The sequence below is a fragment of the Diadema antillarum genome, unplaced genomic scaffold, assembly GCF_040938485.1.
Source record: "Diadema antillarum isolate AM-2024a unplaced genomic scaffold, OU_Dant_1.0 scf00000134, whole genome shotgun sequence".
NCBI classification, from domain to species: Eukaryota; Metazoa; Echinodermata; class Echinoidea; order Diadematoida; family Diadematidae; genus Diadema; species Diadema antillarum.
In genome coordinates this window covers 3103852-3392209 of record NW_027271023.1, presented here as the reverse complement: position 1 = coordinate 3392209, position 288358 = coordinate 3103852, and the positions used below count along the sequence as shown (strand labels likewise).

At 38.6% G+C, this 288358-nt stretch overlaps 3 protein-coding genes, 1 non-coding gene and 2 pseudogenes across 4 annotated transcripts; 2 read left to right on the top strand and 4 right to left on the bottom strand.

Annotated features, from left to right (window-relative positions):
* Positions 1-16168: 16168 nt before the first annotated feature.
* Positions 16169-41810, bottom strand: LOC139720917 (cys-loop ligand-gated ion channel-like). The gene is made up of 11 exons (XM_071632247.1): positions 41721-41810; positions 38371-38534; positions 26135-26263; positions 25355-25561; positions 23965-24064; positions 23182-23339; positions 21867-22022; positions 19911-20084; positions 19215-19262; positions 18871-18921; positions 16169-18240 (listed from the first exon to the last, which is right to left on the bottom strand). Exons 2-11 carry the CDS (start codon positions 38503-38505, stop codon positions 18178-18180), a joined length of 1221 nt encoding a protein of 406 aa, XP_071488348.1. The 5' UTR covers positions 38506-38534; positions 41721-41810; the 3' UTR covers positions 16169-18177.
* Positions 41811-54914: 13104 nt separating this feature from the next.
* Positions 54915-82205, bottom strand: LOC139720845 (tudor and KH domain-containing protein-like). The gene is made up of 11 exons (XM_071632181.1): positions 82078-82205; positions 77668-77784; positions 76461-76585; positions 73749-73950; positions 73105-73250; positions 69724-69907; positions 68851-69047; positions 61306-61481; positions 56597-56661; positions 55712-55863; positions 54915-55085 (listed from the first exon to the last, which is right to left on the bottom strand). Exons 2-11 carry the CDS (start codon positions 77765-77767, stop codon positions 54915-54917), a joined length of 1518 nt encoding a protein of 505 aa, XP_071488282.1. The 5' UTR covers positions 77768-77784; positions 82078-82205.
* A 53686-nt stretch (positions 82206-135891) lies between these two features.
* Positions 135892-193491, top strand: LOC139720899 (uncharacterized; annotated as a pseudogene).
* A 9108-nt stretch (positions 193492-202599) lies between these two features.
* LOC139720844 (glutamate decarboxylase 1-like) lies at positions 202600-260343 on the bottom strand (annotated as a pseudogene).
* Trnat-cgu (transfer RNA threonine (anticodon CGU)) lies at positions 210235-210307 on the top strand. Its single transcript has one exon. It is a non-coding gene; the product is annotated as a tRNA-Thr (tRNA).
* A 20010-nt stretch (positions 260344-280353) lies between the features above and the next one.
* Positions 280354-287186, bottom strand: LOC139720898 (putative malate dehydrogenase 1B). Its single transcript, XM_071632226.1, has 4 exons — positions 287159-287186; positions 285310-285422; positions 281808-282909; positions 280354-280858 (listed from the first exon to the last, which is right to left on the bottom strand). The coding sequence occupies exons 1-4, from the start codon at positions 287178-287180 to the stop codon at positions 280428-280430; spliced, it is 1668 nt and encodes a 555-aa protein (XP_071488327.1). The 5' UTR covers positions 287181-287186; the 3' UTR covers positions 280354-280427.
* Positions 287187-288358: the final 1172 nt, after the last annotated feature.

The following is a 288358-nucleotide window of genomic DNA, read 5'->3' as shown; positions in this document are numbered from 1 at the left end:
TTGGGTTGCACCCATTTATTCAAGCTTTCGGCGAAATGCCCTTCTTCAGGATCTACATGTACATAGTCAATGACAACAACGTATAAACAAAATGGCAAGCTATATGTTGGATCATACTAAACTTAACTTATACCTTCAATATTATACATTCCAAAATATTCTCAACATATTAATAAATACAAAACATACATAATTGCAACACATTTTTTAACAAAAAACAAACGATCATACTATTACTAAATACAATCTCGGAACAAAACTTACTGTATTGGTGCTGAGTGCGGCCTTGTGATGTTGTCGGTGTAAAAGTTATGGTCGGGTGTATCTTATATGTGTTGGTGTGTTTGGGGGGGGGGGGTTCTGTACTGAGGCTCGTTCTCATTTAATCAGTCAAACACTACCAATACTCAATTTTTCAACCATCCGGCAAAATAAAAACTTCAAAGTTACAGTTACAATTTCTACATATTAATATACTTCTTATAATACATACATACATACATACACAATGGCGTACATAAATAATTCATACACGTAAATCTATATATTTGTCCAAATACCTATACAACTGTACTTACATACACCCACATTACTTTAACAACAATTCAACCTTCCCAATAATACTATATCATTATTACATTACATATGTCTACATATATTTACTTAAATCGCTACTTAAATTCTTAATTCCTATCTACCTAAAGAATATTCTTACCATCTCAAACAACAAAATACTTATTATATGCATTTTAAGTTATCTCTACTCATCAGGTATCTATGTATTATACATTCATATAACATCTACTTTAGTACTTCCCAATAATTCAAATAATTAGTTACTACTCATTAACATACATACACTGCAAAAAGTCCGGTGTTAAATAGTGAACACCGAGCTGGTGTTAAATATTCGGTGCTCATTTATGGTGTTAAATTAACACCTCCGGGTGTCATTTCCAAATTTTAAACTGTTTTTCGAAGAGTTTCTTAGTAACTGCACTTCTTTTTGATTTTTAATTTAAACAAGACGATCAAGAATTTTACATTAAAATACTAGATTTTTGAAAAAATGTGAAAATAAATTTACACCAAAGTAACACCAGCTGGTGTGGTCTCTTATTGAAGCTGGACGGGTGTTAAACCATTGATATTAACACCAACAAATATCAAATCAACACCATGTGGTGTCATTTTTGAATTAACACCAGTACAGTGTCAAAATAACACCAGGTACAGTGTCAAATTAACACCACGAAGTGTCAGGTGAACACTTTCGAACACCATCACAGTGCATTTTCTACACCTGTGGGTGTGGTCCTCTATTGAAGTTTGATCGGTGTTAGATTTAACACCCGTGGTGTTAAATCTAACACCGATGTTTTTACAGTGTACATACTTACATCTACTTCTACAAACTCATACATATGAATTTCTGACAATTAATTGTGGTGAATGAGGTGTTGTGAAGTGGTGGTATTATGATTCCATATTGACTCCGTTTGGGTGGAGGGTCTTTAACTTATCAATCCAGAAGGATTCTCGGCGTAGTGTTGTGTTGTGTGTTTTGCTTTCAAATTGCTTCGATGGCTGTGAGTTGTAGGTTGGATAATGAGTGTGAGGGCAGATTGAAGTGTTTGGTGTATGTGATGTGGGGTGTGGTAGTTGCGTATTGCTGATAGTGTGTTGTTGATTCTTGTGTACAGTGTTGTTTCTGTTTTTTACTGTTTATGACAGAGCGAGCATGTTAGGAGGTATATGACGCATGTGGATTTGCAGTCGATGTGTGAGGAGATCTTGAATTGTCTACCTGTGGTTGTGCTTTGGAATGTCGTAGCTTCTACGATGTGTTGGTGGAGGTTGCATTTTCGTGAGTTGCAGCGGTAGAATCCGTTAGGTTTGCGAGGTTTGCTGGGGAGGGGTGTTACGGCACATTTTGGTAAATTTCACATTTTGGTAACTGCACAATTTGGTAAATTTACCAAAATGTGCAGGACATTGACGGCACATTTTGGTAACTTTCTGCTCCTCCACAATCATCACAAAACAAATTGCAAGTGCAGTTGGTCTTTGTCCCCACCGAATGAGTTCGGTCGATAGCTAAAGGCCGTGTCACACCTTTCGGGGCAAGCTACGCGGGCTTGTTGCGAGTAAGGTTTTTCCAGCACGCAGGAAAATTATCTCGCCCGTAGTTGCTCATCCAGCAAGTAAGACACATGCACAACTCGCCCAAATCCTTGTCCGCCCTCAGAAATTGTCCGGTATGCTGGAAAATCCTCACACGCAACAAGCCCGCTAGCTTGCCCGGAAAGGTGTGACAAGGCCTAAACATGCATGGTTACGATTAAAAAGGATTTGCGTGCGCACCTCCGAGCGACTACGGGTGAGATACGTGCTTGGTGCTGTTATGTGCAGGTCATCTGCGGGGACCTCCGGGTACTAAAAATTGTTCTTCGCAAGTCGCACGCAAGGCTTGCTCGGAAAGCTACGCGGGCTTGTGGCGAGTAGGGATTTTTCAGCACGCAGGAAAATTTTCTGGGGCGGACAGGAATGTTTGCGACTTTCGTACTTGTATCTTATTTGCTAGACGCGTGCTAATTACCTTCTACTTGCGTGTATTCCATTTGACCTGCGTGAGAACTTTGAAACCAATCCGTTTTCTGTTACGAGCGACTTACGGGTAATGCGAAGTACCTACGTTGGAGTTGTCTGCAAGGTGCTGCCGGTAAGGGTCTCCTACTGGTGTTCTGCGTGTACCCCCCGCGTCTCACTTGGAACATAATTTTTGATTTTGAACATGCTCAAGGCCTTGTCATACCGTATCTGGGGAAGTTTGACTTGCGGGGAAGCAAATTTGCTGCCCGTAACTCTCCGCAGGTGGTCCGCACCTGACAGTTCCTACCGCGTATCTCGCCCGTATTTGCCCGGAGGTGCGCACGCAAGTCCGATTTACCCACAGCCAAGATTAGAGCATGACCAAAACTTTTTTCCGGGTGAATCGCGGGGATTGCCTGCAGAGGTACTTGCAGAACGCCAGTAGGAGGCCCTTAGCGGCGTCAAATCGCAGGCAGCTCCCACGCAGGTAACTTCGCAGTCCCTGTATGCGGCCAAATTAATGACATTCTTTGGGTTTTTAGTTCAGTTACCAAAATGTGCAGATTGTCCAAAATGTGGAGGCAAATTCACTTTTAATTGCACATTTTGGTAACAGTTAATCCCGTCAGGTGTAGGTGCGCTATCGGCACATTTTGGTAAATTACCAAAATGTGCAGTTACCAAAATGTGCCGTACCTTAGTTACGGCATATTTTGGTAACTTGCACATTTTGGTAATTTACCAAAATGTGCCGTAACAAGAGGTCTTTGGCCCGAACTAAGAGGTCTCTTATTGTGCGTCCACGGCGGAAGGAAATTGTAGGGGCCCGGGTTTGGGGAGTAATTTCCTGGGTGTTGTCACATTGTTGTAGAGTCTGGTGGTGTTTGTGCGTGATGTGGGGTAGTTTTGCGGTAGCAGGTGGGAATGTGATTGGAAAGATTATGTCCTGTTTGTGTGTGTCGTCTCCGTCTCCGTCTCCGAGAAGTTCATCACGTGGTGTGTGTCTTGCCCGTGTTATCTGGTTATGGACCATTTGTTTGTTGTAGCCTCGTTGAATGAAATGTTGTGCGAGTTGTTGTAGATGGTAGGTGGTGTTCCAGTGACTCTTTGTTTGAGCATAATATGCGTGTGATGCGTAGGGCTTGTCTGTAGACAATACCCTTGAAAGTTGAGTGACAGGATGTGGGGAGGAGGTATGTGTGGGTGTCAATGGGCTTGGTGAAGAGTTCTGTGTGAAGTTGTGAGTCTGCATGTTTTAGTGTGACGTCGAGAAAGTGTGTGGGTGAGGAGTCAAATGTGAATTTTATGGTTGGGTGTAAGTTTTCCATTTTCTCTTGTAGTGATGCGAGGGAGCGGGGGGAGCCGTTCCATATAGGAAGAAGATGTCATTAATGTAGCGTCGCCATGAAGTTTTGAGGAGAGGAGGATTTGCCGTCGATAGTATGCATGTTCTACTTTGCCCATAAAGATGTTGGCGTATATATATATATATATATTGTAACAAAGTGGTGTCATGATAGTGCGTGTACGCACGTAGTCTCAGAGTATATAAGTACGGACGGGGCGTGCGTTTACAGCACGCGGTATGAATAAGAGTCTGTACGGCAACTGACAAATGGGAGTTGCGTTCTAGCCACGACCGGGTAAGGACAGTGTTTGGGTCGTCCGTATACAAGCAGTTGGTGAGATTGCGAAGGGCTGTGGGCCACCCCGCGAGATACTTTCCTATGTGTTATTCGCCCCTCTCCGAAAATAAAGGCAAGTAAAGTGCTTGTGACATATACAATTCAATTACCGCGACAATCACCGGTGCGTTTATTTGAGATATCTTTTACGTACGAATGCGGTGATGTATGAGAGAGAGTTGAGTTCTTCAAGTATGCCAAGACAGGAGAGTCCCGACCTCGATCACAACGGTCCCGGTTGTGTTACATTTGGTGGCCGCGGTGGGATCTGTCAGGCATATTGAGGGATTTTGATTGTATTCATAGTTCATATCGTTTGCAAGATTTTCCGATCTTACTCAAATTTCGTTATTCACTTCATTTACACGACGCCTAAAGGCGCCGTCACCGACATGAGCAATCTACTGCGTTAACTACAAGTCGCCGTAAAGCCTAGTCACCTACGTAGTACGCAAAGGTGTCTTCACCTCTACATTGCATTAGACGTATTCCCGTGAGGCTCGCCTGGAGTCACTTCACCAATACGTCACCTGCAGGCGCCTCTTCACCTATGCACACCACCTGCAGGCGCCTCTTCACCTACACTTCACCTGCAGGCGCCACTTTCACCTACACTTCACGTGCAGGCGCCACTTCACCTACACTTCACGTGCAGGCGCCACTTCACCTACACTTCACGTGCAGGCGCCACTTCACCTACGCGCCACCTGCACTAGGCGCTACACCTTTACCAACACGTCACCTGCAGGGGCCACTTCACCTACATGCCACCTGCAGGCGCTACAGCTGTGCCTACACGTCACCTTCGGGCGCTATAAATTCATCCATAGACGTCCAGGGCAGGAGTTAACTCTACCTACAGGGCATCCTCGGGCTCACATGTGCCTTTGGTACTCCATCGTCTTCAGGTGTCATCATCTCATCGCTTGTATACGAGTATTCCAGTTTCATTCCAGTTTCGTCAGGTTGCTTCACTACATTTTCTGCAGGCGCTTGTACTTCTACAGCAAGAAAAGCAAAGCCGTTGACAATGGCGGAAAATTCAGCTCTGGATCCTCAAGAAGAACTTGACATGCTGGCAGCAGAAGTCCAGCGAGGTGATGAAGAATTGCAACACTCTCGAGATAAGACTCAACTGCTGCTGGAACAAAATCGTCTCCTACGCGAAAAGCTGGAACGATTGGAATTGGAGCAATCAACCGTCGAATTTCCGAGGGTACGTGAACGAGAACGGACACCTGCTGTGAGCATATTTGACGACGGTGTCCTAGCGGACGAGAGACCCATCTCTCCGTTGTTTGAACAGCACCGAGGACCTCCCGTTTCTTCTCGCGGTTGGGAAAAGACATCGACAGGGTTAAGGATACCGGCACATAGCAGACGACCGCAACCACGTCAAGCAGACAAACCTCACCACATGGAAAGACAGGTTTCTGATGCGACAAGAGTAGTTGCACAAGAAGGGAAGCTTGACGAACCACACTTCGCACACACAACACCTTCAAAACCTAATATCATTCCGGACAGGTTCGATGGGAAAACTCCTTGGAATGAATATATCGGCCATTTTGAAGCATGTCGAATGGCAAATGCTTGGGATGATGCCCAGGCGAAAGTGTTCTTGGTTGCCAGCCTTAGGGGGCCTGCCCTGAAAACCCTCGGCGGGAAGATCAGTGAAACATCAGGCTTTTCATATCACGAACTGGTGGGTCTTCTAGAAAAGCGTTTCGGTCCCGGACAGCTAGCCGAGAACTATCTACTTGAACTGCGATACCGCCGTCAAGGGCCAAGAGAGACAATTCAGGAGTTGGGCCAAGCGGTAAGAGAATTGTCCATGCTCGCCTATCCTGAATTACCGGAGGAAGCACAGGATCGTCTTGCGAGAACCCACTTTACGGAAGCAATCGAGGATCAGTCTGTCAGAGAGGGAGTCTTCCGTTCCAAGCCTACTTCATTGGACGAAGCCATTCAGGCTGCACTGGCGACCGACAATTTCTACAGATTGGAGGAACAAAGGACTGGAAGGAGATATAAACAATCCAGAGTCCTGGAAAGGAACTCATTGGCAGAGATAGACGAGCTGAGACAGGACCTGAAGTGGATCAGAGAAAGACTAGAGTCCAAACCACAAGCAAACAGGGAGTGGACAGGACAGCCGGGATGGAGCACACCAAGAACAGATCGGAGGTGCTTTAAGTGCCATGAGAAAGGGCATTTCCAACGAGACTGCCCGCAAAAGACAAGAAACAAGTTGAAGGAAGAACAGGTCAAAAATTCGGGAAACGAGGATCAGCCGACTCAGAGGCCCGAGAGGAGGCTGGATCAGAATTAGGGGCCAACAAATACCGTGACACAATGAATGAGTTACCAACAGTCCCAGAGATACAACCAACTGTTCGAACACGACCCGACGTGGCTCGCAGTGGCCTTTTTGTTGAAGTGGAAGTACGGGGTATCAAGACTATGCTACTGGTAGACACTGGTGCTACCGACACGATATTGTCGTCCACGCTATATCACCGTATTCCTAGAGTAAAAAGGCCACATTTGAATACCAACCTCTCAGGAGTTAGGAACGCAGATGGTAGTGAGCTTTCAACACTAGGAAGTGGTTGGATCGAACTTCGAATAGGGGCTTGTATCTCGTCATTGCAAGTTGTTTTCGGTAACACTGGCCAAATCGATGGAATACTCGGTATGGACTTCCTCCTACAAAACCAGGCAAGTTTAGATTTGAAGTCCAAGGAATTGAACCTGAAGGTCGAGAAAATCAGATGCACCAACGGACAAGGAACATCGTTCTGTGCAAGGGTAGTAGTTGGGGAAACTACCAGAATACCTGCTGGACACGAGGCACTAATTTCAGGTCACGTGAGATCTATCAAGGTCAGGACAGGCCTTGGTCTGATTGAGCCTGCGCACAATGAACTAGCTCGGAAAGGAATATTAGTGGCACGTGTACTAGTTGAGGCCGACGATACGACCCTGCCTATCCGAGTCTACAACCCAAGTTACAAAGAATGCGTTGTTAAGCGAGGTACCCTCGCTGGATTCATCACTCCTGTGATTGATGTTGAAGAGAAACAGACACAACCCACAGATGCCGGAATGATTGAAGAGGTGCCTGATCATCTAAGAGACCTCTACGAACGGGCCAAACAAGGAGTCGAAGGAACACACCACAAAGATATCGCAAAACTCCTATGTGAATATCAGGATGTGTTTGCAAAATCTGACGTAGACATCGGGCGCACGAACAGAGTGCGACATGGAATTAACACAGGGGATCACCCACCTCTCAAGGAACGCCCCAGAAGATTTCCTCCAAAGGAACAAGATGAAATCGATCGTCAAATCAAACAATTGCTAGACACTGGCATGATCGAGCCTTCTGATAGCCCGTGGGCTTCCAATGTTGTATTGGTGAATAAGAAGGATGGCACGAAAAGGTTTTGCATTGACTACCGGCGTCTAAACAAGATCACGATCGAAGATGCATATCCCATTCCAAGAATAGACGATTCGTTGGATGCCCTTGGAGGATCGAAATGGTTTTCAACCCTCGATCTTGCCTCGGGCTACTGGCAGGTCGAGCTTGACGATGACGCGAAGAAAAAGTCGGCATTCGTTGTGAGAGGAGGTCTGTATTGTTGGAACGTAATGCCCTTTGGCCTTACGAATGCGCCCTCCACTTTCGAAAGGCTGATGGAGCGTGTCTTGTCCGGGTTACACTGGGATCTTCTCTTGGTCTATTTGGACGATATCATCGTATATGCCAAGACCGTCGAAGAGGAACTACATCGTTTGGCGACAGTCTTCCAGCGCTTGAGAGAGTCCGGTCTAAAACTCAAGGCAAAAAAGTGTCACTTGTTCAAGGAAAGTGTCCTTTACCTAGGTCACGTCGTTTCAGCCCAAGGAATAGCCACGGACCCAGAGAAGGTCAGAGCGGTTAAAGAATGGCCAACCCCCACTACTGTGAAGGAAGTTCAAAGTTTTTTGGGGCTTGCGTCATATTACCGCCGATTCATCGCAGGATTCTCCAACATCGCTCGCCCTCTACACAGACTGACTGAGAAAGGTCAACCGTTTACATGGACCGAAGCTTGCGAGGCTGCTTTCACAGAGTTGAAAGCACGATTACAAGAGGCGCCAATCTTGGCGTACCCAATTCCTGACTGTGAGTACATCTTAGACACTGATGCTAGTAACGAGGGCATAGGAGCCGTGCTTTCGCAGGTGATCGATGGGAAGGAAAGAGTCATTTCCTATGCTAGCAGGGCCCTTAACAAAGCCGAGAAGAACTATCGTACAACCCGCAAGGAATTACTGGCTGTCGTTGTCTTCCTGAAACAGTTCCGGCCATATGTTTATGGCCAACGGACGACAATTAGGACGGACCATGGAGCTCTCACCTGGCTTCTGAACTTCCGAGATGTCCAAGGCCAGATGGCTAGATGGCTCCAAGTCATCTCAGAGTATGACCTTGACATTGTGCATCGTGCGGGGAGGTCACATGCGAACGCTGACAGTCTTTCCAGGCGACCGTGCAGGGATTGTACTCAGTGCGATAACATCAAAGGGGATTGTCCTCAGCCAAACACAACACATAAGGAGAGCCCGGTACCAAACTCAGAATTCCACCAGCAGGTAAAGGCAGTCCACGCGGAGCCCTCCATCACACTCTCTGATTTCAGAGAAGCACAACTTGCAGACGACACGATCAGATGGGTGGTCGAGTGTAAAGAAAAGGAGGGTATCCGGCCAGACTGGTCCAATGTCGAATCGCAATCAAACATCGCAAAGTCATACTGGCGTATGTGGGACCAATTGGGAATGATACGAGGCGTCCTCCATCGACGTTGGGAATCCGACAGTGGCGATGTCATACAGTGGAAGATTATTCTTCCAGAGAAGCACCGGAAGCAAGTAGTGGCGGAACTGCATGCCGGTCATACAGGAGGGCACTTGGGGTCTAAGAAAACAATCGCAAAAATTCGCCTGAGGTATCACTGGCCAAAAATGGATGCAGACGTAAGATCAGTCATTCGTATGTGCAACACATGTGCCAGCAAGAAGTCTCCTGTCAGAACAAGACGCGCACCTCTACAACAACGATCAGTCGGGATGCCCATGGAACGTGTTGCCTTGGACGTCGTTGGTCCCTTCCCAGAAACAGAGAGAGGCAACAAATATCTGCTAGTTGTAGGGGACTACTTCACAAAATGGGTAGAGGTATATCCCATCCCGGATCAAACAGCTAAGACAGTGGCTGAGAAATTTGTCCATGAATTTGTATGCAGATTCGGAGTGCCGCAGGTATTGCACTCAGACCAAGGACGAAATTTCGAATCTCAAGTGTTTGCAGAGATGTGCTCTATCCTGGGAATCGACAAAACTCGCACAACGCCGTACAACCCGAAATCTGACGGGTTCATAGAAAGGTTTAACCGTACGCTCGTATCCATGGTGTCCATGATGATCGACCCGTCCAGAAAGCAGCGTGACTGGGACGAACAAGTTCCCCTGGCCGTATTTGGCTATCGATCCTCACCCCAGGAATCAACAGGAGAGTCACCAAACATGTTAATGTTAGGTCGTGAGGTACATCTCCCCATTGATCTTACTACGGAAGCGACCAGAGTAGACGAAGAAATTGACCCCGAAATGAAGTCGGACTATGCGTACGAGCTGAGAAAGAAGATGAGAACAGCACATCAAAGAGCTAGAGTGAATTTAGCTAAAGCAGCTAGACACCAGAAACGGACATATGACAAGACAGCAGAAAAGGATGGCTTACAAGTAGGGAAATTCGTGTGGTACTTCAACCCCGCAAAGACAGAGGGATTGTCTCCGAAACTACAGCGAAGATGGAAAGGGCCATATCTCGTGACACATAAACTCTCCGACGTCGTGTACAGACTTCAAATGAAACCCAATGGCAAAATGGTAGTTGTTCACTCAGACCGGTTGAAGCCTTATCAAGGGGAACCGTTAGAATCCTGGATGGAAGAGCCGGAAGTAGAAACAAGCTACCTTCCCGGCGAGAAGGATGAGACAGAGGAAGAGATCAGAGAGGATGTTCCGACGTCACCAGACGCCGAATTGGAAACGATACCCCCTGACCAAGAATCCGAACCGAATATCTCCACTCCAGCGCCTAGGCGAATGCCTATCCCGACACCACGTCGAAATCCTCCAAGGCAGAGAATGGCCCCAAAACGATTGGGTTTTTGAAATGTGATGAATAAATGCGATGTTTGTGTTCCTTTTAGCTTACAAGTATAATACGTAGGTTGGGTTTTTTAATTGAAGGAACCAGCCTTGGTCCTTTCTTTTTGTTTTGATGCAGGTTCCCACGTTTCACTATGGGTGGAAACTTCAAGTGTTACACGTGCCAACAGTACTTCGGCCACCACCGAAGTCTCCAGAGACACATCGAAAGTCAGCATAGGCATCCGAGGCGTTTTGAGTGCCGCGAATGCAACCGAAGCTATGGAAGGATCGACATCCTCCGCGCCCATGAAAAGACACACCGCGACATGCCAGCAGAGAAGAGTCCAACGGGTAGAGGGAGGAGCCCCCATAGGAAAAGTCCCCATAGGAGGACCCCCAGAAGCCGGAGTCCGCGGAGGAGAAGCAGCCCACTGCGGAAGACTCGCAAGACTGGGGAGCAGAGGAGACTGGGTCGGTCTACAGCGACCCCAAAGCCAACACGGGAGGAGTCAGGCACGAGGGAGCGGCCCTCGAACGTCGACCAAATACCGGAGATGCCGGCCCGGATGACGGATGTGGAGACCAGCTTGTGATCGGAGTGTCGCCCATTACCCGGCAATATGTCGAAGAGGGGGGCAAAACACCTCTGTCTGGCAAGGCAAAGGGGATGTGGGCGCAACGAGAGGCGGAACAACGGGCGGCGGATAGCACATCCGAGGATGCCACGGAGTCAGATGGCCCCGGCGATGTGCTTCCTGTGCTCCAAACTGACATCAGACGCGTCCAACTCGGGAAAGACATCGGGAGCCTTGAGGCGCATCGCATGTTGATGGGACTGCCTGTTAGAGTAAGGGAGAACAGTTCCTACACATGGTACGGCGCCCAGGGCATGAAAGTATTCCAGGAGGAAAAGGAGAGGGAGTACAGGATGGTTATGCACAACTCCGCTGAAATGGATGTGCCACTCACCACAGACGACCTGGAAGAAGAATGCAAAGGGAGGGTGAAAAGCATCAAACAAACAGTGAAGAGGGAGACCTTTCAGGAGGGAATCCTCGTCTGCCAAGAGGAAACCATCACGGACTTCGAAGTGGACCTGGAGGCCAGATTCCTGACAAAGGACTGCCATTAAGTTCAGCGTGTTATGAATTTGAAAAGCTGTAGTTAATTTTACTCAACCTTATGATTTGTGAATAGAGAACACAATAGCCTTTTCGGAGTAGCGAAATCGAGAATAAAGTATGTTTCAATTTGTGTATTTTCTCGGCCAAAGTGAGACAATATAACATGTTCTATCATGACAGTATAGCAATGATAAGGATTGTTTAAGTCGTGAGATCAGATACAAGGAAAGTTGAAAACGTTAATTATTTGTAACTGCAATGTTTATGCTGGTTAAGTATTGGAGGTCAGAGAGTTATGTCTTAAGATACCCTCTATCACAGAACATTACAGGTCTGAAGGAAAGGGTTGTAACTGAAGAGTGTTTTCTTAGCTTTTTGAGTTAGAGTACTGATTGAAAAAAAAAAAACAAGGGATAAGTAACTATTAAAGGTTAATGAGTATGCATTCCATGTAATATGACTCTCAAGGGAATAAGTACATTCCTGTGTAGTGGTTTTCTTTTTCATTGGAGTTGGGCGTAAGATGGAAATTGTTGATAGAGTAGGAAGTTATAAACTCCATCTTGTTTCTTTAGCTTTGAAGGCTGACTTCTTATTGAATATGCGGCTTTACACTGAGTCGTTACCAAATGTTGCCACAGGTATGAAAGCCATATATCAGGTGGTGGTTTTGATATTTGTTATGTTTTGCACTTAGTAAGATAAGTGATATGTATAGACTTACTCAGTGTGTTGTCCCATTAATGAATGACTGTTAAAGAGCGAGTTGGTTTTGAAGAAAGAATAACATCTTGTTTGGAGGAAGTTGTGAATTATGTATAGTTATACAGAAAGAAGCCAGATACAAAGGCTGTCAGATAAAAGTTGTTTCACTGACAGGGAAGTAGTTTCATACCATCGCTTCTGTTATCGTTGTTATTTCACCGTCAGAGGACTGACTTGTTTTAGAGGGGGGTAGTGTAACAAAGTGGTGTCATGATAGTGCGTGTACGCACGTAGTCTCAGAGTATATAAGTACGGACGGGGCGTGCGTTTACAGCACGCGGTATGAATAAGAGTCTGTACGGCAACTGACAAATGGGAGTTGCGTTCTAGCCACGGCCGGGTAAGGACAGTGTTTGGGTCGTCCGTATACAAGCAGTTGGTGAGATTGCGAAGGGCTGTGGGCCACCCCGCGAGATACTTTCCTATGTGTTATTCGCCCCTCTCCGAAAATAAAGGCAAGTAAAGTGCTTGTGACATATACAATTCAATTACCGCGACAATCACCGGTGTGTTTATTTGAGATATCTTTTACGTACGAATGCGGTGATGTATGAGAGAGAGTTGAGTTCTTCAAGTATGCCAAGACAGGAGAGTCCCGACCTCGATCACAACGGTCCCGGTTGTGTTACAATATATATAATATAATATATATATATATATATATATATATATATATATATATATATACTATATATTAGCTTTGTGAAGGTTATCCTATCAAACCATTAAACAGCTTTAATAGATTGTGCATCGTTCTATCCACTATGTTTGAAAATGCTTATCATCTACCGAATAGCCCGGTCTAGCTAGGTTTAACTGGTAGTCTGATTTCCAGACACTTTGTCAATTGGACTTCGCAGCCTTATTTCAAAGGCGCAAAACCACCTAAACTTGAACCAGTTTTCGACGTTGGGGCGTCAATATCCTGTACAACAACGTATCACGAGCAGAGGGTCTGGAAGCCGGACTAGTTAACAGGCTGCATTGTGCTGACTACTCCAGTAATATTCAGAGGACACATTTATGCTCACAAATACAAAAAACCGTTATTTATCCATTTAACAAGGTAAATAGCAACCGATTATCATGCGCACAGACAACCCTGATTCATCAGATGACAGCGATGATAAAGCGAAAAACAAACACACAAACACAACAACAACATGTTCAATGACCATGTATGTTCACAAATGTAGTGACTAGGGAGAAAAGGTGGTATATATTTGTTTATTCTAAAGTAAAACAGACACACTTCAGCCCTCCGCAGAGACTAAATGCACCACGATTTATACATATGTAGCTTTCTCAAAGTGTAGTAAAAATAATACACTTTCGTGTAATGTACTTCGTCCATTCGTTATATTGCATAATCACGGAGATACGTCTACAATAATACTCTTGCCAATGATACCATACAGATTTAGTAACTATCAAGCTACATTATATTCAATATATGTATTTTTTTTTTCAACACAAAACAGGCATACAAGTTTGATTTGCAACAATCGCATGCTAATCAGTGTAAACTACAAATTGCATGGTAAAATATAAATGGTTGAATAATCAAATATGGAACTCCTTGGAAAAAAATTATCGTATAATCGTCAACAATCCGCCAAGAGTATGCACCATTAGTACAGTCTACCCCAAGCAACAATTTTAAGACTCATATTAAGTGTTCACTATAAGAAACATCTACACTGCGGCTGCCAACATCTACAGAGCAAATTGATTAAGGTTGCAAAGAACGTGAGGCGCATGTGGGAGAGGAACAGGGGTGCTATACACGCTTCTCAGTAGATGAAACAATTTCCAAATTAAGCCGGAGACTTCCACACTCTCTTGCCAAGACATGAAGACATGAATTGTTCAGCGACCGTCTCGAAAATCAAAAGGACTTGAGGAATCTCTGCTCCACTAAAAACACAAATCTGGTACTGACATTTTCCCATTGCCTATTAACTGCGTATTTTCTACCGCTGCGTTGTTGCTGTTGCGATATATTGTCCGTCACGGAGAAACACCGATTGTTTAGTGTTTGTGTACTAGCCATGTGAAAATTATGGGCATAAATACTTCGGTGGGTATTCGAAACCAGGACCTCCTGACAGGAGCCATATGCACTCCATAGATGACCGAAATCCCGCCCGATAGGCAGTGATGCTTTTGATCAAAGAAAGCAGCGGGCACTGCGTAATCTATTCAAATCAATGATCCCTGCGACGATATGTTTTTTATTGCAAATGACAGGCAAGTTGTCCTTCATCCACGTACATACTACAAAGACATAAGGCATTTAGGTAGTGTTTGTCTCTGTTGTTGCAGATAATGAAGACAAAATGCACATAACTCTACAGGCTGTGGATATACATCACTCAAAAAGTTTAACGTTTGCAAGTTCATAGCTCTACATTTTAATCAAGCTATATAGATTCATATCCTATGCAAAATACAATTACTATGAATAGCTTCACGGCTCCTAATTAGCAAATGTGAGAAGTCTCCGTGCGTGACTAGTTTGAGTATGCACTTACTGGCTAATCTATCAGCGCAATAACTTGGCGTCAATATGTAAATACAGTGTACAACGTACAACCGTGCATTATAAAAACAAGAGCAGACGGAACTATACTCCTTATTATAACCAATCATAATACCAAAGAAAATCATTAATGAACTTTAAGAAACAAATTGAACACTATGACAATTTAAATTCCACAGCGAATAGTACCAATATCATTCAATTACGTGACCATGCATGCATCACAAACCCATCACATGCCTGCCAGACATGGATTTATAATTTAGCGCATTTTCTATTAGGAGCACACTCTATGCAGCTCTTAAATGACATCTAATTCAATGTACATGCAGGGACATTCGAAACCCATCTGAAGAATTAAGAAAAACAAAAACAAAAACATGTATATACTCTGGAAAAATGTAATGAGAAAAGAGGCTTTGAAGTTATTAGGTCACTAAATAGTCAAGTCCTTAATTTCACCCAGGGGTGTGCTCTTTACAATGAATAGAGGAAGAAAAGGATACAAGCTCAATGGGAACCACTATGAAGGGTTAATAAAGTTAAGTGAAAGTTTGTACGTCATTAAGTGTATTCTATTCATAACGATGTACCTACCCGTCCTAACTTCAAATTCTATAGCGTCATCCTTTCAAAACTTATTAGGGTTTTAAAAAAAATTGTTTGAAGATTTTTACGAATTCCGCATATCTGAGAGAAGTCAGACGGACACAAATTATCCCAGAAAAAAAAAACCACAGCCATTTTCCATTCGTTTTATGATCCTTTACCTTAGAAATTTAATTATCAAAAAGAAGAATGGCTTTTTCAGCACATAAGAAAAATTATTAAAATTGATTAAGTTTTCTCTGTTCCCCTATTCTGAGTCCTCACGGAAAATCAGGTTGTGCGACTTTTTGTTGGATTTGTCATGCACGGTCACAAATATACAGTGTAAAGTATGTTACAAGAATACAAAAAGCAAATGCTTCTACAAGGTGTCCTTTACATTTTTACATTGGCTTATTTTAGAAAAAAAAAAAAAAACAAGAGGAGCGTTCACATTTCCCGTATACTTCTAAGCACAAAAGCACAATAGACAGCGTTGACATCCGCCATGCAGCTCATTTTCACCCACTTGTGATTTCCACCTAAGAAAAAAAGAAAATCTGGATCTAGACAGTGATCCGGATCATGGCCAAAATTTAGTCATCTGTTCCTTGTGTCTTAAACACTTTTTTTCTACATATATATATATATATATATATATATATATAGACAAAAATCCTTCAAACCCATTCAAGACTTCTTTAGTAATTTTGAACACAGGCAAACAAACGGAAAAACAAACCCCAGAAATGTTGATTTCCTTGAGGTAATTATATCTGATTTATAAATATAAATGGACCTAGAGGTTGTTTGCGAATAAATGAATGAGTGGAAAGGATAGGATATAAATCATTGACACGCATAGACAAATGAAATGTCGTATTTGACATTTTGCCTACAATATCATAAACGGTGAAAGGAAGATAGTATACATGACTTAATATTTGGCCCTTGTAAGTAATTAATTCATATTGAAAGTTACATGCATCAACAGTAAAATTACAAGAAATACTAAAAGTATGGTATAACCTTGCAGATGATAAGGAAGAAAATACTATATGACCTCCTTGGCTTCATCGCCCAGCGAGTTTCAGGTAGTCTACTACAGTACATGTATAGCATTCCATCGCTTCAGCCTCAGCTTACCAGTAATACAGAAACCTTTACTTTGCAGGTCCTACTATAAAACATCAATAAGTGCACTGTGGTAATACCCACACTGATAAAGTTCCCACACAGCTTTGAGTCTTTAGCGAATCTCGATTCTAAACCCAATGGCTTTTACTGCACGAAAATGAAATATCTGAAAAAAGGGAAGAAAGAATATTCTTTGTTTGTTCGTCATACACGCGGAGTTGCCAAAGCGTCTTCTTATTTATTTTTCTTCTTCTTCTTTTTCTTGGAGAAGTGGATGTGAAGAAGGAATAAAAACGGTTTTAGGCATGTGCTTATCAAATCGATCTCGTGTTGTCAGATTTTTCACGACGTTCCTAGAGTCCACTAAAATTCAAAACACAGAGACCTATAGGACTTGATGCAATGATGACGAACGACACATGGGGGCGCCATTTTTCTTTCTCTAGGCTGCGTCTTGGCGAAATCTAAAGCTCCTTGTTATTACAACGCAGGGAAAGAGGAGAACGGTCAACTCGACCGTCGTCTTTAACAACCGTCCGCGTCCCCAATCTAGAAGCTCCCTATTGTCCGCGTTATCAACGGGAATATATGTACATTAAAAAGTAGACAACAAAGCATGTGAAATTTTCCTTCAGCATAATGCGCATATCTGAAAGATTAAAAAGACGTAGCTACTGAGGAAAGCCTATATCTCACTGGACGTGTACATGCACATTTTACATAAACGTTTGAAAGAACGCTTCATGTGAAGGCACAAAATGTTGTTACGTATGACAATGCTTGAAAAAGTAGTCCAAATTCTGTACATGATTTTAAAATTATATAAAAACAGCAAAATGTGCGCTGTTAAGTGATGAAAAAATAGACTTAGTAGTCACTGAATATGATCAGAAATCGCATTCTGGTGAGATTAAAAAAAAAGAATACATTGTACTCAAGCCACGTTTTACAGGCCTACTTGACTTCAAATATCCTTTGGAAGCTGCAGAAATCTATGGAACTATTTTTGTAATCAAATTATTTTCATTTTCACTCATCAGTTTTCCCCGTAGCTATGATGACCGAATTGGGATAGACAAGTGGACACCTCAGCAAGTGACCGGGCATCCTACAGTCTTAATTCCTAGTATCTGTTCGACATTAGTTCGGTTGGAAAGAGAGGCCTTTTCACCAAGTGATCCCCTCATTCAACATTTCCTAGGACGTTTGGAAACCGTCTTTTTTTTTTCTTCTTTCTTTCTTTTTCGTTATGTATAAACGCAAAGTAACAACATTTGTGGATTCAATGAGTTCAGTATAGTTAAGGCAATTTCTTCAGAGAGAGTTTAAAATGCAGTTGGGCGGTTTGAAAGAACAACTACCTTATTAACGGCAAGTAGATAGCACAAACGACTTGTCGTGCAGGCGAATAAATAGCTTAACTTCGTTCTACATCCATGCAAAGGGTTATAGTACTCGTCAACCTGTTCATCCAACTACTACTGTATTGTAGGCTATTTTGAGACTCAATTTGGCGTTTCATCCCATAGGATTATGGCTGTCCCTGCAGCGGCAGGCGTTCTTCTTGCACTCGAGCGCCCTCTGTTGGTGATTGCTGTGGTTAAAAAAAAATGAAGTTGATCAACGACTCGATATCCAAGCTGTACATCGAAAATAATGCTATCACAGGAAGGACACAAAAGACGAATTTTATCTTCTTTTTCTTTTCGTACAAGAAAAAAAAAACATCTTATTCACTTAAATACCCAGGTACAAATAAAAACAAATAAAAGTCATTCAACGTGATATGTAGTATAAAATACAAGATATAATAGCCAACTGCAAAAACTCAATAATTAATGGATTAGATTCCGGCTTATACAGAATATATATATTTTTTGTGACATGTAACCATCTTGAGTTGTTCTTTGCTTGCTTTTATAAATAACAAAATGTGGAGAAGACAGTTTAGATACCATGCACATGGTTTGACAGAAGTAAATACTCGGGTGGGTATAAATATCATAGGGAATATAATGTTTGACGTTTTGGAAACTTTTTTTTTTCAGTAAAATAGAGCTCACAAGCCAAAATAATGCTACGTGCATGTAGACCGATATATGTAAAGCGTACTGATTACAATTAGTTGATTCAAATAGTCATTACATGTGTATCAAACTGTTTGTAAAACTCAGCGTTTCATAATCATACAGCCATATAAACATGATGTTTATGAATATCTTACCTTGTATCGATCACCTTTGCCCTTCCTTGATGATATCTCGTTGCACAGGTCCTGGGCAAAAATGATAACAATAATAATAATAATAATAATAATAATAATAATAATAATAATGATAATAACAATAACAATAACAATAATAATAACGGTGATAGTAATAATAATGACAAAATTCAATTGATGTTGCAAGGTGAACTTTCTTTAACACTCTATTTTATAAAATTCATACAATGCCTTTCCACGACCACGCAAAACACGTATACGACGAAATCTCTAAATTCATTTTTTTAATCAATACATGTACATCCAAATATTTTGGAACTCGAAACAATTCTGAAATTACTTACATTGTATTTGTTTGTTGCCTCCTGCATTTGGTGTCCCACTGTCATTGACTGGAAGCAGATGACAGCGTGAGAAATACAGACAAAAATAATGGTCATTTACATAATGTTGAAACAAAAGTCGTGAAAGTTATTATGGATTGCATAAACAAGCAGTATATATACAGAATATATTTACTCCAGTCTCTGTAGTACGGTATTCCATCCCCAAGATCAAAATCGTGTAACTCTTGTTCTCTACTCGGAAGAATATCTAATTAATGACTTAATTGCAACTGCGTCAAGAAAAAAAACCCACTTACCTTCTTTTATCTGCCCAAGTTTGAATATTGGGAAACCTACATACTCCTAACGCCTTTTCACGGTGTTGGAGGATGGGGTTTTTTTTTCCGGTTTGAAATACTATCCGCTCATCGACAGGAGAATAGGCATGAGTCTATATAGGAAACATGCACGTAGCTTGCTGTAACCGACATTATACCCTGTTTCATGTGGTTTCAGGATAAACATTCTTAATGAGATAACTAAATGCTTGCATCCAATTCAGGTCGATAAACTGGAGAAGCCGTGTCGCAACATATCCTTCCTATATAGATCATACGCTAGCGACAAATGGGGAAGAGTGAGAGAGGGGAAAAATGTGTATTGTTCATTGCCTTTACAATATTATTCAATGATGCTATCAGTGTGAGGACTTACTTTGACACAGGACAGGGCGATGAAGACGATGTTGACAAGCACGGTGACCACACCGAGCACGATCATACACACGTTGTCGAATATCAAAGCGCTGGGGCCAGCGAATGCTGATACCGCAGCGTTCTGGACGACGACCAGACAGAGGAAGACCATGCACCACAGCACGTAGTAGTCCTAGGATTTGGGTGAGGGAGAAAGGGGAAAATAATCACGTAGTCTGTGTAATAGACACGTTACATTCAATGTCTGTTTTATCATTGACATCACACCATGAAGTTACATCAGTTCCTGCAGTTGTCTTCTGTTATAGTAAGGTGTTCTTTATCCAGGGCAGCCTCTTCAGTGTTAACACTGCTCTACCAGAGGGTCTACCATTATTGGTTTCCATGACACACTTTACTCCTGTGGCATTTGCTCTCACGAAATATCTGCACCCTAGGCCAAACATAAATTGAAGGGTTTGTTTGCAAAAACCGATAAGTCCATTTTTGAAGATTTTGAAGTACGATCTCTGTCATAATGTACAAAATAATACCTTTTGAATGATATATTGGTCATTACATATAAAGGTATATTTTTTAAGTTATGGTCAAAAGAAGCAAAAACTTTCTCATTATTCTCTTTATTTTTCTTGACCTTTAATCGCAAATATCTCCATTTGGCAAATATGGACTTATCGGTTTTTGCAAACAAACTCTTCAATTCTACCCAGAAACTTAACTCTAATCCTAATCCTAATCTTAATCCGTACACAAACCTAAATCCCTATCTCAAAGCCTAACTCTAACCCTAAGTATTTGAAAAAAATAAGCCCGGAGCAACTGTCGCAGGAGCAATAGTCGTGTCACCATTATTTTCACCCTGCCGATTCCAGGTATCCAGTTATACACCTGGGTCGAGAGGGACGTGGTTGGTAAAAACATCTTGTCCAAGGACGTAAGCACTGGGTGGGAATCGAACTCGGGTCCTCCGATTAGGAGTCGGGAGTCTTATCTACTTTGCCACAGCACCCCCATCAAGTAATATGGCGATAAGAAGAGTGATATTACTAAAGACGATGACAATGTAGCCATGATAACGACAATCACACTCACCCCCTTTTGTCACATTTTCATTGAGGGCAGCAGACAATTTGTGGCACAGGGCGCAGCCATTCTATGAGCTCATTTTGAGACGGGTGCGTTTATAAGATTTTGCGTGCCTAGAATCACTGTTTTGAAACACTGTTTTGAAACAGTGTTTCAAATCACACTTTCGTCAGGAGAGCGTTTATAAGATTTTTTCTCCGAGCGTGTTGGGGCTCTCGCTCAGACTGTGCCATTGCGCAACTCACTCTGCGCAGTTTTTCCTCAGCAAAAGGTCAAACAGGGTGCGCGCAAGGCATTGTGACGTCACATAAACAGTGTTTGCGATCGCGGTTGCGTTTATAAGATTTTTGAAACACTGATTCTACAGAAACACTGTTTGTAAACGCACTATTTTGTGCGTTTACAAACAGTGTTTCAAAACACTGTTTCAAATCACGGTTAGCGTTTATAAGAATTTTTTTCGAGCTAGAATCACTGTTTGGCCAGAAACAGTGTTTCAAAACACTGTTTCTGGCCAGAAGAAAAATCTTATAAACGCACCCTAATCACATTATGGATGAGTTATATTACACTGTGCTGCCGTAATTGCTATCAGAACCACAGTGCTTCTTCTATTCCTACTGCTGCTGCTACTGCTGCTACTGTTATCATTATCATTCCAATTGCAATATATGTCATGGTGCAGTAAAAAGAGGTATGAACAACAACAACATTTGGAAGAGGAAGATGAAAAGTAGAAAGAAAATTCTCGAGAAACGAAGTTGATAGACGATGAAGAAAGGTATACACATTAGTGAGTTCTTCAGAACTACATACGAAATTGTGATGACAAAGGTAAGAACATCAAACACAAAAATATAAGACTTACGAGGAGCGTCTGGTATGATGTGTTGGGCAGACTCTGGGAGACAACGAATTTGAAAGCCACAGCTGTGAGAAGCAGGGTGAGAGTGACGCTCAGCCGGTCCTCGGGCGCTTCCCGGTCCACGGCGAAGGATGTGAAGGCGAGCGGCGTGATGAGAAACTGAGGATGTGGATTATACGGGCAGAGGGAGGTCATCAGAAATTTGGAAGATGATTACACACTAAAGAAAACAGACACATACTCGGCCTTCCTGTCCAACTCCCATCTCTCTGCGACTTGCTGCCTTATGAATATGCACTCTTAAATGTCCTTTTTGCTGTATCCTCCTTTCTTACTATATTACTCTTTCAGTTCAGTTTAGAGCTACTATACATAGCTCCATGGTTTCACTTATCATGAAAACAAATAATCATATATTCAGTTTCAAGTTTGTTGTCACTTGTGCAAAATACTGAGGTCACTACAACAAACGTAACGATCGTCTCATCAAACTACTAAGAAGGGCAATTAAGAGAAATCAATATAATCGATTTTAAGAATATACGAACACGCATCCCAACGTATCTCAAGGCACACAATTGGATGAGACCGTTATCGATAAGCACTTTACTTGAATGTTTCTAAACGATGTATATAATACCTTATAAGGCTCCCTTATACATTTTTTTTAACTGAGGAAACCTAGCACATACGCACAAAACTTGAACGTCAATTATCATTTAATATCATTTAGCCAAAGAGGGCGAATCAAGGGGTATATGATGAAATATAGCAACGAACATGCAAAAGCAAAACCAGGCAATATTCAACCTATACATAATGCAGGATATCATTCAAGTACCTACGTCGTAAGACCCCCCTAATAATCCCAAGGAAAATGAGCTTGTGTTCTTGATGATTAAAATTATTGGTATCTTGATATTATGACGTTGTGTACGATTTCTTTGGTTTTGCTTTATCTTTAAAACAAAAATAATGCTCTTATTCCTTCACTTTCGACGTCAATACTATCATGATTACATTTGTAACTTTTCACATTGAACACTTTCAGCCCACATGCATTCTTAACTCTCAAATCCTGCCCTATCCTTTCAAGCCTATTCATAAGCACTGCTTAATCATTATGAGACGACCTAATGTTTGAAAAATTACTGTTCACGTTTAGTCGTACATTCTGCTATGCTGGTGCAGTGCGATTATCTTGAATCTGTCGGAATCATTGGCTTGATTTGTGTGAATTGTCAACTTCACATGAGTTTCGCTGCGACTGCACTCTGAAAGCGGTGGATATTGGAACTTAGAGGTGCGCCAAACTTACCATGATCAGGGCTACATTCCACATGTAGTAACTGGGTTTTCTCTTCACGTTCACGGTGATGTTGTAGAGGGGGTACGTGTTGACCGCCCCAGAGCTCATCTTCTCTTCCTCCACTGGGGCTGCATCAACGTGCTTCATCAGCTCCCACTCCTGGCCGCCTGTTCAACCAACATCCGGGCGAGACATGAATGGTGAGTTACCACGGTACACAGTTACACAAACCTTCCAAGTACATGTATAACGAGTGGGATCAAGTACACTGTGCTACTATGGTCATTTGATAACTTGTAATTCAACATTATCTATCAGGGCCTTTCGCTTCATATATTAGTAGAAAATCAGCAAATCAAATATGAAGACATTATAATACCCTTTCGCTTAATACATGTATATTAGCAGAAAATCAGCAATCAAGTAAAAACACAATAGAGATGAAGAAAATTAAAGGCAATGAAGACAAAGATATATTCATAGGACAAAACAGAAGATAATAAAGAGGCAATGGGAGAATGATAGGAAAAGTATAAGAGGGAACGAATGGATGGAAGGAAGAAAGTACCATTTGGAAAGGAAAATGGGTAAAAACTCACGAAGAAGGAGGAGGAGCGGATGTAATAGAGAATGGTAGAAACAAACAGAAAAAACACAGAAGCTAATAATGGGACTCGTGTATGATTGTTCTGTCACCGATTGACAGCAAATAAAAAAAATCTCGTTACTGTATTGGCTCATTCAAGGTAATATGCCTGTGGTGTGCATGGCAGTTATGACTTTTATTCTTACCTGTGAAAGTATCTGTTCTGACGCTGTCCTTCTGAGTCATATCTTTGCTGAACTCGATCACTTTCTTTGGCCAATCCGACATGAGTTTGATCGTCAGATTCTTAAAAAAAAAAAAAAATCGCATCAAGAAAAGAAAAAAGCCTTATGACTTTGAATACCATCTGCACTATAATTAACTTCTCAATTATGAGAGGTATCATTATTCCTTGACTACAGACTAATACACACAGGATGAAACTCATCCTGACTACAAAGAACAGCGAGCTTTTAGATCTGAGACACGAGGGAGCTTAAGATTTTCGCAGACGGGGACGATCAGAGGGAAAAAACAAACAAACATGTTCCGCGCAAGCACACATTTGCTTATTACAATCGACCTCGCGTCGTCTTGAGTTTGGACGGGGGTGGGTTCTTTTTGGGTCCGCTCAAATTCGCAACGCAGAGGACTACTGGACGCAATGACCATAAGGGCGCCATTTTACTTTGTACAGGCTGCGTCCTCGCGTCCTCGCGCAATCTAAATCTACCTTGCAACACAACGTAGGGAGAGACTGGGAGTAGAACGGCTAATAAATGCAATCGTCGTCATAAATGTCCGCCTCCGTCGCAAATCTGAAGCTCCCTACGAATGTTCATCACGCGCCTCCCTGGTTGGATTATGGAAAGATTTTGCTTGTGCATTTGTAGAACACTTTTTCCCCTTCTTCTTTCCTGCATGGTTGCGGCATCTAGCGTTTTCGTTGCAGATCTAGAGCTCATTGAATTGGGCGCCACAAATTGCAATCAGCTGCTCATTCCAAATGCGCATGCGTATACGACATCGCAGGATCTCATTGATACACATGAAAGCAAGGAGAACTTCCTTGGTAACAGTAAGACTGAGCACTAGGTGGATTATAATCTTAGTCATGTACAAGGGCAAGGTCAAGGCAAACGAAATAGTCTCTGTCCACTATTTTCCATTTATGTGTGTGTTGGTTCAAATAAAAACATGTACTCGTTGAACAGATTCAAAACCAATGCTCACACAAAATCTAAAACAAATATGAGCAGTGATAACTTAAAGTAGGTCTATACAATTCTAAGAACGTCCCTTTAGATACCGTATTGAGAACACTACATCCATTATAAAGCGTGATACCGTGTTACAACATTGCTTGTACTTGTACTCTTATCTACATTTGAGGTGTAAGTACTAATACCGTATTGAGAACTGCATCCACTACAAATGTTACAACATTGCTTTGTGTTTGTATTATATCTATAGCATACGGAAAGCTGTTAAAATCTATTCATTTTCAAGTTCAGGATGAAGGCCGCACCTGTTATATGATAAGGATGTGTTTATCAACAAAAGTCACCGATAAATCTATAAGCTCTGCCAACCCACCTGATAGTCGAAAGGGAAGTCGGTCAGCCTCATGACAGACTTGAAGGTGCCTTTCATCCTGATCGATAGCTGAGCGTCGGGAATCGGGTCTGTCTCGTCATCGTACGGCGACTTGAGCCCCACGCGGTGCTTCACCTCGTACTTGTCAATGCTGACGGCGTTGAAGAAATAGATTCGGGGGTCCCAGTGTTCACTCCAGTCTATCTCCTGAAAATAAATAAATGACCAAATTATTATTGATGAGTACACCATGTACAACGCCAATGAATACATAGATGGCGGACAAACAGAAGTCAATGTTATTGTGCCAAGAAACAAGCATAGCAGAAGAAACAATCTTGGAATACATGTATATGATCGAATTGCTATCCCCAGTTACGATTACAGGACGCTGCGAGGCAGCATGCATTCTTTCTTTTAATAATTGATCTATATACGTCTTCAATCTGGTTTCTTTGTCTAAAACACTGGACGACGTAGTGAACGTCACCACGAGAACGGTAAATAGCAACCAAATGACGAGCCCAGACCTTATGCTCAATTATCATATTAGCGCCCCTGTCTAGTGTCATAACCTTCTGGGCAATTACCCCAGACCCTGACCCTGACCCTGACCCTAATCCTTATGCTGAACCTAATCCCAACTCTAACCCTTAACCTATCCGTAATCACAATCTTTACTCTAACCTTATCACAAGCCAGTATTAGCCGGGGGTAATTGCCCTGATACGAACGCCTAACGGTAATGTGACTCGCCAAGAATCCTGCTGTAATACTCACGTCAGCTTTGAGCCCTCTGATGCTTGGTTCCTTCCACTTGATGGTGAGGGCGAGCTCGCAGTTGAATTCCTCCCTCAACGTGTCGATGTCGCCGAGAGTGATGATGTTCACACGGACACGAGCGTACACCTTTTAAGACAGGGCGAGAGGAGAAATCTCATGACCACCTTAGCTAAGACACAAATCAGAGCACTGCAATGGTAATTTTCTTTTAATCATTTCTCCTGAATTGCATTAATGGCATATCAAGCGATAGCAACTATTGTTGTTGTTGTTGTTGCTACTGCTGTTTTCGTTCGCAATATCACGGTACCAATTACAAATGATTTACATTGTAACGTGATACCTACTAGTATTTGAAATCATTTGCACAATTATTGGTGTTTATGGATTCTAACAAACACATAATATTTAAAAAAAAAACAGCAACAAACGAGGATTTATATGAACGTGTCAGTGAAAAGGTGGATTTTTCTAGGACAGAGCTAATCCCATCGCACTTGAATGGCATAACGATATTACATACAGTACAGCTGGTTAGTAGTTCAATGACAGTACATTATAGTATTAGGCCTATTCACACAGTTCGATTAAAATCCAAGATTCTTTCGCGATCACAAAATGGCGCTCCAAACATAAGCTCAATTACAAACAGTGAGTTTATTGCATTTTCGAAACATCGAGCTGATGTGAAAAGGTCTAAATCAGCTCGGCGGTTTTTTTTTTCCCACGGGAAGTCACTAATTGGATCTGTCATCTACATCATATGAGACAGCAGAGGTTGGCCACAAGTAATGCATCCTGGGCTGTACAGTACCTCCAAAGAAAGAAAACTGAAACAGGCTACACGTCTTGATCGCGTGGTTTGCTCGGGTATCGGCACTGTTTTTTCGTTTGTTTTGCTGCCATCTACTGTTTAAACACGTACATTGTACAGCCTACCATGAATGGGTGCTTTACACAGAACTCTGTGGCCGCGCTTGCAATGCAATTATCAAATAATATTGAAAACAACATGAATGGCAATAGTTGACAAAAATAAGAATATCTACAACATGATTCATCCAATTCCTAAGAATGGTAATAATGAATGACAAAAAGATATAAAGGGAACCTCAAGAGGATTATCAGGTTGATTAAAGATAATTTCATAAGGACGAAAAAAAAAACCACCTTTCAGTAAAATGTACATGTCCTAAAGTACAATCAATGTTTGTATGAACTAGAGTCAAGTGGGAAATCATGTTGAAAGTTATGTGCCTGTAAATGCATGTAGTTAACCTTAATTTTGAAAGATGAGTGTTTAAAATGAGATGCAAAAGGTTTAGAAATTACATGCAGTGTTTAAAACATTTCGTTGTGGGTATCAAAGTAACAGATTCCCCCCCCCCCCCCCTCTTCATTTTCGCCCTGAAAGCTACGAGGGCGTGTGTGCTTGTGCGAGTGTGGGTGGGGCGGGTCGAGTGTGAATGATGAGCTCCTAATGTAAGTGGGTGCCGGTGTGTCTCGTTTGCATATTTGTGGTACAAGCATGGAGTAGGTTCATGGTACAAATACGACCAGCCATAAAATGAAAAGCCATTCTGAATTGTGGTATAATGGAATCAGATTCTGAAAAAAAAAAAAGTTAATGGTGTGGGCGCAATTTTGACCCGGATAAAGTAATGCGTCAACATCATATCTATTAACAGAGCGATTTTCTGTGATATAGTTTTGTTACATCTGGGAGTCAACCCGTTTCAAATAACACTTTTTGAGTAGTCATCTCATCGTCAGGATCGTAACCAACTCATATCAAATTAAAGATGAACTTTGAAATCGAAAACAAAGCGATAATGCGTCCTCTCCATCCAGATAACCTCTCCCAAAGGCCCTGCAAACAAAATGTCTCTGGTATTGTTATCGGACCTGAGTAAAGTGCAGTAGGCCCCATAAGACTGACGTGTGTTTTCAAAATTAAGTCTCTGAATATTACACATTGTATTCCTTGAAAAAGAGAAAAATAAAGGGTACACGAAAGAAAGGCCAGACAATGGAATGTATAAAAGTACCCAAGAGCAGTACATTGTAGTGATTTTGTGTCAAACCTACAATAAATTGTGTACATAGCTGAACAGTGCCCGAACTGATGGGATGAGTTTAGCATGGAAACCGTCTCGGCGTCCTCTGCCAAGTTGAGATGCTCCCTATTAATTTCATGGTCAATGTTACGTAACACTATTATTTTACCCGGTAATCACTCATTTCCCTCGTGGGGGAAAAAACAGATCCCCAAGCCTCACATGCCCTCCATCATCTTACACTCACCGTGGAGCCACATACACTCAGACAAACAAGGGTAAAATATTATCGTGTATTTAACTTCCGAAGATTATGGTTTGTGTGTGTGTGTGTGTGTGTGTGTGCACAAAAGTGCTATCGTTTTAATCATTACAGATATTATTTTATATTCCATTTTCGTGCTACTGACATTCATTCAAGCAATTATCTTTTTATGCTTTCTGTTAGAGCTCGGTAAAAATGCTTGATGATGTCCTTTGAATTGACTCATTGTTGAATTCTTTAATGTTTTCATTTTCTCATTCAATATAGTGTGCCATCATGAATTGGTATAGAGTTCCCTCCTTTGCCGGAGGCGGATCCAGGATTTCTGTAAAGGGGGGGGGGCGTGACTAATATTTCTGGTGCCACTTCCGGGTTTCATTTCATTTTTTTCTTTTTATTTCTTTTGTTTTTAACGAAAAATAAAGGGGGTTGCGCCCCCCTCTGGATCCGCCACTATTTGCACAGAGCGAGTGGAACATGGACTCAACGTGACTTTCAAAATAATCAACTTTTAATCGAATTGTCTGATTTGATTGCTCCAATTTTTCTTCTTGCGTTTGTTGAATCCAGATAAACATTTTAAGAACACTTTCTCTTTCAATCATACACTGAAACTTTCTCTGAGGACGATACAAGTCTATTAACGTATGACTGACGTCATTATGCGGGGAATTTGATGGTAATTTTCAAGGAGATAATACCATCACATTGCCCGACGTAGAATTGGTGACAGTTCATGAATACAATTATATTAAATCAAATCATGATCGGAAAATCAATCAGAAAAAAAAAAATCTCCATTTGTTTTCAGTTGCCTTCATTTCGCACAGAGGTAGAACTTAAAATTGAAGAGTTTTATCGCAAGATGAGTTAACCTCATTCTTGTTAAGTTGAGATATTTGTGATTGGCTGCTAAAAAAAGAAAATAATTAGAAAATACCGGATATCTTTAATCATAACTTCTGGAATATTCCTTTTTATGTCACAAGTGAGGTATTACTGGAAAGGTTTAATTTTGCTCTATCTGATGACGGACTTACTTTTAAATGTTTAAAAATGGCGCTTAGCTCATTTTGCAATATGCGACCTGTTGTAACTTCACGATAATTAGATACTGACAACCGTCATAGCACACAATAATTATACACACACGTCCAGTACTAAACGCAAAGATTGCATCATATGAATCTTGCATGATTCTGACAATCGCGTCATGTGGAGAGTCCATTATTCTATTTTCCTATTTACCCAAGTTTGTTTGATGATATGGGAAATTATCCATGACATTCGACACTATATAATATGATAATAACCGGGGCTATTTAATGTGCAGTCTCAATAAAGAGCTTAATGTTCATTTTATGATCTCCACTTCCGATAAATACCAGCAGTCTCTGATAATGACTGTCATAATATCGTTCATGTGATCTTGTGATAGCTCCACGTCATTTATCGTTGTCAGTATTGACTACGTGCATTCCCTTTGTTTCATTCCGATTAGAGATACACATGATCGCCTTCTCGTATTCTTTGTTTAACTTTCATCCCCATCGAGTTGCCAATTTTGCAAACATTATCTGTTTCAATGGCTTAAGAAGAAAGAGACCGACCACTCTCCCCCCCCCCCCAAAAAAAGAGGTAAAATTAATAAATAGATAAATAAATAGATAAATAAATAGATAAATAAATAAATAAATAAATAAAATAAATAGATAGATAAATAAATGAATAAATGAATAAATAGAGAGATAAATAAATAAATAAATAGATAGATAAATAAATAAATAAATAAATAAATAAAGGCTTATCACAATTGCACAACTTCCTGGTAATAATCCAGGATTCTCGAGCAATATCACTCGAGGCAGAGGAAATTAGTCATTAACGAACATTGCTACTTAAATGAGAAAGACAAACATAATCATCTACACTTACATAAAAAGGGAGGAATGTATTTACATGTCTCATTATCTAAGCTCAATCCTAGCCAACCTCACAAAAAAGCAAAAACAAAAAACAAAAACAGAAAACGTGTCTGCATGCAGCCAAACCCGAAGAACTAGATTCGTGTAGGTGTATATCTTTCCCCCTCCCAATCACACTGACTAAGAAGTATACGTCACACTATTCCAAATTCCGCATTTGCTTCCTTTATTTACATTGTACATTGTACAATGTAGGCGAACAACCGGATTCAGCAAAGTGCGGCACAATCATCTAAGCAGGAAAGCTATCATAATCTGTCAACTTAGATGGGGGTTATCTGAAAAGGCGAACTACTTTATTCATATCTCCCGTTCTCTTTCTTCGCTTGTTTGGTGCTTTTGTTACATAACTACGTCGTGTTTACATCATCCCGTTTGGAGACTATAAGTGAGGGTCATTGTTACAACAGATTGACAACTTGCCCTTCGTCGAGGTAAAGGTTCTTGTTAAATGGCTTTCCCTTCTCTATCTCTCTCTCCTTTTATTTGTCATTTGTTTGTTTGATTGTTATTTTGCTAGCTTGTTTTTGTGGTAGTGATGCGGATGACATAAGATTGTGAGATTCTGGGGACTAATGCTGTGTAGCAAACGTGGTACGCTTAAAGATAGTAGTGCCGGAAAAGAACAATTGGCTTTATAATATACTGCAAGAATAACTTGGTAAGAACGAGAAGAAGAAGAAGAAGAAGAAGAAGAAGAAGAAGAAGAAGAAGAAGAAGAAGAAGAAGACTTTTTTTTTTTTGACTTTTCAAAATGGTACTTTATTTACATCACTCTTGCACATTATTCACACAGTGAATATAGTGTTTACATACAAATTATTTTAAAAGAGGGGGTACATTCGCCCTCGACATTTTCTTTTTTTTTTTTTTGCATTTTAATACACCACGTGTGGTTCACAATTTCCATGGGGTAAAGTCGAGGTGTTAAGGCAAATCAAATGAAGTATAACAGTATTTAGCAGTCGGCATGATTACATTGTCATGACAACTAAAGGAGGTTTTACAACATTGTTGCAGTCAGCTTGTTAGCAGAAAGTTCGTAACTATGATATTGAGAACTAATTGTTGTTTTCAGTGGGTATATATGCATGATTAACTCAGATATCCTTATTTGGCCAGGTTATGGCGTACATGCTGTGGTGACAGCGGATGGTATATAAACGTCGCAAAGTACTGTGCGGCGTAATATGGGGAGCAATAAGCTCTACACCGAAAAAGAAGAAAACGTTATGGCTTTTCAAAAAAATTGCTTTGTTTACATCATGCTTGCAAGCTATTCACATTGATACATATTATGATGTGTACATACAAGTCAAAACAATTGATGACTGTGCTTACAGTCAGCATGATGATTTCTCATAACGAGCTAAGAGTGACACAGAAGGCAATAATTTTTGCACTTTTTTTTTGCATTTTTGCATTTTTGCATTTTTGCGCACTTTTCACATGGTGAATGCGGTGTAAACATACAAATCAACAAAAAGGGGGAAACATATTCGCCCTCGACATTTTCATTTCTATGTTTTTTTCTTTTCTTTTCTTTTTTTTTTGACATTTAATACATCACGGGTGATTTTACAATTTCCATGCGGTAGAATCGAGGTGTTGAATACAAATCAGGGGATTCAGTCGGTGGTAAATGGAAATGAACAGACTCTGTGTAACTGTCGGGTCTAACACTATAATCGAGGACTGCGTTTGCAGTCGGCATGATTGCATTATTATAACAACTAAAAGAGGTTTTTACAAGGTGCAGCCAGCTTGTAAGCAGAATGCTCGTGACAATATTAAGGATAATTAGCTGTTTTCAGCGGGTGTACATGAAAAACTCAAATGTGCTTGTTTTGCCAGGTTATGGCGTATCTATGCTGTGTTAGCAGCGGATAATATATAAACATAGCAAAACATTGTGCCGCGTTATGGGGAGGCAGTGAGCTCTACACCGAAGAAAGGAAAAACTTTGTGGCTTTTGAAAAAGACACTTTGTTTACATCACACTTACATACTATTCACATTGGTACATGTTATGATACAAGGCGAACAATATGACTGTGCTTACAGTCAGCATGAAGAACTCGCATACTTTCGCTTAAGGTGTATTGAGCCAAGAGTGACACAAAAGCAAATGGAGGTCATAATGTTGACAGTAATATCAATTATTATATCAACCATGTGATGTTTTCCCCGTGCATCGTGAAGAGTGAGTTGTTATGACACCATCGTTTTGTGAAGGTGCTCGTGTTGTTCTGTAGCTTATAAAATTCATATTCAAGAGTGATCCTGTTCTTTATCTTGGTTGTCCAAAAGGGGATCGGGTCTAGGAACCGAGAGGTACGATAGAGCCAATAGAGGGTGCTCTTTAGGCTGATGATTAGGTAATTGGATAGACACACGGCTTCCCTGCTTCGACCCCGCGCGTGTGGGACCAGTGTCCAGTAGAGGTCGAAGTCGAGCTTAATCGTAGGTAGGAGACGCGATAGCAGGTTGTGGAGAAGGTCCAAAACAGGTTGTATGGCCTCGCAGGTGAGGAACAGGTGAAGAATGGTCCCCCTTTCGTCGCACCATCCACACATCGGCGAAATGTCAGGGTTGAAGTGGTGGAGGACTGTGAGTGGTGGCAGGACATTGTGCAACAGTTTATACTGTGTATCTCCATCTCGTTTGGAGGAGGGGGGACAATGAATGTCAGACCAGTGAATTGTCTTTGTTGGTGACAGCACGCCGTTTTCGTGCCAGGCTGTTGAGGTGAAAGACGGCAAAGAGTTCACTGATTTGTTCAGGATGCGGTATATGGAACGGGTGGGCGTGATGAGGAGGTTTCGATTGTCACTGGTTCTGGCCGGAAGGGGGGAAACAATGCCTGCGGAGATGTGATGGGGGGATGTGTGGATGACCGAAGTCCGTCAATGGTGAAGAGGGCAGGGAAGTGTTCGATGAGAGATTCGTGTAGATGGGAAAGTTCGTGATCAAGAAGGCGGAGTGAAGATCGTCGCAGAAGTAGGGGAAGCTTGATGTCACTGGCTGGGAGCCACTTGCCATGGGTTGGGTTGATGAGATCTTTGACGAGTTTGGTACCACTTGCGAAGAGTCTGGCGGGGAAAGCCGTGTGACCTACTACTGAACTTGGAATTAATAGGGGATGGTTCAGGGGTGTATTCATCACATGGTTGAAGGAGAGGGACGACGCTTCAATATGAGCTCCGGATATTCTCCAAGCACTAAGTAGTTCAGCATGAAAGGGTGACAAGCTATGATAGTGTTTTGGTTCTAGGTCAGTGAGAAAAAGTTGAGAGTCTAGTTTGAGATTCTTGTACTTTTGGAGATTGTGTGAGCACATTTTGTACGCGGGGTGAGGAAAGAGGTTCAGAAACCGTTGGACAAAACTAAGGCGAAAGGTAAAAATTCGTGCTTGGAGACAAGCTAGACCAAGTCCACCTTTTTCACATTCCTGAAACAAGGTTTGTTTCTTTAACAGATGTCTTTTGTTACACCAGATAAAATTGACAAGCATGTCTTGTAATTCAGACAGAACACGCTGGGGTGGTGAAAGAATAGCGAGACAATGGAATGTTTTGGAGGCAGCTAGTTGATTGGCAACTAAGGTTCTGCCTTTGAGGGAGAGACTTTTGGAGAGTGAACTCCAACGAGACAGAGTTTTACTTAGTTTTTCCTTGCATTTAATCCAGTTACAATTTATGTGTTTGTTGTTACTACCTAAGTGTACTCCGAGGATGACAAGCCCCTCATTACTCCATTTAAATCCGAGGGGCTTGTCGCTACGATTTGCCCATTGGCCAAGCCACAGTCCCTGTGACTTGTCATAGTTAAGACATGCTGCGGATGACTTACTGAATATGCAATACACATCATGAATAATATCAAAGGCAGTGTCAGTGGTAACAAAGATTGATATATCGTCAGCGTACGCTGACACTGAAACACACGTGCTGGTGTTGGGTAATAAAAAGCTATGGCCATTGAGTCTGTGCCTGAGTGTGTGAAGAAAGGGTTCGATGGCAATGGAGTACAGAAGGCCGGATAATGGGCAGCCTTGTCGGATCCCCTTTTGTAGGGAAAACGGTGCGGTGAGGGACCCGTGCACTTTGACCATGCCTTCGGCGTTTTCGTACAAGAGTTTGATACAAGAGATAAATGAGTCGCCGATACCCATGGCTTTCATGGTGTTAAAAAGAAAGACATGACTCACATTATCAAATGCTTTCTTTTGATCAAGATTAACAATTGCGAGTCGAGTATTGTTATAATTGGCATAATTAATTACATCTCGGGTTAGGTGTAAGTTATCATGTATGGTGCGGCCCGGTACACAATAGGTTTGATCTTCATGAATAATTTCATCAACACACAGTTTTAGTCTGTTAGCAAGTACTTTGGCAAATATCTTATAGTCTGTATTTAGAAGAGATACAGGACGCCAATTGGCGATATCTGCTAGATCTCCCTTCTTTGGGATGAGAGTGATTACAGCTCTTCGGAAGGATGGTGGTAAACTTCCGGAGGCTATTGCGTATTGTAGAACTTCAATGTAGTCGTTTCGGAGAGTGGGCCAGAAGGTTTGAAAGAACTCGGATGTCAGGCCGTCAAGGCCAGGGGACTTATTTTTTCCGAGTTGTGAAACAGCTGTGGTAATTTCGTCAGGCGTGAAGGGGGTGTCGAGATTTTTTGAGTCTTCAGCATTGAGTTTTGGTAGATCAGACGATATAGTCTTAAAAGAGTTCTGATCAGTGTCGACACGTTTATAAAGCCTTTCATAAAAATCATGTACATGGGCTTTTATATCACTTTGATTTTCAGTGATAATGCCTGTGGGGAGTCTGATTCTGTTGATTGTTTTGGAGGAAGAGTTTATTTTTTCAAGGTTAAAGAAGAATGAGGAGCTCGTGTCTACTTCGTTTGCGAGTTTAAATCTCGATCTGACAAGGGCTCCTCTGGCCTGGTTCATAAGTAATGAGTTAGATTCATTCCTTTGTTCAGCGAGGGCTTGTTGGAGGTCAGGTGGCATATTTGATTCAGCCTGGAGAGATTTGATTTTTTTGTTTATAGTAATCAGAGCTTCTCTCTTTTCAGATGCAAGTTTGGAGCTATACATTTGCGTGAGTGATTTAATATGTATTTTTCCGAAGTCCCACCATAGGGAGACATTGGGAAAACTACTCTTTTCACTTCGCCAGTTGGACCAGAATTGTATGATGGTGTTTCGATATTCTTGATCTTCAAGGAGGGTGTTATTAAAATACCAAATATTCTTGGTTCTTTTTTGTGAAGAGGGGGGTTTTATTTTCAGGATGACAGCAGAATGGTCTGACAGAGCGCAGGGAACAATAGAGCATGAATGTATGGATGGCATTAGGTTGAAAGGTGTGTAAAAGCGATCTAGTCTAGCTTTCGAAGCGCGGTTAGTGATGCTGGGGTTGTTTCTCTGCCAGGAGTACTCCTGGTCGAGGGGATGTAATCTACGCCAGACATCACAAAAGTGGTTGCTCTCTAGGACGTGTTTAAGAGAGTCAGATATTTTGCGTCTGTGCTCTTGTGATGTACAGAAACGGTCTAATAAGGGATTTGGAGTGCTGTTAAAATCTCCTCCAATTATAATTACACCGTCTTCATGTTGTGTTAGGTCAACGGAGAGACGGCGGATAGCTTCCAATGCAAATTTGTCGTCTTGAGGTATCAATACATTGTATAAATGATAAAGAGTATCGTTAGACTCGGCTTTAACATACAAGATGTGGTCTTCAAAGACACATACAGAGTCTACAACATTAACAGTGTGTTTTAGAAGGGTCGCTACTCCTGAGCCTCGAGTACGACTGGGGGTGCACACCGGGGTGTACAATGGCCATACATTCCAGCAGGGGGAGTTTTGAGGTAAATCGTTGATTTCTTGAAGAAATACGATGTCAGGACTACAGGCAATGTTTTCAATGTATGAGCTAATGGAAGCATTCTTCAGTGGTGAAGAGCAGCCCCCAGAGTTTAGGGTGAGCAATGACAGCGTCATAAGGTAACGCAGAAAAGCATGTAGGGCTCTATCCATAGCTAATGTGTTTACATGCAATCGTCTAATTTGTTGATTAATTTACTTATTCGCTGCTGTGTGCTCTTTTTAAAGAGCGGACTGTTCCTGAGTGGTCTTAGTTGACGAACAAGTCCAGGGATGTTTGGGGTGAACTTCCTGGCTATTTCGAGGGGTTTTTTGCGGGACTTAACCACTTTCAGGAAGTGAATGAGTTGTTTGTCAGAGAGGGGTCCTTGGCTCGAGGGGAAGGATGATGCCCAATCAACGGATTCGTCATCGGATGTCTGTGCATCTTCCCACATAGTTGCATCGGTGATGCTGCTATCCTGAACAGAGACAGGGGAGGAAGGGATTGGGGAGGGTGGGTTTGACGTTAGTGTGGGAGTAGATGGACTTGGGGTCACGGGGGTGGGAAGTGTTGGTGTCGCCCGCCCGGGGGTAGGGGGTCCCGAGGAGGCGGGGTTGGAGGATTTTGTGGGGGTGGGAGTGGGGTTTGAACTTGTGGGAGAGGAGGCTTTTTTCATGAGTTTGCGTGGAGGGGTTCGAGATTCAAGTACAGTGAGCTGGGATGTTTCCACAGCTGAGTTTGGTGGGTCTTGTTTCCTTTTAGATACGACGTCAGAAAACAGCCTAACCGGTCTAGGGGGTGAGCCCCAGACTGATGAACACGAGGGGGCGTCACGGTGAGGGGATTTGTTACTGTCATCAGGGGGCGGGGCAGTGTCGTTTAGTTGGCGGGTAGGGGAGTTTTCTTTTTGGGTGTGTGGCGATTCAGTGGGGGTGGGGTCATGGTTGGCATTTGATGGGCCAGCACCGTGGGTAGGGGTTTTTGGAGGGGCAGTGGTGGGGTCGGGGTGCTGGTTTACTGATTTTTTTGGGGGATGTTTGGGGTCCGATTTCCCTTTCCCGATGGGGTCTTGATTTGCGACTTTCTTGCACGCCCGGCTCACGTGACCAAGCTCGCCGCATTCAAAGCACCTTACAGAGTCAGTAGACACGAAGACGCGGTAGGTCCCCCCATTGTAGCTTATGTTCAGATGGTCAGGTGGTGTTACATTGGGCAGAATCATGACTTGGACTTGGCGTCTAAAAGACATGATGTGGGAGAAGTTTTTGTCTTTGAAGCCAAGGGGGATGGGTCTGATTGGGGACACCACTTTGCAAAAGGTTGAGATATGCTTTGACAGAACATGATTTGGGATTTCTGGGTACACATTAGAGAGTGTAAGCTTGGTTGTGGGCAGTGCCAAGGGGTTAATCTGTATGAACGTGTTTTGGTATGTCAACCCGCTGTTGACTGCTTCCAGAACAGCTTGTCGTGATTTCAGGTAAACAGCAATGCGCTGATTGCTTATTCGTGATGCAGAGATAATAGATTCGGCAGAGGTAGTCAATGAGAGAGCTTTCACATACTCATGAATTGAAACATCTGGCATGGCAGCGAAATAGATTCCATTGTCCCTGCTCACGGAGCTGAAGGGCTCCGTTCGCGTAGCGGGAGCATTGGAGGCAGCTGGTGCGGGCTGCGAGGTACTAGTCCCCGGCTGGTCCCGGGGGACCTGTGCAGCCTCGCTGGCCATAATGGCCGCGTACACAAGTCAAGAAATTCTAGATGAAAAACCCTTTTATATACAACAAATACACATATATTTTGTGGGTGGACTTGGTCTAGGTACTGCTACGAAACCGTCTCTCACATATATGAGAGTTGTAATCAGGTGACCAAGTGGTCAGAGCGTGAAAATTTTGAACTTACAGGAGCTCGTGAAAGGTGCGTCCTTCTCCAAGAAGAAGAAGAAGAAGAAGAAGAAGAGGAAGAAGAAGAAGAAGAACTTCTTCAACTTCTAGAATATAAATTCTTCTACAGAATTTGATTGCCTCACCTTCTGGTCATCGCTTCGCTTTTTGTGAACCACCTTATTTGGCTGATCCCTCCCGTTTTCCTCGATCTTCTCCAAACACTTCTCCATCCTCAACATGGACGACATCACCTCCTCCATGGTTACCGTCGGCGCCATCTTGCCTATAGATAGTCTCTATCGAAGATCTATGCAAAGACACAAATAAATATTTACTTACATTACTATATCACCACAAATCAACTCGACTTGGGGTTTTCCCCTTCTCAATACGCTCACTGTCTGCGTGCAATGCTTATAGATCTAAGTTGTAGTTTCACTTCGCTAATTTTTGTTATCATTATTGCTATTATTACGAAAACAACATCAAAGTTAAAATTTTGTTCGAGCAAATAAGTGTACGGCATGCGCATTCTACCTTGTTCATACTTCATTGTGTGACGTATACACTATAACTTAGTCTTCTTGATGACTCACTCATTTTATTTTGTATGATTAGCTCGATACAACGAGAAAGTAAACAAAGTCCTCCCCGGCCCCTTCAGACCATCCAACACTACTCCTACGCGAGCTCAATAACATACATGTACGTAGTACATGTAGTATACAAGTAAGAAAAGGCAATTTCTTGTCAGACTATACACCGAAAATGTTTGATGATTTCAAGAAATTATAAAATCTACGTTCAACTGAACAAGTGACATTGCTTTGCAAACGTAGATACATGTCGTGTCTCACAAGTCAGTAATTGGTGGGAGTCACGTACATAGGCCTTGAATACATAGGTTATAAAATTCCTTCACAGCAGAAACATACCGAGCGTAAGGTCCAGAGACAGGGAAAAAACCGAAATGAAAAGAAAATCGGACGGGAATTCAAGTGTGTCATTACATATAGCATTCGACGTGTTCAGAATTTTTCGCATGTCAAGTTACAAGTATGTACCTACTATAAATGAGACTTTATTTGCGGTTCACGAGTCAGATTCAGATTGATAAAAGCTGAATTTCATTTCAGTTCATTTCATTTCGTTTTAGTTTTAGTGTTCCGCAATCTAATCCGTGTATTATTTTGCTTTGACCATGAGCAACAATTCAATAAAACCTTACTCTCCATGACGGGCGTATATTGGTCAATTCATTCACAGACTGTAGAATCCATTATCTAACAAGCGCTGGGTATATCAAAAAGTCACTACATTAATATTGATGCGGGGGCATCTATCTCGAATCCTATCATTCTCTGCGTGTGTGGAGGTGTGGGTGTGCTGAGCACTGCATATTGGCACGTGCAAACAGAAAGTAAAACCAAAGGCAAACAACACAGTTTACATTTACTGTATGCTTATAATTTTCTACACTAAACTGCCTCACACCACCAACATTCAGAGAGAACATCCTATAGGGTATTTTGTTTAACTTGAGCACAGCTTATAAAAAATTGAGAGCTGGTTTCTTGCATGTATACAGTTCATGTACATGTATTTCATATTGATCAGTGAAATCAACACAATTCAGAAGGATGGCTCAGAAATGCATTCAACCATGATTAGACTATCAATGCTACAAAATTTACTTACGGCTTTCGTGATATGGAAGTTTTCGATACCAATTACCCGACTTTCCAAAATGCTCAGTATATGTACGTATCTTCATGAATTTCTTCTCTATCTCTACATAATGCATCATCGTTAGAGCCTATAATAGTCTACCATAATAGGCATAAAATTGCAGATAGAGTACCTACACTATGTGTGTACGGCTGTATGCTGCATGATATAGGAGCTAGTTTTACACAATCCACGTGGACATTACAGTGTATCATGAAGTGATGAACAACGCACTTGTATGTTTTATACAATTATTATGTCCTGACCTTTGATTTCATCCTTTTCACAGTCTTTAATTCTTTACCAAACAAATGACTGCCGTAGACCTTATCATTATAATTATACCTACTCTCTAAAAAAAGATCGAGTGAAAATAGTCACTCTTGAAGGAGTGAATAACAGAAAAGAGTGAATTTAGAGTGAAATTGGAGTGAATTTTGAGTGAAAATGTTCATTTTCACTCATTTTGGAGTGACCTCAGGGATCACTCGAAGATTTTGGAGCGATCCCTGAGGTCACTCGAAAACGAGTGAAAATGAAAATTTTCACTCAAAATTCACTCCAATTTCACTCTAAATTCACTCTTTTCTGTTATTCACTCCTTCAAGAGTGAATATTTTCACTCGATCTTTTTTAGAGAGTAGACCTGCAGTCTGCTATAGACACATAAAAGCTTGATGGGATGATGTAAAAGGTCAAAATTTTCCACAAGTCTACTGTTCAATTTCAGTGGGCAAAGCCTGTATCTATAAAGCGTATTACATTTCTTTAGCACGCTGCTGACAAGCATTGCTTGGTACACTTGACTACTATAATTTTCTGTGCTGTTCTTACACAGTCTAAAAATGCATAGTCAGGAGTCTAAATGTACATATAACATGTACAGTGTGTTGTTGTCTTTCGTAGCACGAAAACCTACAACTAAACGTATATTTCTTCGTGCCGATAGTAGGCCTATATAGTATATATATACCGTACGTTGAGCTTGAGGTCATTTTGCTCCGTTTGAGGTCTATCACACTAATTGCAATATGATACATGTACAATGTATATGTATTCACTTCCCTGTTGACTAAATTATTCCGCAAAATCACAAAATAATGGAATGATTTTGCTAGCATTAAACATTACAAAACAGGACTATTTTTACAAAATCAAATGAATCAGACAATGAAGAATGCAGTGTGGCTATATGTTATACTCTCATTGCTCCAGCATTCGGATTTCCAGATCATCAGCCTGAATTATATAGAGAGACATTCTTCGACAAAATATTTATGATTGTCGTCTCTATACAAGTGACAGTCGAAATGACACGCATTTATGGACAATCATGCATGTGACAAGAAGCAGTGAACAAATATCTTTCACTTTCGCATATTATATTTCAGGCACGTCCTGCGATACTGCTGTCACTCCACTACAAATAGCTTTAGTATACTCGAGTTTACCGTGCGACAGCGCCCAGGCGTTATTTCAATCTGTGTACGCCCTGTGCACGCCCTGTGTATACGACCTTCGTTCGAAGAGACTCGGTATAACACTGGGATGGATGGATATACGTAGCATATGAGTGGTATCCAAGCGATAAACATCGCGATATCGTATGATGTGGGCCATCGCTCGTATCTACAAGCAGAAATCAAAATAAGTAGGAAACTGGCATATGGATACGATGTAATTTATCGCCCCATAGTTACAACAAGGCTCGAAATACTTACATGTTATTATGAGAAGACAGAGAAGAACCGTTAACAATAGTTACCTTCGTCTCCCCTCGACACATGAATCAACGCACGGAGTACACGACTTGCGTACACTGTTATTATGCGTGAAAGTCGCTTGCGCTAGATCCCGAACAGTCAATCATTGACTAACAAGCTGTGTAAAGTACACTTGACGCCTGGGTGCACCTTTTCACATCAATCAGCATTGACAGAAGAAAGAAATATACTAGTACCATGGAGGTAGAAAGAGGAGCTACCTCCATGCTAGCACTCAGGGAGGTGGAAAGAGACTCTCCTTCTTATACGCAAGAATGAGAAAACGTACGAAACTGCGTGGAGGAGAAACGGATAGTAGAATAAAAGTATACTGTTCTTTGGAATACTGTTTGTTGCAACAATCAAGCAGAGGAGCAAAAATAAGAACAAAAAAAGAAAAGAAAGAGGAGAAGGTTCTCCCATCTCCCTGTTCAGTTCGTAGGTGTGTGGTTGTAGAAAGGAAATACATTTTTAGGCCTATTATAATGATAATCCATAATATTATTTTCCCCTTATATATTTCTTAGTACATGTGTGGGTTCGCATCCCTACGGGCTATAGTAAATGTCTACTTTTGTGTGCCCTGACCCTCATGTTGTTGATCTCCGTTAATTTCATTTTTATTATTTTGTCTAACAATCATATACAGTACAGTGTATTCCTTTGTAATGTTCATTCTGGTGGTTTTTTTTTTCTTTAGTTGTTTGTTTCATGTTTGTAATGTTTATGGTCTGTATGCTATATTCTTTACCTGGTCGAAAAAATAAATGAGTAAACAAATGAATAGTAATAATAATAATAATAACAATAATATTGATAATAATAATAATAAATGATGATAATAATAATGATGATACTACTACTACTACTACTACTACTACTACTACTACTAATAACAATAATAATAATAATAATAATAATAATGATAATGATGATAATAATAATAATAATAATAATAATGATAATCGTACTGTCACTGCAGTCATTTTCCTTCGTCAGTGATTTGGTGTCGTCTTCCCTTCATCTTATTTTTTTTTTCATCCACCTTCCTCTTTCTCTCCTACTCCTCAGTCTACATTCGTTTTGTTTTTCCTCTCCGTCTAAATTCTCTTGAACCCTTTTTTATCTCATTTTCTCTGTTTGATTTCTCCTCTTCCCATTTCCTCTCGTTCTATGTTTACGATTACAAAACCACATAAAATCAAAGAGCCAGATCGCATTTCGCCCAGTAGCACGACAACCAAAAGGGTATTTACCCGATTCAATATAATACTAGAACACAGTTGTAAAGTTTCAACAAAAAAAAGCTGGCAATCTGTCCAAAATTTCTGAATTGTTATTTCTCTTTCTTACTTTCTTTCTTATTCTTTCTTTCTTTTTGTAGTTTTGTTGAAATTTACGTTGGACAAGAAGCTAGGCTACAACAGCCTGCTATGTCACAGAATAGGGAAATGATTATATAGAAAACATAAAGAGAATTCCACAAATTTTCATTTTCATGGAAAGCACGCATCCACTTGGATTGTTACTGACCTGACAAAGTTAAAGAATAGTACAATTTTTCTGCCTTCTGAAGGAGGTATTACAATGAGCCCATTCATTATACAAAACAATAATCATATAATTGGTAATCTCTTTATAGTTTCTTTATACCCATTGATGTTTCTGATGCGATAACTGAACCCACACATTTCGATTAAACACGAATTTATCAACATGTGATGATCAAGGGGTAAGCTAAAAAAAGCGGCAACCAGAGCCAGAAAATAATCATATATTGAACCCTCCAAAGGCCTGATAACTTAATAAAACCATATTGAAACAATAGCTTACGAATTACTCTATAATATTGATGAGTTCTAGGTTTCATTAAAAAAAAAAACCAGTTAGTTGCATGATACATGCATTTTCAATGGCGTTCATTCCGTGCAATTTCCAGGTTGGACAAGCGCTCCTGAAGAGTCACACGAAAGTTTAATTCGTTAATAATCGACGAAGAAACATAATCAACAGGATATCTAGCTGAACTTCACTGTTCCAACTGAAGTATCTGTTTGTTTGGGGTTTTTTTCTCTCTCTTTTCCTTAAAGGGATGATTGGTTGAGGTGAGGATTCAGCAATTTTTTTTTGCGAGATATTTACAATTCACTTTATAAAAATTAATGTTCAAGAGCATACATTAACTCTTAGAGGAATCCCAAGTTTTCGGATGAAAACCTATTTTGTAATGGCTTAGATATATCCACAGTCAAGTATTAGGATTGCTTTGTTTTAAATATCTCAGCCATTTCATTATTAATGTTCATCAAATAAACTTTCGATTCCTCTTACATTATTATGCTCTTGGATATTTCATATTACTTAGGAAGAGGTTTCTCATGATCTCACATAAAAAGAAAAAAGTTGAAAACCCGAATCAACCATAACTATAATCATCCCTTCACGCGTCGTTATGTGGAAGTGCGCCATCATGTGGCCTCATGCACTACAGTCTTCAGCTTCTTGAGGGCACAGGGCCAACACTGGTCAGTTCTCTCCTCTTAGTGCATAGACAAAAAGTCATTTTAAAAAGTTGACAGAGAGACGGATAGATGTCCATCTCTCCATCGTGCTCCGGAGAAACGTCATCATGCCCGTTCACGTGACAAATGATGATATCAATACTGCAACTTATTGACTAATTGCCCGACATCGACATCAATGTAGGGCGATTTTTCAATCAGTTGCAATAAAAACACCTCGACGGAAGAATTTCAGGACTTTGAATATCAATACTGTACTTGTTACTACGTATGTATCATGATGATAGCACTTGGCAGGACTCATCTCTGAGATCCACCTAGGGATCTCCGTTTTTAGGTCGAGCCTTTTCTACTTTTTCAAAGTTTGTGAACTTAATCATGCGGATTAATGTGCATAAGGCCATGTTAAAGCCAAAGGTCATCAATGATTTTAAGTCAAACAAAACAGTCCAGGTGATTATTGAAGTTATTATCTCACAACCCTCATCAGTGAATTTTCAGTCTGCATACAAAATTGCTTTTGCTGAAGAAAAAGAAAATACATGTAGAATGAAACCTTAACCTCTAAGCCCGGTAATAATGCACTGAAGACTTTTTTTTTTTTTTTTTTTGCTTGTCTGCTGAAGAAACCCATAATAAGTGACCAGTGGCGTATCTAGGGAAAACGGCGCCTGGGGCAAGCGCGAAAATTGCGTCCCTAATTTCTGAAAAAGACTAGCGTTCAACCCCAACCCGATCCCGGTAGGGACTTTAAGCAAAGTCCACATGATATGCTTTTCAAGCCCTTAAAAGGGGTCTTTTGAAAGTGATTTAAATGTAATGAATTTTGATAAATTTTGGCGAGCGAGCGCAGCGAGCGAGCCGAAAATTTTTGTATTTCAGCTGACAAAAATTCTTGTCATTTTTTGCTTATCAAATCTTACAATTCTAATCAAGATATAGTGACGGCCTTATAGATAACGATTTATCTATACCAAGAAACTGAGTACTTTAAAAAATATTCTAAATCAGGGGGGCATTTCATGAAGCATTTTGTCCGACAACTTGTCGGACAAAATTTGCTCTCAGCCAATCAGAAGCAAGGATTTCAGTAGCTTTTAACAGTTTGTCAGACGAGATATCTGACAAATTGCTTCATGAAATGTCCCCCATGTACGCGCGAGTGAGCCGAAATTTGTATATTTCCGCGTCATCATGACGTTTTGTTCTCATCTCCTTTTTGTTTTGATAAATTTTGGCGGGCGAGCGCAGCGAGCGAGCAGAAAATTTTTGTATTTCAGCTTACAAAGCATGGAACTCTTGTCATTTTTTGCTTATCAAATCTTACAATTCTAATCAAGATATATTGACGGCCTTATAGATAACGATTTTTACCAACAAACTGAAGACTTGAAAAAATACTCTAAATTAGTACGAGTGAGTGAGCCGAAATTTGTATATTTCCGCGTCATCATTACGTTTTGTTTTTATCTCCTTTTTGTTTTGATAAATTTTGGCGAGCGAGCGCAGCGAGCGAGCCGAAAATTTTTGTATTTCAGCTTACAAAACATGGAACTCTTGTCATTTTTTGCTTATCAAATCTTACAATTCTAATCAAGATATAGTGACGGCCTTATAGATAACGATTTTTACCAACAAACTGAGGACTTGAAGAAATACTCTAAATTAGTACGAGTGAGTGAGCCGAAATGTGTATATTTCCACGTCATCATTACGTTTTGTTCTTATCTTGTTTGATTTTTTTTGGCGCTCCCCCCCCCCCCCGTATTTTTGAAACCGTTGGCGCCTCCTTTTGATCCAATTGGCGATCGCTTCAGAACGAAAGAAATTGCAGCCGCTGCTCCGTGAAACATTTTGCCTCCTAAACATAAAATGACATGTGTGAACACAATAGACATTGTCATTTTGTCCGCGCCATCATCACATTTTGTTCTCACCTTCTTCTTCTATATAAAGTTTAGAGAGCGAGCGCAGCGAGCGAGCCGAAAATTGTTGTATTTCAGCTTACATAACATGGAATTCTTGTGTGAACACAATAAACATTGTCATTTTGTCCGAGTCATCATTATGTTTTGTTTTTATCTTTTTTTGATTTGGTTTTCTGCCCCCCCCCCCCCCCACACCATTCTTCCTCCCCCCCCCCTTCCGGTGAGTTGTTTCTTCTTCTTCTACTACTACTTCTTCTTTTTTTCTTTTTCTTTTTTCCTTTTTTCTTCCTTTTTTCTTTTTTCTTTCTTCTTTTTTTTTGCGCCCCCAAGGAGTGGCGCCCGGGGCACGTGCCCCCCTTGCCCCCCCCCCTAGATACGCCACTGTAAGTGACACCAGCTAGATGTTGCGCTGAAGGCCTTTTTTTTACCCGCTTGTTAGCTCACGAAACCCGGAAGTGCCCCCCCCCCCCCCCCCCACACACACACACTTTTTAAAATGTGGCACCGGCGGTGTATTTCACCACCTACTCTGATCTGCAGAAGATGATGATTGGACATCAAATGAAATTTAACAAGTTTTATAATCATTGTTCGAGTCAGATATCAATTTTGTTTTAATTTGTTTTTCATTTCTTTTTTGCATGAACTGACATTACTGTACATGTATCAGTTTTATCAAAGACAACCTCAGCAAAGTGGAATGTCGGCTTTTGCAAAGGCAGCTAGCAATAAATTGCAAACATGCACAGTCACATCCATTCACTGTTTTGCGAGTCCACAAACTACTGCGAGATGCCTTTGCAAAAGGCATGGCATTTAAGCCTCTCTGTGCTAGGGACTTTGGAGATTGTGTACATTGTACAATGCTATGGGATTTTCTGTGCCAATCGACACTCCAGGCACACACAGGCTTACAGAAAGCAATCAATCAACTCCAATGGCTTCCCATAACATCCTTCACAACCACACTCTGGCATTAGTGACTTCCCTTTGTTTCAATGCACCACATCCTCATTCTTCTACAGCAAAGACTACAAGACAAGACAGCTAGGTATTTGAACGTCAGACTCTTTGACTCATTCATACTCCTTTATTATCTGCAAAGAAAGACGAAAATGATTCAAACTGTCGAGCTACAGCTGTAATTACGGTACATGCATCAGAGTAGAAATCTTTGACAACAAAAATTATGCTGTCATCATTACACATTGAAATGGTTGTACAGAGGCAAGAATGCTCCGGTACGAAGCTTCTCAAACATATCGAAAAAACAAACTGTCTGGACCTAGGCAATGTCATTGACTGATAAGTACAATCTCTGTATGCCACTCTGCCACTGTTACTGCCCTGAACTATTATGCATAGGTAAGGTGAGATGGTTCAGTCAGTAGGATGTCTACTTTGCCATCACGTGGCTTAGATAAAAATACATGTACCATAATACCTCGATGTCACTAAAATGCTATAAGAACTTGATGGGACCACTCTGGAACAGTGCAGAGAAAATGACGGGCTATTTAAACTATAATCTTACTCATCTTTCGGCACAGGACTATATAATATCAAGCGGGTTACACAGTTGACGAGAGCTACCCATCCACATTCCTATCAAATATCATACTAAAGAACTGAATCACATCGCCATTTGTTCTTTCCAAGAACAGTTAGGAGCTGGAATTCCCTGTTCTCAGAAATTGTTTCAGCGCCATCTATGGGTGCATTCCGTAACTGACTAACGGTTGATCACAGTGGCTAGTCTTTGTTCTTTGTATTTGTTATGTGCTTGTAAATATCTGTACATAAACTATTATCATACTGTAAATACTGCATTAACACAGTCTGCAAGAATCTTCAGCTCATTGAAGGAGGTAGATTTAACCAGGAGAAGAAGAAGAAGAAGAAGAAGAGGAAGACTGGAGGACCAGTAAGTCAAGCTGAGAAATGCTGTTCTGCCATGCCATGCCCTCTATTAAAGAGAGTCTAAGTACTTAAGATGAAGAACACCCTAACCCTCAAATAAAGGAAGTCCCATCATATTTGAGAGAGCCTAATCTATCAGTCACACACATCATGCAAGCCATCCTGCTTGACTTCCTCCTCTTCACAAAGAGCAGGGTGCAAACTCAGTGATGTGGTCCAGTCCCGTACACATGCCCAAAAATGGCTCCGTTCGACACAGAGACAACACAAGTAGGCATGGATCAAATACACATGCCAAACAATGGCCCCGTTCGGTATACAGACAAGCACGAGTGGGCAAATGCATCAACCCATTACACATCATGCCCCTGGTCTGAATGACTGCTAGAGAACTAATGGGAATAGAGAAAAGTAGTTGCTGCTGTTGGGACATGTGCCATTATGGGGTACTGCCGAAAGAGAAAGGTCTACACTGACCTAGTCACTGGTAAACGGGCCACTATGCTTTCTGCATACACATGTAGATCAGTACTAGGAGTTGCATATAGGAGTTGTTGGTGGCTTTACTCTCTGCATTACACAAACAAAATTGTATGTCCAATGTGGTAAATATGCTTGCTTGCAAATAATTTCATCATCTGAATAAAAAGAAAGGAAAAAAATAATACCATGTATAATGACATCACCGACCAAATGATGACAACAAACATGCATTGAGCATGCAGCAGTTCCTATTAAAAGGCAATCAGATAACCTCTTATCAAACAACAAAACATTAATTTTTGAGAATATTACCAAAATGAAAGAAACCAAAATTCAACATATTATGTTCAATCATGAGGTTAATTCCTTTGGTACCTGAGCATAAATCTTGCAAACAAAGCACTTAATTAAAGGTTAATTTTAAACTACACAAATTCCAGGATGTCCTGTGCTATTTTATGATAACATCAACAGCACTAGCAAACACAAAGCAATACCTTGGCTTGCATTAAGATATGCTTTGCTACAAATTGTATCATCAATACTGAAATGCATTCTTACTCTTGAACCAGTTCTGTACTCACTATGTGGGTTCATCCATGTCGATCCTTAACTTCTCATACATTTCTATATCTGCATGTACAATGGATAATCACTCAGCATTCAACACCCATGACCAACTATTCACAGTTGCATGCACCAAGTTGGTAAATTAAAAAAAAAAATGAATGAGGGCAAACCACAATCGTACATTGAAATATTACTGTAAAATCATTTTTGGCAGATATTCATTGATTCAATCTTTGACTAGATGCTGTAAATAAGCAACTGAAAAAAAAAAGAAAAGAAAAAAAATATATGTATATCTTTTTTTAGGAATGGACTAGGCAAAAGGTTGGCGTGTAAAATTTATACATATTACACTTTGTATGTTCATTATATATAAATTTTACACGCCACCTTTTGCCTAGTCCATTCCCTTGAAAAATAAATAAATAAATAAATAAATGATAGCCATACTAGTGACGGATATATCACATCATATCCATGCCATGAAACACAGCAAAGTCTCTCCAAATCTGTAAATCAAAAGCAAGCTCAAATGGACCCACAAAAATATTGAGACACAAAGATATTGATGCCATGAATTAAAATTCAGACAATTAAAGCTTGAAATACATATCATGGGGCAAACGGAACAATGGTATAAAAACAACCTTTATTTGCTAAATCTGCACTTCATCCTGAAGAGTTGCCGATTTTCGACATGACAGTCGTTATAGCAATTATGTATCTCGTGCATACTGGCTACTGTGGCCACTACAAGCAAATGACAAAGGAAAGGGTCATTAGAGATTAGGATATTAGGTATCAGGCATCACAATGACAAGCTGGCTTCCTACAAAAAATTTTGCAACTCTGAAACGGGCAGAAGATTCTGCTGTGATCATAAATTTAGATTGGAATATCATCAGCATGCAGATAACCTCTTCTACTCTCAAAATATCCACAACGTAGACACTTTTTTTTTCCAATTAAAAAAAAAAAAAAAAAAAACTGCTATTGAGCCAATGACTCAATTTTGGACATTCATGATGACACAAACAAATCAAAGATCTTGTCTGGCTAAAAGTAGCAGTTTCTGCATTTGTAGCATATTCATTCTGAGTAACTTTTCATCAAACAGAAGTAAATACAAATTCTTGTTAAATGCACCTGATGTACATTGTACATGCTCTCAATTCAAAAATCTGCACTCTCAATTCAGCATTTGTGCTGACGACATCCTTACAAATTCTTTACAAACAAACAAACAAAATACAGTTATTTCCCTGCATTTGTGCAAACCCTACTATAACATACCAATGCATGGTGAAAACAAGTATTATGGGGATTCTCATTCATCAAAAAAATAAACAAACAAAAACGCATCATGCAAGCTGACCAGCTGCACTAGTTGGTATATTGCAAATCTCTGTCCAATACATGCAAACCACAGCAACAAAGTGATCTTCATGCTTGGACACTTCAAACAGTACCATCAGACATGCTTTAGTTTTGGGGCACATAAAGCCCGAGTGGCCAGTGCACAAAAATCCAACGACGACATTGAACAAAGACATGGATGTAAGGTTTTTTAGCAATACCTGCTTTCCAGGAGCAGTTCATGGTAATCAAGTGCTTAGCACTTGTATCAAAAAAAAAAAAGAAAAATGAATAAATAATAATGAGCATGCTTGTATAGCCCACCTCAAAGATCTCAACCATGATTTACATGAAGTTTGAACTTTAACACATGAAATGTTAATATCAAATGAACAAGGTACACATACCTCATAATGCAGGGAGCTACATGTATTAGTTCAGCCTGGTCCCTTACCACATATCAATGGTCCCATTTTTCCACAGTACTTTCTTTACTGATAGATAACTCTGCAGACCCTGCCATTACATTCTTCCAAATGGAAATGGTCACTTAATATGAAATTATATTCCAGTGTAAATGGAAACAAGTTTTGAACAATTCAACCCATCCAAGAAGGCAAGCATCCTAGCAAGATTAAAACTCAGGATCTCCTTTTGAAAGGATTGTCTATCCTACATGCCATATTCCGTGGTGAGCCTTCTGAATTTACAGCGTCAAACAATGAACGTCCTACACTATTATTTACATCATGTAAACAGAGAGAAGAGTTGTGTGAAAAGACAACAATTTTCTTCTCTCCCCCCCCCCCTTATTAAACATATAAACAAATAAATACATGAATAAATACACAGCCGTTGTTCAGACTGCATAGGCACAGTGTATAAACAGGAGTGTTTGGGCTCTTTACACAAATTTAACATGATTGAGGATTGCATATCACATTTACAGATTAAAAACACTATTAAGTGTTACCACAGTTACATATATCTGACATTTAAGGATGGATGATGGAAGTTGTACTAAGGGCAAATGTCATTAAACTCTCTATGTCCCAAGTTCACACAACTGACTTTCTTGACGGCGTGCCAAGTTCGCATACAAAGTATTCTGCTCAAACGCACAAACCTGCCCACACTGATCGATAAGTTGCCACATGCAACAGTGCAATGAAAGCGTTTCTTGCGATTCCATTCCAGTCACATGTAGCTTGAGTATATGAGATGACTATCAAGTAGTGGTTCCTACTGGATTTACAAGTAAATTCTACGTTTTCATTGCTGTTTTGTGCGCAAAAGTCTTGTCTCTACAATGATATAGCTACTGGCCATATTGAAAGAAAGAAGAAAAAAAACACACAGATTTGTCATACAATTTACATCGAAGTAGAGCTTGGCATTTTTCTCCACAACTTTTGCTTATTACATATCCAAGGTAACACAAATCTACAGAAGTTGCATAGATTTGAAAAGCAGACTGTTTCCTCAAAGCATGATTACATTGTTGTCTCAGAATAATGTGGCATGCAGGAGGCTTAACAACACCATGGCACATAATTATAAAGAGATACGTAAGTAAACTGTCCCTGGCTAAAAAGCACATTGACAAACACACTAGGGGCATCATGACTGTGGCAGACAGGATGATGATGATGATTCACAGCATTTGTATGCTGCCATATATGTGTTTAACAAAAGCATTCAACAGTGCAGACTCCTCAAGATAGTTAGTATACAAATAGTGAATGGTCACGAGTGCAATGGTACGAGATTTCGGACGAGGTGAAAGATAGAGGCGCTCTATTCAACGAGGCGAAGCCAAGTTGAATAGTGCGCCTCATCTTTCACCGAGTGGGAAATCTCGTTCCATTGCACGAGTAAAGACCCTGCACTATTTGTTTTATACAACATCCAAGTAGATCTTTTTGGTTGGAGGATTGTTGGGTAGGTCTAAGTAGGCCTAGAAGTCTATATATGTATGAAAAATATAGCCATACTTACATATGGATCCACTGCGATTCTCTTTCTGGCTTGTGTAATCAGTGTAGATACAGTTACGTAGTACGTAGGCCTACATACGGGCATGCACGTACCGCACACGTACACTACGCTAGCTGCATGCGATCCTCAATATGCAACACACAGTACATGCAGTACCATAAAATTTCTCGAACCTTGGAATAGAACGAAAAAATCGAACCAAGTTGCACGCAAAAATAGAACCAAAATTGCACGGCGCGTTGAATGGACTACTTACTGAATATCACGTCACCCACAATCCTCCAATCAAATTACAAGGATCTACTTGGACGTTGTATAATAATTGAACATCTGGTGAAAACTGTGAATCTCATATGAAGCTCCAGATTGTCAATTTCACTGAGAAATGTTGGAAGGGGGTTCCATAGGGGAGAACAATGGAGGAAAATGCCCGGTCTCCACACCCCTTGAGATGTGTTGTGAGAATCTGGAGAGCAAGACTTCGTTTACAGTGGCGGGCCAGCCTACCTAGAGGTACTCCGTCCCGCATTTCTGTGCATTTACACTTCCTTGTTGAGCCATACCTGGCGAGTAAAGTTTCATTTCGCACGTTATCTTTTTTTGTCATGGTGGCGCTCATCATGCAAATGGTTTCTTTTTTTCCAGCGAGCTCTACAGTAAAGCCGAGTGGGTTTGGCCACCTATTTTGGTCCGCTTGTATTTACATCAACAAAATGTGGGCCTCCGGGCTCACCTTGCGTTTGGTACCACATTTTGATTTTTGTGCATTTACATCAAAATGAGGGTCAGCCTTTTGCCCACTGTAAACGGGGTCTAAGACCAGATGAACAATGGCAAGGGTGAGAATGATACCATTCAATATGGGATGACGGATATATCCTGGGGCCTATCCTATCGAAGAATAACATACAAGTGTACTGATCAAATCACTTCTCATACATACGGTGTTTAACACATAATCTTTACTATATAAAGTGTTATGTAGAATAGACATAACTTTCACAAGACAATGGTTACAACTGTTAACTGTTATAATGAAGTCCTGGGGACAGGCAGTTTTCTTTCTTTATATCAAAATTCTTTATAACCAAACCAATTAACAATAAAATACAAAGAGATGATAATGTTGCAGCCTGCATCTTTATTTCCTTGTAAGTGGAATTTCTTGATAACTGTATTTGTTATAACAAGAGTGTACTGCACCAGTATTCATATAATTCACCTCCAAATTTTGTTGCATCAAAAGACACCTACTCGATGGTCTCTTTGACACAAGAGGGATCAACAGGACGTCAGACTCGACTAACTTTGATACAAAACGTAGGTCCGTTTTTAGGGCATCTGTATCAATTATTGCAATATAGAAAAGCATGTCAGCAGGTGTTAAGTTCGGCAAACCAAGAATATTAAATACAGAAAAGGATAAATACACTGTGATGCACGTTGATTGCCGGGAGCAACATACAGGCTTCAAAAATGATTTGTTGTTTGTGTGTGTGTGTGTGTGTGTGTATGTGTGCATGTATGTTTCATTATTATTGCAAAAGATGTTGTCAGTATAAGTTTCTGCAATCATCACAGATTCACTCCAACTTTGAGGCAGAGAGATGATCTAAGAAGCTGTCCTATTGTCATGCATGACAGCATCCCACTTTCACACATTCATTGTCCAACAAATTCAAAACTTAGGGATACTGCTCTGTAAAACATCAGCATCACTACTACATACTGCCATTTCATACGTAAGTTATAAGTACCCACTGGATAATAGTAATTATGTCATGTATAGAGAGAGTACAAAAGGTCCTGTGTTTACTATATCATACATATCAGATAGCTCCACTTCTACTTACAATTACAACTAAACACAGAGTCAGTAGCCCTCCACAGCCATTAAAAAGTTTACTACCACACTCATGAATATGTGGGGCTAGGTTAAATAGTACTGCATTGTTAATAACTGCTTCATACCAATTTTACACAAGAAGAAAGAATGCACATCGGGGAGGTACATATGCCTATGTCTTTTTGTGCACCATAATCACAAAAGATAACTTTGAAGGATCCACAAAGTTCTTGACTTTATATTATGCCCCTCTTAGATGTGTATCCTTTAATGTCAGTCAAGTTGCATCTGGATTCCAAGCTTCTAGCCCTGTTCACACGAAAAGGTAGATCATGATTGCTTTACCATGCAACACTATGAAGAGGTGGTAGCATGTTTGTTCTGATTGTTAACATACAGATCACACTATAAAACAAAATGTAGTCTCTTCAGCTGAGATGAATGGAACATTGTTACCACATTGCACATGACGTACGTCCTCCAACACACGCATGGAGGCACAATCGACAGACCTGCTTTAAAGCTTTGGTTCATGCAAGAGTCTTGCAGCTCACATATTGATTGGGCCAGTCATCATAACCTGTGCGCCGCGGCTGAAGCATTGGAGCCGCCACTAGCTTGGGTCCCCTCATGCGGAGACACAGTGGCGTTTGCAGAATTAGCCTCCTGTGAGTCCTGGTGTCCTCTGGGTGTGCTCCACTTGGCAAAGCCCCTGTACTTCAGCTGCTTGGCAATGTTGATATCCTGTCAGAGAGATCAAGATCAAGGAAAGATCTTGGTGAGTACATACAGTTACTGTATTGTTATGCCATGACCAGCATCACATCCTTACTGGCATTTTACCCGTTGAGGACAGTTTGATTTTGCTACAGCACGCATTTCCCATAGACGCTTGCCTGAGTATACTCGGGATCGTCCCCAACGGGTTAATACTTAAACTTCATCATCATCAGTATTACAAACTCTCACATCACTATCATAATTATCATCACTGTAAACAGTGAGAGAAGGTCATAATCGTGCAGTTCATGTGCAACGTCCTGGCTGAACGAAGCTTTATTCTGAAGACAAGTAACAGTCAGACAAATTGCCCACCCTGCCTCTGCAATGGGGTCTCCTAGGGCTGAGTACTTTGTGCTATGCTCTTCATCTGTCTGGCAGACTCAACATGGGATATCAACATCAACACCATAGGCACAAGTGCCTTGTTACCAGTGTATAGGGCGGCAGAGCAAATTTAGTAGTGCCCTCGAGGAAATGCCTGTAAATTCCTGAATTTGGCATTCTGGCTACAGCACAAAGAATTCATCACGTCATCCTTTCGTTTCTTGGTCTAATGTCGCAGGGAGTCATCACCCCGCACCACTCACATTATCTCCTGTGCAGTCGAAGAGATCCACGCACGGTATCGTCCCTTCATCTGAGCTTTGGTAATCAATGATCTTGGCCATCAGTGGCTTCCACTGGGCGACAGAGGTCAGCGTTTCAAAGTGTGTGATTGCATCCTCGGACCACTGGTCACCTGCAAGCACAGACGATGAATTGGACGTGGGTAGAGTCTACAGTTAGCCCTTGCTGTGCTTTGTTCACCAAATGGCACACACACACTGCAGTGTTTTCTTCACCAATCAGTCACACTACATACCTGTAGTTTTGTTTTGCAAAATATTTGTCTGAAGTTATATTATACCAATAAATCCTGTATTCAAATTCATCACCCCATCCCCTCCTCCCCCTCCTTCCTTCCTTCTTCCTCCTCCTCCTCCTCCTCCTCTTCCACCTCTGCTGCCACCACCACCAAGACACTGAAATAAAATTTTGATAATCACCACCATAACTCCCACCCATAACATCAAGTGTAGCCATACATTCATCCCATGGATCTTTGATTCACATTACCCTCAATACTGTAGAAGCTGCTATTTTCACATACAGGCATTTTCTCGAATGAGGTCACAGACATTTTTGCAAGCTTTGCGTTGCTTTGCGATTTGACATCGAGGCACCAATGCCTGTCTTTTCACTCCGCCAAATTATGCCATCAAGATCAGGTGGCAATGCTTTCGCATGTTGATAAATTTGCAGTCCAACAGTGATTCGGAAAATTTGTGACAATTAAATCTTCGCATAAATATTAACAGCTTTACAGTGAATGTTTCTGCAAATAACCACAGGGCTAAGCCCCAGTTGTTTTTGTTACAAGACAGGTGTAGTTAATAGTAGTCTAAGAACTGCCATCCTCGTCAAAACCTTACCTATGGGCTGCACACCAGCTAGAGAGAACTCCACTGCTTGAAATGGAAGACTCAAGAAATCCCCTCTACAAAAACAAAGAAATAAAAAAGGCAAAACAAAAACAAGGATTAAGGAATAAAGGGGTAGAGTGAGTGAGTGTTAAGGTTTCATAGGTGGGGGCAAGAATTAAAGTGCATGGAGCTTTAAAATCTGGTGTTTGTATCTATTTCTTCATTCCACATTTCATTTAAACCCATTTTCTACAACATTCTAATGAATCCAGACAATGCAGGCAATGCATTACATTTCTTTGTGCAGTCTCCTCTTAGATTTTCCTTTCATGTGGAACTGGAACCCAAAAGGTCGCAAAGCCACTGATCCGCCGACAGCTGTTATGATGAATTGCTTCAGGTTTATGCATGATACCATGTAAAGGTCGTCACTCTAGAATACAGCAGTTTGACCAAAGAGTTCACGCCTAATTGTTATAAACTGGCGAGTTGTACTGCTTCAAGTGGTCATCAGACACACCAACAGAAGTCAAGAGCCATCACATCAGCCGGGGGATCTTTGTTTTTTAAGAGCTCTTAGATATTTTGGCACAACTCGTACTTGACCCAGTACTGAAACTACAGCTTCATGATCGACTCTTCATCTTTTCATATGGCTTCATGTTTTGCAGGATTGAGGAAGAGAAGGCAGCATTCAAATCACTATAATACAGGATTAATCTTCCCAAGGAGACTAACACCTATAAATCCTTTTTGATCATTTATTGTAGGTTTGAAAAGACCTTCAAATACTTCGACTTAACAAGAACAAACAAACAAACCACAGTTGGATGATCATACGTAACATTTGTCAATTGAAGGACAGCAGGACCACAACCCATCGGTTGTGGTCCTTAGCATTGATTCACAGGAGGGTGCCCCCCCCCCCCCCCAACTCGCTTGGCCAATAGTTCTGAATGGCACAGCTTCTGTGCTTTTCAAATGAATGCAGCCTCTGTTGTACCCCTGGGCCTGCATTGTATCAGTGCACTTTAGACCGAGTCACAGCCTTGCAAGCAAACAACATGTGCCGTATAAAACCGCTTGAGAAGCCCTTTTTTTTCCAACGCTACTGTAACAGTGGAAATTTTCGTGGTGTTGATATTTTCGCGCATTTCGCGCAACCAGAAACTAGCGCGAGAATAAAAGCACGTGAATATTTTAGCTTGCTATACGGTCCTGTGCGTGATGTCTTGATTCCGCGGATTTAAAAACACGCGAAACTCTTCTCAGCCGGCCAAGTGCGAAAAATTAGTCGCGCGAAAATATCCACTTTTACAGTAATTAAGACAGAAAACCTACTTCAATCTTTATCAGGTTTTATGAGTTCGAAGTGTTACAAAAGTATATGTGACCCTGCATCACAAAACCAACAAAAAGTCGCCACACATGGATTTTTAGTTTAAGGGCAGATTCTGAAAGAGCAGACTTTAAGCTTTGAAATGATGTATAATTCAATTCAGATGGACTCCCCTAACCCATCTAAATACTGGAAAGAAAACACATTGATCATTTAAGTTCTTGTGGTACCGTAATGTGTTACACCAAGAAATTGCCAATGATATGTAGTGGTAGCTGATTAGCATAGTCATCGTTTCGACTTAACCCGCTCCCTACGGGTACCTGGTTACTTGTGTGTTAAGTCTATGGGGATTGAAGAATTCAGTATGGAACGGGTTAAAATATGACCATGCTTACAATGGAAAATTTTGAGTAAATACATGATTTTTCAGCCAGATGTATTTCTTTCACGTCGGGAAAATCCGTGGCGAGCGCACCCTCTGCGAGATGTGTATGGATCAAAAGTCTCATTGGTAAACCACACGTGTGTATGCTATTGAATCTGCGTGTATAGATGCGGTTCCAGTCGCATTGTTCCGCTTGGATGCTGTCCTGCGGGAAGCTGCTTTCATTTTGTCCCTCAAAGAGGGTCAGCTTTCGTTCGACAGTCAAGTCTTTCATCCGTTTGTTTTGGTGAACGTTACTAATCGTCCCCACGCTAGCATAGGAATTGTGCGCGAACAAAGACCTGCAGATTTCAATAGAGTACACACTGGCGGTCCGCTTGGACAAAAGAAGGATTAGTAGGCTTATCCTTCTCAAGTGGACAAAAGACACTCTTCCAGGGCCCGGGACAGTTACTTTAGTTTCAAATACAGGATCTGGGAATAAAGGACTCAGATTTGGGAATGAATTACTGAGGCAGAAAGAAAAATCGCTAAGACAAAATAAACTGCTAGTATCTTTGGAATCATACAATTTTAGAAGGCAATTTTGTTATCATTTGAAAGAGGAGATGTTGCTCTAAAATTTTCTCACAGAGTGAAGGGGGCGTTCTTTTGAAGAAAAACACGGCTGACTCTTTTTTTCCATACTACAAAAAAATTTCTCAAAATTTTTTAATGTATGAATTATTTCTGCAATATTGCAGGTTCAGATAGATATTATGGCAAACTGACTACATGACACGAAAGAACAAACATTTCTTGATATATGTTGTGTAGAACTCAATTCAAAACAGTCAATAGTTTCAGAGATATGGCAATTTTAAATTTCATTGTCAGTCCAGTTTCGAAACGTTCTGGCATTAGGTAAAAACCTCTGGCACGTTAGGGGTTTTGGGCCTGGCACATTAAGAGTTAAAAGTTATCAGACTTGAAATTGAAGAGTTTGCTAGGGATTTCAAGAAATGAAAAGGGGCATCTAAAACATACCTGGTACCAGATCCTTCTACTCTCTCCCAAAAAGGGTTGTACAAAAACTCCTTAAAAAACACTTTCTTATTTATGTTCTGATTTCCAAATTGAAGCATAATGTAGAAGAAAGATAGCTCTTTCAGAAAACATGAAAAACTCAAGATTGACTCGGTTGACTCATTTCACCTTTTTTTGAACCCTCATGTAAAATCAAGGGATGCGACTTTATGTTTGTTTTGTGGCGCACGGTTACATATTGTGATGCATCGTGTGAATTTTCAGAAGAAAAGGTTCAATGGAAGTTATCATTGCTATTAAAGGACATTATATATGTGCAATATTTTCCTTACTGTATGGCGGACAATCTTGCAACAAAAAATAAACAATGAGCAAACGTTAATGGCGATTTTCTCTGTATTTTGTTGTCACAAAATTCCCATGTTTTCCGCATTTGATTTGAAATATCTCAGGATAGAAAGTGTGTCTTTTAATGGATCATACATCATATTAAAGCTTCTTAAAGACTGGCGTAACTAAATATCTTGTTAACCCGTTCCTTAGGGGAACCTAGTTTACCAGGTTAACGTGGTAGCAACTGATATACGGGAACCTGGTTTACCAGGTTCCACAAAATGAAGACATGGGTGCCTGCTTCAGTGACCTAAATTCATGTTTCTTTGTGTTAACCCGTTCCTTACGGGAACCTGGTTTACCAGGTTCCCGTGGGAGCAACTGATATACGGGAACCTGGTTTACCAGGTTCCCAAAATGAAGACAAGGGTGCCTGCTTCAGTGGCCTAAATTCATGTTTCTTTGTGTTAAAATGCTCAGAAAAGTGGGTTTGATAAAAAGATCAGAGTTTATTCTATCAGGATTTGTTCTCCTGCTGTTTAAAAAAGGGGGTTTTACAGTATTATGTACCTTTTCTTGATTTAGTTTTTTTGCTTGTTCTGCTGTAAACTCGTACGAACATGTACATAATGATCAAGGCTAAGATCAGTTAGAAATGCGGGTTCGCTGACCCCAGTCACCTCATTCAGGTACCTGGTTTTGTGTAGAACAAAAGATTCTGAGAGCTCATCAGCGCACGCTCTATTCATACCTCGCACCCGATCGATATTTCCATTGTTCACGGGCACATGTAGTTGACCGTAGAAAGGGGGACACAATGAACCGCTCGACTGCCTTCACACAGCTGGATTACCAACCTGTGTGCCTCTCTGTCGACGGGCGAAAAGAATCTCGTTTGGGGGCATTAAAGGCACTCAGAGAATTGCGGAAGGAACGGGTTAAAATGCTCAGAAAAGTGGGTTTGATAAAAAGATCAGAGTTTATTCTATCAGGATTTGTTCTCCTGCTGTTTAAAAAAAGGGGGTTTTACAGTATTATGTACCTTTTCCTGATTTAGTTTTTTGCTTGTTCTGCTGTAAACTCGTACGAACATGTACATAATGATCAAGGCTGAGATCAGTTAGAAATGCGGGTTCGCTGACCCCAGTCACCTCATTCAGGTACCTGGTTTTGTGTAGAACAAAAGATTCTGAGAGCTCATCAGCGCACGCTCTATTCATACCTCGCACCCGATCGATATTTCCATTGTTCACGGGCACATGTAGTTGACCGTAGAAAGGGGGACACAATGAACCGCTCGACTGCCTTCACACAGCTGGATTACCAACCTGTGTGCCTCTCTGTCGACGGGCGAAAAGAATCTCGTTTGGGGGCATTAAAGGCACTCACAGAATTGCGGATGGAACGGGTTAAAAGAAAATTCAAAGAATCCGACTTGTGGCTGCTCTTGATGTGACGGGTCACATTTATGGAATGACTTCATGGAGTTCATGAATGAAAAAAAAAAATAGTTAATCTAGTACGTACACCATATGAAAGGGAGAGAGAGGCATGATTGGCCTGCATTTGGTATGGTGTGGGCACTGGCACTACACTCACACAGAATTGTGGGTTATGTTACAATGTTATTACCTCAGCAAGCACACATCAGATCTGGCCACAGCAGCACAGTCACCGAAGTCCACGTAGTACACATCAACCATGTCGTTCTCCAGCAGGCCTAGGACCCTGGCCCGGTACCAGGACTGATCGTGGGCAAAAGGGGAAGCAATAATGTCGCCCGCCCTCACAGCATTCACGGCAAATGACTGCGTGGAGATGGAGACAAAAATACTAGCTCAGCAAATAAGGTGGGTGATGATTTCCTCCTCTCTAATAATAATTATTATTATGTACTGTAAAAAATGATTCGCGGCATGAAATTTTTGCTAATTGCAGCTGATGGCCTTTTTCGCAGCATGAAATTTTCATGAATTGCCACTGGCATTCGATGCATATAGTGTAAACAAGAACTTTTGTGTGCATTTTAATATTGCGAATCTTGGCTCTTGCAAAATCTGCAAAATTAAAATGCATGCGAATATTCCTTGTTTTACAGTACAAAGGTACTATTTGCTTTGCCATTTCTTTGCTCTGTGAAAGAATACACATGTACTTCTATCTAGTTTTATAAAGTCAATAGTGCATTCCTTGAATCAATTGAGAGTGGAGAATGAGTTATGTTTGACCCGCATGACATAATCAACACACATTTGCATATTATGGTCAGAAAACACACACTTTACATTGCTACAGAGTGTACTACATAGGTAGAAATTTGACTTGTGTGACTTAACCCTAACTAGGCCGGGCTATTTAGGTAGTTGATAGAGCCGGGGGGGGGGGGCCTCCCAGGCCCCCCCCCCCCCCCCCCCCCCCCCCCTCCAGATCTCGGCCGTCGACCGCGCGATCGCGATGAAAATTGGCACACACATTGCCTATGATGTCATCTAAAATACCATGAAGTTAATTTTCAAAAAAATTATCATTTATGCTAAATTATGCTAATTTATGCATAATGATGCATGAAATCAGACTATTTGGTTTAAATCACAAAATAAAGCTCAAAACAGGCACATTTTTTGTGTAAATATTCTTTTTAGTGTGCTTAGCAAATGTAATTTAAAAAAAATTGTGATATCAGAAAAAATTCTTAAGTATTTTATTGTTTTTTTGAATTTCTTATGTATTTCTCTGTTTTTTTTACTTTATTTTTTTCATTGTTTTTTCGATGGAATTTGTTTGCGACATCGCTCCGAACAAGAAAATACGTTATTCATTGATTTTAATCAATAAAACACCAAAATAATCATGCTTTTATGAAATTTGCCTGCAAGCACAGTTTGCATTGAAATTGTACACGAATTCACGTTTTTTGAGCAATTTTTGGTCTGACATGCATGTACAAATTTATGCGTAACTTCGAAACCGCGCGCCCTGGTGTCACAAATTTGGTGTCAAAAGATGCGGGAGTCTCGAAAGAAAAAAGTCATGAAACGTCGCGACGATAGCTTTTTGCGATTGCGATACATCGCGCGGAACGTCGAGGGTGGCCTCGGAGGCCCCCCCCCCCCAGCCTAGTTAGGGTTAATGTGGAATCACCAGCTTCTGTATGGATGTTTATGGCACGCTCTGTTCACAAAATATTACTATAACCACAAAGCTTGAAGGCTTGCCTTACCTAGTGACAAATAATGAATGTTTCATAGTGAATTCCTATATATATGAAACTTAATTGGAGGGAGCAGGTACAAATGAAACAACTTGTTATTGCACTGAAGGAAAAGAAACATCCATGAATTCCAATACACTACCAAAGCGGTCTTTTGATTCTACTAAACAATAAAACAATCAAAAGATTGTCTTCACATCGACCCATCTTCACATCCTACGGATGGATCCTTTTGTAACCACACCCTTTTCTCTACATCTTGCTTATTCCATCCGCAGATAGAGCAGTGGAGCCCATGATCAAAAGACGATATGCGACTCCCCACAATAAAAGGATCTGAAAGTCGCTGAGGGCTAAGCCAAGAAAATTTAGTTTGAAGTCAGATTTATCATCAAAATCGGTCAAAACCATTGGATTTCTGTTTTTGGCATATAGTCTAATGTTTTGTCTATCATCTGCCCGAAGTTCAAAGCTAAATGATCAAAGGAAAGTGAAGAAATTAGCATTTTTGAGGGCCATGATTTTCTGACTTTCAAGGAAACAGAAACATATCCGAGAATTTGGATTTAGGGCCACACAATCATTTTGCCCCCAGCATTATAGCAATGAGGAACTGATCTCATTGGTCAGTGCGTGGCATCCTGGTTACTGATTGGTCATGCGTAGACCGCTGGCGCTATGCTCGAATGAACATCGAACAGGTTGCTAGGAGCATACCTTCTCGTGTCAAGAGGTGAAAACTGTCTTGCCTCCCCTTGGTCATGTTACAAATTGTACCTTCAGAAGGAAAACTTATAAGGCCGTTTTCTCGAAACGCTGATTTCCTAAACCACTTTGCATGTTCTAATAAAATCATCGATATCTAGGCATCCTAGTGCTTTTATGAGTTGTGTTATATACAAAATTAATGTGGAAGAGTAAGGAAATAATGCCATACAATGTATTATTTTCCGAAAATTGACCTCCCCCGACTTTCGGATCCTTTTGTTTATAGCGTGTCACATATATCCAATGTGAGTGGGATAAAGCCATCTTCTAGATTCAAATAGGAGAGTGAAAGAAAATGCCCAGTATGTTCTGAGCTACTATGACCATCATGCATTCTTCAAGTCACAAGTCAACAAACGAAAAAAAATTATCTCCAAAAAAATGGAGAAAAAAAAGGTACCTCTCTTCAACTAAACTTCCGGCACAAAACCCCATGTCAAAAATGTAGAGAGAATTCCATATAATTCAGTATTTCTTCTGAGTTGCAAAAAAATAAAAAATTACACCTTCCTGTCATCCTGACAGTGAGGGACACATGTACAGAGTAACGTCAGTTCCCATGCAAAATAGAACTGAAGATTACGGAACTTAAAAACAACCATCTCAGGCCTACGCTACCTTATCATTTTCAGGAATCATAATAGAAAAAAAGCAACATAAGTTTAAGAAAAAGATGTTTGTGATCAGCATGTGGTTCTTAAATCATAGAATTTAACCTGCTGAAGACAAGTTCCGAGCATACTGGGGCAAGAGTCTGTGGGATATGTGCATTGTAGCAAAATCAGCCCGTCCTCAACAGGTTAATTTGAAACACAAGGCAAGTACAAAAATGTATTTCGCCCATTCGGGTAGAAGAAATTAATGTTTTTCTAACTCCCGGAAGTTCATTGACCCCGCCTATGACCTTTGACCTTGTGGTGACCTTCAACTCCCAAAGGGACATTTACCAGCCAAGTTTGGTCACAAACGGACCAGTTATGAGCCATAATCGAAACATGCCGTAAAAACTTAACATTGGGCCCTACAGTTCACCGACCCCTGCCTGTGACCTTTGACCTTGAGGTGACCTTCATGTTTGGTAAAATGTGTAACTTTGTATAACCACTCTTCCCTCCAAGTTTGATTGAAATTGAAGTCCTCAGTAGAGAGTTATTCAGGTTTTTGTAGCGTTACGGACGGACAAACGATGGATGGACAGACGCCGCAGGCGATCACTTTACAGTAGTCTCCCCTCACAGCCGCTGGGCTCGACAAAAACCTTGGGCTATGTCCTATGCACATCACTAATCATTAAACCACTCATCACAGACTCCAGACCTACGTCAGGAGAACTTTAAAGCTTCCTTTCTAGACATCTCTGATGTCAATAGGAGGATTTACCGGTTCGAAAATTACATTACAAAATTTCGTTTCTTCTCAGTCTAAGCCTGAACACTGTTAGAAAAAAAAAAAAAAATCAGCTGTTCAAGCAAGTCCATGTGTCCAACCTACCATTAGAGGGAAGCCCTACAGAAGTGAACATATATATTGTCGCTGGGGTGACAAGACCTCGTATGATCTACAAAATGTCAAATGTTCAGGAGAGCCAAAAAACATGGCGGCCAAAGCACTATAGCGAATGGGATAGCCTTTCCTTGGACATGCCATGGTGGCTTCATTTTTGGGGTAAGACAGTTAGGCTTTGGACAGGACATCACTTAACCGATTATTTGACCATTAATGAAAAAAAGTCGTTTTCACCAAAATTGCAGATACAAGGTCTTGTCACCCAGCGACGATATATATATATATTTATATATAGAGAGAGATTTTTCTTCTTTTTTTTTGAGGGGGGGGGGGGGTTATTCCTCTGAGTCTGCAAGCAATCCTTGGAAAATGATGACATTTACTGGCACACGTAAGTGGTGTACATAACAACTAGAAATGTCGCTATGGCGACTGGTATGCCTCCACCATAATGCATGATTTTCCTAATAGGTCTAGATAGTACATGTGGACAATGTGTGATTACATTTTCACAAAACTGGCAAAATATTGAAATGACAAGTTTGTCACAAATGTGTTGAATGTTCACCTTCCTTGACCTTGGTTTAATTGGATGAATAGGAGAGCATGTATTTGGGGATTTAAGGACTTTAACTTGACTTTGACCCATTCATACATTTATGCATTGAGTAATTTTCATGGTACCGGTATGGAGAAAAAGTGCAATTTCTGTACTGAATAGTAAATTGTTACCATGTTCATCTGGCCTTTGACCCTAAAATTCATAAGATACTAGTAATCACTTTCAGGTAGAACATGCATAAATATGCAGTAAGTTTCACGAATAAATTGAGCCACTTCTGAGATATGGAGGAAAAGTTAGTTCAGCACTTTCACTTGATCTTTGACCTTTTGACCTTTGAGGCAAAAAAAAAAGAAAAAGGAAAAAAAAAAAACCTCTCCAGAGAATTTCCATTAGGTTACACATGCATACACCAAGTGTAAAAAAAAAATAATAATCCTGCTGGCATTGCATGAACATGAGGGAAATAGTAAAATTTTGAAGTGTTGCACTTGACCTTTGACCCCTGACCTTTGACCCCATAAACCCTACATTCTCTAGATAATCACTGCCAGTCAGTACATGTATATACTATATTCCATGAAGATACCTTGAACAATTTTCCAATTTACAGAGAAAAAAAAAGAAGTTTTAATACTTTTACTCGACCTTTTGACCTTTGACCTTTGACCTCATGACCCAAACTTTCACCAGAGAATCTTAATTGGGTAATACATGTATACATTAAGTTTCAAGAAAATATCTTCTGGCATTGCATAGATATGGTGGAAATAGTGAAATTTTATGTATTTGACCTTGACCTTTTGACCTTTGACCTTGAGCATGTGCACCCAAAAGTTGATAGGCACAACTTCACCCCCTAATACACATACATGCCAAGTTTCATTAGGATACCTCAACAGGTTTTGATAGTTACCTTGTCCACAAAATTCATTACGGACGGACGGAAGGACGGACGGACGGAAGGACGGACTGACGGACGGACGGACGGACGGAAGGACGGACGGACGGACGGACGGACAACCCGAAAACATAATGCCTCCGGCACCACTTCGTGGCGGAGGCATAAAAACTTGAAGCAATGGCATATTGTGCACATTCACATGGGACAACTCAAATTTTATAAATATTCAAAAAATTCAAATTCAATGCGTGATTACATTTTCACAAAATTGGCAAAATATTGAAATGACATGTTTGTCACAAATGTATCAAATGTTCACCTTCCTTGACCTATGTTTAATTGGATGAATAGGAGAGCATGTATTTGGGGATTTAAGAACTTTAACTTCGACTTTGACCCTTTCATAAGTTTACGCACTTGAGTAATTATCAAGGTATAAAGAAAAAGTGCAATTTCTGTATTGAACAGTAAATTGTTATCATTTTCATCTGGCCTTTGATTCATAAGAGAATCAATGTCAGGCAGAACATACATAAATATGTACTAAGTTTAAAGATAACTTGAGCCACTTCCGAGATATGGAGAAAGAAGTTCAGCACTTTCACTTGATCTTTGACCTTTTGACCTTTGACCTTCTTGGCACAAAAAAAAAAAAATCCCAGAGAATCTCTAGTGGGTTATACATGCATACATCAAGTTTTAAAAAAATAATCCTGCTGGCATTGCATAAATATATAAGGAAAATAGTAAAATTTTGAAGCATTGCCCTTGACCTTTGACCCCTGACCTTTGAACACATGAACCCCAAATTCCCTACATAATCACTGCCAGTCAGTACATGCATACATACTTTGTTCCATAAAGATACCTTGAACAATTTCCAAGATACAGAGAAAAAAGTGAAATTTTAACATTTTACTTGACCTTTTGACCTTTGACCTTTTGACCTCATGACCCCAAACTTTCACCAGAGAATCTTAATTGGGTAATACATGTATACACTAAGTTTCAAGAAAATATCTTCAGGTATTGCATAGATATGGAGGAAATAGTGAAATTTTACGCATTTGACCTTGACCTTTTGACCTTTGACCTGGAGCATGTGCCCCAAAAAGTTGATAGGCACAACTTCACCCCCTGATACACATACATGCCAGGTTTCATTAGGATACCTCAAAAGGTTTTGATAGTTACCCTGTCCACAAAATTCATTACGGACGGACGGACGGACGGACGGACAACCCGAAAACATAATGCCTCCGGCACCACTTCGTGGCGCAGGCATAAAAAAAAAAAATCAGCTGTTCAAGCAAGTCCATGTGTCCAACCTCTCATTAGAGGGAAGCCCTACAGAAGTGAACATATATAGAGAGAGAGAGAAAGAGAGAAAGAGAGAGATTCTTCTTCTTTTTTTTTTGAGGGGGGGTTTATTCCTCTGAGTCTGCAAGCAATCCTTGGAAAATGATGACATTTACTGGCACACGTAAGTGGTGTACATAACAAAAACTTGAAGCAATGGCATATTGTGCACGTTCACTTGGGACAACTCAAATTTCATAAATATTTTGACTGCAAAATGGATGGATAAAACAAACAAAAAACAACTAAAAGTGGTATGCAGTTGTGAAAATGGCCAGTAGATCTACACAAATGCCTAGCCATTATGTATACAATGAACACATATTTACAAGGGTTGATCATGTTTACACCTGGATCTACTTGTACAGAGACACACCAGGTGAAACACCACATCTGAAGATGTTCCAGGCAGGATTCAAATGCAGGATACCTACTCCGCAGATCAATCTGTAGCTCCAACTTTTATATGTGCTGCCGGGCAATGGGATTTGTTCTTCAAGCAGCATCCATACGTGTGTCCGTCAACAGCATTTGATGATTTGTAATCACCCAGCTCAACCCCCCCCCCCCCAAAAAAAAAAAAAAAAAAAAAAAGAACAGGCCAAAAAGCCTGGCCTGGTTAGGGTTAAATCCTCTTTTCTCCCTTTTCTACAAAACTGCACCTCTGAACTCTCTTAATATTGCAATCACTTTTTGAATGGGTTAGGATGGTCCATTCTAACAGCTTACATGCCATCAGCCTACTCTTTTAAACTACGTAGAAAAGTGGGAATTCATTTTGGCCTACAAAAACTTTTTGGCCTACAAAACTTTTTTTGTGGGTTTGAGCTGCGCAGTTTCATTTGGTAAAGGTCAAACCATCCTTACCTCTTGTGTTTCGGGCTTGTTGTAGAACTCGGTCATGTTGTCTTGGAGAAGGTCCAGCTGCTGCGCCTTGCTGTTCACCATCTGCAGCCAGAAGTGGCCCGGGTGCTCCACCGCGGACATGTAGACAGTGAAGAAGTCTTTGCCCTTGGGCGGCTCCACCACAGACGTCTCCTCCCGATTCCAGAGGGTCTCCGCCACTGGATACATGAGGTGTATACAGGAGGTGCACTTACAATCCATGACAAGATTGGGAAATGCTCCATAAGCATTGCCTTTTGACGGCTGCCAATATTCATATAACCAAATTTTAGAGGGTAATCAGGGAGATACTTGTGTTTTACATGGCTCCCAAGAGAAAGGTGCAAATCATTTTCTTTTCAGGGAAGCTGCTACTTTCTTGTCAGGGCAAGAAGAGATTAATCTTTCAGGGACTCTCCCTCGACACCAGGTAGACTTAGCAGCCCTGCTTGACACATTTCTGCTATGATTAGCTGTCATTATTTCACTGTTCAAATGACAGCATTATGGCATAACTGAACTGGCGAGTGATCTGAGGTGCAGTTTAATTTGTTAAAGGCATACAATATCTCTCATTTGTTTGATTGACAGGTAACAAATACCTCAGTTTTGTCTGGCCTGTGACATACACATAGTCTACTCCACATTTATGGTGTGCTAGATTCAACACAACTGTACAGCCAATCATACATGTTTACATTATAAACATCATAGCCCAATTTTCCGGTCCTTTGAGGGACGTCACAATCAATATCCTGAAGAATATCTCTAAATGGCACAGATGCAGACTTTTTCCTGGCTCTTGTTTTGTGGTCACCACCTTGGATGCGATACTCTGACTTGCTTGCTTTATACCTGCTTCTTCCAAGGGTTCTTCTGTTGGTAGGGCGGCTGTTTCGGGCGCAGCTTCCTCAGGGCCCTGAACGGCCACACTCTGCTTGGAAGGCTTTCCTGTGGGTCTCTGTTTTCTCTTGGCGGCGGCTTCAGCCAACCTCTGGTTATAATCTTCTACCTCGGCTATTTCCTCTCTGATCATATACTGCATATTAAGAGAGCAAAGGGGCATCATGTACTTTAACCCGTTGAGGACGGTTTGATTTTGCTACAACACGCATTTCCCATAGACCCTTGCCCGAGTATACTCGGGACTCGTCCTCAACGGGTTAATTCACACTACTCGTGTACTCACATTAAAGGACAAGTTCACCTTCATAAACATAAGGATTGAGAAAATGCAACAATATTAGTAGAACACATCAGTGAAAGTTTGAGGAAAATTGGACAATCGATGCAAAAGTTATGAATTTTTTTAATTTTTGTGTTGGAACCACTGGATGAGGAGACCACTACAGCTTGTGAGTCATATGCGTACAACAGTATAAAGAAAATATAAAAGAAAATTCAACATATTTTCACTTTTTTCGCATAATAAAAGAGCAATTGACTTGCCTCTTTCTAAAGGCAGGGGGAATAATATTACCCATAACATTTATCGGTAACGAGTCAGAAGGAATTTGTACTTTTTTCAAAAGATGGAATTTTGTGAAATTCTCTTTATATTTTCCTTATATTGTTGTACGCATGTGACATCTAAGTTATTCATACACTGCAGTAGTCTTCTCATCCAGCGGGTACTGCACAAAAACTTCAAAAATTCATAACTTTTGAACGGATTGTCTGATTTTCCTCAAACTTTCAATGATGTGTTCTACTTATATTGCTACATTCTCTCAATCCTTATGTTTATGAAGGTGAACTTGTCCTTTAAGGACAGCACTGAAATGTGTAATGTACTTGTCAATTGTAGTCTCGGCCCCTGGGTACCCGGGGATGGCTGGGACTTGCATCTCACTTTCAATTTTCGGATGTTACACCACCCGCCAAGTCTCCGACAGGTCGGGCAATATTTGTGCAGAAATCCCCGGCCAAGTCCCCGACAAGCCGGGCATATTTGCATAGAAATCCCCGGCCAAGTCCCGACCCTCAAGGCCCTGTCACACTGCCCAAAAGTCGCATAAACGCATGAATCACACAAGAAATTTGATTGTGCGTGCTTGTCCATTGAAAATTTTTGCTCATTTACGCAATGAAAATCACTGATGAATTGCACAAGAACTACGGAAATATCACTCAAAAATCACTAAACCATGCACTTTCAGCACATAAGCACTCAAAGGCCCCAAATAGGGCAAATTTGTGGTTGTGCGCGACGACTGAGGTCCACGGGAAATCACGCATAATCTGCGCTTTATCACTAATGAATTGCGTATGAATCGCGCATGATTCGCACATTATGAACTTGATAGCGGCAACATTTTCGTAAACGATCACCGATATTCCATGCATATTTCGAGCATTGTTCACGTAAGAACACAAACTAAGAACACAAAAATTACATAAACAGCGCAATACTGCGTAAACTTTTACGCAAAGCCGAATTTCGAGTTTTGAGTCTTTGAGGCCCTGTCACATTGCCCAAAAGTCGCGTAAACGCATGAATCACATATTAGTTTAGAAATTCAAGCCTTTTACGCGATTTGCGCATTTCATGAGTTGTCTGACATGGAACATTCGTAGTTAGTCAGCCGATGTGCGCCGGATCAGCGCTTTACGCAATTCCGGGTTTTAAGCAGCTCAAAACTCTGCTTCGCATCAAAGTATATGCAGTATTGCGCTGTTTTATGTAATTTTTGCATAGTGTGCGTGGTTCTTACGCGAACAACGCGCGAATTATGCGTGGAATATCAGCGATTGTTCGCAAAAATTTTGCCACTATTGCATTCACCGACGACTTTCCACTAACGATTAGCAGACATAAATAATGTCGCATGTTTCGTGCTTGTAACACCTACGTACGTATCACTGAAAATCACTGACAAAAAAAACATTGGCGTATTAAACAGAACACACAAATAAGCGCATGTAATACTTGTGAAATACTGATTGATGAATCACAACAACTCACGTAGCCCATAATTGGCGCTATACTAGTGATTTTTGCGTGATCTTTCCGTAGTTCATGCGCAATTCATCTGTGATTTTCATTGCGTAAATCAGCAAAAATGGTCAAATTCTCGACGGACAAGCATGCAAAACCAAATTTCTTACATGATTTATGCGATTTAAACGCGACTTTTGGGCAGTGTGACCGAGCCCGCATGGATCGCGTAAAGCGCCGATCCGGCGCACACCGGCGGACAATATGAAGGTTCCACGTCAGACAATTATTACAAATGAAATGCGCAAATTGCGCATGTTTCGCGCAAGGCTCGATTTTTTTACATGATTCATGCATTTACGCGACTTTTGGGCAATGTTACCGAGTCCTCAATAGCGGGAAATTGCTAGTCAAGCGAAATTTTTACGGTCACATTACCGTTGTACTGGAAATGGTACAAATAACGCGATGCACGGTCAACTCTCAAGCAAAATCTGGCACAATCCCGGCCAAAATTCCCGCCCTAAATCCCTGCCATTTGGTTGGAGCAAATTTCCCCCGACAAGCCCCGGTTTATTCCCCATCCACTGGGGCAAAATAAGTGAATCTCCCCCGACAAATCCCGGTCCATTCCCGACCCACCAGGCCAAAATAATTGAATTTCCCCCGACAACACCCCGGTATATCCCCGACCCACCAGGGCAAATTGAGTGGATTTCCCCCGTCAAAGCCCGGTCTATTCCCGACCCACCCGGGCGAAAAAAATGCTGAAATCCCCGCCCAACTTGGTTGCAAGTCCCAGCCATCCTGGTACCCAGGGGCCGGGACTACAATTGACAAGTGCATAAAGTGCAACTTTATTGCTTTAGTATTGATCTACCTGCAAAAGAGACACAGCAAAATTAAAAGCATATCACATTTTTGTTGCTACTTTGGCTATAAAATGATATGGCACCATATGATGATAACTACAGTAATTGCTTGACTTGCCTAATGCACAAATTTATCATGTGACCACTTGCGAGATGGGAGAAAGAGCTTCAATAATGATTATTCTACACACATTGCTCACATAGAGTGGTAAATTTATGTAATTGGTTAATCAACATAAACTGCCAACGCATTTTCACGACTACGAATTCTAGTTCTATAGAGCAATCATCATGAATAGCAAATATTTTCCTTTCTGGTCGAGACATCCCCTCCCCATTCTTCCTCTTCCTTCCTCACATTCACTTCTAAACTCTCTTTTTTCTCTTTTGATGGGGACTACTAGACCATGGATGTACAAGACTGACCTCTGCAGTGTCCACCTGCTGCTTGGAGCCCCTGATGTAGCATGACCTTGTGACCTCTGGCTGGGTGGTGTCCTCTGCCATCCTGTCGATCTTCACCCGCGCCCCACTGCTGTTCTGGATCTTCCTGATGTTGGCACCTTGACGACCTTCAACAAAAAGTGGCAGAGATTGATCGATTGGCTCTACTCAAGACTTTGTGGACATTTTGTTGAACACCTGGACAAACTGGCAATGCAATATGACATAAATGCGTACTAATATTATTAAGATTAATCTACGTGCTTTCTGTTTCTTAACCCGTTCCTTCCGCAATTGTCCGAGCACTTTCAATGCCTCCAAATTAGATTCTACGTGCAGGTTGAAACAGAACGGACAGGTTAGTTATCCACGGGAGTGAAAGCAGTCAAGTGCTACACGTAATCCCTTTCGATGGTCAACTACATGTGCCATCGAACAATGGAAGTATCCATTGGGTGCAAGGTATGAATAGAGCGTGCGCTGATCATGGGCTCACAAACTCTTTTGTTACACACAAAAGACTAACCTGAATGGGGCGAGCAAAAAAAAAACAAAACAAAACAAACAAAACAAAACAAAACTTGTAAGTTTGCATCTTCAAATGCCGATGTTGTCACCATGCCTACCAATGATTCTTCCGACAGCTTGCTGTGGAATCAGGATTATCTTGGAGATAATCTCGGGCTGGGATGCCAGGAAGTCCTGAATGAGTTTCTCTGCCAGGAGGATGCTGTCACGGTTACCACTTATCCTGAGATGCCTGTCGGCGTCATCGTCTCGCTTCGTCTCATCCATGAACTTCACCTGAGCACCGCTCTCTGCTTGGATCTACAAGTATGCGAGGAAACATTGCAGGAAATGAATTGAGAACTAAAATCAGAATTGAGGCATCACCATCTCTAGGACTTAGTCTTGCAGTAAAATGATATCTTTATACTGTTTCCATCACTGACTACCTTTTTGAAACCATTTTATGTGCTTTGAGTGCCAATTGGTGTAGAAAACCCCAAAGCATTGCACACACTGTCAAGGGTTAAGCAACAACAGTAAAGTGGGCTGGCTCCCACTATAATGAGAGGACTAGAAGTGGGCATGTATTCTACCACAGTAAATTTTTACAAATATTTCAATTAAAAGTACTTTTTTTGTTCAATATTGACAAAAAGAAGAATAGATTTGATTTGATTTGATTTATTGGTTTCTGCATTATCCCTGTTCATGCCCATACATGTACAGTACAACACATACATATGTACATGTGCACACACATTGTTGATACCATATACAGTATATATTAGTTGTTTACAAAGTAATTTTGTTCCCACTTCGTTAAAGGGATGGTACAGTATTGGTGGAGATGAGAATTGGGCTTTTACCTTTTTGCGAGATACCAAGAAAACACTTATGATATAGTACAGAGCATACCATTTTAAGAGGAATTCAAAGTTTACTTGAAAAAAAAATCGGTTTGGAATGACTGAAACATCCAAAACCAAAGTAAAACTAAGCGATCGTAATAAAGTGTGGGTCCCATACTTTATTAGAACCACCCTTTTTTGGATATCTCAGCCATTTCAAAACCAATTTTCATCAAATAAACGTTGAATTCCCCATAGAATTACATGCTCTTTCATATTTCATGAGAGGTTTCTCATTATCTCACAAAAAAATGTTAGAAACCTGAAATTAGGTCTCAACCAAAACTATACGATCCCTTTAACAATGTGTTACAAAATGTATCAGCGACACATTGAATAATACAGAAGGACTGCAACTTAAGCCTAGCTTGATTTGCTTGCAGCCCTTATTCACAATAGATATAAAAAATAGAAGGGAGGGACGACTTGCGTAGAGATAGGATAGAAGAAAGGGGAAAAGAAAAAGAGGTTTGTTCGCTTTCATCAAGGTTAAGACATAGTAATGTCACCTGGATCATTGATCAGCAAGGCACAACAAAATATTATCTCACCCAGTTGCAGATGAACAGTTTTGTATGCCAGGTTATGATCAGTCACATGGTTACGTAAAAGATATTGCAGTGCAGCAATATTTTATACACAAAGTAATTCCATGTATAGTGCATTTACATAGATATTGGCACACTCAATAATGCAAACGAGCTCAAAAATGCACAAGTTCTGTGTTTTGTTTTGTTTTTTCCTTCTATCTCTCTCTGCACCATCTAGAAGGCAGACTAACTTTACAAACTTTTTTTTTCCCCTTTAACAAATTTCTCAGCCTCATACTGTTTACCCTCATTTGATTACCTAAATCCTCCATCTTGAAGTACAGCAAATTCAGCTCAAAGAGATTACTAAGGATCTTGAATCTTAATCTGAAAGAAATTGGTTGATTTCTTTATTTTAATCATGTACCACCCACTGCCTATTGTTTATTTTCAATAAAGCCAGAGTTTCCCTGCTCTAAGCTTTTGCTGGCTAGGTTCTGAAATTGATAAATACTGTAGGGTAAGGGGTAGATTATAACAAATGATTTGGCATCACTGCTAATGTGACCTTGCATCACAAAACCAACAAAAAGTTGCTCGACAAGGATTCTTAGTTAAGAGCAGGCTCTGCAAGAGCAGACTTTAAGCTTTAAAATGATGTATAACTCAATTAAAATAGGCTTTCCTAATCTATCTAAATATTGGAAAGAAAGCACAAGCTCTGGAAAGTGTACTGAGAAAAAAAAAAAAAGGCTCCGAAGTATAAGGTCTATTCAAGCTCTTAATCTTACCGAGCCATGCTAGCTGTGCAATGCACAGGAATAATAATAATAATAGTAATAATAAAAAAGATGTACATGTGTAAAACGCCTTCATAGCAACAACATACAGTAAAGGAATTATCACTGACGCTGAAACTGAGCATGCTCTATTAACACATTCTGCCCATGACTAATGCAAACTTTAAAAGGCAGGAGCACCATTCTTTCTGAAGTTATTATAGTTGAAAGTGACGATTGTGTCAAGGATTTTTAAGAAACGAAAAGGGGGCTCTAAGACATACCAAATTACACTATTCTGCATAAAAAGGTGTTATAGAAAAACTGCTCAAAAACACAATTCCCCATTCGTTTTATGATCCCAAACATGATAATGTGAAAGAAGAATTGCTCTTAAAGAAAACCTCAAGATTTACTGAACTGATCTGTTTCACCTACATGTACATGTATTTTGAGTCCTCCCATTAAATCAGGGTGTGCAACTTTTTGTTGGGTTTGTGATGCACGGTCACAAATCGTGCACATGGCAAAATGTTGTTATCCTATGTGCACTCCCACACCCCCTAATGAAAATCTGCCATGCGCACAATGGAATAGTCTTCATCTCTTACCTTGCGGATGTTACACCCATCTCTTCCAATAAGAGACCCAACTTTAGAACAGGGGACACTCATATCAATTGTCTGCCTCTGGGCTGTGGCAAGATTCCCCGAGGGTTTAAGTACATCATCTGGATCTGGGGAGGATAAGAAAGAAATTAATAAGGATCAGACTGTTTACATCTCATGGTCTTAATAAGAAAGAGCTTAAATATCTGCAAAACTGGGACACTTAAAATTCATAGCAGATTTAGCTGTCTCGGCTTTATGCTGTTGAAGGGTTGGATGCACCTGTGAACTTGGGCCCACTTTATGGCAAAGGAGGTATTTCACCATGAGTTTTGCCGGGTGTTGTGGCGTGCGCCTGCAATCCAGCTACAGTGCTTTGGAGGCAAGGGCGGGGATATGGCTCAGTAGGTAGTGCGTCTACCTTCACATCCAAGAGCACCGGGTTCAAGTCCCGAGTCTCACGGAGCAAAGTTGTGTGTAAGCATTCCGCCCCTCTAGTAAGAGGCAAAATACTCTGTCCCTCAGATACTGTAGGATATTAAATAGAGGTCCCGTGAGTGTGTTAGCCACAACACATGCACGTAAAACATCCCATTCATCACCAAGAGCAGGGTGCCAACCCTTTAAAGTGGTCCCCCAACCCATCCACACAAGAAAACAAGCGAATGATGCCGACCCCTCGTGGTTTGCCCCAGGTGACTAGCAATAGTCAGCAGACGGTATCAAGCAGGCACACTGTGCCATACGCTTGAACGAATGACCATGAGTTCACATGAATTACAGTCAATTTTAGCCATTAATTGCTTACGGGCTTACGACATGTCAAAAATTTGCAAGCTTCACAGGGAGTCTGAGGTCCTCAAAGACTTTTTGTGAAAACAAAACACTAACTTTGCAACTCTCTCTGCCTAGGATTTGCTTTATGTTAATGATGTTTCCTAATGCTATGGGAACATACGTACATAATTTGGAAAGTGCAACAATCATCATAATCATAATCATAATCTCAAGCAGGAAGCAGACAAAAGATTCAGACCAATGATGTACAATGTATTATCTTCAACTACCCCATGACACCCCCCCCCCTCCCACTTACAACTGTAACTTTGAACCCTTCCTTGCTTTAGTCAATAATCCTATAATAATCCAATAATAATAATAAACTTTCCAAGAGGGTAATTGCACATATTCCAACACCCTGTGCACTGACCATCTTCTTTCTTCTTCTTGAGGAGGAGGTACAGCAGGACAACAGAAACGGGCAGAGCGACTGCCAGGGCCACTTTCTGTCTGGTTGTCAGCTGGTCCATCCTGTCAAATCAGCTATCTGTCACAAAAGAATCAAGAAACGGGAGCAAGAAGGCTACAATGAGCATGATATATATCAAGCAAATGCACCAGTACACGCAGAGGACATTCTCTTCTTTGCTTTGAAACAGAACATAATATATCAAAGTATAAGTTGCTTTGTAACAAGTTCCACGAAACTACAATGTAGGATGGCAAAGGAATATTTGAACAAGCTCATACAATAATTTAAAAAGTTTAGTTGGTCTGAATGTTGATGAGTCAAACTTTAATACAGCGAGTAAAAGTAGAGTAAATGGTAACAGTTATTAGCTGAGCAGTATGCCTACTCTGCGGAATACCCACCAGTAATGTGTAAACAAAGAAATATCCAGCAGAACGTAGCATTGCCAATTTGCATGACCGACATAGTATGTACATGGAATCTGCATTCCAGGGCTGTGTCAGGGAAGGGGGGAGGGGGGGGGGTGGGGTAATGGGGGCTATTCTGTACATACATCACATGTATTTACAGACAGCTGTAACATTTTTTCATCAACACTTTGTGCAATCCAGTGTGGTGTTGAACATAAAACATTCAGCAACGCTGCACGCTGGCTCTGGTCCAACGGTCCCTGACCAGTAAAGGTCACTGTTGGACCAGTAACTTTTTCAGGAATGGACCAGTAAAAAATGGAAAAACTGGGTACCGACTGGTCTGACAGAAAGGTCGGACCAGTAGAAAAATGGGTTAGTGTGCAGCCCTGCATTCAGGTAAGATTATGGTCCTATCAACAAACAAAGAGTCCCAGCATAAACACCAACAAGTGATGATGTGAATGGCAGTTGTAGTGAGTATCAGTTGTAAACACTGTCACTCTCATATCAAGCAGTGGCAAATTTTGCAACTCCAAAAATGAAAATAATAAAAATGTGGTAACTACATGTAATTGTATTATGGTCAACAATCTCTTCAATATCTCTGCTCTGGAATCAGCTCTCTAATGATATTGGAGAATGTTCATCACTAGATCAGTTCATTGATTGAAGTCTCATTTGTTTGTACAAAGTAATTTTCATTTGAGTAAACTACTTATTGATGTGTTTTTTTAGGTTGATACAATGATATAATTTACCTTTTTTGTTTTTTTTGTGTTCTTATACATGTGTCTGTCTTTTCTCATTTTTCCAAAAAAAAATTGTTTATTATTACAATCATCTAGAATCCTCACAAAAACCTACATACATACAAGTTTGAATAAAATCCAACAAGATACATATTGTGGCTGATAGAGCACATACAAGACATGTGCCATGGTATCTAAGTCAGAACACTGAGGGCGCCATCACCACAAACTGTTTGTGTCCTACATGTAGAATGACTACCCGTACATCTCCTTTCCAGTAAGTCTGAATAAAATCCCTTGAGTAATAATCAAGCGATTGCATAAATTGACAACCATTTTTGTAAATTTTGACCTGATCAGGGTGACCTTTGACCCTGTAAAAGGTGGACCAGAAGGGGCAGCATTACAAATGTAGGTATACCTGTAGGTGTCTAGATTTGACTACCTGTGGTGATACAATTTTCATATAAATTGACCCCAAAAAAAAAGGAATTTAAAAAAATGTTACAAAAACACAGCCCAGCAATGAAAAATTTTGTGTATTATAATGATGGAAAAAGCGAGGGCACCACCACCAAAAACGATAGTCGTCTTTGTTTTACCATAATGCACCTTCATGCCAAATTTGAAGATGATCCATGAAGAACTGCAGCCAGTAGAGCGGAACGGAAGAGCACTCACAAGAAAATGTCTGCGGTAGATGTAGCAAGACAAGGCCAAATCCATAGTATCCTCTGACCACAGGCCAGGAGTATACTGGTAAGTTGGTATTGCAATAATATCATTCAGGATGATGATGATGATGATGATCCACAGCATTTGTATGGCGCCATATATCTGTCACAGAAACATTCAAAGGCGCAGACTCCTCCAAGAGTTAGCAATTAAATGTCTGGTGAAAAATGTGAGTCTTGAGTGAGGCTTTGAAGTGATCCAGTTTGTCAATTTCACGGAGGAAAGATGGGAGGGAGTTCCATAGGCGAGGAGCAATAGAGGAAAACGCCCGGTCTCCGTATCCCTTGAGATGTGTGATGGGCACCTGGAGAGTGAGGCCAGATGAACGAAGGCCAGGGCGAGGCTGCCGTCGCTCAATTAGAGAAGACAGGTATCCTGGGGCCAGACCATGAATGGCCTTAAAAGTGAGAAGTAAGATCTTGAAATCAAATCTGTTCTTAATGGGAAGCCAATGCAGCTCAGCCAGGACAGGGGTAATGTGATCATACTTCCTCAGCCCGGTGAGCAAGCGTGCTGCTGCATTCTGTACTGCTTGAAGTCTGTTCAAGGTTGCAGATGGAAGGCCAGCTAGGAGACTGTTACAAAAATCCAGTCTTGATGTTATGAGTGAATGAATGATGCTTTCTGCTGCTATCCTTGTAAGCAGAGGTCTAATAGCTGCGATGCTACGAAGCTGGAAGTAAGCAGTCTGGCATACCTGCGAAACATGCCTATCCATCCTCATAGACCCCCAGGTTACGGACGTTATCTGCAGGAGAGACAGACACATCACCGACCTGAAAATCCATGGAGACAATCTTGTTTCTCATTTGTGGAGAAGAAATGATGAGGCATTCAGTCTTGTCATCACTGAGTTTCATGAAGTTCTTCACCATCCATTGTCGGATATCTGACAGGCATTCAGTCATCCTCGTAGCTGCTGCTGTTTCTTCAGCTGCCACTCTTGGATCGAATGTCACATAAAGGATCTCATACGCAATACTGAAAAATTTATCTTTTATGACTGTACTTTTAGTTATATGTAATTTCTGTCTACTTTCAGCAGAGACTTGCGCTGAATTGGGCATTTTAACAAGTGTAGTGGCTTTTCAGCAGAGTCTCAGCTGTTATAAATTTCTAACTTTCTAGGATTTTATAATTTTATATTACCTCCCTTACATATCACGAGCAGTGAAACAGATACACAGGATATTGATACAAACATATTGTTCATCCCATGATGCAGAATTTTGCATCAGCCTGAACTCGCTGCAGAACAACACACAGGTATTTTTCACATGATCAAGAACTGACCTGAACAGTCGCGACAGACAGCTCAAACTAAAATCTCCCCTCAATTCCATCTTACCACAATACCAGATAATGCATTAAGTATTCTTACATGGTAGTGCAGCTGCAGTACAGCATGGCATTGCGTGATAATAACGCAGCTAGACCATCTAGTCAGATACAAGGTCCCTTGGCCCTGGTGGTCCCACCTATTCACAGTGAACGAGGTGATCACCTTTCTGCTATATAATAACACAATATGGGATGTTGAATAAATCATTGTACTTGCTGGGATGTTGTATGTCATTGGTGGGGTGGACCAGGGTCCCATTTCATAAAACTTGTTACCTGTATCAGTGTCAGTGACAACTGCCACATATCTGACAAATTTGCTCTTAGCCAATCAGATGCAAGGATTTCAGTAGCTTATAACAACTTGGACAACTTGTCACTATTTATAATGACAAGTTTTATGAAACAGGGCCCAGATCAGTTGTCATGACAACCCAACATCCACCCATAATATGGCAGAGTTTTGCATGCATTGCATCGATTGTGCATACGATACGATGAACTAGAAGAACTCACGTCTCAAACGTTAGATCTATCCCAGAACAAGCACCAATTTCCGTGGCCTACATTTCTACAGAAAGTGTAAAGTACAGCAGCTGCTGTATAACGTTAGTATTTATACACACGCACGACCTGACTGATGATGTTGTTGTTTGTATTTGGAAGCACATGTCTTAGTTCTGCCAAATGTGAACTATCAAAATCAAATGCCATGTTGCGCTAAGCCTAAGGCCTCGATCGATGAGTATAATAAGTTTTATGAACTACATGAATGAAGATGCCACTTGTACATCCTACGAGTATGAACATGCCACTTGTCACATCCTTATAACATTATACAGATCGTGATGATGGGATGAAAGTTACACATTATTACAGTAGTCATTGTAGCCTTAAAATACAATAATAGTACTAACGTTAATTAGTAGGGCCTAGATGAGCTGGAACTCTACTTGACTTGAGTGGCCTACACTGCATTACCGCCTTCTCCACTGATCAGGCATTGATTGAGGCCTAGTCTAACGCTTAACATTGTTAGATGTCTATGTCAAGTTAGTGTTATAACGTTAGTTAGACATTCATTCACACATTAGCAGTCCAAGACCAACGTTAAAGTCTAATTAGGATACCTTCAAAACACAAATGGAAGACGTCAAACACCCTTCGACCAACTAGACATCTAGAAGAAACTTGAAGGACGTGAGCTGACAGTCTATGTACAAGTGCACAGCTTGTAGAGCTGAGAGTTAAATTCACCAACTGAAACAGGCAGTTCAGCACACCATTTCTTTATCGGTCAGTCCCGAACCCACGTGTATACATTGTATGTACAGATACCGTATACTAGCTAGCTAGCAGACTGCAATAGAACCCCATGCAATGATCCACCTCGCACCAGTCCTAGCTAGCAGCAGCAGCTGTGCGATCGGACCGTCTGTGCTGACTTAGACGCAGAGGGCGCACTAGAAGAATGATAGACTAAAGTATCAGAATCTGATGCACAATGTTATACCGGTAGTCACATAAAAAATGTACCTTTATTATGTAGTGACCAATATATCAGTTAAAAGGTATTATTTTGTACTTTATGACAGAGACCGTACTTCAAAATCTTCAAAATTGGGCTTATCGGTTTTGCGAACAAACTCTTACCCTGTGTTGATGATGATGCTGATGACGATAATAATGATAATAATAATAATCATCATCATCATCATCATCGTAGTCATCATCATAATCATAAATATAATCATAATCATAATCATGAAGGACATTATATTGCCCAGCTACTACTCTACTGCGCATGACAAAGTCATAATCATAACATACATAATGCAAAGCATAAGTAGTATTATTCAAAAGATGAGTTTTTAACCTGGTCTTAAACTCAGATTACTGTAGCTGCAAACAGGGAGATTATTCCATTAAAAAATGGCTGAGATTTATCAAGTGACTAGTCCTTTATTTTTTCCTAACTCCTCTGCGCTCAGCTACACTGGCTGTTTGTTTGTTTGTTTGTTTGTTTGTTTGTTTGTTTGTTTGTTTATTTGTTTGTTTGTTTGTTGTTGTTTTTTGTGTGTGTATTTCAAGTTGTTTGCAACGTTGTAGTAGTCTGGGAATCTTACGAATTTAGTTGCAGCGGAATTTGAGTCATGACAATCATGTCATGTCAACTTATACACATTGATTTGTGGGTGTTTAGTAAAATAATTTAAGGAATTTCTTCAATGCATTTCAAACATGAAGTAAGCTATAGATAAAAATAATAGGTGTATCTACTCGTTAAGACTCATAGGCTTTACTGATACACCCTATTTCATTTTCTTTATTATAATACACACTGTTTGTTCTATTGTATTTATTTATTTAGATATTAAACATTGTCATCTGTAATATAATACAGAATGCTTTTTATTTTGTAATTTTTACCTGATGAATGAAATTAAAAACGAATGAAGGGATAGCAAAACGGCTATACCGCAAAACTCAAACGCAAAACTATAATTAGTTGATCACCTAATGGTGTCAGTGGGGCTTTTATAAGAATTTGGCTAGCACTGGTTTTAAGGATACATATCCAACCCGTTTAAGGCCACTGAGATTCCTGCATAGTCGCATGAACTCCTCGGTCGTCTGGCCTGGCCTGAGGGATTGGCATTTGCCCGCGGATTTGGCTCTCTCCCACCCACGTTGGCCGCCAACCAGAGACGTGCCTCGACATTCATTGAGGACGCTCGATTTGGAGTACGCCTATGAAGAAAATAAAATATGATGTCTTGCCGGTTAGACAAAAATAAGAGACCAGCGTCACAGCCCACAGACTGAGCAGCCATTTTGTAGACCTATTATGCGTGCGCGTTTCGAAATCCAAAACTTCGGCCCAGCAGCGGCGGATGTGTAGTCGTACACTCAGGTAGATGTGATGATGATGGATAATAGGCCAAGGTTAGCAGGAAAGTCCCGAATCTTTGTATTTCATGAACAAAGTGATCATTTGCTGCTAAATACAATAAAAAAATTGTCTCGTTGAATGATTATGTGGACCTTAATTCGTTTATTCATTCAAGTATTTTATTCTTCCATTTCCAGCAGAAACACCAGTTATCCATCAAATATTTTACAGAAGTTGAATGCATAAATTACATCAAGATGTATAATAAAAGAAATGTATTAGTTTGAAATTATGGAAAGTATGCGCTATCATCTGCAATGTAATGGATGAAAAAATAAATGCAAGTCAAACATACTATTTAACTAAGTCAAAATAATACAAAAACGAAACGCCGTGAAGCGTATTATCTAATTCATGTTCAGCCTCTGAGCTAGAACATGCTTACATTATACCAAAACTTAATTTTCGAGACGTTATTTTTAACCTTTAAGAGGGGAATGGAAAGTATTCTTTGGTGAACATAACTAGTGGCAGCACAATATTGCAACACATTACGTTGACTAAATCAAACAAAATGCTTTATTTTTTAAAACAAAATGCAGTTCTAGGCCATTTTAATTTTTGTACCATGCAGGGGGCGAGGAAATAGTCTAGATAATCTCTTTATCAATTTTGTTTTATGTGTACGTGCACTTCCCTTACGTCAGATAGTGCTTGAAACATAAATGTTTGTCTATTTTTCACATTTAAAACTTATTTGGTGAAAATTGATTTATTAGAAAAAAATATTACTTTTTGACTCTCCTTGCTGACCACGTGCAATCATCGAACATCCCTAATTAGCCACACACTTAAAGGTATTGGTATTGGTAGCAGTGATTTTAAAAGAAATATTCGAATTATCACAATCATTTGATGATTAATCTTGTGTAGGTCAGTTGTATCACAAAAGCATCCGTCCACAAAAAGATTTTGCGGGAAAGACTAAAATATAAAGAGATATCACCATTTTTCTCAATACACCCTAAAGCGTGGACGGTTTATTCTAGAAACAATATTCTATGATAACTGTTGTTCACATTTTGCATTTTCAACAATACTTATAACATTTTGATTATAGTAGGGCAGATATGTAACAAAAATTGGTCGAAATGCTCACATCCGGCGGAAAGTATGAAATTTTGCATATAGGGGTATTTTGGGGCGCTGATTTCAAATATTGCCGGATCCAAGAGATTTGACCACGGGGTCGGCCGCCATTTTGAATTCCAATATGGCCGCCATCACAAAACAAATTCAAAGATCCCTATCTTCAGTTCTGAATGACCTGTGGCACCAAAATTTGGTACACATGAGCGTTTTGACACATTGAATTTGATGACAGATTGATTCGGAGTGTCTGACAAACATCGAATGGCCGCCATTTTGAATTCCAATATGGCCGCCTCGACGAAATATTCAAAATCCCTATCTCGATTTCTAAGTGGTGAGTGACCCTGAAATTAGGTGTAAACAAGTATTTTAACATACTGAGTTAAAATATTAACTGATGTGATGTGTCTGACAAACGCAATGCTTGCTATTTTGAATTCCAATGTGGCTACGAAGACAAACATCACGACTAACATTCACGGGCATGTCAAAAAGTGCAGCAAAAAGGAAGCATAATGCACCTTTCACTGACGTCACAATGTAAATACATCAGCGCGCACTCTATCACTTACAAACGCGCGCTCAATCAGGTAGCCTAATTTACAAACCCGAGATAGAGATTTTCAACACTCCAACATGACAAATATGTATTAAATTCAAATTGGCTGCCGTGCAGCTTGTCAGACATATCAAATAAGTCTGTTATTGAAGTCATATCTTCATGCTTTTATATATCAAATTCCAATGGCTAATGTCATTCAGAACTGAAGATAGGGATCTTTGACGGCGGCCATATTGGAATTCAAAATGGCGGCCGACCCCGTGATCAGATCTCTTGGATCCGGCAATTTTTGAAATCAGCGCCTCAAAATACCCCTATATGCAAAATTTCACACTTTCCGCCGGATGTGAGCATCTTTTTCACATATCTGCCCCACTATTATACTCAGTGGCGGATCCAGAGGGGGTCGCACCGGGCGCGCGCCCCCAGTATTTTTTTTTTTTTTTTTTTTTTTTTTTTTTTTTGGTTAAAACGAAAGAAATAAAATTTTGTAAAGGCGCCTCCCTTTCGGAATTCCTGGATCCGCCCCTGATACTGATTAACATTTCACATTCTTGGTTGTTTTTATCCCTAAGTCACATTTTATCATTATTTTGGAGCAGTAAAGCTATCATTGGCTCTATCAGCAAATGGTAAATGCTTCCTCTATTGTGTTTTCCATCTAATCTGCTGTGCTGGTCTTGGGCACGATTTTCCCTTCATGTCAACTTTGGCAACGCAAGAAGGTGATTTTTCTTACACTCTGTTGTTTTCCCCGGAGCGTATACGAAGTAAATCTTGTAGAGAGACAGGGAGGGTTACTAATATCTCATTTAAATTGAGCGTAATAAATGGTAACTATACTCCTAAATTTCATTACGTGAATCCTCTTATGAGGATAACAAATCTGACCACGTGACACGTGTTTATGAGACAGTGATATAGGTAGCACACACGCACATTGGAGCGATGATAACATCATAGCCTCAGAAATTTCACGTTTTTCTTGAGAAATCGACCGAAAGAAATGTGTCCTTTTCATCATAATAATAATCATAGCATATTATGCTATAAACGATTACTGGTGGTAAACGGGGTGTAGTAGGGGGGGGGGGGTGGAGAAGGTTGGAGAGGGAGAGAAAGAGTGCTTATTGACTTGATGTATAGCACCCGGCCCTCCATCCATTCCCAAGCATCATTACAACACTGACAGTTGGCAAAACTACGATTGGACGACAAAGAAGCCTGATACCATATGCCGCACATTTTAGGTGGAAACCGTTTTAGTGCACAACAGACAATGTGACCGATCTTGATGAATTCACGGAAGAGAATTTCTATCGTTTGTTTCCGCTGGTCAATCACAGCCTGCGGCACGGGCAATGCATTAAAGAAATATTATTATATACTGTGCACCTTCTTGAATATACAACCAACCAACAAAAAGATTAACTGAGCACGCCTGTATTTTCATTGTACGTGCCTTCCGTCGGAATAGATATGCAAATACTTATCCTTACTTCTTAGGAGCTTTGGCGGACTAGACATGACGCAGAATGTTTCTTGCAAAATTATTTGACAAATGAAGTGCATCACGGCCTCGAGGTAACGTTGTTGCCGGGCACCTGCGTCATTTCGTTCTGTCATAATCCCTGACGTACGGTCTGTGCCAAGACGGTGAAAACGGGCTTGACAAATGACGTCGCCGAAACGTGCCCTGTGGATATTGGGGAATCGTTTACATGTCGTCACACATTATGAATGTTTCTGTTCAAATTGTCTTAGCTTTATATGCACGGATAACTAATGGGCGATGCTGTAAACATCGAAATAAGCTACTTGGTCCTCGAAAGTCCTCGTTCCATAGAATTACTCTGAACTATTTGAAAACGATTTGGTATTCCATGACTACAAGAAAATTAAGGTCTCTTAAAGTGGTCATATCAATTAGCATCCTGCGCTAATTGGAGGCAGAAGCTGACTAACAACTTACTGATCAGTCAAAGGAAACCAAGACCCAAAGAGCAATGCGGATTGAGAGAAAGCAGCAACATTAGTAGAACACATCACTTAAAGTTTGAGGAAAATCATACAACCGATGCAAAAGTTATGATTTTTTAAATATTGGGGTTTTGGAACCATTAGATCAAGAGACTTCTAAAGAGTATGATGTCATTTGTAGAAAACAATTCAAAGAAAATAGTTTATAAAGAGAATTCCACGAAAAAAAAATCATCTTTTATGAAAATTACACATTCCATCAACTTGACACTGACATATTAAAGGTAGCAAAAGTTGTCCCTGCTTTCTGAAAGAGGTTGGTCAATATCTAGTGCTCTTTCATTTCGCTAGAAAAGTGAAAGCATGTTGAATTTTATTTTACTAGTAATTTTCTTCATATTGTTGTCCACACTTGACGTCATGAACTCTAGTAGTCTCCTGATCCAGTGGTTCCAACACCAGAACTTTAAAAATTCATAACTTCTGCATCGATTGTCCAATATTCCTCAACTTTCAATGATGTGGCAATAATTACGCTCTATTAATGTTGCTGCTTTCACTCAATCCACATTGCTCTTTGGGTTTTGGTTTCCTTTAATATTGCGAAGGTCCTAAACACACTGGGCTGTGGTACAACCGCATCATTAAGTTATCACCAATTTCTCCTTGTTTGTTTGTTTGTTTGTTTGTTTGTTTGTTTGTTTGTTTGTTTGAAGATACCTGGATAGCCCATATTACGCTACAATATATAGCTGGGCATCTATGGGGTCCAGTTGGACTCGTTATCTCAGGCGGGACCACTTCACAGGGTTAAACACCGGCTTCTCTTCGCTATGAATAACAGAAGCGGGATCTTTTACGCGCATAAGTTGTGACTCTCATACACGGGCCTTCCATTTTATATTAAGGGACAGAGTATTTTGCCTCTTCCAAGAGGATATGGTATGATTACACACAACATTGCTCAATGGGACTCGGGAATCGAACCCGGGTCCTTCAATTAAGTGGATCGTGAGGCAGACGCGCTTCCGACTGACCTAACTAACCGCCCTTAAAACTCATTTATACATTCGACACCTGCTATGACGAGATGAATTGTGATATTTCGTGGAAAAGTCATCTGCAGTGCAAGCTGATTGAATCAAAAGAACACGGGAAAATAGAGCAATAGTACTAGTATCCAAGCACTGTTCATTTACCACCAATGGCGAAAGAGGCCTTCCACTATAGCCATATTAACGTCGCATCATAGTACAGATATCTAAGTCGATACTCAGTACGATTTTCTCATGTCATTTGGATGAAAAATTAATGTTCTTTGTGTTGCAGAATACGTTGGAAGATTATTGTAAAGGTCTAAACTTCACCTAATGTTCAAAGAAATACAGGTCTTTTGACATAAAAGAAGAAGAAATGTGCGTTTCACACTAAAGACAAATAAAGCTTTCGATATTTGATCGAATAAATTGTCTTCACGATGTTAATCATGCAATTTAACATATTTAAAGCAGTTAAAATGGATCGTGGAATTGTATACAAACAATGATTGAATATCTTAATGTCATGTATAACATTTCCATATTTACCTGTCTTCTCTCTCTCTCTCTCTCTCCTTCTCTCTCTCTCTCTCTCTCATTCAATTCAATTCAATTCAATTCAAACTTTATTTCATTTTTCGAAAAGAACATAAACATTTCACTTTCTTTGGTAACAGAGAATAAGGTTACATATTATATTTACATATATTATTATTTATATTCTTCTTTATCTTTATGTATGTCCGAAAACAAATTTTATGTATATTTTATACATGACAATAAATTATCTTGAATCTTGAATCTTGAATCTTGAATCTTGAATCAAAACATAGCAAATTGAGAAAACATAATTGTGGAACCTTGGGGTAACAAATAATGTTGTAATGAAAATTGACTGAAGTGATATAGACGATATAACATTACACAAAATATCGAAAATGGAGGGACCCACTAAAAAGGCAATGCTTGTAGAATGTGGGCCCCTCGGGTACAGAATGTCAATAGAAAATGAACTGATTCAAAAAGGGGAAAAAGATTTGGAATAAACTCAGATTTTAAAAAAAAAAAGGTCTGGAAGCCCAATAAGAAGACAGAGTAACAGGCAGACACACATGCACAGGCGAATGAACATTAAACGACACTGGGACGACAAAACTATAAGGGGACTTAAATACAAGACAGAACGAGACAAGACTGACATAATAGGAAGAAAATACAACGGACAGAAAGGCAAAACAGATCCAGCGATCCTCGACAGAACTATATCGAAAAAATAATGGGATGCGTGGAAAGAATACGGGAATATGGAAAAATATAGAGAAATAGATGCCGAAGTAATACAAGTAGAATCGAATCTACTCTGTAAGTGTCTCAGGACATCAGGGACGAGAAAATATGTGACAGCATATCATTGGTAATCAAAATTCTTCGAAAAGAAATTAAAATGAGCCAACAGGCTGATTTAATTCTGTAGGAACATAACATTGCAATAAGAAAGACTTTAATCTCCTCTTAAATGAAAATATAGAGGGTGCAATTTTTATGTCATTATTCAGAAAATTCCAATAAGTTGAGCCAGTATAGATAAGTGTGTTCTTACCAAGAATTGTTCGTAAAAGAGGTAAGTGAAATTCATTGGAACGTCGAGTGGGATAGTCATGGAATGATTGATTTCTTTGAAACATATAAGAATCGAAAATGGAGGGGAGTGTTGTTGCTGTACGTATACATAAATTGCCCCAGATTAAATAAATACAAATCTTTAATTTTTAGCAGCTTATTAGCGGCAAATAACATATTTGAGTGGGAGGGTATGAAAAGATAACTGATGACACGGAGAGCTTTCTTTTGAAGAAGGAACACTGTATCCAGTAGGTTCTGGTGAGTGTTGCCCCAAACTAAAACACCATAATTAAGATAAGGCAATATCAATGACGAATATAACATAAGTAATGATTTTTGTGGAATATGCAATTTCATTCTATTTATAACACCTATATTACGTGAAATAGTGTTGGATATATAATCAATATGTAACTTCCAGGAAAGTTTGTCGTCAACAATAATTCCAAGGAATTGTATATATAGACATGTATATGAGTGTACATAATCATATACATGTATACATTGTGTAATAATAACAATATATATATATTCAATTCAATTCAATTCAATTCAATTCGATTTTATTGTCCGTTTCTGGAAATTTGTTTTGTTTGCATGCATATCCGTTACATCGATATATACAATGTAAATATACAAAGCACATAACATATACAGGTATATATCATTGTCAAAATACATAACATTACAGAAATATTAATCTGTATGAGTCAATATTGTATTGGATGTGGTGTGCATATGATATATACGGGTGTATAAATATGTGTCAATTAATAATAACTATATAAGAATATATAGGCCTATAATCATTAGACATACATTATATACAGATGTATCATGTGTGGGCGGTGTGTGTATGGAAGGAGAGAAAGACAGAGTTAAAAGAGTATACATGTGTGAAAGGGGGCATCTACGAGCGAGGAAGCAGGGTGTCCAATTTGGGAAATTAAGTTCATTTTCCTTCCCTCTCTCTTCAATAGTAAAAATAAATTTAGATTGCGCAAGCAATTACTTCACAATGAAATAATCGCATGCGTTGCCGACATAGTCCTCCTTGCGTAGGCCAGAGGGCACGACACGTAAAAACATTACAAATTTTCAGTGTCATTCTTCAGTAGTGAATTGATTTCTTGCGACACTCTCGTCTCATATTTTCGCTCTCATCTCCAAAATGATGTTTAGAAGCAAGACACAGCGGCGTCTTGCTGGCACGATCTTTGAAGGCAAAATTTGGTTGAATCCGATATCGCCCCCTCATGATTCGTACGCCCCTCGATGTATAGTGTAAATCGAGAAAACAGCCCAGTGATGAATGTTAATTGAAATAGCGAAGCTGCGGTGTCACGAATCGGCCCGGTATGGGTCAAGAGCCCCTGATAGCGCCGATGTCTCGCGGAAATGTGTCCCCCTCATGGGGTACGGTTGTGGCCGCATCTACCCACTTAGCGACGAGTTATCTTGATCGGCAATCTCATTTGAGGTGGGGGCGCGATGGCCGGTCTCCTCATGTCTTCAACAAAAATGACTGCAGGGTCTCCATGTTTGTTTGGCATTACGTGTTACTTTCTTCCTCTGTCAGTCGCACTCTTCCCCCACTACACCAGGGGTTAAATCCAAAGTTCTCTTCTCCAATATTGAGTTTTAATCCATATTCGGGAAGTTTCCCTAATTACTGTCTCTCCAGCACGTGGCGCCTCCGACTAAAATAGAATCAGATGAAACAATGTAAAAGGGATCTCAACTCGATGGAGTGACATCGCTTGATCCCGGCATTACGCATATTTTAGTAGGAATAAAGTTTGAAAAAAAAAAACTTTTTGAAACTTCACTTCAAGAGAGTGATAAATATTCATAATATTCCAAACAGAGACCAACACACGTCAATGGCAAGAGTCGATTAACCCACTTATACGCTTTCTTCCATCCAATTGTTTAGCTATTTTACTATCACGATTACTTCAGATCAGCAGAGAGACACAAAATACTTTAAAAGAGTTTCTAGAACAATCAAGCTGTAAATTTGTGATCATGACAAGTACACATCATGGAAAATGGTTGTGCAAAATTTTGAACTTAGGGAGTGATGGCGTTGTAAGTTGTCAATAGGTTTAAGAAAAATGGATGTCAAATGGATGTCAATTCATACATTATTCTTTCAGGAGAAGATCAGTCCGCACTTGAAAAAATGCAGTCTAAAGATAATGCACCATACACGAATCTTCTGCATCTGTGGGTTGCCATCGTTTCTTGTTCTAATGGTTTACGGTGTTATACAATTTATACAGTTACGGACAAGAAGGGAAATAATTATGAGCTATATTGTTAGACATGACACACGCAGCAAATGTAAGTTCCCTCTGATTGGACATAAAATGAAGGTCCCTTATGTGAAAGAAAGTGTTCATCCTTGTGGTAGTTATCCGGAGGGTAGTTGCCAAGGGGGTAAGTGCCCGGATACGGTTTTAACACTAGCGTGATTTCACAGGTTGTGCTATTTGAATTATACCAAGTAGGTTCAAGAGAATGCAGTCACAACTGTCTTATTTCATTAAGTATTTCCTTTGAGCCCATTCACCACTCGAAAATATTTGAGGCATGTGCCAAACTGGACCTGCCGCGCATATAGGAAGACAATCGACTCGTATCTCACTTCATGATCACCAGTCACTTTCTAAGGAAGATATGTACTTGTGATGGTAGTTATACCTTTTCGCTTTTCCTACTTATAAAAGATAAGTGAGACACGGGGATGTGCGAATAGAAATTGGGTAAGAAATGATGAAATAAAAAAGGAAATTCAATTTACGCTACTGGACATGCCCAGGCACTTAATCTGATAACAAAGAATATACTTGAAGATTATTCCATTTCATCGGAATTATGTTGAAAGTCATAAAACCGGCTTTCTAGGAGGGTACAGTTTCAAACACGTTCATGATACAGCTTAATTTACACTTTTCCATTATTTCTGGACGGGATTGACTTCTGTTTTAACTGCTTTAACATTGAGTGAGATTTCATTTTATTCAATAGATAACAAGCAAAATATAGTCAACATTATGTCAACGCTCAAATGGATCCTCAGATTGCTCAGCAAGACGGCAACATCAATATCGATTATCAAAGGCACAAATGCACCTGTTGAATTCTTTTGTACGTCGATAAAAAACTGACAACTGTTGAATATTTACAACCAGTTGAAACTCCATCTCGTCATCCTCCTTGATTATACGTTGCAATGTCATTTTGTCCTGGTGGAATAACATAAATATAGCTTAATTTATCCTTCGCATTTTGTACTGTACATAATGCTTATGATGGATTTTCTGATTTACCTTGTGTTACGTTTTGTTGGAAGAAAAATGAAAATGAAATAAATGAATTGAATTGAATTGAATTAAATATAGCTGTTTGGTAAAATAGCAAAAGCTTGCAGTCGCTGTATTGCCACGTTGAGAAGACTTCGTAGTTGTATGTCTTGGTTTGTTTTTTTTTTTTCATTAAAATATAGTTGATAAACGTCCAAATGTTCCACTTGAGCTGAGAACCTATCACAGGGGGAGGGGTTTTTACATCTGACCCCATGAATATAATCCATGCATGTACGTGGTCTAATCCCATGCATATATATGTACGGTCATCAGATTCGTGCAACTCAATGACTATTCCACTATATATATAGCTGAACTCTCTCCTTATTGTGACGACACGGCTGTGGAATCTTATCCGAGTTGGCTCCTTCAGTTGAGACTGATTCTCCTGAAGTCTAGATGTGGGTCTTCCTTTAATACTCGTTGCCTGCAAAAATGGGCCAGTGAGGAGAGAGTGCAAGAACCGAATCAGTGCTGCTGTAGTTGGTTGCGTATTTTGCAACAAACATGTGAAGCTTCGTCAAGTATGGCGTTTTGTATGAATAGTGCGTTTGCTTTCAAGTTTCATTTGGATAATTAAAGATTTGATGCTGTGAATCTTTCGTAATAAGCCTTGATCCTTTCCATGCCAGGGACTTTAGACAATGTGTATACATAGTGCTATGGGATCTTGTGGCCCAATCAGCAATCAAAGCACACAATGGGTTAATGGTATAATGATTGATTAGAAGTTGATATGACAAACAGTATTGATTAATAATATTCAATGAAATGACATCTGGTCCTCTTACATTATTCAATATTCATATGTTAGAAACCCAGAGATGGCGTAGCTATAATAACTGTCAAGACATTATCAGTACTCCTGGATTATAGTTTTTTTTTTTCTTTTACGCGCACAGCATGCCCTTTATGTCTGCCAACACAACTACGGACGCACAAATCTGACAAAGTTATAGTGAGTGTGTAAACATGCGTGTAAAAATCTGTAAAATATCAAGAGTGTAATGTTACATTCATGAAGTTACCATACTCTTTTACCTAACGGATATCTGTTTTCCTTTCCGTATAATAACATAAAGTACGATATTATTGTTTGTGAATCCAGATTGTAAAAAAGGCATCTTTTAAGGGGAAAATAACATAACCATGACGAATGTTGAAACATAACCTCCGTATATACAACCTCAGTAATTTTGACACCACGGAATATGATTATACTAGCACCCATTGGGTTAATATCGCAGACCCCTGAAAATAAGTTCTGCGAATTTGATATGTCATATATCATATTTCTCTTATACCGGCATTATCTTCATTAAAAATACCATCATAAGAAAGCCTGAGTAATTATCTTTCAAAATTTATGACACCTCATTTGTTATGATTGGATGTTACTGGAATGTGCATAACAGCTGAGTATGGGGATAGATCAAAAGTAAAAACGTCGCAAGGATTCTGCTATTGATAATGTATTGTTTCGATGAAAAAGGTCACTGGAATAAGCAATGCTGACATGTGAGCACTTTGAAAAGCTCCCATTTCCTAAATATTAGATTTCTTTTCCTTTTGATCAACGTTTATGTACAAGTTTAATCTCCAGATACTGTTTATACTGCCTGGAATCTAATGATAATCTCTAGATGCACTCTTTTCGAGCACATGCCTTTCTTGGAAAGGCAAATGGGCATTATACTGTTTGACATTACAGGATTGCTCCATTCTGCAACATTTCACATTTGAACTTTCATCATATTCAGTCGAACTGTGCTTTCCAGGAGTACAGAATATAAAGAGGTGAGTTGTCTTTGTAAAGAAAATTAATCAGGTGAAATGGTGAAGCATTAAGGGAACTATGATACATCAAACTGGAATTGCAGGACTGTGGTTTGTTTGTTTTTTTTTTTTTTGTTTGGTTTTTTTTTGGGGGGGGCGGGGGTAGGGGGTGGGGGTGGGGAGGGGCTTTAATTGTATAGCTTGAGAAGTACAATCGGTGTGTGCAGCAAATTTGTCATAATAATATCGGCTCGCATTATTCCTACGCAGAAAATTTTCTGCATTCTTCAATGCAGAAAATTCCCAATAAATTCATTTGAATTAAATTAAATGCGTTGTTTTGAACGATTGTGTCATTTTGGATGAATATCATTCATGCCGTCACGCTGCAAGAACGGAAATTCTTCCGCTCTTAGATCAGTAGATTACTCACACATCACCACATTAAAGGAGAACTCCGGCTGGTTTTCAGATTTTTACATGAATTTGAACAACTATAAAATGGTTATACTACATGTGTACACACAGTTTAATAATCTATGATTATGGGGATAAGGAATAAGAATGGTTTCAAAATCTATAATAAATGACTTTGAACAAGGATGATGACATAACACCTTCACCATAAGAATGCTTCCAAGAGTGGGGACTCAAAGAAGCAGAACAAAAGAAGAAAGCATGCATAAGTTCTGCACAGAATAAAATTGCATTGCTGCATTTCTGAAATATATGAACCTCCTACTCATGCATTTTTATGGTGTGCCCCACTCATGCATTCTTCTGGTGAAACTGCTACCCTGTTCAGTGCAATTCGTTTTGGGTTTTAGAGTATTAGTTTCTCTGCTCAGGGGCCACAATTAACTCCACAAATCTAAACACGAAGGTGTCAGTTTATGTGCTGCATGATGTGAAATTATGAAAATCACTTGGACTTCCCCTTTAAGTACCATTTCTCTCGGATAACGGCTTTTCTATAACCCTCTCTCGCCATTAAAACAAGAACGTTAATTTTGCAGGACAAACTGATCTTCACACAATAACTGCACTGGATGAAACAAGGGACAAACCTAGCAAAGACAGTGAGAACCGGCGCGCCGGCGTATTGTCCCAAACGCATTCATTATATAACTTATGCCCCCCCCCCCCCCCCCCCCCTCTATTACGAACAAACCCAACACGTTGCAAATGAGGCGTTACCCCATTTTTGAAATGTTCCGTGCTGTCTCGGCGTCATTAGCATTAACAATAAAGTTACATTCCCCATGGGAAGTTCAACGAGGCGTTCAGGCCAAACACATTGCTTTTTTTTTGGGGGGGGGGGAGGGGGGATTTGGCTATATACATTCTTATGGCACGAGAATTCTCAGCAGTTATTTTCAGTACTATATACATTCTTATGGCACGAGATTTCACAGTAGTTATTTTCAGTACATAGACATCACGCATGTGTTACGTTCAAGAATATGTAACACGAATGTAAAACTGTAAATTTTGTAGGCTTCCTCTGGATGTTTTTTTCTTTGATAAATGATTATCTAATTATGCTAAAGAAACACTGATTATGCAAAGACAGAGTTATTAAAGATAATCAAAAATGGCAGGGACAAAAGTCTTCTCTTACTTTCATTAAAAAACCTGTTTGGCACTTCGAAGGAAAATAAAATCATAATTCTCTTCAAAGTTAAATTGGATATGCTAGCTACCTGCTGTTGGATTTTTTGTTTTGTTTTGTTTTGCATGATTGTTTGTTGTTTTTCTGGCCGTGAATTTTTTTCCTTCAATTTTCGATTTTTCCATGGTCAAAATGGGGCATTTGTCTGCTTCATCAATATCATAATTATAGTCATGAAAAATTCAAGGCAACGTTTGTAACACTGTGCAGTGCATTTCCACCATAGAGGCGGGAAGTTTAAAAATCAGATTTTTCAATAAAAGAGATAATGGGTTACGCTTCAACGTGCCTTCTTTAACCACCATTCTAAGAAAATCATGATACACCCGAAATGAATAATGACTATATCGACAAAAAAGAAGAAGATGATACTTATAATACTATAACTACTGTAACTGCTGCTGTCACTACACGTATTGCTACCACTATAACTACTACTACGTCTTGTTCTGCTACTGCTACTACTACTTCTACTACTACTACTTTCTACTTTACTACTACTGCTACTACTACTACTACTACTACTACAACTGTAAAAACAACATCTACTACTGCTACTACTACTTCTACTACTGCTACCACCACTACTACTACTGCTATACCACTACTACTATGTTACTACTACCACTACGACTATACTACTATACTGTACTACATGGCTGCTACTATACAACTAGTTTTGTTTCTACTGCTGTACTACTACTATGATCTCTACTATTATTCCTACTACTGATGATAATGATAGTACTGATAAAAATCAAACGGGAATAGATAATGCTAAACATGACGTTAGTTTATCCAGGTTAGTACAATGATTGTTTATCCCACATAGAGCCCAAAATGGTGACCTCCACCATTGCCACGCATACAACCTCATATACCTGCATAAAGCAGACATATTGGAAATATTCATTCATTTATTTATTTTTTCCCATCTCCAACAGAACTTGTAAACACATTTGTTTTTCACATAAGACATTAATTGAGTATAGAAATATGTTTTACATTACAAAATATGATAAAATGAAATTCATGGATAAACAAATGATAGGGTGAAAAAAAAAGTTGAAAGAACTGAACTTGAAGTTTAGAAAATGCAGAAGATGGGGAGGAATGCTGAAGAAGCGATGATTGTAGGGTGCATACCCCCAAACATAGTAAAACAATAATATTATACATATTATATCTTTGATCTTCTACTTTGTACAAGAAACTAGATTTACAAAATGAATTACCTAACTACCCTAGACAAACACCCAGACAAATCCAAACACCAAGTCGCTGTCATGCCGAGAATAGAACAGGAAAGAACTGACAGAGAGATAAAGAAGAAGAGATATATCGGAGCTATCCAAAGATGCTCGGACCGACCGGGATTCCAAGCATTGCCAAGTCTTGGATCTCCATTTTTGTTACGAGCTCGATATGCTTATAACGGTACCCAGACAAATTTTCTGTGTAAAGGGCTATCAATGGTTTGCAAGACAGTTCAATGGCGATGTCGGTTAGAGAGGATGGGGGGGGGGGGGGGGGACAGTTAACTAAACCATATCCGAACCACTTTTTTTATATAAATACTTGTGGTATTTTTGTATCATTGTTGTGAGTATTAAAGTTACACGACGTCCGGACAGAGGACTGAAAATCCTGGCACAGCGCAGATGTATTTGGCTGACGTCACCAGCATGCAAATACCCGCCATCCACGACTCGCGAGTGAAGTACATGAGAGGGCGAGAAGAGGGACCGGTGGAGGGGTTGATGGATGACTTTGGACCGAGCCTTGATCTTTCCCAAGAAGAATCACGGGGGCAGGTTTATGGCGAAAAAGCTGCTAGTGAAGCAAGAGACATTTTTTCCCCCTGCCGATTCGCCAAGTATTCATCACGTGCATTAAACGGTAGTGTTCGATCATGACACGCTGCTTTCCTAATATTCCACAGGTCAATGTGGTCTTCAGTCTACAGACTATAAGGAGTGGAAGTTTGACAGAACGAAATAACGATAGGGAGGGCAGAGAGTCCTATATAATTGCCAATGAACTCGTGGGTTGCTGATTGCTTTCGAGTAACACTCAGAATGTCTGTAGAGGTTGCATTATAGTTACAATCATGATGGGGTTGAAAGCGAGGTGTATAAAGCTCAATGGAGAACAATATGACCTTTAATTCCTTTCATAAGAAATGAGACCTTTCTCTGTGTGTGGGGGGGGGGTACGAAATGAGAGCTATATGTGTAAATGACCTTTTTATTCAAATGGAGCTTGATGTGGCTGTTTTTGTCAAGGTTGTAAAGGCAAATGAATTATGCATGTGTACATGTGTTAGTACTTTCGTCCGCTCGTTAAGAGTGCGTTTATGTCCTGCAGATCGGTTATGTTTGTGACTTCATGTAGTAAGCAATCAGAAAAGGCCACGAATATTTCATACCCTCTTGTAGTATTCACAACACCAAACAGCTGTTGTTTAGGCCTAGAGGAGGAATTGTTCTCGTGAATAATAAAGCAATCAGATTGCACTTCATTTACATGAGTGATGTGTAACGGCACACACAATTGGCTCAAAAATGAAAACGGTTAATGATAAGGGTTGTCGCTGCCACGAGAGGCAGTTACGACAGAAAACTGGGACTACTTTCTTCACCAAGTTCCAAACACTCTACTAGTGAGAATACTAGTATTAAACCTCTCCTGCCTCTCGCGCTCTGCATGCCACATGACATGCAAAAACTTCATTTTCTTTAGAAAATTGCCTGCCCTCCAAGGCTATTATCTTCTTCATCAGTCATACGATTATTTCATCCTTTTCCCCTCTCACTCCCCCCCTCCTCCACTTTTTCTCTCCCCCCCCTCCTCTCTCCTCTCTCTCTCTCTCTCTCTCTCTCTCTCTATTTCCATGTAGAATTCTTTGCTATCATGCTTCACCAAAGATTCTACTCGCTTCGCTTGCCTATAAGTCTGTGAGGTTTATTAGTAAGGCGGAACCCAGCCCGCGCTATGACATCGGTGCAGGAGTGCTACACTGGTGTCTTGGTGAGGGTTCACGCTTCGGTTTGCTTATCAGGTGAAGCAGCAATTGCGTGTCCTTGGAGTCTTGAACAGGGCATTGACATGCCAATCCCTTTGAACGAGGTAGGCTACAATACAAAATATTATAGTTACACACTAATCTTTGTTTGTTTATGATCTCTGTGACACAAATGAATATTCAATCCTGCTCCAGCGATTACTTGTTGTTATAACGAACCACTTGCCCGTCCAAATCTCCAAATCGGAAATCAAAATCGGAAATCTCACAAAGTAAACATGTAGGACCCTAGTAAGTAGTCTGCCGACAACGTCCACCTGCTTCATACGACGGGGCGAAACTAAGATTTGGTGTTCTCTCTGGACCACTGAAAACTGTGCTCACCGGCCCGGCGGTGCGAGGCAGATGGCGAAAAAGAACAGTTTACTACACGGGCCGTAGAACGTTATTTTCAAGCAGTCAAGGTGTGTCTGTGTGTGTGTGTGGGGGGGGGGGGGGACACTTCGCGTACCCGAGGGAGGAGACAATATCTGAACGAACCAAGAAGAAGAATCTAAAAACGGAACCTATCGAAATTCATGGGTGTTGTGATTTTTTTTTTTTATTTGACACCTCCCAGCCTTCCCTTTTTTTCTTGTTTTTTGTCGTTTGTAGAATATGTACATGTACACGTGTATGTGTGTGTGTGTGTGTGCGCATATCATACAATCGCTGGTGTATATTCATGGGATATTATTATGGACAATATCTACCAAGATCCGGCGAACTACTGTCTATAACGACCACATTTTGTTTCCCCTGAGGCGATCATTGTATAGATAGGCTTCAACGAATAGATAGATGCATCGTGATTATGCTAAAAAAAAAAAAAAACCAAACGACGTTAAGTTTCAAAACATTCAACTTGGCTCTACTGTATTTCTATGTTAATGATGCCTTGAAATTGTTTGTAAAACCTAATTTCCCTCAGCAAATCTTATTTTACCAACGTCAATGTGTTTGTTGGTGCACTTTCGTCCTATATTGTCTTCTTGAAAAAAAAAAGTTGCAGAAATAACTTTAAGTTGAAAAAAAAAATCTTAAAACATGGAATTCAACCCGGACTGAGGGACTACCGGTGACTGCCACATTTGGGCAAGCATGGTTTGCGGCTAATCAGTCGGATGCAACACGGTGAACGCCTTTAAAAAACACGAAGTCTGTTCAGTGAAACCTGAAATCAGTGCAAGGGGCCATCAATATTTTCCGAAGGTTATTTGAGAACAAAGACGTGGGATTTCTCATCTAGTCTATCAAACTGTTAAGAGCAGAGTTATAATGACACACAAACACACACACACACACATGCAAAAAGAAACCTCACCATGTTAAGAGGACATAATGACACACGCACATACAAAAAAGAAACCTCATTATGTTCCTAAAGTAAGGGCCTTAAAAGGCATTTACAAACACAAGTTAAGTCATAAGGACGATGCAGCATTGAACTCGATATGGCATTGACATCCAGTTATCAGCTATGTTTTCTCCCATCATGCACTTCACTAAGCCTGCGTCCTTCAAAGCATGCATGCTAATGGACTTCCTCTGCCACTAAATGATGTATTGATCATCTTGTAAATCGTTCACAAGCAAGAGAGTGGATGGGGGAGGGAAAAGAAAGGTTATACAAGGATGGAAACCTTAAAAAAAGGAAAGCGTACAAACTTTGTGATTAAATCCCTCTGTGGACAGTTTTTTTTTTCTTGATGAGCTCGTGTCATCTTCAAAAGCCTCAATGTCACGATTGAAATGGGTGTTATACTTAGTATATTCGATATTTAGATCTCCGTTTCCAATTTTTTGATACTGAGACAACACTAGGCCTAGTTCTAGTTCGCAGAACAAGTTTATTTTGAGAATGTCTGCAGAATTACAGAATAAGATACAGGTGGTGCTTCTCAGTATCTGAAGGTATCCTGCTACTGTATATCTAGCCATATCTCACAAAAGCCGACTGTTGTTGCATGGTTATGCTATGAAGCTGTCATTATAGGTACCCCACTAGATAATGATGGCGTTTATCCTTTACATCATTTTCCCTTATGGGAAATAACTTGGCCTATGGATGTAAAACATTTTGTATATACAGCGGATGTATACTGGTATGTCGTGAATTGGGTGCGATTGTGTTCATTTCAGACGGACAAAAGAACTTTCTTCCAGTTGTATTTCTTTATTTCTCTCCGTCCAAAGGCGTGAAATATAATTGTATCAGTGTATTCAATGTAATGATGGTCCTTGTGTAATTGTAATGGTAAATGTTAACATTTTTTGCTACTAAGCATTGTAATATGATCTCTGATATTTAACATCTTGATATTATTGTACTTTAGATAAAAACATTTTCATAAGACGGGGGGCTCAGTTGGTAAAATATCTGTTAAAGGCTGTTCGAGGTTAACAGGGTTCGAAGGTTTGGATCTCCTTTTTAGGAATACAAAACTTAATCGACTAATACCGCAGTGCACCCCACTTATTATTACCATCATCTTCATCGACGTAGTCGTCGTCATCGTCATTATTGTTATCATCGCTGCTCATAGGTAATTTTGCCCTGAGAACTAAGCGGAAGTTGATCTAATCTCTCAGTACCATGTATCCTAGTGTCACCGTCTTATAGATTCATTTTACGACAATCGTAATGGTTGATCGATGTTGCGTTTGGTACCGCCCTGCGGCGCGATGCGAGAAAAAATAGACGTCACACTTGTAGTAATCGAAAATGGCAGAAGCGGTGACAGACAAGCCACATTAACGATTCTCAAGTGATTTGCTACGTGCTTGTGTGACAAATCAAAATCAATAAAAGGAAGTTCGAAAGCCGAGAATTAATTGTTAGAGTGAGAGGGCTGAGCAACGGAATCTTTGAAATTATTTTCAACGTTGTCAACATCAACAAAGACAAATGTGGAAAAAATTACGAAAAGACATGGCTATGTACACCCGGGTAATTTTGGTAACCTGAAAACAGTTAACTGTCAGTATCAATCTAACTAAGCATAGTGACGTAAGCAATACAGGGAGATGAAGTCAATTGATTTTTTAAGTTAGTATGCAATTGAAATTAGTGTTTAGATACTAGGTGGTGAGCCAAACGTAGGTATTCAGCACAAATATTGTAAGATGAGTACAAATGTTTCAGATATCTCTATCATTATTACCTATTTAAAGTAGTTTTACTGGGCAGTTGCAGTTGGCATTTTGATTGGTCCGGGAAACCACCAGTTTCCAGCGGGCAATATTAGTGGGTATTTTTCTTCTTCCGGGTTTCGCCATTATCTTTACATGTAAACACTCCGGTCAATATCACCAAGAGAAAATATGCACAAACCGCTAGCATCCGGGGCACTTGAGCTCCCAGTGATGAAAATTTGCTGTTGATGAGAGTTTCTTGCGGAGCGGTTTCGCGACGAAGGGTAAATTCCCGTAGGTTAACGACTAGGGCAATACAATTCTAGTTCGGGTAATAATGTCGTATCTCCCGCAAGGCCAGTCCCATATTATATATTATTGCCCGTATCAGGCATCTGAGCTGTGGTTTTACGAAATTGTATTCCCCTCTTACTACGCGCGGATTGCGCGCCAGCAGGGAGAAGAGGGGTAAATTTCTTATATTCCCCTCTTTGGCAAACGTCTATGGGATTTGTGTGTTTTAAAAACGAGGGGAATATAGCATCCGGGCACTTGAGTTCCCAGTCAGGAAAATTTGCTGTTGGTGACAGTTTCTCGCGGAGTGGTTTTGGGACGAAGGGCAAATTCCCATAGGTTAACAAGTAAAAATAAAGGACGATCGCTGTTACTGTGAGAGCTGGCCGCTGTTTCTACGCGCGCCGCATACCCGAGTTCGCTACAGAGGGCAAATTCCCATAGGTGAACACGTAAAAATAGAGGACAATCCCTGCGCCTGTGTGAGTTCGCTGTTATACGCCTGTGTATATAGGGATGTAGCGCGCAATGCGGTGTAGAGCTCTAAACGGCGTCGAGTGGAAAATACATTGTTGCCGTGAATTTCGAAGTTGTACAAAGTTTACATTGTAATGATCTATTTTACTGCTCCAAGATGCCTTAAATGGGTTATAATAATGATATGGACTGTCTACTTTCGGGGGATACGACATTAATCGCCCTCACTAGAATTGTATTGCCCTCGTCTTCGACTCGGGCAATACAATTCTAGTTCAGGCAATAAATGTCGTATCCCCCTCAAGGCCAGTCCATATTATATCAATGATTGCATTGCATGGAAATTACTGCGAGCACACTGCGCATGCGCCTACGACAGCTACTTCTCTGCCAATTATACGCGGATTTCTGCACGGGGGTGTCCCCTTCTACACTGAACGGGTTCAAATTTAATCAAAACGCGTTCTTGGATCCATAGCATATATTGAGCACAAACGATTCTCAGGAAATAGACAGCATATATACTGTGTAGGCCTATACCTCTTTGTATAAATTGTTGAGAAACGGAAAGCTTATTTAATCTTTTAATACAAGATGGCATTCACCAGACAAGCATTTACAGAATGTTTTGAGCTTTTCTCAATTTGTAAACAGACCTAAAAAATAGACGGGCCTGAGGCGTCGCATGTGACGGCGATCTAGGGTAGATCGGAACATAATTACATTTCAGACTATCAGGATTAAAGGCTTCCAGAATGAAGCGCAGAGGATTGCGATTACTCAGTGTGAAATTCAGCAAAAAGTAGGTTGTTAATTTGGAGGATCAAATAAGAGGGGAAAGGGATACATGTTCAGGAGAAATTATGTCTGATCCGACTACAGACTTAGACACACACACACACACACACACACATACGCAAGCAACAAAGAAACACATTTTTGCACTCTCTCTCTCTCTCTCTCCTCCGTATATATATACAATGTATATATATATATATATATATATATATATATATATATTATATATATACATCTATAAATATATTCATTGTTCTTTTCATTTTCCTTCTGTCTATCATACCTATACGGAAATCTATACATACGCTCATATACACACGCACACACACACCTTACAAGGAGACGACAGGTCAATATTATTGCATTGTCGGACAGAGATGCATTTTCCTGCCTTGCCATCGCGGCACGTTTTCTGCCCGGATTTTCCTCGTAGTATTTAAGATGGCTTGATCTCATCAGCATTCGATTCCTTTCGCACGGACACTTAACCCTACCAAAACGGTCGATGCAACACCGAGGTGTGTTGTGAAACCGTCGAATCACAACCAGTTCGTCGTCATCGATCGGCGAGCGACCAGGAAGGAAGTCATCGTACGTGGGATTACTTTCGATTCCTCTGCTGACGGTTCTTTATACATAGGGACTATCGGCATCGTAGGAGGATGGGGGAGGGGGGGGGGAGGGGTCGAGGAGGAGCGGGGTACGAGAGTTGGAGAACCAACGTTAAGAACTTGTCAGTTGTTCTGTGGTTTTCTCGCTGCACACTTAAAATCTATTAAGTGCAAAGAATTTTATGTGTGTGTGTGGGGGGGGGGGGGGAGTGGTGGTATTTGATTATTTACAGTTTACTTGGCATTTCTGCCTTTGTAGATCTACAAGATTAGAGCACAGAGGTCGGGCACTTCTGACATTCATTTTTCGAAGGTATAGGTTAAAGTAGGTTACCTACGAAAAGAAAACATGTTAATCATCAAATAGCGTCAGTGTTTTGCGTGCTGCGCATGCATGGGCAATGATAAGTGTTATTTATTATAAAAAAAATAGACGATGGATTTGTGTTTTTCTAAAACTGTCCATGCTTTTTAATGCGCATTGATTATAAAGTGAGCAAAAATCATCCTTGCAAAAACATTATCAATAAGCAGGATTATGCTATTTCAATTATATCATTTCAATTGTTATCTCAAGCATCCTATCACATTTCGGTTTCTGTTCGTACTTTTCTTCAGGCTACCCCCGCATTCGTAGGCAGTGTAGATAGACTTGCTGCGGCAAAGTACCTAAAGATAATGTATTCAAATAATCCGTGATGCAACATGAAGAATCACCAAATCCATGAAGTTTGTTTTCTGTATTCAACATCCTTCACTCACAAACATGATGAAATGCCATGAATTTATAAACATCTATTGTTTTACTATACGTGTATAGGTTGGGCAATTTGATATTCATAGGTATCCCATTCTCGAACAATCCATTACGTTTAATGATAAGAAAGAAACAAACCAGCAAACAATCCCACTTGTAACTGCAATTATTCTTCTTCCTCAGGATTTGTTAAACATAGGATGCACTCTTATTTCGTTTTCCCGTTCACATGATATAGTTATGTCTGTTTGCTTAGTGTACCCCGTGCAAATGTGGTGTAAAAGGTGTGATAGCAGTGAGCATTGAGAACTGAGAAACATATACATCTTTTTCCTTTCCCTTCTCTTTGTGTTCATCTTGTAGCGATTGATATTGGTTACCCATGGAATAACTGGAAACATACCAACAAAAGAAATTAGATTTACCCGATTCTTCTTTCTCCTGAATATCACTGTGGATTGTGAAAGGAGCAATTTCTAATTGAGCCTACAAATCTGCAATGTACAAAGACGAGGAATGATTTCATTTCGTTTTGTGTGTTTGTTTGTGTGTGTGTGTGTATGTGTGCGTGCGTAATTATTCCACTCCAGATAACATTATACAGAAAATACATAAAACATCTAAAATGCATGCATAAGGCATCATCATCGGATTAATTACAATCTAAAAAATGGATAACGAACAGAACTTTTATTTCTCTTTGAGCTGAGAATTCCTGTCCTCCCGTGTGTCGTCACATATTGTATTGTGACGTAGTCACTTCATTACCGTGGGTTGTGCACGACGAATAAAAGACAAAACAAAACAAAACAAGTGGTTCCTTCCGCAGCATTGGCCTTTATAGGAAAACGCTCTTGTGAATACTAGTGTAGCAATGAATAATGTGATTCTTTCGGAACCTGGATTTGGAGTCTAATCAATGACGTATTATCGATACGTCAGTGAAGTGACGTACTGGATGCGACTACCAGACTACCGTTTCGCTGCAGAGCAGAGGACGAAAACGGATATACTGATGTACCGCAATAACATCACAATGACCAATGTATAGCCTTTAACAAACAAATTAAGTCCACTACAACTGGAAGAGAAGAAGAAAATGATTTAAATAACAGCAAATGAAAAAGAGCAAAAATCCCAAATCTAATATGAAATTCTGCCATGGTGATATGTAATAAAAAATTCAGAAATAGCAACATTTTAATATGGCATAGATTTTTAAAGTGGATTCCAATTTTAGGACGGATAAAAATAGAAATAATTATGACACCCTATATTAGGCTACAGTTACCGTTTGTTTTCTTCCTCTAGCATGTCTAGAGCACGTTGGGAGACTGGTTTTAGAAAACAGGATTCAAGTAACAAATGTACCGATGAGTATTTATTTTCACTAAGTTTATTCTTGGGACGATAAGAAGATATCATGTCACTTCAGTTTATACTATGTAAGAAAAAGAACAGAAGAAATCTTATCTAGCTGCAGAATATTAGGGAAAATATATGAAAATGAGAACAATGAACTACATGAAAAACGCCATTATGTCGGGTATCAGAACCTTCTTTTTTCTTTTTCTCATCCGGTAGAGTTTACAAAATATTTTGATCAGAAGTGCAATCATTGGCATTATTGATTCGCATTTCCTTACTAATTCAACATACAGACAAAATTATCTAGAGTGAAGTTATTTTTCTGGAAAATGTATCTGGGGAGGGAAAGACGAAACTTGTTCTGATGTTCAATCTTTGAAATGTCTCATGGGCTTTGGACAGTTAAGAGAGGGATAAAGCAAATATTTGTGCAAGTCAAAAGGCGTCTATTCCTCGAAGCCCCAGAAACACTTAAGCTGTGACCGTGAATGTTCTTCTAGGGAGATTCTGCATAATCTTATACATGCTTGGTCTTACAGGGGGATCATTGTTTATTATCATGGTATGGGGTCTTATAGACTGCCCCCCCCCCACCTCAAAAAGAAGAAGAAGAAGAAGAACAAGAACAAGAACAAGAACAAGGAGAACAAGAAGAAGAAAAAGAAGAAGAAGAAGAAGAAGAAGAAGAAGAAGAAAAGAATAAAAGTTGTTTGCTTCATTTGAATATCCCACTAATATCACTACATGGTATCTACTCTCCTATCATTTTTTGAAGTAATTTATGGAGTCTTCTTATGAAACGACTGTTTACAAAGGCAATGACTTTGATATGCTATGTTTAATTCAGCGTTCCTTCTTTGCTACTATCATAGCGAAAGCCCTTTAATGTTTGGAGTCTCTAATCTTTGGAGAAAAAATTTCCAAACAGCATCTGAGGACCAGAACCTGGTTTGCCAGACGATCTGGGTCATGGGGAAATCACGTATAACAAAGCAGTTAGTTTGTTCTGACGCTCCCCTTTTGGTTTAGTTGGGTAGTCGGCCACCGTGTTTAAATCTTCACGTCCAATTTCAATCCGTTTCTTTTTCTGGGCTCCGTAGGTGCCTGTTTCCCAACTGGGAAATCAAAAATATCGGCTGAATGTAATGGCCTAAATTTACGACCGATAAAGCAAAAAGGACAATCAAGACTCACCAGGGAACCAGCAAAGGGAGGGGGAGGAAGAGAGAGGGAGAGAGCGTGAGAGAGAGAGAGAGAGAGAGAGAGAGAGAGAGAGAGTGCGAAAGAGAACATTGCATGTCGGCCACTGAAAAAAAAGAGAGTAAGAAAACGTCAGAAGCATCAAAATAATCAACGAACAACGCACAACAAGAAAAAATATCGTCCATGCATGTACTCACTCTGAAATTTGAGTGTAATCTACAAATAGCGAGGGATATTTCCTTTCGGCTTCCTTGTGTGATGTCACAATGCAGCGTCGGGATCCGCCTCTGTGATTCCCCTTTGTTTTTTTAATCGTTTGTATTTGAACCTCATGGGTGCAGTAGCAATTCACGTTTGTAATCCAGAGTAATGGACTGGAATTTTATGGCTTGCCTGGATAAATGAAAAGCTTGACATGCTTTATTCTAGGAGGAATCGCGGAACGTTTGCAATGTTTTCCCCATTTATACTTACAATGATCCAAACTTTCTTTAAATCAGAATTTAATACTTATGTTATGTGTTACATCAATATTACTTTTCCCGATATTCTACTGCTTTTTATTGCAATTATTTAATTCTTTCTTCCCTCACTATTTTGATTTGAAATATTTTTCTTCATGGTCAAGTTCCTTTGACAATTATCGATAATGGGGTAAAAGTTTTGCAGGTCATAGCAAACGCATAATTTTCAGGATCTTATTACATTTCACTACCTCTTCATAATTTTTGGATGTTGCATGGTTACAATATAAGTCGATGAAAATGTGCAATATGACGATTGTGAAATGGCATTACACATAACTTTTAAGAATTTTTTTTTTTTTTTTTTTGGGGGGGGGGGGGGTGGGTAAATCTTGCACACTTGCAAATGTAGATACCAATAACACTATGCAAATATTATAGTTATCATAGTGATGCGCATTTGTTTTTCTATGACCATAAAATAGAATTTTCTATAATAAACATTTACTGCAACAGTTATTATTGTTGTTGTGGTGGAGTTATTATTAGGTGATCCGAGTATCCTCTCGGATCACCTTCTGTTTCTGTACGGATTCTTTCTTCTTCTTTTTCTTATTTCTCCCCAAAAGTTGTGCATCGATTAGCTCAGAAAGTCCTCTTCCTATCAATTTCAAACTTATACCATATATGTATCATGTCCCAAAGACGGCAATCGAACTAAAATCAAAGTGATCAGTCGACCCTGACGTCACTATGACGTCATTATATGAAAACACATTCTCAATCATATCTCATTAATGGAATAGAATTTTTCAATGAAATTTACGTCACATATATTTCAACTTATGCGCATTGTACTCATAGTCTCAAAATTCATATTTTTCTCTTAAAACGTGCGCGTACGCGCGCGTTGAAATATTTGTATGCTCAAATCGAGCTCAATTTTTTTTGCACACGTTTCAGACCATTTGGAGCATTTTTTGAAAAATTGAAAAAATTGGACGGACGCGTACGCGCGCGCACATATTCGCACACACAGCTCATATGCAATGGAAATTTCCCGTTTTTTTACACTTATCGGATGCCTGAAATGTCAAGGAATATTACTACCATGTTTCAAGTCAATCCGACTCAATATGACGTCATACGGGCCCGTCAAAGTTGAAATTCCGCGCGCGCGTCTATGGCGATATACAGTGCAACGATGCCAAAAAAACGCCAATTTTAAATCCGATTTTACTCGTCAGGATGGACGGTAACCTCCCATTTTCTTTATATATTCTGAAAGCTGATGAGTTGGACATGTTATTTCATGGGTTGGCGATGCTAGCAAAATGATTAAAAGATATCAAATTTCTTAATAAAGTAAAAAAAGTAAATTTTCAAAATGACGTCATCAAATTTCAAGTTCACTCGAGCGTATCTCACTAATCCTTTGCCAATTTACACCCAAATTTCAGTATGTTGTAGCTTATTAAATGATCTTTCATTAATATTCTTACAACATTTTGATTGGATGACGGCATCACCTCGTAAAAATGGATTGAAAGTAATATTGTCAAATTTGACCAGTTTACGTGTTATCTCTATGGGAGAGCAGTTTTTCTGGCAGTGAAAATTGACATGACTGTCTTTTTCGAGCACTAGCTCACTTATGCTTCAATGAATTTCTCCCAGATTTTAGTATGTAGTAGCTGAGACTTTGGGCTATCGTGAATGTGCCCTCCATTTTTTCATACGATGTCGGCATCACGTCGAAAAACTTGGTTGAAAATGGCACGAGGCTTCGATGCAGCGTCATTTTGCTTAACCCTATTAAGCCCAAGCTATTTTGACCCCTCGCAGGCCCAAGGGGGGGCACATTGTGCCCCCCCTATATAACTTTTTTATTATTTGATGTATCATCATCATATTTGGCACGTGGGTAGAGTAACTCATACTCTACATGACCATACATTTGAATTTTCACAAGGTCACCCATGGAGGGCGCTATTCACAAAAATATAAAGAAAGACATAGGAAACATGCTAAAAACATGATTTTTTGGTATAATTTCTTTATCCCCATTATATATGTCCTTTTATAGACCAATCATTTTCATATTTGCCACAAATGATAAGCAAGTGGAATTTTATTATTTGTTATGTTTGAAAAATCTCAAGGTCACCACATGGGGGCGCTATTCATATCAACATAGTGATACATTATGAGACATGAGATGAAATGTTTGGGATGGGAACATGTATAGTTATGACATTTGATATTTGCATAATAGTGGAATTTTGAGATTGCAAATTGATAATATGATAAACTAATGATATTAGAGGCATAAATTGGGTGAAGGAATCAAAATAACTCAAAATATAAGGGCAATCTGTAGAAAATATTATTGTTTTTAATTATCTCTATTATATCTATTGTTTTATGCCTTTGTCACATAAAAACAAAGGAAATAATAAGAAAAACTTTCCAGGACCATAATTACTTCAAATTTTGCTTCTTCAACAAATTTCAGCCAAGAAACACCCATTTCATACACTGTAATGCTGTTAAATGAAATGGGAACAGAAAAAAGATGCAAAATCTGACTGACATGGTTGTCAGTTTATGGTTGCCATGGCAACCAGCAACATCAAATATAGCTAAATTATATATCAAAATGTTTCCAATAAGATTTTAGGAAAAGTCACCAAATTTGGTTGAAATCGGATTAAGGACGAAGGAGTGGCAAACGAAAATCTGGTAGGGGGGGCACAATGTGCCCCCCCTTGGGCTTTATGGGGTTAATACACAGGGCCTATGGAGAATGAAATAGGTCATTGCGTAGCGCATCTGACTCGTAATCCTAAGGTCCCTGGTTCGAGGCTCACCCCTGCAATATTTTTTTTTATTTTTTAAACACTTTTTTCTTCTTTTTCTTTAGTTAATCTTACTCTCCCTTTCCTTACTCTATCTTTTTCTGATTTTTTTATGCTTCTCCTTCAAATTTATTATAAAATAACATAATTTTTTCTTTATTTTTCTTTCTTTCTACTACTTTCTGTGCAATAGATGAACAACAACAATGGCTATCAATCCCATATTTTGCACATGTTTAGTACATGTCACGTACATTATTTCATAAAATAACAACTACTTGATCAGACACCATCTTGGGTATGTAAATTAGGGTCAAAGGTCATAAATGTTTCATCCTGTATCTTGGTGAATACATGTCCTATCTTTCCCATATTTTGCACACGCAAAGACCATGTTACAAGAATCATTTCATAAAATAATCACTTTTTGCTTAGACGCCATCTTGGGTGTGCAAAGTGAGGTCAAAGGTCAAATATACTTCATTCTGTATTTCCGTTAGTGTATACGGAATTCGGTACCAAAGATGGCAGGTCTCACTCCCTTTCTAAATGAGAATCCAAACATCACACGGCCAATGTCCCGTCAACACAGATGAAACCTGTATGGCCATGAATATTTGGATCAGGACTCAAATCATTGATTTTCGAAGAGATCGGATCACCTAATTTGTCAGTGTTGACAAATTCCGGTTCTAGTTGTTCTTGTTGTTATTGTTGTGTTCCGTTTGAGTCTTGGGGAGGTTGATTTCGATACTGTTCATGCTTCTCCATTCAAACAGCGATGAACAAAAATATAATTAGTTGCTTTTGCTTGTATTTCAGTGGTTATTTTCCACACACAAAAAAGAAAGAAAACATTTAAACATTGATCCGCACAACTGGTGACGAATTTGTTTTCACGGCCAAAGTATAGCCCATAAGCATGTTTTTGTTTGTTTTGTTTTGTAATTTGCTTTGGGTTTTTTTTTTTTTTGGAATTGGACAAGCGTTCCTCAGGTTCCTTCAAGTGTCATTTGGTCAACGAATTTATCTGACCATTCTCAAATGGGTTAACTTCTCAATTTGATTGAGACGATTTCACCTCTAGGCCCCTATACCTGCTGATTTCACACTAACAACATGGGCTTCCACATTGTCGTACTCTGTCATAAAAGCGGAATGATGATTGGAACGATTTTCACAATGTACTGACACATTTTAGTAAAGTTTTTACGGTTATCAAAATATTATCGAATCGATTGACGACATGGCGAGAAACTTCATCTTGTCAAGTCGACTTAATTATTTTCTTATCATGTTGATATGTCAAGTTATGTAACTCACCACGTCGACTTAAGAACTTTGATAAGTCGACATGTCGACTTCCTTAAAAACCGTATGTCGACATGGCGGCATACATTATTTTGCCAAGTTGACTTCCGAAATAGTGTATGTCGACATGGAAACATACATTATCTCTTGAGGTCGACTTCCCAAAAAGTGTATGTCAACGTGGCAGCATACATTCTCTCGCCAAGACTTCCCAAATAGCGTATGTCGACATGGCAACATACATTATCTCTCGAAGTCGACTTTCAAGAAATTGTATGTCAGCATGGCAACGTACATTCTCTCGCTAAGTCGACTTCCCAAATAGTGTACGTAGACATGCATGGCAAGATATTAAAGTTCATAAGCTGACATGAAGAGTTACATTGTCTTGACATGACGACATGATTAGAATAATCATTAAGTCGACTTCACAAGATGAAGTATCTCGCCATGACGTCAACTCGAATGCCATTTAGAAGCTTCCGTAAGATATGAACCTTCGCAACATTTTCATGGTCAACTGATGCAGGGCGAAGCAATGCTGAAATTATTACCTGACAAACACACGATCGCACACACACATGCATCAAATGTGTATAGGCCTACATGTATTTATTTGTTATTCTGGTTCGTTGTCCCGAAGGTTCGTTAATATGAAAATTAAAGATAGGGTTCTTATTTCGAAAATTACCAAGGCTCGACTTTCGGAAGGTTCTTTTAATCCAAAAATGACATGAGGTTGGTTCTTAGATGGTACTTGGTATTTTCAGATTAACCCTAATTCATTCCTTTGGAATACCGAATCTTATCTAATTTTTGGATTGACGAACCTTCGGAATAACTGACCTTATTGCATTTTCGGATAAGAAAATCTTCGAGAAAACGTACATCAGTTTACCAAACCATGTACTATAATTCGCCTCGACAATCTTCGTATTTCACCTTTTACTCTGTCGCTATGATAGACTACAAGGAGAAACCAGGGTTAGATTGGTACCATATCCTGAATGATGTATCCCGTTTGACTACGACAATGTTAGATACCTTGAGCTCGCATGTGTGTTGTTTGATATCCTTGTATAGTTTCTCTATCTTTCCTGGTCAATTCCGTGATACGGCAATCATAGATTACAGGGTACAATGTAGGTGTGGTTACTACTACTACCACTACTACTTTAGTAGTAGTTGTAGTCAGTGGCGGATCCAGAGGGGGGCGTACCGGGCGCGCGCCCCCTCTTTATTCTTTGCTAAAACAAAAGAAATAAAAAGAAAAAATAATAATAATGATATTAACAACAACAATATTGACCCTAATCATGATAATCACAATTTCCGTCTTCATTCCTGTCAATGTGATTATTATAGAGAATTGATGATAGGGAATAGATTGGATCTGGCAGCCCCACATCAGAACCAATATTTCAAATGAATTGAATAACCTGATCGAATTTCGGACAAAAAAAAATCGAAAATTTGTTTCAATGCCATCCCTACAGTAACTTCTTTAAAACAACTCCATGGGAGAAAATCAATAAGGTATTCAAGCACTACCACAGACTAGACTATAGTCGTTTTGAAGAAGGCTTAGGAGTATTTTCCATTGTTGTTGTCGTCGTTGTTGTTATTATTGCTTTTTCGTTGTTTTTATTGTTGTTGTTGTTGTTGTTGTTGTTGTTGTTGTTGTTGTTGTTGTTGTTCCTGCTGCTAAAGCTATTCCGAAATCCCGAACACAGCCAGTCTGCGAGTGCAATGAATCATGGCAACACAACGGGGTCAGCAATGTTATTATCAAGCTTTTATGAGCAGACAGCGATTGGATAAGCTCAGTAAAAAATAACAACACAAACACCATCAATTGGCAATCTACCAAACAATAAACTGCAAAATTAAAAATGGACTTAGGTATTCAAGCTTGATGATTTAGGGAATTTCTTACTTTTTTCCCTTTTTTTTAAATGATAACTGAACTTTCATGTTCCATCTGGAGTGTTCGAGTGATAACGCTCCCATGAAGGAGTAAGTGTTCCTATACACATGTAAATTTCATTGCAATGGTGAAGGCCCGATAGGTCAGAGATATAAAAGACGCAGAAGAAGTTACTAATTTAACTTATATCTCGAGCAAACAAAAGGGCTAAAGGAGTGGAGGAGAGATCAGGGGGTGTTGAAGTACACGGACAAACAACACACCTCGACACATCCCCAACCCCCATTCCGGTTACGTATCGATGACGGAAGGACTTCATTCAATCACGATGGTGACGTTCTCCATGCGAGGACACTCTGCCACTGCCCACTCGTCAAACTCAAAATAAAAATGCATAAAACATAGAAATATACCAATACGCATATATGCATATACCAATACATACTGTATGAAGGATAGTAATAATGATGATAATAATGATAATGATAACAACAATAATAATAACAATAAAAGGAACAAGCAAGGCAAATAAGGGTGAGAGATGGAAGTCCGTGATGTTTAGCTTCAAGTCAAGTACAAGAAACGAAGCAAATATAATATATATATATATATATATATATATATATATATATATATATATACATATATATATATATATATATATATATAACTCCAAATACAGAAAGCTTGTTCTGAGCATGAGCGACCACTGGTAAGTGTTTTAATGGTGCGTTGGCGAGGCCTGATTTACGGAAGATCTCGTCGCTTAACGCGAAATAGGGAGGCTGATTTATTGGCGTGACTGCCGACGCACTCCTGCCATTACACCGAAGATGAGTATTGACTATTCCCCTCCTCCTTAACACTTTCAAACGAAATTACGGCGACCATTTATCACTCGTACAATTTACAACTTTCATCGGACTTCCGAAGCTATTGCCAATTTATCGGAGCAAGAATGGCAGCTCTGATTCTTTGGCCAACACCAGTTTGGTGTCCCTCAAATCCCTCAATTTGCCTGTTCATACACTAGGCGATTGCAGATTGGCGCCCAATCACACGTAAGCTTAGAGAAGAGCGCGTCGGGACAATTATGTCAGTGCGATGGAACTTCTCCGGAGATTCATTCCTGTCACACACATGTACACACACATACATACACACACACACACACACATACATACACACACACACACACACACACACACAGACACACTCGCACACACACACACACACACACACACACACACAACGCATACATATTCACTCAGAATATCATCGAAAACAACGGCAGAGGTGGCGTATAAAGATTTCCTACAAATATGAATAGATAGGAAAGACAGGTTCGAATAGAATTTGCAAATTGGTGCAGCAAGCGTTGAATATAACGGTTGACTATTAAATGCCTTTTTCAAGTCTATTGATTTTACTTGCAAGTCATCCTCACAAATGTGAGGGAGGTCATTGATAGTAATTCATAATGGCTATATAATAATTTCTAGCGTGGTAAGCACGTCGAACACAGTGTACATGCTTGTTTAGCGAGCCAAAACCTATACAGTTGATTATTAGAGACATTTAACAAGCAAATTACTGGAATCATAGGAAACCCTCCTCTGGCATCATACCTATTGGAAGAGCATGCGAGAAGTAAGATCTGATTCATCATGCTCATGAACTAGATTCTTACGTGTCGAAAAAAAAAAACAGCGGAAAAGAAAGTAAGGCAGCCTACTACTCTAAGGGACAATCCCATTACATTATTATTATCTGTGTAGGTTTGCTTTACACTCCAGCGAATGCTAAATGTATTAGTAATTGACTGATGGACTGAATTATTTATGGATAGCAGTTCAATTTCTTATCATTTCCGTCATCAGAGGTAATGACTTCAGAGATAATATCCTATTTCCATTTTGATGAGTCCGTTCCAAGAATAAGAAGAGATGATGATATGCAATAACAAATATGAATATTTTGAAATAATTATGTTGAAACTGGAACACATACCAACATTGTATGCAACTTCATGCGTCAGATAATCATAATGTGCGTCATTAAATTAGTGTGATTTTTTTACAACTCCATTTGACTCCCCCCCCCTTTGTATATATTAATTAATTTTTGCAAAACTTGAAATTAATGGACGGTAGTACAAATTCAAAGCATCCATAGTATCCATGTTACTTAGAACGAGCGGAGAATGATTTGAACAATTCCAAGCTCTGTCTACATATTGACACCATCTATGTGGAAGGGAGATCCATACTGGAATAAAACAGTGTCCCAAATTGTGTTTACATGTGTTCACATACATATCTGGGCTATGTGAAAATGCTCGAATTTAACAGTGTGAAGATTATTTCAAACCGTGGTGTGGTTTATCACAGAGTGTTCACATATTGATGTTCTGCTTTACATTGTGAATTCATGATTCACAATGTATTCACAATAGTGTGAAGAGATTCCATACTGTGTTCACACTGTGTTTCATATTGTGTTTCACACTGGGACGCTGTGTTCTTTTCAGCAGGGATAATCTGACATGCCTGAAAAGGACTGCAAGCACTCTATCACTAAAAATGTCTAAAAATGAATCTGTTAAAAAATCTAAAGATGAATTAAAGATACAAAATATGGAGAAATTGTTTCTTTATCAATATTATAAATAGGGTGATTTTCGTTATTCCACAGGTTCGTTAATCCGAAGGTTCGTTAATTCGAAGGTGTAAGCACTCCTAAGCACTCATAAAAGTATCAAATCTCATTTCCGTTTTCGAGTGAACGAAACTTTGTGATATGAACTGTTGGAATCATGAACTATTACAGATAAATACGTCATGTTGTATTATGAAGTGAGAAAGAAACGTCTTAATTTGGGGGTTATGACTTCCAAAGTCATAACGGTCATAAAGGACATAAGAAAACTTAATAATCTCCTAATTACTAAAGAACGGAAGATTGGACTGTGTTCATAAGGAAGTTTTACAGAAACAATTAATTTTCGGGTCACGAGGTCAATTTTCAAAGGTCATAGGGTCATATAGGTCATAAAACTTAATCTCCTAGTAACTCAAGGACGAATGATCGGATTTTACACCAAACTTGCAGACTGTATTTATAATGAACTGTAGAAACAATAAGGCAAGAACGAATTTATTGATCGGATTTTCACCAAACTTAAAGGATGTGTTTACAATGAAGTAAGAAAAAAAACAACGTAATTTCGGTGCCATTGGGTCAAAGGTCAAAGATTATAGATCATAAAAGACATAAGATAAGCTTGGTCTCCCAATAACCAGATTATTACCAAATGTATTGTGTAGATGTCCCAACACCACTATGTTTGTGTTCAGAATGAATTAGATACTGCCTGTTACGAAATGATGATATTTTCATCGTGGCTGCCTGGTGGAGGTCTGCTCTCTCAGAGCCCTCCTCTATAGTTTTCATCTGTTTGTTTTTGTTTGTTTGTTTGTTTGATTGTTTGTTTGTTGGTTTTGTAAAGCAGTGTAATTCTATGAGGGCAGGAGATGAGACAGTATTGATCCCTGCGGAATTCTACATCATGACCTTTATCATATTTGTGTGTGAAAATCTGTGTGTGTGCGTGTGTGCGTGTGTGCGTGTGTGTGCTTGAAAATGCATGCATTGTAGCTATGGGTGTTGTATAAAAATATACTGTCTTGACAGAATACAGTGTCAATATATTGTAGTAGGCCTATACTCATAAACATTAAGTAATGTAGCAACCTTCGGCTGGGAGGGATCTAAAGCACAACTTACTACTTTAAAAGATGGGTATATGACCGATGATACGATTAAATGTAAATAGTCCGCAAGGTGTATTGTTCATAGCATCAATAATAAAGAGAAAAGCCATTAATTGTTTTTAAGCCGTCTGTCCCGTAGTCCTTTGCCAATAAAGTTACGAACCTCTGAAATATTGCAACTAGCTTTCTGCTCTCAGGAATCACCCATTACGTGTTTCTTTTGTTCTCAAAGGTCATCGATGGAAGAAATTGTAAATCATGCAGACCTGCTGACGTCAACATTACGCTCTTCAATTTGCCACTCACCTGAACGAAGGCTTCGAAAGCATAATCAAGGCTCAATGTACAATAGCTATATGCGATTTTCGATGTCAGTGTTTTGCTAACTGATCAACTCTTAGACTCTGGTGCTCTTCATACACTTTTGCTATAAATGATTGCAACCTATAAGATAATGGGATCCTTGATAATTTAAGACTATTGCATCGATGCTTATTACTTATATCTTATTTTCAATTTGTTTGATCAATATAAACTTTTGAAGGCGAGTCTTTGGCAATGTCTTGATTATAAAAGGCAACGATTATGACACGTGTCATGCCAATATTTAATGATAGTGAGCACATTATCCTCATTAAGGGCAAAAGTATTAGGGAAGGTTTATTTATTTATTTATTTATTTTATTTTTTTTTTTTTTGGGGGGGGGGGGGGGGGATTGCGACTCCGATTAACACCCGAAGTGCCCCCGGGAAATACAACACCTAACTCACATTTCAAAACCATGACTAGAACAACAACGACGACAAAACATGATGCAATGAATGAATGAATGAATGAATGAATTTGAATTTAAATTTATTATCTAATGCAATATCATAATAATTGTACATGTTTACAAATATGCAGTCACATGGAAAAAATGCAAGGATAACAAGGAACCAGAAAATAGCATGAATGCTAGTCGAGTCTGGCCCCTTGAAGTTCAGGCAGTTACAAAGTATTTTTCGTATTTCTTTTGAACAGTACAGTAATGTGTTACCACGGTTACTGTTAGATAACTATAAAGATATTCTAGTGCTAATAAAATAAAAAAGATTAATGAACAATTCATTAAATGATGAATAAACTGATAATTGTAATATCAGTATGTCATACAGGATGCCTATTACTAAAAGAAAAAAACCACCAGAAAGTATTTTTACACTTATAGGATAAACATGTGTCAACAATATCTTAATGAGCATGTTAACTTTCTGTTAAAAGATCTACGACAGCTCTACAAAAACTTGACCTTGATGTTTCCTCCCTAATTTTGACTGGTAGATCATTCCAAAATGTTCTACCTTTGTAAGATAAACACAGTTTTTCAAAAAAAAAAAGAACTCGTCTTAAATTTTGGTATATCGTATATAGAGATTCTCATCTTCTTTTTGACTTGTTCCATAACCATGTTGAATTAATGAACAATATTTTGGCAGCTTATGGGACAAGTTCTCATTAATTAAATCATACATAAAACTACAAATAGATAGTTTATGCAGTTGATAAACATCAAGTATCTTGAGATCCTTGAATAATCGAGCTGACCTTGTCATGTGCTTACTGAATGTTATCATTTTTTTTAAAGAATATAAGACCTATACTACAGTGATATGAATAAAGGTGTGAAAGGGAAGGATGAAAAAGTTGTATTGTGTTTTGTTTTAACTTGTTGTAATACATGTAGTTGTATCTGAAATCATACTAAACGTGATATTGAAAATTGAATTTGATTTGAATTAAAAAAAATTGATTCAATATCGTTGCAATGCTCAATACTGCAACGAGTGAACGACAATGGATCAGTTCACTTTCACTCTATGTCATGGGTAATATAGGAGGGTACTGTTATGATTATTTAATTATCTATTCATTTATTCCACTTTGTTTTCACATGGTAGCCCTTTCGGTTATAAAAATAGCTAATTTACAAGGGGGTCTTGGATATCAACAACACAAAATAAATGCAAAATTAAGTAGAAACGAAATTATTATTATTTATTGCGTAGGGTATTTATTAGTTTATTGGTTTAGTGCGTAGTATATGTATTAGTTTATTGGTTTGCGTTAGAGACGTATAATAGAAGTCATCGGTATCATCTGACTACAAGTCGTCAGACTAAATTTTTCAGTATTGCAACAAGAAGATAACAGCTGGGGACAAACTATAAATAGCATAAACAGAAACAAGAACAACATCAATGCCTGCCTATATGCTGTAATTTCTTAGAAATATATAGCATAATGTCAGAGATTTTTGAGAGTGTAATATTGACGTCAAAACTATAAACTAAGGTAATGTCATAATTAGGGAAATATATCGACCCCCAAGTTCAAACCCTGCTGAATTTGTGAAATTATTTTGTGGCCTTCCTTTAAAATGACATGTTTAGTTATGTTAGGATGAAAATATTTCTCTAGCTCTTACATATCATTATATTCTAAACTAACCTTTGTGGTAAAGTACCCAACAAGATAAAAAACAAGCTTTGACCCTATTCTAAAGAAAGGACAGAAAGTCTGAGTAAATTTCCTTGTTGACTTTAATTTCTAAAATACTAAGATTTCTTGTAGATCACAAGACTTTATCAAATCTATATACACTTTGGTTATAGAAAACATTACAATACAACCCATGCCCTACTTACTTTAATAGAAAAGGTACGTGTAGCTAAAGCCATAAACGATTTTAAACATACAAAAAGAGTTTTCCTAGACTTTTTCAAAGCTTTTGATACGATACCGGATTATAACTACTTAACCGACAGAAAGCAATTTGTTAACATCAATGGCCACGATTCACAGCTAAAATCGATTTTGTGTGGTTTCCCTTCCGGCTTCCTCTGGTATGGATCCACTGTTGTTTTTATCATATACATTATATTCTAAACGATCTCCAAAAATCATTGCATATCTCCTCATTCATTGTTTCGCTGATGAAACAAATTTGTTTCTTTCACATCAAGACCTTAATATATTGACAGGATTGCAGTGAAATTATGCGAATAAACTATGATAATGCTTGAACAGGTTAGACATTTAAAAAATGTGATATTTAGTAATTCGTTGAATGTTCTCTCAGATATTGTTACAATAAAGGATAAAGTTTAACGCAGGTTGATAGCACAAATTCTTGGGGCTTCAAAATTGACAGGGAATTATGAAAACTCACATCAATATTGTACTATCTAAACAAAATTTGTCCAGAAACATCAAATTCTAAATCAAACTTAAGCAAATATTCAAAGTATATTTTTGCAGAGTGTATACTCAATATTTGTATACCTAGAGTCAATTATGGAATTCTGGCGTGCAGAATTACATCTATAACTTATGAATAGATTCTCTTTTCGTATTTTTAAAAAAAAAGTTCTGAAAGAATATCAATAATCATGTCGAATATCTGTGTCATAAAAACTGTCTTTTACCCCTAAAACAGAATCCTGAAAATGTCGGATTTGTTCATTCGTAATCTTGAAAATTTCCAAAGAAAAGCTTTCAGCCAACGAATCACCACCTGTATTTCTTCATCATGTTCAGAAGAATCAGCTCCATTCATTGTTAGACCACTTACCTGAGTGACGCATATCACCTTACACGTACTCGTACCATCTTTGCGAAAACAATCATGTTTACCAGACGCAGATACTGGGATGACCTCCCTGGCGAAATTACTTCTTTATTTTTATTCTCCTTCAAATGCAAACTTAAACAGTCTTTGCTCAGTGGATACACCCTATATCCACTTAACAATGTTCTCTTGATATTTTCATTCTTCTGCATGCACTCATTGTTCAGGGCGTTAAGACCTAGCGGTTGAGTCTCAGGTTATGGTTCTTAAACTTCTTTGTCACTTACGATTTCTGAGTGGTGGCAGCTGGTCTCTGCCCCTCCACGTATTGTCTGATCTTATATCGTATTATTGTGGTTTACTATATGTTGTATTAACTTGTTTTATAAACATGCGCTCCCTGAGTACAGTTATGACAATTTAATATCTTTCAATGCAATATTTGCTTTTATTACCATGTATCATGAATTATAATGAATCTGTTCCACGGATTGGCAGAAGCAACATGTGATCTATATACGAGTCCATTTTTCAACATTCATTTTATCATTGGAATATATTATTGCTTTCCATGACACATATATCAGTAACTTTTGCTCCCATGAATTTTGGGACATGCAGTTTTACGAAAAGCTGTTATGTATGCCCCATTATAATTTCTGTCACTTTTTTGAGACACCTTAATACTGTAACATGAAAATAAACATGTATGTTCAGTATGTTCTTTATTTTGTAATACGCAATCAAAAGACATAAAGTATACATTTTGTATCAGATTTTGCAGGAAAATAATTGTGGGGAAACAGATATTTTTAATCATCTGCTATTGTAATCATGGCTTTTTGTTTTGAGGGCATTTGACACGATTTAACTTGCTTTGTCAAGTTCGTATATATATATTTTTTTTTGTTAATTTCATTTCTAGATCTGCTAAACATTTCGACAATTCCAGTTTATAATTTTCTTGCATGTTTCACCATGTATGTAGGCCTACGAATTATGAATGTTCACTCACTCTTACTCAATAAAACTCCGTTATCAGTTTGTTTTTCTTTCGACAGACGCTTTATCTCAATTTAATCACAATTGGTGCATAATCGATAGAATTCTGTGCCCATTTGCGATGCCCATTGATCGCGTACTCGAGGGCATCTAATACAAGTCTCAGGCCTCATTTAAGATCTGTTTTCTTTTATTTTCATGTCATTCAGATAATAAGGTAAGAGCCGTATTTCTTTTCTAACCTCTGGAGGTGCTATAGATTATGAAGACGTGAATATTATGTTCCTCTCAGTTCCGGCAGCATTTCCTATGTGGAAGGAGATTTTGAGAAGCATTCCCTGCACCAAGCAAGTGCAAGACAGCGTCAAAAATTCCGTTGACAACGCCCCCGCAAAACAATATAAAACAAAAACGAAAAACCGGAAATAGCCCACCCCCTCCCCCATATATATATATATTTATACAACACCTCAGAATGATGTCGAATTGTGATTGGCCAAGAACATGTCACATGACATTCAATAGAAAATACCTACCAAACTCATTGACAGTGACAGCCATACAATAGGCCCCTGGCATGGGCCTATAGCACGGCTCGAAGGTACTATAGCACGGCTTCGTGGGGGGCTACTAATGCATGGCCCGGCCGCTCACAGAGTTCTGTGGCTCACAGCAGCAAAGCGCCAGCAAACTACATTGTACGTGCTGGCCGGCTGCGCTGCGATGCGCTGCCGGTAAACAGACCAGTCGCGGCGGCGGAGTACTGCAACGTCCAACGCGTACGCGCAGCTACTTTACCTAGCTAGTTGCATGTATTGCGGCCTACCTACTGCCGTGTTTTTAGTTTTGACTCTGATCTGCTACGTGGACCACAGTGATCCCAAAATCAAGACTTCATTTCAAGTTGAGAAACCGTAATTTGATTATTTTTCTGTGTTTTTATACAAAATCATTTTCGGAAATAGAGAAAGTCTAGACCTACTACTAGATCTACCGACGTCTCAGGTAGGCTTAACAGTCAGGCCTAACTCGATCTAACGTTAGCGTAGAATGGGTATAGACCCTGCGGAGTTTGTGATTCCTGTGACTGTGTGGTCGAATCATGACGAGTGTTTGAAAGCAGTACACAGGGTGGTTTACAATTCTCGGCCTAATTGTTACATTTATTTTTGGGCCTTCCTGAGTTAGCGGTCACTAATTTAGTACTGTGATTGTGGACAAGGTGTTGTATAAAACGAATAATTTATGATTTTGTTCGTGCATTGGGGCACGTAATACCGCACTCGGCGCGAGATTCGCCACTGGTCTATTCAACGCGGCGCTACGCGCCTTGTTGAATAGACCAGTGGCTTATCTCGCGCCTCGTGCGATATTCGTGCCCTATGCACTCACAACTCATAAATTATTCGTATAATATATATATATATATATATATATATATATATATATATATATATATGTATATCATATATATATATACAGCAGGGATCGTTTGGGGAAAAAAACAGCACAACACTCTATTACTTATTTATAAAACAGCTAAATTTGCGCTTTTTGTTTTGACAGAGAATCTTATCGCCTAAGAAAGTTGGTTAAAAGAAAAAAATTAAGATAAGCAGAGGGTAACAGAGATTAAAAGGCAACAAAGAAGAACCGACGTATACGTATATTGGAGGGGACGTATGTATGGGGATGTTTGTCAAGAATTATGGTACCTTGCTTCTACAGGAAGAATCTCCGTACTGAATCTTCGGAAAATCATAGTTTTGTTGTGATTCTTTTTGTTATATTTTCATTTTTTATTTTCATAAGTGTGGAAAAGCTATACAGTCCCCTCCCCCCACAGTTGTTCCGCTGCCCCTGTATTGGTTTCTTTCTCTGACCTTATCGTAACCACTGAGACGTAAGCGTTGGGGGGTAACCAAGTAGTTTGAATATCTCTCATGAAATACACATGGCTTTGAAATATAAGGGTTTGCACTCGCTCGACTGCACCACACGAGATGATTGATTCTATACCTCGCTTTTTCCATCGCAGCGTAATCTTAACTCGCGTTCGACCATTGATTGCAGCACACCTTGCTTCCCTGAACAATGTGAACAATGGACGGGGTATAGGTTCAAATGCCAGAGCACTGTGAAATGCAAACCACGGGAACATTGTTATTTCTCTGTGTGCACAATTCATTTTTACTATAATTGTATATGGCGTCTGTAGAGTATCCTTGGCATTTGTTCTAATCCTGTCATTTCAAGCGTTCTTGATTTCACTGAAGATATTCAGTGACAATAGTTAATGTATATCTAATATACAGTACACACCGCGCATTACGGACATTTCCAGAAGCTTCAGCATGTATCAGGGGCCGCGGAACCGGGGGGGGGGGGGGGGGCTGCAGACCCCCACACTTTTGGTTCATGAAAAAAAAAGAAATGAAAGAAAGAAAAAGGGGAAAAAATCGGGGAAAATCACAGCACCCATGAATTTGAATTTCCAAAGATTCCGCCCTTACATAAAGTTCCTGTCTAAGCACCGGCGTAGCAAAAAAAAAAGGGGGGGAAGGGGGCGGCCGCCCCCTAAAGATTCTGAATAATTCTGAGTGCACAAGACTTACTGACTTAAAGACTATTTGACTGCATACATGAAGTAGACTATGGCTACACTTTGAGTTTTCCAAGTATATGCCACAAAATATGTGCACCAAAACGTTTAACTGCCATCAGAAAATACAGAATCTTCCTCATGTAGGAGGGAGAATAGGGCTTATCCCTTTCGACATCATCAAGCTATGTCTCCTTCCACAGAATTGCACTTCTCTGATTGACAAACGGTCAAATATTCCAACAAAATTGTGCGCCAGATTGTTGAATTTCAGTTCTAAAAAATGAAAAAAGCTCCCTCGAATGTGGGAGGGGTATCTTGCCACCCTCCCATTGATTGGTCCTCTCCTCTAGAGTACACTTTGGGGAATGACAATTTCCGACTTTCCCACAAAAAGTGTGCTTCAGATTCGCTTTATTTCAATTCTAAAATCGCAAAAGCTCCGTCGAGCGGGAGGGGGCATCCCCCTCCCACACCTTCCCCCTCTACCTCATTAGACTTCGTACATACACACATATGATGCACACGCGGAATAAGAGCTAAATGCCGTGATTCTGCTATTAACACTTCCCTGAAAAAAAACATGATTATTTCCATCATTATTATTATTTTTTTTTTTGGGGGGGGGGGGGAAGGGAGCTAGAATAAAGTTTGCCCCAGATTGCTGAATTTCAGGTCTGAAAATGTAAAATCACCTTCGTGTGGGAGGAGAAATATTCCTTATGTACACCCTCGTGTGCATGCCTTTTACTGTTTGATTGCTTAACAGACAGCGTTCATGAAATTCATTGTAAGAATTATTAATGCAAGAGGTATATTCAAATGGTATCACTCTATAGGCAAATTGTTCAATAATAATCCACATCAAAGTATCCTGTTACCCTAAACAAGTGGGGCCGTTTCAAGTCGATAAAACACGCAAAAATATGCATCAAATTGCACCATTTACAACATCAAAATGCAAAAAGTTCTCATCGTGGGATGGGGGACACCCCTCTCCCACACCCTCCCCCTCTCGCTCCCTCGTAACTGCCCCCAAGATCTACGCTGGTGCGTCTTTAAGCGGGGAGGGGGGGGGGGGGGCTTGACCTTGACCCCCACCACCCCCGGTCCCGCAGCCCCCCCCCCCCCCCCCGACACACACACACTGAAAAACGTTTCGCGGCCCCTGTACAAACAATGTACCGTACATGTAATAAAGTGATAGAGCAATACATAAATGCACTGTGTTATGAGATGATGGTATATTATCTAATAAACAGTATAGATGTCCACTGATACAATTCAGTCCGAACGCGTTTGCCTACAGTGTATATAGCTCCCCCTTTGGACACCTGCTAATGGGACCAACGTCATCACGGGTACGACTCGACACAGGTCATCACCTGGATTCATCACCAGTCAGAACCTGTAAGGAACCCAGGATCCGCGGAACTGCTTTTTGTTTTTTTTAAAAAAAAACTTTTTATCATCGGGGATGAAAATATAGCAGGGGATTGTCGCTCCTACCAGTCTTTAGCAAGTTTGTGGGCAATGATCCATCCAGTCCAGTGAACTTCCTCGAGCCAACCGTTTCTCTTTGCTGCCTGCGTGTCTTCGAATCTTTGAGATAAAGATTGGAGACAACGTGTAGCCTGAATACCTGTTGGGTGTAGGTTGAATACTTTAAATCCAAAATATGGACTCTTTCACCTCTGTTGGTCAAAAAAGCTTTAACAATAGCCAAGACCATTCAGCTTCAGCTGAACACGCCCTCAACACAGGACACAACATTGGATGGAATAATACCACAATACTAGTCTTTGAAGGAATTTTTGACCAAGAAGGGTGACAGAGTCCATTAGGAGGGATGCAAGTGTTGCATCATCCAGATTCGGATTCAGCACCCCCGAAATAGGCCAAAAGCACCAAAGAACGTTAACTTGGGGGGAGGGGGAGGGGGGAGGGGGGAGGGGGAGGGCGGAGGGGGGGCTTGTATTGCTCGTCCACTCACGGAGACCACTAGGGAATCTTCCACCCAACCATCCGGGGGTAGCATCGCTTTTATTGGCTCCTGGGTGTTCTGCATGAATGATCCTGGAGTAGCCTAGTCTTTTCTTGCCAGTCGTTTTCTCTAGAATTTCAAAACGTCACAACACAACTTATACAATTAGCCCCCGCGAACCAACAATCCCAGAGTTCCAGAGATTCTTTATACAACACGTTGTGAATAGTACTTACAATTATACAATGGCCAGTTTCGACACAATCTGTTAGTAGACCTTACCCGTAGCTGAAAAGTAACTCGGATACCAACTACTCGTCCAGTGTGGTATAGAGGATTGAAGCTCCGAAGACTGGAGTTGACAATGGATAATGCAAACCGGGTTGTCTATACTGATTTTGTATATAAGAATACCTCGGTTTTAATAGTGCCGAGGCTTTCTGTCGTATATTTATTCGCTCAAAAGGCACAAAATGCATGAATGCAAGACCTGTTAAAGTGTCACGCCCCAGTCATATTCTAAAAACACACAAAGCAAGGCTCAAAAATTGCTCATTTCTTATTCATTTCTTATAGTTTGAGATATAATGTGCACCTCACACAAAAACTGTGAACAAGATGAGCTCCCATCTGATTGTTCATTTTGATATACTCATCATACCTGAACACTGGTCATTCTCCTCTAAAATCTTTAACGCATCATTTCGCTCAAAATCACATTAATAATAAAGAAATACAGACAGTCCAATAGTACAATTAAATTTGTTTTCATTTATTCAAATATTTATAAAACTGTGTATTATAATTAAGCTATAGAAATGCCCATGTAGGTACCAGGAGAGCCGCCATACAAACTGTTGTATACATTTTTTTTTTTGTTCATGTGGTGATGATATTAATACTGATGTAGGGCAACATTAATACTGTTGGACGAGATTATGAATATGGGGTATACATATTACTTGTTGTCGGCCTGTTTTAGCTTTGTTGAGGATAATGACGGAAGTGGTGGTGGTGGTGGTATGTAGTGATAGATATTAAAGGATGTTTTTATAATCATTACAGTTGACTTTGCATAATGGACTCCAGGTGACCATAAAGAGACGGCTTTGCATTAAACCGATATTCCATATGTTATCGAGTCAATCTTGCGTTGTCAAGTTAAGAACATAACAAAAGAAGTGAAACAAATCCTATACATCCTTTTTGTTTGTCATCTCTACAAAAAAAATTGCCTGTACATTTCAAAATATTGCATGGATTATTAGGGGCAAAGATGTCTCAGTAAATTGACTTTCTTTTACTTCCCTTTGCAAAATAGGATACGCTTAACATTACACATGTCATTATCTATATTATTAAATGGTTTTACGTACGCTGGATGTGATAAAGCTACATTTTTGTGTATCTCTAGTGTGCGCTCGCCTGAGAGAGTGAGCACTGGTGATTTGATTGCATTTTTTACATTAAAACAAGGGGCAATGCGAGAAAAGTAGCTATCTCTTTAGGGAAAAGGGAAAATGTGCCATATCTTCTTGCAACTTATAGTGGGAGCAAAATAGAGCCTTTCTGATTTTTAATTTGAGAAAAATATAGTTAAGGATATATATATATATATATATATATCAGGCTTTCGTTGTTTTCATCAATGTAGGACAAATAAAACCATAATTTGCTGTTACTCCTGACCTACGAGTTTTAAAAACGCCTTTCATGTTCTGTGGTCATTATGACTTCTTCCATGAGACCCAAAATTGTTCTCTGAATACTAGAGTAGCCATTCTTGGATGTGTGAGTCTTTAAAATTTCACACTTCTCCTTTGTTCATCCAAATGAAGATACGTCCAAAGGAACTATGTTTTGTTTGAATGGGTGTATCATGTCCTTCTCTGGGATGATTAGAAAAAAATAAACGTGGAAAACAACGAAAAGTGACTTATGTTTTCATGGTAACTCACGTCAAGGCTGTAGCATTAACTCCCACTAATGCCAGATAACCACTGTTTTGTTAGAGCGAAATATCTAGGGTGATGGTCAAGTCGATGGTCAGTAATCTCTGACATTTCGCCCCCATTTTCACTAAATTTCTACTGAAAGGAAGGACCAGTTGACGCTTAAGACCCCAATGCATGTGATATTGACGGCAAAAGATATTAAGAGCACTTCCTTCCTCCTCATATCGATCCCGCTTGTTGCTGTCGATTGGTCGTTGCTGTCAATCGGAAATGATTACCCGGGATGTCGTCTGATTTAACACCTGTTTCCCGCCAAGAGTGATTTTGTCGATTCTCCGTGCCGGTAAAACGTTGCTAAGTGATTTCACTGATCGGTCTCGCAGCATCAGTTAGAGTGATTGACACACAAGAGTCGGGTAAATATTCTAGACTCTGCCACCATTTCCCAGTTGTTATCCATGCAAATTCCAGGCAATAGTCATTTCAGTTATTTTCGTTTCCAAATGGAAAGAAAATATCCCATCGTATCGTGTGATATTAGCGAAAAAGGAGGAGAAAATCGATTTCATCATCCATCAAAAATGTGACATGTCATCATCATTTTGTGGAAAGGTTATGCTGCCAGTTATTTTGTAAGAATCCTGGTTGGTTAAGGATGAACACTGCGTTTAAAGTTCAAACATAATTATCAGCAATTATCTCGATAAGACGTTAAAACTAAAAATGTCTTGTCAATGTCATGCTCTGATAGAATTTTTACTTTTTTGCGATCACACTTCAAGGTCCTTTTCAGCATGTTTAACGACAAATTCTACTTAAAACACTTAAAACTATAGAAAAGCACTCTGTGAGCGCAGACCTCCGCCAAGCACGCAGGTCATTTCCACCACTGATCTTGTTCTTCCATAGAGATATCAGTGATTTCCACCCATACGTACTTATAGCATGCATTGTGTGCTCAAAGTCGCCCGATTTTCCAATATAGAAGCCTTTGTTACGTCATAAACCCTCAGCTGCATGGCGCGCCTCTCCCTAGCAGAAACTAAAGCACGCTCTTTAGTGCGCGCATGCAAACCTCAAATACGCGCAGCCTGAACTCCCAAGTCTACTCAGTAATTGACCCTACCAGCCAAAATATCAAAAATCCTTCATAAATTCACCCTAAAATTCTTGGATCACTACCAAAATTTAATCATCTCTTACTTGTATCATTCTAAACATTTCCTGCAAGTTTCATCTTAATCCGTTCACTACTTTTTTAGTTATTTTGCACACGGACAAACTAACAAACGAACAAACCAAAAACGAAAACATAACCTCCCCCTTGGCGGAGGTAAAAAAGAGGAACATGGTCATATCCAGGGATGTATACAGCTCCGCAGTTTTTTACCAGTTTTTAGTCATGATTAACGTAGGGCCTATTATGCCACACAATTTGTCGCAGGACGTTACGTATTTTCATGACTCATTTATCTGCAAAAAAAAAAAAAAAAGGTAATTATTCATGGATAAAAAAACGTTATCGAAATTTGCTGCAGACAAATGACTTGCACTGCCACATCAGGAACTAAGATCATCTTATGCCGTGCATATTCGACAGACTGCTTCTATGTTTTCAAATACATTGTAGTTATTGTCATTCTCAAAGTCTTCCCTATTGTATTATATCACAGATCAAAATAATACAGACACTCATGTTTTCAAATGAACATTTTTTAGCAGCCAATCCCTACCTACTTTCTATTCAAATTTGTTTGAAGCCTAGTTACCTCCGCCAAGGGAGGAGGTTATGTTTTCATTACCGTTGGTTTGTTCGTTCGTTTGTCCGTGTGCAAAATAACTCAAAAAGTGGTTAACGGATTGGGATGAAACTTGCAGGAAAGGTATAGAATGATACAAGTAACAAACGATTAACTTTTGGTAGTGATCTGAGATTTTTTTTTTTTGAATTTATGAAGAATTTTTGATATTTTGGCAGGTAGGGTAAATGAACTTGGGAGTTTAGGCTGCGCGTATTTGGGGTTTGCATGCGCGCACTCTAGTTTCTGCTAGGGCTAGGCGAGATGTGCGGCTGAGGGTTTATGACGTAACAAAGGCTTCTATATGGGGAAATCGGGAGACTTTCAGCACACTATTATAAAACACTTTTAGCATGAAGTATAAGTACGTATGGGTGGAAATCACTGATATCTCTATGGAAGAACAAGATCAGTGATGGAAATGAGCTGCATGCTTGGCGGAGGTCTGCGCTCTCAGAGTGCTTCTCTAGTTGATTAATGTGGCTGGTTCTGTTTTATATTTTGGTTGTTATTTTCTAAGATTCCTTAGGTCCCAGAAAACTATGCCTAGTGATGTGGGAAAGGGATGGCAATAATGACGACTGTATAAAAAAAAAAAAAAAAAAAAAATCTGTGTGTGTCCTTTCTTTGTTTTGTTTTGTTTTATGCGGGGGGTTTTATATTTCACATTCAAAACTCCAAACCAGAAGCATTTTCAATCCTTTTATAGCGAAGTCGATAGTTACCCTACCATCATTATGGCACTGAGAGAGAGGTGACACTATACCAAGCTTTCAAAGGTGGGCGCTAATTTCTCGCGGTTGCTGTCATTCATTGTTTTATTCTATGCCATCAAAAGGAGGGCTATGTCAGCTTAGAATATTTCAGTTCATGGGGTAGGTTCTTCTTATCAGCATAAGCTGACTTTTGACTTCATTAATTTGTCCACGAAAATTTTGTAGACGATATGAATTACGCGGAAAACTCTGGGCTCAATCCACATCAATGAGTAGGCGACGCCTTGATGTTAGTGCTGTTTTCTCAGCTATTGGACTTTGCGTTGAGAGGAAAACATCACCATGCACTTGGTCCCCTAGGTAATAGCTCTCATCGTCATTGCAGGCCTTGTTGATGTATCAGTTCTTGATCTATTTTGCAACATGTGTTGTTGGTTTTTATACCAGGTCGTCAGGGTTTTTATTGTGTGTGTGTGTGTGTGTGTGTGTGTGTGTGAGTAATCTTTCAAGCTCATTCTCTTATTGTCGTTATATATTTGTTTTAATGTAAATATATATTTTATGAAATAAATATGAATAGAATAATGGTAATTACAACTAGCGTGATGTACGTTTGCGCACATGGTTTTGTGAAACATTCTCCAAGAAAAACAGAATGTCGGGCAGGGTGGATTGCTTTACAAAGCAATTAGATAATAGAGCGAGTTTTTAAAGAAATATTGCCCAACTTGCTTTTTGTTACGTCATCAGCTTCCGGCTGCGTGGTGTCTTGCCCGAGCACAGCACGCTTTTTTTATACAAACCTCAATTTTTGTCTCAGCCAAGGGAGGAGCCGGGCATTCACACGTACCGAGATTGCTTAATTTGAAACAATTTTTGTAATTGAGCAAACGCAAATCAATTTTCTAGTTAAGCAATAACCCTTTGCAGTGTTAATGGAAACTGGAATCGCGGAGGGAGATTTGAATCTTAATTACAATTATATTGTTTCAAATCACGGTCCGGAGGTGTTTTTCAATTAAGTTTCGCCAGAATTAAACAACGAAACGTGATTGACCTCCAATTAAGTTTTGGGGGACGGAGCTCACGTGACTCTTCGACTATTTCCGGAGAAAACCCGCGCTACTACACAGGTTACAAGAGTGATTGACGGGAACTTGGAAAGAAGCCACACCTTCACTCCTCGCTGAGCTCAAACTCAAATCCGCAGAATCCGCGAAGCTCCTTCATGGGTGTGAATGGACGGTGGTTTGAAACTTAATTGCAAACATGTTGGTAATTTAGTTTGTAATTGAGCAACTCGGTACGGGTCGTGTAAAAAAAGCCCGAGGTGATTGTTTTCATAACCATACCGTTTGTTTGTTTGTTTGTTTCTTTGTTTCTTTGTCCGTGTGCAAAAAAAAAACCAAAAAAAAACCAAAAGAAAACAAACTCAAAAAGTAGTGAACGGATTTGGATAAAACTTACAGGGAACGTTAAGAGTGACACAAGTATCAGATGATTAATTTATTATTATTATTATTATTATTATTTTAGTGATCCGGGAATTTTGTGGATTTTATGAAGGATTTTCGATATTTTAGCAGGTAGTGTCAATGAAAAGGCTTCTATATTGGGAAATCGGGCCCCTTTCTTCTTCTTCTTCTTCTTCTTCTTCTTCTTCTGATTAAGTCTGTCTCCTTCAAAAGGCTGCAGATTCTGGCAGACTGTGCTATCTACATTATAATACAGTTTATTTACAGATATTTACAAGCACATAACAAACTAGCCACTGTGATCAACCGTTAGTCGGTTACGGAATGACCCCACAGATGGTGCTGAAACAATTTCTTAAGGATCATCCCGTAATCCCATGCCCGTAATTTTGAAAAGAAAAGGTGATGGATACAGAGTGGGTAGTGAGATTACAACCCCCTCCATACACCCCCCCCCCTCGCTTTTATATCATAGAAGGTTTAGTATGGTCTCTTTGCAAAGTGATTTTTTTTTAATTCTTTTTCGAATTTCGTTCAATTTCATATTACAAAATTCACTTTCACAGAAACAAAAACAAAACATTATGCAAAGACAAACTGCATTATACACAACATTGTACAAAATAATGTCAATGTTACACTATATAAAGACAAAATGCAGTGACACAAACATTGTGCAAAATAATGTCAAACTTTAATACATTGTAACTCTTTTAACTAAAGAACGAAATTCCCTTTTTGTTTTTTAAACACATATTCTCGCAAAATGCCCGCAAAACGGGGACATGATAGATAGATTGCTCAAAACAAACGGGGTATATTCTGTTACTTCTCAAAAGAGAAACAAAAATCGAGGCCATTTGCGAGAAACACACACTCAAATGCCACAAACACACACACACACACACACACACACACACACACACACACACACACACAATTTTCAGCGTGTCAATTCCTTTCTCCCGCATCAGCAAACGTCAATCGCCTGTTATCCTAATTGCGATCCTGAATCCTGACAATACAGAGCTATGCATGGAAATCATAAACAAATTGGTGGTAACTTTCTACATAGTTATTGCAGCACATACATTAAGCATCCTCGGAAGTGCGACACCTATGTTTCCACGTCATTCCCTGTTAGTACAAAGGGAATTGTCTACAGGGTACGCCACTGAAGTGCATGCTTTGATGAACACTTGAACAGTGCAATAAAATGGATCTTGCGTTCATAATTTTGGCCCTTTCGTCATGTTCGTTAACACGAAATGATCTGTGCCCATTGTGGGGTAATTCAATGTGTGTGTGTGTGTGTATGTGTGTGTGTGTGTGTGTGTGTGTGTGTGTGCGTGTGTGTGTGTGTGTGTATGTGTGGTTGTATGTATGTGTGTGGCACGGGGTTGTTCATTGTTGGCGAGCCTAAGCAGATCACAAGGACTTACAGGGAATTTGGGAGTCAGATATTTTTGCATGATCATGAAACGTCATTAGCGTCGAATATGAAACCACAAAAAATTCAGCGTAGGGCCTCGGAATCCACGATTGGTCAATGGAGTTCTACGTCTCACGCATGCGCAGTTAATCTCTCTCTCTCTCTCTTTCTCTCTCTCTCTCTATTTTTTTTTTCTTTTTCGTACGTTGCTCTGGCATCAGATGAGAGGGTATATAAATAATACCCAAGAACGGATACCAGTATCATACGAAAGGGAGATACAGCGTGAATCACGAGGTTTGGCTTTCAGAAGTGGGCGACAAGAAGAGAAACTGATTTGGCGACGACACGCGAATGCGTTTTGCCATTTTTGTATCTTCTAGGGGAAAAGACAGTGAGAAGGACGCACCTACATTCTGCATCTTTTCAAGATGACAACGAGGTAAGAATTCGTCCTTTCTGATACATTATATTTACGCAAAAGGCATCCATCTTACTTTCACGTTGTTATGATGTCCTAATTGAATTCGGTGTTATGAAAATAGATGCATTTCCTATCTGCGAATTGACAACTTGACCCATACAACTCGACGGAGCAAATTTCATCTTATAGAATACTTTGTTATGTAATGTGTTTTTTGACATATCTCGAATGCCTTACGCTTTGACCTTGCTCCTGATTTCATTTCGAGCGAGTGGATATCAATCCCACCTTTACAAAATACCATCCAATATTAACTAAATTTCAGGGTGGGAGTATATACTCTAATAGAAATGAGCCGTGAACCTCTTTAAGAACAGCTTTTAGTATCTGGCGTACCATGGCAATCAGCTACTGACGTTAAGGCTACATTTATTGGTAAATGATATACCTTTCAACAGTTAGTGGAATATACTGTAAGAAAAAAGGAACACCAGCGGACGTCGTATGACTGACTTCGTTTCTCAATGATGTCGAAGAATGTTCATTTCTGAATAATATCGGCAGCACCCGGTGAGCATGAACTTTGCAATACTGATTCCCAACACCACCTTCGATAGAAATAATTATTGATAATCATGACTTCATCACGCAAGTAAAATCCTCACCTGACTGGTCAAAAAAAAAAAAAAACATGTAACTTAGAGTTTTCAATATTGTCACATTAAAATCACGTGATTGTTACATCTATACCATCGATGATACTTCTCCCCTTACTCTTGTTACTGGCTTTGATAATTTGACAGCCGAGACACATCCTGTAGTCACAGGATAACAGGCATTGTCAAGTCAGTTTCATTCGGCATCTTCTAAAGCTCATACTTTACACATCTTCTCTTCTTCCTCCTCCCCCTCATACTCCTTCTAATTCTTCTTCTTGTTTTTGTTTTTGTTCTTGTTCTTCTTCTTTTTCATCTTTCCCCTGCTTTGAAGTTTCCTGCCATATCTTCATCCGTATCAATTTTCATTTCGCCGTGACACTGGAATTAGCGAGAAATAAGTGTTCATATCGTTCATAATTTGATACAGTAAGAGGAGACTTCGATATTTTCCGTCTGCGCGAACATCTGATCAGACTTCTTATGTTTTTGTCTTGTTTTGCTTTTGTTTTGTGTTTTGCTTTTTTGTGTTTTTTTTCTTTTTTTTTTGTTTTTTTTTTTTTTGTTTTTTTGATGTGCAGGGAAAGGTAGCAGAGACTTTTTGACGCCTAAATCCATAACCGGAACTAAGATTACAACAGCTACAGGGTTGTTGTTTCAGTAGTTTTGTTTTGGTTTGTTTCTTGTCTGAAATTTTTAGGCGCATAATGTTTGCACCGCGATTTAAAAAAAAAAAAATCGTTCATCTTCATTCTGTTCATGCGATGTTATGGACACGCGATGGAGGATTACAGTCTGATTTCTTGTATTATGTGGGAGGAGAAATTACTAGCGCGAAAGGAATGAACGCTGGATGGAAGGAAACGCAAGACTGCAATATCAATGGGCTATGAATCGCGAATTTTCGTATAAGCTTAACCATCGTTGGCAGATGGGACGTTTGTTGCCATCTTAAGATTTTATCGGTACTTTTTTTTCTCACTATAATCACTATCGCCCTCGGGAGCCATCCATCTCTAACAGCGATCAGGAATGTCAATGCGAATTTTAATTGAAAAGTGTTCTCAATGTGGCTAAAGTAATTCTTTCCCGAAGACAAGGAAAATCACACACACACACACACACACACACACACACACACAAAATGAGACTATGCTCGTGTGTTGTTGTTGGTTTTTTGTGTGTCTTTTTATGACTGTTCGCTCAAGCACAGACACGCACTCCCACACAATCGAACAAATCGCCGTGTTTTTACTTGGATTTTTAATAGTCGAGATGCAAAATTGGTATCATTAAGTCGTCTCGGATGGGCGAGTTGATGGTCATCATTCGTCCCAACACATTTTATGTATTTGGGCAGAAAGCACTGATTCGAGAGAATCGCGAGGAATTATTGTATATTTCATGTTCATTTTATCAAGAGGCAGAAATCATTAATTTGGAAACATAAAAAGGAAATACTGTCATGACTGTTCAACAATTAAAAATATTTCCCGTTAGTTGTAATAACAATCATTGAGGATTAAAGTATTTTTTTTCCCGAGGAGTCTTGTTTTCTGATAGTTGCTATCTCACAAAGTCCGTGGCTCTTTATCACCCTAAATAACAAATCTATCCATTCTATGTTGTTGTTGTTGGGTTTTATTCTTTTGTTTTCACGTTGGTTATCTCGGACGTCGTGCGTATTATTCCATCTTCTTGGAGCTGTGTGTGCTGAGGAGAAGTCTGATATACTCGTGAACCCGTCCTTCTCCCCTTATAGATCACGTACAGTGCTACCTCACACAAACAAACAATGTCTCTTGAAACTCCTGTGCCAGTTACTAATGTGACGTTTTAGAACTCACTCCGAGAGGTCATCACACTTTTGCAAAACTCGACGTGGCCCATATAATAGTACATATTTCTCTCTCTCTCTCTCTCTCTCTCTCTCTCTCTCTCTCTCTCTGTCTTTCTTTCTCATTAAACAAAATGATAACTTAACATGAGATAAGTTGCGGGGGAAAGTATCGACACAGAAAGAAAACGAAATTAGTGTTAATTGCGCCAAAGAAAATTGATATTCAGAATGAAGCACCCTAAACAGCTTCTAAATAGACATATCAATAATCATCATGATTTCTGTATTATCCTTTCAAAGATAGACAGGAAAAAAATCAGTATATAGTTATTATCATTTCTCGTAGCATGCACAAGAGAAAGTCCAGTGATCTTTCGCTGTAGTTTGAATATTATATTAAATGTTGTTTGTTACCTTGTCATTCTAAAGTTGGTTTGTTATTCAGAAGCATGATATCCCACAAACTTTAGTGGAACCCCGCGTAATTACAATAGAAACAACTGCCTTATCTATAGAATATTAACAACAGTGCCTTTGCATGGATGTTTAGTAAAGCTTCTCCCTTATCACTTCTGTGTCAGAAAGAAGACAGCAAAATCATTCCGTTAGCGGAATGGCAACCGTTGAGGTCAATTTGGCGAACAAGGTGAAGTGTGTGGGTCAATGTATACGGTTTCTTCAAGTGTATGGTTGGTCATTGTACGATTTCTCTGTATACGCCGTTGCTAAGGAACATCATGCAGTTCCTTACATGTATGGATACACGTGAACTTCAAAAGGGAGAGAGAGAAAGACATAGAAAGCGAGGTTGATATCACCGTTGAGGTTGATATATTTGTCCACATTTCATGCATGTTGTCAACATTACCGCTTGTCGCTAGATTATACACGGATAGAGACATGATATGAATTGGTTTCTGTGCAATTGTTACGTAATGACAGTGAATCGATTATAAATTTCAGTTTCTTTCTTTTTCTTTTTTCTTTTTTTTTTTTGGGGGGGGGGGGGGGTCAGTACAGCTTGTTATCAATTGCAAAGTTATGCAGAATGTGGCTTTGGTCTGGGCATATTTATTATTTGAGTTTTTTCTGTATAGGCCTACATAGAGCAGCAAATTATTGAGGAAATGAGGCACTGGCAATGGACCTTTTGTTTCTTCAAAAGAATACCACTGAGTGTGAGTGATGGGGAAAAGAAGCGAAAACATTCGAAGTTAGTCGGAAGTGGGCAGGCCTAGAATTCTGCAGACTTGTTCTTTCAGACGCGCTTTTCCTCAAAGTGATATCAAAGCAGACATCTATGGTAAGACTTGAATAACAACATCTTAATCTGTAAGAAGTCGATGGCAGTTTATCATTCTATAAATCTTAAATTTGTCCTCGAAATATTATGATAATGGTTGTAACGGTTATGGGGTTATTTACACAGGGTATAACCTCTTATGGCTTAGCACTGCTCTACCCGACGACCCCGACACCATCCATTACCCCAGCATTACCGGGCACCCAGTTTACACCTGACTCGAGAGAGACATCTTGTCCAAGAACGTAATCACTCCGTAGGACTCGAACTCTGGACCTCCTTTTTTTTAAAGTGAAGAATTATATCCACAATTACACAGTATCCTAATCGAAAGAAAAAGCATGCATAGATTCTGCACAGGTGAACTTGTTATGCAAGTGGTATCGTAACAAAATTACGCTTACTGAAATGTGTTAGGCTCCTATGTCATTAACACTGTTCAATGTAATTTGTATTTAATAGATTTTTCAGAGTATTGGTTTCTCTACTCAATTAACCACAATAAATTCCACAAATCTATACGTGGAGCTGTCGATTCACATGATTTGAGATTATGAAACTCGTCTGGAATGCCCCTTTAAGGCCCGTGGAGACGGATGATCAGATTTCGTGGTTATCTCTGTGCATGTCGAATAACGATTTTAGCCGTAAAGCTAGCGATGACTTACGCCATCTTATGCGGTCATGAATTTCCTGACGAAATACCCTTACAAAAGAAAAAAAAAAACCGAAATCATTCGGACGCGTACCTCCGACACTATGTGTGTTTTTTATCCATGATATTAACATCATTACTTTTTTTAAAACAATCTGCTTTACCTTTTGAATATTTCTGCTTTAAGGTTTGACGGTTTTGGCATTTAAAATTGGGGCCCTGAAATGAGCTTAAAAACAAAACAATCAAGCGCTGTAAAACACTGCGAAGTACAGTGTAATTGGAAACTAACAAGGAACGTTTGAGGAGTCCTGCGCTTTTGAATGAAACTGCGATATTATTGCAATACAGGATTTAAACACTTAAAAAAAATAACTAGAGTGAAACATGAAGCGTGTTTAATTTGTACTTTCTCAAACTCTCTCTTTTAATGCCTTTATCATAAGATTTGTCTTTGTTATGGCTCGATATATCGCACGAAGGGTAATGAATGCCAAACGTTTTGTGTTTGCAAGGCAATGACTTTAAAGAAAGTCATCTGATAGCAGAACACTTCATTTCGTAATCTGAGGGCGCTATAGCGTTGTTAAAGTGATAACAAAAAGGGCAATGACATTGTGCACTTACTGATCAGTGCACACCGAGTGTGGTCGTCGTGGTGAGGTCAAAACAGTAATTCCAATTGCTAAGGGGAGACGCGGAACGGAAAAAACAAAATATGTCATATGTCATCCCATCCCATGAATTATTTGTGACTGTCTGGGGTCATCTGCAGAGTCTTGTCTTCGAACAAGTCGTTTTCATGTGAGAAGATGTCAATCATCACAACGAGAGACTGGGCAGCATTACGCTAACACTGGTGCAGTGAACATCAAACGAATTTGGTTTTATCCAAGTGTTCGTTTTGATGAGCGTTAATATGGTGCTATGAATGTTAAAGTTGTATTCCAACCTCACCCCCGGATGCTCAACATCCTGCGATGATGTTTGGAATAGATCAGACTAGCATTTGATGTTTTTTGAAAGCGTCGGAACATTTCCATCTATTTTTTTCCATCTGGTTGGACTACACTTGCCACCACTGATACATGTTCGTAAGGTTCAAGTCGAATATATACCAGTCCTATCAAAAAGCTCAGAATCATGTTAGGCCTTAATTTGCTAATGTCTGTCTGAAGTCTGGTGCTAGAAAACGATTACCATTTGCACGGACATGTCGTTGTATCACCGTATCTTTACAGCACCTGCTGAATACGAACAATTGCCATTGGCGACGCCAGACGAAAATTAATGAGATTTGACTGTATTAGTTTGAACGTGGTTTGTATTGTAAGCCCTTGTATAATGTGCAATGACGTACAGTGTGTGCAGCATGTTAATGAGCAAATATGCCCCCTCATAGCTGAGCCACTTGCAAGAGATTCCCTAAAGACTGTTTACGAACGCTGCTGGCGATATTCGACGAGGTGCTATGAAAATGCAACATTGCTTTCAATCAAAGCTGCGTGCCACCCATTTACCATTTACGCCCAATGAGTAATTCATTGCAGTGCGATGTAAGTTGAAGAAAGCGGGGGTCATTGATTTAGAGCATTAAGAAGGCGACGTAACATTATCCTCACTCTTTCACTCTTTTACTGTCCTCTCAGCCACCTATGTGATTTGAAACCCACTCCTCCGCAACACTAATTGCATTAGCGAGTAATTGAGTAACGCAGAGCCGCCAAACATAGACTGACTTTCGGAAAGCGCTGCAGTGCATTATCCTCGAGCAATCAATAAATATGATTTTTTTTTTCTAGAAAGACCAACACACGTATACATCCGTCGCACACAAAGACAACAGTAAAACAGACAAAATTGATTACACTGAAATATAAATCAAACCGCCATTTTAAAGAAATCCCTTTTAAATTGCTTTTAAGTCCTGAAATTCGTCACATCCCGGGGGACAACGGATTTTACACGCGCTCCGAATCAATCTGCTTCTCATAATAATGCTAGCAATTATTAAAGCAACTATAGTGGAATGGAGGTGTTGGTAGTTGAGATTAGGCTTCGACAGGGGGACAAATACGTATCCAAGTGTAAAATCCGTTGCTTTTCCAGGACACGTGTTTAATTTATTGGGGGGGGGGGGTTGCTTGCTTTTCTTCTAGTAAGAACGAAAAGCATGCAGAGATGTAGACAAAGAGAGAAAGGATAATTATCCATCAAAAGAAAAGGGACTGTGAAGATAAAACGTACGAAACTTTGCTGAAATAAGGAAAGTCTGGGGAGGTAATGGGAGTGAAAGAATCAACCTTCAAGAGAACACATCTCGTTCTCGAAACATGAATATGTAGGCAGACACGAGAAATATATCATGTCTTAGGAAAAGTGTTGTTCGCAGTTAGTCACGCTGCATAATCTATGTATTTCCGACAGAGTTGGGTTTTTTTATGATGTCTTTTGTATTTCCCTGTCCACGTGACTTATGATTCGATGATTACATCCCAGTCCTCTGTGGGAATCTCCTCATGGGGACCCAGGGTGGTGGGGCAGCACATCAGGCAGATACACAGCCCTTGATACAGGTCGCATATTGGTGTGAGTTAAGAGGGTTTGGGAGTTGCTTCGCGGGAGGAATAATGTTTTCCCAACATTCATAGTTCTGGCATGGAGCATACATTTAAAACTTGCAGAAGATCATTTCGCCTTCACCGTGATCGAGGAAGATGAATTATGGGAGACAGCAAGGTGAAGCAGATATTAATCAAGGCAACAGCTACGGACAGGAAGGGTGCAGGTTGCTTTATTCGAAACAGGAGGGCTTGCTCGGAAATCCCGTGTCACATGTTCAGATCCTCCCGATGGGAAATCAAACGCTCGGGATACGTTTCGCAATCAACCGAAATCGAAGTCATGCATGTGATGGCGAAACACAAGTCATGGCGAAACACTGATTGAACACACACACACACACACGAAGAATATAGACTAAAATAGAGAGAAGAAGCAGATGAGGAAAATGTTTTTCTGTTTTTATAGTACATGTAGATTGTCGGTACAGAAAATATGCACATGTGAGAAAAGTATGAAGGAAAAATGATGGCTGTGGTTTGCCCATTACACTCCTCGAAGGAAACATAGTATAGTAATTAGGTTATAGATGGTAGAAATAGTTTTTTTGTTTGTTTGTTGTTGCTGTTTTTGTCCCAGCAGTGAGCTTTAACTTGATATTATCATCCATACGACTTTCAAACTAAATGGGGGAAATGTCTCTGGTTGTGAAACAAAAAAGAAACCATCAAACATGCACACGCATACCTAAATATAAAACCACATATGTCTACACAGGAGAGAGAGAGAGAGAGACACACACACACACACAAACACACACACAGTTATTAGGATTTTATACAAGAATGTTGTGTTTAAGACTGACATGAGCAATCGTGTTAAATATGATTATGTTTCATATTTGTTTGCCATTTTTGTCATACCGAGCCTGAATCACTTTTCAGTTAGGATGGTCAGCTGATGGTTCCATAAAGCTTGATGCCAATTTTCCCAGACACATCAGAATGATTTTGACTTTAATAGCCAGACAAAATCCACAATAGTATCGTCAGCCCCCAACCACTGGTAACCATTTTTAGATTGACCCAATATCAACACGCTGATTCAAAGACGTGAGACGATCTTATTGTGTTGCCAATTTGCAGTGCATGATCTGAATCTGTCATAAAAGAATGATTCATCAAAGAGTCGATGATAGTAGCCAAGAGCACATAACTGATTAATCTCCCTCTGTGCAAAAATCGTGGAGTTAAGATGAATCTTGTCTTCAAAGGCTCCAGGTGTGAGATGTCTTTAGCCAGGTGAAAGCATTTGCATTAACACGTTTAACTGAGGACATTTGTTACGTGACATATTTTTTTTCCCGGTAAATCTTAAATCTTTCTTGTCGTGACCAAGAAGAGCAAGTAATAATCTAGCTACTATAAATCCGGTTGGAATTTTTCAACCAATCCGAATGGCTTATTTAGTGAAGCAAAGAACACTAACAATCTTAGATGGGAAATACAATTCCTCAATCAGTCGCATTCATCATCTCAAAGTCTTTGATCCTAGACTCGTAAATACCCTCGGTCAGAGTTAGTCACAGTAATCTTGGTTCATAAACTGCAAAGTATGCAACCTGATGATAAAGTATACTAGTTGTAATGCTGCATATAAAACATTATGTGATCATTCTTACATCGGGTTATTCATCTTCAGCTCAAAGGCTTGGATTCAGCTCAAAATTTGATAGCGATAATTGGCAGAGAAGTCTGCTTTTAAAGTGCGATGATTCATCTCAATCACATTGAAAAATGGGAAATACTAATCCACTTGTTTGTCGCTGTTATCCCAGCCATTAATAGTGTTTGTGACCCGCTTTCATCTCACCAGTAGTCTGTTCGTTGAAGTTGTTGACGTGATGAAGGGAATCCCCCCCCCCCCACTCCATCCACAAAAAACAATCGCAAGGATTAGGTTGGCACGAAAAGTATAAAGGTGTCCTTTCCAACATAATGAAGTATAGATGATACTTTTACCATTACTATATTCACGTATACTAGCCCTCGCACGTATACCGTAGTCTTCAGCTGCGAGAGCGGTTTTGGTTATGATGATATTTAAAGCCCCATGGTAACATCTTTGAATTCGACAAAATGACTTGCAACACCTGTCCGGATTGTTGAAAAGAGGCTATTGAATCGGGGGGGGGGGGGTAGAATACGAAAATATTTTTGGTTTGATTTAAGCATATACGGAGCGTTGACGATGTACAGTATTAGCAAGCAAAGTACGAGCAGTGTAATTCCGCAGGTGGCGAACTGTGACGATGGCAGTTAGGGGAACTCGTTCTTTTCAATCTGCTGTAGGCATCGCACATCGCCATACAGGACGTTCAAGCGCGCCATAGATTTTCTTAAATCCAACTGTCATGCAAAGGCCCAAGCATCGTCAATAACTATAATCATCAGTCCATACTACTCTGATGTTTCGTTTATCAATCTATTTGTTGTTTTTTATGTTCATTTTGTTTCTTTGTGATTATCATCTGCCCCACTATGATGACATAATTTTTGAATACTACTTATGTAATTCGATTCGCATATACTCCTGCACCTCGGAGACCAGAAAGGGTTTCCAGAGCAATCTATGTAACCATTGGCCTCTCTTTACTTTCTGTACTTACAGTTTATAAAACAAAGGAAAACCCTGGAAAACTTTATTTAGGAAAGGAATCAATGACACGACATCATTCTAATTGATGAATTGCAAGAACGTTTTCTCCTTTGTAGATGAGAAGTTTGAAATCATATCAAGCAGTATCTTTATATATATAAATATTGACATTAACTAATTAACCGTAGCGGTATTATCATTCTAAAAACTGATTACAATGAAAGTTGTAAACAAAAAAATACGGACTTTTAGACATTTTAACTAACAGTTGGGATTTTTTTTTTCTTTTGAGATTTGATATAACCCTTTACTTTCAGATTTGATATAGGCCTAGAGTAGAATGGGGGAGTTTAACAAATTCAAAAAAATATACTTTAGCTTTCACGTAAAACGTAAAATATTGTAATTTCATATTTCGATACACCCCTTTTTCTCCCCGATCAGGAAAGTAAATATATTTGAAGTAACTATTCATTTGATACTCACTGTTTGCTCGACGGATTTTGAAGTACCGAACATAATGGATGATGTTCCTTTTTATAGGGTGCAGTTGACGACGTTCATATCTGGGGGAGATAACTGTTGACCTGGCTAATCTACTGCAGATACATCCCCATATTGCGTTGACTTTGGGCCGAATGCATATAACAAGCAATTACTTCAAGCAAAAGCACAAGCTCATCTAGCAAAAGGTCTAGCTCAAGCAATTGCTTAAATCCATATGCATAACCTTTTGCTTGTGTGTATACCTTATGCTTGTCACGCACAAGCAATTGATTGCGTTTTCAACAAAAGGGACGTCACGCCTGTGCGAACACAAAAACAAAGGCGGGTGTGACAGCATGTATTTGAAAGGGCATGAGTGTGCGGAAAAATTTCCTGACATAGCAAAGGAGCTATGAAATGACACCCATAAAATGCACACACTGACGCACACACACATATCTATACACACACCCGTACTGTCTGATTCCCATCACTGCTTATCCCAAAGTAGCCCGCATCTGCCAGGTCGCACGTGGAGAGAGGTCTCCTTCCTCTCCACTGAAGTCAGACATCTTACCTGTTTTTCATCACATTTTGCGTGCTAACCACTGGACATTCCCGTTGTTGAAGCGAATAAGTTTCTCACACTACTTATTGGCAATTTCTTGTAGATTTATACCACTCCTGCACAAGTTTGATCTCTCTTTTAGGAATATGAAAATGATACTTAAAAGGGAATATCCCAGTTAAGCAATAGCTCAAGCACATTTTACAGAGCTTGGAAAATCGTAAGCAATTGCTAGCAAGAAACAAGCAAAAGATATGTTTTATGCATACGTTTTTAAGCAAATGCTTGGTCTCTAAGCAATTACTTGCGGGCAGCAAGCAATTGCTTGTGCTTGCTAACAAAAGCTTTTGCTCGCAAGCAATTGCTTGTTTTTATGCATACGGATTCAAGTAAAAGGCTAGCACAGGCAATTGCTAGCTTTTATGCATCCGGCCCAGTGACGGGGATGGTGATTCAGATGACAATATGACAGAATGCTGGTATAAGATTTACATCGACTATCTTGTGTTTTGTTTCTCTTGAGGAAAGCTGGTGATATTGAAGAGACTATTGAATATTTTGAATTACTAAATTATCTAATTATCCTGTCTATTTCTTTCCGTCCATTTTCGCCTGAAATCAATTTCTCAATACCAATAACTGCGTATTGATAGCCTTTGTCGTTGGTAATGAAGACCTTTAGACCATTTCGCTTGTTTAGAAAATTCCTAGAGATGATAAGTATCTTTTCCCGAACAAATATTCATTTTCGGGGGCCATTTACCATTTTGATCTGCTTTGGCCTTTGATTGCCAAACCCTTTTAAAGGTCAGATTTGTTAATCACCACAGTCCTGTATCAATGCCGCCGGCTACAGTGAATTTTGTTTTTCCCTCAGACTAATTACGTGTGTTGCGGCCTTTATTCTCTTCCCTCATTAAACCATTAAAACAACGTCTTTGAAGTGGAAAAGGCATTTCTTTCAAATTCGGTCAGGCTGATTTCACAGCAATTAGTCGTAATCCACCGTAATCTGGTGCCCACTTCACAAATATTGTTTTTCGTACATCGTTTTGTTATTATTTTGTTTGTTGTTTGTCTACTTCATACTATGTTTATTTCTTTTACTTTCCGGATGGATTTGTTCGTCACAAAATGCCCAAAACAACGTGATTTCCGTTTCGCATACACTAAAGGAAATGATAAATAGATGTCTCGATTTTTTTTATGCATCTAGCTTTTCCCTCCTTTTTTAGGTCTTTTATTTTCTTTTTTTAATGTATATATCGTCTCACAGACGAAGGGCAGATTTGGGAATGTTGTGATGCACAGCTACAGGTTACCAGGATGGGGGAAATCTTCTCGGTTGGTAAGATCAAGCAAGTCGTTTTCGTTTAAGGGACTCAAAAATCGGGGATGTATACCTGTCGCCAAACAGCAAGCATTATGGAAAGAGAGATGTTTTGATTTATATCCATCGAACTCCACGCCCATTTCAAAAGTAACAGGTTTATTTCATTTGGTTCTAAACTTGACAGGTATGATGTCAAAAACCTCGCCAATGTCTCGCGGATTATGGAATGCGGAGTCCCCTCTTTATGATTCAAAGGGAGGGGGATGGGATGAGGGTTACTTCTAGTTCCCTTGCGTAACGTTACGTGTACGCTTCCTCGTTCCAACACTATACTGGAGCGAAATGAGCACTTGATGTGATTAAATGCATATTGTCGGTAGCAAAAAGCTTGCTGTGGGATCATATTTCTATTTTGTTTATGTTTTTTGCCCCTTTTTTCGGAATAGATATGAATTCTATTAGACATGACTGGTTCATATAAGCGAATGAACGACCTGAAATAAATCACAGTTGTACGAATCACAAACGGCGAAGTTCCATGAAGTATCTTATTCTAATATACGAAAATAGGGAAGCCAAACTGCAGCTCTGTTAGATAACGTCAGTCCCGTGCTTTCCTTGGAGAGCAAACTATTCACTGAAGACGAAACCACTTCCTTCCTATCTCCGGGGAAGGTGATACATTAAAAGGTAGCGAACGACAAAGAAACAAATATGTAAACACACATAACCACACAAACACAAATCCAAAGTGAAACACCTCGCGGAAATGAATGCACATTCTTCTTCAGTATCAAACCATACCTGTACAGCTTTTCCCTTTTTCTTCCTTTCTTTCTTTCTTATTGGTTTTATTAGTCTATCTATCTATCTATATCTATATATATATATATAATTATATTTATCTATCCATCTATCTATTAGCATCTACCTATTTATATCTATCTATCTATCTGTCTATATATCTATCGATCAACTCGTGATTATCTATTTTCCCTCTATTTCATTTTCTTTTATTCTTCTCTGTCACGTCCTTATGGTTATTCCTCGCCATAATATCATTCCCTCCTCTTTCTTCCTTGTTATCTCCATGTTTTCTTTGCTTTTCCTTCTCATTTCCCTAATCATTCCCCTAATCATTCTTATTCCATGTCCATACTACTACATTTGTTACGTCTGCTTCCCCCCCCCCCCGTTATCTTTCTGTTGCGTTTATTCCCACGAAACCTCTTTGATACACTCATAACATGACTTGTTATGTCACAAATGCCATCAAGAACTGCTACGAACGCCGTACGAATGATTTTTAGACAATTTCGTACGATCTTCTTAAGAAGACCGTACGAAACCAGCGTTCGTGGACCGTTGGTAGACCGTTCGTTAGTTCGTATAAAAGCTGGTCGATGGTCTTGTCCAAGATTTTTTTTTTAACTTCGTACCAAACCCTCTCTTCGTAAGGTGGCCGTACGAACGTAGTACAAACATCGTAAGAACTACGCAAGATTTTGTAGGGTCCCCAGAGACAATGCTAAAAGCCTTAAATTCTTACGATGATTGTAAGAACGCCTGAAGTCGTTCGTAGAGGGCTCTTACGTCTTTCGTGAGAATGCCTTACGAACGGAGATTCGCATCGCGTTCTTACGAACAACTCTTCGAGTTTGTAAGGCGTTCGTAAGGAACTCGTAAGGCGTAGGTACACAATTTGTGCAACTGTCGAGTTTTAGGGGGTATAAATCCAAACGCGAGAAGTTCACATCCTCATTCTGTTCTAGCTAGCTGTTCGACCAGAAAGCATCTCTGTTAAAAGGGAAGGCAATCAAAGGGAAGAGGGAGAAGGGGAAGAAAAGAAAGGAGGGAAATGAAGAAGACGGAATGATAGAGGGTAAAGCTACTTGCAGAGATGCAGCTGCAGTTGCATAATAGTCTCCTTGGCACTACTGCCATTTTGAAGTATAAAACTTTCATCTGTTACAGAATTTTCGACAGGACACGGCAGCGTCTTTTTAACAACCCGACAAAATATAGAAATATAAAAAATCGTAAAATCTTCTTACAAAGGACTTGAGAGTGTCGTGAGTTGCACGTAATACCATCTTACGACAAAAAGAAATCGTAAGATGGCCGTAAGTCTGACGAAAGAATTACTCAAGGCATTCTTACAAAAAAAAAACGTACGAATTCTGGGGCCATATAACTAAAATCATTTCGTTTCTGTAAAAGGTCTTAAGCTGTTCTTGCGAATTAAACAGCGTTTGTACGAAATTCGTAAGAAGGCCGAAGAATCTGTGCCCCATCTATACGAATCTCTACGAACTCCAGAATTCGTACGAACAGTGACATTCGTCAAGTGTTCGTTCGAACGTACGAACCTTTGTGACCGTAGCTTCAGTCATCGAGGAAAGCAACTCAACTCCGCCTTTACTATATCTTGTCTGTCCTTCGAAATCACTAAAATATCATTTAGGCCTACACTTTAACAATAAATACGAATATAAAAGAGAAAATTTGAAGGATTTGAATCTTCAGATTTGAACTTTATGCGAAGAGTCGAAAATCTAGAAGCGGGATAAGAGAACGGAGAAGTATTAACTCACGATTATTCATTTGATCGTACAAAAAGTCAAAATTTTAGAAGCAAGAGAGGGGGAGGGAGCGGCATCAACACAAGATTATTTCAGAGAAACTTTAGTTCAAAATCATTTCACTGGGACATCGGTTAGATTAAACTCCAATACAGGCCTGCAGTAATCGATACCACAGCTCGGCCAAAATGTATTCAGCTCCCAAAATATCAGACGACGTATTGATGAACGAAAAATGCGTTGAAATCACCTATTATTGGTCAGTCTCTGTTATTGCCTGACGCGTTCCGTGCTCGCAAATTTGTCGGCACTAATTTCATCAAATCCATGAAACTCAACAGAAGTCCGGATGGACAGAATGTGAGTATTTGTCATACCACAATGACCAAAAAGAAAAAAAGAGGAAAGAAATATTACGTAGAATACTGTCTCGGCTCATGGTACATCGGGAATAGTATGCAATCGACACTATGTAACGTTTACACAATATAGCGAAACCCTATCAGTTATTCAATACACCGCGATAGCTTCACAGGTATTTCTTGGAAACGGACGGACAACCCAATGACTTTGTCGCGACAACTCTAGACCCCCAGGGAGCGAGTAGAGGCGGATAATTATCCTTTCAAGCGTGTGACCTCACACCTTATTCGTCCTCGGTGAATGTGTTGCACTTTTCACACTCGAAACTCAACTATTTGCAAAGCAGAGTGGGATGTTCGTACATGGACCCCAACCTACTTCCATCAGTCGATTCTTTGGAAAATTCACGAGATTTTGGGAATACGACGAAAAAGGGACATGAAAACAAATCAAATAGAATGCACATTTTGTTGTTTTTGTGTCAGAATAATGACATGGACCGGAATGTACTTATTGATGAAATTCGTTTCACGAAAAGTTCACTCTCTGGTTATTTATTTAAGTCACAAAAAATTGTACATTGTAGCCTACAATCCATTCATGACTTCTTCTGCAGATGTCGCATGCCGCTGTACTTTCTCATTCAAGTTCAGAATGTTCAGATTCAAATAGCTCTCATTCTTCGTCGGCACGACAGAAGGAAAGAACGGAATATAATGAAATGAAAATTGCATTCGGAAATAACAATTTGTGTTGGCGATACACCGCTGAAACTGATCTCTGCCGACGGCGTGGTGAAAAAGCGCGCAAGAGGGCCTGGAGACTGGATAGTATAACCCAAACATGCCTTTATCCTCCATCACTTTCGGATATGCTCTGGAAATCTTGGTGGTTTCTCTTTATCTATTGTGTCTTGTTTTTATTTTGTTTTAAGGGGTTTCCAGTCCATGATGTTAGCAATGCTGTTTGAAAGGAAATAATCGGGTATTGGAAGGATCCCGAATTCGCCCTCACGAGTAAGGCCGAGGCATCACCCCAAAGGGAATCCATTTAATCGACATAATGTCACGTACCAGACAACGACATGTTAAAGTGGATGACGTAATTGTCTCTGACCAGTCATGCCCTCGTGTGATTTCTTCTATACTGAGTCGGCTGGTTGTCTCCACGTGATATTATCGTTATGTCTGGAACGATTTACCGAACACTGTAATAACAGTATAATGTTATTTCGTTTCATTTGTAATTCATGTGGTATTCTCCCTTATAGTCTTCTGGGAAAATAAAGTCCTTACAGTATTATGCTATTATGTCATTGTTTTACTTCAAAACTTTTTCATAGGAGTCACATTCCTCTATCAAAATGATTTCCACAGACACTCAAAGCTATATCTGCCCCGATGTCTTAGCGCCCAGTTCCAAGCTTATGTTCAGAATTGTCTTATCCGTGTGTCTGCACCCCGTTTGCGATCTGTTCGTCTGCGCTCTAGTTGTGACATGTTATAGTCACGTCGCTTAATGTCAAAATTTGGGCTAACCGTTACATGGCTGATAAAAGCACCAAATTTGGAGAGGCGATCGCCTAGGACCTACTCGTTGATATTAGAGTAGGAACCGTCTGGAAAATGTCTTTGCTGCCAAATACATGACAACATTACTCCAATCCACCTGAAGTGAAATGATGTGATGGAATTCAGAGGTTTATACAATAATTGGATTAAGTTCCAATAATTTTGCTCTTCAGAATGTGATCCATCATGGTATTAAAGTGGGATCGTTGTGTGATTTGCCACCTTAAAATGTCTCTTGAAGAGTTCGAGGGCAATTATGACAAGACACAGTCCTATACACAAGTCATTCCTGTCCAATGCCGAACAGTTCCAAGCCATTAATGCTGTTCAAGTTGAACTCTGTTTTGGGAGTGAAGAAACTGTTGAAAGCTTTGCTATACACATTCAGCTCAATGGCACAAATCTTGCTATATGAAATTTGACAATTCTAAATAAGAGAAGGCAAAGAAAAAGAGAGTTCACAATCCCAAATGAAGATCAAAAAAGGCCCACTAAGCACAGAGCATTGGATTTTTCAAAAATGTTTCTTCTGTGAGAGAGGAGCAGAGGGTGGAGGGTATCCTCCATGAAGTGTCAACATTCGATGCTGATAAAAATATCCGGGCCATGATCACAGAGCTCAATGACACCTTAATAATGGCCAGAATAGTTGGAGGAGATCTCATTGCAATGGAAGCAGGAAATCATTGAAATGTCTCGTTACACTCAGAAATTGCTATCGCAGTCACACTTGCAAGGCAGGCTAGACGCCAGAAAACTGATGGAATGAGAGGGCTCCTATTCTCATATTGTTTCATTGATCCTCAAGGAATCCGTATGCGGAATTTGAACCTTTGTAAGAGCAAAACACACACACACACACACACACACACACACACACACACACACACACACACACACACACACACACACACACACACACACAAAACACACTCAAAAGAACAAGCAAGCAACATCTTTAAGGGTGTCCCGCCCCATTTGCCCTACCCTCCCCTGGGAGTTCAGACACCTAAATTACGCAAAAATGTAAACAATGCTCCTACTACAATGTCCAAATAAATGTTCTAAGCCGAACTAAAAATAAAAAATATACAAATATTGTCATCGAATCACCCATATGGCATTGAATTTGATTGTGTGTGTGTGTGTGTGTGTGTGTGTGTATGTGTTTTCCTTAAAAATTCCAGGAGGGCTCCCACTGCAATATTGTTTAATAGTCCTCAAGGAATCTGTGCGCCAAATGTTATGCTTTTATTCGCCTTGTATAGAGCAAAACGGGGGGAAAAGCCCACAAAAGAACAAGCGAACATCTATTTTAAAAGGGGGGGGGGTCGTGCCCCTTTTGCCCTACCCCCCCCCCCCCCGCAGTTCAGAGACATTACGCAAGAATATAAGCAATGCTCCTGCCGTAGTGTACAAATTCAGGTTCCAAACCAAACCAAAAATAGATATATATTGTCATTGTATCACCCATATGACATGAAAAGTGAGGGGTTTGTCATAAGCGACGGCCATTTTGAAATTTGATCTTTTTATGTGTGTGTGTGTGTGTGTGTTTTCCTTAAAAATTCCAGGTGGGCTCCTACTCTAATATTGTTAACTAGTCCTCAAGGAATCCGTGCGCCAAATTTGATGCTTTTATCCGCCGTGTATAGGACAAAATGAGAAAAAAAACACGCAAAAGAACAAGCGAACAAGCATATTTTAAGGGGGGGGGAGGTTTCGCCACTTTTGTCCTACCCCCTCCCCCAACAGTTCAGAGACTTTACATTACGCAAGAATATAAATAATGTTCCTACCGTAATGTTCAAATGAAGGTTCTAATCCAAGCCAAAAATGGAAAAAAAAATGTAACATAATTATTGTCATCATTATCACCCATATGACATGAAATGTGAGGGGTTTGCCAATTAAGTGTCGCCCATTTCAAAATTTTATGTCTTTAGTGGCTTTTCTCAAAAATTCCCGGAGGGCTCCTATTCTAATATTGTTTAATAGTCCTCAAGGAATCCGTGTGCCATTTTGTAAACTTTTATCCGCCATGTAACGGTAATTTCACTAAGCGACCTGACTAATGTGTCATGCCTTTCTTAACACCCCTTCGAAGTTGCAGATATTAAGAATGAAATATGGCCCATATATCTTATTCTCGACAGGACAGAAGGGAAAAATGGAGTATACCAATATGAGCATTTGCGTTAAATAAATGAAATTAATGAATAAAGTAAGCAAAAAATCATGGTCTCATTTATAAAACTGTTGCGAGAAAAAGGAAATGGCACCTGACAACAACGACTCAAAGGGGTGGAAAACCCCTCAAAAAAGCTTGGAAAATGTCAATATGTCATTATTGTGAAATAAAGTGATTCTGCCATAATGTCACCCATGTAGTTACGGTGCATCCACCCAAAGAGCTATTACTCCTTGGTCCAACACGAATACACTGCGTCGACGTGGAGTCGCTGCCCGCAAAATCATCATGGTCCAGCGGAGAGACCTTTGCTACAACACGGCATGTAAAAATCGATTGTTCTCCCCGCTTAATCTGCGCCTGTTTCCATTCCTCTGTGAAATCTAAGCTGCCATTAGAGGGTGATATTGATTAATCACCGAAGTCAGAAAGGTGTTGAGCTGTTGGCTGTGTTGCGGGAATATGTATTGGTATTATTTCTCCCTCCCTCTCTCCATCCCTTTCTCCTTCTGTTTATGGCTCCCTACATTTTCTAGTCTTGCTTTTTTTTCATTAATTTTCTAACTTGTTCTCTAGTGAATTTACAAGCAAAATTGATTTCCTCCAGCGCGCCAAGAGGGGAAAAAATTCACAGGCGAAATCCGGCTTGACAAATAATAAAAATGTGCCCGAATTTTCTACAGCTATATCATGATTTTCTACGTGATAGCATAATAACAATACGCCTTCGTATCAATTACGCATGAAGGAGTCAACAAACAACAACAAACTGCCCACGGGTGGTTACAGTTCGTTATTCCGAAGGATGGTTATGCCGAACGTTCGCTAATCCGAATGATCGTTATTCCGAAGATTGGTCAATCCTATACACTCGTTATTCCGAAGGCTTTTCATTCCGAAGATTTGTAATTCCGAAAGTGAAATGCAGTCCGTTATTCCTAAGGTTTATTTATTGACAATGAATTAAGGTTCGTTAATACGAAAGTGCAGAAGGTGCGTACTAACGAATCTTCGGAATAACGAAACTTATTTCATTTCTGGATAAACGAACCTTCGGAATAACGCACTAAGTGTTCGGATCAAAGAATTCTTTCCTCTTCGAGGATTGACAAACATCTAGTTATACTAAATTAATGTGTTTCGGAATAACGAACCTGATCTTATTCTCGGATTAACGAAACTTGAGAATAACAAACATCAAACGAATAGTATTGGTAGAATTGGTACAGTCCCTAGTTCATGATTTCCAATTTCCCCCATATACCTTTCTCTCCCCCCCCCCCCCTCTCTCTCTCTCTCTCTCTCTCTTCCATTCCGCTGTTTCTCATTGATAACACCGTACTATTTGAAAATATTGTCAAAGATTGCCAGTATACTGAAATACTTGTATATCAGATGTAGGCTAATTTTTTCATTATTACTTAAGGAAAACTTTCATTTCTTTGAATCAAAATATAGACTTGGTGATGCAATTGTTTTGAATATTAGTTCTTGATCATGATATCTTTCCTTAAGATGTTATTGTTTTTTCTTTTTTCTTTCAAGACAGTTCAAAGATTTCTACTTTTGTTTTGTTATGTCAGGCAATACAGAAGAAAGCTAGCTGATTCCACTGGTGAAAGGCATGCAGACATTATACCATTCATTATTCTATAATTATCGAAAAGGGATCTGCAATATGGATTACGCTGACAAGGGCAATTCAGGTTAAGTGATCAGCGGGTTAGGCCTGATATAAAGGTTGATATTGATGAATATCGTTGATCAGAATTCAATGCACAGCTCGGTACACCAAAATTAATTTTGAGACAGGGATGTATCAATTATCCCGAATATTCAACCATTCTCTACAACCACATCCACCGAATACCGAATAAAACAAGGAAATACAGGCAGACAGACAAACAAATAGACAGAAAGATAGATAGACGAACAAATAGCGAGAGAGAAGGGAAGGGAGACAGACGTAATCCTTGGATTATGACATGCGCATGCATGCGGCATTAGGTATTCTGTCTTAATTTTGATTAACTGATATGAAGTGTTCTATCAATCAATAAGAATAGGCGTTCTGACATTTTAAAGACCATACCTCGCTTATGAGCCAAGTAATCGCTGGGCTATTTTTCTTTTCTTGCACTCAATATCAATAAAAACAAACAAGAAAATAAACAGAACTATTGAGTAGAATACCCGTCTTCTTATTTCTCTGATTGCATTTCCAAGTATAAAACAGTTAAGGATGAAAGCTTTACAAATCGAAATAATCCTTGATTAAAGTGATGAATGGGAAAGGGGTTCATTGGAGAAGATTTCCTAATTTGTGTGCGGCTGCGGAAATTGATATCATGAAGTTCAAATAAGACAAGGATAACATAAGAAAAAGGAAATATATCCTCGTACAAACTGGTATACAAATTAGTTTTTAATGTACAGAGAAACGTCTGTACTGCATACGAGCAAAATAAATATCTCTGTAGGAAATAAAAATTTGCATCTTCCTGGACGGGATTGTGATGGGGGCGATTGAGGCATGTCTAGGAAATCATCTTGCGGTGGTCGATGAAATGGTAGTATGAGAAGCGGAGATGAAGAGAAATGTGAATATACATGAGTGGAAGAATTCCCCCCCCCCCCCAGAAAAGTAAGTAACGCCAACAAAAAGAAAAAACAGCAGCAATAACAACGATAAGACATCATATGCTTATATCTTGATGGCCAGTGTAGAACCGTGATTGATAGCAGTACCGGATGCAACTTGTCAACAAGTGCTTTAGCTTGCCAAACAGATAATGCCCCGTACATTGCTACCCACCTAATATTCCTCAATAACTACACTTCAAGTCGCTCATGCGCACTGTGATATCAATGAAAATAAGCGTAACCGGTGCTGCTTATACACGAAAAAAAAAATGGTTAACCTACAAAACTACGACTCTCTTGTGATAGATGCGTATTAGAATTACCCAAAATAGTCAGGCGCATGTTTGAGTCGTGACCAAAATGTTCGCAGAGAGTTTTAGCTGATGAAAAATCGGAAATAGTACGCAATCGCCTAACCAAGTGAGACATAATGAGAAAAGTGATTGGCGAGGCATGACTGGCTTCGTGGATGTTCGGGTCCCACCAAAAGACGATCGCGAGCATGACCTCCATTGCCCAGCAGATCTGAGGACAGCGGAGGAGTGGGTTGGGGGTAACGGTATAGAGGTCTAGTATAGTACATGTAGTATGCACAGGCCAAAGCAGGAAACTGCAAGCGACAATACTGTCATGCAGTCGCCATGACAACTTGAAATACCACGTTATCACATATCCTGACGACGCCCTGGAACATGACAGTGAACAGATTTGAAATTCAAATTGTGCTAGAATCTCCGCAATATTAAAACTGTGTTATTGTCCCCGCAGCATGATGGTGCGAGAGTTCTGCCTCGACCGCGTTCACTGCGTGAGCGTGCAGTGAGCTATGGGGCACGACGACATAACACTGCCGGTTTAATACGCCAGGAACATCTTAAAATGCCACGAATGAATTTCATAAACTGTTTACATATCTCATGACAGCAGCTCTTCGGAACGTCTGCCGCGACTTTTGATAAACGCAACATCCACCCATAGACCAGAATTTCTTCGTCTTTTTTATTATCACAACAATAATATGCCGCACCGCGCGGTCAAAATCGAATCTACTTATCCAACAACTTAGTCTCTGTCGTTACCTCACACAATTTCATTTATTCAGGCAGACCTAAGTATTGTTTTCTTCTCAGGATATCTTGACATCAGTCAAACGTAAGCACTGCCTGCATTGCAGACACAGTTCAAGACCAGAAGAACGTATGGTGATTACTTAAACATGAAAGACAGGTGGTTTACCCCTGCGGTTCTTCGACCAACAAATCACCCAGATCGGCCTTTCGATCAGCCATCAAGCCATTAATTTTCGATAATGATAGGGAAAAACACAGAATTTACGCTGCTACAAGTCAGTCACTGATACATTCAGCCTTTGTGTGTGTGTGTGTGTTTTGTTTGTTTGTTTGTTTGTTTGTTTGTTTGTTTGTTTGTTTGTTTGTTTGTTTGTTTGTTTGTTTGTTTGTTGGTGTTCAATTTTTTATTTTCTTCGGGAGTGGTGGACCATACGCACAATACAACGGCATTCTAGTTATTCCCTTCTTCAGTTTACCATTGCATAAGTAACAGAATGGTATTCAGTTTAACAAACGCACTGTGGTTATGGTTGCGAGAACATAAAGAGGAGTTTCCAATTTATTTATATCAGGTTTACACTGAACTCATAGCAATGTCGCTTTGAGCCGAATTTGAATTAAAATATCCATTTAAAGTATTTTGATGAATAAGCGGACATGGTGAAGTCATCAATTTTCCCGACGATCGTGCTACAGAGACGAAGGACGATGTTGATTTATTTTTGGAGTCAGCACCACGGGATTTTGGAGATACGTTTGTTTGTATTTCCTGGGCTTTGCGTGCATTCGTTTATGCTCTGATGGATTTTGGAATTCGTGTCAAATTGATATTTTGCGATTTACCTTTTTATGGCAAATGGGAATAAAGCATGTACTACCAGAATCTGAGCTAACCCGTAATCGCTATTCTTGGTATCATTTTAAAGTAAACATAAGGCTGAATAAGTAGAGGATCGCCTTTCACTGGGTACCTCCATTTCTCTCAGGGTTAAGTTTATCTTCATAAGATCGCCATAAGAACCTCATGAAATGTAATATCGTCAATAGAATCATGTATTCATGAGCTTTGCATATTCAGTTCATTACATTTTGATATGGATTTGAACTTAGACTTCATTTCTATTGGCAAGAAATGAAGTGAAAATTTCCGGTATTTATAAAAATTCACTTAGCTGATATTTCAAGAGGGTATTTTGTGTGTTTTTGCTTTTTTAGGCATTAAATTCGAGTAAGCTAGAGGTAAATTTATTTCCAATACCACAATGTCGTGAGTATATTTTTTGATGTCTGTTATCAGAGATTCATTATTTTCATTGCCCTATACTTTCTAGCATTCATCTTCCACCTTTGTAGTGAGATTTCGCCCACATGGAAAAGCGATCCGATCCACTCGACGTCTAGGGGATACGGGAGAGCAGTATATAATCCAGCACCCTTGCGCTTATAATGCAACGATTATTTTACTCGATCGATGTTTATGATGGTCCGGAAGATTAATCACAGATATGGAAAAAGCTCTGGATTACAGACTTTAAAATCAAATTAACATCGAGTGATAGAAGACATCACCTGTCTTATCTGTACAGCGAGGCTATTGTTCTCTGGTTGTTTGCGGGCGGAAGGAAGATTTGCGTGCCTGATTATCAAGAGACAGATAGATAGATATGTAGGTAGATAGAAAGCTATCTTAAGTAGATAGATTAACAGACAGACAGATGTATAGATATATATACATCTCATGTAGATAGATAGATAGATAGATAGAGAGAGAGAGAGAGATAGAGAGAGAGAGAAAGTCATAGAGAGGAAAGGAGATAAAGAATCGCATCGATGTCGTAGTCCAGCTGAAGTCATTGACCCTAGAATGCAATATCAAAGTCTACCCTGACTTTTCAGAATTACGGGTAACAGGCATACGATTTCAATATTGGACAAAGAAAAGGAATCTTCTTGTGTGTCACTTTGTTAATACCTACAACAGAGCAAGTCAGGCAATTCATCTCCGTCATTTCTGTGATCAATCGAGAGGACAAGAAATTTCTGTGTAATCTTGCGTTCCTTAAATGAGTCATGAATTTCAACATGTGATAACCCGAGTGGCAATACTCAGAGCAAGAGCAATTTAGTGACGTTGGTTCTGAGGAGGATAGAGAATTTCTATCGCCCCAAGAACGACATTACTTCACCGACTGCACTTAAACGCTTCCCTCACTGAACTGTGATGGCAATCATTGTCTATGCGTTCACATGCTCACATGTATGTGTGTATGTATGTGTGTTAGCGTATGTATGAATGCATGTATGTATTGTATCACATATTAAATGGATAAATAGGTATCGATTTTATACGATGTGAAGAGAGATATGGATGTACTATGTTTTATTACATTTGCATTTGGTAGAATTTGACATTCGACGCTACATTAGCAGGTCACAGGCCATTCTGCATCATGATATCAGCAAAATGTCAAAGCCCCCCTCCCCCGCTCCCCGGTTGACAACAATGGGACAGGGTACTAAGCACTGAGTCTGGTAAGCATCTGAACAGAGAAGCTTTGGACTCGACCACTCTGTCCCTTTTATCCCCACTGGCTAAGTAACCTATTTGTTTTAATTACCGGCGACAGAAGACGTCGGCGTTTCCAGAGATCCTTCTCCAGTCCTACGCGCCACCGCGTTCCTCAACTCCCATTCTGCACGGCATCTTTAAAGGCCCGCCTTATAGTTTTTGACGACGAATTTGTAATTTACACCACCTCGTTTTTTTGTTTTGGCGGTCATGTATTTGAAGTCGATGAAAGTCGACTTTTTTGTTGTTGTGCGTGATTGAAAAAGTTGATTGCATGATATATGAAAACGATGTAAACGACATGAGGTGAAATGAAAGAAATGAAATGAGATGCAATGACATGCCCTGGCATGACATGAAAAGACGTTTCGCTCGCAGATTATTTTTTTAAAGAGGATTACTCATTGTCATTTCTGTGTAGGATCACGTGACACGGTATTACGAAATTGATCAGTGAAGTATAGCGAGATAGCCTATATTTGTTGATCACCGCAAAAGGTGACGGTAGGGTTAAAGGGTGGTATAGTATTGGTAGAGGTGAGGATTCAGCCTTTAACTTTTTGCGAGATACTTGGAAACCACTTTATGAAACTAAATGTTAAAGAGCATACAATTCTAACAGGAGTTCAAAGTCTATCTGGTGAAAATTGGTTTAACATGGCTGAGATGTCCAAAAACATAGTTTCACAAAGCGATCCTGATATAAGGTGGATCTCACATTTTATTAGGATCGCTTTGTTTTGGACAACTCAGCTATTTTGAAACCAACTTCCATCAAATGAACCTTAAAATTCCTCTTAGAATTATATGTTCTTTCATATTTCATAAAAGGTTTCTCATTATCTAAAAAAAAATCATCAAAAAATGTTAAAACCTGAAGCCCCATCTAAACCGTAACTATGCCATCCTTTTAAGACTTTTTTTTTGGTTTTGGTATGATGCTAGATACCAGGGGCTAACACATAATTAGGGTACATGGGACAAACGCTATTGTCATTTGTTTCAGAGCTTGTCAGAACTGTATTTTGCGCTGTGAAGTAAGTGGCAAGACATTCATGTCTTCCATGTCCTACTGGTTTCAAGAAGAATTTAATAATCTGTGAATGGAAAAGAATGGTAACGGCAATGCGTGACAGCTGTTTCCGTTTGCTATTATAATACAGGGGCGGATCTAGGAATTCCATAATGGGGAGGCGCCTTTACAAAATTAAAGGGGGCGCGTGCGCCCCCCCCCCCCATTTTTTTTTTTGTACTTATTTAGAAAAAAAAATAGATAAATAAAGAGGGGGCGCCTGCCCGGTGCGCCCCCTCTGGATCCGCCACTGTAATAGGCTCCAGTATCGACCAAACAGTTGTCGTAATGCCTTAAACATAGTCTTACATGCGAACGTATACTTCATTACCATTATTGTCATTGTTATGAAAGTATCTTCCACACTGCCTGAAATTACTAGTCAAAATGGAACTCCTTATGATAATGAGAGTGTTTTTTTATCTGACCCTGAACAGAACACTGTGAAATTATTCATTCGCCGAGGGACAATGGGTCACTATATACGAAGTAACCAGAGTTTTTCTACTGACGTACAGAGTAATACGATATGGCGTTGTATGTCAATTATGCATTTTGTTCCATGCCTATTATAGATGAAGACAAGTCGGTCATATCTTCGTAGCAATGGAAAGTGATTTGCTTTATTTCTTCATTGCTACACTCTCGGACTTTAAATCCCTTCTTCAGATTAAACTCCACACCACATCTGTCTCATTGGGAAGTCTGCTTTTATTTTCTTACAGAACATAAGGACAAATGTAATATACATATCTTTTTTTTTCTGACAGCTAATATCTAGTCAATTGAGTTCATGCGCAGAACGAGGTCGATAGTCAGGAATCCTAAATCCCTGTATGAATCGGGATGATATTTCATTAAATAAATAGCATGCTAATGAAGGATTCGTATGCCTGTTTGAATACCTTAGCAGGCTTAATCCCCGCCTCGCAATACCCTTGCTAAACTCCGCATCCTTGGCGGCCAACGTTGGATGATATCATCCAGCCGCCGCGCCGGTGCTCTGGGTTGGCGGAGGGATATTATGTCATCTTGTCATACGTTATTGAGCAAATCAAGAATTTTTGAATTGATGAAGAATACAACCATGCGATTGTGATACACGATTAAATAGAGAAAACTGATAGGGGAGAATCACCCAAAAGACATAGCGTGCAGCATAATGGCCCCTTTTAAATACAACGAACTCTCAACAACGGCGGAATAGGAAAAAATCAGAAGCTTTCCTTAATGGAATTCAACCATTATAAGAACATAGCACCGCAAAAAAAAAGAGGGGTGAGGTCTTAAAAATGAGAAGTATAGAGATAATGAATGAAATGTAGATTTCAAACAGTTTGTGCGAAGTATAACCCTTCTGATAATGCCCTCCAGGGAACAAGTTGATTTATCCGTCTTTTCCCGAGTAAACTCTTCCACTTTCTTTTATCATATGACTTTTTTGAATCCACTCCACAAAAGTTTTGATATGATCCCGTCCAAATGTATTTCAAGAGATGCACAAGGATGTCGGCTTATTCATTGACACGCATGAAATACCTGAAACGATATTCATGGTGTTCCATTTACATGGTTATCTTGACTGTTTGTTTGGTAATTTCGACGAACGTGTGAGTAGACGCCACGTCCACTTTCGGTATTGTAAGTTATCAATCTCTCCATATCTACGAGTTCTTTGGATTGTCCGTTTGTTTGTTGTTGTTGTTGTTGTTGTTGTTTCTCTGTTCTTTCAATCAGAAAGGTTTCTATTGCATACACAGCTATTGGCATCGCCTCGCTCCAAAGTCGCCCCTAATTGATTGCGATGGATTGTGCAGAATATATAGCTTTAGGAGATTAAGATTTTTCAATAGACAGAATACACTGGGCTTTGTGCGTGTGTTTGTGTGTGTGTGTGTGTGTGTGTGTGTGTGTGTGTGTGTGTGTGTGTGTGTGCGTGCAGTCTCGTTCTCAAATATTCGGTGAGTAAACCATTCCAACCCCCTCGCCAACCTACTATTGTATCTAGTTTGTTGGAGTGAGGCAGCGAAACGAAACCGACATTTGTTGTTGATCACTTTCATGATATCTGTGTTCTTCTGGGGGGATGGCGATCGGATGTCCCCTCGTGGGATATTCTAGAGTAATAGGACACAATATGCGTGTAAGATAAATGCGAATCTCTCAGCATATGATGGAAAGATCATCTTCTGTCTTCTGAACTCTACCAACGAGATGGTTATCGATTTCAAGAAAGTGATTCTGGGTTGTCACAACATCACGAGATTTTTGCCTCAAGGAGGAAAAAACGCCGCTTTTTTTCCCATTTACTCGTTGTTTATGTCGACATGTTTGCGAAACAAACGAGCAAATTATCAAAAACACAGGGATGCAATCAACCTACCAAATGAATAACTCTATCAAATACTCGTCAAAATAATTCAAAAAAGGTACTAGTATTCGAGCAGCATTTCCGTCAATGACTAATATGACACTTTCCCAGTAAATGATATTTGATTAAGATTAATAAAAAAAAAATCATAGATTTGCATTTCTATTAACACCACGAAGCGAAAGCGGGTATATCAAGTTTTGTATCCTTCAATTATGTAAATGAAGTAAACATTCTAGCGATTTACATTTTTCGTTTTCGTACATGCTTTAACTGACATGCCCATGCATTTTAGGTCGGGTTCAGGTTCCTAAATCGTTTGCTGTTTTCTTCGTCTTCTTTTTTTCGCTCGAGTTCATGATGAAATTTCAGATGATAAATTTTCATCCATATTCTTGCTGGATACCAATCAAATCCTTACATATCATATTTGAAATAGCCTGAATTTTCTGGTAAACCTTAGCATACCTTACGATTATCTCAGGCAATGGAAAACATTGGCGTTTACTTGCAAGTTAAAACACAATGGATCTTTTAGAAAAGCACTCGGAGAGCGCAGACCTCCGCCAAAGCCAGCAACTAATTTGAACTACCCATACACGCGTGCAATACATTTCCTAATAAGAAGCTTTTTGTTTACGTCATCAGCTTCCAGCTGCGCGGCGATTCGTCGCCCGAGCAGAGCACGTGCGCTTTAGTGCGCGTATGTAAATCTGCAGTACGCGCATCTTGAATTCCCAAGTTCATTGACTTTATTAAGCCAAAAGATCAAAAATCCATTAGAAAAAAAAATATCCATAAAAATTCCCCGAATCACTACCAAAACTTAATCATATGTTCCTTGTACCACTATCGACTTTTCCTGTAAGTTATTTTGCAAACAGACAAACCAACGCCGATGGTCACTTAATCTCCTGCTTCCTCGGCGGAGGTAACTATAGAAACGCACTCTGAGAGCTTTTGTCTGTTTCTTTAGTTCTGTTCAATTTGCTCATGTATTTCAAATGATTTAAAACGCATCTACGCCGGGTTTTGCGTCAAACCCTTATTATTCTCTCTAGCTCCTCTCTACCTTGTCTACGAATTTTGCGACCATATCATAATGATATTGTAGCTTCACCTACCTGTGACTACGAGAACTGACAATTGTACATGTGTCAGTTTTCGTAGATTCTGGAGAAATGAAGTTGTTTGCAGCTCACAATTGCCATTTGATACAACCCCACTGCGGTTGGTGATGGTTTGTTCCCCCATTTTGGTCGTGTTGGAAAAGTGATAGATCTGAATTGCATCGATTTCAATTATTGTGAAATTTCTCACCTTGAGTTGATTGACAAGCACTACAATATAGCCTTAATGTATCATTTATCCAGGTAAGAACATTACAGAACGGCGAAAATATATGTTAACCATGTATGTTAATCTTTCAGTCAATGTATATATTTATCTATCTGCATCAATATTTATAAATTTGTCACAAAATGCTTCCTTCTTTATTCTTCAATTTCTTTTCATACGATATTAACTTGCATTCCTACCCATCACGTACATGCAGTAGTACCCACTTAAATAATCCTAAAATATTATAATAAGCACATAAAGCCCTCAGACAGCATGGACCTGATGCTAATGAAATTCATTACCGAATTCCTTGAAACATATACACTTTCTGACTTCTTTAAGAAAAGACGTTTAAACGAAACGTTATTGATCAATATTTGATAATGTGAATATACGTAAATTTATATGCTTCTTTGTGTATTGAGTAATAGCAATCAAATCATTACTCAAAACTTAAAACTATCTGCTCAATCCTAGTTTTGTTAACTATATATATATAATCATCATATGTGTATATATATATATATATATATATATATAATTGATAATGATATGTATTTTGATTTAATATTTTGTCCGTATTAATGCGCATAGAAACGTCAATATCAAGTGCTATATCAGTATTGTTCATTACTATTATTATTATCATTGTTATCATTAATATTATTATCATTATCATTATCATAAATTCCGCGTTTACACATAATAAATGATAAACATTATTTTGAAATACATATTATATTGGCCAAGCTCCCACTGTCCTGTCCCCAGCCTCCTTCCCCCCCCCCCCCCCCCACATGCACCTGCACCTTTACATTACGTTTACAAGTAAGTACAGATTATAGATTTCTTTGAGGGTGGTTGTCAACGCTTTCGATCTCTACTCCTTGTGTCAGCCCCTGCCATGCACCACATCAAACATAAGGAAAACATTAGAAAATACAACTGATTTTGCTCATTGATTTTGACGAGCCTGTGTTATATAACAATAATAGGCCTTATCATACTTTCATAATTATATCTAATATGTATTTTCTTCGTACAAATGTTGCCAATAAAATAGTTTCAAAAACAATAAATGAAATTATATATATATATATATATATATATATATATATATATATATATATATATACATGTATATTATGTATACAAACATCCTGGTAATAATCATTTGTGTTGGAGTAGGTACATAAATCTACGATCTTCAGCATTCTAAGCTTGCGACTGATAAGAAAGTAACTCTAATTTTAACTGTTTAATGTCTGCAGCCGGTGAAATTGAGAACGAATAAGTCTTTTGGTTGCTGTGACAGTTTATTAATGGATTTGTATTATCACCATCTCACTTGTCACCCTATTTTTGTCTTTTTTGTTTTTGTCTGCAAATTGATACAGCAGAATCATGGGTTTCTTCTCACCCAAACTTTTGGATTATCTGTCCCTGATACATAATCTCTCTGTCCTGCACAGCAATGACGGCTGGGCAGTTGTAAAGTGCGTGGGTTAGTAAGTTTTCGGTTTCATTTGCCTGGAAAACCCCGGACAGTATAGGGCCTTTTTTCAGAGCCAAATTTTGCTCCTTATTCATTATTCATAAAAAGTGTTTTAAGGGCCGTATTTTACATTTCCCTAAAGTGTTCTTCTTTTCTTCTTCTTCTTTTTTTTAAGGTAATTCGGCATTCTGAGGTTTCTGAGGTTTTACCCAGCCACCCTCCCCCCCCCCAAAAAAAAGAGATCGTGATGATTTGATAACATAACGCACTGCATTATATATAGTGGTATTAAATCTTAGGTCTTAGATCATAGGTATAAGAACTGTCAGATAGTCCTGAGTAGCCCTTTGATTGATTACAAATGTAAATGTAAATTCATGACTTCAAGCAGGATGGGTGCAAAATTGAAGTGAAATCGTTTCCGAGGTTCTAAGTGTACCATGATTGATTGAAGTGGTACACTCAATGCTAATAGCGACTGAATTATATCTCGCATGTTTCCCAGACTGTGGGAAAACTATCGATTGTGTTGGTAAATCTTGAAGCTTATCTGTAATTATATTCAAACTTATGGACACTTTTCGTCCAAGGACTGAATAAAGCTGATCCATGCACCTGTGCATACGCCATCCATTTCGATTATACTTGAAAAATAAATGCACTTTGCATTCGTTTATTGTTGATACAATCCGGGAATCCTCGAACAAAAACTTTCTGGATGTCGGGAGAGTCTATGTTGTAATATGAAGGGTAAATTGGCACCTCGTCTACAACCACCCTGTCCACTGTCCACCTAGTCTAATGCCATCTCGTCTAAACTCACTTCGTCTACTACCAACTCGTCTACCAACCATTTTGTCTATAATTATGCCAATTAGTCTAATTGTCATTTCGTCTACTAGCCATTTTATCTAATGTCCAATTTGTCTAAGTCACATTTCGTCTAACACCCATTATGTCTATTGACCATTTCGTCTATTAATCATAAGGTCTATGAATAAAATACTCTACAGCTCATTTTGTCTAATAGCCAATTGGTCTACAACTCATTGTCTAATAGTCAATTAGTCTAATAACCAGTCAGTCTACTCCCAACTGGTCTACTGCCAACTGGTCTACTCCCAATTGGTCTAATCCCAACTGGTCTACACCCAATTGGTCTACTCCCAACTGGTCTACACCCAAGTGGTCTACTCCCAACTCGTCTACTCCCAACTAGTCTACACCCAACTGGTCTACACCCAACTCGTCTACTGCCAACTCATCTACTGCCAACTCGTCTACTGCCAACTAGTCTACTCCCAACTGGTCTACTACTAGTAATAGTTTTTTTTTTTTTTGTTATTTAAGTCTACTTCATCCAGTTTCTTTTTTCCCAGTGAAATAGGTTGAACACTCTTGGTGCCCCATTTGGTTTAAATTTTTACGTTCTAATTATGACAATTTTTAAGGAAAAAAAGATAATGTCACAGTGTGAAAAACTTGCTGTGTTATTTTTGTGGTGGATGTGTAATTTATATCAGAAGCAATCATGCAGCATTTATATGTCCAAACTTCAACACTCCATCCATTCAACTTTGATACACAATCATAAGTATGGTAAAAATGAAAAGGAACACATTAGAAGTACATTATCAGTATTCTTTATTCTGTCTGCCACGTACTGATGTATGTAAACGGTTAAATGCACAAAAAAAAAAAAAAGTTGAAACATATACACAAAAATATGATTTGCGATGGTGGAAAGAAATTAAATCTTGATCTAAAATATGGTAACGTAAGTTTCACTATATACAATTGGTGACACATTTCATTTCATCCCTTCTTGAAAACAAAACATTTATATAAAAAACTTTGACTATTATATAATGAAGGGATCATGTATGTTTACATTAATTAAGTTTTGGGGCAGTGGCTCTTCTCTAAATTTTGGCAAGATACGGAAATTTAGAAAATATTTGACCGGCGACACGTGGTATTTCATTACTACATCAGATGCCTTTCCTGATTTCTCATTTTTTGGCAGAAGAAGGTCATTGATATGGATTTTATCTTCAAGAGTGAACCTTGTATAATAAATAAAACATCCTAGCGTGATAATTCAATGTCCATAAAGCAAAAACACGGGCGACACATATTTCACGCAATTGCGCCGAGATAGTGGGTTTGACCCAAGTGTGACTGAGGTATAAGGGATCACTTTGGGGTCGTTCTGTCCGAGACTCTGTCCGTCCGTCCGTCTGTCCGTCTGTCTGTTACGCGTTAAAATCTTGAATTTCTAGGTGCCATTAAGTGCTCCAATTTCAATCAAACTTGGATGGAAGATTGGTAATACAGACTTAAAAATTTTGAGGTATGCAATGGTCAACACAAGGTCCAAGGTCACCGGCAGGGGTCAATATCCTTTTTGAGGTCAACGTTAAGTTTTTTGAGCAATTTTCTATTATGGCCCATAACTTTGCATCCATTTACCCAATAATTGGGACTTTTCATGTTTACGTTTAAAGTTGTTATGTATTCAAAAATAAATCAAATGTTACATCACACAACAGTTCAGTTTCTCTCCATTTTGTGTCAATCCTCTTCCTTACAAAGCAGATTTCCAAAACTCCATTCAAACCATACACACTTCATACTTCATGTATAACTCAGCACAAACACACACACACACACACACACACACACACACAAAAAGACCTGTTATTTCAAATTATAGTCGACATTCACGAGAACAACTAAAAACAATACGAAATTTCCATGACATTCATTTATTCATGTCAAATTCTAAAAGTACATTTAATATCGGTTATTATATACACAACTATACCACCATACAATTCAATTCAATTCAATTTTTATTTTCCACTCATGGGCTGGAACACCCTCGTCAGCCAAAGGCTGGTTTTCAGAGGGGTCCACACATTGATTAAAAATACAAACATTACACGTACAGTATGACAAGGATATACATCACCATAATATGCAAAGAGCAAGAAACAAGGTATATGCACCATGATAGCTTGTTTCAGACACAAAAGTAGAAAAGGAAAGAAAAACATTATCTACAAGGCCTTAGATTACAACATAAAGAAAAAGAAGAAGAAAAAAAATAAGGGCATGTGACACTGAATTTCAAATACAGAAGAGAATCGGTATTGCTGAGAAACTGTATCGATGAGTAAAAAAAGGGAATGGCTTGAACTCCATCCGGTTAAGCATCCTATATTTATACTTATTTTATATATTTATGTAATTGTTTTTTGAATGTATCAATGGAAACATCAGAAGAAACATGTCGAACTAAATCATTCCAGAAAGAAGCACCTTTATATACAAAACATCTTTTACCATAATCTGTTTTAGGGCGTGTAATATTCAATTGCATGTCGCCCGACCTAGTGGCATAATGTGATTGACGTACTCTAAAAAGTTGATTCAAATACGGTGGGGCAGTATGATGAACACATCGATACATAACTTGAGCTAAATGCTTTGATCTGCGAATGTGCAATCGATCTAATTTCAATGAAGAATACAATAATCTACTTGGGAATAACTGGTTCACCTTCAACACTGCCCTCAAGGATCGGTTTTGTAGAGATTGCAACTTATCTAAATTTGTTTTGTTGGTGTTTCCCTACACCACAGAACAATAATCAAAATGAGCTTGAATGACAGATTTGTAAAATAATTCAGCTGTTTTCTGAGTAATGAAATATCGTATTCTTTTTAATAGATACAGATTCTTCACTACTTTTGATTTTTATGTCTATTCCATGATAAATTCTCATCAATATAAACTCCCAAATATTTACAAACATTCACTTTCATAATAGGTGTGTCATTTATATACACACAAGAATCACCACTTATATTGTTCCATTTCTTCAATCTTTGTTTACTACCAATTAACATATTTTCACACTTTGCAACATTCAAAACCAACTTGTTAACGTTCAACCACTTTGAAATAATCTTCAAATCATAATTCATCATGTCATATATTACGTTTGGGTCCTTATTTGAATAAAACAAACACGTGTCATCTGCATATAAAGACAGTTTACACTTTTGTACTTTGATAGGGAGGTCATTTGTATATAATAGAAATAACAGCGGCCCGAGGAGCGAGCCTTGGGGTACACCACAGGTTACATTTCTCACAGAGGATGAAATGCCATTTATACATGTAAATTGTTTTCTTTGACAGCACAAATAATTTTCGAACCACTTTACTTCTTTATCATCAAAACCATACAATTTCAATTTATACAAACTGTACGTCTACGAGTATGTCTGCTAGTAATTACAATCAAGCAATTACAACTCAGCATTCAAATACCGCACCTTGCCATCGTGTGATAACAGTCTTTCGCTAAAGGATATTGATAAATTGCTAATTTTGTGAATCAGTAGAATGATCTGAACATTCACACAAACGGAACACAGTACTAGTATACGCGAGCATCCGGTGTCAATCCATCCAACTACACGCCCACATCGTGCGGATCGTTAGTACCTTCACTAGTGTACCAAACGCAATGAAAATCAAATTACACTCGTACTCGATAATTCCTCATTCGGGATCCCGCCAAGATCGCTGCATGCATGCGCACGGAGGTACGGGTGGACTGGGGTGGTCGGTCGAAATGTAATTCTGTTTCGTATGACTGACAATTCGTATGTGATGGAGGATTGTAACTGAGCTAGTTTATCATTATTTAGTTATTTTACGGCCAGAATGTAGACTGGATAGTCATGTCTCACCATTGATTAGTATGTCTTTATATTCAGCATGTGCGGAATAATTAACAACTAGAATAGTCAAATATTGATTTTTGTGCTAATCAAGGGCAGGGTTTAATATGAATAGTTCATGACAGTGAGACGGACTGGACACTAGACAAAGTGGTATATTCATTATTAGCATGACCAGATGGAAATGATTAGTTTGGGTAAATTGTTGAGAGTAAAACTATATCAGTTGGGAGTACACCAATTGGGTATAGACGAGTATAGACCAATTGGGAGTAGACAAGTTGGGAGTAGACCAATTGGGAGTAGACCAATTGGAAGTAGACCAATTGGGAGTAGACCAATTGGGAGTAGACCAGTTGGGAGTAGACCAATTGGGAGTAGACCAGTTGGGAGTAGACCAGTTGGTAGTAGACCAGTTGGGAGTAGACCAATTGGGAGTAGACGAGTTGGGAGTAGACCAGATGGGTAACCATATTGGGTATGGACAAACTAAGAGTTGGACGATATGATAACTATAGACAAAGTGAATGTAGACTAAATGACTTGTAGACGAGGTGGGAGTAGACTAACTAGTAGTAGACAAAAGAGATATTAGATGACATGGCAAATAGACATTGTGAGTGTAGACGATTTGGCTATTAGATCAATTGTTTTGTAGACGAAATGCTCCTTAGACGAGTTGGGTATTAGACAGTACGGGTAGTGGGCAAAGTGACTATTAGACAATATGGGTACTGGACAAAACGAGTTGTAGACCAAATGGGTATTAGACGAATCGGTAATAGACGATATGCCAGTAGACCAATTGGAAAATAGACATAGTGGCTGTAGACGAGGTCACTATAAACCAATATGAAGGTATGCCTGAAAGACAAATGATCAGTAATACTAGGGACAAGGATTTATTTTAGACGTTATATCAAACAAATAATAAATTCGTGCATTCGTGCAATGAACAGAACATTTCATTCGAAGATGAAGTTATTGATCCATTCAACAATCGCTTCGACTGGAGTCAACCACTGGCGATGAACGTGTACTTCAAAGCATATAATTCGCTGACACGTTGCTGACAGGCGCTATTCGTGGTTTTCGAATTTACCCCGAGTGGCAGCGAATAAAGATCGACTCCATTGGAACACCCATGTTGCCAAACGCTATTTGGTCTTTCAAGTCATATGTTGTTGTTGTGTTTGTTTTTTAATCTATAATCATTTTAGGAAGAAATAAGCAATGTTAGAAATACGATGGCCCTGCCCAATTAGTCTTCAATAAGAATCGTTAACTTTAATGCCATGAAGATGTACAATCAATTTAATACCAATGACTATATAATGTACTGTTATTTTGTTTTGACTGATTTCATTTCACTTCTTCATTCCTTTTCATACACGATTATAAAACAAAGTCAAATGAAAAATAAACAAGCCATTGAGTATTATTTGAATCTTACAATAGAAGTTCATTAGAAATGATCTGTCACAATCGCATATGCACGGTGAATTATGTATTGACATTGGCCCGAATTCACGAAGGTGGTACAAATGAAACCATGGCTTAAACCATGGACAAAAAAAAAAAACATGGAGCGCCAAGTGTCACACAGAATATTTCGTTACAAAATTGTTCATTTTGACGACAAAATGACCGTTTTCGTAAACGAATTTATCATTTCGTGGACCGAAATAATCATTTAGTAACAAAATGTTTGTCATTTCGTTACAAAATAATCATTTCATCGACGAAATGACTGATTTCGTAACGAAATATTCCATGCGACACTTGGCGCCTCCATGGTTTTTGTCCATGGTTTAAACCATGGTTTCATTTGTACCATCTTCGTGAATTCGGGCTATTGAGTCCAATTGGAAAATATGGAAGAGTAGCCTACTAGATGCAGGTTGAGAAAAACATACCTATACACGCAATGTAACTATTGGTTCTTATGTACCATGGATTGATAAAGAAGTGAAGTAAATATTTAAAAAACGTAAGAAATTATATGATATTGCTAAAGCAACGAACGCTAAATGTGACCGTGAGAAATTTTTACAAAAAAGACGGGAAGCTAAGAAATTATTGAGAACAAAAATATAAACATTATTTGTGTAACAACTTATGTGAGGATCATAAAGCAAAATCCGAAAAGATTTTGGAAGTTTGTTAAAACAAAGACGACTGAACAAAAGACGATATCAGCATTGGTAGTAAATGGAACTCACGTGACAGATGACAAAATGATTGCACATTTTTTTTGAAATACACAGTTTCAGTCTACATTCAATGATTCTCAGTTTACTCGTCCCGACTGAACGATTTGTCTTATTGTGTTTCAGTCATGGAAAATATTGTTTGTGATGTCGCTGAAGTACGCAAATTATTACAGAATATCGATGTCAGTATTAAAATCCCAAGTACCAGACGGTTGCCAGCAAAAATATTGAAAGAAGGGGCTGAACAATTAGCCAGCTCCTTATGTCAGTTATTCAATGAATCTTTGTCCTCGGGAAAGTTGCAAGTTGACTGGCCGAAGGGCTAAAATTTGTCCTATATTTAAGAAAGGTGTAAAAAACGACCCAAATAATCATCGTCCAATTTCTATGACTTCTATTGTGTGCAAATTACTTGAAAAGATTGTATGTCGTCGACTTGTTAACCACCTGTCAGTGAACAATATATTGTTGACGGTCAGCAGGGTTTCCGTGAGACAGCACAATTGATAGATGCTATTCACGATTGGTCAAGTGCAATGGACTCAGGCTCTCAAGTGAACATCGTCTTCTTAGATTTCGCCAAAGCATTTGATAGTGTTCCGCACAGTCTTTTAGAAATAAAATTACAAATGTACGGTGTAGTAAACTCCAATTTGAAATGGAATATGAATTTCTTGAACATAGACAGCAGAGGGTTGTACTCAACGGGGAATGTGCCGACTGGGTTGATGTTAAGTCTGGTGTCCCACAGGGAACCATCCTTGGACCGATTTTGTTCTTATGTTTTATAAATGATATTACGAAAGACTATATCTTCCAATATTTCGTCTTTATGCAGACGATTGCATTTTGTATAGGCGTATCAATTCACTTGAAGACTGCGACGATTTACAAGGAGATCTTGATGCTTTCGGTAAATGGTCTAAGACATGGCAACTTGATTTTGATGTTAATAAAATAATGTAAGATAATGAAAATGTCACGGAAAAGAACAAAATATGATTATGATTATGTTTTATGTGAAAAGAAATTTAGTATAACTCAGTCAGAAAAAATATTTAGGAATATAATTATCAATGAAACGCTCAATTGGAACGATCATTGTAATGAACTGTTTGTCAAATATAGTAAGATTATTGGTGTTATAAAAATGAACTTTTAACATTGTCCCTCACATGTTTTGACAAGTTTATACAATTCACTTATACGTCCATGTTTAGAATATTGTGCTGCTGCATGAGATTCATACAGTTATCTCACATTAACGTACTTGAGCGTGTTCAGAAGAGGTTTGTTAGACTATTGTTTCGTGACTGGGAAACAAGTTATGACACGTTGTTGCAAAAGATACAATTCTCGAAATTAATCACAAGACGTACGTATTTCAGATTTATAATGTTTTACAAATGATAAATGATATGGTGCACACTGGACAACGTAGAATTACACGAGAGGACAGATTTGGTAGAAATGATCGTGATAAGAAAGTATTATATCCCGCTTGCAAGAACTGATTATTTCAAATGTTCTTTTTATCTCAAGACTTCACAAGAATAGAATTCATTGCCAAGTAGCATTGTAGCCAGTACATCTCTTTCTCGTTTTAAATGTTTATTACGACAGTTTTTATGTATGTGAATCTATTTTACGATGTATTATGTATAACATTTAAGTTTCATTTGGCGAACGTCTACCGTTATTCTGTCTGGTGTAGTATTCATGTGTATACATTATGATATAGGCCTTTTTTGATATATTCATTCATGTTTTAATATCCCGTTTGTATATCTTGCAATATTGTTTGTTGTTTTAGATAATTATTCCTCTGTTGCGATATCACTTATTCACATATTTATATTGGTTATCCATTTTTTTTGCAATATTGCTGTTCCGAAGGCTGGAGCTATTTTTCATTGTCATTTTACTGTACTATATTTATACTTACATGTATTTAGATTTTTGTATTTCAATGTTCCGATCATAATTCTTAATTTGTTTAATTTAGTGATGATGTACCTCAGGGGTGCAGACATGCATGGGTATTCGTACCCTTTTTTTTTGCACCCCTAGACATGTTGATTTAATTTGTCTGAATAAATACAATACAATACTTGGAAACAGGCACATGATTGATTTAAATCTACAGTTTATTTTGATTTATTGCGATGTTGTCATCTTTTCTTTGGGGGGGGGGGGGGGTAGAAGCTCGAATGTAACTTGGATATTCATACAATCACAATTCGTTGTTCGTGATGTCTCGTCTTTTCCACAAAACCAGCACTGACTTTCTTTTTTTTTTTCAGAAGAGTCGATGAACGTATTTGTTTTTTTATCTTTCTTGTTTGATTTTTGTTTTCACAGTACAGCGATGGAACTGAGGCTATTCCTCCTCGTTGCGCTAGTCTGCGCCCTAGCCGCATCTCTTCCTGCCACTCATGTACGGGAGAGAAGGACGTCTAATCCAGTTCTCAGAGATAAAGGTAAATAATTAAAGTGGGGGGGAAACTGGTAGACTAAATCCAGGTTATTACTTCCGAGTAATATACATTCTCCTTACGAGTGAATGCCCAAAGATCAACACATTGTGGGAGTATTAAAATGAATGAGATGTTGATATGTCTACACATTGGAACATTCAATGGAAATGTTGCCATGAAGAGAAATATTTTCGTATTTTGAATAAGATGACCGATTTGCATACGGGTATACTAAGTAGGTATATGACAAATATATAATACTCGCGAGCGCGCGCACACACACATACACACACACATACCCACACACACATACACACATTTTTTTTGTCCATTTTTTATTTTTCTTTCTTTTTTATGTAAACAATATACAAATTAATTCATGACATTATAGATAGAAACAAATTTCATTATGAAAACATAAATTCCACATTGTCAATATTACGAATGAAAAAGAAAGAATTTTGTACATATTGAAATCTTTCTTCCTTCTCCCTGTCGAAAGCACACACACGCACACAGACAGACAGACACACACACACATACACAAACAAACACACGCGTACGTACATGCACATACATAATATTATACCCACAAATGCAACAAATTAGGAAGTCGTTTAAAACATTTATTTCAACCTTTGTTTCACACCTACTTGAAGATTATGTAATATCATTGCAATTTCTTGCTATTTATTTTTTTACCTTATGACTCTTTGGATTGTATGACAGTTTATTCTTGCATAAGTGCATAAAATTATCACTATCTGTATGTTTTCTTTCTGCTGGACATCCTGCATTGGCTAGAAATATTAAAGGAAATTACTAAACATTCTCAAACACCCTAATTCTCGTCCTGCCCTGATCATGCGGAAGTTATATGAGAAATGCGCAATAACAAGACATTTGAAATGTCCATAATATCGGCAAAGCAAAAACAACAAGAACAAACAAAAATTATATCAAGACCATATGCTCAATATCGACATTTTTCATTTGAATTGCGCTTTGTACACATTCGTGAGGCATAATGATGGAATTTTGGCGATGGATCTTCATGACATTTGGAGGCTGGGGGCATAAGTAGCAGAAAATGGGCAAAGCGACATGATCCTACCATGCGGCTTTATCCTCAATTACCACAAAAACATTTCAGCTGATTGTTCTATGCCGATATTAATAGGTCTAAGACAGTACCGGCGTACCGAATACGCTGTGTGCCTTATATTGTCTGATTCTCATTCACTTCGGTAAGCAGCATAAAATGATGGGGAAAAATATGGTTCTGATTTCATTCTATTTGGCTACATTACTTTTTTTTTCTTTTTTTTTTTTGTTTCCTGTCATCTGTGTCCGTCTGATTGCATTTTTATCTTGATTGCCAGGTTTATTATCCTCTTAGGCTTATTGATCATATTATAAATCTTTTTAAACAACCTTAGTACTTATGAAGCGTAAATCTGCTCTGTTCATATCTGTGCCACGAAGAAAGTTGAGATTGTCAGTGCATCACATCATTGTCAATGTAGATACGAAAGGAGTAAATGCTTCTATCTGAGGTCTAGAACTATATGCAAGTCTATGATTCATCAACTTTGAAAACAACAAGGGGGAAGTAGGTGTGTGTGTGAACATGGATGCTTTGTTTGTTATGGTGCGCGTTATACGATGCTATGTAAAGCGCAGAGGGAAAATGATGGCTTATCAATGTTGACGGACACGCTGAAATTCCTCTACGACCTTTCTGCGAACAATGGTACAATAGCAATCTCTAGCCGTCAACCAAACGCCTCTGACCTTTGAAGCCAGGTTTGTACCACTCTTATGTTTCCGATTGTCATTGTATTCAGTCAAGAAGAATGCTGCGAGAGGACAGCGGGCGAAAGCAATTCGAACCCCCGACGCCGCTCAAACATCGCGCAACTTCTTGAGCAGTGTCGTCATAATTTCGATTTGGCGGGAAGTGTTGGATTTTTTTTCTTCATTCCCATTTTTTGATGACGTGACTTCACATGCGCGATGTCTTTTCGCTCGGGGAGGTTTTGTCGCTCTGGAAATATGCCTTTATCACTCGCAGATATGATATGGAGAGTTTGATGCGCTATCGGCGAGAGATCGTTTCCTTCGACGAATGAATTCTCTGGTAACCCTGAAATTGAAAGAAAAAAAAAAGCTGCTGAAGACTGTTGTCCATTAAACTTGTTCCCTTTATTTTCCCCCGCTTTCTGTTTCGCTGCGGCAGCGTTCGAATTTCTGGCACCCATTAGTCAGTTCATAATAATTATCGGAGTGTACTACAAAGATAGCATCATTCAAATACAAAACGGGTTACACAGGACTTTAGCATAAGAAAAAGACGGGAAGACACACTTGGAATAACTGACAGAACCGAACAAGCTTTCCTTTTTAGTTTTTTTTTTGTCTTCTAGTCTGTGATCTTTTATAATATCTAGCATCATTACGTCTAAAGAAAAGAACGAAAGGAAGTAGTCTAGATAAACAAATATGATAATGATAATTGATTACAAATTGAAGAAGCGACCTAAACGACCTAAATACTGATGATTGTAATCTTGTTCATACTTTGCCAGAAAAAAAAATCGTTTGTTCGCTTTCTCTTTCGTTCGTTTATTATCTTTTGTCAAATGTGAGTTTAGTGCGTCTGTGAGGGTGAGCGTGTGTGTGTATGTGTGTGCGCGCGCGCGCGTGAAGAAAAGTCAAGTCATAAGCAAAGCGTCTTTGGTCATAAGCTAACAGATAAGCGAACACTGTCGGTCTGAAAGAAGCGCAAAGCAATTTGTAAATCAACAAGAATGTATGATAATTATGATACTTTAAATTTGGTTTAACATTGAACCATCCAATCGTGCTTATCTTGCGATGGCTAGGTTTGTCGTTGCGGCAAATTAATTCTAAATCTACTGGCCACTGATTTCAAATAAAAACATGCTCTTAGTCATCATTAGTCATCAAAATGTGCGTGTCAATACTCAAGAAAGTTTTACCGATGCATTCTTTGGTTTTGTCATGTGTGTGTATGATTGTGTCTATAGGCACATGGCGATAACAGTAATGAGACGCCATGATAACATGAGTACGACGGCGCGATAAGTCAAGGTTGTGTGTTATTTTCCCTCTTTCAATCGCCTTTCTTTCTCTCTCTCTCCAAATAAGCCAGTTCACAGTTCCAATTTGAGCATGTGCAGATAAAGGTCATTGCAAACCTTCTCTTGAAATGGATTTGCAACTGAGGTATTACAAACCTAGATAGGGCTTCTTTCTTCATGACAACTGTGTTATAAATGAACCAGGTGCAGATTGGTATTTACATGTGAATGTGCATTCTTTTCAGAAACATTAACAAAAGCCATTCATGCAGCACTAACATGTAAGTTACCACTTCCTGCATGGTTGTTTGCAACTGCTCTTCTTGAAGGCTATTCCATGATTTGCAAAGTCTGTGGTTGGAGAGGTCATTGCAGACAAGTGCTAACTGTGAACTGGTTTATTCTATAAACATGGATAGCAAATTTAAAGCCAGGGATACAATTCTAAAGTATTCTATTAGTTCTTTTTACAAATATCAAGTATGATAATATCTCAAATTGTGCTCAGACGTGAGTATTGAATTCCATTGATGAGTGAATGCGGTTTTTGCAGCATTTAAACCAAATAATGCTCCTGGTTTTTTTTTTTCTTTAACATCATGTAAAGTATGAAATACTGAGTAGATGAACAACAATGTGATGACAAAGAATCATGGTCGTCATGTAACCAGCGAAAATAAATTGGCACCAAAGTAATGAGTTAATGAGGACATGCATGCACGACATAGCAGAAATAAGTCCCCTAGTACCTGGCTTGTATAACAGCAATGAAACATGTTGGCAGTCTAATTCCTGTGGTTGTGTTGAAGAAAAAAGTGATTTTAAGCTAAAAACGTTTTTCCAGTCTGATTCCATGTGCGTTTGATATCAAACCCGGTAAAATGCTAGCCTGACCGGACTGCTCCGTAATACAAGTCAGAGTGAGCGTACTATGGTTTAAGCTTCCATTCCATTCACCAAGTGTTCACCGCGATGAACATACCATGCCAATCACATTGGGAGTTGAAAAAACAGCGTATGAAGAAAAAAAAGTTACTGCTGTAATAATTGTTATGATGATAATAATAATGATGATTATTATATTCAATGATGATTATAATAATGACAATAATGATTTTACATTGTAGATGATTATATTTTTATCAGAAGATAGTAACAATAGTATGTCATGGAAGTGCTGTTGTGATGATACTACTGACAATTGTAATGATGATAATAATAATTCTTATATCAGAATGCATTTATTTTTTTGCTTAGTAGAAAACTGATATCGATAGTATTCTTTGATTTTTTCCCTAATCTGATGGTTCGGTAAAAAGCAGACTACCTACAGTGGAGGTATACGATATGAGATTTCAGTAGTTTTGAGGATCGAGACCTGCAATAAAGTAAGACAAACATCATATTATTTTCATCATGATTATTTACCCGTACATTGGTTGTTGGAGGATTTTGGTCATGTTGATGCAGTGATGTTGCCTTTGCCAACGATGCGATTCATCAGTCGAGTATAACTTGAAAGTTGATCTCACACAGCACAGAGTATTCGAATCTAGTATCTAACAGGTCAATGCAACCCTTGCACAAAACAAGTCTTTCCTGCGTTCAATTGCCTCCCCCCCCCCCGTTTTTTTTTTTTTTTTTTGGAGGAGCAGATTCCAGGCGATAGTTACATAAATTAGTTGCGATTCATATACGCTATGTGTCTTACGAGAAGGAATGTGGGGATCTCTATCCTACGTCAATCTGATGAAGCTCACTCGTTTCTATTAAGGCTGGCTCGAGAATAGATGTTGCGTTTAGCGCCCACGGCGCAGGAGCATCCACCGGGATTGTTTGAATTGGGAGAGTAAACTACATCCTATTATGAGGGGGTGGAGCAGGGCTCGCCTAAATGGCCTGGCTAAGCAGTGAGCGATGATACTGAGTGAATAACGTAAACAGTCTCTAACTGGGGGCAAGTGGGATGATGGATGGACTGTGTAGCGTGGACCTTGTGAAAGCCCATTTTAGCGTCGGTCGTTGGATCCACTGGTAAGGCTGCGTATAAGGTCGTGTTGGTTCGGGATTGGCGTAGAGGGATGACGAAGAACGAAGAAATATTGAGCGAGGGAAGCTGGGGCGTCACGTTTGCTATGAGGAACGACCTGACGGCATCGGTATTCTCAGTGGTAGTACGGAGTTATACCCATTATCATTCATGATGTTGCAAGGGGCAAAGAAGGAAGAATTCTGAACCGGATGTGAGACTATGAAAGCAGCTATCTTCGATCTTTCCTCAACAACCTGGCTTGGCTAAGGTCAACCTACTCTAAAGCACATGATCGAGAAAGTAATCCAAACAAACTGACACCATATATGAATTGAATTTCCTTTGATTTACATGAAGCAGTAGTGCAATTTTTAAAAAGGGCACATGACGTATCCTTTTCACATCTACCAGCTTTATAGAGGACAGTAATTTTCTCTACTTCTTGATGGTACTGTACAAAACATAGACTGTTCTTCGGGGCATTGTTGATATCATTGCCCCGCCATGAGGGTGGGGCAACTCCGAACTATGACACGAGGAGCTCGCTCCGAGGGTATAGCACGAAGTTGAGATCCCATAGGAAATTAATACCAAAAACGCGCCGAATAACACCAGTCTCATGAAATGTGTAGGCCCTATACGTCCCCGATTCCAACCAGTTAGAATCGAGGATTCATCAAAATGAGGTATACTTCCTTTCTGCTTACCAAAGTCAATCGCGAATGAGATACTGTCGATCTGTTTTAACTGGTTCAGATGGAAAAAAGGGGGGAAACTCTGAAGCTGCTTTAAAGACCCGATTGAATTGATCTTCATTTGTTGCCCACCGGGGTACATTCGAAAACCACGACTAGCCCCCGTCGGTAAATACGTGCATCGAAGTGTAGGCCTACGCCCATCAACGGTCGACTCCTGGGGGACATTTCATCAAGCATTTTGTCTGACAAAGTTGTCGGACAAATTTGTTCGCAGCCAATCAGATGCAAGGATTTCAGTAGCTTGTAACAGTTTGTCAGAAAAATATCCGACCAAAACGTTTCATGAAATGCCCCCGAGTCGAGATTCGTCGGCTCTGTGTCTACTTACATAGAGATCAGTGATAAAGTTGTACACAGTTCGTTACGTGGATTGTCGAATCCATCCGAACCGGCCAGTCTTCCACCTCAAACTCCATGTTATCCCCCATGCTTCTGGGTCCCTTAAAGTATGCCACTGTGGATGACTGAGCGATTCATGCTCGAAAAAGCGTGGGTATTTCCACTCGCTTAACGATTTACCCATGCTCATGCCCGAATGAATTAGACGCCGAAGTAATTGGAAAAATCTCCAAGCCTGAAGCCATGGGAACTCTCGTGTTGTTGAAAGAGGTTGCCATGTTCAAGGGAGAGAAATCTTTAGCCGCTGAATCAAGCCGCTGCATGACCTAACCATCCCCCCCCCAAAAAAAAAACCGAGAGGAAGAGCGGATGTTACCCCTCCCCCCCCCCCCCCCCCCCGCCACACCCTCCCCCTCTTCCTGTGAGATTGAAACACGCAAATCGCGCTTGTACAACGTCATTTTGGATGCGAGTCATTAAGCAGATGCTGCTCCTTGGGAACTCTCTCCTTCCTCATCCTCCCTAGAGGGATATCATCCTGGGAGCGACCGAGACAAAGATGATATCCTCGCGGTGTTCCCCCATCCTCCACTCGTTTTCTCCCGTCCTGCTCTTTCAATTTTTCATCGGCGGAGTAAATCTTAGAAACAAGTTGTTACCAATGGCTGTGCATTCTTCATCGTCGATACGCGGGGGAGATGAGCCGGCAAGTTGACGTTCTGCGCTTACCTACCGAAAATATTAATGACGAATAATGATTGAATGAAATAAAAAATATTGTTTGATGTTGCTTTCCCGTCGTCATGTTGGAAACGCAAAACAATAAATTTGTCATTAAAAGAAATACCTTTCTCCTCAACAAGCGCACTCATCTCCTTTTTTTCATTGATCCTGTATCTTCCTATGCTCGTTTTAAGGTGATGTCGGATAATGGTCTCCCATTTCATGCCGTAAGTGTAAATACTATCATAACTATGGCTTGAATGTAAAAGCATGCAATGACATTGCTATAAATACGTCACTATATGCAATGGCAATGCTATAAAAATATGACAATTTTTGTCACAATCTGATCACATGGAAAACTAACGGGGCTACTATAAAGATCTTGTGAAATATCCATATGATGCAAGTAGATTTGCGGAATTTCAGCCATCTTTCAGCTGTAAAATCGTTAACATTATATCAGAATATGGGTGCGCACCTTTCCACAATACGAATAGCATTACGGTTTATCAATAAACCCTATAATCTAAAGATAATACACTGTAAATCTTTCCAAAAAAAAAAAACCGATCTCGGCAGTAAAATCTCTATTGGTATTACGGGAAATTAAGAAGAAAATTACATTAATTGACATTTCATAAATCATGTAGTCTTGTTTGTCTTATTCTGTTGATTTTTTTTTTCCTCAGTAGGGTCTTTTTCATTGGTTTGATATTGTACTTTTTGATGGCTGCGGTTGTTGTCTGTTTGAACAATATCTCCCTTTCCGTTTCTCACCTCAGGAAAGGCGGAAAATTAGCTGATATTGGGATATGTCGGTCATTACGGGACCTCGATCGATAGTGCATTTTGGTTCTTCCCTTTTAAAGATGAAGAAGAAAAACGTGAATTTTTCTTGAAAAAACATGTGATTTGCTAACCATCAGATGGCTGAAAGCAGGTCACGAGGTAGAAGCCGACACTAATGACATCACGCTACTTCCGCCGTCACGATTTTGCCGCCTAAACTGACTATTTGGAACGATTAATTTTTTTGGGCGCGTGCCCTTTACCAAAAACAGCCGTATCCATGTCATACAAGCCAAATCGTTCAGACGACGCGTGTATTTGACAGAGAATTCCGATCGTGCATCGAATCAAATTGCAGTCTTAAATGACAAATCACTTTCTGTTTAAGAGTTCCAATTCTTGGTGATTCTCGCACGACTGAGGAAAACTGGAGGTGCTCAGGGTGAGGAAGAAAAAGGTTTTTTATTTGTAAAAAAAAAGAACTCCCTCAGGGCGTACCGAGTATACATCAGCCGGCGGGAAATTGCTTTGATCAAGGAAGGACGGGAGAACAAAGGCACTCGCTAATGGAAATGTGGACCAGCATGGTTTGGGATTCGGTGGTCGAAACAAGTAGATTCCAACACAGGAGATTGTGGCAACTCGAACGTAAAGTGATGCAGACGGGAAAGAGGGGGAAAATACCAAACAAACACACTTCATCCAAGGACAGTATCAGGTCAAACAATCAAAATGGCAATGCTTAAGTACATTTACCCATCCATGTCTATATGTAATAAACATCGTCCCGTCTGCTTCTCGCTCCGCCACATGAAAACGTTTAGATATACACAAATCTAAGCTGCTATCTAATGTCTTGTTTAATTCAGTCTGCGTTGATTTTTTAGGTCAGTGGATTCCATTTCAGCGAGATTATCTTGGTAACTGAATAAGATATATACCTGTTAAGCATCTCATACATATACAAGCCCAGTCTTTGGAGAACGGTGGAAAACGATAGTTATTATGTATACTACTGTCTATTGTGACAATGGAATCTGGTAACCGCAGAAAACACTGGTATATTTTTGTTTTGCCAATTCGTAGGGCACTGACTTGCGAAATAAAATGTCCAATGCAAACATGAACGAAAGATTTACAACAGGGTTATGCGGTCTAAGTGATGACGCACATGAACTGTGATGTGGCACCAAGGGAGAAGAATTTATAAAAGGATTGTAATTTTGAATTCCTAGAAAGACACAGCATCAAGACGATACGAATGAGTTTCCCTGCTTGCAAAATATCCTTTGTTTGTTTGTTTGTTTGTTTGTTTCTCAATGAAGACATGAAGATTAATTATTGTATGTACAGCATTAGTAAGTGAGATGCCAGCTGATATTTCGAGTAGATGAACATAAAGGAATCAAATTCATGTTTTGGATTTTTTGCACTACTTCTTTTCCTGTCATTGCCAAAAAAAAAAAAAAAGAGCAAAGCTGGAGAAAAGAAATGTTAAAAATCATGCTTACTATTCTCAAGAGTGTAATGGGATGTTATTCAAATCCATTTCAGACGCCGTATCGTTTATGGCTGCAAACAATTCCATATGTCTCTTTATTATTCTTTCTTGCGAAAAAAAAAAAAGGTATGTTCCTTTTCTCCTTTTCCAGTCTTGTAGAAGTTGTTCCACATGAGTTGTTTATTGTCTGTAGAGGTTGAACTATTCCAAAGAGTGTTCTGAAATCGTGTAGCCAAGAACAGCCAGCGGTTACCATGGTTAGAAATTTGGACCCATTTATATTCTTCTTGATGCTCTCTTCTGACATTTCATACTCCGAATATATATAAGTAATATTATATATATATATATATATATATATATATATATATATATATATATATATAAACAGCTTTTCCCCTAAACCATTTGGTCTTTTTTTCGGTTGCTGGATTATCAAAAGCCTCTCAATCGCTATTCATTACTGATTATTTTGACAGATGAGTAACATATTTAGACGATTGAACTTGTTATCTCTTTCTTAATTTGGCAAGTTGTTGCATATTTTTTGACATTAAGTTGATCTAGCAAACACAAGAAGTTTCGTCTTTACCTTCTTTAATATGGGATATACAGTAGAATTTAAAGATGTCCTTTAATCAAATGTAAGCAATGAGAAGTTATACAGCAAACTGTATGTACTAGCATGAGGATGATAATCACGAAGTAGACAACTCAAATATCAAAAACTCACGTCCGTATGCCATCTTTAGAAGACCACACAAGACCTTTGGAGATGTAAGTTCTTGTTTTGGGGTTTGTTTGTTTTATCCATATCAAGTAAAATTATTTGGTCTACCTTTTGCTACTTTAGGTGGAATCGAAACCAGTTCTTACCACTTTAAGAATAAAAAGGTTGATATAGACTTTAAACTGGAGTAAAGTGTGAGTTTTAGGGATACAATAATGAGAAACATCGTACATATCTCATTAAATCAAGATACCGATATTTCTAGCTGCCACAATAGTGTGTCTGAACAAGACGGAGCAGCTTACAACGGAAAGGAGTTCATATCTACCCAAGATATCAAAGGCGTAAGTCAATGATCTACTTACAGAAATTAGCTCTCGCTCAAAAAAAAGAGAAAAAACCCGAGAGAAGAAGGGGGAGACATAAGAGACCGACAGAAAGAGAGAGATAGAGAGAATTTGAGGGTGAGAAAAAAACTTGGAAAGTATTTTGCCCAAAATCGTCTGATTCTTATCTCACCATTAGCTGCAGCCATCCATCAAGTGCAGACCTTTTCCTCGTTATTCATTAACATGCTAAACTACGCTGGAGTGGCTAGCCAAAAACAGAAGGTGCATCTTCAATTCCACCTGACTTCTGGTCAAAATTTGGTGTCTCATGTCATTGTTGTTGTTGCTGCTGCTGGTTTAGTTCCGTTTCTTTATTTTATAAAATAAACGGCAGTGTTGTTTACCAAAGTCATGCGAGTACCGTCCGTGTCAAAGCAATCGAAACCCAGTCCTTGACAGGATGTTCACTGAATGTATTCGGAAAATCACACCTTTAAATAGTACAACACCTTTAAAGGTATAAAACAATTCACCATTTATTGGCAGGTTGCATGGACGCCGAATTGAAGGGGAAAAAACAACAATAAACCTTTAATGTTCGAACCAGAATTTCACCTGGTACTTGATAACATCCTTGTTACTTTGGGCAATCGTAAATCCTACCTTCCTACACTATCCGCGAGATTATCAGTCAGTGCCGTGCCATTATCACTACCCCCCCCCCTCCTTTCACATGTATGACAGAAGCTGTTTGTAATCGCTTGTCTCAAACGCTTATTATATTTTTGTTCAGAGACGCTACTGTCACGTGAGTCTTTACCGATGGAGCTGTATCACAACTCTATGACCCGTTAATCAAACGTGCAACATTTTCATGATACACAACGATGAGCTGTTGTGGCTCCTCATAAAAAATTATATACTTACTAATCAAATACTAACTGGTCAAATCAATCAGACTGCAAACATTCTCCCAGACTCGAGCGAACGTTGATTGAAAGACATCTTCGCCTACGTCCTGGCAAGTAATTATTACTTTAAGAGATGTCTTTAGGAAAGCGTGATTCAATGTCGCTTTCAGACTTACTGGATAATACTCAGTTAACATAGTTGTTATTCATGCAGATAAGAACAGAATTCTCTGCAGTTCAGAACAGGCTATCTTCCAAACCTTGTGATTTTGTTCGGAAATATATACGTAGCACCAGGCCTGTATAAGTAGTGCAAGCTCTGAAAAGACTAATCCTCTTCAGCTCAATTCTCACTTGCTTTAGGTTGTTCCCTTTCACCTTCCCTTAAATGCACGCTAAACATGTGATTCGCCGTGCCACTTAGAATCACAGGACTCAAGCGATTAAATCAATGCTGTTTCTAATTAGGAAACTTTTGATGGCCAGATTCTGCAAAGGATTTTTTTTTCCGCAAAGCACAAATTTCAGTTGGATGTATCTGTGAGTCATATTTGCGATAAAGTCGTTAAATCGGGCATCCACGAAATGAAAAGCGAATGATGTGTCACCGCCTGTCGTTTCTCTTGAACACAATTGCTATGAAATCAATCAGCATTCTAGAAGCGTGGTGACTTGCGAATATTTTGTCCCCTAAAATTGCCGGGGGCTGTGGCTATTTTCCCCAAGTGTAAATTGATAGTTGTAGCAGATTACGCACTGAACGATTGGTTGAAGGAGAATGCGATTCGATGGCATCTTTTGACGGCGAGCCAATCAGAATCGATTTAGACTAATGCCGCGTCGGGATAATTTTTCGCTATTTGCAGATAGAGGAATTTTTGCTGCAGGCGATCTAGATTAAGCCGTTCTAACGTTACATTGCGTTCTGATTCAGGGCGCATGTCACTATAGTCTCAGTGATGCGCGTATTCTTATGAAATTTGTGATATTGATTTCAAAAGACGTCAGTAATAAAATAGAGTCTTCAGGAATTTGTGTATGGGGGCAATATGCTAATGTACAGTGTATCTGCATCTAGACGTATTCAAAGAAATCGTTGGTAGGCCATTATGTTTCACTTAGTTTTCCTTCGTTTGTGTATGTGTGTGTATGTGTTTGTGAGCGTTAATGTTGTTGTTATTGTTGCTGTTGTCGTCTATGTGGGTATGAGAGAGAGAGAGAGAGAGAAAGAAAGAGTGGCATTCTAAGTTGACATTCTTTAACAAAAATACAAAATCTTCTTTTGTTGACGTCAATAAACTGTGTTAAGGATAAAAGGCACGATTGTGATAACAATCGTTACCATTACTCTGCACTGACGAGACCAACAAAAATACCATTTTCTTGTTTTGTACATGTTCTTTGCACATCAGGCTTTCACTGCGTCCTTTCAGAAGTCCAACCAGCCTGACCTATTGGTATTTTGAATTAACAATTGAAGAATGGGTTCTGGAGTATAACATGGTGGTTTGCTCAACCTTTTAAAAACTCCAGACAGGGGTCGTTTTCAGATGTTAAAGCTCACGAGAAAATCAAAGCTGGTGGCATTTCCCGCCCACCATGCCCACTGAATCCCAATCACGTTCGCTTTTTTTTCATGATCGGCTCAGTCCCTAAAAGCTGTTATGAGTACATTAGACAAATACTACCTTCTCATTTCGAGCAAGTCACGGGCACGCCACTGTTTACCGTTTTGAAGAGGAATCTTATCTGAGCTAAAATTTTGATTTTAATGCGAGGGTCAACAGAGAACAACCAACCGATTCATATCGAGTTCCGCTTTTATTAAAAATGTCCTCCTCTTTGTTAATCGATTTCATAAAGAGATATAACAAATGTGTATGCGATTATTTGGTTAATAGTAATAATTACAGTGATTACACAATATTTACAAAAAAGTGAAGAGGGACATTAGATTATCCAGGAAAGTTCAGTAATAGAGAAAGAGAAAATTTCATTTTAATTGCTTGCATTCTTTATCCAACACCACATCAAGGGGAGCCCACGTTAAATATTAGCTCAGCATATCTACAAAGACCATCAAATTCATCGAACATCCTGGAGCTCCTGCTTCTTCGCTGGTACAATTTTTTGGACAAGAAACAAAACAAAAAATACAATTTGTTATCACATTGGCTGAAGTGGAAAATTTGAAACAGTGCTACTTATATTCAAAAGAACGCATTATAAATCCCATTACTCAACCCAGAGAAATGAAAGTTGTCTGGGCGTGAGTCGCAAAGGATATTCTCTTACGCAAATGATGATTTTTTGCTGTGCAGTATTTTAGACAGTGGCAGAAGAAAAACCGATATGCAGGGTGCGCTTGAAAATTTAATGTAAATACCGTCTATACAATTGATTGTTTTCAATGTATTTCAATGTTATGAAAACCTGACCACGGGGATGACACACAAATTACCCCGCAATGAGTACTTTGAATGCATTAACAGGTGTCCTTCATATCGGGAGCACATAGAATAATTCATCACCGGAACTGTTCTACGAATTGCATGGATGCCATTATATGGAGGTTTGTAGCGGCTAGCTGTCCCCCGTGATGACCAACCATACATCTTCATTCTACACCAATCATTTCTGTGACAGGCCAACGTGATATCACGCAAATACACATGCACGCACAAACACATATATTCACAAACATACACATGAATATCTGTATAGAAAATAATATTATACCAGTAAATGCAAAGAATATATTTTCAAAGTATGCTAACAGGAAATGCAATTTTATTGTAAGGTCATGAAGGTTGACACCTGCCCATCATTGCGTGGAAGTAGATTCGTAAATACTTATCATATTATGTGTATACGCCATATGTATGTGTGTGTGTGTGTGTGTGTGTGTCAAATTCTACACATTCATTGTGACGTTATCCTGTCTACCTATTTATAGCACTGGTGACCTTCCGAAGCAGGATTCTTTTTTTCATGTTTCGGCGCAAAATGGTTTGACTGTTTCGTATTTTGGTTTTGTGTGAGGGTTTTTTTTCCCCCTTTTTATTCTTAAAACCCAAAGAGTAATGCCGGAAAATATGGGTTGCACCCAGTTCTGTCTATTCTCCGTGAAATGGCACGTTGTGGCAGCGACATTCTGGCTCTAGCAGAAGACATGTCAGCAATCTTGCCGCGGGGGTTAGGGGTCTTGATAATTGATGATTTGAGGGCTAGGTGGGATTATACGACAAAAGAAGGCAACAGGGAGAAAAAAACCTTTTGACCTGAATACCCATTTCTTTCAAGTACCCCTTTCCTTTCTTCCTTTTTTTTTTTCTTTCTAGCATCTACTTTGAGGTGAACCTATCGAATTTGTAGAAAAGTCTCACGACATTTGATGCAAATTCTCCTCTCGGAAAATAACAACAAACGGAAAGGATTTTTTCCCTTAAACTTCTTCCCTCATTCAGTATAAAGATCAACTTTCGTATGATCTTGTAACATAAATCAAATGTTAGAAATAGTAATTACTTTCATGAGGTACAACCAGCTGACTACATGCACTTATTAGAACTCATTAACGCTATTTTCAACATTGATTGAAAATTAAAGGAGACCTCCTGATAATTTTCAGATTTTTACATTTAAACAACTATAAATTAGTTTATACTGAGGACAGAGTTTCACAATTTATGATGATCATGATAATTGGGATGAAAAAATAAGATATTTTCGAAATTTATAACAAATTGCAATGAACTATATGATGAGCAAGCGGTATTGTAATGGACTACACTGCTACATTTCTGAAATATGTGAGCCTGCTATGTCATCATCTTTGTTTAGTATAATTTGTTTAATGTTTTTCAAAGTATAAGAGCCATAATAAATTCCACAAATCTATACACGGAGCTGTCGATTTATGTACTACATTATTATGTGAAATTTTGAAAATCGTCTGGAATGCCCCTTTAAGAGGCGATGTGCGCTCAGCTAGAGTAAGAAACACATAGATTGTTATAATTGATGTGTGTATACACGAATGAGTATATATTTACACATGCATATAAATGTAGATATAAAATATATATGATGTATGGATATGTACATATATGTATGTTGGCCTATATATATATATACTATATATTATATATTATATACATATATACTACAGTGTAATATTTGATTGCTTTGATATTCATAACTGATTCATTCCAGGTAACTATATATCTTGATATCGGACCATCTAAACATCTGCATAATCTAATGAAACATGTTTACTGTATCATGACACGCAATTAAGAATCAACCATTGCACTCATCAATGCGCTGCTAAGAGCCATTATTAACGATTTTCTTTCCCATATGATTGAATTTCATTTTGACCTGCCTTCTCTCATCATTGTAAACGTTGTATCTGATGTAAGTGTGTTTGTATTTTTTATTTATTTTTTCGTATTAATTGAATTGAATTGAATTGAATTGAATCGTATTTTATTGAATCAAGTTTTGGGATGAACTCGTCAAGTCTAATTTTTTCTGATCTCGGTTAACTACTGGGAGCTCACGAACTTGCGACGATATCAAGCACATGGGATTTTCTTTTTCTTCTGTTATTTCTGCAGCACGCGACGCTTTACTGACGAAACAATTCAGAATTGGTTCCAGATACGGCAGAGCCTGGTTACCGCCAGCACATGACGACAAGGTATTCGACGTCGACAACGAGGACGCTTTTCAAATATGAACTCCGGAACTTACCGCTGGTGCAGAAGATCATTGACCAGCTGGCTCAGGCAGAAGCGAACGACGGCTTCTGAGAATCGAGATACAGATAGCGTCGCGATATCATCAGATATATCAGCTGTTCTCATTTGCAGGTTTCATCGTGGATGATTATTTTTTTGATAACGAACTGACTTTCCGAGGGTCTGTGGTTAAAATTGTTGCCCTCGACACAGAGATAATCGCTTCGTAGACACTTAGGTTTCATCCTGTCAATTTGTAAAACATAAGATATCGAAAAAATACTCTTGTTGTGTCGTCTCAAAATCAATTTTCTCGTATCGTCGATTGTTACTATACCCGAAATTAGTAGTCAGAAGCACTTTCAGTCGATTATTAGACAGTTTCTTTGAGACAAGTTTTGTTACGTCTGAATTCTAATTTGACCAAAAAAAAAAAATGGTAAGTATTCCTTTACCATGCAAACCTCGATCGGTTGTTATATTGATCCAGACATAACGGCAAAGGGTAAGTCACATATCTTTTCAACACCTTGCCTCAACCAACTGGGTTTTAATGACCGTCTTCATCGGTACATTAACGATAAATTTAGTCGTTCTACTCAGTCATGAAAGTGTTGTATTTTCAAAAGATTTACTGCCATATACATTGAAATCTAATCATAATTTCGGTGCTCCGGTTATGAAAAGAATTCCCGAAACAGAGCCATTTGAACAATGTAAGAGTTATTTTTTTTTTTTTTTTTTTTTTTTTTGGGGGGGGGGGGTCTGGTGGAAACTGACAAATAAAAGCTCCGTAGTTTTGATGCATGATCAGCGTATCTTACTAGGCATCAAATTCAATGAACACTTAATAATTTATTTTGTCGGTATGATTTTCTGTATTCTTTGCTCTAGTGAAGCGTGTACATATGCGATGAACGATATAGTTTGTGTCTGGTATACTTTGTAGAAATATTAGATCCCGATGTACATGTGTACAAAATTCATGTTTACTGTGTAGTCTAAATCCTGTCAATGCAGCGAACACAAAGAGGAAAATACCATCCGACCTACAAAGCTTACTATGCACTAAACAGCAAGCTTAAAATCAGATCAAGATGGAGATTAATAATAGGTATTCGATCTTTGAATGTTTGGGTTTGACTTCACAATTTCGAAGTATCATACCACTGTACAATTCAGTAGACAAGTGTTCGAAGTTTCATGACATGTGCCAGAGAACACAGACTCTGACGTTTGAAGATATAAACATGTTTACCGCCTAAGATGAAATAGATCTTTAATCCAAAATTTTATACATATCCCGAAAAACCGTGTTTAAGACTTCTTCAACTTTTGATTTAATGGATAATTTGACCGGGCACTTGTTTGGCTAACACAGTAGTTGATATCCCAATGGAGAGCCTCGATGAATTTCAACCACCACGGTATGGTGCCAAAAAAAAAATCAAAACATACTGCAGATACTTGCTTTGCGTCTACAATGGAAATGTTGAAAACATTATACAAGTTATTTTACTGTAATACAGTAAAATGTAAAAGCTCCACCGAATGTGGACCAGCGGTATTGCAGTACTCCAAATTCCAGCATGTCCAGTGCCAAATTTACCACGACACCCTGGTATGCTGGTATATTTTAAACCGTACGAAAATGTGTTCACAATAATACATAAGGCAGCTTTCATCTTTATCATCGTTACAGTAATCATCGTCACTATTATCTTTGATTGATGGAAGGTTAATGATAAGCTTCTGTGGTCTGCTCACTACATTTTTAAAGGAGAATAATTATGAAGGTACACGTGTACTTATTCAAGGTAGCCCTACTTCAGTACTGGGAAGCACAAGAATATGATTAACTAAGCTTAACGAAACATTCAGACAGTGCTAAATGGTTTCACACAACATGGCCGGATTTTAACTAGAATTGAAATCATTTCTTAAACCCTGTTAAACGTCAATCACACCTCCGGTACTGTCACCCTTAACCCTTGCCTTGTCCTTTCCCTTACCTGTTTGATTACTCACTCGACTTTGATCACTAAAATATCCTACTTCACTTATGAATTTAATACTAGTATTCGTTTCTGTCATATGGGCGTATTTTTCATCAAAGTACTATATTTTTGTTCTCGTACTTGAATAAACATTCCTTGTGATCGAGGATAAGACACGCTATCCTGTGTAAATATGATTTCAACACGTGTGTACGTGGCTTTTCATTGTGTGTCTGTCTGTGAACATTATACTTTCGTTTCACTTGGTTTGTCTACGCGGTATACATTTATACATTTTATTCATAATAGAATGGCGTCTGACGTTCGGTTGGCCATGGGGCAAAAATATAATCTTCTAATTTTCAAATTGGCAACTCTGGATTGTACTCAATATCGTATACTGGAGAAAGATTACACAGAAGTGGTTGTACTCATTCGATCTGAAAAGTAAAAATAAAACTGTGTCTGCTGCAGATTTGTCAAAAATTTCTAAATTGCTAAATCTGTTAATCTTAAATTGACAACACGTTTTAAGAAAATGAATTTTCTGCATGTTGCAAATTCGCAAGCTTTCACAATGTCTAGATTGATTTTTTGCTTTGTTTTGTTTTGTTGTTTTTTCACACGACATCATATGAAGCGTTCACAAATTCAACAGAAAATTTAGTGAAAGTTAGAATGAAAATCGTATTCGACCAAACACTACTGTCACAGCTTTACATGAACGCAACGTTACTGATGGTGAAAATTTGTCGCCCCTTGTGAGAGAGGTATGTACAGAAAGCAATGCCCGTAGCCTTTTGTTGGACGTGCTCTGTGGTGTAAGCGGCAGGGTTATCCTCCATACCGCCACCGGCCAGACCGTCTGATTGTGAGCACCAGGGTGAATTTGAGGGAAGCATCAGAAGTATAATAGTGTGATCTCATGACCATATTCAACAGCATGAGGAAATAGGGCTCTCCTCTGTTCCCTTTTCTCTCCTCTTTTGTACTTTCCTTTCATCTCCTCAAAACTCTTCTCCACTTTTTCCCTTTCCTTTTTTTCCCATCTCCTCTCCTCTCCTCTTCACATGAAAGAGAGGGAGACAGATCAGGCGGGAGGGAGAGGGGAGAATAGAGGAATGACCGAAGCAACAACTGACTAATCGAAACGGCGATCCCGCGAACCCGTCATGCTATTAGGCAGGCGACCGCCTGACAAATTCGAAACCGAGAGCATGTCATCCCACCGCCGCTGCAGCGAGAAAGGGCCCGACTGCACGGAATCTCAGACGAGGCGTCGGCAGCGGTGTCGCATTCGCCTCCGTGCTTCATGCCGTTAGAGTGCGAAGCGTGATCCTGCATCGCTTCCCGACTTCATCACGTCCCCTTGCGATCGATTAGTTGACGTACCGTCTAACGTGTGAAGGAATTAAGTTTACGTTTCTCTTCCTTTAAAACAAGAGCATCTTTCCCCCTCTCCTCCCCGTGTGCATACCCCCTTTTTCCCGTCTTCCGCCGTGCGCTCATCGCCAAACTCTAGAAATGGGTGGCCATGCACATTCGCGACAACGCTTTCCGAGAAGAGCTATACAGAACTCAGATTATGCAGTATGAATGAATTTTGCGAGTATAAATAACCCTCTTAATCCTTATAGCATTATCAGTACGCTCTTGCCTGACCAAACCAGTCTGAGTTCAATATCTCACTCTCTCTCTCTCTCTCTCTCTCTCTCTCTCTCTCTCTCTCCCTTTTCTTCCAAATCATACATTTTGGTCATTCTTTGGTTTCATCGAAAGGTGAACTTTTGCGCTATACAAGTAACCATTATTTTCAAAAATACTGTTATTATTATTATCATCATTATTATTAGTAGTAGTAGTAGTAGTATCAGCAGCAGCATTATCATTATTGTTATAATTACTATTATTACAACTACTGTTACTTTTATTCTTCTTATCATTTCTATTACTATTATTATAGTACTAATGATAATAACAGTAATTACTATTATCATCATTATTATCATCATTACTATCACCAGTGTAGATCAACTCGTTCTTAGACACTCACAGTAGTGATAAACATAAAAGCGCATTTTTACCATTCATAGCCAAACCAATGACATATGTACTTGTATAATACACACACATGTGTACACAAAATATAAAAGGAAGAGATCAGCGATGTATTATCATCGTCCAACAAAGTGTAACTGTTGCAATCATCAAGATTCTTCGGACGTTGATCTGGTTGATAATGCATTACTGGTATCTTTTCTTTCTTTGTGTATGATGAACATATGAAGAGTTTGTTCTCCAAAACCGATAAATCCATATTTGACAAATGGAGATGTTTGCGATTAAAGGTCAAGAAAAATAGAGAGAATGATAAGAAAAATTTTGCTTCTTTTGACCATAACTTCAAAAATATACCTTTATATGTAGTGACCAATATATCGTTCAAAAGGTATCATTTTGTACTTTATGACAGAGACCGTACTTCAAAATCTTCAAAAATGGACTTGCCGGTTTTTTTGCGAACAAACTCTTCATATGGAAGGGAATCCTCAACAACTCTCAAGAGTGTATATAATGACGGTGTATCAGCTAGGAATCGGACAAAAAGTACCCTCCCCGGTTTCACGTGAGGACTAAATAGGTGAACTAGGTCAACCTAGTCAATCCTTAGTTTTTCAAAATATTGTCTGACAGAGCAATAGACTTCTACATTAAAATACCTAAGTTTTAGATCACAAAACAAATGGACAATTGTGGTTTTTCAAGAACATCTTTTTGTGGAATAGTGTGATTAGGAATGCCTTATAACAGGCAATTTGTTATTTCTTACAGATCAGCTTGCTAAGGGCTTGAAGAGACCCTAAACTTCAGGGCTTCTTCTCGGAGTACCCACTTTCACAGAGTGTGTGCTCTCTTTCCGGTATTAAGATAGGTTGAATAGAAGAGTCCATTTGTTGTGAATAATACTACATTCTAAAAGCTTAAACATGTTAAAGTTTGTTTTTTAAGAATCAGCTCTCAACTAAAAATCCTTTGGCGACTTTTTGTTGGTTTTATGATGCAGGTTACAGTTCGTTATTCCGAAGGTTCGTTAATCCGAAAATGTGATAAGGTTTGTTATTCCGAAGGTTCATTAATCCGAAAAGGAAATAAGGTTTGTTATTCCGAAGGTTCGTTAATCCCAAAATGAAACAATCTCGTTATCCCAAATGTTCGCCACGGACCCTATTTCATTTCAGATCAACAAGTCTTCGGAATAACAAACACTATTTCATTTTCGGAATAACGAACCTTCGGAATAACAAACCTTCGGAATAACGAACAGCACCATGATGCATATGCGTACACATTGCGTAATTGCTTTGGCAGTTTGGTGTCTCCTGGGGTAAAAATAGAAGTTGTAAAAGCTTTGAAAGAGTTTAGATGTCAGGTGATGATTGTGCGACAGGTTAAAAGGTACGAATTAATGTTCTAAATGTCGAGTGGCTTACCAGTTTCCATATTTGTCCGTGTAAACACTTTGTGGATCAGTCTTCAAATCCAGGCCGTGATATTTTCTCGTCTTTGCCCCGATGTACAGTGATACAGTGCACATGACACTGTTGACACGGCTACTTCTTTGAACAAACAACAACGGCTATGCTTGACAAGTCAAGAACTTCGTAAATTGATTATCAACTATTTATAAGTATACAGTTGGATAAGAGCTCGCTTTCGCAGCTTAAGGCCTGCCTCTTTTAAATACTTAGGTTTGCCTCTCCCATTTCATGTGAAAGGCAAGTATCCAACCTTGTTGTCTCCAAATATTATCCAAGTCTGAAATATCGTTTCGTCTTAAGAACTGTATTCACGGACCATAAGAGGATAATGCACTCGCTGTCTTGTCATAGTAAGTGTAAAAAGTCCATATTTTGATGTTTGTTAAAAAAAATCTACATTTCATTATCATTAATTTTCTTAATTACAGTAGACACATATCATTGACTAATGAACAGGAAAATAAACAAATAAATAAGAACAAGAACAAGACAGCTATAAGTATACTGTAGGTCATAAGAGAACGTAGGCTTAATTTCATCTTGTACTATCTTTCTCTCTTTCTCAATTCCTTTCTATCGCATTTCCCAATTGTTGTTTTAAAACGAAATATATTAGATTTCTCTGACTAAAATCAGCTGATAGATTGTCTATTAGGCATTGCCGATGTTTAGATTTTGATATCACTGTAAAGGTAACATCATGCTGGAGTATTCCGACATGTCATAAACAGTACAACAAAAACGCTCGTCACACACTTTGTAGATACTCATCCATCACAATTTAATTTCAATATATATTTTTGATGTCATTAATCTTCGATGACAATATTTGGATATAACATGACTATACAAATGTCTGAAATCCTTTTGTTAAACATTGATGATGCACAATCAAGGTAACACGACCAACAAAAGTGTCACATTTTGACAATTTTCCGTTCCACTAGACATGGCAACAGGATTATTGCACAGAGAATTTCTAGGGTGTTATCAAATCAAACGATGCAAATCCATATTTCTCATTAATATCATAATATTTCTTTGACTTGTTAATCAACATCATAAATATTCACATAACTTGCAGGGGGATAACGGGATAGAGGAATGAAATATATTGACACAAAATGTATAAAATATTCTCTACCTCTCCTCCCCCTGAAAAAAAAGATAAATAAAAAGCGAGGGAGCGAGAAAATTGCTCTTCTGGCGATAGGTCTCTCTACCATAAGATACAGTTTATGTCTAGCCAAGCCGACAACTCCATTTTGCAATGAGTAAAGAACATCTCGTCAAGAATTTCGTATTGCTCTTTTCGTGAAAGACCGAAGTTGTCTGTCACCTCCTTTCAGAAATATATTACGCTCATTTCTTCATTTATCATGACAAACGGTTAGCGACTGTTATGCTGCAGGAAAGCATTGCGCTCTTTAGATTTACCCCCCCCCCCCCAAAAAAAAAAAAAAACAAAACAAAACAAAACAAAACAAAACAAAACAAAAACAAACAAACAAACAAACATAGAAGACGTTCTCTTTAGAGGGATGGTGGAGTTTCGGTTGACATGGAGCTTCAGGTTTGCAACATTTTTTGACGGTAATTTTTCAGATAATGAGAAACCTCTCATGAATACGTAAGGGCATATGATTCTAAGAGGAATTCAAAGTTTATTTGATGAGAATTGTTTTGGAAATGGCTGAGATATCAAGGATATTAGGATTGCTTTCTTCAACTTTGTTTTTGGATATCTCAGCCATTTCAAAACAGATTAAAAAAATGGTAAAAAAGAATGGTATGCTCTTTAACATTTCATAAAGTAGTTTCCAAGTATCTCACAAAAAAAAAGTTAAAAGCTGAATCCTCCCATCCCTTTAAGCTTTGGATGAGCTTGTTTCCTTAATACAGTACAAATTTCACTTATCATGATAGCATAACAAATAACCCCTTGTTCTACAATAACTGATTTAGAGTTGCTTTCTGTTTCTTTTTTTTTCAGGTCTTGTTTTTTTTTTTCCTGCTTGTTATGATTATAATCTCTCTCCTCAAAAAATATGAAATCCCCTTGCTCTAGTATGCCCTACTGTCATGCCAGAACAAGTGAAGATTGGGGGCTTGTCCGGAGAGTAATCCTCGAGTCTCAATACTGTCTGACATAGATTTGGCGGGCTTGCAAATGTAGAGGCATATCCTTCAACAGAGATTGTGCTGCAAACAGACGATTTGGAGAAAATACTTTCAAAATGGCGGTAACTTACACCCCTACTAGATTTCCATAATATTGTCTATTCGACATACATCACGGAACCTCATACCCCGTATATGATGGTGTGTGAGACTTACAGCCGTAGGGGAAAATATTCCGAATAATGATACTGGACCAAAGATATTTGTTTCGTAATTGTAAGAGAGAGCCCCTTTCATAATATATGATCGTTTTCTCTCTCTTTTTTTTACGGTCTAAATACGACGCCATTGCACAGGCCAAGACGACACCATGATGTTAGATGAGAATATGGTACATCATATCGAAGATGACATACTCTCGTTACTACCATATTTTCCACGTCCTTCACAAGGCAGGACACATTGCTCGCATTACTCTCAATATACATTCATATTTCTTTTGCTCCATGAATCTCACTCTTGCTTAATACACCCGTCTTTTCTCTAGATATGATATGTCACTTTCCATATAATCCTTTGCGGTTCACATAATTTTAGATGATCATCATTGTACTGAGTGTAATCAATGGTTGCGGGCACTACGGTTACCAATGATAATGAAATTGATATTGATATTGGGCTCTTGGCTCTTGGCTTCTTGAACACCAAGAACAGGAACAAGAAATTTCTGACAACATCAAAGCAATCATCAGTCGAAAGGATGTTGAACGTGCAAAGAAGTCAATGCCTTTGCATAGAACAGGTATTGTTTATACGAATTGCAACAATTTTAAACTTTTGCGCATTAAACATAATCATAATGTAATGATCAATTAAACCATTTTTCTTCATCAATGAATCAGTAAAAAGTTAAAAACATTACTCCCATATCAATAGACATTAGTGAGCAATTTGTTTTATATCTGCAATTGGGCTACGATATCTGCTGTAACATAAGATGCGACAGTCATTTCCGTCATCAAAACCAGGAGAGGGCAAACTCTTCGCCAGTTGATATACCACTAAACTTGGCACTGCATATATTATCTTGAATCGGACAGTTGAACCTACAGACGGTGGCTTTTTCTCTCACACACAAACAAACACGATAGTAATAAATGCATCAAATATGAAGGCCATTACAATATATTCAGCCACTCGGCTATCGTATCATACCGACTTTGATTAGCTTTAATTCAGAGTAGCAGACTACTAGCATGTCTTATGAAGAGGATGTTTTCTTTGATACCACCACTTTATTTTCCCCTTTTTTTGCCACTGAATGTCCAGCGAACATGACGCCGTAAACCGAAAAAAACCGGAAGTGTGGTTGTTCGATCGTATTACAGCTGCCAGCTATTGTGCACAATGAAAAAAAGCGTTTGATAATCGAAATAGCAATCTATGTCTCTGTCTCCCTCTTTCTTTCTAACTCCTTTTCTCTTTGTCCCTGTCACTTTCTCATTCCAGGGTCAGTTCGGATTTGCGAATAAAATCCAATAATTTAAAGTGATGATTATTGCCGGATGGAATAGTGATGGATTGGTATCTTCATGCGTATTATATTATACATATCTATTACATATACATAGACCCTGTGTTTTTATGTTTGTTTGTGTGTGTGTGTGTGTGTGTGTGTGTGTGTGTGTGTGTGTGTGTATTTGCGTCTATGTGTTTGTGTCTGTATTTTGTTCCTTCTATTCAGGAACAATTTCTTGTCGTGTTTGCAGGAGACAAGCAACAAAATATCAAACAGAACAATCATGATGTCTGTTTGTAATAGTCATGGCGATGACAATATACTGTCTCACTTTCATCATACCTGTTTTTGCTTCTCCATTTGTTTCTGATTAACATAACCTGTAAAGCCTTTACAGGAAGTTCCTTGGACGGATTGAAAGATCGCATCATGACAAATGGACCTGTTTTTCCTCTGCCTTTAGTAACAACAGGATGCGAGATGAGATTTACACTCCATCGGGAAAGCTTCAGTCTGCTATAACAACTGGCCTCCTCTTTTCTTTATTTTCCTCCTCCTCCTCCTCCTCTTCCTCTTCCTTCTGCACTTCTTCGCCATCATTTTCTTCCTCTCCTTGTTCCTCTTCCGCTTCATCTTCTTCGTCTTCCTCTCTTCTGCCCCTTCTCCTTCTCCGTCTTCTTCTCCGTCTTTTCATGAGGGGGGGGGGAGGATCACTTAGGCATTATGTTGTTTGGAAGTTTACATGTAATCTTGTTTAAACAGTATACGGGTCATGAACACACCCGATTTATAGCTAGGTCGACAATGCTGAAGACGTCCTGGCTCAAGTGAGCTTTCTTCTGCCTCTCCGTGCACTTTCAGTTTAAACTAATCGTCTAAGAATTTCAACACCCACGTTCCCCACCCACGCTTTCCATCCACTTGTACCCTTCCAGCATTTTCAAATTTATGAGAAAAAATCCTATACATAACTGGGAAATAAACACGCTGAAGTTTAAATTCATAGCAACGGCAGCTCCTGATTGATATGATGCGCATCGTATACCAGAGCACGGCCTTATCATGATAAAACGGGGATCGCTGCAGTCATTATGCATACATACATACATACATACATACATACGAAACAGACATACATGCACACACATTGTTTTCTTTTAAAATGATTTATGTCTTTTCAAATCAGCGTTGTCTTAATTCATAGCACGAACGGGTTCAGAACCCGCTAGAAGATGAGATTTTTTTTTAGATTTCATTTTTTTTTTTAAATGAAAAAGAATGCCCATGTGCACGTCTACACATCATATCTTATGCAAAATTCAACCTAACTCTTAGTACGAAGAGAAAAAGAAATCTTGACAAGACCGCAGACGTGTGACAAATCCTGCGATAAAATCCATATGACTACATTTACATGCAATAAAAAGGGAAACACGGGAAAGGATACGTTATTGTCACAATAAATACCGCAAATAAATCCCCATGACGTATGTAAATTGATAGCTATCGCTTATTCTTATGTCTAGCCTCAGTGATAGTAAGCCTTTATTATACATTCACCGTCCTGAATTTACGATGTGAACCACGGTTGATCAACAGTGCATTTGTATTCAAAGTGAATTTTCTTTCGAACTTTGTGTTTCATTGTTTTCCTTTGTCAAGTAGATATAGGTCTCCTTCTTGTGTATGCCCTTCTTCTTGCATGTTTGGTCTTCTCGCTATCTAGTTCCTTTAATACAGTGGGGATGCAATCAGTCCACGAAGGATTTGCATTTTAATCACCATTTCGACTGGACGGATTTTCTCTATTGTAAAAATACGTGAGGGAATCTGCCTTGTCCTATAAGCCCCCAGAAGGTTCTTCGTGCATATCTATAGTCGGATGGAATCATGCTCACTCTCTGCTGTTTGCAGTGTTAAATCCGTCAATGATGATGATATATACATAATGCAATTTATGATACCGAAATAATATTGTATGCTCTAACTAGTTCAGAAGGACAATGAAATATTCATTTGAATCTGGGCATTTAAACCATCAGAAAATACATCGACAAAGTTTGTGGTTTAACTAAGCTTCTCTGTGACAGAAACAAGCAATTAGAATGACACGTTATTAGAACATCGCCAGGCAGACGTTTCATAATATATGTAATTTGATACGCAGATAAATAAAATTAACACTTCTACAAGTAAAGTACACATGTAGATGACTTATTTTCTCCGCTGACATTTACTTGCTTGTATATATGCAGATGTTTGTCATCAAATAAGTAAAGTCTGCATCCCCTATTCTGGATAGTTCAACATGTTTCCAACTAAAAGCAACCGAGCACCGAACGACGTCAACGTGTCCGCCACCGAATTTGCCAAACTCTTGAGTAATATTGAATGTGGCTCTATTCACACCTAACTGAACACACCAATATGACCACAAAGTTCGTTGACTTTCGAAAAATGGGGGAGGGGGGTGAGGATGGGAAAGAGGGAAGATGATTGGACGATTCCACGATGACGTGGTACTTTCACTCTTCCCACGTGATTTGCTTCCCAAAGCCTGTCAATCTCGTCAAGAAGGAAGTCGATGTCACTCTTGGTCGAAGCCGGATTCGAGACAATCATCCTGAAGAAGTTGACTTTGTTTTCCCAGCGGCTGGTATCCAACCATCACGGTGCCTTTGTTCATCATCTTCGCCTTAATTTCAGGAGCAACCTTCAACAAAGAAAGACACTGTAATCATTTCCACAGTCTCTGTACCAAAACAAAAATCTCTCGGTTCGGGAGTATCACACACAACCCATTCCTCCCCATACCTTGCAAATGAAACCATTCGTTTATGAAATTAGTGAAGTTGAGTTTGATCTCAGTTGTGAAAAAGACGCTAAGAACTACGAATCGTCTTGGAATCATCATCATCTAAAAGTAATGTGTAACATGGAAAGGCATAGAGTTACAGAGAGTCTACAACATCATCATCGTGCTTTTTGATTAGATCTTCTAAACTGTCCGTCATAAAGACGTGAAACATAGTACAATTTCTGTATCATATCACGTCCTCTGGGACTAGTTTCGAAAGCACGGTATATTTTGTAGACCCTGGGATAATCATTTTCTACTTAACTTACTTAATTGTGTGTACGTGTGCGTGTGTGCGTTTTTCAAACATCCTAAGAATATAATATTTCTCGTCTGGTAATCTGATGAAGATTTTTTTTTCCTCTCTTTGGCCCAGCCGCTGATATGCTCCACCCTTTAAAGGGGTGGTATAGTATCGGTTGAGGTGATGATTCAGCTTCTAACTTTTTACGAGATACTTAAAAATGACTTTATGAAATATGAAAGAGATTAAAATTCAAAGAGGCAATCAAAGTTCTATGTATATGAAAATTGGTTTTGAAAATGACTGAGTTATCCCAAAACAAAGTAAAACAAAGCGATCCTAATATTAAAGGTGAGTCCCACCTTTTATCAGGATCACTTTGTTTTGGATATCTTAGCCATTTCAAAACCAATTTTGATCTAATGAACTTTGAAAGCCTCTCGGAATTTTATGCTCTTTCATATTTCATAAGATGTTTATCATTATCTTAAAAAAATCATTGTCGAAAAACGTTGGAAACCTGAAGCCCCATCTCAGCCGACACGTTACTATCCCTTTAACTGAGGGAATGTGTGCGTCTTCATCAAAGCTGATGACATGTGAAACCACTGGACTTCTGAGTTTGAGCATTTGGTTAATACGAAATACAACATCAAAATCACTAATGACTATCGTTTTAGTTGATATGAAAACCAGCATCAAAATCATTACTGATAATCGATTGCAACCCTCCGTGGCATACCTTGTGAAGCTTTAGTTGCTTTTCTCGGCATGATTCCATCTCCCGTAGGCTTGGCGGAAAGTACCAGAAGCACACGTTGGTCAACTCGGGCTGTTGCGGTGGAGAAGAGAGAGCGAGAGTGAGAGAGGGAGAATGGACTTGAAAGAGGGGGAGGGTGGGGGCTCCAGTGTGGTGACGGAAAGAGAGCAGGTTGGGGATATAACATGATAGATGCAGTTGTAATTACCCTTTGACATCTTTGTCACATTCAGAAATCTTCCAAGAATATATGGACCAGAATTTAGTCCGGGCATCAGACACTCCGATTCTTTTTCTTTTAAAACATATTTTTCTTTTAAGACATATTTAGATATAACGTATTAGGTGCGATATATTTCTTGGATGTACTCATCGATAGATACGGTAATCAATTCTATGTAGATAGTTTGAGAGAATAGCAAATATTTTCGTATCCATGTGTTCTATCTTGACCATCAAACTTTATTACATGATGACATGATTAAAATCTATTGCACAGATTATAATTACATTCCGCTTCTCTGTTGGAGAGTACGTGTGTGTGCGTGTGGCGTCCTAGAAACACAAGCACCTAAATGTAAGATTTTATGGTAGACAAAGAATAAAACACTATAAATCAAGTGAAACGTGGTGGACTCAGTATTTCGCTAAATATTTCTCTCTCTTTTTTGTATTTCATTCACGACTGGCAATGTCTACCTAACCATGTTTTACCGAGTACTGTCTATACTGATGATGCATACAATGCACTACGAACCGAACACACGATTTTATTTCAGCATAACAAAATTTGCAATTGTCACTCCACGAATATAGAACTTTTTTGGTTTAGTATGTGAATGAGAAACCATTGAAAAGAGGAGGGGCTAAGTATAAATCCAATAAAAGGTACAAATGATCACATATAAACTAGATTCAACTCTCATATTCAATTTTCCCCTATCATGCTTATACTGGAATCCGTTTTGATGAATGTAATCTATAAAGTAATTACCGCCGACATTCTGAGAGTTGGGTAACATGACTACATGTTTGGGGCGAGTGCTGTCGTGTTTAGATTTAACGAGATTAATCCTTTGTGTGACAAAGACTTTGGACAGTGTGTTGGCCTATACAACACTACAGGGATTTCTGTGCTAATCGGAACTCTAAGCATGCAAAGGGTTACCTTACCTTCTCATACACCAACTCGAAGCCCTCCTTGGCTTTTACTCTGTCGACCAGATACCTGTGGAATAATACACAATCGAGCAAACCTTTGTGAATCTAGCAAAATAAAACTCAATTACATCTGATGATTTGAAATATAGGTTACGCCATACAAGATAGCCAATCACGAGAACTGCATAAAACATTATAAATATGTATTGCTGCAGAAGCTAGGGGCATTATCATCCGATGTCAAATACCAGTCAGCAATTGTATTTTTTATGTTCATATTGCATTAAACGTGGGTATGCATTGCAAAGCTGTGGAAAAAAAGAACGACCAATAATTTGTGACGCAACGGTTAAAAGTATTATGTTTTCAGAGTGTTTCGACCAACCAACGAATGATAAAGTAGGTGCCGTTTGTTGCTAACAATGTGTAGAATGTTCTAGCTCCTATATATTCTGAAAAGTTCTGATATGGGAAGGTCACAACTCTTCCGACCTCATCACAATAGGATATCAGTCCCTTCGGATAAAACATCAGGCATATTCCTTTTCCATCAGTCATCGATTTTATGAAAGTTATTTTTTTTTCTTCTAATAGCATAGGGTCCACCTACATTTTATGAAAACATCAACTTCCGAATGACTGTCTGATGTCAAAAGGCCTTGAGGAATGCATTGTATCGTAATATTACATATAATACTTATATAATTTGTAAATTTGAATAGGCTATAGGCTGAGAGAGAGGGAGAGAGAGAGAGAGAGCGATGGCGGGAGAGAGAAGAAAGGGATGAAGGGAGAGCGATCGTGGAACAGAGAATTCATCAAATTAAAATCAAATATGCCAATCGTAATAGATGCTTACATATTTCAGCTTATCAATTTCTCATGTAAACAATCGGCTCGACCGCGATCCTATTTCTGCTTCAAAGATATCCACAACCTAATCCGCAGTATGCATGTGTATATACTATGATGTACACGTAATGTTTCATAATACATAATCTACGATACACACACACACACATACACACAAACACACACACATGAATGCATATCTCAGAACTTACTGTGCTAGATCGAAAAGTTTGTTGACCTGTGTCTCATATCCTCTTGTTCCCTGTACAAAGATATAAACTTGGTTAATAATTTAGCACGTGAACTTCTCCATTATTCATCTATTTCTCGGTCATTCATCTATGACTAGAGATTATGATTCTTTCTGATGGGAAAATTCATGTTTTGCCCGTTGGTGGAAGAGAACATTTTTTTTCCCCAAGCGTTTATGCGCTTAGCGTCTTGTAGGGTCTATAGAGTACCAAAGTGAGATTTAATAGCCATTCAACACAATAGAAATTGGTTCCAAACAACCTCCACTTCCGGGTTCCATGAGCTAACAAGCAAAACAAAAAAAAAGGCCTTCAGTGCAACTTCTCGTTCAGGTGACAAGCAAAAAAAAAAAAAAAAAAAAAAAAAGTCTTCAGCGCAAAAACAAAGCTTTACTGCACTCACACTTCAAGGTTTCCAGGTATTTCTTTCTCTATGGGTGTCACTTACGCACATCCGGGGTAAAAAAAAATTGGGGGGCCTAAAGTGGTGACACCTTACGTATTCTTTTGTATGGTGCAAAAAAGTGGGGGACCCCCCCCCCCCCCCCCCCCCCCCCCCCCCGTTCCGCCGGCCGTGATGTGACATCATCACTCTGTTACTCTATGAACATAACGTAAGAGGCCGTATCAACGTACATCGAAGTAACCACGGACATAAACGCTCAAACTACTAGTAAGCGGAAAAAAGGCATACCAATCCTGACCAGTATCTTAATACCTTGGATCGCCAAGTCAGCCACAGCTTGAATACGTCCACGTGGCGCCCGCACTGAATCGTCTTGTCGCCCGTATCGAAGGACACGTCGTAATGCTTGTCCTGCTGGAACAGATAGGGGGCGCGCATCGAGTTACAGTCCTCAAGTAGACCCTGTGACCGATATTATGTTTGTTTCATGCAAAATAAAAGCGAGGATGAGAGAGACAGACAGACAGACAGCAGACGGACAGACAGACAGAAATGGGAAGGGGGGTTGGCAAAGAGAAAGAAGTTGAATTTCGAATGTAATTAATGATCATCTATCATGCATAACTATAATGTACATAATTCATTCATATACACTAATAATCAGAAGTGTGCTTTTTGAAATGAAAGGTGCTTACAGGGAAGCATTAATTCACATGATATTTGATCTCAAATGCCTGTAGAAACAAAATGAACGCAGACGTTCTTTCTCTGTAGAGCAATGGTAGAAATACACTTTAATCGAAACGAAATATTATTGTCAGACAAACAAATCACCCATCATAATGTATAGCAGAGCAGAGTATAGTAGAGAACCATGATGTTGAAAAGCAGATCATGCATAACACAATATTTTGCCATCACCTAAGTGATTTTTTTTTAATTTCAGCATGACGAAATCATAAAAAGGTTTACCATATTCTTATTATAAAGTTACTACCTTCCCCAAACTCTCCTCCCCCAAAAAACAAACAAACAAACAAACAAACAAACAATCAAATCAAATCAAATCAAAATGTGGCCAAGAGAAATAAGCCAGTTCGCAGTTCCACTTTGCGCATGAGCAGAAAAAGGTCATTCGTACCAACAGGCGCGTTGGTATTTAAATTCACTGAGATAAGGATTTGTGATGGAATGATTATTCATTCAATCCCTATAAATGGTGCTTGCCAGTACATCCACCTGACAGAAAAAATGGTATTTGGTAATATCAATAGAAAGAGATTGTTAATGCATTCAGTGCAAAGTAATGAAATGGATGCTTTTCCAAGTGTAATTTGACGGATCATTCTGGCCATCTGGTCTACACAAGTTCCTTCTTTGTTTGATCACGATTGATGATTCCATAATTTTTGACGTAAAGCATTTGCGCTGAAAACGAGTGCACATGCCCCTAACCGACTGAGAAAAAAAAAGAAAGGTCATTCGTACCAATGTGTCCATGAGCTAACTCCGAACTGGCTTATAATGCTTCCTAGGCTGCCCTTAAGGCTATCTCTTTATATACACAGAAAATATATCAACAACAATGTATAATTATTTACTTCAAAGGAATGATAACTATTGAATACACACTGTTATAGCTCAACTAAGAAAGTGCGCCTTACTAAGCTCGCAACTGCTGGGTAAACTAGCCTTTAATCAATATTGATAAGTATTCACACTGCGGCAACAAAGGCCTGGTGGCCAAGTGGTTACGGCGTCTGTCTCGTAAACAGAAGATCAAGGGTTCGAATCCCTTTCAGGCCTAATTTTCATTAAATTTTGCTCTTCTTTTTGCAACATGATATCATGCAGTTTTTTTTTTATTTGTTTGTTTGTTTGGTTGGTTGGTTGTCTGTCTGTCTGTTTTCCGATAAGATACAATAAGCCAGTTCGAGGTTACTTTTTGGGCATGAGCAGAGAAGGGTAATTTACACCAGCAGAGCATGTTGGTTTTTAAAATCACTGAGATAAGCATTTGTGATGCAATGATTATTCAAGTGATTCTTATAAATGATGCTTGCCACCACATCCACCTGACAGCAAAATTGGTATTCGGCAATATCAATAAAATTTAAAAAAATCGTTAATGCATTCAATGCAAAATAATGAAATGGATGCTTTTCCTAGTGTTGATTGCCGGATTATTCCGGTCATCTGGTCTACGCAAGTTCATACTTTATTTGAACATGACGGAAGAAATCCACAAATTGCTACGTCGGGCAAGTTTATACATTTTGTCGCATTGAAAACGAGTGAAATGCCAAACCAAGTGAGAAAAAAGAAAGGATATTTGAACCCATGTACACATAAGTTATCGTCAAACTGGCTTATTGTATTGCCATCCAGTACTCCTGAACATCGAGAGCTGTAATGACATGGTAATTTGACATTTTGTGCTTTTTCATTTACTGTGAAATATTTTTCTCCAAATCCCGATAATGTGATTTCCATATAGAGTAGTTAAATCTCAGATATATATCCGAATTATTTTCTGCAAAAGTAGTCCCTCAATTCAATCCTAACAAAGCGACTCGTTTCTTCACCTTTCAACTTCAAATTGACTTGCACATTAAATTTTAATAACACGGTAGGAAATTCGGTATTGGTCGAAAATGAAACTATTGCATACAAATCTAGATTGATATGACACGGATGATGTACAATCTCTTCTTTATGTGCATTCATATTTAGTGAAATTAATTCATGGGGGGAAAAGGGATAGACTGAAGTGAGGTTCCTCTTTAACCCTCGTCACTAACTGTTTTATTACATGTATTACATATCGATGACATTTTGATAATTATGGAGATGAGAAGGTTAATGATACAAATTCGAGCTGATAATACAGACGTACGTCTTCTTTGAGTATCACGGCAGCGCATTGCAAAGTGATTCCCATCATTTTGTGTGGATTCCACGTTACAGAGTTAGCCCTGAGAAAACAAAAAGAGATAGAGAGACAAAAACAGAGACTGAGGGCAATGATCATTGTTTTATGCGGTACGAAAATGGAACATCGAATAGGCAAGTTTGTTAGGTTGAACATGCCACTAATGCCAATTTTTATTCTTTGACAACACAAACAAAGTTAACAGCTATTTCTACCACAATGTCATGGATGCTCTCATCCCAATACATCCTAACTTTCTCATACTTCTAACTTAATATTATGGCAATGTGTTCCAACTGACAAAATTCAGGATGCAATAACCAATCGAATTCATACAGTAATTAACGCTGAAAAAGACAGTTTTATCAAATATCGGAGCTAACATGAGGCGGTTTTAATTCACTTATCTCTGATAAGATGACATCATCAACCTAAGAAAAATGTTATTCGTTTGTGCTCACAATTATCCAAAAAAAAATCACGTGTTTTTGGTCAATAAAATTTGGAAATGTGCATATCCCCAAAAGAAACCATTTTTGCAGGTTTATTGAAACTCTACGACACATTGAAACAATGGATTCAAGTTTTTTGTTTCGTTACGAATTAAAAATTTCTGCAGGTACACTGTATGAATGTGAGGCGTCACTTAATTCATTTATTCAAGCATGTGGTCACCACCAATTTCACTCCTTGCATATCAAACAGTAGAGTTCTGTAGCTTTCTTTCATCTCAGGTTCTATCTTTATTACACCGGTCTGTTCCATTCTCTATTATTATCTGCTAAATCTAAACTTGAATCTGGTGTGAAACGAAGCATTGTTTAAAATCAACAGCATTCTCCGTCGGATTCTATTGTTCATGATATCAGCTGTTAACAGATAATGTAAAGAACATGTAAAGAACAATTGCACCTCACAATAATGAATAAGACAACAGGAATACTATTTTACCCTGGTATTGATCAAAGAGAATAAAGCGGCGGGGATTATAGATTGCTAGCGATATCCTGGAAAGATCTCTGACTTTGAAGCATTACGGAGTGCAGCTCTTGGTAACTAATTACGACATGAAACGCCCCGGTACAAAAAGAAAGAGTAAAAAACTGTTAGACTTTGGAACAAACAGAACCTACGCACAGAATCCTTACATTCCTGTAATTAACCCAAAACTGTGTGGCCTTTCGTCCTTGAAATGTTTGCCATACCAACACGCACCTCTCAAAGGCGTGTCCATACTATTTTCAACCCTGCTTTTTGATACCCGCGCTCATTACACTGTAACAGAAAAAGATAAAATCTGCAATATTTCAAGGAAAAATCATGCGGAGTTTTAACACTTCCTGAATAACATCAGGCATTTAGGACCTATACATTAAATTGCTGTACTAAACAACAAAACGATACAAACGATCAGCAATGTACATTGTATATATCACACAATATACAAACTACGTTGCTTTTACACGCAGATGCATTATACTCACCGGTTGAGTCCCTCTAATTTGTGTCTATGCTTGCGTGACAGTAGAGCGCCCCCTCCCCATGCAGCCTACAATGTACGTTGAGGAAGAATCATCAATGAGAAATCAACATTGTAAAAATTTCACTCGCAAAGCTGCCAGCATGACTAATAGATAGCTTGTGATGTTTTTTTCTGGCATATCTTGACCCGTGGCAAGCGCAGAGATGAGTTAAAAACGGTTTTTGGTTGAAAACCCTGAACTTTGCTGCATCATGTACAATACGTATTCAAACTATTCAGTTTCCACACGGTCAACCTCTTGTTGAGTTTTTTTTTTTTTTAATCTTGCGCCAATGAGTGAAATGCGCGCAAATTTTACACACAATATTCTACGGAGAGGAAATAAACGTGACACACAAAGGGTTAATAAACTCGAACACGTGGTGTACCTCTAAAACTACAAACGTGTATCAAAAACGTCTGTGAATCCTTACAATGTTGTTTGTGAATTAGGTCATGAAGAGGTTTCAGTATATTATGAATTCATGAAGACATACAATCAACGCGATCAAGTACAATGTAGGTCCCCTACCCTGTGAGGTTACTATATTTGCTTTACTATAATTACAAACCGGAGATTAAAAAAAGAAGAAGAAATAGCCATTAAAGATGTAAAAACATGAGAAGGTCTGAGCAAATAAAACCAAGGAGGTATCCTCTCATACCTCCTTGATAAAACATACATATCTAATACTATACAACAGACATGCAGGAAGCCAGGAACAAGAGGAAGCTATATTCTATAAACATGATGTAATAAAGCGATGTTTCTATCAGGATGACATATCCTACTCTTACTGAAATGTATATACGAATATACAAAGTATTTCCACGGGATATATTCTCATAGGGCCTATTTTTCCCAAGTCTACGAATAAAAATACCTGAGAAGGTATGGTAGCTTGGAAATGAAGGAAAGCCATAGGAAAGGTACGATGTAATCAGTATTTGACAGACATAATTGTTATAAGCTTATTGGCCATTCACAAGTTAAAACAGTTCCTGAACTGTCAATATATTATTGATATGCAAATAATGAATTGAATTGAATAACAATTTGCCATACAGTATGCACGGCCTACATGAAATCATGACATTTTCTTCTTTCTTTCTTTTTCTATCTATCTATCTATCTATCTATCTATCTATCTTTACAAAATGTCTACAAACGTACGTCAACGTGCATCCATAGGTTGTACTTTGTACAGATATCTGCAATTTTGTTGATGGGATCGTAGGCTCCAACGACAGTCGTTCCGGCCGTAGCGTTAACGAAGAACGGTTTGTCTCCCTGTGTAGACAATATAAAATATCACGTTATTTAATCATAATCAAACATTAACTTAGCTGTACCTTACGCTGATACATCTCATCGATAGCAGATAACAACTTTGGCTGACCAAAACGTGTTATTGGACCAAACACCAATCACTTTTGAAGTCAAAATCGCCAAACAGTGATCTTTCACATCGAACAGTGACTTTCAGGCACTCTTAGTGACCAGAGGAGACAATTGAATAAGATGGATCACATCCCTCTCAAATTCTGATTTAAGCCAACATAAATTTCTGGTTTCTGGGAAAATTAAAAACATGCCAGGTGAGATTGTCACTGAAAATCACGCTGCGAGTGGCAAAAAATGAAGGAAGGCTTAATCATTTGGCATTTTCCACTTTAATCTCGAAATTTCGAAGAGCTTAGCTCATAGAATTAAAAAACGAAGTATTCTCGTATTCAATAACAGTTTACTGGTCTCATATATTTGCATCACTTCTTCATTACTCATCTTTCACGAATACTGCTGCAACCAGAGAGTGAATGGTCGATACGTTTAAGTTTATAAAGCTCTTCTTTTTTTTTTTTCGTGTTTGTATGCGCTGAAATCGTTTCCAGCCAATTCCGCAGCAGGGCGCCAACTTCCGTCAGCAACCGCTCATACTCACTCTCCCGATCGCCTGCTGGACTTTGTTCTCTAGATCTTCGGCGTTCATCTTACCCCTGAATGATGGGTGAAGAGTAAGACATTGATTCTTAGTTACATTTATCGCACATGGGTCGACTCTGAAACCTCCAGATATTGGTTCAAGAAAATCAAGATGGTTCAAAGAAATATTACACGCCTGATGCACTCAAGAAATACTGGAATTTTAAACAAGCTCAAGATTTTCCCGAGTACATTTTGAAAAATTAGTATTCCATGCTTATTTTGCCGTTTCTGAATAACGGTTTCTTGCCTTGGGGAATTGTGAAAAATCACACAAAAAAAAATAATTTCCAAAATACAAAAATGGGTTATTTGTTCAGTTAAAGTAGCCGCTTTTTATTTACACACGAATTATTCACTTCTTCGTAGACAAATTCCTTTAAGGTTGCTGATTTGTTTTATACAACTTAGGCACATTTATGTATCAATAATCTGCCAACGACTTGCCTGACATATATCATTTACACATAAATATGTTTTAGAAAAACTTTTCAGTCTATGCTTACCCCACAAGCACGGACAAGACAGACATTCATTTCACATTCCATGTACTCTTAGCTCAATAAGATAACAATAATAATGATAGCAATAATTGTTTTCACCGTATACAAATTCTGGAATGATCTTCCCCGAGATTTTAATAATCAGATGTTCTTCTCTGTTCATTTTAAAAGAAAAAATTTAATCTATGCTGCTCAATAATCAAAAATTGCCTGACTACAACCCTTTAACTTGTTAATTTACATTATCATCTCTTAATGCATGGCGGATCAATATATATTGAAGTGTAGGCCTACGCTTGCTTTACCTCTGGTCTCAGCGTTCATGTTCCCATAACTATTGATCTTTACACAAGTTCTCATATACTTACACAAGCTCTCATATACTTTGAATGTGTTACAAATTTGATGGAAGATATGCTCGTATACTTGCGTACTGTATTATGTATTTTTACACTCAATTTTTACTCTTTTATTTTTGTTTTATTTGTTCTGTTTTTGCATTTTGTTCGACATTGGAGGTTATATCAACATCAGCAACCAAACGCATGTCCAATGAGCCACGCTCCTCCAATCAACCAAACTACATTCAACCCTTAACCCTCCCCCACCGACACCCCCCCCCCCTACCCTTTACAAACATCAGTGTTAGAAGTTGAAGAAGTTGGCGCCTTGACAACTCGCCTGTCATCCGTCTCCACAAGGATGAGGTTGTCTGTTCCGATGCCGAGTATGGCAGCGGCCCGCTTGATCGAGAAGTGGCTCTATCGGCGTGGCATGAAAACGAAAACAGCAAACACAGTTATTCCTGATCGAGAGGCTTGGTAAAGATGACATCTTCAATGACCTACCTACATGATTATTCAGAAAGCACTAAGATGCACCAATGTACATACTTTAATGTGCATAATAAAATACGATGCTGCGATGCCTTACAATCTCACGTTGGTTGGTTGTGTCATGGACGGACACTCTACAGAATAAAAGTTAAATATAAGTATAGTTCAATCGCTTTGTAAGATCCAGGAGCCCTCAACATAGTCATGATTCTGTGACTCTATCGCATTAGTTAGGCTTTGTTGCATTCTCATGCAAGTAGGCTTATGCAGTCTGCATTGATATGATAATCACGATGATGCGTTAAACACGAAGGGTACAACATACGTAATGCACGCTAATACATCACACCGCGACGAATTCAATTCAATTCAATTCAATTCTTATTTTCATCAAAGAAGGAAAAAAGAAAAAAAATGTCAAAGAAGAAAAACCCATGAATTCGTGTTCACTAACATGGATGTGCATATATAATGATAACAGCCCAAGCAGAAAAAAAAAATCAGTGAGGTAGAGCGTACTGATTACAATAAATGCATATTTCTTTTTTCTTGCAAAATCACGTCGCATATTTGTATATATAGCTAAATATATCTAACACTCTACAGTCGTCCCTCTGTTTCATATCTCAATCTTAATCAACCAGGGATCGATCATCTCATCTAATATCTCAGCTTATCGTGGGAAAGAGGGTCATGGAACGGCAATGTTTCACCGCAACTAGTTGGTATACAACATTCAACTATCAGTCATAGTTCAACTTTCAGAGCGGTCAAGTACTTCTGTTGTTGTTTGCTTGTTTATCCGTATATTTCTTTCTCTTCGCTTACATGTTCCGATGTAAACATGACGAGGTTTGGCATTCCAGTCATTCCACGGCGTTTGCAAGCTGGAAAGAATTTGTGTCTTGCAGCCAGCACGGCATACAGGTTGCACACGGCACCACCTGTTCACAGAGAAAGAGAAAGGGGAGAAAGGGACGGAGGAGAAGACATGAAACGTATTCCGTTGCTGTTGGTGCAGATATGTTTCTACAGGAACGAAAAAGATTTTTTTTTTTTGAAAGTGGTCACGTCAATCCTTTTGTCACTGCATTACACGTGCTTTGTCGTATCGTTCGTACTGACGTTATGGATGCCTCTTTCGGGTGAAATGACACTAATATAATGTCGTACGACCGTATGTTAGAATTGAGATCGAATTAATGGGAATTTATACCCCAATATACAGATATACAATTGGATTCTGTGAATGTAGTATACAGTGTTATTAGTAAATAACGTTTTTCAAACGTATGAGTATATACAAACAGTGATAGTTCTTGTTTATAGTTTTTCCATAGCATCGTAAAAGAGCACTTGACTTGCCTCCATTACAAGCTAGGACGAATGATATCCCCCAATTTATTTATTTATTTATTTATTTATTTATTTATTTATTTATCTATCCATCTATTTATTTATTGTGAATCTTTATACAGAGTGACCTGATCAGCATGAAATATACATATATAAACAGCAAAAGATGGACAAAGAATATTCAAAACGACATAAGGTAGACACAAAATAAATAAATAAATAAAATTATACAATCATGCAGATTTAAAATAGACTAACTGCCGGTCTTCCTCAGGGCTCTGTTGTTGGTTAAAATCCATTGAACATCAACATCATCAACAACAACAACAACAACAAATCATTTTGTTTAAAAATAGATACTTATGACAAATTAGAAACGAGACACATAATACAGTTAAATATAAAAACTAAGTGAACGTACATGTACAAATATCTGGAAATACAATAAATCAAATTAAATGGACGTGGAAACATCTAGAATAAAAAGGAAATGATTCAAAATCACGTATGGCGACTGCCACTCAAACTATAACATTGTGGAAACGAAACATACGACATATATCACATCACATTTTAAACAGAAGTAAAGGTTATGTGTATTTTGCATCCCCCCCCAAAAAAAAAAAAGTGGAATACTTTCTGTGCTGTCTCTAGATTATTCTACGGTGACAAATCGAATCGTTGTAGCTTTCTCATAAGGTATGACAGCACATGGATTAAAACAACAACAACAACAACAACATAATTGCTTTTGAACGGATAGTCCTAGTCTCCTTCACCTGCATTTATGTGTTCTACTAATATTTCTGCATTTATCAAATCCATAATTGTAATCATTTTGTTTGGGGTAAACTTAGCCAGATTATTTCTTCTTCTTCTTCTTCTTCTTCTTCTTCTTCTTCTCCTCCTCCTTCTTCTTCGTCTTCTTCTTCTTTTTTTTGCAGTAGCATTATGTTTTATGTATGATCGATCGTGTACTCAATATGTTAGTAGGACCTATAGTTTAGTGAGTAGGCCTACTAACAAAAAGAGTTTGTCATTTTACATATCAAAATGAGAGGACATGTGCAGTGTTTCTAAACGTGATCAAATATACGCCATGCATTCAGAATCTTTGTAAAGGACCATCCATCTCTATTGACATATTCCGGCGTCGATAGCAGCATAATAGGACTGTCTTCAACATTATTCCCTACTGTGAATTCCGGTAAGAGTATTTTGGTGTAAATATTCTGGTAGGACCTATATGTTGAACTTCTAGGTAATAGCCCGAGAAACGAAAGGCGTGAATTCTGGCCTACAAACAACTCGCCTTCCAAATTTCCTATTTTCCAATTTACATAATTGCCTAGACACAACACCTGCTACCACTTTTCATTACAGTTCAAGCTTTTTCACTTTTTTACCAATGTTGAATCGAGTGGGTGAAATGTCCAAGAATATAGTTGAAAAAGTGGGCAGCCTTTAATCTGACAGATAGTCAGTGAGACAAACAAGCTGTCATTTTCATTTTTGAAGAAATGCATTTATAGTTTTGATTAATCAAAAGGTGTTCTAATCTCTCGTTTCAGTACAACTTGCCCTCTGTGGTAAAAATGCCCCCATTCTGTTTCGATCATTTTTTTTCTCTTTTAATTGCTCAACAACAAAAAAGCAAAGCACGATTTCCATCGAGAACATAATACAAATGAGCATAAACACACAATTTCAGTGAAACAGCTTTTACAAAGCTGCATAACAAAAGAAGCACCAGTTAAAGGGGTCAGTTGCATAACATCATATTATATAATTGCGTATTATATAATATAATGTTATGCAACTGACCCCTTTAACTGGTGCTTCTTTTGTTATATATATATATATATATATATATATATATATATATGCATAACAAAAGTATATACACTGCAAAAAGTCCGGTGTTAAATAGTGAACACCGAGCTGGTGTTAATTTTTCGGTGCTCATTTATGGTGTTAAATTAACACCTCCGGGTGTCATTTCCAAATTTTAAACTGTTTTTTGAAGAGTTTCTTAGTAACTGCACTTCTTGTTGATTTTTTATTTAATCAAGACGATCAAGAATTTTACATTAAAATACTAGATTTTTGAAAAAATGTGAAAATAAATTTACACCAAAGTAACACCAGCTGGTGTGGTCTCTTATTGAAGCTGGACGGGTGTTAAACCATTGATATTAACACCAACAAATATCAAATCAACACCATGTGGTGTCATTTTTTAATTGACACCAGTACAGTGTCAAAATAACACCAGGTATAGCGTCAAATTAACACCACGAAGTGTCAGGTGAACACTTTTCAACACCATCACAGTGCATTTTTAACACCTGTGGGTGTGGTCCTTTATTGAAGTTTGATCGGTGTTAGATTTAACACCCGTGGTGTTAAATCTTTACAGTGTGCCCTCTGTGGTAAAAATGCCCCCATTCTGTTTCGATCATTTTTTTTCTCTTTTAATTGCTCAACAACAAAAAAGCAAAGCACGATTTCCATCGAGAACATAATACAAATGAGCATAAACACACAATTTCAGTGAAACAGCTTTTACAAAGCTGCATAACAAAAGAAGCACCAGTTAAAGGGGTCAGTTGCATAACATCATATTATATAATTGCGTATTATATAATATAATGTTATGCAACTGACCCCTTTAACTGGTGCTTCTTTTGTTATATATATATATATATATATATATATATATATATGCATAACAAAAATATATACACTGCAAAAAGTCCGGTGTTAAATAGTGAACACCGAGCTGGTGTTAATTTTTCGGTGCTCATTTATGGTGTTAAATTAAGACCTCCGGGTGTCATTTCCAAATATAAAACTGTTTTTTGAAGAGTTCCTTAGTAACTGCACTTCTTGTTGATTTTTTATTTAATCAAGACGATCAAGAATTTTACATTAAAATACTAGATTTTTGAAAAAATGTGAAAATAAATTTACACCAAAGTAACACCAGCTGGTGTGGTCTCTTATTGAAGCTGGACGGGTGTTAAACCATTGATATTAACACCAACAAATATCAAATCAACACCATGTGGTGTCATTTTTTAATTGACACCAGTACAGTGTCAAAATAACACCAGGTATAGCGTCAAATTAACACCACGAAGTGTCAGGTGAACACTTTTCAACACCATCACAGTGCATTTTTAACACCTGTGGGTGTGGTCCTTTATTGAAGTTTGATCGGTGTTAGATTTAACACCCGTGGTGTTAAATCTAACACCGATGTTTTTACAGTGTGCCCTCTGTGGTAAAAATGCCCCCATTCTGTTTCGATCATTTTTTTTCTCTTTTAATTGCTCAACAACAAAAAAGCAAAGCACGATTTCCATCGAGAACATAATACAAATGAGCATAAACACACAATTTCAGTGAAACAGCTTTTACAAAGCTGCATAACAAAAGAAGCACCAGTTAAAGGGGTCAGTTGCATAACATCATATTATATAATTGCGTATTATATAATATAATGTTATGCAACTGACCCCTTTAACTGGTGCTTCTTTTGTTATATATATATATATATATATATATATATATGCATAACAAAAATATATACACTGCAAAAAGTCCGGTGTTAAATAGTGAACACCGAGCTGGTGTTAATTTTTCGGTGCTCATTTATGGTGTTAAATTAAGACCTCCGGGTGTCATTTCCAAATATAAAACTGTTTTTTGAAGAGTTCCTTAGTAACTGCACTTCTTGTTGATTTTTTATTTAATCAAGACGATCAAGAATTTTACATTAAAATACTAGATTTTTGAAAAAATGTGAAAATAAATTTACACCAAAGTAACACCAGCTGGTGTGGTCTCTTATTGAAGCTGGACGGGTGTTAAACCATTGATATTAACACCAACAAATATCAAATCAACACCATGTGGTGTCATTTTTTAATTGACACCAGTACAGTGTCAAAATAACACCAGGTATAGCGTCAAATTAACACCACGAAGTGTCAGGTGAACACTTTTCAACACCATCACAGTGCATTTTTAACACCTGTGGGTGTGGTCCTTTATTGAAGTTTGATCGGTGTTAGATTTAACACCCGTGGTGTTAAATCTAACACCGATGTTTTTACAGTGTGCCCTCTGTGGTAAAAATGCCCCCATTCTGTTTCGATCATTTTTTTTCTCTTTTAATTGCTCAACAACAAAAAAGCAAAGCACGATTTCCATCGAGAACATAATACAAATGAGCATAAACACACAATTTCAGTGAAACAGCTTTTACAAAGCTGCATAACAAAAGAAGCACCAGTTAAAGGGGTCAGTTGCATAACATCATATTATATAATTGCGTATTATATAATATAATGTTATGCAACTGACCCCTTTAACTGGTGCTTCTTTTGTTATATATATATATATGCATAACAAAAATATATACACTGCAAAAAGTCCGGTGTTAAATAGTGAACACCGAGCTGGTGTTAATTTTTCGGTGCTCATTTATGGTGTTAAATTAACACCTCCGGGTGTCATTTCCAAATATAAAACTGTTTTTTGAAGAGTTTCTTAGTAACTGCACTTCTTGTTGATTTTTAATTTAAACAAGACGATCAAGAATTTTACATTAAAATACTAGATTTTTGAAAAAAATGTGAAAATAAATTTACACCACAGTAACACCAGCTGGTGTGGTCTCTTATTGAAGCTGGACGGGTGTTAAACCACTGATATTAACACCAACAAATATCAAATCAACACCATGTGGTGTCATTTTTGAATTAACACCAGTACAGTGTCAAAATAACACCAGGTACAGTGTCATATTAATACCACGAAGTGTCAGGTGAACACTTTTCAACACCATCACAGTGCATTTTCTACACCTGTGGGTGTGGTCCTCTATTGAAGTTTGATCGGTGTTAGATTCAACACCCATGGTGTTAAATCTAACACCGATGTTTTTACAGTGTAAATACTAAATATATACTATATAATATATATATATATGTATATGTATGTATATATATATATATATATATATAAACTATATACTATATGTGTCACAAAACTGCATAACAAAAGAAGCACCAGCTAAAGGGGTCAGTTGCATAATGTTACTGTGATATACTCCCGAACAATAGCAAAGAAAGGATGATTTCAGAGGGAAAAGTCCTTCCTCTCCCTCCCCTCTCTCACCTGGTGCAAAGACGCCATCACCGTCCTTGAAGCCCACAATCTCCCTCATCTTTTTCAGCGTGGCTCTTTCCATCAAGACAAACACTGGGGCGATCTCATACGTGAACCTGGATGAAAACCGAGAACCATGGTAATGAGTGTTGGCAATACAGTTTCATAACCATGTTATCTCTTTAGTCACGATATGCTGCTGAAAAAAATCCGACACACTAATTGGGTACTGAAGTGGTTGGAATACCATATATCCAAACAATGAATGGAACATGGAAAAATACCTATAATTATTGTTATTTCCACTGCTATTGCAGATGTCATCATAGCTATTATCGTGATTGAACAGTCATCTCGCAACAAGACCGCTCGGCGAAAGACTATTGGGGAAACACAGGTCAATGCATTGGCTCGCAAACCCATGTTGTCGAGTTCGTGAGGAGCAGTTGTCCTTAAGATATAGTAGATAATAGATAGATAACTGAGCAAATATTAAAGGTACAATGTATTGTTTACCATTGGGAGCAGTAATTTAAAAAAAAATATTTCAGTTATCACATTTGATGCATATGTGTAGGTCAGTTGTATCACAAAACAACCTATACCATAAGCATTTCGCAATAATGCCTATAGTTGATATCACTATTTGCCTCAATCAACCACAACTGTCGACTTTATTGGTCTACGGTTTATTCTAGAAGCAAATTTATTATAGCTATTTTTCACATTTTGTATACTTAACAACATTTAACACTGATTATACTGATTAACATTTTAACATTGGTTGTTTTTCTCCGTAACTCACATTTTTAGAGTTATTTTGAAGCACTAAAGCTGGGTTTTTGTTTCATCTGCAAATAATGGTAAAGAATGCTTTCAATGAGTAGATCGAGAGGATTATATATGAAATACAAAACAAATAACCAAACCTTACTCTGGGTACATAAAAATCTCTGAAATAGCAATCTAAAAAACTAACCAACTCTCTTCATTCTTGATCGGAGAATCATGTCTTTCATTTTCGGAATATCTGAATGAAACCTAAATTTCTCAGCCTGCTCCATTGTCTTGCATCAGACAAAATCTTTTATCGTATTTCAGAAGGTCAAACATTCTTAGGAATACACTGTAAACGCCATGAATATTGAGACTGCGAAATACTGTGTCGTATTTTTACATGACCGCATATTAGCTCTGACGAATTTTGTAAAGACATCTTCTTAAGAAACTTTCTAAAGGGACAGCTTTCCTCTGCTTAAAAGGAATGAAATAGTTGGTTGAGATGGACGATTCAGATTTTAGCTATTTGCGAGATAATCTCAGAAACCACTTATGAAATATTAAAGAAAAAAAAATTCTACCAGGAGGTATTAAAATTTATTTGATGAAAATCAGTTTTGAAATGGCTGAGATATACGAAAACAAAGTAATCCTATAGGGAAACCTAAAGACCTATCTTAACAAAAACTATACCATTCCTTGAAAATAGCTAAGACCTTGTACCTAACAGAGAGGCTGGGGAGAAAGATTAAGTCCCGAGTTTGAACACAGAAATAAAGGGAAACATGTATGCAAAAGTAATCAATGAACCGAATCCTCAAACTACATAATTGTGTTATCTTCAAGGTTGACACAGGTCTGATATTCTACGACTTCAAAGATTTTGGCCGAGTATCCATGATACTGAGAAGGAACCAGCATGGCTCCTAGCTGATACACAGTTATTAGTCCCCAAATTCTCAGCCAACGCATTGCTACTGTACAAAGTAATCGATGTATCGTGCGCGCAAATCGCAGACGACAGTTCGATGCGTACGTATCGGCAGACAGAAACTGGATGGAAATTGCTGGATAATGCGAATAATGAGAGATGTACACGTTTGGTTGAAGCCTTAGAGACGTAGGTAGTCAAACCTCTTGAGAATGTTTGTCGACTTTGGGCATCATGTCATGCACTGGGGCACGGCGATGACATTTTGACCATTTCGAAGGTAAGGCGCGTGGTAAAAAGTACAGGCATGCGTATTTGACACATTAAACCCCATCCCAACTTCTTTCGTCAACCGATCTCGAGAAGGAACAAACTAACAAAAACACATTAAAAAGGACAAACACAGAAACAAACAATACAACTAACATTCCTTCACTTTCTGTCACAAAATACCTTCGATTATCTTCACCAGTACGAAAAAATGAATAAACAAATGAAGCAAAATGACACGAGGAAGCCTTATAAAACACTAAAATTGGTCTATATCGTCATATGCAGCATCACTTTCACCCTTGTGATAGTACCATTAAAGCGGTTCATTTCATGTCTGCCGGAATGAAATAAGATTGAATTAGACAGAACATCGACGAAATCAAGGCAAACGTAGTTTGTTGCAAGAAAATAAAATGAAGAAGGACTGGAAGGATAAAGTGAAGAAGAGGGAGGGATTTCTGGAGGTACAGAACATGAGCCGAGTTGAGTTTAGTTTATTCTATTTCACCATTTTTCATTTACTTCAGCCAATGACTATTCTTCTGTGAGTCCGAGTAGTATAATCATACAATTACAAAAATACACTTTACACATAGTATAGCAAAAAAAAAAAGAAACAGAAGCAAAATATGCAGAATTATATACCTTAAACGAAAGGAAATTAGACTAACTAAAGATTAAAGTTACTCATCAGAACTCGAAGAAGAAGGGGAAAATATACGATCTTAGCGTTCAATGCAGTAAATTTCTACAGATATACCGGTAGATTTGTAAATGATCCCACATAACTTGTTGTCTTACTCGTTTATTTCGCTAACATGGCGAAAAACAACTGACACTTACCGACATTATACGTGCACACTAACAGTCACACAAACAAACACACACACACAAACACACACACACAGAGGCAGGTGATATTATTATACAGACAAGTTATAGTCGTTGCTGGTTGCAAATATATCAAACTCTTCACCTTCAATTTGAGTTAAAATCAAAGAGTGTTCTTTAGTCTCTATAGATATATAGATTAATATAAAAATAGATATTTGTATAACTATGTTATTGGTATACTGTTGTATTTTTATTCGAGTGATCCAACTTTTTACAAGCTCCGCTTTTTAGCAAATCACTCTTGTCTATTGTTGTAATTATTCTGTTTTCCATTGCAAAAAGTGCATCGTTTTTCAAATTATATGATAATCCGCGCACATAGTTTGTATTACACTTTACGACTTTTTTTTTCTTCAAATTGTCCAACCATATAATTTGACAAATGTGTACTTTGTATTGTGTATTACTTTTTGTTTGATGGATGGAAATAAATTATAATTGAATTTAATTCAATGATTATGGTATGATATACTAGCAACGGATAGTAATGCGTAAATGTATGCATTACATACAATATCATCTAAAACACAAAGGTGATTCTATTCTGAAACTTGATGGGTTGATTGCAATTATTAGTTCACATTCTCCCTTAACAGTTTGGAATTCCCTATCGTGTCACTGAGAACCTATATCAGCATATCAGAAGAAGAAAATAGAAGAAACAGAAAATCGATTCGCTGAGAGTAATATCTTGCGAAAGTAAGCAAGATGGATGCGAGCAATCATTGGTGGACGTAAGCCTCCATGGATCACCTGCAAAGGATTCTCGCCGGTATCCGTTGTGATATGACTATCGATCAATGATAAGCACTATGGAAGAGCGATATGTACGGAGTCACGTGTTACGGTGAGCAGAGTACACGGGCAGCGCTGACTGGGAAATAAGTGCTGACGAATAGCAAGGGGAATCGGTGGCAGCAGCAGACAGTGCGACTGTTGCGGCGGCCTAGTGTCTCAATCTCGGCGGGATAATGCCTAATATAGATCCTACCAACTTTTTGTTTAGCCTCCATGGGAAATTGATCAAAAGACTCGGGCAGTTATGTTGAACTGATGACGGCTTGCAACTTGAAATACTGTGAGGGCGTTCTCCTATGAACTCTGCTTATACTTTTCATGATCCCTTTCAAATTGCAATGGAAGAACAGAAATGAGAAATCGCGTCGAAATGGTTCTGAATTGAATTACAGTATTAGCCGACGTCAATCTAAGAACTTTTGGATGGTTATTGTTTCAGTCATTTCTTTCCTTCTTTTTGTTTTTTTGTTATACTCCAACGATATGCTTTGAAGTGATGAGAGGCGGCAAAATCACGAGGTAATACAGACGGTAAATAAAGCTTGATGTTGTCATTACTGGTTGTTTTGCAACCGGGTGGCAAGGAACACACTGAAAGCTCAGTGTATGTACAGTATGCATCGATTGTCCGTCCGTACGCTTGCCTCCTTACCGGTCGGATTCTATCCTCATCGAGTGCACATAATCATAGCAAAGGCAATGATAAAAATATGGACCATGCGTCGCTGCAAATGGAAAATGGCTGGAGTACAGACTATCATGGTCAACTTCTCACTGTACAATCACTGTACCATCACAGTGTTGTACTAAGGAACACACCACCTCCAAGACTCAACACATATCAACTGTATTCCACCATGAAGATTTCATTTTTAAAGAAAAAAATACATATACATGCATAATGATAATGGTAATGATAGATAAATGAAAAATTGATAATAGTAAAAAAAAAAAAAAAAAAAAGAAACCAGAATAATACATGTGACGTGGAAAAGAGTATTATATGAGCGAAGTACAATATTTGTTTCCTATAAAAGCTTGTTATCTGTCCATCGCACTCAGGGACCCTCTCCTTAAAGACACACTCTTCTATAATTATCGGTTCGCAATTAAACGTAATGGCAGACGAATACGGAATTGAGTTCACAAATCCTTGCTCTCAACAGCTCTAGACATCGTAAAGAAATCAAAGACAAAGTACCATACAGCCATGTCGATGAAGGTTGATTTCGTCTTGCATACCCTTGGACAAGGTGTAAAATGATGAAATTGATGGTCAATTATCAGAACAAAAAATAATTAAGTCCATCATATCCCCAATATCACAATATTTCCAATCCTTTTGTAAAGAACTTAAAGAATGCAGTATTAAGTATCATAACCATTGCTGTAATAACCTTACCAACACAGTACCAAACGTTTAAAAACAAAACATCAAAACAACAAAGCTTATGGATTATACCTTGTTACCATGGAAACTCACATATTTGTGTTTGCTGTAGCAGTCAGCCATTCTCCCGCCATTGACACCACGTCCAGTCCCTGAGAGAGCTGATTGAAATACCGGGGGTGGCCTGCAAAATAAGTTTGGTTTCATTTGCTTCCTTTTAGTTTTATGTTGCTGGTTTTTTTTCTACGAGTTCAGCATGCATGTTTACTTTCATTATAAAGCAAAGGATGTGGTAAAAGAAAATCGGAGATGACAGTACATTTAAGTCTGATCTTCTAAATATTCCTTTTGATAATATTCTCTCGCTCTACATTCCCATTGCCTTCTGGGTTTGAACGATGGAAACAGTTGCCTCCCGCATGTGCAGAACACAATTTTTAGCCTAATAGTGTCGTCTTCAGCGTTCGCGTCGCAGATATATCCCATCACACTGTCTATGCATGTGGTAAAGATAAAGTTGACATTACACACAGATTGTTGACAGACTTTACCTTCAGAGTAAGATGACGTTGTCATCGAATGCCATCCTGTTACGTACAACCCGTAAGCTTTCACAAAACATAGCGTGGCATGTCCAGCAACGTTATATTTTGGATCTTACAAAATGAATCTTCTTTTATGAATTCGTGGTAAAAAGAAGATCGCTCGAGTATTTTGGACGTAGTTTTCTGCGAGGTGACATCAGATTAAAAACCAAGATACAAGGACCAAAATGAAGCAGTTATGACGCGAAATAAGTGTATTTATTATAGCTCTGCAAAGTTAGCAGCGGGCAGGAACAGTTTTTTAATGTGTGAGTGTGTGTCGGGGGGGGGGAGACTGCGTAGACAGAGGAAGTTGTCTTTTCTTTTCTTTTTTAAATTACTTTTGAAGAGTCAAAATGGAAGTGGGGCGCCCTGGGACTGCAGTTCCCAGCACCACCCCTCAACCCCCCCCCCCCCTCCGTTCCACGACCCCATAGCAATGTTTACTCGACTGGTAATCACATAAAGCTATCGAGGCGCGATTTTTATTTTTTTTATCGCTTTCCCTCGCTTCCCTTCCCCGCAATGATATAGCAGATGCAATTTTCTTTAGATTGAATATCATCGTTCGTTTTCTATCTGAGACAGGAAATATGTAGTAATCATTGCAACCAGTCAAGAAAATTTGTATTAGTTTTTAGCAAGTTAGCAATGTCGTCATAAGTGCTTAGACAAATTGTAACGTTAGGCATGCTCAAAAAATCACGATGCGAGTGATTGTGAATCATTTCACTGTTAGATATCTTTAACCTATGTCAATTTAGAGAGCCGAGGTGGACATTAATTTAGCAAGACGTAGCAAAAACTTGTTGCCACATTTTCTTCGGTTGACACATCGCAACCGTGGATCAGAAACATCTCAGCAACGTGTTTCAACGGTCAAATAGTGGCATGTGTGAAGGTGACAGTTGCAAGTGTCATGGGCAAGTTTGGCTATCATCAGGAGCAAAGAAGGTTAGTTAACTGATATACGATGTCATTGACTGTGTAATGTTGGCGTGGCATTATATCAGTGTAATCACTCACTCACTGACTACTAAAGCCTGCACGAGGCCGAGTGAGAAGTCATGTTGATTTTGTTAACAATGACAGTGACTTTACTTTTATGATGATACTAACTATCATTATCATTGTTTTATTGTTGTTATCATTGTCATTTTCATTGATTTGATAACTAAAGATATCATTATCATTTTTTTAACATTTCCTTGAAACGATAGTGCAATGACGAAAGTCCGTTATGCTGCGAGGCGCTTTTTGACGAGAGTGCTTCTATAATAATTGTATTGATTATTATGACTGTTACACAGGAATTGACAAAGAATACAAACCCACAGAACTTACCAGTGCGAACGCAGTATATTGAGCGTGGTTCCTGCAGTCGTCGAGTATCTGGTCCAGGTTCTCCGCCTTGTCAGGGATCTCCAGGTGCAGCTTCTCCCGGAGGTCGTGCGGGTGATGAAACTCCAGGAGCTTGGTACTCCGGTCGTACATATTCTGGACGTACTCCACCAAGATCTCATGGATTTCCTTGAGAAATTTCCCCGTCAGACCGGTGGCGCCTTTACAAGGTAGAAGATCTGAACGGAATGAAAGGTACGAAAAGAGAGAAAAGAATGAGAAATTCTGAGCTGAGAGTCAGGGTTTTATGCTTATTAATGTATTACATCGCAGAAACCGCCATCTTCATCAATTTCATCATTTTCAAGTTCTTTATCATTGCGTTTTAATCGTGATAAATATCATCATCATTATCAACAACAACATTATCAACATCATCATCATCGGAATTATAACCATCATTGACAATATCATCTTCCAATGAAGCAAAATGATATTATTTATATTTGGCTTTCATATCATGGGATTGATAACATTCATATTTGGCCTTTTATTAATACGTGTAGACATATTGAGGGAATGCGGCAATATCCGTAGACGCTGTAGTGCAAAGTGTTCTACTAATATTGCTACATTCACTCAATCCACATGTACATGTACATCTGGGTTTCATTCCCCTTTAAATGCCGGATGTTGATGTTACCAGAGATACTTTGGGGGCACCAGTTTTCATCTTTCATTTAGAAACTAAATTGCTCCAAATGGCATTTATCAATTCTCCCTGATTTGAATCGTGAGAAGAGCGATTCAGTGCTTCATCAACATTAACAATCTAGATCTGAGCTCCAGATTTTACTGTTATTTATATATGCTACGACGTGAAAATACCGCTGCCAGCAGTCTCCTAAATCACGGATATATACCTTTTAATGATTTCCGAGCTATTTCATTGGCTGTCTGCATTTTTTTTCCTCCGCAGGGACCACAGTCTGAGTATTTAAGCTATGTAAGTGAAAACTTGAATGACGATTTCTCCAGCCTATAAATGTCAGTGTGTTGTATGCAATTCTTATGACTGTCTTACCATTATTATCAGCTTAAAGGATTGTGCAGTCATCGAAACGACACCTGACACCTGACATTAGGAATGGAGAAAACTGTTGGATTTTCAAACACCTTCTCACGAATAGACAGGCTCACACTCACACGTGTCTTTCTATGACACGCACCAACGCATACGGATGATAATCTATATTCCCAAGGTGCATTGTATTTTCGATTGTATATCATTTTTTTTTCCAAATTTCTACCCGTCTTTGTTGTTGTTGTTGTTGGGGGGGGGGGCAAGAGAGAAGGAAGTAACCAATATGGATTTGTGATAGGTATATAGAGAAGATTTTGGATCAATCAGTATAAACATAAGGGAAAATGTATCACTTTACAAGTACCTTATTGTGATCATTTCGTGTCAGAGTGAACAGGGTAGCTAAGGGTGTCCTGATGGAAAGGCACTATGAAATTATTGTTTAATGGTTGTTATTCTCTCCATACGACGCGCCATACCTTGCCACAAACATATGGCGGTAAAAATGAGCTCTTTACGTGTGTCTGCCTTATGTTTGTGACTACGTTTACGGTGTATAGATTCCAAACGGTGAGTATAGCTTCGGACATGCCGGTTGAATGTTGTTGGGGTTTTTTTTTTCTCTCTCTCTCCCTCTCTATCTCTCTCATCATGTCTTCTTTGGTGTCGAAAATAATGCAGTAAGAAAGTGGCTCAATTTGTAGTGAGTGTGGTGTTGTTATTTTGTTCTTGTTTTATGAAAAAAATAAGCCCTCAAATTGATGAAATTCTTACGTCGAGTTGTTTGTTCACATGTATGTAGGTCGATGTAGGGCAATTTGTCAATCAGTTTAAAAATGGAGCCCAACTGAAAATAACTTAGCAAATTTTAATTATATATATATATATATATATATATATATATATATAATATCTATATATATATATATAAATTATCTATATATATATGTATATATATATGATTAAATAAATATATGAAATAGTGTACAAACATATAATAATGAATTAATCTACAAATATAATATAATTAAACAATAGTAAACAAATATATCAATCATAAATCGATAATGAAAATAATTATTATAATGAATATGACATATAAATTAATATAGGTTTTCCCATCCATTTTCGTACTTTTGTCATTCAATTTCAAAGATTTATTATTCAATTTCGTCCCGAGAAGCACGTGGAACGCAAATCCTAACTTCAATTTCGTCAATTATCATTGTTCGTCAAACATTTTCGAAGACATAGCATTCAAAATCGCCAATTGTCATTCAAATTCATCCCTCCCGCTGACGGATCGCAGAATGTGAAAATCAAAATTCGTTTTTGTTCACGCAATTTCATGAATTTTTCATTCAAATTAGCCAGATGCTGTCGTATGCGAGACGGTACGTCTGTGTGTATGTATATCAGTGTGTACTCGGATTGCTTGTGTGTGTGTGTGTGTGTGTCTGTATCTGTGGTTCTGTGAGTGTGTGGGGGGAGCACTTGTGTGTATATGTTAACTCTTGAATGTAAAATGTGAACGGTTACAGAAAAAAAAAATACATGAATGACTGGGAAATCACACCGGATAGAGATATGAGACGAATATGAATGAAAATGTAACGAAAATGATAGACAAAAGACGAAATCGATCCTTCTGTTTTGAGTGCTGCGAGTTAGACTGAAGAATTTGAACTGTAAATGACGAAGGTGTATGCCAAATGATTAAATTCAAAGGACCTTATTTGAAAATGAACGACGAAAGACGAGTTTGAAAGTGTATTGGCCTATTCCCGACATCCCGCAACGAAATTGAAGTAAAAATTTGTGAAATAGAATGAAAAAAGTTTGCAAATGAATGGGAAAACCTATAATAATGTTAAATATTAGAAACAGATCAAACATTATTATTATTTAGACAAAGGTAATGAAATGTCTACACATGGGAGCTCATATAACAACAAATCAATATTATGAAATAGTCTCCATATTAAAAGAGAGCTCATAAGATGCCTCTTGCATCACCGAAATACACAAACGGGCGCGTGTCCACTCCAGCAGCTATACATACATACATAACTATACAACACACACATGGAAGGTCAACAAAATACCAAAATATTATTTGAAGACATCTGAAAGTCAAAACATGAAAGTCAATATGCAAAATAACCAAAATTAGATTTCATATCAACAATTTCACCAAAATTACACTTGACCACACGTATGCAAATCATAGATTGTGCAGGAGACTTGTACATAGATTATACTTGATCTCAGAGAGGAGATAATTTCAGTTGGAGTTAAAACAGTTGTTAACATTTTGCGTTGTTATAATAATATAGGTTTTCCCATCCATTTTCGCACTTTTGTCATTCAATTTCAAAGATTTATTATTCAATTTCGTCCCGAGAAGCACGTAGAACGCAAATCCTAACTTCAATTTCGTCAATTGTCATTGTAATTCGTTTTTAGTCAAACATTTTCGAAGACATAGCATTCAAAATCGTCAATTGTCATTCAAATTCATCCCTCCCGCTGACGGATCGTAGAATGTGAAGATCAAATTCGTTTTTGTTCACACAATTTCATGAATATTTCATTCAAATTAGCCAGATGTTGTCGTATGCGAGACGGTACGTCTGTGTGTATCAGTGTGTACTCGGATTGCTTGTGTGTGTGTGGAGGGGGGGGGGGGAACACTTGTGTGTATGTTAACTCCTGAATGTAAAATGTGAACGGTTACAGAAAAAAAAAATACATAAATGACTGGGAAATCACACCGGATAGAGATATGATACGAATATAAATGAAAATTTAACGAAAATGATTGACAAAAGACGAAATCGATCCTGCTGTTTTGAGTGCTGCGAGTGAGACTGACGAATTTGAACTGTAAATGACGAAAATGTATGCCAAATGACTGAATTGAATGGATCTTATTTGAAAATGAACGACGAAAGACGAATTTGAAAGTAAGATTGGCCTATTCCCGACATCCCGCGACGAAATTGAAGTAAAAAACTTTGAAATTGAATGAAAAAAGTTTGAAAATGAAAGGGGAAACCTATGATAATGCTAAATGTTATAAACAGATCAAACATTATTGTTATTTAGACCTAGGAAATGAAATGTCTCCACATGGGGGCTCATATAACAACACAAGGCAATCGCCAAATTGTGTCTCGCCCATTCGCGTACAATGAATTAATATTTTTTATAACTCCCAGAAGTTAATTGACCTGCTTATGACCTTTGACCTTGTGGTGACCTTCAACACCGTAAGGGACATTTACCATCCAAGTTTGGCCACAAACGGACAAAGGGATCAAAAGTAATGAGCCATAATCGAAACGCGCCATAAAAAAACTTAACATTGGGCCCTAAAAATTTGTTGACCGCTTTCTGTGACCTTTGACCTTGTGATGACCTTTAACTCCCCAAGGTACTTCTACCGTCCAAGTTTGGTCACAAACGGACATAGGGATCAAAAGTTATGAGCCACAATCAAAACGCGCCCTAAAAACATAACATTGGGCCCTAAAAGTTCGTTGACCCCTGTATGTAACCATTGACCTTGTGGTTACCTTCAACTTCCCAAGAGACATCTACCATCACCCAAGTTTGATTGCCATTGTAGCAACATGTGCTGAGTTACGTGTGATAAGAGAGTCTTGAAAATAAACTTTAACGTATGACCTCAAATGACCTTTGCCTTATCATGTGACCTCTTACGGCACCATAACATGAAGGTACCCCCAGTGCATCCATCACCCAAGTTTGATTGCCATTGTAGCAACATGTGTCGAGTTACATGTGATAAGAGAGTCTTGCAAGTAAACTTTAACGTATGACCTCAAATGACCTTTGACCTTATCCTGTGACCTCCAACGGCACCATAACATGAAGGTACCCCCAGTGCATCTATGACCCAAGTTAGGTTGTAATCCAAGCAACTTATGTGAAGTTATTTGTCAAAAGAGAGTCTTGCAGGTAAACTTTAACATAGAAAAGAGAGTCTTGTACATACTCTTTAATACATGACCTCAAATGACCTTTGACATCATCACATGACCTCTGACAACACCATAACATGAAGATACCCCTAGTGCTTCTATCATTCAAGTGTGGCTGCCATTGCTGTAACAGTTGCCAAGTTATGCATCATAAGAGAGTCTTGCAGGTAAACTTTAACATTTGTGACGGACGACGGACGGACGACGGACGGACGCCATTTGGATCCCTTAGTCTCGCCTTCACCTCCGGTGGGCGAGACAAAAAAAAAAAAAAAAATATTATGAAATAGTCTCCATAAGAGAGCTCATAAGATGCCTCTTTTGCATCACCGAAATACACAAACGGGCGCGTGTCCACTCCAGCAGCTATACATACATAACTATACCACACACACATGGAAGATCAACAAAATACACTGTACCAAAATATTATTTGAAGACATCTGAAAGTCAAAACATCGAAGTCAATTTGCAAAATAACCAAAATTAGATTTCATATCAACAATTTCACCAAATTTACACTTGACCACACGTATGCAAATCATAAATTGTGCAGGAGACTTGTACATAGATTATACTTGATCTCACAGAGGAGATAATTTCAGTTGGAGTTACAACAGTTGTTAACATTTTGCGTTGTTATGATAATATGATACTCACTGAAGTAACAGCGACATTTCGGCATATCAGTAGCATTTGAAATTCGACATTTCGTCTCATTCTTCGAGGTCCATATAAATCAGAGTTTATGAGTTTACCAATGTTCAGAGATAGGAGTAAAAAAGGAAGTTCTATCCATGTACTTCCTCTATTCTTCTTTCTTTTTCTCCCTGACTCACAGTGCCATACATTCTGTCAGAGTGACTTTCCTTCATTTTGTATTTCTACTTTCTGGTCTTTTTTATTTCTCTGTCTCTAGCATCCTCATTGATCCTTTGTTTCGTGAAATTTTAGTCGATTTCAAGAACATGCACAAACTGATTTTATCAAATATAGAAATAATCACAAATTATATGATTGCAACTGATTGACGAATTGCCCTACATCGACGTAGATAAGCACTGAATTGATCAGTGCTTTAGTAGCAGCCATGACAAAAATCATGGGCGTACATACTCGAGCAGGATTCGAACCTACTACGACCTCCTGATCTTCGGACAGGCGTCATCTCCACCAGACCACCGAGCTTCCGCCCGACAGCAAGTGTTGGTTCTAATCCTTATAGCATGCAACGGGTACTGTGTAGTTATTCAAATTCATGAAATTCTTCCGCCGAGATGTTTTCATTGCAACTGATTGACGAATTACCCTACATTGGCGTAAATAAGCACGGAATTGATCAGCAGATCAGTGTTTGTTTTTGTTTTTATCATGGCTACGACTAAAACACTGATCAATTCAGTGTTTATTTACGACGATTTTCGTCAATCGGTTACAATGAAAACATCTCGACGGAAGAATTTCATGAATTTGAATTACCTTTTTGATTGATTGGTTGTGTCTAACCCATTAAAATGTATATGTCATGAATACATACATGTGCATAATTATATGCATACATACAATCAACTTTATCACACAACACCCAGCATCGTGAAGCATTCGCTCATCCCCCCCCCCCCCCCCCCCCCCCCCCCCCATGTGAGCATGCGCACTCATACACGCACGCACACGTTCTAATAAAACGTGTTTTTTAGTAATCGCGTAATCATCGAAAAGAAGGGGCGGGCCAGTATTCATGACGTCATTATCGAAAAGCCATTGATCTCCGCTACAAGGTGATTTAGAGTAATAACCCTAGGACCTTGAAATTATATACTGTAAGAATCATAACACTTGACTAGGAAAGTAAATTTTCAGTCGCCACCAACGGTTCAATTTGTGACTGGAAACCACCAAAAGAATGTAAATATGTTCATCCTTTGTCAACAAGAGCAAATCCTCGCATGTCTTCATGCTTAACGGCAAAATTTACCATTTTCAGATGAAACAAAAATTCAGCATTAGTGCTTCAAAATAGTTCAAAAAATGTGAGTTTGGGGTAGAAACAACCACTGTAGAAATGTGTATCTGTATAATCAAGATTAAGTATTGTTGAATACACAAAATGTGAACAATAGACATAACAAAATGTTGCCAGACTTCACCGTCTACAGTTACGGTTTAATGAGAAAAATATGGATATCTCCTTATAGTCTAGGCTTTATTGCGAAAATTTTATATGGTAGGATGTTTTGTGATACAACAGACCTACACATATGCCTCAATTGTGATATCTTGAAAATTTTTGATTCACTGTTCCCAAAGGTAAACAGGACCATTAAAGGTCCTGTTTACCTTTGGGGGCAGTGATTTGAAAAATGTTCCAGATATCACACTTGATGCATGTATGCGTAGGTCAGTTGTGTCACAGAACATCCTATCATGTGAACATGTTGCAATAAAGCCTAAGACATAATGAGATATCGCTATTTTTCTCAATAAACTATAACTGTAGACGGTTTAGTCTAGAAACTTTTCTTACTAAACTACTGTTCACATTTTGAATATTTAACAATACTTCACATTGATTATACTGATTCAAAATTTTACACTGGTTGGTTGTTTCTATCACTATTCACCTTTTAGAACTATTTCAAAACACTAAAGCTGGGTTTTTGTTTCATCTGCAAATGGTAAATAATGCCTTCGATATAAAGTGTCAGAATTAATATTATCATGCCGGCGAAATAGAAAAGTACCAAAAAAAGAAGAACACTCATAAAAAGTAAGGTGGAAAGCTACCCGCAGTTTGACGCCACTGTGTTGTGTTTTGTGACTGGATCGGCACGAAAGTCTTTTAAACATCACTTCTCATATCTTTGCCTGCTTAATTTTGTTGCACGATGAAGTTTAATCAGTCTGTCGTGAGTTAAGCTCTATTTCAGAACTATACAATGTAACAAACAATACATCATCTCACAGCCGTTTATTTTCAAGCAGCACTTTATCAATATAATCTGCCAATCCGCATTAACTTTGTAGCTGTGGAACCTCCTAATTCTTTTAATTCTTCTTTTTCATCTTATCTCCTCTCTCCATATATTTTTCTTTTCACTTTCATGATTTACGCATTCGAAAATGTTTTGATTTGATTGTAATCTCTGAGCACTAAGGTTTCCACACGCGCTATCATGTTGCATGCACGCTTCTGTAAAAAGATTAGTTCATTCCATTATACAAAACTTACCGTCTCCAAAATAATTTTGGCGACAGTTTTTTTCTAATCTAAAGCTGGTGACGATTTCATATGTAAAAAAAACACACACTCTAGAATTGAGTTTGAGACCGATCCACCACTAGCTTTTTTGTTACACATACAAAACACACCTCTGTGTACAGACGCGTACGTTTACATAACACACAAACATTCACATACCTACACACACACGCGCGCGCGCACACACAGACACAGACACAGACACACACACACACACACACACACACACACACACACACACAGAGAGAGAGAGAGAGAGAGAGACACACATATTTGCCCGGATATAGACAGGTTATTATATATTCCATAGTTGTATGGCAATCCGGCTGGACTAACAGTGATGACGTCATCATTGACCGGGCTAATACGTTTGGCTATGATTTGATTTAGCGGGATATGGGGGCTGCTTAGCCCCGCAAGCGATCAATCTTTGAAACCACGGCCACGACGCCTCCTAATTTCGTGGCGCCCCTAACGAGAGTTTGGTAATTTCATTGGCTTTTTTTTTCAATGAAGCTATCTTTTTAGTAGTTTCAGCCGTCCCTTCCTCACCGCCATCTCGACGTGAATAATTCAAAAGGAAATGAAAGCGGCAGAGAAATACATCTTGGAATTGATAAGATAGAACAAAAATACTACGTACAACACATTATTACTTTATTTTTGTACCATCTTTCTCTTTTTGTCCTTATATCTTGTCTTATGTTGATATTCATAACAAATTTTGTTAAGAAAGGTGTATGCTGATCGAGTTTGTCCTATTATACTCATGTTACATAGAAAACATATCAGTATTTCCCATTCTTCGTTTCACACCTCATTAATTTCAAGCACAAGAAGTGTCTTAAAGGTCCTGTTTATCTTTGGAAGCAGTGATTTAAAAAATGTTCAAGATATCACATTTGATGCATATGACGTGTAGGTCTGTTGTATCACAAAACATTCTACCATATAATATTTATGCAATAAGGCCTAAAGTATATGGAGATATCAGTATTTTTCTCAATAAACCATAACTGTAGACGGTTTAGTCTGAAAATTTTAGCTATCGTTCACATTTTTTTTTTTGTATTCAACAATTCTTAATATCGATTATTCGGATTCAAATTTTTTTACAGTGGTAGTTTCTATCCCTGACTCACATATTAGAACTATTTCATTTTAAAGCACTAATGCTGGAATTATGTTTCATCTGCAAATGGTAAATTATGCCTTTAATTTGGTAACATTGATAAAATTGAAGTGGTAGCGTATTCATGAAGATCAGAAATCCATTACAGGAAATTGAATACTAAAGAAATGTGCTGAACACAGTAGATAAATAATATGCGTATGGTGCGACAAGAACAGTTACCAACATAGAGAAAAGGTTTGCGCTGGAATTTGCCGGCTTCATGCTCTACTGAAGTTGCTGTGTTGTAGATACTTTGGAGGATAAATCAGTATAGATATATATTTTGTGCCTGAGTGCTTAAAACGAATGTCTTACAAACGCGCGTATCCGAAGCCATGTACAGTATTTTAACGTGAAATCGTCAAAGTTCCCCTAGCATTTTTTTCCTACGCTTGTCTGTAGAAGACACGTATATAAAGGCAGTTACCTGGTTACGCTAAACGTGCCCCACATTCGAATGTTGCCTAATGCCTTGTTATGATTACTCAAATCTCCCCCAAAATATCCTTCCTCCAATTATTATCTACGCCAACAAACCTGACGATAACCTCTCTCTCGGAGGGGGTGCTGAGGGGCTGAAGAGCATGACGACATATTCTTATGTCTCTTACCTCGCTATTTTGTTCATTGGGATGGATGTCCCGGAATCCTGAATTTATTACTGTTCAATTCTAGTATAGTTTTGGTTGCGTGTCTACACATAATCAGATTATCTCGGGGGTTACATGTGACACATCCGCGTCTTAATGTAAGCGGTCAGGTCTAAACTTCTCCCCGCCAACGCACGAGCACGGCTCGGCTACCAAAACTCGTCACTTTGCATCCTCCAGTACGATCCATCAACCGGTATCCCTCTCCTCCAATCAGAGCCAAGAAGCAGAGCTTTCCGTTTTGTTGCATTAAGATTTTATTTGTGGTGGGGGGGGGGGGGGAGGGAGAGGAGAGATGTTTCCTTTGCTTTCCTCTGGAATTTGGCGGACTTAAATTCAGATCTCGACGGACGGTATCGATCGCCACCTGGTTGCCTTATCCAAACGAATCCCAGAACAAGCTGGCAAGCTGAATATTCGAAGATCGGTAATTCCAGCCGCGGGTTGATCGATCCACTCTGTTTACGAGTGCCACTGCTACGCGTCTCGCCGTATATTCAAACCATTAACTACGGCTTTTCTTTCCTGCTACATTCTAGGCGGTAAATCATCTGCTGCTTACTTTTCTTCTTCTTCTTCTTCTTCTTCTTCTTCTTCTTCTTCTTCTTCTTCTTCTTTTTCTTTTCTCTCTTTCTGACTCCCTGTCTATTCATATTTTCTGTTTGCCTATCAGTATGCACATTGAGTAGGCACTCGGTATGTACATGATTATTTGTTGTTGTTTTTTCCCCGGTTTCAGTTTTTAGTCTTCCACAAACTCCTTAATTCATTTTGTCCCTTTTTTCACTTGACCGAATGTGAATCCTTTAGTTTTAGTTTTAGTTAGTTTTAGAATTTTAATTTCTAAAATATGTTTTCATTATCCTAGCTGGCCTCAAGATTTGTTTGAATATATAAACAAGTTCTTTATATATTCCCTTTTGTCCAATTCTTGGCTGTGGTTGTATCAATCAGACTGCTATTTATCTTCTTCCCTTATTTCCATCCCTAAAAATACCTCCCCCTCCCCCATGCACACACAAACTCTCTCTCTCGCTCTCTCGCTATATCCCTCTTTTCCTCTTTCTCTCTACATCTGTCAATTTGCCTCTGTATATATTTGAATCTTTGCCTCCTATATTTTTTTTTCTACCTTCGACCCCTATTTCCCTTGACATGTCCCAATTCTTGTCTTTCGTTGGTCAATACAAAATGTGTTCCCTACCAGGCTAAAATCAAGTTGTTTAACATTCATACTGACATGTGTATTCAGGTTTGGGGGATTCTTCTTCCCGGCGGATATTTCTCTTCAAATCGGCAACTTCTGCAATTTCGTGATCGTCAATAGAAAGAATGCATGTGTGTGAGCGAGTGTAGCACTCTAGTCTGATAGTAGTTGCCTGGAATCTTAACCCTCTAAGCCCTTACCCTTGCGTGTGAACACCTGGCTGATCTCACCCAATGCCTATTAAGATTTGTAAAGGTATAATATAGTTACAATACGCCTTAAGAAACTTTTGAATATGCTCTAAAATAGACACATGCATAAGAAAAAAACTCGGTGTAAAATGAAAGTATGATAACACAATTAAAGTTGGGTAACGACTAAAATGCGAAAAATTTGCCAAAAGCACCCATGCGAACTAAGTAAATGCATGCAGCAATATTAGCTGAACACATCAGCGAGGTTTGAGGAAGATCGGATAATCGTTTCAAAAGTTATAAACTTTTAAAATTTCCGTGCAGCCATAATTGCTGAATGAAAAACCTGCTAATAGTAAGTGACGCACTTATGTACAAAGACATAAACATAATTTCACAAAATTTCATTTTTTAAAAGATAAGAAACACATTCCTTCGGCTTGTTACTGACATAATTATGGGAAATATTCCCCTGCTTTTTGAAAGAATTAAGTCACATGCTCTTTCATTATGCTTGAAAGGTAAAAATATGTCTAATTTTTGTTATGATTGTCTTTATATCGCTGTCCATACAGTGTATCTAACCTGACGTCCCAAAGTGTTGTAGTCCTCTCATCCAACGAGGACTGCACCAAATGCGTTTAGCTTTCGTAACTTTTGAGCGGATCGTCCGATTTTCCCCAAACTTCGCTAATGTCTTCTACTAATATATTGCTCTTGTATACATATTTGGGCTTTCATTCTCTCTCATCACAGTTCTTATGTAGTCTGCTATATAGTAGGGAACATATCAATAGAAAATGAGACTTATTGAAATCACTTGGAAACATATACAAATATGTTGAAATATTTTGATATCAAAATAGATGATATTCTCAAAGGCTGTTGTATATCGTTCTAATCTATACGTTTCTAGTAAAAATGAGAAATTCTACAATGTATATTATTATTTGAAATTGGTGGCTCATCGTATCTGCTTGAAGGTTCATTAGGATTGTTTTAAATAGGAGTGTACATTGTCAAAAATGTGGAAGATAGTGTTCTTACAATATAAACAACCGTAATGGTAACGTGAAAACATACTGACGTATAACACCCGATGTGCACTTATTAATTTGAATTTCATTGGCATTGATATTGGACTCTTTTTGACAAATTTCATCTCCATATAGGCCTATATGCCTTTCCGTAGTTGTTGGCGAACACGAAATATGACTGAAGCATGCAAATACAAATCAGGATGGCATGCTGAAAATACGCATAAAGGGAATATTGCACACGTAAACATGGATATGAGACGGCGCGTTTCATCGCGTCCATCAATTCGTCACTCAATATTACAAAATACGTAACCCTTAATGCCAGAAATTCGTGGATCAAAAATCTCATTAACTTTCACTCAAGCGGAGATTATACCTCTTATACTCCTGCTCTGAGACTCATTCACGATCATTACGGCTGAGACGGAGAAACACTTCGTCACCAAAAAGTGAACTTTAAAACGCAGTCGAAGCGGATACAGCTTCGGAATGTAATTTCATAATGCAATTGCATTTTAGAGGACGATTATTATCGGAATGGCTAATTATGCAATTCAGACATTTTTCTTTCTTCGGGTTATGGGACAAGAGAGATATCAACAACATTATGACAAACTGTAATGATAGAATCATGCTGGAGACAACGTGCGTCAAGAATATAATTATTATTTTTTTAGAATGAAAGCATAATGGGCTGTTTGGGGGGAAAATGGCTCGTTCTTGCGTTGTGCACATTGTGTGTGTGTGTGTGTGTTACACAATGTCACTTTTCTCTCTGAGTACGAAACTATACCAGAGCTTTGTTGCGTAATAGTAAAGTAAACTATTGTTTATACAGTGTATTTCAACCTCTAGCCGTAACATTACGACTATCCCCGAAGACACTGCTTAACCTCGGGTTGGATCCTTAATGCCCCAGTCACACAGTGCTTTGCAATGGGTTACGTCCGCCGCGGATAGATACGAATGAGTGAACGCAGAGGGACGCAGCGTGGACGCAGGCATCCGCAGGGACGTATGTAGACGTATCTGTCCGTAACTCATCCGTAAAGAAACGCACAATGACGGCGCCAAGCCTGCGAAATTTTGAAATGTTCAAAATTTCGCAGAGGGATTCTACGGATGCAGACTTACGCAAGTAACCGCAACCAAACGTAATTTTCCGTAACTGAACGTAACTATCCGTAGCCTGGACGCAGACCATCCGCAAGAAATTTTACCTCCCGTCCGTTTGCGTTCGTTTACGTCCATTGGAAGTATCCGAAAGTAACCGCAAGTTAACGTATCTCAACACTTTAGTCCGCTTACGGATATTTGAGGACAGTTACGGATGCTGCGGACGATTACGTCCTTCCGTTTTCCACTGGCATGGGAACACAGACTCGTGGGAAGCCACATAACTCGTGTTGCCAAGCTGCAGCGCATTTACCTGAAGGAATGCTACAACACAGTCGGAGCAGTGGAGAGGCAGAACCGCATGGTCAAATTATGACATTTCTCCCACAAAATGGTCATTTTAGGTGGCACCCATATACTCATGACATCGGTTGACCCTTTGTGCTAAACTTTTTTTCTTGCACTCTTTGAATGTGTATTGTTTACGAAAAGGCAATATTTTGGGTAGGGGATGGGGTGACAGCATTTCATTCACTTTTCTGGCCGGGAAAGGTGTGTGACTGCGATAGAAACTCTCTGTCAATGATATGTCAAATTCTTCAAACATCCTCTCTTTCTTATTTGTTTGCGAATGATAATACTATGTTTTATCTGATTCTGATTATTACAGAAAAAAAGCTCTTCGTATCATTTTGTCACGAATCGTGGAGAAGTCATACTAATAATTTACTTCACGAAAATAATATTTTGAAAAATTTTGACCTTAATCGTTTTCAATTAGGACAATTCATGTACAAACTCACTAACCATTCTCTCCCCCTTGTGATTAATTCCATGTTCTTAAAGAATGAAACTGTTCATGCATATCCAACCCGTCAATCCCATGAATATCATTTGCCTTTGACTAGGACGGTTTTTGCAAAATCTTTATTCTCATTTTCTGGACCAAAATTCTAGAATTCTCTTGACAATAATATAAAAGAAGCTTTAAGTTTTAATACATTTTCTTTAAAGTTAAAGAATTATTTAAAGACTTCGTATGCAGAAAAATAATTCATTTTTTTTAAACTTTTGATTTTCAAAATCGTTGTTGCGTCGGTAACCTCACTACTCTTTTGTTTATCAGCGAGCCCGTGCTTCTGTGCCTCCAGTGCCCTGGTTATGACCCACCATTTCCCTCTCCTCCGCCCTTTCCACCTCGGACTTCCTACCTTCCTTACTATCTTTCTATCCTCTCATCAATCTTTCCTTATAAGAGAGCCGCTTTGTGTTTGTTAATGTGCGTTGGTATGTGTGCATGTATAGTGTTTGTGTATTACTCTGTCTGTCTTTTTTTACTACCGTTTAGGGAAATTGTTGTTGTTGTTTTTTGCAATTATATTTTTTTTTCTGTATGAGAGGACTGCATTCTACAAGCCCTGCTTTATAGCAGTCCCCTCCATTTCCAGCAATATTGTTTATGCATTCACAACAGTGACGTAACAGTTATTAGTTTGTATCTCTGTTGATAATTTACCTGTATCTCTTTTACGATGTTATTCTGTTCATCGCATTGTGTTACTGATTTCCTGACATCTGTGTATTCGAGTGTTTCATTGTATTTCTAATTATTTTGTTAGTTGGAAGTGACATAAATCAACTTGAAAACTGAGAACGAATTTTTTCTATAGTCTTACCCATTTTACGCTCCATGGAATGTGTATTACATTTTTTGTATATATATTGTACTTGGGTGTGGGAGGGGTGTTTGAGGTCTTGATGTCTTTTTTTCTCTGGAAATTTAATAAGCATTGTTTTATTATAAAAATCTCCTTAACATAACCCAATAAGTCATGAATATCGCTGCACAACGACAACGTAACCACAGTTTGTCTATTCCATGACTGTGAGTAATAATTTTCTTACTCTAATGTTTAACTTATCGATCTATATTGTATTATATTTGTGGTATGATTATGTTATGTATTCTTTACATTTATGAAGTTTATTCATATTTGAGTTGCACAAATAAAATTCAAACCTCAAATTCAAAATTTCATATATCTTTTATCACTGTAAAGCAAATTAAAGGATTACGAATTTTTTCACAACTTGTACGTAATTCAGTTTCAATTTTCCCCAGTCATGCCAGTGTACAATGTAAGACAGTCCAATATGTGATAACCTTGCTGTCATAATACACTGACTTAGCAGGGATCGTCACAGAAAACAAAACTGTCCATAATTATTTATAACAATCTGTAACTATCCGTAACTATCCAAAAATATCCGCAACTCTCCGCAAGTGTTCAGAACTATTATGTGCCAATTCGTAAGAATATCCGCAAGTGGACGCAAGTATTCGCATCCGCTCGTATTTTTCCGTATCGCCCGCATTTTTCCCGGTATGTTTTGCATACATTTTCTAGTGACGGCAAAGGATCCGCGGGAGTCCGTAGAAAAATGACTTTTTTTGGACGTAACGCCGGACGCAGAGCATTATGTGACTGGGGCTTAAAGGATTGTTCAACTTTGCTACCTTTGCTGCACAAAGGCTACAGCTCAATGAATGACAAATTAAAAATCATACTATAAAGATAACAGATCTGAAAAAATGCTGTCACTCTCAACATTTCTATAAAAAAGTCCCAATACTAATAAACTGTTTCCTAAATCATAATTCAAAAAAAAAAGTCGTGCTCAGTTATCATCCACTCGGTAGATCTTTGCGAAAAATCAGATAAATCAACATGGTTCAGGAAAAGAACAGAAGAACACGCAAATAAAGATACACAGAATACACAGATAAAGCAAGGGGTGAAAAGTTGGTATCATAAAAAACATTAGAGCAAATAGGGCGAACTTTTCATTAAAAATGCAACATAAAAAAGGACAATTCGTTTGACAAAAGTTGCAACAGTATTCCAACTATTCACAATCATGCAATGTTCGATTAGGGTTTTGTCGTTGCGGGAGCAGGAATGAAAGTAAATGCATGCATAAAATACTGTTGCCATTTACACCACCATTGCATTGGTCCTTATTATCGTCATCATTGCCATTGTGAAGAATGAAATCTTATCAGCAGTCTTATCATAATTATCATTATCAAAACTGCTCTTATGTCAAAAATACAAACTTTATTGCGACCGTCGAGCAAGATCAGTTCATATGCAACACACTGACAGATGAAGCTGAATATTAAAGACTGCATGGGCACAAATGTACTGGTGGCGTCAAATTGATCACACTTATTTCAAGAAGACGCATACATTTTATTCTACTGGACCGCATTAGCGAATAAGGTAAAGAACCAGCAGGGGGGAGGTATGTTTTGGATTTTTTTTTTTTTTTTTGGGGGGGGGGGGGGCGAAAAAATTACAAAGGTTACCAAGCTTTACAGGTACACGGACATCCTTACGTCTTTGCATCTAAGGGAGGGTGTCAATTTTTTTTTTTCGCACTTCTTTCGAAGGCAAGGATAAGTCGCAAACACACACACACACACACACACACACACACACACACACACACACACACACACATTAAGCATTAAGCATGTCAAGGCACGCCACATAAACTACTGTTATTTAAACGGGCGCCAAAACTGGTAACATGTGCGGTGATTCGCACCTCCTGATTGAATTGAGGCCCTTGTGAGGTAGGGAGGAGGCGGGCTACTCGATGGGGGTGTTCGAGGGGTGATGGGCCGCCACCAACCAGTGGCCGGAAACGTGCTTTTGACAGAGCAGTGATGTTGGTAGCAGTCAAATATGCAAATTAGATCAGGTGATAATGTGAGTCCTTCAATTTACCCGCACTGAAGTCTTCACAAACTTTCGTTTTCAGCATGTCATGAAATCCGGAACAAAAATGTCAGTCACATCAATTTGTAAGAAGTCACCAGTGATGATTGTGATTACTTGATTTAAAATTTGCACACAATCAATTCAGTACCATGTTAAGACAACACTTAGTGTTGAAAAAAAAAAGTCGTTCGGGAGTAACGCATATGGCAACAATTTTGTATGTTTACATAGGATAAACACACAGCAGGTATAACTGATTTTGCTTTCATTGCGAAACCCTTTAAAACCAGAAAGCATTTAGCCTATCTCACTAGACGCGTTTTGACACTCTCACAGCAAAACATAACGAATGGAATAGTTTGTGTTCGACATCACTTTGATAGATTTCTTTCAGTTAATTTTCATATTTTCAAGAAAATGTCACACATAATGAAAGTATACAAATAGAAGATATAAAGTACAAATCAAGTGAAACATTTACCTGAATGTACAATTGTCTTGATATAGAAATAAACCTTACCTAGGTCTGTTTATAGTAATATTAGATTACATTCTTGCAGAGTATTAAAATATGATGGGGCTTTTTATAAGCGAGCTTGTTAAGTCGTCAGTTCCAAGATAAAATCAGATGTAGTGTAATCCCTATTATGAAGCACGAACAATTCTTTAGACAGAATAATTTAGGCAAGAACATGTAAAAAAAAAAAAATGTTACGACATAATTAAGACTCAGACACTCAGGAGCCGTAATCCAGCGGTTCCGTGACATTTGCTACTGCGACAATTGCTCCCATGAAACATCTGCACGCTAAGCCAAACATAAAACCTACCCACAAACATAACGATCAGCCTAATCCTAATTCTCACATCAAACTAAACCTAAAATCCATCACAACCCTAACCATAACCCTAAGTCCTTGGAGAATACAAGACCGGAGCGATTGTCGCAGGAGCAAATGTCGTGTCATCAATCCAGCTGGGGCCCCTGAACCAGGCCGCGTGACCATGGTGACCGACCAGCTGCCACGATCGTCGAGTAAGATAAATGGCCTGCATAGAGCGCGACAGGTATAGGCCTATACACTTGGTCCTGGTCAGGGACCCCGCCGGAATGCAAGGTTAAAAAAAGTACATGAAGTATGTATGCTATACATTGTGTATGTCGTAACCGCTGTTCGTTTCAAAGATGATAACAATGGATAATGTGATGCAACATTTAAGTTCATTTCGAAGTTCATTCCGATACTTGGGCCCAGTTTACATAGTTGTTTGGGGTTTGGTGTTTTGTTTTGTTTTTTTTTTTTTTTTTTTTTTTTGGGGGGGGGGTCCGTAAAGATTGTTTAAGAAAAGTGGAAGGTGATGCTTATCACATCGGCGAGTTGAATGATTATGAATTGTGTTATTTCTTGCAAACATTTGTGAGAAAACGTCTCGTAGTTGGCCAATTGAAAATTGAAACATCAAAATGTCAAAGTTAAAGTAAAATAAGTCAATAATTTTCAAAATTTTGCTACTCACCAAAAAACCATTCGTGTGAGATTGATATCCATTATGATTTGCAATTCAGATTGCACTTTTTGCACACACAAAAAAAAAATGAATCAATTAGAAATTTAATAGCATTTCCACAAGTAAGAATCGCATAATTGAGATAAGGAGAAGTCAAAGCGGAACATATACAATAAAGAATCTTACTATAGGAAAATAGTTTTTCAGTCTATCAAGAACATCTGTGTTTTTAGGAAGATTTTACTGATGTTATAGGTGACGTAGTATTTCCAAAAGAAATCAATATATATAATTATAAGGGCCTAAAAATTTAGTACTATTGACATGCAGCAGATCGATAGCATTTATCTTGACAGAAATAAGAAGCACATGTCATGAATTGATATAAAGCATGCAAAGTTAGTTTTTCCAATGGTTAGAAATAACTTGTTTTGAAAGGGTCCAAGATTGAGCAAAAAATAAGTTTTCGTTCATGATATTCTAAAGCGAAATGGGATTATGATGAGAAGAAAATTGTATCATCTGCAAAGCAAACAAATCAAAGGATCTTTGATGAGGTCTAAAAATCGTTTATATACGTATGTTCCCCCCTATGAAACTATACCTTATTATCCTTATTTTTCATTAATTATTAGTTTGTTATTATCATTTATCTACATTAGTTAATTCATTTGGCATATTAATTCATTTCAATTCAATTCATTTTATTTCCGTACTTCTCATTTGTGGACATTATAACAGAAATCAAACAAGTTCTTTCACCTTGTAAACAATGTGCAAAACACAACAATATACATGGTGATAACACAGTAATTATATGTAATGACTGGTCAAATTTGAAATCGAGATGGGGTTGATCAAAGAAAAGTATGACGGGACCTACATGAAAGCAAGCTTGTTTGGCTGTAAGCCCCGAGTAATCAGTGTTTGTGAAAAAGAAACGGAGAACGGATAGTAGATAAGACCAGATGATGTAAGGGTGCAAATAAGAAAAAAAAAAATACTAAAATGTGAACTGTTACTGTGACCAAGCTATCATTGGTTTCAGGAGTACAACATGATTTGAGTAATCATAAAGCCTACTTTGGTATACACTATAAACTGTTGTTGCATTAAAGCTATCGCCAGGATATGATCAGTAAGACACAAGAAGTAACATGTACAGCTATCAAGCCATTTGGTGCCCGCCGTCAAGCTCTGCATAGAAAGTTAGAGAGAGAAAGAGGGAAAGAGGAAGAGAGGGAAGCGAAGTAGAATGTGGAATTGATAAAGATGAATTCGGAGAGCCTGACAGCAAGACCCAAAATGGAATCTGCAGCATGTTGACAAGAATGTTTGATCGGACAATAACATACCACAATATTACATAAGACATTACAATTATTCAGTTTCTGCAAGATATGCACTCAATAAAAACTCTTTTAATTTGCGTTTAAAGGAATATAAAGACGAGCAGCTTGTTATTTCGGGGGAGAGGTCATTCCAATATCTAGGGCCCGTATATATTATCGTTTTTTTTAGCGAAAATTGTTCGAGTACGTGGAAGGTGAAATGCGTCACTTTGGCGGGTAGGATAATTATGAATCAAATAGTTTTTCCTGAACATGCGAGTGAAAACATCCGGTAACTCCTTGGCAGAAAATTTATACATAAATATGCCGACGTTGTAACTAAATAAATCTGATGTTTTCAGTATCTTTCAGTATCTTTAATGTAAAATACAAGGAGATATTCTAGTCATATTACGTGATATAAAGAAAGTAGTGATTCAGGTGCATGCCACTGGTTGCCAGGGGAGGAAAAGGCAAACCTCAGTCCTATTTTAACCCCGATAACGTCGAGACAACGTCCGGGGAACAAAGTAGTGCTTGAGTAATGTCGGGGTAATTACCCCAGCTGACTGGGATAGAATTTGGCAAAAGTTACTGCGACAACGTCAGAGCAAAAATTTGCGGGTATCGTTTTAACAGGTAGCGTATAAAAAGATATAAATGAATTATTGCCCGGATGTCGTCGCCGTGTTTGGTTTGAAAGGTTCTGTTCAAATGGGGCTTCATTCACCGAAGCTTATCCGGTCAATTACCCCCCCCCCCCCCCCCCCCCCCCCCCCCCCCCCCCCCCGGCTAAATACTGGTTAGTGGTAAGGTTAGAGTTAGGATTAGGGTTAGGGTTAGGTTTAGGGTTAGGAATTTGGGTTAGGGTTGGGATTAGGTTCAGGATTAGGATTAGGGCCAGGAGAAGGGTCCGGGGTAATTGCCCAGGGGGTAATTGCCCTAGACCCAGCTCGAGGCCTTCGACCCCGACCAATGTGTGCACCTAGAATCAGCTATATCAATGTAACACAACTACAAACAATGTCAATGTAATGCATTATAACATAAAACAAATACACGCTTCAAATACAAATAAATCCAAATAAAAATAGGCCTACAAATACAATTGGCAGCTTTGAAGTCTGCTACTTTAATTTTTCAGCCGGTTCACAATTCAGAATAGCATACAATCTGCAAAAACAAGCTATTGCAGTCATAATCGCCTCCAGAATCACGGTCTTTGAAGGCGATCCTCGAGTATATGATTAGGAGCGTTGTTATCGAAATTATATACATTTCACCGCTTGTTTAATCACCTTCCACGTACCCTTAACATAAAACTTACAATGTATTGTTACACTGTCGTTGAGCTGAACATAGATTTTACGATGCCAAATATATCGGAGATTACTTGTAGCGGTATGTTCTTTTCAGTATTTATGAAAGAGTCTGTTTTCTCACTAATACACTTAAGGAGTAATTTTGCAACCCATTCTGCCATTGTTGCCGGAACACTATTTTTTGTAATTTTCATTTCATTTCATAACATTTATTTCATTCATTCTTTTCTCAGCAAAACATAACACAAAATAAATCCGGAGATACAAAGTAGGCATGATTTCAACGTCACATGATAGATAATGGTCAACAAATAAAAGATTATACATGCATACCGTGCAAAGTTATGTTTGGAGAAGAAAAAAAAATTGAGAGGTCCACTGAAAAGCATGCTTGTAAATTGTGAACCACTCAAAGGATTCTTGTGAACATATTTGTTTACAAAGACAGGACGGAACAAGACAGGACAGAACAAGACAGGAGAAACACAAAGACATAACATGACTTGACAGAAGGGTATATCATTGACAGGAATAAAGCACAACAGAATAATGGAAAGAAAGGAAAGAAAGATTGAAAGGAAAAGAAAGGAAATGAAAAGGAAAGGAAGAGTAAAAGTCTACACGCTGAACATCGGGATCGGAAGAGGGAACTGAGGTGCTTCGGAGCTCAAACAGCTGAGCAAGGTTTGTACAAATATGATGATGTAAAGATTACACCATGATGAATTCAATGATTGACGATGAACCCTTAGGTTGTAGAGACCAGCTAGGTAATGAATAGTAAATGTCTTACTTAGTACGAATTTAACAAAAAGAGTTTCAACTTGCGCTTAAACGATTCAAAAATTTAGACGGTTTTCAAAGAGGCATGGCGATATCGAATTGATTTGTAAAATATCTATAAAGGTTCAAAAGTTAGTATGCGTCTTTTTTGACAATCAACCAATCAGCAGATTTCAACCTTAACCTCAGTTTATTAAGGTTAAACTCTTACATGACACAAAACTGAAATTATGCGATACGTTATTCGTCGCAATTTGAATATTTGGAGTCCGTACATAGGAAAATGGTCAATAATATCAAAAACTACACCACCAGGTGTGATATCAGATATAAATTGTTAACAAATGCATCATCAATTCAAGTAAATCAGAAGAACAAAAGACTTTGAGAACATTTCGTTGAGACCCTTTTGATAGATACGGTTTTCATAATTCAGAAGATTTGAATTAAACTCGCCCAAAATAAAACATATTAAGTTCTCGGGATACTTTTTGATAAAGTACCATGAAGTAGCTCGACAAACTCGGCCAAATTAGAATTTCGTGTTCTGTCAATTTCCCCGACAACCATATTTCCCTTCTTTGTGGTGCTTTTATCTCGAACAAAAAAAAAAATAGAAGTGTCCGTCATAATTCTAAATTCGTCTGATTATAGATGGTTTAGATTCGTTGTGATAGAAAGACTAACCCCACAGCTCTTTTCTTATAGATATATGTTATTAGTAATCAATGGAAATAAAAGAGGAAGGTAACATAATCATGGGGGCCTCATTTCATAAAAGATGTTTTAGGATTGCAACTCTTGCTGGAATTGCAACTTCCCATAGCAACAGTAATCAGGAAGCTGAGATTTTGTCGTTACCAATCCAGCAAGAGTTGCTGTCATATCATTTTTTTTTAATGAAATGGGGCCCTGCAGCCATGTTTCACTGATGTGGCTGAGGTCAATAACACCATGTGTGAATCTTACTTCATTTATGAATAGGCCTATTATATGCTGATCTCAATTTTCATCTTAACTCCTCATGTTAAAGTAAGAGACTAAACATGATTTTGATGACAGTGAGATAATGAAATAATATCTTTTTCAAACAGTAACTTGTAGAAGAAGTGTGATCTTGGACATCATGTAAGATCAAAAACAAGAACTAGTTTTAGTTCATTGGTTTTAGAAGTCAAATATGAATTTGAGTCAGGGTTGTCGTCATCCTCATCAATTGGGATTAAAAAAAAACTATTACTCTTAGTAGCTTTATGAGGTTGGACATACAGGACAGAATGAGTCATAGTAAATATTCGAATTACGTCATCCATTTTTTTCCAAGAATTAAATACCTGTTTTGGTTGACAATTTAGAGGACATTATACAGCTATGACTAGAGAAAAAGGCCTCTCATTTTCATGCCTAAATACAAGAAATTAGAAAGCGGTATAATTGGTTCCTCTTTCAGACATACAAATCCCCCGGTAAAAAGATCCTGAGCAGTTATTGCAGACTGTAGAAGTTGCAATGGCATCACATGCAAAACATAATATTATTAATAGATAAATGAATAAATAAATAATCAGATAAATAAATAGATAAATGATAATAATAAATAGATAAATAAATATAATAGTACTAATAATAATAATGATAATCAATAATAATAAACAAATAAATAAATAAATAAATAAATAAACACATTGAAGAAAGTATGGAGTACTGTGAATACAAAGGGGAATGTGAAGCTCAGTAGGAAAACGCATGAAACAAATCTTCATTTGGAAAGGTATGTGAACACAGACTTTTAGACGTTTACGCGTAGTTTCAAATACGAATGAAAATCTTTTGCCTTCCTATCAAATAAGAATTGCAAACATGTGGCCTTCCTCAACAACAGACGTGCACACTTGCCATCTCTAGTAAATGCAGAATTACACATTTCTCAAAATTGTTATTCGGTCTTATACACAGATGAAAATTGATTTAGCCAGGAACAAGTTGAATTTATACGTGGATGTAAAAATAATGAAAAACACATGTAGACCACACTTAGTAAACAATAGAGCACACCACTGATAAAAGATAAGAATTAAGGAATATCAAATCTTACATTCCTATAGCTCGGTTCATGGGTTATCGACGCCCAAATCCCACCTACTCCTTTCTCCTTCGTTTATACAAAATAAAGAACATCTACGACTAAATAATCAGATGAAATGTAGAAGATATTGCTAAAGTTAAATATTATTGATAAAATGAGTGACAGGTATCACTGAATAAAGACAGTGGCTGAGAAAAAAAATGATTCAGAAAGTTGTACAATAAAACATGGGCTTGTAACAGTATGCAGTACCTTGGGTCCTTGTAGCAAAACCATTTTACACTTATATTTGAAAATCATACATAAGTGGAACGGAATATTTGGTTTAAGATTACTTTTCAGACCTGGAGAGGCATTTTGAAAAATACTAGAAGTTTAGAATCGATTAATATGGCCCAATGCAATGAATGTGCTTTTAGGAACCACGCGTTTGAGCATCATAGTTGTGCAACAATCGAGCAAACGCAAGATACGTATATTCAACTATCGAAGGTCGCTATAAGAATAATATCTGATAGACAATCCACGAAGAGACTGCGTAAAGTGTCATCATGTATATTAAAATGTTGTTGTCCAGTGAATATACAATAGGTGCGAAAACAACTTGTACAGGTGAATCACTAATGGCGGGCATCACTTCGCCGAAGTGTGATTCAAGCCAAATATGGTATAGCCTCACTCAAAGTGTGTGTGAAGAAGTGACGAAATAGAGATTTTAAGCGCTGGTTTAATCACTCAACTTGATTCCAGTTTAGAGCATTAAAAGAGGACAATCAAACTTCTGGTATAACAAGTATATACATCAAACATTCATGGGAATAAAACTAAAGGGGAAAAATTGTAATAACTGCATTAAGATGTAACCAAACGGAAACTGAATTAACTGACTTAAAATAATTCAATCATGAAACAAATTCGAAGTGGCTGGCCCTCTATATCTTTTCCAGTAAAGGAGGACATGGGTTCCGATGACAGATGTTTTGATAGATTCTTCTTTTGCGAAGCTCGTATACGCGATTAATACTGATATGTGCTTCATAACATTGTCACCTCTATGAACTTTGTTGAACAAATCGTTAAAACTGTGGCGTTATAACCATTTTATTTGTTTTGTATAGCGTCATCTCACTTTCTTCCCACCCAGGCGACAGTATGATTGTTCACTTTGTGTCGAATGATATTTCCACTCTCTATACTTTGTATCTCTTACTCTCTCTCTCTTATTTTAGCTTACAGCTCTACAAGTACATTTATACATGTAATATAGTATGTTTATATCAGTGTTAGATCTTTTTTTTCTTTATTTTGAGATATAATGTATGAGAAGCAACAAATTAAAATTTGAAATGGGTGACTAGTGACGGTAGGGCATGAGGCTATACCGCTTTGTTTTGGTTGCATTGGTGATTTATCGTTATCATGTCTTTGTAGAAATGTATCACACTTTTTTTAGTGTCTGGTTTGGTTTACTCTTTCACTGCTCTGCCTTGTCTGCATCTTTAACTTTCGAATTAGATTTTAAAAAGTAAACTTGCACTTGAAAAAGAGTGTCTCCCGTTGAAGAACACTTTACGTTTTCATTAACGAATGGGGAGGTTCCTGAAGATACAAATTTTGGCAAGTTTTTTATTTCATTAATGGTTGGGGCGTAAATTTCGCGGGGGTGTCACCTAAAGTAAATGATTTTTCCAAAGTGAATTACAACCTTCAATACAATGCGGTCACAGGTACAACCAAACATTGTGTTCACTGATTCAAGTGGAAACAGGGTTTACATGGTAAAAGCGGTTCCGCAGTGTAATCATGCACTAGCACATTTCACACTGAAATAGTAATGGCGGGGTGTGTTGTGTTTCATCTCGTAAGGAAGGGTACGACAGATGATGAACATCAAGGGGGCACATTCGAGCGGATACATGCAGGGAATCACGAAGTGACACGGGGCAACAGATTGCGACACCTCGGTCCACGATACTAAGCGCTCTGTCAAAATATACCGTTGTTTTCCCTATACATGGCCTGATATTACCATCAGTCTTTTGAAGATGAAAGAACAATACACAGAGGCGCCACACGAGACAATGCTATAAATTACGTCGAGAGTCTGCGCACCATGTCTTACGTCAGGCGTATGGGCACACCCCTCTGAAGTTCGTTTCAGAGTCGCGTTGATGAATTTGTTACTTTTGTTTGCTGTTTGTCGTCCTTTTAGCTCTTTGAACAGCTAGAAATGTCTCCACATAGAGATGAATTGGAAACAAAAGTATATTTTGACGAGGCCTTGAATGCCTACCTGCCGCAAACGGTGTGCTTCTAAGGGCCCACCAACTCATGAACGTTTGACGTAGCCAATAGTTTTTCATTACATCTGGAGCCAAAAGGCGAGGGGGAGAGAGAGAGAAAACACAAGAGGAAGTAGTCATGTTGAGATTCTTGAGAAACGAGAAACACCGAGTTTGCGTTCACTGCGGCGCCGCCTTTAGTGTTTGAGCTTTCATCAGTGAGAGTGTACAGAAATTCGACTGCGTAGCTTACATATTCCTATATTTGGGCGTTCGAGTTTGCTCCTTGGCACTGTTAGTGTCAATATACAAAAGCAGTTTACAACCTCACAGAAGAGTAAATGCATAGACCATTTTTTATGTGCTTTGAGTGCCGATTGGTGCACAAAATCCCAGAACGTTGTACACACTGTCCAAAATCTCTGGCACAGAAAGGGTTAAAATGCGTGGAATTTCCCCAGCTGTTATCAACAGTAAAATTCTGTCAATCCTACATTTTGCACTTGTATATGATTATGTATATAAACTCTACACACTTATATCATACCTTTTGTTTAAGTGTGTTTACCCGAGGTGTCGCAATTCATTGCCACGTTGTCTTTTACATAAGTTTAACATTTGATACAGGGCTACTTGGATTTTTTTTTTCATCGAAGAGATGCAATCTATTCTGTCGCAAGCGAACCTCTTTTACGGTCAGCCTGGGACCCACTTCACAACTCATTGACGCAAATTTCATACGACTGGTTCCCCGCTGAAATCACTTGTCGGTCAAGTTAATTTGGTTCCGTGTTTTGGGAGAGGGGTTGGTTGTTTGATTTGTGTGTGAGTGTGTGTGCGTATGTATGTATGTGTGTATGTGTGTATGTGTGTTTGTGTGTGTGTGTGTGTGTGCGTGTGTGTGTGTGTGTGTGTGTGTTTGTGTGTGTGTATATTTGCTGCCTTTTTTTTCTCTCCTTCCTCTTTCATTCTCCAAAGCATTGACCTATGTACGGCCTACTTGAAGTAAACAGGGTCCCATTTTTCTTAAGTGATCACACATATAAAGCATGCTACTTTATTTCAATTGTTATACTTTTTAAATGGGGGGGGGGGCTTACATGTAACAGTCATAGCTGACTGAGGTTCGAAAAAGAACACTGAAAGCAATGGAGAAGAGATGATTTCGGGAGGAAAAGATCAGTTTATAATTTCAATTTCAATTTCAATTCATTTCATACTTCTTGTATATCAATATTGCATCAAAAAATAACAACACAAGTTCTTTTACCTTGTCAACAATTGCCCAAAAAATGCATACATGACAATAACAGTAACTATAATGATAACTGGTCCAAAATCGAAATGGAGTTGTACAAAGAGAAGTATGATGGGACCTACATGAAAGCAAGCTTGTTTGGCTGTGAGCCCAGGATAATCGGTGTTTGTGAAAGAGAAACGGAGAACGGAAGAAGTTCAGACCAGGTGATTTAATTTAATTTAATTAAGTAAGGGAAGTGGGGTATGCATATAATATGATTAAAGAATAAAAGAACAAGAATTCTATACTAAAATGCAAACCACAATTGTGTAATAATTAGTTTCTGAAATAGGACATGATTTACATATAGGGCCTACTTAAATATACACTTAATATTATATTAAAACTATCACAAGGTTGTGTTCAGCAGAACACAGAAAGAAATTGCAAAAGCTGAGAAGAATTTCCATTTGCATACTAAAAACATTTATTATTTTGATGTCGGTGGCCATTTTGGAAGTAAAAATTTGAGCGGAAAAAAAGAGGTGTTTACAAAGCAGATGTAACACTTAAAAAAAAATTAATATCATCTATGTTTGTTCTTGTATATGAGGTCAGCGTGAGCAGTCTTTATACCCAACGATTACGCCCTTGGCATCTATTTTCTTTAATTCTGCAGGCGATTCAGACAGATCTGCCTTGAAAATGAATTTTGCCACAGTTTTGAACCACACAAAGGATTTTTCTATATATATATTTTCCTATATACATTGAAAGTGATCTATGCAAAAATACAATCTGCACTTTGTAGAATAAACATGTATTTTTTATATTTCTAGATGCATAAAAAAGATAGATAGAGAGAGATGCTAATGAATTGAGGTAAAAAATGAATAAAACGATGTCAAATGCCCTGTGATTCAAACATTTTTTTATTCTACAGTGGAGAAATGATCGTATGAACAAATCTCACTAAATAGCTTCCATGTTCCATTTTAACCAAAATGCCACTTCAGGCCACACCTGCCGTGGTGTTCTTTTTGTTAAAAAAAGAATAAGTGCTCGAGACCGCAAAGTTATCATCAACGACTGAAGGAATGTATGTACCACGAGTTTTGATGTCCTCCCGAAACAGATCCCTCGTTATAATCTCAGTTAAACTGAACTGTTATTGATTTTCCGTCATGATCATGATTTCCTTCATGATTAAATTAGTTCAATGATCCGTGTCATAAAGAATCAGAAATAATGTTGCATTCAACAATTATTCAACTGCAAATCCAAAACTGATTTCAAACACTCATAAACACAAAACAATGTGTTGATATAGTTACCACGTTTTCAATTTATGTGATCGTTGATTTGAGATGTTTGTTTGTTTGTTTGATTTATTTTTCTTCCAACACAATTTCATAAATAAATCAAGATTCTTTTCAGTAATATCACATAGAATATCAGGAAGCAGATTACAATGTTCATGATTCAAAGAAGGAAAATCGATGTGTAAATTGATTTCATCAACAACATATAACTCGTATTACCAAATTTCCAAATAATCATCTGAGAAATTATGCGAAAGAAGATGTTCAAAAGACATATCTCGTTTTTTTTTTTTCAATTTACTGTATTTAAGATGCAAGCTTCTATTCTTCCTTGAATTTCCCTTCTCAATCCAATAGCCGTTTCTTTGAGCATAAAAACAGAATAAGATACACTGTACAAAATGTCCAAAATGTATTTAAGACGGCAAATTTGAAGTACAATTGCACCTTTGGTTCCTACGCGGCCCTGGAGTAAAACGCATTAAGTTTTATCTTAGAGAAATGCGTGTTGTGCTGTGTCCCAATTTCAAATTCGAAAATCATGTAATACATGTATGTCGTTCGCCTTTCTCAATATACGGCTTTTAATATTTGATGCAACATATCGTTATGTCACGGATAACATTGATGGTGACGAAGTGTCGTGATGCATAACTTGCCTTTTGCTCGAAGTTCGAAGAAGTCGGGTCTGTCGTCATCCGTTGATTTGCTCCGTTCTCTTAGGCCCAGCACAGGGACGATTCGGAGCTGGCCTTCGCTCGCCGTTCGATCTACGAGCCGACGTCGCGCTCTTGTAGCAGGCGCATAGCCTTGCTCTGGTGTCCACCACCACCACCACCACCCACCGATCGCCATGCCATTGCCGCCGTTTCGATCCTCACCCCTGTCCCCTCCGTCGACGCCACTGCCTTCCGTGCTAGCTGGTGATCGTGGGATCTCCAACTCCTCATCCTCGTCTACCGTTTCGACTACGATTTGAATCAGCGAGAATGCCCCCCTCCCCAGATAGTCTCGTCACCAAAGGCATCCTTCTGTCTCTCTGTTTACCTCTAGATCTCACAAAATCAAATAGAACACTTTTTTTCCAGTCCAGAAATTTTTCCTCGCAATCCTCCGCGGAGTGGCCGCCTAGACCGCTCAGACCGAACAAAATCCAGAGGTGATCTTTACGAGGATGCCTCGTTCCCTTCGTCCGTTGTTTTTAGGTACTTATATGATCAAAAATGTAATTGTCCAAACCATAGAATCAAGTGGATGCTTCATATAACATTCATGGGCGAGAATAGTTCAAGAATTGTTGTGTCGAGCGAGGAGACTTCCGATGCAAGATGAGTATTGGAGTCGCGCTTCAGAGCTTGCGCGAGTCAAGTAGTGCGTCCGCCAGGTCCAGCCGTTACGTTCCAATGTTAACAGAGTAGTTTGGTTCTGCGCATGCGTATAAGTTGCCGGCTCTTGCAGTATCGCTGATTAGCCAGAAACAAGCCATACCAGTGTAAAAGAAAATGTACGGTCACACAGATTCTCATGAAAGATAGAAATGTGACCTCGCTAAATATGAACATTCACTGCATTACAATTCTTCCCTCACTGCAGAGTACATTTCCGAGTAAACTTTAAGGTTAAACTGGTTTCTTTAATCGGTACTGTTTCACTGTGAAAATAGGAGAAAAGAGCAGAATGATATCTAGAGCGTAAATATGATAACGTGATATGTCACGATTGCGTTTTCATTTTGTGGTAGATGCTGGGCGAAATACTCCCCAGCTCTGATAGCCACCTTTCTTTATTGACGAATGCTGCGAAAGTGCATTCGCCTGTGTATCTACAGTGCCATCTCGATCTGGGATTTGCTCCCATCATTTTCAGTCCGAGCCACGAGCAGGTCGATGTTTGCGGTGACAAATGGGGGGATTTATAAGCTCGTGAGTTCGTAGATACCCACTCTGTTACCTATTGACATGTAATTCCTGATTCAGCGTTCCAATTTCATTCTGTCACATGCCAATGCCCATGCTATTTTCTCCTTTGCTGTTCCCAAGCATCACTGTGATCACTTTTGTATACTGAGCGGTAAGACTAGAATTCGTCTATTGTTGCCATAGACTTATTAGAACATGCAAACCCTTCAGTAGAGTTCTTCTTGTCGAAAGCGTAAAATACATATCTGTAGCGGGCAAAAGTCGACGAGGGGTAGATAAAGGTGAAAATATCAAAGCGTTTGTTTTATCATGTAAGCATTCTGGAAAATAGCACGCGCGTTTGAGTGCAATGCAGCTGCTAGTGTCTGTTTTGTTTGTAAAGTGCGCTGTGTGACTGAGATTAGCGATTCGCTGTAGCAAACATAATCATGTTCCTTTGATACGTATGCGTAAATCTAAGTTGCTTCCGATAGATGACAGTTGGACACAACATATAAGTCCAAGTTGCAGTACCCTACACGCTAAATACACACTGCAAAAAGTCCGGTGTTAAATAGTGAACACCGAGCTGGTGTTAAATTTTCGGTGCTCATTTATGGTGTTAAATTAACACCTCCGGGTGTCATTTCCAAATTTTAAACTGTTTTTTGAAGAGTTTCTTAGTAAACTGTACTTCTTGTTGATTTTTAATTCAAACAAGACGATCATGAATTTTATATCAAAATACTAGATTTTTGAAAAATTTGAAAATAAATTTACACCAAAGTAACACCAGCTGGTGTGGTCTCTTATTGAAGCTGGACGGGTGTTAAAACCATTGATATTAACACCAACAAATATCTCAAATCAACACCATGTGGTGTCATTTTTTGAATTGACACCAGTACAGTGTCAAAATAACACCAGGTACAGTGTCAAATTAACACCACGAAGTGTCAGGTGAACACTTTTCAACACCATCACAGTGCATTTTCAACACCTGTGGGTGTGGTCCTCTATTGAAGTTTGATCGGTGTTAGATTTAACACCCGTGGTGTTAAATCTAACACCGATGTTTTTACAGAGCACAGTGACATCATAATGCCATTATTCTACAGTAATTATCATATACCCATCATGCCCATATATTGTTTAATCTTACTTGAGCCAGTTATCCCATTGGGGATTCATACATTCACACCTATCTGTCGAGTGAAATGACCCATAATTTTGATGAAATCGTTGCCTTATTTTCCATGCGGAGGGCAAAGCAGGTTGATCCATAGCAGTTCTTAGTCCTTTTTGTTTCGCCCATGCAGCTATGGATGATCAAACTCGGGACTTTCAAACTCGGTACTTTTTGTATGTGCATGGGTCTAGTGCACTGCTCACTTAGCCTCCCTGCCCCCCTTCCCGGAGTCTGACACCACAACACGTTATCTTCTTACAAAGGCAATACTTATTCGAGAGGGATACCAATACGGTGGCTCTTGCACAGGCGACTGGATTTATCCTTCCCGTTCAGAAAGAGAATGAATCCAAAACGCCGCGTGCTGTATTTTTTTCTTTCTTTTTTTTTTCTTGTTTTGTTCATGCCACCACAACCGATTATAGAACAAAGAGAAAAATCAGTGCTCTCTTCTATTTTCCTTGAAATTAGAAGGGCTCATCGAAGACGAGCACTATCTCTAGGATAAGAGTATAAGCGAAAAACATGCATATCTTTCAACAGAAGAGAGATTTTAGGAGCAGAGGTCATGGTAATTTCAATTCTTTGATCATCCACATCAGAAAGGACGTTCCCGCTGGTTCCAAGTTGTACGGTACATTAACACAGCGAACAACTTCACACACCACCGCACCTCAAGTTTAATTTCGATGAGAACGCTCACTGCGGGAGAGTTTTTTATTGTTCACTCCTCAAGATCGCCTTGATTTTGTGTCCAGAACCCATGTAGTATTATAGTAATTCAAAGCGAATACGACCAAGTCGTATAAATAAGCCACCAAGTCGTATAACTAAGCGAGAAATCACAATGATAAAGCGGGCTGTAAGATCCCAAAGAGATATTTGCCATGCAGTTTGTCTATAAATGATTTTCTTCAGGAAAATTTTTGTGAAAAATAAGTAATGCACTGCTTCTGAAAAACTTCCGACAAAATAGGGCAAATCATCATTGTAAAATTGGAGACTAACAGTATGCCATCAAATGACGATAAAATGAAAGTTCTGTGACATGAGTCTCCAGACGTGTCAGATATTGTATTTTGGTGTAGGCCTACATACAAATTTGAATGTAATTGAAGGAATTGTGACTTGAGTCTTCAAATGTGCACTACGTGGGTTTGTTCAGGTGCCTGTATCGTCGAAAGGTCAGAAAGTGTATTCTAGTATACACACAAAGTTTGAATATATACCAAGAAATTGAATGACCTTATCTAACTCATTGTATATCCCGAGCACAGAGATGAAGGAAAGATAAGGCACTTGTTCCTGAAGATGTGAAAAAGATGACAAACAAATTAAATTGGGAATGTGTAAACACCTCCACAGTCTTTAGATCAGGGGGACCTTTAGGTCGAATCCACTGAAGCTAAGATGAGTTATGGATATTTGAATAGCCATACCCTTCCATTGACAATGTTTTGATCGCCCTGAAATCTTAACTAATTTGTTGTTTACACTATTATAGTTTGAAGGCAAGTTGAAACTGAAAATGTCACATCTATTAGCGACGAGAAGGGAGAATAGTCGAAATATAATATCATATTTTGTATGAGCGTCCATTTACAGTGGCAGTTCTGCCAGAGGTTTCTGTGAAAATGGCGCATACATTCCGTCGACACGTTATTTCTGGTACATTTTTAAAGCGCCATAATACTTTGAGAGAGAAAAAAAAAAGTAGAAATGTGATTTGCGAAGGAAAAATTGTCAGATAATATTGTAAGAGCCACGATTGTATATCTGTTATGTGATCATTGCGTCGCCATGACACATAGTTTCCGATCTCATATTTCACCTAATTAGATAATCTAAGTGGTGCGCCGTGATAACTCGATTCTTGGTGAGGACGTAACGTGATTAGCTCCCGGATGGGTGAGCATGGGAGACATTACGGTAACGTGTTCGCGGTGGAAGATGAACGGCGCTATACCTATGGCACGATCTTAAATCAGTGACAGATCGTGCCACAGACACTATTATAACCACGTCTTGCCGAATAAATAATGTAAATTTTACTTAATATTCAATATGTATCATACATGTATATATGACACATATATATATATATATATATATATATATATATATATATATATATAATATATATATATATATCCGTTGGGTATATATCCGTCGGGAATATATGGTTTGTTGAAGATCGCGACAGCGTGAAACCGCCGGTAGCAGACAAGGCACCAAAACACAGGTACGCATATATATATATATATATATATATATATATATATATATACATATATAGGTAGATAGATATAGATATATATATATATACATATAAGCAAAGTATGAATTAAACACAGCATTCTCAAATGACCATATAAACCAACTAAATCGTTCATCTATAATTTGCATTTGTTGTATATTTCATGGCCTTTTCCGCCAGCACGGATGACAAGAAAGTAGGTTATGGCAACGTCCGTCATTGATCACGCATTGCGCAATCAAAATCAATCATTATGATCATCGTCGATAATACAATCAATTCAATAACAGAATTCAGCATTTACCATATGGATACGCACATGCATATATTTCGACACCCTTTCAAAATGCCACATTTCAACTCGTGCATATGTCATTTGCATTGTTTACCCACATGTACACTCATGTACACACTTACACAGACATTTCATACATAGGCCTACTACAATATAAACTCCTCAAAAAAGTTCTGCAAGTCCAATTTGATGTATTATATTTCTCTTAAACCTACATCATTTCATTCAAATGTGATATCATAAGAAAGCCTGATTAATTTTCTTTACAACGACAACTCACTTGTTTACGTTATGCATTCCTGGAATGCACAGTATGACTGAGTATGAGGAAAGGTCAAATGTAAAATGTTGCAAAATGGAGCAAACATGTTATGCCAAACAGTGTAGTTCCCATTTGCTTTGTCGTTTCAGGGAAGGAATGTGCTTGAAAAGAATGCTTTGTGAGATTATCATTAGATTCCAGACTTCATCCATGAATTAAAAAAAAAATGCAGTAGTATCTGCAGATTAAAATTAAACATAAAGATTGACCAAAAAGTCATCTAATGTCTAGGAAGTGGGCGTTTGTGAAAGTGCTCTCATTTCAGCATTGCTTATTCCTGTGGCTTTTTTTCATCAAAACTGTACATTATCGATAGCAGAATTGTTGCGACTTTTTACCTTTGATCTGTCCCCATACCCAGCTGTTTTGCACATTCCAGGAACACCCAATCATATCAAGTGAGATGTCATTTTAAAGATAATTAATCAGGCTTTCTTATGATTTCATATTTAATGAAGATAATGCAGGTAAAAGAGAAATATGATATATCAAACTTTCATTGCAGAACTTTTTCTGAGGAATTTCGAGAGCGCGTTCAAACGACATCAACACAAGGACCTTAGTGAGATATTATCTGGTGGACAAAATCGTTCAGCTGCTTTCATAATTACATATGTGATAATAGTGATCCAGTCACATTTAATATATGAATATATATTTTTTCATCTCCGCTGCGGAGGTCCCACGTCGAATGCTCCATTTTATGTTCATTTATACATAAATGTATGAAATTGTTATGTATTTTTGTGTTGATTTACTTCATTGTGTGGAAATACACACAATGAAGTTCCATTCATTTATTAACCTCTATACATGCCATTACTATGCATAATGCCTGCATACTTTTTCGTCCGTTTGAAATTGTGCGCGGGAAAAAAAAATATAGGACTCAAAGTAAATCAAACAAGCCACAAAATTTTCTGCACTAATTCTCTGACTCATGTTGCCCTCTTTGCCGTGTCTGCGTACAGTTGTTCCGGTGATATCTTAATCTTCAACGAGATCGCAAAATTAATTTCAAAAAGTAAAACAAAATCGATTACCGCGCGATGATTTTCCCCAGAGATGGGGGAGGGGGTGACATTCACCTTTAACCCCCTTCTCCTCTCCCCACCCCATCCACTCACACGCACACAAACACACAAACACACAATACAAAACGTTATGCGATATTTTTTATGCAGTGATTTCCTCCTTTCCACTTCGTGTATGATAATTAGAATTATGTCACAACGATGGTAATTAGATAGGTAAACAATGTAGTCGATTGTTTCATACAGCTTGAATTTTGACCAAAAAAAAAAGAAACACAAGCGCAATGTTGCTATGATCATGTTATGATATTTACATGTTATTCGTTTGCTTCATTTCGTACATCTCACATATTCTTTTTTTTTTTTTTGCTTCGTCCCACATCTCTAATGTACATTATTTATTTTGATGAAGACAAAAAAAAATCAATAATTTGCTGTCGAGCTCATCAGTGCCTTCTTCAATTTGTTTGACATAGTTGGGCAAATTAGTGAATCGATACAGCCACAAAATGATTATTGAAATTGATAGTTGTTATTCTGCATGGATTATTGCTTGGACATACGCATGAGCAAGTTTTTATAGCAACAAAGTGATTGAGTTAGCTGTCTTCTGAGGGAATATCCTTCACGACAACCAATTGCCAACAAATTTCATCAGGCCCTTGAAACAGTGTATATTCAGACACCGGAGAATTGGGGTCAGTTAAACAGTCTGACGCGCGAAATCTCCCCAACGTACCCCTGTGGGGGAGGTCTTGCCAAATACATCATGGAGTTTGAGCGGTAAGAGGAGCATAATTATTGTCACCCAGCTTCCCCAGTCCCTGCAAATTCTCATGCTGCATGGGTGCTAAAAGAAGACAGTGCTGAAGGTTAATGTTCAAGAATTCAATGTATATCATTCAAGGCGAACATAGTCAAGTCATAATCGGAGTATGCTTGGTGCATGCCCACTCATCGTTTCATAATGACAATTTGTGTGTTTTTAAGGAAAGATGAAGTTCAGCATTCAACACATACAACAACTGTAGCATTATGAGATTAGTGAACGCTGATAAGAGCAGTGGAATTGCTTTTATTAACTCTTTGCAGTGACATGTACTCATTGATGCTAATAAACATGATAAACACAACCTGAAGTGAAGTATCAAAGCAAAGACGTAGTGAACATTTTTCTCTTGCCGAATAAGATCTTGTGGAGAGTCAAGAGAGAGAGAGAGAGGGAGAACATATCGAATGTTCAATAATTCCTTTACTTTCTGTCCACATTTCTCTCCCATAAGAAGAAGACGTTCCGCGGCCCCTGTCTTGTCCAAACACACCTCAACCGCGATGTCTCTGACGCGCAGTCCGTCCGTTGACCCGCTAATAGGATGATCGATCACGACGATCGCAGGACGGGACCGAAAAAAAAAAGAGAAAAAAAAAATCTAGTGCGCAGGAATTGAGCGGCGCCATCTTCAACATGGGCGAAATGCAATGCCCTGAACAGAAAAAATACATACAGTTCTCACTGAAATATTGATGGCCGTGAAAAGCATAGCCCACGGTGTGTCTAAATGAGAAAGACACACACAGCTGAGCAAAGCTTGAGAGGTTACATGCACCGTACCTCTGTTACGTCACTGACAAAAAGCAATCCTCTTCCGTCATCGTGTGCAGGGATCTTATATTTCAAGACAACTATACACATCGAATCGAATTTTGTTCTTGTTATTTGTGGAGCATTTCATGGCAGAAAAAGAGGAAAATCATGAGAAACATAACATAGGCCTACTACGAGTGTCTTTTCGTTTTCTCGTAAGTTCATGACATTACCAATCCTTGAGCTCAATGGAGATTCGTCTGGCTTTGAATTCATATACCAAATCTTGTCGTGTAGAAGGGGGTTGTCAAATCGTTGGTTGTCCCAACGTAGTGTCGACTGACTTTAAGATGGCGCACATGATTTTTTTTTTTCTGACGCAGTGATTTACTCCCACTTCTGCAGATACGAATCTCCGCAATTAAACATGATATCTGACACGCTGTCTGATCGATTACGTAATATTTCATTTCAATGTTGGAGATGTTTGAATGTCAAATGAAAGAAAGAAAGATGCTGTTTCAATTAGCTACCGATTTTTTTTTTATCTGCTGGCATTTTCCATCCCCCCCTCCTCCGTAAAAAACCAGAAAAAAAATAAGAAGAAAAATTATCAATGTATCGTATACATAATATTCTTATCAAGCCGCACAAAAATGTCACTATGGAGTTGTTTCAGAACAGGGCTTGAATTACTTTTACTTCTACGTCATCTTGCATATCAATCATTTTCAGTTTTCTCCTTTGTTGCTTTGCACGCTGACTCTTGTCCTTTTCAAATATGCTCTCATTATGGGTTCTGCATGATGAACAAAACACTCTCTGACCATTGCTGACCAATCTGTGTTTACACAAATTTTCATTCAATCTTACATGCATATGCATTGACATTCAATCTTATATGCATATGCTTTATAATAACATAAAAATTACACAAACAAACACATTTGCACATACATAAATTACACGTCGACAGCATGATTAAATATGCGTTTGCGCACCATTGAGGAGCAAGCATTACCAAACAACCCACATGCAAGTGGTCAGTTTCATGAATTTTGCGAAAATGCTTCCTCGCAACACCGTACATTCGCATGATTAACATTCCACGAATGTATCAAATCCATCTGTATCACAAACGTTATGAAGGATTACACTTCAAAATCTCATCACTATGAACAAGAGATAATAGTCAACGAAATGGTAGTTTGAATACTACATTCTTTATGTCATTATTGCTGCCTTGACTGTCTGCTATAAACCCAAAATGGGACTTGTGGTTATATATGCAACTGTGTCATGTTAACTGATGAATATATTTCATGTTGATTCGTGGATTCATTTCACTTGGACTTCGTTCTTTATAAAATAGATACACTTTATTCATGTGAAGATCTTACTCCTGTGTGTAACTTAAGTGACAGGTTTGAGCAGCTTAAGACCATCTCTCGCGTACACTAATCTATAGACGGGCAGAAGGGACGTCATAATCTATCATAATTCGAGTTACATTTCAAAGACTTCATTTATTTTGATAGACGTGAAATTGTTGTATCACTCAGCCAGCAGCAGAAGGGGAAAAGATAACTATAACATATCAACAGATCAAGGCGGTCTCACACACGATGTACCTCCTTGAATACACTGACTTGAGTGTGATGCATGTGATTCAGAAGTCATTTGATGATTTCAAAGAAGGGGACTATTTTAGGGAATTACTCCTAGGCATTACGGAATGTTTAGGAGTGTTCACGCAACAAACTGACTCTTCGTATAGAAGCTGCTCGAATTTTCACGATTATGAAAGCTCGATAGGAAGCTCGTTCATTGGTTGAGCTTTCATCTCATTGGCGCCCACTACGCCGCTGAACTTCCCCTATATGCACTGCAACCTGCAGACTACGCGTGTACGAAGGGACAGAGGTTTGAAGGGAGAATGATTAAGCCATGCATTCTCCGTCAGAAACGTGATGGATATTGCCTAGATGCGTAATCAGATTTTACGACCAATTATTTGACACATCAGCTTCTAATTATTTTCTATTTGAATCGGCGGATTTACTCACTAGCTTCACTCTATATGGATATTTCATTTCTGCTGAGGACTTTGTAATCTTGTAATGAGTTATTCAATCCACTTGTTCTGACGTAATATGATTCAGTATTGTGAAAGACTTTTTAACTTGAATATTCGGCATCATTGAGCCAAACAAGAAAAAATAGTGTCGGGCAAGCTTTGTGATTTAAGAAATGCCCTCATTGTGATAATATGTACATTTGAATATAATAATGTTACTAAACCGGTCGACTGTATGAAGCTTGTGCTGGTCCATTTATCCCAGGTTGATTTAGTTGATCTTCCATATACGTTCGAAAACGATAATATCTTCGATGTTCTTTTTAAAGTAAGATTTAAATCATCACAAACAAATCTGATTTTCAGATATTCATGGCGGATGGAACAATTCTTAAGATAGGCTACTCCCTCGATGCATATACAATGTATTGTCTTTTTATTGAAGCATGTGTCTGTCACATAACACTCACAATGCTTGTACAATAATGTCCACATTCATTAGGAATGCAGGCGTCATAAAGTATGATTTTTTTTTTTAAATTTCCTAAAATTAATGTTCTTTTGGGGTAAATAAACTGCGAAAACCAAACGGAATGATACGAGCCGCACGAAAACGAGAAAGGAAAACATTAACAAAATCCTTTTATAGTATAAGATACCCAAGATTGTTTTTTTTTTCCCTTAATGACGCCTCACCATCTAGTTTCATGTGAAATTCTACATCAATATTGTTCAATTTCTCCGAATCTTTGAAGCGCACGAAGTAATTGGTGCTTGTTTACCGGGAAAGTATTGATTTTGTTATCAGTACTGAGAGTTGTATAATCTAATAAAGGCGATATACCCAGATCATTTTTGGAGCGTTTCGATCCAGCAAATCGATAATGTTAACGACAATTTATTGGCAGGGGAAGTAAGGCATGTTATTTGATAATGATCAGCAGCGTAAATCTGTACCAAATCATGAAACATTAAATATGTGGATCGTTCTCAAGCAAAGCCCTCTTCCGTCGTGTCCAAGAGCATTCTAATTCCTTTAATTTTTGTTGTTGAGGTTGTTGAAGTTATTTCAGATAGCTCAAATGCAGATATAAAATGAACATGATTGGAAGACACAAAGAGAGATTCAATTCAAATAAAAAAAAATAAAGTCAATTCAATTCAATTCAATTGAGATTTCATTTCCAATATCACATTTTATTGATACAAGTTCAAGGGAAAAATGCATTAACAATACTAGATATATACACAATAATGCATGTGAAACTAATGTTCAAAATAATTGTGTTACTGTAAAAGAGAGGCCCACGTAAAAGACAAGCTTGTAGAAATGCGGGCCACTCATAAATGCTTATTTTTCCACGAAAATGAAAGGGTGGAAAGACCCTGCAATTGAATTGAACGTGCTAGTTTGGTAGCAGCATCTTAATAGTAAAGTAGAGGCAAGAGAACAAAATACACACACACACACACACACACACACACACACACACACACAAAACACACACACACACAAAATCAACCTCCGAATATGGTATGCCAGACTCACTCGAGGAGCTGTAGGTCCGCTAATGCATAATGCCTAACAAGTTGATTATGTTTGGTTTTAGTTGTAATACGAGCTATTTTCACCATTTACTCCAGTGGTTCTACAGTAGTAATCTAACGATTGAAAATAACTTTGTACAAGGGTAGGTTCGAAACTGAAAATGGTAGCAAAAAGAGTTTAAAAGATTTTTAAGGACTGAAAGAGATATCACTTTCTAGTGAAATATGCAATCCCCGGCTAAGAGTTATGTAAAAAATGTACTCTTATATTTTACTCGTCTCAGGAATATGAGCGATTCCGCAATTTAATAGGGGAGGCTCGTCAAGATGAAGCTTAAGATATCTTTTCTCAAAGATCTCCATTTCTGCTCTTTATGTGTTTATGTGTACTACCTCTGTGTGTATGTGTGTGTGTGTGTGTGTATGTGCGTGTGTGTATGTGTGTGTGTACGCGCGTGTATGTGTGTTGTTGATACTGTACAGTACTGGTTGAGGTGAGGATTCAGCTTGTAACGTTTTGCGAGATATTTAGAATCCACTCTGTGAAATGTTAAAGAGCATGCAATTCTAAAGGGAATCAAAAGTTTAATTGATGAAAATCGGTTTTGAAGTGACTGAATGTATCTAAAAACAAGGTAAAACAAAGAGATCCTAATAAAAGTCGTGGCCTGTCAATTTTATTACGATCGCTTTTTTGGATATCTCAGTCATTTCAAGGCCAATTTTCATCAAATAAACGTTGAATCATTCTTGAAATTACATGTTCTTTCATGTTTCATGTGAGGTTTCTCATTATCTCACTACAAAATGTTATAAACCTGAATCCTCACCTCAACCAGTACTGTACAGTCCCTTTACTTGTTGCAAAGTGCTAAACAGTACGCATTCATTGAGCGCTTTTCTGGTCAAAAAAAAGATCTGGAGCGCTGTTGTCATTATTGTTTACTGCTAATCCCCGCTATAACCATACAGATTATTCATGTTATTATGGAAAACAGATATACTGGTTATTGTTATTCAGTCCGTCATCTTTATCATTATTATGACTATCATAATGATCGTTCATTTCCAGCATTGTTACTTTGTTAGTTGTCAGTGTTGTCATTTCCTCTTGACTTCTTATTCTTTCACTTGTGGCTTGCTCAATATATTCTGCTTACATCAGCTGTGTGTATAATGAGAGTTTAGTCAGGACCGATGGGGAAGGTACCCAACATCATTACTTTGATGACAGGTTACATTATTTCCGACAAGAGCCCCAAATTGTTTCGGCTACTACGCAGCATCGAGCCGCAATTCATCGTGTTAACAATCACAAACCCTCTTGGAAATATACTATCATACAACTGGGGAAATCCTTGGTACTATATAATTATTTCAGGTTCTGATATCATCACCCTCTTTATGCTCGAATTGAGAATGAAAAATTCCCGTTTCCGTGTCTGGGTTTCCGTGCGCGTGTGCGTTGAATGTCAGAGTACGGGTGTGTGTGTGTGTGTGTGTGTGTGTGTGTGTGTGCGTGTGTGTGTGTGTGTGTGTGTGTGTGTGTGCGTTTGTGTGTGTGTATGTGAGTGTGTAGAGAGGGAGACATCACTTTGGAGACATTCTCCTCATCGTGTTTATCTTCGGGATGATCGAGGCGATGGTGCCCGTCTTACCAAATAGAATCATCTGGATGGAAAAAAGCTGTATCAACAATCTGATTACTACGGGGTCGCCGAGAGATCTTCCATCAAGATACTTACGAGGCGACGGCGAAGGTTGTGATGACAAACTTTCCCTGCGTTTCTCCTATTTTTCTTTCTTCTTTTTTTTTCAAATTGAAAAAAAAAATTAACGTGTGTGACAAGAAGAGATTGTAGGGTTCTTCGTATAGGAAGTGTATTGACAATTTTCTTCTTTCGTTTCAAATTTTGAAGATGCAAGAAACGGAGGAGAGAAAATAAGGCAGGTCGACGTCAATTACAGAGGCAATTGTAAAAAGTATCTCTGATAGTCTTGAAGGTTGAAACGGTGTTACATATTAGTTGTGAGTGTTTGTAAATTTGTAGGATGTGTGTGTGTGTGTGTGTGTGTGTGTGTGTGTGTGTGTGTGTGTGTGTGTGTTTGTATATAATTATATTATCATATTATGATCTCGGGCTATTTCGTCGTTGATACTGTGAACAAGATTTGACGACTAATCAAAAGACAGAGATTACGCTGTTTGAAATAATGGGCAGGCGAGTTAAATTGCCATTTAATTGAAATTAGAAGAAAAACAGCCAGGCACCATAGGAGAATTACGATATATCAGGATGTTATCTTCATTGATTCCTTTACGAGTGGAGTAATGAAGGAGGGTGAATGTCGTATACAATTTGTAACTGATCATTTTTATCTTTCACTCTTTAACATCTTTTTTTAAAGCCCATTTTAAATCCCCTTCGTGCAGAATGACAAGTTCATGCACGGACAAGCATGAAGTTCACTTAATTCTGTGTTTTCCTTTGAGTATGAAATGAAACTAAATTTTCCAAATTCATTTAACTTTTCCATTATGAGCTTGCGAGAAAGTGTGCATCTGTTGGCCTCACATGTATTCAGTTACAATATAAGTTTATCTTTTCACGTCAGTTGATAGCAAGGAAACGCAATCTTGTTTAAAAAAAAAAAAAAAAACGCGTAACAGACGTATAATGCTATAACCTGGCGCGAAGGACGTATACTCAGCAATTAAAAACACATGGTCGTAAAAGACGAACTGCGATCTCTTTCAGCCGCTATCTGCAAAGAAATAATCTGCCTACCGTCAGAAGCAAAAATCAAGACATTACTGAAAGAGATGTTGATCAATTAGTTGTCAAATGTTGATACAAAATTGTATATTCAGACCCTCGCTTTATGAACACTGAGGATACCTCCCACGAAAACATTGTTCCGGCGAGTAAAAAAAAAGAAAAATCTCATGACGACAACGCCTGCGGGAGATGCTCACAATTACAAACCAGAAAACTGTGGTTTCTAATGGAGAAGACGACATTTAGTCAATTCAGCTCAGCGCGGTTTTGTTCCGGCGTGTTTAGTTCTGGCGATGGGGGTTATTTCCGTCTTGTATGCGCAGCTTTCGCTGATTCCGGACTGGTATTTATTTTTAACGCTGGATTAGTGTATCGAGGGAACAATCTCACACATTCATGTCTCGTCTCCAATTTGCGATCAGATGCACAAATAAGAGTTTTGGGAAGGGGACAGAACCGTTCCGTGTCGATTAGATTTGGGGTTTTAAACTCGGTGGGTGTGTGTCTAGTAATTTGAGGATTATTCGCACAGCTTATGGCGAACCAAATTCCAACGAAGAGGTAGGAGGCAAAGACAAGCAGAGAGACAGACAGACAGACAGACACGGATACACAGACACACGAAAAGGCAATCAGATAATAATGTACAGGCTCGTAAAGCTTCATCCGGCTTTGAAAGATTTGTCAAACCCCGCAGGAGTGGTTTAGAGAGGTCGGGAGTATTTTTCAAGTTTGGTATCACAATTAAGAAAAGAAACACGAGTGATAATTGCCTATAATAACAGTAGGTCGACGTTATTCGATTATATTTTTCAAAATATTCAGTAAAACGCATGATGTGTGTAACTTGTCACAAAATTGATTTCATGTCACTTTAATCTGTTTGGTGGCACAATGGTATAGAATATTTTAGACTATGCAAGCTAGGGAGGTGGAGAACGCTCTAGAATTCTTTTGCTCTCGAAAAAGAAAATGTCATGAAATCGCATTTATGAATACATCTGACCAATATTTAATTCAGCAAGTTTTTCGACGAGGACATGGACATTTCACTTTCTTTGGTAACAAAGAATAAGGTTTCATTACCAAAAGAAAGCAAATTCTTGTGGTTGACTGCAAGTTTGGAACTCTGAAGGTGTCATTATATCAATCATTTCTGTGCATGGGATATTTCATACACACGATTTAGTCTACTAAGGTAGGTGACACCTCCCTGGTCTACTTCTCCTTTGGATCATCAGCCGTCAAGAATTTTAGAACACTTGGTCAGTGAACTTTTGCTGGACGAAATATTTCGGGATTATATGTATTTTTATTTTTATAGAGTAATGCTATGTTGTGTCATTAACTGTACGTTTGCTTTCTGTAACAGCCAAAACTGGTTGTAAATTCATTAATTTTAAGCTCATTACAATTAAACAGCGAGGATTACATTGCGGTTTGCATACCACAGGTCATTACACACACACACACGCACACATCTATGGTGGAAACAGAGGACCTGTTTTACCCATAAGAAATTTACCGCATAACCGAGGACCTGTGTGTCAGTAGGACTCTTGTCAACCGAGGACTCATGCGTACCATCCAACCGAGGACTTATTACAATAATGCTAATCGAGAACCTACAAACATGTACCCCTACATGCAAAAGAATGCAAAAAAAAAAAGACCGTTTGGAATGGTCTCCGTACCGAGGACGTCCTCGGTTGTCTGTGTGTCCTCGGTTTAAATGTGAAGTTCGTACGTGTGTCCTCGTTTTACACCATGGGTAAGTGCACACACACACACACACACACACACACACACACACACACACACACACACACACACACACACACACACATATATATATATATATATATATATATATATATATATATATATATATATATAAAACACACACACATTTATGTATATATAAATATGTATCATATAGTTGAAAATGTTAAGGAGACACAAATTGTCTCCCTAATATTTTCAACTATACTAGGACCTATATCCCATTCAATCCATGTTTCACTGTGACAATTTTGTAGATTTTCCGTAATTTCTTAGTGTCAATCGTCAGAACAATGCAATCTGAAATCATTACAATGACAATGGATCACAAGATAATTTCCTCACTACACAATATTCCATGAGACGAAACAATATTTATGTTAAAACATAGTTAAATAACATAGTGTATGGAAATAAACAAAAAATAACAGGCAAATGAGTAATAATGGTACAAGTATCTTTTATTCAAAATAAGGAGTCCTGTTCCAGACTTATGATTCACTTTGTACAAACAAACTGCAAAATCTCTTCATATACACATCTTTGTGCCATTTACACAAAACTGTGCATGAATATGCACATTTGATAAAGCAATATGAAATCCAGGTGGGTTTAGGCCTACCAGTAAAAGATGGAATGAAATTATAAAATAAAAAACTGCATGAAGCCTAGGTAAGGCATATGGAAGTCAGGATGAGAAGAGCACCGACAACATCAAGCAGTGAAAAAAAAAATACAACCAAAATAGCCATTAGGCACTACATTCCAATGAAACATCATATAACCAGGGATCTACTACAGACCCACGCGGCAACCTCAGTTGCACATATCACAGAGTTTAAAGCCGTTATAGGTTTGTGATCCCTTTCATATCGCAAATAAAAATGCCATTCACATTTTTGTCTCATACGGTACTACTAATAAATAACTCTCTTCACTGAACTGTCATTTTGGAGTCATTACTATGAGTGGAAAATGGGAGGGGAAGGAATTCTAGGTATAGGAAAAAATATGATTGAAATTTAAGCATCTTCTCTTCAGTAGAAGAGCTAGATTATGGTGAGTATTGGTTTGTAGATGCAGATACCATACACTATCCTTTGCATGTATGTAATGAAAAGTTATGATAACTGTGATTTCAATATGATCTTGCTCACCCAAAGCTAAACTTTTTTTTTTCTGATTGGCAAAGCATGGATTACAATGTATATAAACACATAAAATATCAGGCTGTTTTTGTTTTGTTTTGTTTTTTCATGTGTATGTCTGGTTATCACTCTTTATACATCTTTTCCAACTCTCGACAGTTGAACTTTACACATCATTATCAAAACAATATCCACAAAAATACAAGCAAGACATCAGACATTTTTTGCCGTTTTGTGGAATGACGAGATTGTTCTAAATGAAAGAGGAAATATTCTTTGTGTATTTGATATTCTCACTTAGAATCAGATGTCAATTTTCCATTACAAACAACAATTTTCTCCATAAGTCCCTCTTCACAGATCATAGCACTTACAAATCATTTAGAATTTAAGATATAGCTCTATTTCCAGTTATATTATAACATTAATGTACATTATTTACACACAATAAGCATCAACCCGTTCAGAGAAAATGAAGATATACAAAACAGAATGCTTCTGATATGACAATACATCTAACGCAACAAGTTACCTCCACCATCACTTCTCATGTCTTTTTCATACATAATGGAGTCGGATACATGTACTACACTATATGCATTGTGCCATAGACAGACATGGCCATACAAAGTGTTTATGAATGGAGGGACTTTTGCACACACTTCAAGCTTTGCAGTTTCTGTTTGCACAAAAGCAACCCTTCCATCACAGTACCAAATATTCACATACATGGGCCTACATGCCAGAACTCATGTGAGGTACATGTACAATATATGTACAGTGGACTCCCATTATAACGAAGTCCTCAGGACCGGCAGTTTTCTTTTGTTGTATCAAAATTTTGTTATAACTGAACAAGTGAATGATAAAAATACATAGAGTGGATAATGATGTAGCCTGAATTTTTACTTTGTTGTAACCGGAATTTCGTTATAACCGTGTTCATTATAATGGGCACGTATTGTACAGTGTACACAGCTTTCAAAGTCATAATTTCACAATGAAGACTCACATTTTTTCCTTGTAGGAATCCGTAATCATAAGACAATTATATCAATAACCCCTGGAAAAAAAAAAAGAGAGAAGTGCGAAGCATGTAAAATTTGCATTTGAAGTCACTTCCAAATAAGTAGTGGTGTACACGTATAGTGCAAAGCTACATTCATGCAACCAGTCATACATTACGTAACAATTGCCCATAATGTACACTTGACAGTTTACCAGAAGACTTCTTTGACAAGAGCGCTGCAAACGCTCCTTGCAGTGCTAAAGTGATTTAACTCTTACGTGCAACGTTCACATGCCCGACTCAGTCGACGGCGTGCCAAGTTCACATACTCTACCCAAACGCACAAACCCACCCATCGATCGCCAAATAACAGAGGACAATGAAAGCGTTCCTCGCGATTCCATTCCTGTCTCGTGTAACTTGCATTTTATGGGGTGATTGAATATCAAATGGTTACCTCCTGGATTTGCGAGTAAATTCTTAGTTTCTGTCATTGTTTTGTGTGCAAAAGTCATGGCTCTACAATAATGTAGCTAGACATACTGGTCATTTGAAAGAAAAACAATCATAGATTTGTTATGCAATTTGCATAAAAACAAGGCTTGCCATTTTCTCTACAATTACATGTCCAGGATAATAAAAATCTATAAAAAGTGCATACGTTTGGAAAAACATTTCAATGTTTTCCCATGGCCTGACTATATCGCTTTCTCAGAATAATGTGGCACACAGGGGATTTACACCATAGCACATAGAGAGTTAATGGGACAGAATCAACGCACTATTGTATCTACACGTGTACAAGTACATGTAAATTCTGGGAAAAAAAAAAATCTTATTATACTCAGAGGAATTTGCAAACGATTTCTCTCTTTTTTTTCTTTTGAACGATAAACTTCTGAAAGCACTGGAATTTTGCTTTAATATTTTTGTAACTAAAAGGCTGTAAAGAGCAATGCTGACTGGACTGCTTTCTACTACTACACCAAATTTTCTTATGTGGTCCTACAAATATGCATTGATTTGTGTGTACACAATGTATACATAAATGTGATGCATTTGCCAAAATTTTATATGAATAATCATATTGATCAGGTAAACTGATTATGCTTATGGACTTCTTCAAGTTTCACATTGATAAGCATTGTAATCAATCGGGGGAATTTGATCGTAGACTTCTTAAAACTCTTACTCCTACAATGTGGTTGTATGATGTTGGTGACAGAAAACCACAAATGTACAGCTCATAAATGTGTTCACTGACAGAAAACCAGGTAAGCACAACAAACATGTGGACTCATGGGACCATCTCTCAGCTCTCTACCCACATAATCCATGTAGTTTGTTTTCCGAGATACAAATACAAACTACAGTAAATGCATCATCCATGCTGGCGTAACACAGGCATGATTTCTAAAACTATTAGACTCATGTTTCGTTTGCTGAGTTAGACCCTTTACCAGGATGATGCTGAGCCTTTACCAGTGTAACAGTGTGAGTTGAAATGAATTCCTGCTTGCCCTGAAGAGAAAGAATCCATTTTACATGATTTACCATCAAAACTGAGTGTACCAGTATTTGAAGTCCGTAAACACCTGAATTGCACTGTACAAGCAAAGTTTGGAAGTTCAATCATTTTATGTTTTACTGTACCTTTCTTTCTCAACCAGATGAAATAAACTATACAATAGGTATGTAGGATGGATAAGACAAGCAAATAGTTTTAGGATAGCTATTTCTATGATCAGACTATCACGATACATATCTCTCACAAAGGAAAGGAAAGGTAATGAGTAGGTCCTTTGAATTCTGGTCTATTATGCCTCCCCTCATGACTAAGGGATTTTACAACCGTTTCTTAATACTGCTTGACCACATAATAGCCAAATATGAAGTGATGTGTTTAGTCAGTTGCCTCTGTGTACACTTGTTGGGCTTTTTTCTAACTATATCGGGGCTTTAGTGGTAATTTCACATACTGTAAGATACGTCACTTTCAGTATGTTTGCTAAGAATGCCATTCGCCACAATGTCATTATCACTTAAATCAAGCAAAGAGTCCAGCAACTCTGTAGCACAAAATGTTGACCTTGTATGTCTTATCTGCATGGGCCCCATACATTGCATCCTTACAAGCCCATGTGAAACCACAGTTATGTTCTGCCTTCTGGAAAAAACAAATTCATCATTTGATAGCATCCAGGATCACAGCAGAATAGTTTGTTGGTTGAAACAGTAAGTAGGCAGGGTCTTGTTGAAAGCGAGCTTGTGGAAGGATAAAGCTGAACTTTTGGGAATCCACAAAACTACTGACCCTGAGGTGTCGCTGGAGTTGCCGGTGTGGCTGCCTTGGACTTATCAGTCTCAGACAGGCTGTCGATGTCCTTGGTTGCATCTGTCTCGGTCTCTTCAGCGATGCGCGAAAGGTGGCCCGACCTCGAATCGGAGGCGTCACCCGTGTTTGCCTTCTCCCCCTTATCGTCCCCGTCTTCCGCTCCTGCTTCCTGCTCGCCAAACACTTTCTTGCCCTCTTCCTCCTCGGCCTCTTCGGGGGGAGGCGTGTCCTGCTTGGGCGGGGGAAAGATGACGTACCTCTCGTGAAGGAGCTCCTGTTTGATTCCATCCAGCTCCTGCTGGAGTTCCGGGGTGATTTGACGATCCTGAACCACTTCCCACGTCCCCTTCTGAAATTTGACTGGGAGTGAGAAGAAAATATCCCCTGGCAAGTCATACCAGCCTATCAGAGAAAAGAAACAAGAGACAAATACAATGTAAATAATAAACTGAATTCTGTTTAGTGTTGCACATATGTTTTTCTTGTTTGCTTCCTGTATAAATTCTCTTGATTTTTAGCATAAACTAAAATGTATTTCTAATATTTCTCACCTGTCACATAAGGTCAAGACACAATTGAAAGAAAACGTTCTTGAAATACATACTAGAGGTCCTACAATAAGTGACATAGTTTGTCCTACAAAATTTATGACGCAGTCCCATTTGGAACATTTTGTGTGTATTAAACGGACAGTACAGTACTGGTTGAGGTGGGGATTCAGGTTTATAACATTCCTAAGTGAGATAATGAGAAACCTCTTATGAAATATGAAAGAGCATGTAATTTTAAGAAGGATTCCATGTTTATTTGACGAAAATTGGTTTTAAAATGGCTGAGATATTAAAAAAAAATGATAATAATAAGAGGCGACAGGCCATGCCTTTTATTAAGATCTCTTTGTTTCACCTTGTGTTTGGATATCTCAGCCATTTCAAAACCGATTTTCATCAAATAAACTTTTGATACCCCTTAGAACTGCATGCTTTTTGACATCTCATAGAGTGGTTTCTGAATATCTTGCAAAACGTTAAAAGCTAAATCCTCACCTCAACCAGAACTGTAAAGTCCCTTTAAAGACTCCAGCTAGATTTATACAAAAAAAGATATCAAGTACAATGTAAAATGATTTAGATTAGAGTAAGAAAGCAGTGAATTTGCACGAATGCATACTCCTTGAAATCACATACCAAAAAAAAATCCAATGTTGACATATCATATCATTTGATTAAAAAAATAAAAAGAAGTCACATATGCAGTTTTTACAGAATTTTCAACACCCATGTCACTGCTGTGGTTTAAATCTCTGGTCTTTAAACATTTAGAGCCAGATAGCACGAGAGTTACAACTCACCCTCCGAGTAAACACCCAAAGAAAAGACCTCATCTCCGGACGACCCATTGAACCAATGGGTGATCACACTGTTCACAGCATGTGCCTCAGACATGGCCGTGCGGTGGTTCAACATGATCTCTAGGGCATCTGCATGATTCTTTATAAGTTGTCGAAATTCATTCTGGAGCCACTTCTCATCATGGACAACCTCCATCACTGGTCTTGAATATGACGGTGGGCCCCAGATGGCACCCTCATATTTGAACACGCGTGCCTTTGTGATGTCAGTATGTGTCATTCCTCCGACATTTCCCCATACGATGAGGTCGGCAACACCTGCTGAATTTACGTTGATTTTTCGTGCGATGGCAGCCTTGGCTTGGTTTTCCTGGTGCCGCGGTGTGATGATGATATTCTGGCGTGCAATCCTTGGGGCATTATGCTTCAAGATGAGCGCAGAGAAGTTCAGTTTGCCTTTTCCCGCAATGACCACTCTAACGTCTTGTTGGGCAAACTGATTCAGAATGCGACCGTACATGGCGAACTGTTCACATCCTGCCTTGCTCACTCCACCAAGATTCTCCTTCTCATCATCTGTCAGGGGGAATTCATCCAGGAAGACTGCAACGTGGACGCCTGACAGTGCTTCCGTGGCATCCGTGCAAACCTTCACACCTCTCAGAAGTGGACTGGCTAGATCAAAAGCCTCCATGCACTGCCCCTCTACATATGTCTTCTTCTCCGGCCTTGTCAAAAGCCTGATGCTGACCTCTACAGAGCTGCCCAAAACATCTCCTCGTGCCATCTCATTGACCATGTGGTAGGCCATGGGGCTGGAGGCGTTGGTGATGCAGATGTGCAGAGGCTTGCTGAGACTCAATCTGTGTTCCTCCTCAGTATCCACAATGACTTTGGTATCAAAGTTTTCCCTTGATATTTTGGTCATATCTGTACTCATCTGCTTGGAGGAGATGCCATAATAACCAAAGGCATACTCTTGGAACTCATTGGACCCGCCTATGAGCACTCCAGCCCCGCCCCTATCAAGCAGCTCTCTCCAAACAATTGGTGACTTGCTGTAGGACCAGCCATTCTGATTGCATGTTTCTAGCAGCCATTTCTGCAAGAAATTAATGAAAAGTATTCATAATAGTCATACAAACATGGGATTCAATGCACAAATTACCCACAGATGATGAAATGGCAGCCTCACTTGACTAGATGAATTTCATGCAATGTTTTATTCATATAGAATATTTTCCACAGAAAAGAAATCATCGTCATATACAGTGGAAACTCGATATAACGAGATGGTCGGGACCGAGTCATTTTCCTCGTTATAGCCGATATCTCGTTATATCAGTAGGCATAAAAGAAGGCATAACATAAAGACATTAATTTGCACATGTGGGACTACCCATCATATTTCAATCAATACTGGTAACTCGATATTGTGTGTGAGGGAATTACTCACCTTTATGGGTAAAAAGATGTTTTTCGCCAAGGAAATCCAATATCAAGAATGTGTTTCTTATTAATCGTAGATGTTTGAATTTGTAAATTTATATAGCTTGCGATTGTATCAAGATCGTCTGTGGATTGGTATGTGGTTATCGTATGGGTGTGCGTTGTGTGGAAAGCTTGAATATGGTCTGCATAATGCTGTGTGTGTATGTGACATACTAGTATTCTGTATGTACATTATGACCGAGTGTGTGTGAAGATGGGGAATTCCCTACGTAGAAGGCCAATTACAGCATCAGATTGCCTCACACCCGCTAAACGTCATGATGATGTCATGTATACATATGGCCGTCCCACCACATTTTCTGCATGTATCAGTGTGCACGCACACACACACTTACACGTACAACATGCAGTGCTAGCTGGAGTGCACTGAAAAAATGATTATGTGTGTACAAGACAGTTTTTGGCGCATCAAGCTTTACAATCTCGGAAGATGATAGCAAAGGCGAAGTATTAAAGCTTTACCGAAGGCATTTTGCTTTACCTCGCTATAGCAGGTTTGATTGACTATGTTTTTCTTTGTTTGGAAGTCACAAAATTTATCTCGTTATAGCAGTTATTTCGTTATAGCCGATCTCGCTATAAGAGTAGCATTTTACATAGACTCGTGTGGAAGGAAATTTGGGACCGGGAAAATTTCCTTGTTATAACCGATATCTCGTTATAGCAGTGTTCGTTATATCGAGTTTCCCCTGTGAGCACCTAGAATAGAATCCTTTTTCTTACAAAAGGAGACAGGCATTCTCTCTCTCTCAGAAATCCCCGCATCAAGTCCCTGCCTCTCAAGCCACAGTATGTCAACCTCCTAAATATTACAGACAGTCAGAGCACCATCACTTACACAAAACTCTCTCACTTCCCAAAACTACATCAAAATCCTTTTCACCTTCATTGATCTTGACTACATGTAAAAACACCAGGAACAATTCAATGACCTCAGTCCCCTAATACAAAAATCTTACAAATCAAAAGAAAAGAAAAGAATATAGTTTGTGATTTTCACTTTTAAGGGAAGATAATTAATTGAAAGCATGAGCAGAAGGGGTTGTTCTCCTGTATTGCTCTCTCCAATCGATCACACCATTGTATACTTTCACAAATGTGTGAACTTGCTGCAATAAAGTGACTTCATGTACATGTACATAAAACCTGAACAATTGTCATAGAGTGTTCTTCTGGAGCACAAGTACAACAGAGATCCTGGGTGGGCATAGCGCTATACAACATAATCAGGAAATACTTAAAGGACAAGTTCACCTTCATAAACATAAGGATTGAGAAAATGCAACAATATTAGTAGAACACATCAGTGAAAGTTTGAGGAAAATTGGACAATCGATGCAAAAGTTATGAATTTTTTACATTTTTGTGTTGGAACCGCTGGATGAGGAGACTACTACAGCTTGTGAGTCATATGCGTACAACAGTATAAAGAAAATATAAAAGAAAATTCAACATATTTTCACTTTTTTCGCGTAATAAAAGAGCAATTGACTTGCCTCTTTCTAAAGGCAGGGGGAATAATATTACCCATAACATTTATCGGTAACGAGTCAGGGGAATGTGTACTTTTTTCAAGAGATGGAATTTTGTGAAATTCTCTTTATATTTTCCTTATATTGTTGTACGCATGTGACATCTAAGTTATTCATACACTGCAGTAGTCTTCTCATCCAGCGGGTACTGCACAAAAACTTCAAAAATTCATAACTTTTGAACGGATTGTCCGATTTTCCTCAAACTTCCAATGATGTGTTCTACTAATATTGCTACATTCTCTCAATCCTTATGTTTATGAAGGTGAACTTGTCCTTTAATTCAGCTACATATATACTGTTCCTAATTTATTTCTGACTAATCTACATACATTAAAGTAATTAGAGGTCTAGATACAACTGTGCTGTTTTTACAACATGCATGACTGATACATGTAGTTGCTACATGTACATTGCCTGTCACTCAGATCAATGAAACATATATACGGACAACTTACCTCCCACTCTTTAGGTTGTTTTACAATCTTGTGGACAGAGAAGTCTGGTAAGTTTGCATTAAGTTCATCAGCCAGTAGTTCCACTCTGGCATAATAAGGACAATCTGCCTTGCCTGTTGGTAGAAGATGAGAGTAAGGTGGAGTATGAATGCATTATGACACACAAAAATAATGTCATAACTTACTAGAGAAGCACTCTGAGAGCGCAGACCTCCGCCAAGCATGCAGCTCATTTCCACCACTGACCTTGTTCTTTCATAGAGATATCAGTGATTTCTGTCCATACGTACTTATAGCATTGTGTGCTGAGAGCCGCCCGATTTCACAATATATTTCCGCTTAATTTGCAAAGAAGACCGATCATTTGGGAAGTGATTAAATGTGTAAACACATGAACCAGTGCCCACTTGCCACACGTAAACGAACCTTTCACCTGTAGCTGGCACTCACAACTGCATCGACAGACAGGAGTTGAGAACACTTGCGCACCTCCCTTGCTCCGCAAAAACACTCACAATTCATAATACAAGAAGTTTGCAACGAAAATCAGGCCATTCACCAGCTCCTAAATTTTGCTTTTCCCCAGTCACTTCTCGAAAAGTAACCTGACGTTCTACGTGGTTAGTGCACGCAAAGAGACGTGTTCAATTCGGAAAACGCTTACGTGTTAGCGAGGAGTCTATAGTCAAACGACAAAGTTGTCGGTAGATATAATATGTCTTCAGCTACATAATTATATTATATGTCCATAAAAAGAGTGTAACTTATTGCTTGTGACTGAGCCAGTGTAAGGTATGTATATTGTGCCGTGCAAACACGCTTGTTAATTAAGCATAAACAAATGTAGGTGTTTGGTGCAGTGTACAATGCATGTACACACACATTGTGTGTGTCAATTGTGAATGAGACGTGTTCTTCTGTTAATTGGGCACTCCGCTTAATCGGGTAAGAAACGCTCTGCCCGATTATGCGGAGAGTACTGTATTTTGACCTTGTGAGTTTTAGTAATTATGCACAAACAGTAGGCATCTGTTCAAAGTATGAGATTTAAAGGAAAAACCTAGTTTCCGTATGCCTACAGAAACTATCAATTTTAGCTCTAGATAAAATGGACACATAAGTGCACAAGAAATTTCAAATAAAGTTAATGCTGCAATGACTTGACAATCTAAGCCTGTGATATGAATCTACAATATTTTCTGCCGTAGGTGAGATGAAATTAAGGTGAAGTTGTCGAATATTTTCTAAGATACAACTGGAAGGTATTTAATCAAAACATGGTCAATGAGAAGTGTAGGTCCAACCATACACAACTTTAACAATAACATAGCAATTAGCACCAAACATAAACATGGACTCCCAAGTTTACTTTAGCCATTAGGACAAATGTCTATCTAATCTATGTCTGTAACCCTGGGCTGGGCTGTGGTGCGCAGTCTCCTTTCGCGTTCGGGCTGGTCACACACAGTTAAAGTGTCTGTTGTGTGTTGCGCTCACTTCAGAGCACCATATTACTAACAAATTGAAAAAAAAACTTTCAGTGATTGCAGCCAGTAGACTGTAGTGTTATGCTATCTAAAATGTTGCTTTGTTTTGTAGACAAGCGTGCTGCGTCAATGCTGCATGTTTATTATAGCCGCCGTTTCAATACTTAAACATTTTCGAACGCGTGGGACTGAGCATGGACGGGTCAACCCACGGTACTCGATAGATTCGATATTTCACAGAATGCATCGTCAATCTTTTACGCTGTCCACTAGAAAGGACAAAATAGCAGCCTAGTTTTCTCTTTACCCGGCTCTTGATACGAAATATAAATGTAATTGCAGAAATTAGCATTGCACAATACCTGCAATCACGAACTTCGCCATCCTGCATCGAAGTTGTTTTCTGTTGCCAGGATTCGTATCAACGAACGTTGAGGGCAGCATGTAAATAATAGAGTTCAGTCCACAGAACTATTTCTGTGGTTCAGTCGAGTCACATCACAGTTTGGTGGATGGGAAAAAGTAACTGCGGGTGCTCAGCACACTTATTGTCTATTATACCTCAAACTTTTTAGCTTTGCTGGTATCTGGTACACCATTACAGAATTATCGGTGTGAGAGGTGGTCCTGAAAAGGATCAACTCAATAGACGTTTTGAGCAGTATGTTGTTCTAGTCTTGGACATAAACAGGTTATGATGATTTTTTTGTTCGTGACAAAGGCTATCATTCTGTAGGCCTATACATTACCAGTATTATTTATCATATTATAATAAATAATACTACTATAGGCCTACAGAATGATGTGCCTTTTGGGTGGGATGATCGTTTGTCACATGGTGGATTTGCAAAATAAGATTATTAGGTGCCTATTAGAGACATGTACTATATACTAACTATTTATCTTGTATATAACTATGGTCAAATCGGTCAATGAGAGGTGAATTCTACGGGGTCGAACGTTGCGGTTTTTTTGATAAGCCAATTTTTCAGACGAATAAGGTTCATCTTTCATTGCCTAAAGCATCTGCAGACTGAGTATCTGCTGTCGTTACTAATTATATACGACTTTTCACCCAAAAGCTAATGCGCGCGAATACTTGGGAAACAAACAAACCAAAATAGTCTGTGCATGTGAACATTGAGATGGTTAACAAGTGTGAAATGCGATTTATGAAAAGCTAGCTAGACCTATTATCTATCTTATCTATCTATCTATCTATCTATCTATATATCTATCTATCTATCTATCTATCTATCTATCTATCTATATATCTATCTATCTATCTATCTATCTATCTATCTATCTATCTATCTATCTATCTTTATCACTGGGCATAGATTACCAGAATATGGAAATTAATAAGTTTGCCAGGAAGAAGTGCAGCGTGCTAATATTGCTCTTGAAGAATATTGCTTTGTCTGCATGCTGGATGTTGCCGCTGTATATTGTAGGTATCGTGCAACAGAGAGGGGGGTCGGAAGAAGACGACGGAACAGAAGATGAACACGAGAAGAAGAAGAGCAAGAAGAAGAAGAAGAAGAAGAAGAAGAAGAAGAAAA

Excerpts from the sequence above, each read along its gene's own strand:
- LOC139720898 (XM_071632226.1), bottom strand. The coding sequence starts at position 287,180 with ATGGCGAAGTTCGTGATTGCAG. Across the intron at positions 285,423-287,158 it reads GGCGAAGTTCGTGATTGCAG|GCAAGGCAGATTGTCCTTAT; the intron begins GTATTGTGCAAT and ends TTCTACCAACAG. Across the intron at positions 282,910-285,309 it reads AACAACCTAAAGAGTGGGAG|AAATGGCTGCTAGAAACATG; the intron begins GTAAGTTGTCCG and ends AATTTCTTGCAG.
- LOC139720845 (XM_071632181.1), bottom strand. The coding sequence starts at position 77,767 with ATGGACCAGCTGACAACCAGACAGAAAGTGGCCCTGGCAGTCGCTCTG. Across the intron at positions 73,251-73,748 it reads AGCTGTCGGAAGAATCATTG|GTCGTCAAGGTGCCAACATC; the intron begins GTAGGCATGGTG and ends TTTTTGTTGAAG. Across the intron at positions 55,086-55,711 it reads TCGACTGCACAGGAGATAAT|GATATCAACATTGCCAAGCA; the intron begins GTGAGTGGTGCG and ends TCTCTCTGACAG.
- LOC139720917 (XM_071632247.1), bottom strand. The coding sequence starts at position 38,505 with ATGGCGCCGACGGTAACCATGGAGGAGGTGATGTCGTCCATGTTGAGG. Across the intron at positions 20,085-21,866 it reads CATCATACCAGACGCTCCTC|GACTACTACGTGCTGTGGTG; the intron begins GTAAGTCTTATA and ends CCCAAATCCTAG. Across the intron at positions 18,241-18,870 it reads GCAAAGGTGATCGATACAAG|CAATCACCAACAGAGGGCGC; the intron begins GTAAGATATTCA and ends TTTTAACCACAG.